The sequence below is a fragment of the Larus michahellis genome, chromosome 4 (genome assembly GCF_964199755.1).
Source record: "Larus michahellis chromosome 4, bLarMic1.1, whole genome shotgun sequence".
NCBI classification, from domain to species: Eukaryota; Metazoa; Chordata; class Aves; order Charadriiformes; family Laridae; genus Larus; species Larus michahellis.
Window position 1 is genome coordinate 94,513,711 of NC_133899.1, and position 265,858 is coordinate 94,779,568.

The 265,858-nt window shown below is 57.0% G+C and overlaps 22 protein-coding genes across 45 annotated transcripts; 14 read left to right on the forward strand and 8 right to left on the reverse strand.

Moving 5' to 3' along the window:
- Nucleotides 1-1,467: 1,467 nt before the first annotated feature.
- RTN4RL2 (reticulon 4 receptor like 2) lies at nucleotides 1,468-6,678 on the forward strand. The gene is made up of 3 exons (XM_074586732.1): nucleotides 1,468-1,719; nucleotides 4,418-4,902; nucleotides 5,728-6,678. Exons 1-3 carry the CDS (start codon nucleotides 1,686-1,688, stop codon nucleotides 6,475-6,477), a joined length of 1,269 nt encoding a protein of 422 aa, XP_074442833.1. The 5' UTR covers nucleotides 1,468-1,685; the 3' UTR covers nucleotides 6,478-6,678.
- Nucleotides 6,679-7,873: 1,195 nt separating this feature from the next.
- TIMM10 (translocase of inner mitochondrial membrane 10) lies at nucleotides 7,874-8,804 on the reverse strand. The gene is made up of 2 exons (XM_074586738.1): nucleotides 8,644-8,804; nucleotides 7,874-8,119 (listed from the first exon to the last, which is right to left on the reverse strand). The coding sequence occupies exons 1-2, from the start codon at nucleotides 8,712-8,714 to the stop codon at nucleotides 7,918-7,920; spliced, it is 273 nt and encodes a 90-aa protein (XP_074442839.1). The 5' UTR covers nucleotides 8,715-8,804; the 3' UTR covers nucleotides 7,874-7,917.
- A 766-nt stretch (nucleotides 8,805-9,570) lies between these two features.
- On the forward strand, nucleotides 9,571-13,434 carry SMTNL1 (smoothelin like 1). Its single transcript, XM_074586729.1, has 8 exons — nucleotides 9,571-9,611; nucleotides 10,125-10,722; nucleotides 11,105-11,300; nucleotides 11,557-11,590; nucleotides 11,798-11,938; nucleotides 12,663-12,765; nucleotides 12,843-12,994; nucleotides 13,079-13,434. Exons 2-8 carry the CDS (start codon nucleotides 10,141-10,143, stop codon nucleotides 13,221-13,223), a joined length of 1,353 nt encoding a protein of 450 aa, XP_074442830.1. The 5' UTR covers nucleotides 9,571-9,611; nucleotides 10,125-10,140; the 3' UTR covers nucleotides 13,224-13,434.
- Nucleotides 13,435-14,035: 601 nt separating this feature from the next.
- UBE2L6 (ubiquitin conjugating enzyme E2 L6) lies at nucleotides 14,036-16,008 on the reverse strand. The gene is made up of 4 exons (XM_074586736.1): nucleotides 15,941-16,008; nucleotides 15,242-15,331; nucleotides 14,364-14,550; nucleotides 14,036-14,280 (listed from the first exon to the last, which is right to left on the reverse strand). The coding sequence occupies exons 1-4, from the start codon at nucleotides 15,959-15,961 to the stop codon at nucleotides 14,117-14,119; spliced, it is 462 nt and encodes a 153-aa protein (XP_074442837.1). The 5' UTR covers nucleotides 15,962-16,008; the 3' UTR covers nucleotides 14,036-14,116.
- SERPING1 (serpin family G member 1) lies at nucleotides 15,362-22,668 on the forward strand. 3 transcript variants are annotated; one of them, XM_074586721.1, is made up of 9 exons: nucleotides 15,490-15,622; nucleotides 17,698-17,768; nucleotides 17,993-18,062; nucleotides 18,177-18,705; nucleotides 19,231-19,368; nucleotides 19,449-19,652; nucleotides 20,415-20,557; nucleotides 20,880-21,099; nucleotides 21,725-22,668. In XM_074586721.1, exons 3-9 carry the CDS (start codon nucleotides 17,994-17,996, stop codon nucleotides 21,973-21,975), a joined length of 1,554 nt encoding a protein of 517 aa, XP_074442822.1. In that variant the 5' UTR covers nucleotides 15,490-15,622; nucleotides 17,698-17,768; nucleotide 17,993; the 3' UTR covers nucleotides 21,976-22,668. The 3 variants fall into 3 exon arrangements, with proteins under 3 accessions (XP_074442821.1, XP_074442822.1, XP_074442824.1); XM_074586723.1 differs by having other exon boundaries at nucleotides 15,515-15,622; nucleotides 17,630-17,768; XM_074586720.1 differs by lacking the exon at nucleotides 17,698-17,768 and having other exon boundaries at nucleotides 15,362-15,622.
- Nucleotides 22,669-22,805: 137 nt separating this feature from the next.
- Nucleotides 22,806-25,004, reverse strand: YPEL4 (yippee like 4). The gene is made up of 4 exons (XM_074586737.1): nucleotides 24,717-25,004; nucleotides 24,076-24,119; nucleotides 23,367-23,475; nucleotides 22,806-23,035 (listed from the first exon to the last, which is right to left on the reverse strand). Exons 1-4 carry the CDS (start codon nucleotides 24,858-24,860, stop codon nucleotides 22,946-22,948), a joined length of 387 nt encoding a protein of 128 aa, XP_074442838.1. The 5' UTR covers nucleotides 24,861-25,004; the 3' UTR covers nucleotides 22,806-22,945.
- An 816-nt stretch (nucleotides 25,005-25,820) lies between these two features.
- Nucleotides 25,821-29,436, forward strand: CLP1 (cleavage factor polyribonucleotide kinase subunit 1). Its single transcript, XM_074586730.1, has 3 exons — nucleotides 25,821-26,704; nucleotides 26,869-27,494; nucleotides 28,667-29,436. The coding sequence occupies exons 2-3, from the start codon at nucleotides 26,889-26,891 to the stop codon at nucleotides 29,336-29,338; spliced, it is 1,278 nt and encodes a 425-aa protein (XP_074442831.1). The 5' UTR covers nucleotides 25,821-26,704; nucleotides 26,869-26,888; the 3' UTR covers nucleotides 29,339-29,436.
- A 235-nt stretch (nucleotides 29,437-29,671) lies between these two features.
- ZDHHC5 (zDHHC palmitoyltransferase 5) lies at nucleotides 29,672-52,201 on the forward strand. Of its 3 annotated transcripts, none has more exons than XM_074586744.1 (12): nucleotides 29,672-29,785; nucleotides 35,969-37,321; nucleotides 45,693-45,814; nucleotides 46,268-46,425; nucleotides 46,540-46,712; nucleotides 46,824-46,926; nucleotides 47,435-47,526; nucleotides 47,633-47,765; nucleotides 48,192-48,315; nucleotides 49,274-49,386; nucleotides 49,543-50,417; nucleotides 50,811-52,201. In XM_074586744.1, exons 2-12 carry the CDS (start codon nucleotides 37,218-37,220, stop codon nucleotides 50,974-50,976), a joined length of 2,163 nt encoding a protein of 720 aa, XP_074442845.1. In that variant the 5' UTR covers nucleotides 29,672-29,785; nucleotides 35,969-37,217; the 3' UTR covers nucleotides 50,977-52,201. The 3 variants fall into 3 exon arrangements, with proteins under 3 accessions (XP_074442845.1, XP_074442847.1, XP_074442846.1); XM_074586746.1 differs by lacking the exon at nucleotides 29,672-29,785 and adding an exon at nucleotides 33,132-33,188; XM_074586745.1 differs by lacking the exon at nucleotides 29,672-29,785 and having other exon boundaries at nucleotides 35,581-37,321.
- Nucleotides 52,202-52,873: 672 nt separating this feature from the next.
- On the reverse strand, nucleotides 52,874-55,034 carry MED19 (mediator complex subunit 19). Its single transcript, XM_074586751.1, has 5 exons — nucleotides 54,789-55,034; nucleotides 53,742-53,998; nucleotides 53,559-53,655; nucleotides 53,374-53,468; nucleotides 52,874-53,217 (listed from the first exon to the last, which is right to left on the reverse strand). Exons 1-5 carry the CDS (start codon nucleotides 54,982-54,984, stop codon nucleotides 53,149-53,151), a joined length of 714 nt encoding a protein of 237 aa, XP_074442852.1. The 5' UTR covers nucleotides 54,985-55,034; the 3' UTR covers nucleotides 52,874-53,148.
- A 158-nt stretch (nucleotides 55,035-55,192) lies between these two features.
- Nucleotides 55,193-57,858, forward strand: TMX2 (thioredoxin related transmembrane protein 2). The gene is made up of 8 exons (XM_074586750.1): nucleotides 55,193-55,416; nucleotides 56,038-56,098; nucleotides 56,269-56,382; nucleotides 56,745-56,821; nucleotides 56,899-57,005; nucleotides 57,093-57,158; nucleotides 57,275-57,404; nucleotides 57,503-57,858. Exons 1-8 carry the CDS (start codon nucleotides 55,228-55,230, stop codon nucleotides 57,647-57,649), a joined length of 891 nt encoding a protein of 296 aa, XP_074442851.1. The 5' UTR covers nucleotides 55,193-55,227; the 3' UTR covers nucleotides 57,650-57,858.
- On the forward strand, nucleotides 57,858-59,886 carry SELENOH (selenoprotein H). 4 transcript variants are annotated; one of them, XM_074586753.1, is made up of 5 exons: nucleotides 57,858-58,251; nucleotides 58,644-58,818; nucleotides 58,905-59,050; nucleotides 59,124-59,237; nucleotides 59,662-59,886. In XM_074586753.1, the coding sequence occupies exons 2-4, from the start codon at nucleotides 58,673-58,675 to the stop codon at nucleotides 59,222-59,224; spliced, it is 393 nt and encodes a 130-aa protein (XP_074442854.1). In that variant the 5' UTR covers nucleotides 57,858-58,251; nucleotides 58,644-58,672; the 3' UTR covers nucleotides 59,225-59,237; nucleotides 59,662-59,886. The 4 variants fall into 4 exon arrangements, with proteins under 4 accessions (XP_074442854.1, XP_074442853.1, XP_074442855.1 ...); XM_074586752.1 differs by having other exon boundaries at nucleotides 59,666-59,886; XM_074586754.1 differs by having other exon boundaries at nucleotides 57,976-58,251; nucleotides 58,583-58,818; nucleotides 59,666-59,886.
- On the reverse strand, nucleotides 59,875-61,793 carry BTBD18 (BTB domain containing 18). Of its 2 annotated transcripts, none has more exons than XM_074586749.1 (3): nucleotides 61,673-61,793; nucleotides 60,924-61,060; nucleotides 59,875-60,761 (listed from the first exon to the last, which is right to left on the reverse strand). In XM_074586749.1, exon 3 carries the CDS (start codon nucleotides 60,749-60,751, stop codon nucleotides 59,981-59,983), a length of 771 nt encoding a protein of 256 aa, XP_074442850.1. In that variant the 5' UTR covers nucleotides 60,752-60,761; nucleotides 60,924-61,060; nucleotides 61,673-61,793; the 3' UTR covers nucleotides 59,875-59,980. The 2 variants fall into 2 exon arrangements, with proteins under 2 accessions (XP_074442850.1, XP_074442848.1); XM_074586747.1 differs by having other exon boundaries at nucleotides 59,875-60,804; nucleotides 61,673-61,792.
- Nucleotides 61,794-69,484: 7,691 nt separating this feature from the next.
- Nucleotides 69,485-100,448, forward strand: CTNND1 (catenin delta 1). Of its 4 annotated transcripts, none has more exons than XM_074586740.1 (20): nucleotides 69,584-69,723; nucleotides 83,959-84,077; nucleotides 84,887-85,200; nucleotides 86,341-86,412; nucleotides 86,677-86,835; nucleotides 87,045-87,577; nucleotides 91,465-91,928; nucleotides 92,041-92,224; nucleotides 92,498-92,615; nucleotides 93,271-93,424; nucleotides 93,826-93,843; nucleotides 94,096-94,164; nucleotides 95,554-95,681; nucleotides 96,241-96,391; nucleotides 96,663-96,855; nucleotides 96,962-97,076; nucleotides 97,649-97,736; nucleotides 98,053-98,100; nucleotides 98,221-98,318; nucleotides 98,743-100,448. In XM_074586740.1, the coding sequence occupies exons 3-20, from the start codon at nucleotides 85,006-85,008 to the stop codon at nucleotides 98,752-98,754; spliced, it is 2,799 nt and encodes a 932-aa protein (XP_074442841.1). In that variant the 5' UTR covers nucleotides 69,584-69,723; nucleotides 83,959-84,077; nucleotides 84,887-85,005; the 3' UTR covers nucleotides 98,755-100,448. The 4 variants fall into 4 exon arrangements, with proteins under 4 accessions (XP_074442844.1, XP_074442841.1, XP_074442842.1 ...); XM_074586741.1 differs by having other exon boundaries at nucleotides 98,746-100,448; XM_074586742.1 differs by lacking the exon at nucleotides 93,826-93,843.
- An 879-nt stretch (nucleotides 100,449-101,327) lies between these two features.
- On the reverse strand, nucleotides 101,328-104,801 carry LPXN (leupaxin). Of its 2 annotated transcripts, none has more exons than XM_074582525.1 (9): nucleotides 104,672-104,801; nucleotides 103,671-103,819; nucleotides 103,492-103,547; nucleotides 103,026-103,128; nucleotides 102,796-102,951; nucleotides 102,530-102,703; nucleotides 102,378-102,459; nucleotides 101,969-102,117; nucleotides 101,328-101,884 (listed from the first exon to the last, which is right to left on the reverse strand). In XM_074582525.1, the coding sequence occupies exons 1-9, from the start codon at nucleotides 104,682-104,684 to the stop codon at nucleotides 101,618-101,620; spliced, it is 1,149 nt and encodes a 382-aa protein (XP_074438626.1). In that variant the 5' UTR covers nucleotides 104,685-104,801; the 3' UTR covers nucleotides 101,328-101,617. The 2 variants fall into 2 exon arrangements, with proteins under 2 accessions (XP_074438626.1, XP_074438625.1); XM_074582524.1 differs by having other exon boundaries at nucleotides 103,026-103,131; nucleotides 104,672-104,789.
- Nucleotides 104,802-107,752: 2,951 nt separating this feature from the next.
- Nucleotides 107,753-110,716, reverse strand: LOC141743039 (uncharacterized). The gene has a single exon (XM_074586756.1). It carries the CDS (start codon nucleotides 110,612-110,614, stop codon nucleotides 108,563-108,565), a length of 2,052 nt encoding a protein of 683 aa, XP_074442857.1. The 5' UTR covers nucleotides 110,615-110,716; the 3' UTR covers nucleotides 107,753-108,562.
- Nucleotides 110,717-111,396: 680 nt separating this feature from the next.
- ZFP91 (ZFP91 zinc finger protein, atypical E3 ubiquitin ligase) lies at nucleotides 111,397-133,104 on the forward strand. Of its 2 annotated transcripts, none has more exons than XM_074586758.1 (11): nucleotides 111,397-111,797; nucleotides 112,498-112,523; nucleotides 123,093-123,302; nucleotides 123,553-123,589; nucleotides 124,083-124,175; nucleotides 124,539-124,661; nucleotides 127,468-127,518; nucleotides 128,035-128,113; nucleotides 128,482-128,596; nucleotides 129,108-129,207; nucleotides 129,583-133,104. In XM_074586758.1, exons 1-11 carry the CDS (start codon nucleotides 111,457-111,459, stop codon nucleotides 130,091-130,093), a joined length of 1,686 nt encoding a protein of 561 aa, XP_074442859.1. In that variant the 5' UTR covers nucleotides 111,397-111,456; the 3' UTR covers nucleotides 130,094-133,104. The 2 variants fall into 2 exon arrangements, with proteins under 2 accessions (XP_074442859.1, XP_074442860.1); XM_074586759.1 differs by having other exon boundaries at nucleotides 111,417-111,797; nucleotides 124,086-124,175.
- Nucleotides 133,105-134,096: 992 nt separating this feature from the next.
- On the forward strand, nucleotides 134,097-135,730 carry CNTF (ciliary neurotrophic factor). 2 transcript variants are annotated; one of them, XM_074586761.1, is made up of 3 exons: nucleotides 134,097-134,322; nucleotides 134,664-134,894; nucleotides 135,546-135,730. In XM_074586761.1, exons 1-3 carry the CDS (start codon nucleotides 134,209-134,211, stop codon nucleotides 135,711-135,713), a joined length of 513 nt encoding a protein of 170 aa, XP_074442862.1. In that variant the 5' UTR covers nucleotides 134,097-134,208; the 3' UTR covers nucleotides 135,714-135,730. The 2 variants fall into 2 exon arrangements, with proteins under 2 accessions (XP_074442862.1, XP_074442861.1); XM_074586760.1 differs by lacking the exon at nucleotides 135,546-135,730 and having other exon boundaries at nucleotides 134,664-135,137.
- Nucleotides 135,731-139,852: 4,122 nt separating this feature from the next.
- Nucleotides 139,853-150,175, forward strand: DTX4 (deltex E3 ubiquitin ligase 4). The gene is made up of 9 exons (XM_074586763.1): nucleotides 139,853-140,210; nucleotides 143,481-144,204; nucleotides 145,054-145,115; nucleotides 145,251-145,412; nucleotides 145,560-145,621; nucleotides 145,939-146,091; nucleotides 146,791-146,952; nucleotides 147,331-147,420; nucleotides 147,812-150,175. The coding sequence occupies exons 1-9, from the start codon at nucleotides 140,000-140,002 to the stop codon at nucleotides 148,043-148,045; spliced, it is 1,860 nt and encodes a 619-aa protein (XP_074442864.1). The 5' UTR covers nucleotides 139,853-139,999; the 3' UTR covers nucleotides 148,046-150,175.
- On the reverse strand, nucleotides 150,118-153,283 carry MPEG1 (macrophage expressed 1). Its single transcript, XM_074586762.1, has one exon. The coding sequence runs from the start codon at nucleotides 153,238-153,240 to the stop codon at nucleotides 151,078-151,080; it is 2,163 nt and encodes a 720-aa protein (XP_074442863.1). The 5' UTR covers nucleotides 153,241-153,283; the 3' UTR covers nucleotides 150,118-151,077.
- Nucleotides 153,284-157,674: 4,391 nt separating this feature from the next.
- On the forward strand, nucleotides 157,675-170,592 carry LOC141743125 (uncharacterized). Its single transcript, XM_074586848.1, has 6 exons — nucleotides 157,675-158,173; nucleotides 159,015-159,073; nucleotides 162,546-162,642; nucleotides 163,068-163,162; nucleotides 168,986-169,082; nucleotides 170,331-170,592. The coding sequence occupies exons 1-6, from the start codon at nucleotides 157,675-157,677 to the stop codon at nucleotides 170,342-170,344; spliced, it is 861 nt and encodes a 286-aa protein (XP_074442949.1). The 3' UTR covers nucleotides 170,345-170,592.
- An 812-nt stretch (nucleotides 170,593-171,404) lies between these two features.
- On the forward strand, nucleotides 171,405-175,443 carry LOC141743045 (DDB1- and CUL4-associated factor 15-like). Of its 2 annotated transcripts, XM_074586775.1 has the most exons (5): nucleotides 171,415-171,567; nucleotides 172,410-172,593; nucleotides 174,142-174,356; nucleotides 174,992-175,040; nucleotides 175,147-175,443. In XM_074586775.1, exons 1-3 carry the CDS (start codon nucleotides 171,439-171,441, stop codon nucleotides 174,219-174,221), a joined length of 393 nt encoding a protein of 130 aa, XP_074442876.1. In that variant the 5' UTR covers nucleotides 171,415-171,438; the 3' UTR covers nucleotides 174,222-174,356; nucleotides 174,992-175,040; nucleotides 175,147-175,443. The 2 variants fall into 2 exon arrangements, with proteins under 2 accessions (XP_074442875.1, XP_074442876.1); XM_074586774.1 differs by having other exon boundaries at nucleotides 171,405-171,567; nucleotides 174,992-175,443.
- Nucleotides 175,444-175,504: 61 nt separating this feature from the next.
- Nucleotides 175,505-182,757, forward strand: LOC141743044 (uncharacterized). Of its 9 annotated transcripts, XM_074586768.1 has the most exons (9): nucleotides 175,505-177,726; nucleotides 178,214-178,293; nucleotides 178,958-179,011; nucleotides 179,120-179,168; nucleotides 180,389-180,451; nucleotides 180,703-180,748; nucleotides 180,858-180,913; nucleotides 181,000-181,040; nucleotides 181,126-182,751. In XM_074586768.1, exon 1 carries the CDS (start codon nucleotides 175,792-175,794, stop codon nucleotides 177,328-177,330), a length of 1,539 nt encoding a protein of 512 aa, XP_074442869.1. In that variant the 5' UTR covers nucleotides 175,505-175,791; the 3' UTR covers nucleotides 177,331-177,726; nucleotides 178,214-178,293; nucleotides 178,958-179,011; nucleotides 179,120-179,168; nucleotides 180,389-180,451; nucleotides 180,703-180,748; nucleotides 180,858-180,913; nucleotides 181,000-181,040; nucleotides 181,126-182,751. The 9 variants fall into 9 exon arrangements, with proteins under 9 accessions (XP_074442869.1, XP_074442872.1, XP_074442871.1 ...); XM_074586771.1 differs by lacking the exon at nucleotides 180,703-180,748; XM_074586770.1 differs by lacking the exon at nucleotides 179,120-179,168 and having other exon boundaries at nucleotides 181,000-182,757.
- Nucleotides 182,758-265,858: the final 83,101 nt, after the last annotated feature.

Consider the following 265,858-nt stretch of genomic DNA (forward strand, 5'->3'; position numbering starts at 1 on the left):
TCTGTCTGTCCGTCTGCCCTCCTGACGCCCCATCCATCCACCCATCCATCCATTGTCACTTGCAGCCCCCTCCTGTCCTCACCCGTCCCCACCCCTCCAGCCAGCCGTTCTTCTGCTCAGTCAGAACCCATCCGTCTGTCCATCACCCATCCATCTGTCCATCACCCATCTGTCTGTCCATCATCCTCCGTCTGTCCGTCACCCATCCGTCTGTCCATCATCCATCCATCTGTCCGTCACCCATCCGTCTGTCTGTCACCCGTCCATCTGTCCCCCTCCAACCACAACTCTGTCCATCCTCGTGCCCGCCCAGCCGTCCATCTGTCCCACCACCCTCCAGCCGCCCTGCCCTTCCCCAGCCGTCCATCTGTCCCTCTGTCCTTCACCTCACCACCCGTCTGTCCATCTGTCTGCCCCTCCAGCTGTTCCCCACCCCACCATCCTTCTGCCCACACATCCCTTCGTGGACAGCCAGCACCCATCTCTGCCCATCCCGGGCCTGGCTGGTGGCATCAGGGCCCATCGCTCTGCCCCCCCCGGCCCTACATCCCCCACGGGCGAGTGCGGACAGGCTCCCACGGGTGGGCACTTCCCCCCAGACCCCCTGCAGACCCCACAGGGTTGATGCACCCAGCTCCCAGAGGGGTGCTGGGCCGGGGTGTCCGTGGGCCCGTGCCGGGGACGCTGTGGGGCAGGGTGTGGGGGGGAGCGGATGGCGGCCCCTGAGTCAGCCCCGCGCCGCCCACGCCCCCTCCCACGGGTGCCCGCCGCGCCAGCTTGTGGTATTTCGCTCGCCGGGAGCCGCGCCGGAGACGGCGCCGCAAACACGCTGCCGGTGCCAGCTCCTGCCGCCGCATCCCGCCGCGGACACGCGTGTCCCCTCCCCACCCCACGTGGGGTCCGCTGCGGGGCACGGACCCCCCGCAACCCCCTGGCGGCCCCGCGGGGCGGGGGGTGTCTCTGTCCCGGATGGCCGCGGCGCTCGGCACCATGGACAGCGCCGGCGCCAGCACCGCGGACAGAGCCCAGTCCCGCGTGGGAGTGGGGCGGTGCCGCGACCCCCCCCCCGCGCTCCCCCGCCCCGCCGCGACCCACCGCGAGCAGCCCCCGCCCCACGACGGGGTCCACGGGATCCCCGCGGGCACCGCGACCCCGTGCGGGTCCCGACACCGTGGGGGGAGGGAGGGAGGGGAACACAGCCCTCGCGCGTCCCCAGTGGGGGCACCCCACCGACCCCCACCGTCCCCAGTGGGGGCACCCACCACCGACCCCCACCGTCCCCAGTGGGCGCATGCCCACCGACGCCCGCGTGTCCCGTGGGGGTTCCCCCTGGGGGTCCCACAGCACGTCCCCCGTGGGCACCCGCAGAGTGCCCCCCTCCCCTCCCCGCCGGGGTCCCCCGTGGCCCCCCCCGCGTGGGGCGGGGCGGCCGGCCCGGGAGGGGTTAAGCGGCGGGGCCGGCGGCGGGGGGCGGAGCGCGGCCGCCCCGGGATAAGGCGCGGTGCGGGGCAGGGCTGAGCCCACCGGAGCTGCGGGCAGCACCGAGCCCACCCGCGCCCGCAGCCCACCCGCGCCCACCCGTGCCATGCCCCGGCGGCGCGGCGGGGGTGAAGGGGGCGAGCAGCCCCCCCGGCGCCGGCCATGAGCCCCCGGGCAGCGGGCAGCGCCTGAGCGGCGGCCCCGCCATGCGGCCCCCCACGGCTCGCGACCTGCCCCAAGGTAGGCGTGGGGGCGGGCGGGGGGCCCACGGGGGTCGGGGTACCCCGGGGTGGGGGGAAGACCCGGGGTGACACCCCGCTGAGCGCCGTCCCGGCTCAGGGTGCCCGGGGTGCGGGTGCCCCGGGATGCGTGGGGAGCGCCGTGACCCCCGGGGTGCACAGCCCGGCGCGGGGGGGGCAGCCACGGGGCGCCCCAGGATGCGCCCCCCCGCGACCCACGGGCTGCCAGCCCGGCGTGGTGGTGACCCACGAAGCACGGGGTGCTCCGTTCCACCGTGGGACCCCCAGCCCGGCGTGGGAGTGACCCGAGACCCGCGGGGTACCCGGTGCACGCCGAGACCCCCAGCCCGGCGTGGGGATGACCCACGGGGTGCTCAGAGCCACCCCAGGACCCCCAGCCCGATGTGTGAGTGCCCCACGACCCACGGGGTACCCGATGTCACCCCAGGACCCCCAGCCCAGCGTGGAGGTCACCCACGACCCACGGGGCGCCCAGTGCCACCCCAGGACCCCCAGCCCCGTGTGGGGGTGTCCCGGGACCCACGGGCTACCTGCTGCCACTCCAGGACCCCCACCCCTGTGTGTGTGGGGGTGCCCCACACCCCACCGCGTGGGCACGTCTGGGGTGCCGAGAGTGCCCGTGTCACCCCACGGGTGGGTTCCGTGGGGTCCCCACAAGCGGCGGGACGGTTCCGTACCGGGACTTGGGCGCGGGAGGAGGGGGGGGGGGGGGGGGGCGGTGTGTGCGGAAATTGGAACGGAGGGGTGGGGGGTGGTGGAAAAAAAAAAAAAAAAAACAAAAAAAAACCCCGGTGCCCGGGAACCGGTGACTTCAGCTCCCAACTGAGTCAGCCCGCGGCGTGGGGGAGTGACAGATGGGACGCGGGTGGGGGGCGCACGCCGGCACGGGGCGCCGGGGGAGGGGGGGCGGTGCTGAGCAGATGCGCCGGACGCCTCCGTGGGTGGGTGGGGGGGGGTGTCGTCGTCGTCGTCCCCCCTCCTCCTTAGCGCACCGGGGGAGGGGGGGGGGGGGCTGTGGGCCCCCCCGGTGCACCGGAGGTGCACCGGGGGGGCCCACAGCCCCCCCCCCCCCTCCCCCGGTGCGCCACGGAGGGAGGGTGAGAGCATCCCCGCATCCCCGGGCGTGGGTCCAGGCCGATGGGTTGAATTATGGATGAAGCTCTCGGGTTGCAGCCCGGAGAGGGAGGGAGAGGGAAGGGGGGGGGGCGGTGGTGGAATTCGTCGCGGCGGGGGGTGGGGGGGTGGGGTGGGAAGGGGGGGTATGGACACGGAATGGGGTGGGGGGGGGGAGTGGGAAAGAAGCGCCGGGCGCGTGTCACCGGCGAGAGCGTCAGCCCGCGCCCACGCGTGCCCCGCCTCGCACGTGGCGGCCGCACGCGCGCACGTGGCACCACCCCGTTGTCAGGGGGACCCCCCCCCCAACACACACACACCCCCCGACATGAGTGGGGTGGGGGGTCCCCAGGGGGAGGGGGTACATGGAGTGGGTTCGGTGTCGGGGGGTCCCAGGGGAGTGTGGCCCTGTGTGGCAGGGGTGCATGGACCCACGGTGTGAGTACGGTGCCGTGGGGGTGGTCCGTAGCCCCTTAGGGGTAATCATAGCCCTGGGGGGTCCCAGGGGAGCATGGCCTTGTGTGATAGGCACGGTCCCATGGGACCGTGGCCACATGGGGTGGCCAGAGACCTGTGTGGGTCCCGAGGGACCATGGCCCCCAGGGATTGGGCACAGCCCCCCCCAAGGTCTCAGGGGAACAAGATCCAGTAGGGAAGTCCTTTTTGGGGTGGCCAGCCCTGTGTGGTGGGCATGGTCCTATGGGGCAGCATGGTTCTTTGGGGGGGCACAGCGCTGTGGGGCTGACATGGGCCTGGGAGGGCTCCTAGGGGTATCCAACGCTATGGGGTGGTCATGGCCTTGGGGTTCCCCTTGGGGACTGTGGCCATGCGGGTTCTCTTGGCCTTGGGGGGACTCCTGGGGCACCATGACTGTGTGGGGTGGTCATGGTTTTGGGGGTCTCCTAGGGGTGTCCAGCCCTATGGGGTAGTAGTAGCCTTGGGGTTCTCCAAGGGGACCATGGCCATATGGGTGGTCGTGGCCTTGGGGTTCTCCTAGGGGTGTCCAGCCCTATGGGGTAGTAGTAGCCTTGGGGTTCTCCAAGGGGACCATGGCCATATGGGTGGTCGTGGCCTTGGGGTTCTCCTAGGTGACCATCGCCATGTGGCAATGGGGGGGTGGTGGGTCCTGGGGTTGTCCGACTCTATAGGGTAGTCATGGCCTTGGGTTTCCCCAAGGAAACCACAGCCATGTGGGTGGGCATGGCCCTGGGGGTCTCCTAGGGATGTCCAGGCCTATGGGGTGGTCATGGTCTTTGGATTGTCCAAGGAGACCATGGCCATGAGGGTGGGCATCATCCTGGGACAGAGGGGTCCTAGGGTTGCCCAGCTCTATGGGGTGATCATGGCCTTGGGGTTCTCCAAGGGTACCATGGCCACACGGGTGGGGATGGCCTTGGGGGGCTCCTAGGGATGTCCAGGCCTATGGGGTGGGCATGGCCCTGAATGTTTCCTGGGGATGAGGAGATGTTTCCTGGGAGGACCCTGCCGGGGCGGTGGGCGCGCGGGGCCGGGCTGGGGCAGCGTCCCTGCCGGTGCCCCGCGCTGACGCCCCGCTGTGCCCGCAGGCGGGCGCCTGGCGGCCCTGCTGCTGGCGGCGCTGGCGTGGGTGCCCGGCGGGGCGCCCGCCTGCCCCGCGCTCTGCACCTGCTACGTCTCGCCGCCCACCGTCAGCTGCCAGGCCAACAACTTCTCCTCGGTGCCCACGGGGCTCCCGCCCGGTGCCCGCCGCCTCTTCCTGCAGAACAACGTCATCGGGGCGCTGCGGGCGGGCACCTTCGGGCCCAGCACCGTCACCCTCTGGCTCTACTCCAACAACATCTCCTCCATCCAGCCGGGCACCTTCCGCCACCTGCCCGCCCTGGAGGAGCTCGACCTGGGTGACAATCCCCACCTCCGCGTCCTGGCCCCTGACACCTTCCACGGCCTCCGGCGCCTCCAGGCCCTGCACCTCTACCGGTGCCAGCTGGCCAGCCTGCCCAGCGCCATCTTCCGCGGCCTCCACAGCCTCCAGTACCTCTACCTGCAGGAGAACGGGCTGCTCTACCTCCAGGTCCGCCACGGCCCCGGGGCTGCCCCGGCCTGGCTGTGGGGCGACGTGGGGCAGGGGAGGGGGGAGGCGCTTCAAACAGGGCGGTGGGGGGTGCCTTGAGGGCACCGGGCTCTGTGGGAGACCACAGGGCAAGGTGGCAGGGGACACGGATGGAGCAGGGACACAGGACAGGGTGACACCCATGGAGCAGGGACATGGGACAGCGTGAGGGCCATGGGCCAGTGTTATGAGTGATCCCAGCAGGGCAGGGACATGGCAGGGGCCTCTTGGAGATACACATGGGGCAAGGTGTTGGGTGATGCCCATGGAGCAGGGACACAGGACACGGGTGACACCCATGGAGCAGGGACATGGATGATGCCCATGGGGTACAGGCATGGGACAGGGCAGTGGGAGATGCTCATGGAGCAGGGACGCAGGACAGGTGACACCCATGGAGCAGGGATGTGGGACAGAGCGACGGCCATATGGCAGGGGCCTCTTGGAGATATGCATGGGACGGACAAGGTGTTGGGTGATGGCCATGGAGCAGGGACACAGGACATGGGGCAGGGTGAAGGGTTACAGAGACAGGACACGGTGGCGGGTGGTGCTCATGGAGCAGGGTCACAGCGAAGGGTGATGGGTGATGGCTGCAGGACAAGGACACGGGGCAGGGCTCCAGGTACAGCCCATGGAGCAGGGACGTGGGGCAGGGCTCTGGGGACACCCGTGGGCAGGTCTCTGGGGGATGCCCGCCATGCGGGGACGCGGGGCAGGGCTGGGGGCCCCCCGGTGGGGCTGCACACCCCACGCCCACCCCCTTCTCCCCCCTCCCCACCGCAGGACGACCTCTTCGCCGACCTGGCCAACCTGAGCCACCTCTTCCTACACGGGAACCGGGTGCGGGCGCTGTCGGAAGGCGTCTTCCGCGGCTTGCCCAGCCTGGACCGCCTGCTGCTGCACGCCAACCGGCTGGTGGCCATCCACCGCCGCGCCTTCCGGGGCCTGGCCCGTCTCACCATCCTCTACCTGTTCAACAACAGCCTGGCGGCACTGCCAGGGGACCCGCTGGCCGCCCTGCCCGCCCTGCAGTTCCTGCGCCTCAACGCCAACCCCTGGGCCTGCGACTGCCGCGCGCGCCCGCTCTGGGCCTGGTTCCGCCGCACCCGCGTCTCCAGCTCCCCTGTGCCCTGCGCCAGCCCCCCGCACCGCCGCGGCACCGACCTGCGCCACCTCCGCCCTCGTGACTTCGACGCCTGCCCTGACGAGGAGGAGGAGGAGGAGGAAGAGGAGAAGAAGAAGAAGAAGGAGGAAGATGGCGGTGGGGTGGCGGTGATGGGCACCCCCGGGCGGGCGCTGGGTCGCCCCGGCACCCTCCCGGCTGCGCCGCCCTCTGCTTTCTACCGCGACGGCTTGCCCCCCCACGACCTGCGGGGACCCCAGCCCCGGCCGCCCCCCCCATCCCGCGACTCCCGGGGCCCCCCCAGTGATGCCCGCTGCCCCCGGGCACCCTGCGCCCCCACGGCCGCCGCCACTGTCCTCCTGCCCCCCGTCCTCCTGCCCCTCCTGGGGCTGCTCCTGACCCGGCTCTGAGCCCCCCCAAGGGGATCCCGGCTCCTCGGGGGGGCCTGTGCCCCCCTTCTCCCCAGGGGGGCTCCTAGAACTGTGGGGGGCAGCTGGGGTTGGGGGGGTGCAGGACACAGGGGGGTCGTCCCCCCAATCCTGAACGGGAAAAACCCGCAACAGGAACCAAAAGGTGGGAAATTATTTATTAAAAATGGTCTTATTTTGGGAGAGCGAGGCCTGGCTGCTGCGGGGGGGGAGGCGGGGGGGCTGCTGCCTTTCCAGGTCACCGCCTGCTCGTCCTGAAATATTGATGTCCCCGTCACCGCCGCGGCGGCTGGAGGGCAGCGAGGCATGCACAGCTCCCTGCGGGGACCGAGGAGGGGGACGGACAGACACACCCCCCCGGCCAGTGCTGCCCCCCGAGCCGTGGGGCTGGCACACACAGGCACCCCCTGCCACCACGGGGCCCGGTGACACGACCGCCATCACCCCGCCTTGGTGACACCCGTGGCGCTGGCACCCCAAACCCTTGGCGGGGGGGGTGGCACCGCAGGCGGGTGTAACGGGAGCCACAGGGCCACCAAGCTGCTACCACCCGCGCTGTCACCCGCATTGTCACCAGCGCCGTCCCCCGCGCCCTGCACGGCCTGACCCACTTCCCAGCAGGCGCCGACGCATGGACGGTGCCGAGCTGCTGACGGACGGAGCCCACCCTGGCCTGGGTCCGGCTGGGTGGGTGTCACCGCTGGGGTGTCCCTGCTCCGGTGTCCTTCACCCAGGGCCGGGGTGTCCCCGCGCCAGTGCAGCTCTCGGGGTGTCCCTGTGCGGGTGTCCCTGGCCCTGTGGGCGCACAAGTACGTCCCCGCGTGTCCGGGCTGTCCCCGCTCGGGTCCCCACGGTCCCTCCCCAGGTGTCCCTGGATGTCCCCGCGTGGTCCTTGTCCAGGTGTGGGTGTCCCTGGAGTGTCTCCGCATGGTCCCTGACTGTGTGTCCCCAGCCAGGGCTGGGTGTCGCGGGGGTGTCCCTATCCGGGTGTCCCCATCCAAATGCTCCAGGGCTGTGTCCCCCCAGGGTGTCCCTGTCCCTCTCCAGCTGCTCCAGGGCTGTGCCCCCCCGGGTGTCCCTGTGCAGGGTCCCCCCTGTGTCCCCCAGCTGGGCAGCAGACAGGGAGGGGCAGAGCCCTGTCCCCACCCTGCAGGGGATTACAAGGGGCTCAGCCTGGCTCTGCCTAATCCCAGGGATTACATGGGCTGGGCCTGGCCAGGGGAGAGGGGGGGCACCCGGGGGTGCCCCCCTCAAGGACACAGCACGTGGCGGCTGGGGACAGCAAGGGGGGGCTGCCCAGCAGCAGCACCGGGTCCCACGCGCACCCCAACACGTCAGCACGGGGAGGCCTTGGGGGGGGGGAGGGAAGCAAACCAGATGGCCCAGAGGCTCCAGTTTATTGGGGAGCCGGGGAGCGGGGGGTCAGGCGGTGCCGGTGCCCTGCTGCATGCGCTTGAGCAGCTCCTCGTCCTGCAGCGACAGCTCCGTCAGCTTCTTGCCCATCCTCTCGTGCACCTCCAGGTACTTGGCCACACAGCGGTCCAGGCACACGCTCTCCCCCTTCGACAGCTCCGCGTCCTTGTAGTGGGGGGGGACGCACTTTCGGTGGCACGCCTGCGTCATCCTGCACGGCACCCCTGCCGTCAGCCCCTCACCGGCACCCACCGAGCGCCCCAACGCCTCCTGTCCCCCCAGTGCCATTGCTATCTCCAGGCACCCCCAGAACCCACCGTGTCCCCCACTCCCAGCACCCCGCAGTGCCCCCAATGTCCCCCTTTCCCCAGTACCCCCCAGTGCCCTCCCATTCCGCAGGCACCCCCAGAACCTCCTATGTCCCCCATTCTCGGGCATCCCACAGTGCCCCCCACTCCGCAGGCAGTCCCAGTGCCCCCCATGTCCCCCATTCCCCAGCACCCCCAGTGCTCCCCATGTCCCAGATACCCCCCAGTGCCCCCCCCAGATCCCAGGCACCCCCCGGCACTCCCCAACACCCCTCCACCCCCAGCACGCCGGGGTCCCCCAGCGCCTCTGATAACCCCCAGCGCCCCCCCAGCCAGGGGCACCCCCCGGTGCCTCCAGCACCCCCAGTGCCCCCCGCACCCCCAGCCCCACGCAGCCCGCAGCCCCGTGCCCCGCCGCGGGACGCACCGGTTGTACATGTCGGCCATCATGTCGACCTCCAGCTCTGCCGCCAGCTGCTGGGCCCGCAGCGGGTCCATGGCCGCCGGGCCCCCCCTCGCCTCGCCCGGCACCCCGCGCCGCCGCACGGCCGGAAACACGTGGGCGCCGCGCTTCCGCCCGCACCGGGAAGCGTCCCGCCCCGCCGCCGGATTCGGCCAATAGAAGATGGGCGGGCGGGGAAAAGGGAGCGCGTCCCCGGCGCTGATAGGGTGTGGCGGGAGGGGGCGTGGCGGCGCCGGCGGCCAAGGTGAAGGAGGGAGGGGCGCGCCTCGCCAGCCCTGTGCCCCGCGGGGGGCGGGGTCAGCCCGCAGGGGGCGTGGCCATCTCCGGGCTCCGCCCCCGACCGTCCCGGGGGTCACGGGCGGCTCCGTGACCCCGCTGTGTCCCCCGTGTCCCCACCGCCCTGCCCGGCCTGTCCCCGGGTCCTCCGGGTCTCCAGGGTGCCCCTGACCCCCCCTGCCCCCCCGGGTCCCCCCGGGTGCCTCTGACCCCCCGTGTCCCCGTGACCCCGGTGTCCCCCATGTGCCTGAGACCCCGCGCGTCCCTCCCGTCCCCGCTGCGCCGGTGTCCCCAAGTCTCCCTGTTCCTCTCTGGGGTCCCCATCTCCCCTGTCCCCTCCGCCCCACCCCGGCGCTGGCCGGCTATCCCTGTTCCCTGTGCCCCCCCGCCGCGGGCTCCTTCGGGGTGTCCCCGCTGCCCGGGCGGGGGTGTCGGGGTGTCCCCTCTCCGGTGCCGCCCCTGCCGGGCCCCACGCGTGTCGCCGTGTCCCCGTCCCGGGCCCCACGCGTGCCCCGCGGGTGGGCGGTGAGTGAAGGCGGCACCTGCCCCCGCCGGTAAAAATAGCCCTGGGGCGGGGGGGGCGGCGAGAGAGGCGGCGGCGGAGCCGGGAGCGGGCGGGAGGGTACGGGGCGAGGGGCGGCTGGCGGCGGGAGAGGGTATGGGGGGGCTCTGGGGGGGTGCTGGGGTCTGGGGGTGTCGGCATGGGGTTCTAGGGGGGTGGGATGGGGTTAGAGGGAGGTTGAGAGGGGGAACTGGGCGGGCGGGAGGGGGAACGGAGGGGTCGGGATGGGACGGGACACGTGGGGTCGGGGGGGGATACGGGGGGATCGGGGTGCGGGGTTGGGGGGGTAACGATGGGACACGGAGGGTCGGGAGGGGAATTAATGGGGGCCGGGAGAGGGTATGGGGGGGTCGGGATGGGACACGGGGGGCACTGGGATGGGAGGGTGTAAGGAGGGGAAGGGGGGGTTGGTATAGGGCATGGGGGAGCTGGAGGAGGCGGGGGACAGGCTGGGGTATTGGGGTGCCCAGGGTGGGGGAATGGGGGTGTCGGGGCTCGGGGAGGGCACGGGGACGGGGCAGGGTGGGGGGTTAGCCGGGCGGGGGGTCTATGGGGGGCACGGGCAAGCCGGGGGGGCCACCACAGTGACAGCCCTGTGCCCCTGCAGCAGTGACCGCAGCGGCATGGAGCCCCTGGGAGACACCGACACCCCCTCCCCAGACACCCCGTCCCCGGACACCCCCACCCCCGGCACTACCATCTCGGACACCCCCACCCCCGGCACCCCCACCGCGGACACCGCCCCTCACCCCCCCGCGGGGCCGGGGGCCGGGGGGGCGGGGGGGAGCAGCGGGGAAGCGGCAGCCCGGCACGGCGGGAGCGACCCCCCGGCAGAGGGGGGTGATAGGGGGGACGCGGGGGGGGACACGGGGGCGACAGGGGACGCGGGGGGGGACACCGAGGCCGCAGGGGCCGCGGAGGGGGACACGGGGTCAGAGGCGGCCGAGGCTGCCGGGGGCGATGCCGGGGGCGCGGTGGGGAAGGACAAGGGCGCCGGGGACGCGGGTGGCGACGCTGAGGGGGCTCAGGACGCGGGGGGGGATGCGGGGGTTGCGGAGGGCGATGCCGGGGAGGAGGCAGCCGGGGGGGGTGCCGGGGGCGGTGCCGGGGCCCCCGAGGGGGGTGCCGGGGTGGGGGCTGCCGCGGAGGGGCGGCAGGAGGGGGCCGGGGGGCCGGCAGCAGCGGGCAGCAGCCGGGGCCGGCAGGTGAGAGGGGACACGGGGGGGGACAGGGCTGGCAGTGCCAGGGGCAGGGTGGCAGTGAAAGGGACAGGGGTGGCATTGCCCATGAGGGCAGCACCAGGGGGCAGGTGACGGTGCCAGGGACAGGGTGGCAGTGGCAGGGGCAGGGTGACAACGGCAGGGACAGGGTGACAGTGCCCATGCTGCAGTGCCAGGGACAGGGTGACAGTGGCAGGGGCAGGGTGGCAGTGGCAATGGCAGGGTGGCAATGGCAGTGGCAGGGTGAAAATGGCAGGGCCAGGTGGCAGTGCCCATGCTGGCAGGGGCAGGGTGACAATGGCAGTGGCAGGGGCAGGGGCAGGTGACAGTGCATGTGCTGGCAGTGCCACCCCGGCTGTCTCCACAGGAGCCCACCTGGCTGCAGGACGAGGAGGACGAGCTGTGGCCCGAGTTCCCCCCCTGCTCATCCCCAGAGGGGACCACCAGCCCCACTTCCCCCATGTCCCCAACGTCCCCCGGGTCCCCTATGTCCCCGATATCCCCCATGTCCCCCACATCCCCAGCGTCCCCCACATCCCCGGCGTCCCCCACGTCCCCCACAGGTAAGGGTCGCACTGGGCAGTGCGAGAAGGGCCCTGCAGTGGCACCAGCATCCCCTGGGGTCACCACTGCCCCACACAATGTCCCCTCCATGGGGTCCCCTATAGGTCCCCCATGTCCCCTCTCCGTGGGGGAGCACGTCCTCCGGCCCCATGGTGCCCCCCCATGTGGGACCCCGCTGGTGCCCAGGGGCATGTGGGTGCTCCCCAACCCGGGTGCCCCCTCCCACCCCACCGACCTCTTCTCTCTCCTTTGCAGCCAGCACCGCCGAGGGCTCGGGGGGCAGCGAGAGGTGAGTGTGGGCAGGGGGGCGCATGGCCCCATGGGTTCCCACGGCCGGCCGGCATCGGGGCTGCCCCATAGCCCTGCCCCACCGCGGGGACCCACAGTCCTGTGTCCCCATGGGTGGCACCCCTCACTTGCCCCCCATGTCTGGACCACCCCTGGGTGTCCCTGTGTGTCCCCATCCCCACCCACGGGGCCATCCGTGTGCCCGCAGGGGTGCACCGGCGGAGGGGCCGCGGGGCCAGGCGCGCCCCGGTACAGCAGGGCCGAGGCCGAGGCTGGAGGGGGCTGGGGGGCGGCCACGGGTGAGTGGCCGGGCACAGGGACGCAGCGCCATCCTGGAGAAGTTCGGAGGGTGAGAGGGGCCTGACCCCCCGAGGGGCACAGCGGGGCTGGGAACCATGGGGCAGTGGGGGGCATGGGGGTACTGGGGGGCCATGGGGCAATGGAGGGCATGGGGGGGCTGGGGCCCATAGGGCAACTGGGGGGGTATGGGCTAATGGGGGGCTATGGGGCAATGGGGAGGTCACAGGGACCTGGGTGACAATGGGGCAATGGGGGGTACAGGGGTATTGGGGGGCAATGGGGGATATGGGGGAGGCTAGGGGAGCATGGGGCAATGGGGGGCATGGGGATATTGGGGGGCCATGGGACAATGGGGGGTATGGGGGTATTGGGGGACAATGGGGGACATGGGGTCCTGGGGGGGCACAGGGGACTATGGGGCAATGGAGGGTACAGGGGGGCTGGAGGGTCCTGGGGCAATGAGGGGTAGAAGGGTATTGAGGGGACATGGGGCTGGGGGTACAGGGGGGCTGGGGGGCCATGGGTCAGTGGGGGTACTGGGGGGGCACAGGGCAATGGGGGCACTGGGGGGTCAGGCCACTGGCCAGCGGGGAGCCCCTGGGGCAGACGCCATGGGGCAAATGGGCCAATGGGGAACGCTGGGTCAAGGATGCCCCCGGGGGCAGGGACTGGCCAAGGGGGGGTCCCCTTGGGGAGGGTCAGGCCAAGGGGGGGGCGGGGAGGGCCCACATGGAGGGTGTGGGGTGCCCCATGGCACCCGGCATCGCCCGCAGGGCAGCCAAGGGTCCGGCCCCACACCTGCGGCGCGTGGGGGGCACGGCCACGGTGAAGGCCATGCTGCTGGAGTGGTGCCGCGCCAGGACCCGCGGCTACCAGGTGAGGATGGGGGGCTGGCTGTGGGGCGGCCATGGGAGGCCGTGGGGGGCCGCCTGACCCCCCTCTGCCCGCGGCAGCACGTGGAGGTGCAGAACTTCTCGGGGAGCTGGGGCAGCGGCCTGGCCTTCTGCGCCCTCCTCCACAGCTTCTTCCCCGACGCCTTCGACTACGGCAGCCTGGACCCTGGCGACCGACGCCACAACTTCGCCCTGGCCTTCGCCACCGCCGAGTGAGAGCCCCCCCGGCCCCAGCATCCCCACCCCAGTGCCCTGTCCCCGGGCAGCGTCCCCCGGTGACGGCGGTGTCCCCGCAGGGAACGGGCGGGCTGCGCCCCGCTGTTGGAGGTAGAGGACATGGTGCGGCTGCCGGTCCCCGACGCCAAGTGCGTCTACACCTACCTGCAGGAGCTGTACCGCTGCCTGGTGGCCATGGGGCTGGTCAAGACCAAGAAGCGCTGAGGGGGGGCGGGGGGGGTGACCTTGGGGCTGGTGAACACCAAGAAGCGCTGAGGCGGGGGCGAGGGGCTGACCTTGGTTGGCTGCCACGCGCCCACCCAGCCGCTCGGTCGCTCCCTGCCTCGGCAGGGTGGGAGGGGGAGAAGATAAGAGGGAAAAACCCCCTCGTGGGTGAAGAAAAAGGCAGTTTAATAAAGCAGAAGCGCTTTATTAAACTTTATAAATTAAAATTTATTCTCCGCTCCCCGTCAGCCGGCCCTTCCCAGGGAGGGGGGACTTTGGGGCGCTCCAGAAGACAAACGTGGTAATAATGAATGTCCCCCCCCACCTTCCCTTGGCTTTTACCTCCCAGCATGACGTCATGTGGTCTGGAATATCCCTTCCGCCAGTCGGGGTCATCCATCCCGGCCCTATCCCCCCCCAAGGACCATCCCCCCCAGCCCATCGCTGGCGGGGGGGGTGTTGGGGGCAGCCCTAGTGCTGCCAGCGCTGCCCAGGACACCGGGGTGTCACCATTAACCTCACCTCAGCCAGACCCAATGCAGGGGGGTCCCCCACCGCTCCCACCCGTGCCACCCCCCCGGCTTTGTCCCCTGTCAGCAAAGGCTCGTGGTGGCCTCGTCTCTCGTGGCGGGGATGGTGGCACCAGGCAAGTGGCTGGGGGTGGCAGGAGCTGGCAGCAGGGGGGCACAGCCCTGGCACAGCCCCACCACGGAGGGGACAGGCAGGCAGGGGGGCATCCCCCCAGGGTGGCAGGGGGGAAAAGCACCTCCCGCTACCCCCCACTGTCCCCGCGAGGCATCACGGGGCCAAGCCCGTCGCATGAGTAAATTTATTAACATTAATTACCGGACAGAGAGGTGCCCCAGCGCAGGGCGGGGGCGATGGCGGGTGTCTCACAGCGCGGGGGGGCCGTGGCGGGGCTCGGCATGTCGGCGGGTGTGTTCCTCCGCCTGCCGCCAGAAATCCTGGGGGCGATCCTGCAGCTCCCGGGCCAGATCCTGCCGCAGCGCCCGCCGGGGGTCCGGGCTGTCCAGCAGCAGCTGCAGGTCCTGCAGCACTGCAGGCAACCGGGGGGGCGTCAGGGGGGGCGCCCCCTCCTGCTGTGACCCCCCATCCCATCCCCATCCCCACGGTGCCCACCTTGGACGGCGCGGGTGGTGGGCACCCAGTGCTGGGGGGAGGTGAGGGGCTGGCAGACGCGGCCCTGGGGGTCCACGCCGGGGTGGTAGATGCTGGTGCGGAGGGTGGCGCAGGGGGGGGACAGCGGGTGGTGGGGGGAGAAGGTCAGCTCGAAGCGGAAGGCGCCCGCGTTATACGGGGGGTTGTTCTGCGGGGACACACACACACACACACACACACCTCAGATCCCCAGCCGCAGCCCCCATCGGGGGGGACCCTGTCCCAGCCCTGATACCCAGGGGAGACCCCCCCATGAGGGGAAACCCCCCCCAATACCTCCAGTCCAGGCCTCAGGGTCCCCACAGTGTGTCCCCAGGGGGACCCTCCCCCGTGTTGCCCTGATGGGGATGCCCACTTGGTGGCCCCCAGGAGACCCCCCCCCACCCCCATGTTCCCCCCACTCCCTGTGCCCAGGAACCCCCCAGCTCCCCAGGGCTCCCCCAGCCCTCCACACCCCAGGGGACCCCCCCGTGCCCTCAGGCCACCCCCAGGGGACCCCCTATACCCCCAGGGCCCGCCCCAGCCCCCCATGCCCAGTGAACCCCCAAGCCCTCCTGTGCCCCCCGCGACCCCCGCCCACCGGCAGCAGCAGACCCTCCAGACCCTCCGCCGAGGCCCCCAGACCCCCCCGAGCCCCCAGACCCCCGTGTGTCCCCCTCCCCCACCCACCGGCAGCAGCAGCCCCCCCAGACCCCCCGAGCCCCCTCCTCCCCCGCCTACCGGCGGCAGCAGACCCCCCAGAGCCCCCAGACCCCCCGAGCCCCCTCCTCCCCCGCCCACCGGCGGCAGCAGACCCCCCAGAGCCCCCAGACCCCCCGTGTCCCCCGTCCCCCGCCCACCGGCAGCAGCAGCCCCCCCCACCGCAGCACGTTTCCCTCCAGCGGCCGCAGGTCGCGGGCGCCGCCCCAGCGCCGGGCCTCCTCCAGCTCCTGCGGGGCGGGGACACGCCCCGGGGGCGGGGTCACACACGGGACACGCCCCCGTGGGCGGTGTTTTCTCTCGGGACACGCCCTCATGGGCGGGGTTTCCTCCCTGGGCGGGGTCGCCGCCAAACCACGCCCCCCGCGGGCCCGTCCCCGCCGGGGAAACGAAACCGGAGCGCGCGGCCCCGCGGCGGGGGGAGGCACCGCCCGCACCGGCACCGGCACCCCCCGCACCCCCAGCCTCATCCCGGCACCCCCCGCACCGGCACGGCATCGGGACCCCCCCCACCGGCACCGGTACCGGCACCCACACCCGCACCCCACCGGCACCCCCCCCACCCCCACCTGCATGCCGGCACCCACACCGGAACCCCCCACACCCTCACCGGCACCGGCAACCCCCGCACCGGCAACCCCGCACCCCCACATCCGCACCGCGCCGTCTGCCCTGCACCCCGACACCCGCACCCCCCCGGCCACCCCCCACCCCGGCGCTGGCACTGCTGGGTGCTGACACCGGGACCCCCGGCACCGCCACGGCCCCACGCCCCTGGTCTGACCCTGCTGCCCGTGATGACACGGGGGTACGGCCGCCCCCCCGGTGCCCCCACCCACCTTGGCGATCCTTGCAGCCATGGCCACCAATGCCCGGTGCCAATGGGCGGGGCTCCACCGGGACACAACCCCCGGGGGGGCGGGACAAGCTGCTCTGGCCCCGCCCTAAGCATGGGGCTGGGAGTGGGGCCAGATGGGCCTTGGGTACCCCAGGGCCATAGAGATGGGTGGGGATGAGGGGCCAGACAGGCCTTGACTACCCCGGGGCCATAGAGATGGGTGGGGATGAGGGGCCAGACAGGCCTGGGGCAGCCTGAGGCCATAGAGATGGGTGGGGATGAGGGGCCAGAATGGCCTGGGGCAGCCTGGGGCCACAGAGAAGTTGGCCGTGGAGGGACAGACCTGCCCCATGCATCCCCGGTCATGACAGTTCTGTCAGGGTGGGAGACCCAGAGGTGTCCCTGCCCCAGGGTTGCTGGGAGGTGGGGCGAGGGCAGCCATGCCCCACAGCGCCCCATCTGCCCAGAGGCAGTAGGTTGGGCCTTCCTACTTGTGGGGTGGGAGGGCTCCTTGGGGAACCCACCTCCCCAGATCCCAGTCCCAGGCAGAGGAGATCATAGAGTTGAGGCAAGAGGGGCCAGACTGCCCTGGAGTAGCCCAAGGTGCTGGACAGTTGTGGGGCAGGTGGACCCCCAGCCCATCCCCATGCTCTGGGGGCAGGGGTGTGCTGAGGAGCTCCCTTGGCCGGTGCTGGAGGGCAGAGGGGCTGGGTGGTCCCTGCCTCACCCCAGGCAGCAGAGAAATGTGGGGGGAGGGACCCCGGGGGGGGTTACACCACCTGGGCCTCCCCCCAAGTAACTGGGGGCTCAGAGAGACAAGAACCAGCAGCTCAAGCTGGAGCTTGAGTGGCTAGAGTGCCCCTTGTCACCACAGGGGTCGTGGGGGGGGGGGGGGCAGTTGAGTTGCTAGAGTGTCCCTTGTCACCACAGGGGTAGTAGAGGGGGGGCAGTTGAGTTGCTAGAGTGCCCCTTGTCGCCACAGGGGTCGTGGGGGGGGGGGGCAGTTGAGTGGCTAGAGTGCCCCTTGTCGCCACAGGGGTCGTGGGGGGGGGGGGGCAGTTGAGTTGCTAGAGTGCCCCTTGTCGCCACAGGGGTCGTGGGGGGGGGGCAGTTGAGTTGCTAGAGTGCCCCTTGTCACCACGGGGGTCGTGGGGGGGGCAGTTGAATGGCTAGAGTGCCCCTTGTCACCACGGGGATCGTAGAGGGGGGGCAGTTGAGTTGCTAGAGTGCCCCTTGTCACCACGGGGGTCGTAGAGGGGGGGCAGTTGAGTTGCTAGAGTGCCCCTTGTCACCACAGGGGTCGTGGGGGGGGGGCAGTTGAGTTGCTAGAGTGCCCCTTGTCACCACGGGGGTCGTAGAGGGGGGGCAGTTGAGTTGCTAGAGTGCCCCTTGTCACCACGGGGGTCGTAGAGGGGGGGCAGTTGAGTGGCTAGAGTGCCCCTTGTCACCACGGGGGTCGTAGAGGGGGGGCAGTTGAGTGGCTAGAGTGCCCCTTGTCACCACGGGGGTCGTGGGGGGGGCAGTTGAGTGGCTAGAGTGCCCTATCCCAGCTCACAGAGGGTACCCGCCTGAGGGCTGGTCCTCCAGCGCCGGGCACGGAGCGTGATGGGGGCCGCGGGGCTCGTCAGGGCGGGGAGGGGCCGCATCCTGCGCAGGGCGCCTGCGCCCAGCTCCCCCCGCGCTGCCCCAGGCACCCCCCGCTGCCGGCCCGGCTGATTTACGGGAAGCCACTGGCCACCCTCCTTAATCTTTAACCAGGCAGGGCCGGAGCCGGCCAGACCCCCCCGCGCCCGGCCGGACACGCAGGGACCCGACCCGCCGGCACCCAGGTGGGCCCAGGGTGCTGCCCCCTGCACCCAGCCCCCCGGGGGTGTCGGACCGGGGCCTCCCCTGGGCGGGGGGGGCACGCTGGGGGTACACGTGGGGCAGGGAATGGGGGTGCAGGGTGCCGAGGGGGGTGGGTGGGAGTGCGCTGGGTGCCAAGGTGGGGTGCTGGGAGCTGGGGGGGCGCACTGGGTGCCCATCAAGCCCTTGACCTGTGCTCGCCCACCAGGATGCCCACCATGACGCTCTGGCTGCCCCTCCTGTGGCTGGTGGCCGCAGCCACGGCCACTGTCACCCCGGTAAGTGTGGCCCAGGGCCCCAGGCTTCCTGCGCCCAAGTGTCCCCGTGCCCACCCTCACCTGGGTCCCCCCCGGGTGCCCCCTGCCCGCCCTCACCAGGGTCCCCGTGCCCAGGTGCCCTCCCCGGAGGTCTCTCCCAGCTGGCTGAAGGTCCTCATACAGCACCCGCCGACGCCGGAGCCCCCCCATCCTGCACCAGGCCCACCGGGGGATGCGGGGGCACCCCTCCTGCCCGTGCCCACCCCCCCTACCCACCTCAAGGACCTGCCTGGCTCGGATGCCGCCCCCCCCAACGCCACAGACCCCCCTAGCTTTGAGGAGGCTGAAGGAGCACCCGAGGAGCCGAGCACCCCGGCCAACGGCAGCACAACAGCGCCGGTGCCCAGCACCACCCTTGCCCCCCCCAGCACCACCCTTGGTCCCCCTGGCACCCAGGGCACCATCGCTCCGCCGTGCCCTGGGGACGAGGAGCCGGCCGAGGGCTGCGAGGAGCCCACGGGGGAGCAGCGGGCGGCCGTGGCCGAGGCGTTGGGCACCTTCGCCCTCCGCTTCTACCAGCACATGGCAGAGGCTGCCCAGCCCGATGCCAACCTGCTCTTCTCCCCCATCAACGTCGCCATGGGGCTCTCGCACCTCCTGCTCGGTGAGGGGCTGCCCGCGGGCACTGCCACCGGCACTGCCGTGGGCTCTGCCGTTGGCACCACCGGGGACTCTGCCCCGGCCATGGCTGTGGGTTCTGCCATGGGTCCTGCTATTGGCACTGCCATAGGCATCGGTGTGGGCACCACCATGGGCACCACCATCGGCTCTGCCCTGCGTTCTGCTGTGGGCTCTGCTATTGGCACTGCGGTGGGCGCTGCTATGAGCTCTGCTGTGGTTTCTGCCATGGGCACCACCATGGGCTTCACCATGGGCTCTGCCGTGGGCATTGCTGTGGGTTCTGCTGTGGGTTCTGCTATTGGCACTTCCATGGGCACGGCACCACTGTGAGCTCTGGTGTGGGCTCTGTCATGGGCACCGCCATGGGTTCTGCTGTGGGCTCTGCCATGGTCCCTGCCCTCCTCACCGCTACGGGCACCACTGTGGGCACCGCCTGCGTCCCCCCAGCCGCCCCATCCCGCAGCACGGCGTGCCGCGGCTGCCTCGCTGAGCTCCCCTGTGCCCGCAGGCGCCCGTGGCGAGACCCGAGAGCGCCTGGGTGCCATCCTGGCGTACCCACCGGGGATGGCCTGCCTGCACGGCGCCCTGCGGCAGCTCGCCAGCGCACCCGGGCTCTTCTCGGCCGCGCAGATCTTCCACCACCCAGGTGAGGCAGGTGGCCGGGCGCCGGTGGGGCCGACCGTGCCAGGAGGGCGCGGGGCTGATGCCCACCATGCCGCCGGGCAGAGCTGCAGCTCCGGACCCGCTTCCTCAACGAGTCGCTGCGCTTCTACGGCGCCCAGCCGCAGGCGCTGAGCGGCAACGAGAGCCTGGACCTGCTGCGTGTCAACGAGTGGGTGCGCGGGGCCAGCCGGGGAGTCCTGCCTGGCCTCCTGCCCGCCATGCCTCCCCAGCCCCGCCTGCTGCTGCTCAGCGCCGTCCACCTCCGCGGTACGCGGCACACATGGGATCCGACACGGGAGCTGCCCTGGGATCCGTCCTGGGGTCTGCCCTGGGATTCGCCCTGGGATCCGTCCTGGGGGTTGTCCTGGGGGTTGGCTCCAGGATCTGCCCTGGGATCTCCCTGGGGATCAGCTACGGGATCTGCCCCAGCATCTGCCCTGGGGTCTGCCCCTGGGTCCCTCCCGGGGGTGGCTCAGGGATCTGCCCTGGGATCTGCCATGGGAATCTCTCCTGGGGACCTTCCTTGGGATCTGTCGTGGGGATTGTCTCTGGCTTCTCTCCTGTGGGTCTGTTGTGGGAATCTGTGCTGGGAATCTTCCCCAGAATCTGCCCTGGCTTCTACCCTGGGCTCTGCTCAGGGAATTGGCTCTGGGATCTGCCCTGGGATCTCTCCTGGGGGGTGGCTCAGGGATCATCTGCCCTGGGATTTGCTGTGGGAATCTGTCCTGGGAATCTTCCCCGGGATCTGCCTGGGCATCTACCATGGCCTCTGCCTGGGGAATTGGCTCAGGGATCTGCCCTGGGTCTGCCCCAGGATCTGCCCCGGGATCTCTCCCGCGGGGTGGCTCTGGGATCTGCCCTGGGATCTGCCCTGGGTCCCACTTGGGGGAAGGTCTCAGGGCCCTGCCCTCGAGCTCAGCCTCGAGATCTGCCCCCGGATCCAGCCGGGATCTGCTGCGGGGCCGAGCCCAGGGGTGCCCCGTGTGTCAGCCACCCCGTGTCCCCCATCCCGGTGACGTGTCCCTGCAGCCGCCTGGAGCACGCCCCTTGATGCCAAGCGGACGATGCCGCTGCCCTTCCTGCGCCCTGGGCGCCCCCCCCGCCTGGTGCCCACCATGACCAGCAAGAAGTACCCGGTGGCTTCCTTCACTGACCCCCGCCTGCAGGTCCAGGTACCCCCCCACGGCCGGGACCCCCCTGCCACAGCACGGGGCGAGGGGGGGGATGCGGCATCACTGCCATGGCATGGGAGGATGGGGGGGGCAGGCTGTGACATCACTGCCACGGGACTCGGGCAGAATGTCAGGCTGTGACCTCACTGTGGTGGCACCGGGGGCTGTGACGTCACCACAGTGGCTCTGGGGGGGATGCTGGGCTGTGACATCACCGCGGTGGCACTGGGGGGGTGCCAGGCTGTGAGGTCACCACAGGGACACCGGGGGGGGTGCTGGGCTGCGATATCACCGCAGTGGCCCTGGGGGGTCCGTCCCGCAGGTGGGGCGGCTGGAGCTGAGCGGGGGGCTGAGCCTGGTGGTGCTGGTGCCGCGGGGGCCCCTGGGGGCGCTGGGGACACTGGAGCGGGCACTGGACCCCCCCACCTTCCTGGGGCTGCTGCGGCGGGTGGCCCGCACCCCCCCCCAGGCCACTGCGCTGGCCCTGCCCCGCCTGCGCCTGGACCTCGCCCTGGACGTGGTGGCCCTGGTCCACGACATGGGTAAGGCCACCGACCCCCCGCGGGGACGTGCCCCAACCGCGCTACGGGGCTGGATGGGCGCGGGGTGGTGTCACGTCCTGTGCAGGAGGTGACATGCGATGATGTCAGACCTTGCAGGACATCACTGGCCCCTCCCCGGTCCCCATGTAGGTCCCTTGCCCCACTGGCCCCCCTGTTCCCCCGTGTCCCCATGCCTTTGGTGTCCCCAGGGTCCCCCAGTGACCCCGTGTCCCTGCTGTCCCCCATGTCCCCAGTGCCCCTGATGCGCCCCACCGCCCCCATGTCCCCAGAGCCCACAATGTCCCCAGTGTCCCCATATTACCCCTGCTGTCTCTGGTGTCCCCAGTCACCTCGATACTCCCCACATCCCTGGTGTCCCCCACGTCCCTTAATGTCCCCCAATGGCCTCCATTGCCCCCTTGCCCCTGATGTCCCCAATGTCCCTGGTGCGCCCCTACTGTCCCCCACATCCCTGGTGTCCCCAAGGCCCCTCAACGCCCCCCATGTCCCTAGTGCCCCCTCTGCACCTGCACCCCCATTGCCCCTGTGTCTGTCCCTGCTGTCCCCCACGTCCCCAGCGTCCCCTGTGTGGCGGCGGGGCTGGCACTGAGGACGTGTGCCGCAGACTACGGGCTGTTCCTGGACGCGGAGCTGTGCGGGCTGGCGCGGGGCCCGGCGGTGGCGGTGGACACGGCGCGGCACCGGGCAGTGCTGGCGCTGGACGAGGCCGGCGTGGAGGCAGCGGGCGCCATGGCCACCTCGGTGGCCCGCACGGCCCTGCTGCTGGAGGCCCTGCGCCCCTTCCTCTTCGTCCTCTGGCACGACGCCGACGCCGTCCCCCTCTTCATGGGCCGCCTCAGCGACCCCCAGCCCTGACCCCGGCCCCTGCCCACCTCCCGCCCTCCCTCCATCCCTCCTGCCCTCACTCCATCCCTCCCTCCTCTCACCCCTCTATCCCTCCTGCCCTCCCTCCATCTCTCTTTCTCTCCCTCCATGCCTCGCACCCTCCACTTCTCACCCCTCCATCTCTCCCTCCTGCCCTCCCTCCATCCCTCCTGCCCCCCTGCCCTCCCTCCTCTCACCCCTCTATCCTTCCTGCCCTCCCTCCATCCCTCCATGGCTCGCACCCTCCACTTCTCCCCCCTCCACCTCTCCCTCCTGCCCTCCCTCCATCCCTCCCTCCTCTCTCCCCTTCATCCCTCCATCCCTCCCTTCATCCATCCCTCCCTCCTCTTGCCCTCCCTCCATCCCTTGTCCCTCCCTCCTTCCTCTCCTCCCTTTCTCCCTCCCTCCCTTTTTACCCCTCCTTCCCTCTTTCCTTCCCACCACCCTCCAGTCTCCCTCCTTCCCTCTTCCCTCCCTCCAGCTCTCCTTCCCTCCCTCCTTCCACCCCCACACACCTCCCCCCCATCTCCCACCCCTCCCTCCCCTGCCTGCCCCCCTTTCCCTCCCCCTCCACGCCCCACAGCCCCACAGGGCACTATGGGGTCCCTGCCCCCCCGCTCTCCCCCGTGCCTCAGTTTCCCCACCAGCTGAGGGCCTGAGGCCCCAATAAACGCACTGACCCGGCTCCTGCCTCTGGGGAGGGGAAGGGGCAGCCGGCGTTGGGGGGGGAAGTTGGGTGCTATCAGGGACCCCCTGGCTGGGTGCCAGGGCTGAGCCGGGGGGTGGCAGCGCCGGGGGCGGGTGACACCCAGCACCTTCCTAAAAAAAAAAAGCCTTTATTGCCCTAGAAAAGCCCCCGCAGCCCCCACCCCGGTGACGGGCACCGTGGCCCCCAGGGGGGCGGCAGGGGGTACCCCCTGCCCGGGGGTGCTGCTGGGGGGGGGTGCCCTCGCCGAGCCCCTCAGTCCCAGCCGTTCTCCTTCACCATGTGCGACATCTCGATGATGAACTTCCCCTCCTTGTACTTCTGGCTGCTCTCGAAGGCCTGCTCCTGGGGGGGACACCGTCAGGCCCCCACCCTCCCACGCTGCCACCCCCCGGCTACCCAGGCACCAGCATCAGGGTGATGGGGACAGCCCCCACATGGGTTTGGGGTGCCGGGGGGGGGCAGGTCACGGTTTGGGGTGCCCAGACCAGGGGTGCCCAGGGGGGTGCCCAAGTAATGGTTTGGGGTGCTCAGACCGGGGGTGGCTGGGGGGGGTGCCCAGGTCATGGTTTGGGGTGCCCAGACTGGGGGTTTGGGGTGTCCAGGTCACGGTCTGGGGTGCCCAGACTAGGGGTGCCCGGGGGTGCCCGGGGGATGCCAGGGCAGGGGCACTCACGTATTTCCAGCCCAGGGTGGTCTTGCAGCTCTGGCAGAAGATGTCAGCCACCGAGTGCAGCCCCGTCAGCAGCAGACGCTGCTCCGCCGGGCCACAGCCCACGTTCACCCTGCGACCGAGAGACAGCCATGGGCCACCGGCATGGCACGGTACAGCCTGGCACGGCACAGCATGGCACCAGCATGGCACCGGCACAGCCCAGCATGGCACAGCTTGGCACGGCACTGGCATGGTACAGCGTAGCACCTGCATACCACTGGCCTGCCACAGCCTGGCATGGCACCAGCATGGCATTGGCATGGCACAGCCTGGCATGGTACAGCCCACCATGGTACTGGCATGGCACAACCCAGCACGGTTACAGCCCAGCATGACACCAGCATGGCACCGGCATGGCACTGGCATGGCACAGCCCAGCATGACACCAGCATGACACCAGCATGGCACCGCATGGCACTGGCACGGCACAGCCCAGCATGACACCAGCATGACACCAGCATGGCACCGCATGGCACTGGCACGGCACAGCCCAGCATGACACCAGCATGACACCAGCATGGCACCGCATGGCACTGGCACGGCACAGCCCAGCATGACACCAGCATGACACCAGCATGGCACCGGCTGGCACAGCCCGTCACATCCAGGAGAGCAGCCCTGGGTGACCCCGGTGCCCCCCTCCCCCCAGGCGCCATCCCCGTGCACTCACACGGAGTTGAACAGGTAGGCACGGCCATGGCTGCCCTGGAAGGACTGTGGGGACACGACACGAGTCACCAGCCGGGCACCGCATCCCCTGTGCCACCAGCGTCCCCCCACCCCACACCACACCAGCCCGAGGACACCGAGGGGGAGATGGTCACCTCCACGGGAGCACTGCAGGGGACACCTGCCACCCCCAGTACACCATGGCGGGGGACACTTGCTACTCTGGGGACACGGGGGCAATGCTGACCACCACGGGAACACCTCGAGGACAACACGGAGGGAACGCTCACCACCCTGGGAACAGCACGGGGGGGGATGCTCAGTGTCCCCGGGCCACCTTGGGAGGAAGCTCACAGCCCCCAGGGACACCATGAGGGCGTCTCTGTCTGTCCCAATGCCACCATGGGAAAAAGCTCACGGCCCCGGGGACACTGTGGGGGGGTCCCTGGCCATGCTGATGCCACCACGGGAGGAAGCTCACAGCCCTGGGGACATCACGGGGAAGGGGGGGGGGATGCTGACTGTCCCTGGGCCACCATGGGAGGAAGCTCACGGCCACAGGGACACCGCGGGGGGTGCCTGTCTGTCCCATCCCCCGGGGGGGCAGGTGGCCATCTGGCGGGGTGGTAGCCGCGGTGGCACCTTGGAGATGAGCTCCTCGTGGCGGGCGAGGTGGGCCCGGCAGTGGACGCAGCTGTAGGTGCGGAGGGAGCGGGGCAGGTAGCTGCGGAAGGTGCGGGGGGGCAGGCGGGCGGCGGGGGGCAGGCGGCGCCGGGGAGGGCCCATGGCGGGCGGCAGGGCCCCTGGGGGGCGCGGGGGGGCCCCGGGGGGCAGGGTGCACCCCCCGCAGAGCCGCTCGCAGGGGAAGCAGCGCAGCAGAGCGCCGAGAGCCGTCGTTCCTCCCGCGCCGAGGTCGGGGGGGCACCGCGGCCCCGCGCCCCCCCGGGTCAGAAGGAGGCGGAAAAGAGGGGCGGCCTGCAAAGGGGCAAAGGGGGGCGGTGAGGGGGGGGGCACTGCCTGGGGTCCCCTCCCCAACAGCCACCTCCCCCCCGCCCCGCTGCCGGCTGAGACCCGGCCAGCTCATCGCAGGAAGGCGGGGGGTGCAGTGCCCCGTCCTTGCTGTCCCCGCAGGGGACGGGGGGAAGGGAAAGGGGGGGCAGAGGGGGGCCCGAGGGCCTGGGGAGAGGACGGGGGGGTCCTCCTAAGCGGGGTCTGGGGGTCCTGGCCGGGGAGAGTCCCGAGGGGAGCAATGGGGGTCCCGGGGTGGGAAGTCAGGGTCCCAAGGGGGATATCGGGGGTCCCGGGACAGGAGGATGGGGGTGCTGGGGGGCACAGTAGGGGTCCCGGGGGGATATCGGGGGTCTCGGCGGGGGGGGGGGGGGGGGAGGGGCAAGGGTGTTCCCGGGGGGGAAAAGGGCGTCCCGGGAGGGTATTGGGGGTCCTCGGACGAGAGGATGGTGGTCCCGGGGGGACAATGGTGGTCCCGGGGGACACAGTGGGGGTGCCGGGGGGAAGAGTGGGGGCCCCAAGGGGGATATCGGGGGTCCCGAGACGGGAGGATGGGGGTCCCGGGGGGGTTTTGGGGGTCCCGGGGGGACGGTGGGGTGGGAGGGATGGTGGGGGTGGAGGTCCCGGGGGGGATACTGCGGGTCCCGGGGTGGACAATGAGGGTCCCGGGGGGGATATTGGGGGTCCCAGGGACAGGCCGGGGCCGGGGGGGGCGGGGGCCGCTCACCGCCTGCCGCTGTCCCCGCTGTCGCCGCCGCCGCTGTCCCCGGGGCGGGCACCGGGCGGCCGCGGGGGGGGGCCCTGCGTGCCCGGGGGCCGCATCACGGCACCGTGACTCATCCCCCGCCGCCGCGACGTCACCGCCCGCACCCCGCCGCCGTGACGTCACCGCCCCGCACCTCCGACGTCAGCAGCGCCGCCGGGGTTGCGCTGCGGGCGCCGGCGCCTCTCAGCACTCCCTGGTCTCCCCTGTCCCCCCGGTGTCCCCCCGCCCCCCGTGTCCGTGTCCACCGGGGCCCCCCGGGACCCCCCACGTCCCTCGTGTCCCCCAGGCCGCCCCGTGTCTCCCCCTGTCTCCCCGTGTCCCCCCTGTCCCCCCATGTCACCCCGGTCCTCCCCTGTCCCCCGTGTCCCCCGTGTGACCCCTGTCACCCATGTCCCTCGTGTCCTCCCGGTCCCCCCGTGTCCCCCATGTCACCCTGTGTCCACTTGGGCCCCTCGTGCCCCGCCACGCCCCTCGTGTCCCCCAGGCCACTGCGTGTCTCCCGTATCCCCCCATGTCACACCTGTCCCCCCTGTCCTCCCCGGTCCCCCCCGTTCCCCCATATTCCCCCTGTCCCCCGGTGTCACCCATGTCCCCCCTGTCACGCATGTCCCCTGTGTCTCCCCGGTCCCCCCGTGTCGCCCCCACACCAGCCCCGGCCCACGCCGGCGGACCCGAGGTCGCATTCTAATGAGACGTTAATGAGCCGCGGCAGGCCCGGGCTCCGCCCCCTGGCGTCACCTCGCGCGGCTGCTGCCATGGCAACCCCCGCCGCAGCTGTCCCCGCCCGCCGCGCCGGGCGCGCTCTGTGACCTCACTTCCGGCGCGCCCCGGCCGGCCCGGAAGCGCGGCGGCCCCGGTAGGTGGGAGAGGCGGGGACGGGCGGGGGCGCGGGGGTTGCCATGGCAACGGCCTGAGGGCCGGGGGGCGGGCGGGACCCCCGCTCCGGGCGGCGGCAGAGCCCGGCGGCGCGGGGGGAGGCCGACGCCCGGCCCCGCCGACCACCCGCTGCCCTCCCCGCAGGCCAGGCCCGGAGCCCCGTCATGGCGGACGACGGCGGCGAGGAGAAGAAGCAGGTGGCCAAGTTCGAGCTGGAGCGGGAGACGGAGCTGCGGTTCGAGGTGGAAGCCTCGCAGACGGTGCAGCTGGAGCTGCTCACCGGCATGGCCGAGGTCTTTGGCACCGAGCTCACCCGCAACAAGAAGTTCACCTTCGACGCCGGCGCCAAGGTGGCCGTCTTCACCTGGCACGGCTGCACCGTGCAGCTCAGCGGCCGCACTGAGGTGGCCTACATCTCCAAGGACACCCCCATGCTGCTCTACCTCAACACCCACACGGCCCTGGAGCAGATGCGGCGGCAGGCGGAGCGGGAGGATGAGCGGGGGCCCCGCGTCATGGTGGTGGGACCCACCGACGTGGGCAAGTCGACCGTCTGCCGCCTGCTGCTGAACTATGCCGTGCGGCTGGGGCGCCGGCCCACCTTCGTGGAGCTGGACGTGGGCCAGGGCTCCGTCTCCATCCCTGGCACCATGGGCGCGCTCTACATCGAGCGGCCGGCTGATGTGGAGGAGGGCTTCTCCCTCCAGGCCCCGCTCGTCTACCACTTCGGCTCCACCACGCCTGGTACCAACATTAAACTCTACAACAAGGTGAGCGTGGGGAGCCTGGGGGGGGATCTGGCCCTGGGCACGGGCCCGGTTCGGAGTTGGGCTCCCAAGCTCCCTGCCGACCCTGGATTGTCCCTTTTTGCTGCTGTGTAAGACTGCGGCGCATCCCCAGCCTGAGCCCTGTTGTCCACTTCTGGGCGCTCCAGCTCAACAGAAGGCCAAGGCGGTGAGGGGAAAGGCATAATGGGGATGATGGAGGGGCTGGAGGAGTCCCCCGAGGAGGGGAGAAGCTCTTCAGTTCAGAGAGGAGGAGCTGAGAGACCAGGATTGAGCTTTCAGCTGCCCACCAGCCCCCACACCAGGCCCTTGGCTCCAAGTCGTGTCTGACCACGGATGGCAAAGCCAGAGGCCACAGGTCACATCGAACCAGCTCATCCCATGGGACTCATGAGGGGAGTGGGGAGCTGAGAATGGCCGCAGGCACAGTCTGATGGCTCTCACATGGGGCCAGCATTAGCCACAGTGTGGTGGCCGTCACTGCAGAGCATCCCTCCCCTGCAGGGACCCCCCCTGCTTGCTGCCCGCAGCCTGCCACTCTGTTTATGGAAACCCGGGTGGAAAGAAGCCCAAGAAAAACCTGAAGATGCCCAAAACCAGACCTGATTCCCCGGGGTCCTCCCACAGAGGTGGGAGGCCGTTTGGTGACAGAGGCCCCTGCTTGGCTGAAGGCCGCCCGTGGCCCTGCAGTGCCTTTGTCCTACAGCCCTTGGGACAGAAAAGCAGCTCTCCTGCCGCAGTCGAGCACCCTGGAGTGCTCGTAATGTGTTTTAGGGACGGCTTCAGCCTCCTGCATGGCAAATCGCCCCTTTGCAGCTGTCAGTTGTGGGTGGGAGAGAAAGGATTTAATTCCAGGCGGTTGCCCAGGAGCCGGGCACTGCTCCTGTGCCTTAGCAGTAAACGAACCTGCTGAGCACGGTAGGAACAGTACAGAGGGTCACTGTGTCCCTCCCTGAGGAGCGGGACAGGGCCTGGCCCGGTGGCCTCCTGCCCTTCTGGTGCCATCCAGGGGCTGCTGTTCGTTCCCCGGAGCTCCTGGCCTGGTCGGAGCCAGCGTGGTGCTGCTGCGGGGTCTGAGGGAGCCGTCTGGGGCCCAGGGATGCGGGTGCCGCAGGAGGGTTTCTCTGTTGTGTCATCTCCTCTGTGTTCCCCCGCAGATCACGTCCCGCCTGGCTGACGTCTTCAACCAGCGCTGCGAGGTGAACCGCCGTGCCTCGGTCAGCGGCTGCGTCATCAACACCTGCGGCTGGGTGAAGGGCTCGGGCTACCAGGCACTGGTGCACGCCGCCTCCGCCTTCGAGGTGGACGTGGTGGTGGTGCTGGACCAGGAGCGGCTCTACAACGAGCTGAAGCGGGACCTGCCCCACTTCGTCCGCACTGTCCTGCTGCCCAAGTCCGGCGGGGTGGTGGAGCGCTCCAAGGACTTCCGCCGGGAGTGCCGGGACGACCGCATCCGCGAGTACTTCTATGGCTTCCGGGGCTGCTTCTACCCGCACGCCTTCGACGTCAAGTTCTCCGACGTCAAGATCTACAAGGTGGGGGCTCCCACCATCCCGGACTCCTGCCTGCCGCTGGGCATGTCGCAGGAGGACAACCAGCTGAAGCTGGTGCCGGTGACGCCGGGGCGGGACATGGTGCACCACCTGCTGAGCGTCAGCACGGCCGATGGCCCCGACGACAACATCTCTGAGACCAGCGTCGCCGGGTTCATTGTGGTCACCGGTGTCGACCTGGAGCGCCAGGTCTTCACCGTGCTGTCCCCCGCCCCGCGGCCCCTGCCCAAGAGCTTCCTCCTCATCATGGACATTCGGTTCATGGACCTCAAGTAGTGCAGAAGGGAGCCCCCTCCCCGCGGGGACATCACCCCCCCCCCTCCGCCCGTTTTTACCCCTTTTGTAACGTTTGTTATTAAATCTCGGAGCTTTTCTCCCGTGGGTGAGTGTCTCACCGTCCTCCCCCCCCGCGTCCCACAGTGCGCAGCGCCGAGACCCGTCCCTCCCCGAGAGGCGCCGCGGTGGTACGTCCCGCGCATGCGCGCTTTGCGCCGCCGCCGCGCGCGCCCCGCCCCGTGACGCACGCGCGACCCCGGCCACTGCCCCGCCTCGCGCGCATGCGCACCGCCCCTTCCGGGCGGGTCCCTCGCGCGCGGCGGCCAATGAGGGGCGGTGGCGGGGGCGCGTGCCGTGCGCAGGCGCGGCCGTGACGTCGTGCCCAGCCGCCGCGCGCGGCGACCCTCCGTGACCGGGAGCGCTGCTCGCGGCCCCCGCGCGCCGCCGGTGAGTCACGTGGTCCGAGCCTCCTCCCCCCGCGGCCCGCCCCCGCCTCGTCCCGCCGGTCCCGGGCCCCGCCGCCCCCGCCCGCCGCAGGCCCCGCGGGCCCGGCCAGCCCCGCCGCCTCCCCCGCCCGCTGCCGCCCCCCTGCGCCGCGCGGGCCCTGCTCCGGTCTCCCCCGCGCCGTGCTCGCCGGGGACCCCGGTGGCGAGACCCCCCCGGGCAACTCGGCGGTGCCCGGCCCCCGCCCGGCCGTGCCGGGCAGCCCCCCGCGCCCGCCTGGTGCCGGTGCCCGCGCCCCGCGGCACCGTTCCGCACCGCCGCCTCCCGGCCCTGCCGCACGGCCCGAGGCACCTCCCGGGCGGCGGCCCCGCTCCCTGCCGCCCCCGCCGGCACCGGGCCCTTCTCCCGCATGAGTCCCCTCCCCGCGCCCTGCCCGCCCAGGGGGGCCGGTCCCCGGAGGGCGCGCGTTGCCCCGGGCTGGGGAAAGCCGAGGGCGACCTGGGGCGAGCCTTGGGGGGCCACGGCGCCGGGCTGGGGGTGGGCAGGGGCACCCCGGGGCGGTGGCAGGAACCTCCCCGGCGCCTCATAAAACCGCCATACCTCTGCTTCCCGGGGGCCGTGCCCGAGCACACACCGGGGCTGCCGGGGGTGACACCCTGCTCCCCGCCACGGCCCGGGCCTCCGCGGCGCAGTGCCCCCCGGGAGCACGCTCCAGTGTCGGTGTGACGGGCTGCCCTCGCTTGGCCGGGATTCTCCAGAGCCCAAATTCTAAACAAAGTGTGGAACCCCCGGATCACTGAGTCGGTGTCGTGTCTCCCTGAGGGGAGATAAAACCCCGCGATCCGGGGGGAGCGGCCGCTCTCACCTTCCTCCGGCCAGCTCCTGGGAAGTGCTTTTCCCCGGGTCGGCCGGCTCCCTCTCCGGCACAGCTGAGAATCTGGGGGTTGGGGGAAGGGGGCTTCTCTGCACTGGGCACTACTGGTTTTTTCAGGGGGTACAAAACACGACCATCTGCTCGTGTGGATCCAAACGAGGGCAGCTGGTGTTGGAGCCTCATAGTGGGCTTAATCTAACGGCCACCGTCGCTCCCTCCAGTCGGGACAGTGGTTGGTCTGTAGCAGAGCGCTTGGGTCCTTCATTCCTCCTGGTTTCTGAGGTCCAGCCCAGGCGGGGGACGGTTACGGTGGCAATTGGGTGGAGCCGATGGGCTCCAAGGGGAGAACTCCGGTTCCAGGGGCCATTCACGGCTGTCACGGGGCTCGTTGCTTCCCTCACCGGCGGCTGCCTCTCGTAGCGCCGCGGTGAGCGGCTGGAGCTGCTCCTCGCCCACTGTGGTTCTTCCCTGTGAAATGGGGCTAATCCCGTGTAAACCGACGAGGCGGGCAGGGAAGGAGGGCGGGAGTGGTGTAAGCCACAGATCAGCACCGAGGGGTTGCCAGCCCTCGAGCTGTTGTCCGCAATAAAGTAATTGTCCTTTTACTGTATCTTATTCACCTTAAACAACCTCTGTTCCTCACTGCGGGAGGCGCGGTTATGCGAGGTGTAGACCATGTCCCCTGAAGCCGGGAGGGCGGTGGGGGAAGCCTAATTCCATCCAGTTTTCCGAACTTCCCTGCAGAGTGTCCGGTATGCGTCGCCGTGCATCCTCCTCCTGTGCTAGAAGCAGGAAGGTGTCACCAAATTGTGGCATTGAGGCAGGGACTCCTGTTCAGGTGCAGCGCTGAGCACAGTCGGGCCTGAGCTCTGCGTCACCGTGGTGGGGGCGATGAGAAAACTGTCTCCTGTGGGGAGACCCCACAGCTCTGTGTTGCTGGGGGGGTCCCGGTGTTTGCTGCTCCCTGTGCCATCCCGCTGACGGCTTTGCCTTCCAGCGTGTGTTCTGCACCGTGGCCCGCGGTGTCCAGCCCTGGTGCCTGGGGTGGAAGATCCCCCTTCAGCTTCTTGCCAGCCGGGCTTTGTGGCCATGGGACCCCTGCGGCGGGGGGTGCTGGCTGGAGCCCCCTCCCCATCCCGCTGGTACCTCTCCCCGCGGGAGGATGGGGAGGGCAGCGGAGGCAGGTGACATTCCCGCGCTGGTTGGTCGGGGCCAGCTGTGCGGCCAGCAGGTTTGAGGGCGCTTTTGCTCTCTCTGGTAATTTTTAGAGCCTTAAAGCTCAGCAGCAGGTGAGATCTGATTGTGCAACCTCAAGATTAGCAGAGAGGGGCCTGTGGGGGGAGAAAAGGGAGCCCTTGGGCTCAGGATGGCCTTCTTGCTGGGGCTCAGCGGTGGGAGGCAGGGGGTGCCGAGGCTGAGGACACAGTGAGCTCCGGAACAGGCTTCTCGCCCGACAGCCGGGCGTAGCTACCCAAAACAGAGGGGAACAGCCAAAGCACATCCCGTCTTTGTGCGATCCGGCACCTGCCCTCCCTGGGAGTTGCCTCACGTGGAAGGAATTGTGTGTGTGTGTCTGAGCCGCGCCGTGGGAACCTGGCCGGTTTGGGGCAGGCGGGTGGCGGGGAGGTGACGCAAGCTTGGGAACCGGTAACCGAGAGCGAGCTCTCCCCTCCCCGTGCTCCCGGCCCCGGGCGGTGGTGAGAGGCGGCCCGTCTAAGGGAAGCTGGTAACGTTGGTGTGCGTTTCCTCCTTCCAGGGGCAGGAGCGCACTGAGGAGCTGCCGTGGTTATCGACAGCCGCTGAAATAAGGAAGGGAATGTTGCGAGCTGGTTAGACATGTTTTCCCCGACCCAGCAGAGGTGGGGAGAGCCCGGTGAGGCGTGTTCTCGTGTCCCGGCTGATGCTGCAGAAAGATTGAGCCACAAAGCGCCCGGCTCTTCAGGCTACGTCTGGGTCGGTTGCGGGAGAAGGCGGCGAGAAGGGGCTCGTGGCAGACCCAGAAAAGCCAGGTGGGAAGGAAGGGGGCTGTGCGGGGCTTCAAGAAGCAAGCACTGGGAGAAGAGGAAATTAGAGTGAGATGTTACAGGGCCTTCACCAAAGAAAAGGAGGCTCAGTCTGAAAGAAATGGAAGGTGGCAGCGGTCGTGCTTGGAAATGCCCTGAGGGAAGGAATTAAAAAGTGAAGGAAGTCCCCAGAAATGCAGACGAGGGGAAATAGAAGCAGCCCCTTGTATGAGTGGAGGGAAAGCCTTGAGACCGGGGAAGAGTGCTCTGGAGGTGGCTGTGCAGAGCGGAGCCAGGAAAATAATCTGAATGAGGGGGTGCTAGGATTGGAAAAACAGGTGTAATTCCCAAGGGAGAGGGAAAGGGGAGTCACCGGTGACATGCAGGCTGGGCAGAGCTTGATTGGGGGAGGAAGGAGCAGGGCTGAGCCGAAGGCAGGTCTGGAGAAGCTGGGAGGGAGGAGTTGCTGGGCTGGAAGTGGCAGAGGGAGAGGGATCGGGGGCAGGAGCGGAGCCCGCGTGTGCCTCAGGTAAGGCGAGATGAGCCTGGGGCTCCTTCCAGCAGGGGCGGCTGTGAGTGGCCTTTGTGGATGGGGACAGAGTGGCCAGAGAGACAGAGGGTTTGGGAAGAAGGTAGAGGGAAAGGAGGGGTTGGTAGAGCAGAGGTAGACGGGTTGCAGGGCCGCAGAAGGGGAAGGCGAGGGAAGAAAGCGCATATTTGGGAGAATCCGTGTGAGTGTGGCCTGAATGGGCATAATCTGTGGGAAATCAGGGTGGATTTTGCTTGTGTTTCTGCTGGACACCAGGGTAAATGCCAGGGATAGTCAGGGTGAGGTGAGACATGTGGTTTAGCCCAAAGAAAAGAGAAAAAGACACCTTGAAGATCGCACAGCAGAGATCCTGCCCCCCGTGCCATGCTGCACCCTGGGTGGCTTCAGCATCCTGGGTATCCCCATCCACAGGGGGTGGGACCCGCTGCCTACTGGCTGGGGCTTGGGGGCAGCAGCTGAGCCCTCCGGCAGAGTGGGCGCTGGGGCTGGGGGGCTCCGGAGGGCCCAGCACGGACGGGGCTCCAGGAGGGACCCTCTGGGATGGGCTCGGCGGCCGTTCGGGGGTTTGAGGGCTTGTGGGGTGATTCTGGAGTGAAGGCGGCGAGGAGCTGGGGGATGTGTTTGCATTGCTTCTCGCTTGGGTGCCGCTAATGATGGCGCTCGGGATTTCTCCCCCACACGCAGTGCTTGCTCAGGTGGAGTGTCCCAGGAGCAATTATCTTGGCTCGCGCCTTCTCTGTGCGGTGAGGAGCTGGCTCCCGCGCTCCCCGGTGCTCATTTCTGCACTGAGCCGAGCTGGCACGCAGACCTTCCCAGCGGCACGGCGCACCAGGTCACCCGTGCGAGGGGCTGGAGCGCTTGGATCTGTGTCTCCGTCTTCAGGTGGAACGTCAGGGGCAGGACCCGCTCGGGGAGGCCGCTCCGATGTCGCGGGCAACCTCTGGGGAAAGGCGGAAGACACGCTGATGGGGCTGGGCGAGGAGCAGGGTGGAGAAGGGCTCTGGAGGAGGAATATCCCAGGAAAAAGCTCCTTTGGTCTGACAGTATCTGTTTGAGTTCAAGGTGTGGCTTTGTTTTCATGGCGGAGCCTTTCAAAGGGCTGGGGTGTTCTGTTACAGCAGATGAGCGTGTTAGCAGATTGCTCCTGCTAAAGTAATTAGCAGTGATGTCATCTTTAAACTTCCGAGTAACCTATCCCTAGAACTGCTGCCCGCCCGGACCACAGCGGCAGCCAGCTCCGGCCAGCCCTTCCCTCCATGGGTGATGGCGCAGCTTTGCGGGGTGTCGGGATTTTCCCCAAATCGTGCATCTCTGGGGCTCATTCTTTTCTCTCGCTGAAGCTCAGCGCCATGTTTTGGGGGGCAGAGCGATGGCGGGAGCTGCTGCAATCCGGGAGCTCTGTGCCGGTTGTGAAACCGCCACTTTCCCTGGTGTTACTCTGAAACTCACCGTGGCCGAGAGCTGCCGCCAGGTGAAACCAGAGCTTTCCCCAGCATCAGTCCAGCATTTCCTCTCGGTCACAAGGACAAAAAAACCCAACAAAACCAACTCGGTTTGAGAAGTTGAGCTGCGTTTCTGCAAAGGAAGAGCTGCTTCGTGGTGGGAGCGGTTTCTTCATTAGTCAGCCAAAGTGACTGACGCCTTGTTTTGTGACTGAACCGATTTAATTGTAATATATTCTTGTCATTAAACGTGCCTTTAATTTTGTGCTGCAGTTCTCTCGCCCTTCGTGAGTGTTTAGTCAGAACTAGGTATTTTTCTGTCCACTCCAAAGAGGGGGAAAAAAAAAAAAAGCTTTGGGAGGAAGAAGGGGAGCAAACTGGAAGGAGACAGTGCAGGAGTCGCCAGGGCACAGCGCAAGTGAGGCAGCGGAGCGGGGAACGGGTGACAAGGGAGGAATGGCTGCCGTGGCAGTGACAGCAGGTGCGATACCATCGGCGTCGGGCTCCTCCGGCGGCTGACGTGGGCCCTGGGGTGTTTGGAGCTTGGGGCAGGTCAGTGTCTCCTTCTGCCTTTTCCAGAAAAGTTGGGTTTTCCGTGTTTTCTGTGGCGCTCCCTCCTGCATCCCCATGGTCAGCCAAGGGTGGCATGTTGCCAAAACAGCCGGGGCTACGTACTGAGAACCCAGCGCTCCTTCGTCCGGAGCTACGAGTGCCTCCTCCGGTCGGGGGACTCAGGTTCTCCACGGCCTCTCCCGCCTCCTGCCTTCCAGGGGAAGGGGACGAGATTCCCGGCTGTCTCTTCCTCCCGCGGTCTCCACCCTCACATTAAGTCCCCAGGCCTCTGATCGGCCCCTTCGCCGTCGGCTCGGGCCGCACCTGCGGAAAGGCAGTGGGCAAGCAGCTGTGGGGTCCCTCATCTTGTTCAGGGCTCAGCATGGATTTCTCAGGGGGTCTCCGGTGGGTGGGTGCCTCGGCTTTCTCTGCAGCGGGGCCTCGGGGTGGGGAGGGAGACGGCAGAGCCGCAGCCGGGCCCCTGTGGCTAATGACGGCCTCCACGGGGTGGTCATCACTCGGTTCTGCTGATGCTGGGTGACGGGACGGGGGCTGCAGCGTCAGCCTGTGTCAGAGCTGGGCTGGGAGAGCGGCATCGTGCTGAGGGGCACCTGCCAGCGGGGTTTTAAATCTACCGGGCGCCGTTTCCATCTTCCACTAAATGCCCACCCCATGTCCCGGGGAGCTCGCTGTTACTTCAGGGAGTGGTTTTACGTGACCGTGTCTCTTCTCTTGCTTTGCTAATTTTATTTTTTTTTTTCTTAGGTGAGCTGTGTCGTACCAGATGTCAAGTTTTAATGATTTTATGTAGTTTTTTTTTAAAAGACGAGTGGATTAAGGAAGAAGAATTTTACTGAAGGAAGGGGAGGAAAAAAATGGAGCCATTTGGAACAAACTGAGATCTTCCCCTGTACCGCTCAGGCCATGGGTGAGACAGACCTATTCAGCATCGTTTCCACCATCGGTTCTCTTCTGGGCTTGTAAAAGCGCTCCCTGAAAGCTCTCCTCCGGATCTCTCTGTTATCCTACCCTGCGCTGCTTGGAAATGGTTGCTGCAGAAAAGATTTAATGAAATTTTCGTCAATTCCCAACCTCCAAGTGGATACTAAGCCTGTGGAAAGGCCTGGGGGGTCAGGAGAAAGGAACAAGTAGGAAGAGGACGAAAACACACAATCCGGTGGACCTTCCCCTCCCGCCCCCCTCGCAAAGAAAGGATTTACAGCTCAACCTTGCACCAGCTGTTCCTCGGCTTTAACAGTCAAGAGAGAAATAAATAAAATTAAACGGCCACCGCCAGCCAGCCAGTCCCGGATCCCGGTGAAATCAGGGAGAGTGTTCCTGTGACCCCCCCAGCGAGGGGGAGGAGGAGGAGGAGGGGGCACAGCAGTGCTGGAGGAAGCTGGGCAGATTGCTTGCGAGACAACCCCCCTCCTCCCGAGCATCAACCGGAGGGGGCTGCAGCACATCAGGGGGCGGATTAAAAAGGAGAAGTGGCTTCCTTGAGGCTCCCAGAGTGGCTTTTTTTGCAAGAAGTTTACCCATATCTTGCTGTTTCCCAGGGTGCTCACTGGGTGGGAAGGTGCCCACCCAGCTCCTCGCTTGCCGGAGCTGGGAGGTTTCCCTGCCCCGTGGTGCCGCTGTCAGCCGTGGGGACCTGCTTTTTGCAGGCTGTTGCCTGACGCAGGAAAGCTCATGAGGGCTCTTGGTGTTCCTGCCCCAACGTTTTAAGTCCAAATCCGGTTCTTCGTTCTGAATTTTTAATGTTTTTAACCCCGCTTCCCTGCACCCGCGAGCTCTCGCAGGACAGAGCGTAGTGTGGACGCCTTTCCTGGGCCTCCAGAGACTGCCGTGGACTTCTCTGGACCCTCCACCCCGGTCGGAGCTGGCCCTGGGAGCAGGCGCGGAGGCCGGGTAGCGGTTTGCCCCCATCCCTCTCCCCTCCCCTTCTCGCCTGGCTCCGACTCCGCTGGGCCTGGGCTATGCTGCGGGGCGGACCCCCCACCACAGCTCCAACATGCCAGCAGCATCTGGAAAGAGATTCAAACCCAGCAAATACGTCCCGGTCTCGGCTGCTGCCATCTTCCTAGTGGGAGCCACCACCCTCTTCTTTGCCTTCACGTGAGTCCCAGCCAAAGAGCGGGGAGGGCAAAGGGGGACCCGGCCCCTCCGTGCCGTGCCATGAGGTTGGGGGGCAGAGACCACAGGGGGGTTGTCCAGCAGAGGAGCTGTGGCTTCTGGCTGGACTAAAGCGGGGATGATGCGCTCTGGGTGCGAAGGGATGGCCGATGGAGTAGCCCTGCCATCCTGGGAGCACTTCAGCCTCAGCTGGACCCGTTTTGCTGGGTTTTCCCGTGAGATGAGCCAGAGGAAGCGGGGCACGGTGGATCCAGGGCACAAAGGTGATGAGGGGACTGGAACATCTCTCTCATGAGGAAAGGCTGAGGGACTTGCGTCTTTATAGTCTGGAGAAGAGAAGACTGAGGGGGGATCTTATCAATGCTGATAAATACTGAAAGGGTGGGTGTCAGGAGGATGGGGCCAGGCTCTTTTCAGCGCTGCCCAGCGACAGGACAAGGGGTAAGGGCACAAACTTGACCATGGGAAGTTCCATCTAAACACGAGGAGGAACTTCTTTGCTGTGAGGGTGGCAGAGCCCTGGCACAGGCTGCCCAGAGAGGTGGGGGAGTCTCCGTCTCTGGAGACATTCAAACCCGCCTGGATGCGTTCCTGTGCCACCTGCTCTGGGTGAATCTAGGTTGGACTAGATGATCTCCAGAGGTCCCTTCCAGCCCCGACCGTTCAGTGATCCCAGTGAGGATCCTTGCCACCGCTCGGCTCCAGAGCCCGGCAGCCGCTCCTCTCCCGTTCTCAGGTGTTTGCACAACTTGCTCGTCTCACTGGCAACTCACTCGCGAATCAGCCGGGCTGGGAATTCGTTTGTGACCTATAGGTGGAAAATGGCATGGAAAATGGCATAGATAATTTTCTCCTTCAGAGCAAAGTGAAGTGGTTTGGTGGACTGGGGCAGGCTCCGTGTTATTTTTAGGGTTTTGTAACTGGTTTGTGAGCCACAAAGGAAAGTTCAAGGAGAAGCACTCCGGCCCCTGCATGGGTCTCTCGCTGCTGTTGATGTCAGCTTTGCCCTGAGGACACCAGGGTTCAGTATCTCTGGAGAGGACCCGAAGGAGGTGACCTGCCAGCGGAGGGGAAAAGCCAGGCTGTAAAATGGTACCAGTCACTGGAGAGGGCCAGACCCTACCGTAGGGATCTCCCTGGGCTGGGAGAGGGGTAGGGCTGCTGCTCACCCTAACATTTTCACTTCCCGGGTGACAAATAGCTCATTAACAGTCGCTGGGGGCCGAGCTGAGCTGGTTTGGGGTGATGTTGGGGGGGCAGGACCTGGGGGCACTGAGGAGGCAGCCGGGCTGTCGCTGAGCCCCACAGGGACCTGCGCTCCCTGCTCCAGCGGCCAAGGCACGTGTGTGCGGGGCAGGAATGCCAGACCAGGGCGACCGGGACTGGGTATCAAATCCCAGAGTGCTTCTGGGGCCGGGATCTGAGAGGGGATGCGTTTGGGGTGTCAGCAGAGAGATCTGTAGGTAAGACGGGTGTTTCTGTGTGCTCACACCGTGGAGGGGTTGATGGTGGCTCCGTGCAAAGGGTTTGGGATTGTCAGGGCAGTCCGGAGACATGCCGGCCGCTGGCCTGGGGCGCAGGCAGCCACTGGCCCGGGCAGGGCAGAGGAGGCAGTGGATGACTGCTGCCTGCATCCCCTCAATGCGGTGCATGTTGGTTGTCTCCCTTCCTTCCTCCCTCCCTCCATCCAGCTGCCCCTGGCTCTGCTTTGCCTCTCGAGCCTCCCCCTCCCTCCCTCCTCTCCCCATGCCTCCTCTCCTCCCCTGCCCCAGCGCACGCTGGTCTGGAGGTGGGCAGCCACAGTCTCACTGCTGGGCTCTGTCCCTCCAGCCCTCTGCGGGGAGGCAGGAGATCAGCCCAGATCCCTTTGTCCTTCTCTCCTCTGCCCCACAGGGTCCTGGCCGGGCAGAGAAGGGGGTGCAGCCCCTGCTCCCGGCAGCCTCTCCCGCTCCCTGGGGTGGCTTCCTCTTGCGGGGCACCATTGCCAAACTTCTGCGGGGCAAAAACCATTGTTAAACCTAGGGGCATGGGTTAGTGGTGTTTTTTGTCAGTGTTGGGCTGGTGGTTGGACTTGATGATCTGAGGAGTCCCTTCCAACCCGGGCAGTTCTATGATTCTGTGATTCTAATTGTGCCCCGGCCAGAGCTTTCCCTGCCGAGGGGTTTTACTGCCAGGGCTGGCATTAGCCAGGGCTGTTGTTAGCCGGGACTATGGGGTTTTACTGCTGGGGCTGTTGTTAGCTGGGGCCGGGGGAGGCAGCTCCTCCTGAGAGGCAGAAGGGCCATACGTGATGTCTGCTGCCGCTCCCGGGACGGAGCCATCACTGGCTGGAAGGTCACCGTGGCTTTAACGCCTGGCAACCGCCAGGCAATAAAAGAGTAATTTGACGACCAAAAGACAGAGCGGGTTTGATTTACTCCTTCCAGCTGGTGGTGTCGCTCAGAGGCGTGCAGGCTCTGAGCGTGTGCCGGGCCGGCGTGGCTGGCAGCTCCGAGGGTGGAGGTTTGGCTGCTTCGGGCTGTCAGACGCCCGCTGGAAGTCGCTGACTCCATGCGGCCACTCCAGGGGGATGAAGGAGAAGAGGAGGGAGCGGGTGATGTTCCCTGAGCCGCTGTGCCTGGCACACCGTGACCCAGGGGGGACAGGCTTTGTCACTTTGGGGGGGAATAGCCCTCCAGCCCACCCCCGTCCTTGCTGCTGTGTCCCAGCCGGTGGTGCCTGGCTGGAGCCGTCGCCACAGCTGCTTATCAGCGAGCAGCATGGTGCGAGGCAGCGCCGGGAGCAGCGCCGGGGCCGTGGAGCAGGTTTGTTCAGAACAGGAACACCTGGGCAGGGTCGCTTTAATTGTAGGTCAGTGGATGTTATTTAACCTACTTTGAGACACCAAATTAAATCTCAAGCGGAGCGGCGGGGTGCAGGGCACTTTCACACGGGTCGCTCAGTGGGGAGGCGGCTGCGTGCTGGCCGGGGAGGGTTTCGCTGTCAGCATCGGTCCCAAAGCTCTTACTCTGGGAAGTGAAATGGCAGCTGTGAGGTGGGGGGGCCCCAGGACACCTCCAGGCAGAGAGTGGCTGGAGCTCGGCACGGCTCTCCTGAAAGGTCCAATTGTGTTATTTCTAGTGTATCCACCAGACACCTTTTGGTCCATCCGCACTGGCCCAGGATTTGTATCTCTGGGCCAAGAGCTCTATTTAATTTAACTAGGAGATGCTGCAGAACACACGGCCGTTGAAATGATCTGGGGCTGATTGCGCTGGAGGGAGCAGGCAGCTGGGAGAGGGGCTGCTCCCGTCCCCGCTCTGGCAGCAGCTGGGGGTCTCTGTCCGGCTGGGGTCTCAAAGAAGTGCTGCTTTAGGACCAAAATTCCCCCCTGGGGTCGCTTTGTCCATTCCTCGGTCTTCCCCATGGTTTATACTGATCCCTGCTCCTGGTGCAGCCAGTCTCAGCCTCCTCTTCCCTCGGGAGGAGGGAGCACCCGGGGGCTCTGTGGACACCGTGCCCTTGGTCGGCCTCTTCCTTCTCTTGACCTGGGCTCTTGCTTGTGGCCATGGCTCAGCAGGGCTTTGGGGGCTGTGTCAAAGGCTGCGAAGTATAAACTGTTCCTCACAATTAGGTGAATCTGTCTGTAAAACCTCTGACCCCGACTTTTCCTCCCATCCTCGCAGCTGGGAAGGCTTCGAGGGAGCTGCGCTTGTTGGGGCAGGAGCTCTCACCTCTTCCAGCACTGGTGGAGCAGAGAATGGAGAGGTGTGAGGACACGGTGGGCTGCGGCAGCTTCTGGAGCCGGTGGTGCCTCTGGCACACGCTGGGACACACAGTCCTGGTTGGATCCGCGCTTGTGGGACCGCGGCGGTGAGCAGGGGCTGTGTCGGCAGCAAGGTCGTCAGGAGAGTCCAGCCCTCGGAGAGCCCGGCCCTGGCACGGTGCCGGCCCCTCCGGTGCGCTGCGTGGCCGGTCGGAGTCCAGGAGTGCAGGCAGGGCGGGGAAGGCGTCCCTGGAGAGGGCAGGGGACGTGGGGTGGCTCCGGGCACGCGGAGGGGAGGAGAAGCCAGGCTGGGGAGTGACTGGCTTCTCCTGGTGTTACTGGTGGCAAAAAGCCCGTCTCAGATCCAGATGTGACTCAGTTCGCCCCAGGTTCCCCGATTTCTCTTATGTGCTGCCAGAGACGAGTCTCGACAGCTCCTCCAGCGATGGGCGTGCTTTGCATCCCAATCTGCAGAGGGAACTTGATGAGTTCTCCGGGACCTGTGTGGCCATGATGGCGAGCAGCCTTCCTCCTCCTCCTCCTCCTCCTCCCCCTCCTCCTCCCCGGCTGCGCCGGGTGTCAAGGCAGGGTCTGCAGCCCCGTCTCTCTGTCTGGGAGAGCAAGAGGCAGAAACACGTCGGTGCTTTGATACGGAGGTTTCCGCTCGGGGATGGGCCGCCACCTTTGCTCCCTGCGCTGCAGAGGACCCTGTCCCCACCGCGGGGGGGCTGGTCTCGGGGAGGCAACTCCCCTGTGTTCGGGGCCATGAGCACAGATGCCAGCAGGCGGTTTGGTTCGAGTAGCAGGTGGTCTGTGTATCCTGAGGATTCCTGCGTCCCTCTGGCGTGGGGGGTCCCTGGAGAGAGCTGGGGGGGCGGCAGGCGGTGGGCTGGGAGGAGACCCCCAGTGGTGCTCAGCCTGGGGCTGCCCTCATGGCTGCGGGTCCTCCTGGCCCTGGGGAGGGTGTTCTACTTGCCCTGGCCCCTGAAATCCCAGCCCCGTTGGCTCTGCGTCCCCGGCCGGTGGTGCTGGGTGCGGAGCAGCCCTGGCCCTGTCCCGCTGCCGGCAGCTGGCGAGACCTGATGAGGATGGGAGCTGTAGCTGGCCCCCGGGCGCCGCGCCAGCTTCTCCAATCGATTCTGCTTTCTGGAGGCTGACATTCAACCTTCCACCTGCCTGCGGAGTCTGGCAGGTTGGCTCTTGGAGAAATCGGGGTCCCGCTTTAGGGTTTGCAGCCCCCTGGCGTGGAGGCTGGGTTTGGAGGACGCGCTGCAGCGAGTCCTCTGAGCCCCCAGAGCAGAGCGGGGCTGACGAGGGGGATCGGTGACCCCAGGCAGGTCCTCTGTTTGATCCGTTGGCGTCATTGGTTGCCCTTTTAACGCTATGGCAGCGGCGTCCTCAGTGCCAAGGTGTCTGGACGCTGCTGGTGCTCCCTTAGCTAAAGGGTCGGTCTTTCTCATGCTGGGGGATCTGCTGGCCGCCCCCCGGGAGCCGTGCTTCTCCCTGCTGGGGAGGGTTCAGTGCCCAGACGGCACGGGAGGTGATGGGAGAGGCATTCCCTTCCCCAGGAAGGCCCCCCTCTCTGCCTGCCCCGGGGCTTTTCCCCTGTGCCAGCGCCGCCAGGGCAGCTCAGCCCTTCCCTGCCGCGCCAGGGCCCATCTCTCCAGGACGTGGGCTGTGTGTGTGGCTCAGCCTCGCTGCATTGCCCTCGTGCAGGGAGGGCTGGCATGCGGCGGGTCTCCCTGGCCCCCCTCCAGCCCTTTCAGGCAAAGATTTGGGCTGGGATATCCCTTCGTAGAGACAGGACCTCCTTGCTCGGGGTGTCTGGGGCTTTTCCTACCTTTAGGGCTCATCTGAGTCCCGCCTGCCCCTCTCCTCTCCTGCTCTTACCCGGCAGAGAGCAGAGCCGGGGAGGCTCCTCTGGAGTTGGGGTGCTCAGCTCGGTGATGTGGGGTGCTTGGCTCTGCCTTTCCTTTGGGCGAAGTGACTTTATGAGTGGCCACCTTCCCCTCAGCACTGTGTCTGTGTCTGGTGCCCAGGGCAGGGGAGGAGAGAATCATAGAATCTTCATGGTTGGAAAGGACCTTTGAGATCATTGAGTCCAACCAAACAACCCCCTCCGAAGGGGCTGCCCCTCCAGGAGGGCAGAGAGCAGCCCTGCCGCGTCCCTCGCAGACAGGGACAGCAGCGGCGATGAAGAGAGGTGGGGGCTAACGAAGCCACCCATCTCCTTGAAACCGCACCACTGGCATGGCCCCGGTGCTGGGAGCTGCGGGGATGGGCATTTGCCCCTTGCCCAGCTCTCCTTCGGCTGCTGGGCCAGTACCCACAGGCTGCGGCTCCCTGCCTTGCCAGCCTGCCCTGCCGCAAGTACCAGTTTCCCCTCTGCGAGACTGGGAGACTTTCTCCCCTTCGTTTTCTGCAAGCCACTCAAGCGTTTCTTGCTGGTGCTGTTGGGTGGGTGGCCAGGGGCAGCCCCGGCAGCAGCTGGCTTCTGGGGGCGGGTGGGACAAGCCCAGTCCCCGGGCACAGCCCATCAGAGGGGCTGGGGAGGCTGGGCGAGGTGTGACCTCCTTGCTCCTGGCGTGGCTTCCAGTCCCACAGCAGCCGGTCGTACTGGGCTAGCTGGGCTCGACGCAGCTAGCGTGTTCTTCCCTTGCTCAGGCCTCGGCCTCGCGATGTCACGTACGTCCCGTACCTCCGCGGAGCTGCTTCCCAAGGGTTTCGGGGCGCAGATTGGAGAGGGCTCCTCCTCGCCGGCCCATCCCAGCTGCTCTGCGGAGGATCCGCCTGGCCAGCTTCCAATGGAGATGGCGGAGCCATTGGGGCTGGTGCTGGGCGGGCTGTGGAGGAGCCGCTCCCCGCCCTGCGGGAGAGCTCGTGGAGATGGGGAGGCAGCGCCCAGGGTGCCCAGGAGAGCGCGGGGGGCTCCCGAGCAGCATGGAGGAGCGGGGGGGTGTGGAAGATGTTTTGGAGAAGACAGTTTGCAGGTGCAGCCCTGGTCTGGTTGCAGGGCTGGGGCCGGGAGGTGCTGCTGAGGGTGGAGGTGCCCGGCCCCGCGTCGGGCGAGGAGGAGCAGAAGGAGGAGTGTGCTGGGTGGCAGAGCAGGGCTGGCGTCCCGGTGCACTCTTGCTGGCCGGGCATCTTGTAAAGTCGAGAGGGTTTGCCCTCCCTCTCTCCTGTGCCTGGACCGGGACCGCCTTGTCCTTGTCCCTGGCCGGCGCAGGGCTGGTCCTGCTGCTGCGTCCCCCCTCCCCGGGTGCAGGGCATGGAGCCGTGCCCGGTGCTGGGTGCGCCCTGCCCGCCTCTCCCTCCTCCGCTGCCGGCTGGGTGCCGGGGCAGGTCTGCCCGCTCCGCCAGCCCGGACCCATCTCATCTCCTGCCCGACACTCGCCTGGCACCATCCCTGTCCCCTCACACCCCGTCCCCCTCACCCAGGGCCCTGCCAGCCCTGCACTGGGCTGAACTGGGGGAGAGCCCTGGACCAACGGCTCATTCACCATGGCAGGAGAGGGGCTGCCTCGCTGCTGACAGGACCCGTCCCCCGGCTGAGTCCCAGCAGGTGGTGGTGGAGGAGGGGACAGGACCAGCGCCTGCCCCTTCACCTCTACCTGCTCGGGGGCTGCGGGGGATTACGGCGCTGGCACCATATGTCACCCTGCCTGCGAGCCCCGCGCTCCGCTCCTGCTGCCTAAATCCATCTGCGGTTATCGCTGCGGGGGGAAGAGAGGGACAGATGCTGCCCTAGATCTGCGGGATTAAACTCCCAGCAGCAAAGCAGATTAGGGTATTACTCTGGCGCCTCTGAGGGGGAAGCCCGTTGTCCCGAGCCCGTGCCTGCCCGGGGCCAGGGGACAGCGGTGATTCCCTCACCGTGCTCCCACCCGGCCCCTCGGCCAGGCCCGCAGAGGAGCTGGGTGCTGCCCGGGGACAGCTGGTGCAGTGACGGGTCCCCACGTGCCACCAGAGTTGTCTCCGGGCTGATGTGAGGAGCAGGAGCAGCTCTGGAGGCACCAGAGCTGCTGCTGGTTTTCCGTCCCCTCGCGGGGTCCCCTGTGTCCCCTGTGCTCACGGGTGTGACACATGAAAGGTGACACCTGGGTGCTTTGTGGCCGGATCCCTCCTGGTGTCCCCTGTGCCGTCGGCCTGGCTCACCCCGCTATCGCTCCCTGCGGTGACGGGGTCCTGCACCAGCGGCGCCAGTGGGGCTGCAGGTGCACGGGGCAAGCGGTGGTTTTGCTCCGTAAGGATTTGCCCGAGCGCTCCTGTAGCAGCCCCCAGAGGCGTCCCCGGGGCGGGGGTTTGGCTGGTCTTGGCAGGGGTCTGGTTGCACCGAGGTCCGTCTGCTCCAGGTGCAGCTCCAGCTCGGTGCGGGGACGCTGGGGAGAGCGAAAGGAAGAGCTGGTGGCAGGGAACCTCCCGGAAACACAGCGGGGATGTGGACTTCCCGTCCGGGCCACCACCGAGCACGGCAGGAATGGCTTACAGGGACGGCTGTGTGCTCAGGGGACACAATTAGCTGTCAGAGCTCAGTGTCCCCTACCCGGGGCTGCGCGAGGAGTGACCCGTGGGACAGGGCCCGGTGTCTCACTGCTTTTGTGCCCGCAGGTGCCCGGGGCTCAGCCTGTACATCTCCCCTGTCATTCCCATCTACAATGCCGTCGTCTTCCTCTTCGTGCTGGCCAACTTCAGTATGGCCACTTTCATGGACCCTGGCATATTCCCGCGAGGTGAGTCTGGCTCTGCCCGGGAAGTGTCTTGGATAGAGCTGCCTCCTTCCACCCTTCCTCCGAGGTAAAGAGGATTAACAGACCCCGAACGGCTGGAGGAGAGCCCTCCATGCCCTGCCCGGGTGGGACCGGGTGGTGACACACGCTTTGGGGACGGTAGCTCTGGGTCCAGCACCCAGCCTGCAGGACCAGGCGTCGGGAGCAGGGGGAATCCTGGCACCCCGTATTGGGTACCCGGGGCTCAGGCGGGTGTCATGGCTTCGGGGCAGGGCCTGGGCGAGCCCCCCCGCTCCTCTACCTGTATTTGGGGGTCCCCGGCCAGTCCCTGTGCCGGGTGCGATGGGCCTGGTGACAGAGGAGGGCGATGCCAGACGCCTCCAGCTCGGGGGGGCAGCTGGGCCCCGGCGCCACCTTCCCCCACGCCCTGACGCTGTGCTGGGGTTTCCCTGTCAGCTGAGGAGGACGAGGACAAGGAGGACGACTTCCGAGCCCCGCTCTACAAGACGGTGGAGATCAAGGGCATTCAGGTGCGCATGAAATGGTGCGCAACCTGCCGCTTCTACCGGCCGCCGCGCTGCTCCCACTGCAGCGTCTGCGACAACTGTGTGGAGGTGAGGAGCCGCCGCGTCTCGATGCCTCTCCCTTTCCACATAGAGTTTAATATGTAGCACGGGCAGGAGGCCCTGGCAGCCAGGCCCCTCACCGTGTCTTCTCCCCACCGACAGGAGTTTGACCATCACTGTCCCTGGGTCAACAACTGCATCGGGCGGCGCAACTACCGTTACTTCTTCCTCTTCTTGCTGTCGCTCACCACACACATCATGGGGGTGTTCGGCTTCGGCCTGCTCTACGTCCTCTACCAGGTGGAGGAGCTCTCCGGTGTCCGCATGGCGGTCACGTATCCTCTGCGCGGCTGCGGGAGCGGGGACGAGGCGGGGGAGGATGGTGGGGCTGGGGGCAGCGTGCTCTGGGGCAGGGCTGCGGCTCTTCCTTAGCTGCCTGCTGACAGTATGGTGGTGATGTGCGTGGCCGGCTTGTTCTTCATTCCCGTCGCTGGCCTTACGGGGTTCCACGTGGTGCTCGTGGCAAGGGGCCGCACTACCAACGAACAGGTATGTCTGGGTGCTGGTGCAGGGCTGCTAGCCCCCATCAGGCCACATTGGGGTATGTTTAGGGGCTCCCTGAGATGAGACAGACGTGGGGAGGCTGGATTCAGGCAAGGGGGGGCCACTGAGTCGGTCGGGGGCTGGAGCACAAGATGTCGGTGAGGGGAGACTGAGAGCACCTCGTCTGCGCAGCCGGGAGACGGGGGATCTTTGCTGCGGCTGTTGGGAGGATGGAGCCGGGCGGGCTCCTCTCAGGGGGCAAGAGGGGACAGGCACAACTGGAAAGAAGGCAGCTTCCCGTTAGACATTAGGGAAAGAGTTTTCCCCCTCGAGGGTGGTTGAACGCTGGAACGGGGACCCGGAGAAGGGGGAGTATCTCCAAGTATCTCTGTCCCTGGAGACTGCCATGAGTGAGCTGGACAAACTGGGCAGCCTGGCCTGGCTGGCTGGACCAGGGACCTCCGGGGGTCCCTGCCTGCCCCGGTACGCTGCGATGCTCCTCCTCCTCCCACAGGTGACGGGCAAGTTCCGCGGCGGTGTCAACCCCTTCACCAACGGTTGCTGTAAGAATGTCAGCCGGGTCCTCTGCAGCTCCCCGGCCCCCAGGTGAGCCTGGCACAGCACGGTGGTGCCCCCCTGGCCCTGCAGCTCCCAGGCAAGTGGCCCCAGCCCGAGCTCCAGGCCCTGACCTTCCTCCCGCCCCTCTCCCTAGATACCTCGGGCGCCCCAAGGCTGAGCAGACGGTGCTGGTGAGACCCCCCTTCCTGCGGCCTGAGGTGTCGGACGGTCAGATCACTGTCAAGATCATGGACAACGGTATCCAGACAGAGCTGAAGAGGACGAAGGTGAGGAAGGTGGGGATTAGCGGTCCCTGCATTGGGGCCCTCCATGGAGCCCAGGGGTGCAGCCCTGCATCCGTGAGTAAAGAACCAAGTGAGCCTCGTCACATTCCCGTTGCCCTCTGTGTCATCTTGCTCTGTGTCCCCACGGGACGGAAACCATGTCCCTCCCATGCGGCAGCAGCCACATGAGGCTTTGCACCCTCCATTGCCCTTCCCGGTCCCGTCCTTCCCCCTCGCAGCATCCCACGGAGGTTCCCCTTCCTCAGCACTCCCCAGCACCCAAGGCACGTGCCGCCTTCAAGCGCTCAGGATGGCCTGGGAGATGGCAGTGAGAGCCCCCGAATGCCACTGCCCGCTCCCTGCCTGTCCCGGGGGGGGGCCGAGGTCTCGGCACCCCTCTGACCCTCCCTCTGCGCTTTGTCTCTGCAGTCCAAAGGAAGCCTGGAGGTGACGGAGAGCCAGTCTGCTGACGCCGAGCCGCCACCCCCACCTAAGCCAGACCTCAGCCGCTACACGGGCCTGAGGACACACTTAACCCTGGCCACCAACGAGGGTAAGGAAGGACGCAGGGTCCCAGGCAGCCGCTGGGAGGGGAGCCCAGAGCTGCGCCAGGCAGAGCAGGAGCCAGGGCCGTAGGCGGAACAGGGCAGACCTGAAGCACATCAGCACCACCGCGTTGTGGGGCAGGACGTGCCTGCGTCTCTGGGCTGGCATATGTGGCCCCTTGCACTTGGAGAAGCCATTGGGATGCTTACAGCCAGCTCTGCTCCGTCGCAGAGGAGCAGGAGGCCGAGCCGAGGCAGCGCGGTGCCTGTCCGGAGCCGCTGTGAGCTGCGACGCGTGGGCGGCCGTGCTGCAGGCAGGCGCAGGAGCGTCGCCCGGACGGCGGAGGCGAAGGAGTGGTGGGCCTGGCTTGGCAGCAGAGAGCACATTTGTGGCAGCCTGCGTGACTCGCTTTCCCCGCTTCCCTGAGCGCCAGCGAAGCAGCGCTTGGAGCTGCCGGCGTGGGCTTGGCGAGAGAGGTGGGATGTGAAGGGCAGAGCTTGGAAGCAGCCGCTTCCTGCAGCCGGCCAGAGGCCTCTGCAGCTCTCCCTGTCCCCCGGCCGGGCACAGCCCCGCTGCCCAGAGAAGGGCTGTGCCATGTGTGTCCGTGGGGTGATGGCCAGCAGGTCCATGGGGTGCCCGGGCACCCACTGACACCTCCATGCAGCGCACGCCCCACCAACCCCAGGCTGTCACCCAGCTGGGGCCGCTGCAGGGGCATGGAAGTGTCAGCCCCAGACACATGTCCGTGGGGACATGTTTTCCATCTCGCTCCGTTTCATCCGCCCCCAGTGCGCCTCTCCTCCAGCCTGTCCCTCTCTCTACCTCCGCCTCCCTGGTCTGTCCGCTCCAGGCTCCGAGCCGGTTCTTGGGGAGGGAGGGCAGGGCTCCCGTGGCGTTCCTTCCCCTGCACAGCCCCGGGGAGCCGCCACCTGTCTGAGCGTCTTTCTCTCGTCCCCCACCTGCAGACAGCAGCTTGCTAGGCAAGGACAGCCCCCCGACACCCACCATGTACAAGTACCGGCCCGGCTACAGCAGCAGCAGCAGCTCGGCAGCTTTGCCCCACTCCACCAGCGCCAAGGTAAGGCCGTGCCCGCCGCCACCTCCCTGAGGCCGAGCAAGGGGGAGCCCAGCCTCCAGGGTATCCCGGCATCCTGGGGGAGGGTGCGGGAAGGGCATTGGGAGCTTTGCGGGGGCCCCGTCTTCCTGCGGGTGAGTGCCGATCTCTGCCCCTCAGCTGAGCCGAGTGAACAGCCTGAAGGAGCCCAACTCCATCTGCGAGAGCAGCCGCAAGCCCAGCTACCGCTCGGAGCCCAGCCTGGAGCCCGAGAGCTTCCGCTCGCCCACCTTCGGCAAGAGCTTTCACTTCGACCCGCTCTCCAGTGGCTCCCGCTCCTCCAGCCTCAAGTCGGCCCAGGGCACGGGCTTCGAGATGGGCCACCTGCAGTCCATCCGCTCGGAGGGCACCACCTCCACCTCCTACAAGAGCCTGGTGAACCAGACGCGCAACGGCAGCCTGTCCTACGACAGCCTGCTGACGCCCTCCGACAGCCCCGACTTCGAGTCGGTGCAGGCGGGCCCGGAGCCTGACCCGCCGGTGGGCTACACCTCGCCCTTCCTCTCGGCCCGCATCGCCCAGCAGAGAGAGACCGACCTGCACGGCCGCTTCGCCGCCGCCATCTCCCCCAAGCACGCGCCACCCCGCGAGCCCTCGCCCGTGCGCTATGACAATCTCTCCCGCCACATCGTGGCCTCCATCCAGGAGCGGGAGAAGCTGCTGCAGCAGCCGCCGCCGGCCCCGGGCAGGGAGGAGGACGCGGGGCTGGCGGACTCGGGCATCCAGTCGACGCCGGGCTCCAGCAACGCACCCCGCACCAGCTCTTCCTCGGACGATTCGAAGCGCTCGCCCCTGGGCAAGAACCCGCTCACCCGCCCGGCCCCTCCCCGCTTCGGCAAGCCCGAGCCCCCCCGGGTGCGCTCCCTCGGCTCCCCCGACCAACCCGCCGCCCCCCACCTGGGCAAATCCGTGTCTTACAGCAGCCAAAAAACAGCCTCCCAGGCCGGCGTCCCCGAGACGGAGGAGGTGGCCTTGCAGCCATTACTGGCACCAAAGTAAGTACTGGCCACGGCTGCCTTGTGCATGGGGCAACCCGCAGCCCCACAGAGGGGGGTCCACAGAGCCATCCACAGCCCCACAGAAGTGGGGGGGCCTCGCCAGGACACGCTGGAGGGATCCTGGTGGCCCCTCCAGCCCCCGGCAGCAGCAAAACGCCCCTCACTGGGGAGTGATGCTGCGCGTAGGCTGGAGGAAGGGCGAGGGAAATCCTCCTCCTCCTCCTCCCAGCACAGAGCTGGTGTCCCCCCAGACGCCCCCCTGGGCCTCACGGGGAGCTGGAGCGGCGTGTGGGTGCTGCAGGTCCCCGGGGCTCCCTCCTGGGGGTCCTGTCCTGCCCCCACCCCGCTGCCTCCCCCCTCACACCCGTGTCCATCCTTCCTTCCCCCCAGGGACGAGGTGCAGATGAGAACAGCCTACAGCAAGTCCAACGGGCAGCCCAAGAGCCTGGGCTCGGCCCCCCCGGGCCCGGGGCAGGTGCCCCTCAGCAGCCCCACCCGTGGAGGAGTCAAGAAGGTCTCTGGCGTGGGGGGCACCACCTACGAGATCTCGGTATGAGGGGCATGGCCGCTCGCCCCCGCACCTGCCTCCCGAGGGACGTTCTGCGGCCGGACACTCTGCGGACTCCAGGGAGAGCCGGGACGGGGGGGACGGGCCAGCAGCCCCCAACGCTTTTCTCTTTCTGCGCCCCCCTCCCCGGGACTCGGGGGGCTGACACACACCCGAGCAGGGCTGCTCCGCTGCCCCCCGCCCAGGACTGCCGCCCCGGCCGGCGCGGGGGCTCGGGGGCCACAGCCTGGCTCCGTCCCGGCTGGGCAGCCGCCCGTGGGCCTTGTGCAATCACTCGCTCGCCTAGCGTGGTAGGAACGGATTGTTTTTAAACCAGAATACTTTTTTTTATTATTATTGTTACGGATTCTATTTTTTTTCTCTTTCTGAGTTATCAGGTGTGTGTATATATAAATATCTATATATATAAATATAAATATTAAAAAAAAAAAAAGCAGAAATGATATATCTTACCCAGAGAGAGGAAGAAACTGCGCCCTCCGTGCCCAGGGCCTGACCCCCACCTCATCCCTGCTCCCGCAGGAGGGATGTGGGGCCAGGGCCGCCCCCCGCATTGCTGGGATGAGCTGGGGGGCTGCTCTCCCCCAGGCGGGGCCGTGGGGTGCCCCAGCGAAGGCCAAGGTGCTGCTCCCCCACCCCAGTTCCTGTGGAGCCTCCAGCCCCGGCTCCCTCCCGGGGGGCCGAGGGCAGCCCCCTCCCCAGACCCTGGTGCCAGCTGCCACCCGTGGGCGCTGGACGGCACCGAGAAACACTCGCGGGCTCCGGCCTTTCCCCACCTGTGGTTTTTTTTTGCTATTTTTATGTTTCCCCAGGGTTTGTGTTGGTTGGGGAGGGGGGGTTGTTGGTTTTGTTGCCTTTTTTTTTTTTTTTTTTTTTTTTTAAATGGGTCTGATGGGGTTTTCTTGCTGTCACACGGTTGTTTTTATTTCCATTTGGGGAAGAGGAAGGCCAGCGGGGCATGTTCCCCGTAAAGCAATATTTTCTCATCACATGCCAAAAAAAAAAAAAAAAATTGCAGCCAAGGAGCCCAGTGCTCCCCGTCCCCCGCCCCTGCCTGGGCAAATGGCCCTGCAAAACTTCAGGCACTACTTGACTCTTTCTCTACGGCAATATCTCTCCCGTGGCCTCCGCAGAGCCACACCATTGTTTTTTTTATTACTATTAGCCATTTAAAAAAAATGAGGAATAAAAGGATATTTAATGAGCCACCCCAGCAGGCATGTGTGTGCTTTGTTTAGCGTCCAGGGATGGAGGAGCCCCCACAGGGCTCCTGCCCTTCAGGGTCTCAGCCCGTGCTCCCTCCGCTCCAGGGGCAGAGGAGAGGGGCGGCTGAGGAGAGCCCAGCCCAGCCCCCTTTTGGGGAGGCTCAGGCTGCTTTTGGGCAAACCCTGCTCCCGCAGAAGGTAAGTTTTTTCAGGGCACAAGCAAAGTGGCTCTGGGAAGGTGCCCCAGGAGCTGAGGAGGCCCAGGCTCCTGCCTGAGAGGCTGGGACCAGAGGCGGCCCTCGCCATGGCTGCTTCTGGAGCTCCTGGTGCCGATGGCAGCCCCGGGTGCTCTGCCAGCAGCCACCGCCGCATGGGGACACGGTGCCACTCTGGGATGACTCCCGTCCTGGGCAGGCCTGGGACGTGAGGGGCTGGGGGGGCAGAGCCCCTCAACCCAGACCAGCAGCCCCAGCCAAGGCAGGAGCCCCCAGCCCAGGGCTCTGCCCCCTCCACCGCCCCCTGGTCGGGCAGGAGCAGAGGCAGGAGCTCGGCCACGACCCTCCCTCCCACAGCGCAGTGTGTCGGGGCAGCGCTGACCCCACGCGCCCAATGGGCTTCCCCGGTCTCAGCTCCTCACCTCACCGTGATGGCCGAGGGTTGCAGCAGCCACCAGCCCCTCCTCAGAGCAGAGACTTTAATTAAAAGGTGACTAAAAAAGAGAGGCCCCGATGCACCGGGTTGTTTTGGTATAAAACGCCAAGGTCAGCAGCTCCAGTGCCAGCACAGTCTGTGTCCCCTGGTCCCGGGGCACTGCAGGGGTGTCCTCTCTGCCGGGGGGGAGGACAGGCCAGCCCGAGCCCCCCTGCTAAGCGCTGCAGGAGGGGTGAGTCCCTCCCCAGTCAGTCGGGGCCGCTCCCGGTGGCAGGGGGATCCCCGGGGTGGCGCCGGCGCGGCCTCACCGCAAGCTGCTGCTGCTGCTGGCCTGGGAGCTGCCCACCCCCGGGTGCTCCGGGCTGTGCCGGTTCTGCGGAGGAAGGACAGACAGACACGTATCCTGTGAGACCGCAGCTCCACAGCAGCTTCCCCGGGGAGTGGGGCCCTGCCCTGGGCCAAACTCACTGCCAGACGCCCCCCGGGGTGGGCACAGGCTGGGAGTCAGACCCCGGCTCTCCCCACCCACCTTCTTTTTCTTCTTCTCTTTCTTCTTCCTCTTCCGTTCTGGATCCTCCTCTTTTTTCTTCTTTTTCTTCTTGTGGTCGGAGTCCGAGGGGGTTTCTGAAGAAACAAGAGCACTGGGGGAGCTGGGCAGCCCCCGGGGCTGGGCCGGGGAGGGGGCGGCTGCGGCAGCGAGGCGCAGCTCCTTACCTGGGGGGACAGGATCCTGGGTGCGGCTCTGCTTGTGCTTGTGCTTGTTCTTCTTCTTGGGTGGCTGGATGTGCATCAGGCGGCACTGCTCGGGCAGCTGGGGAGGGGAGATGGGGCTGGTCAGGCCGGGCCGGGCGCCTCCCACCCCGAGCGGCCGCCCCCGGCTCCCGGCCCCAGGCTCACCGGGCCGGCGTGGAGGCGGAAGCCCGTCAGCATGGTGCCGGTGAGGGGGGTGAAGGAGCTGCCGCAGATGGGGGGCTTCTCGATGAGGGAGCGCAGGCTGCTGTTGTCGTGGGATCCGGGCAGGTCGATCATGCCGGGCAGGTCAGGGAGGAAGTTGCTGAGCTTCTCCTTCACCTTCTTGCCGCAGAACTTGTTGTAGGCGTGCTCCAGGTTGTAGTGCGTGATCAGGTTGGTGCTGCCCGTCAGCTCCATGGTGCCTGCGCCAGCCGCCGCCGCGGGGTGGGAAGGGAAGGGAAGGGAAGGGAAGGGAAGGGAAGGGAAGGGAAGGGAAGGGAAGGGAAGGGAAGGGAAGGGAAGGGAAGGGAAGGGAAGGGAAGGGAAGGGAAGGGAAGGGAAGGGAAGGGAAGGGAAGGGAAGGGAAGGGAAGGGAAGGGAAGGGAAGGGAAGGGAAGGGAAGGGAAGGGAAGGGAAGGGAAGGGAAGGGAAGGGAAGGGAAGGGAAGGGAAGGGAAGGGAAGGGAAGGGAAGGGAAGGGAAGGCGCCACCCGGGCGGGATCCCCCCACACCCGCCCCGGGACCCCGACTCCGCATCAGGGACCCCTCCCCGGCGACCCCGTGGTCTCGATCCCCTTCCCCACCCCGGGCACCGGGACCCCCCGCCCCGCGACTCCCCCGGCAACCCCCCGGTCTCGATCCCCCTCCTCACAACGGGCACCGGGACCATCCCCCAATCCCGAGCCCCTGTCCCCCCGGCCCCGCTCCCCGCCCCGGCGATCCCCCTCGGTCTCGATCCTCTTCCCCTCCCCGAGCACCGGGACCCCCGGCCCGGTCCCCCCAAGGCCCCTTTTCCCCCCTCGACCGCGAGCTGCCTGGCCCCGTCCCCCCCGCACGCTCATTGGCCAGACGCGCTGTCAGTCCGCGCCTCCCCGCCCACCACCCTCTCCCCTCATTGGCCCGCCGCACCGCCAGTTACAACCGCGCCGCCGCTCCGCCGCTCCGATTGGCCGAGCGCGGCGCCCGCCCCCCACCCCGCAGCCCCGCCCCGCACCTGGCAGCTCCCTCAGCAGGTAGAAGGGGCCGGCGGTGGCCTTGCGGGCCGCATCCTCGCCCGGCGGCGGCGCGGCGGCGGCGGGGGGCGGCGCGGCTCCCGCGCCCGGAGCCTTGGCGGGCCCGAAGCCCAGGGCGGCGGCGGCGGCGGCAGGCGGCGGCTCGGCCCCGCCGAACAGCGCCGAGAAGTTCTCCATCTTCCCGGCCTGCCCCGCGCGGGGCCGACCCGCCCCGCTGCGATTGGTCCGGCCCCGCCCAGGCCCCGCCCGCCGCCACCGTTGCTAAGGGAGACTCTGGCCCGGCCTCTGATTGGCGGCTTCTCTCCTCCCCCCTGCATTGGTCCGCAGCGGTGTGGGACGCCCTTGACGGCGCCGCTCGCTATTGGTCAGTGGGGGAGGAGTCCCGCCCCCTGTGGAGGAGCGGCCGCGCGCGGAGGGAAGATGGCGGTGTTGGCACCGCTGCTGGCGCTGTTGTACTCGGTGCCGGGGCTGTGCCGCTGGCTGGCGCGGCCCTACTACCCGCTCTCCGCCCTGCTGGCCACCGCCTTCCTGCTCGTCCGCAAGGTCCCGCCGCTCTGCCAGGGGCTGCCCTCGCAGCGGGAGGACGGCAACCCCTGCGACTTCGACTGGGTGAGGCGGCTCGGCCTGGCGCTGCCCCGGCGCGGCCCCGCACCCCCGGCCCCGCATCCCCTGTCGCGGCCCGGGCCCGGCCTCGCGCGACCCGAACCACCCCCGCGCCCCCCGGCAGACCCCGCACCCCCTCGGCTTTCTCCCTCTTCCGGGCCTGGCTCCCCTCCCGCCCCTGCAGCCTGCCGGGCCTGCCGTGTCCCCCCCAGTCCCTGCGCCCCTGGGCCCTGCCCACCTCTGCTCCTGCGCCTCCGGCCCTGCTGAGGGAGGGGGAAGCCCGGTAGCTGCTGGCGTTGCTCTGCCGGTGCCGTCCCAATGATGAGGGGCTCCCCAGGCACCGGCGAGGATGGGGGGCTGTGCCCGTCATTGCAGGGGCAACCCCTCCTCCTTGCTGTGTCTGCCGCAGAATGCAGGAGGGAAAGGCTCCAGGAGGAGGCAGGGAACTGGCAGGCACCTGGGGCCAGCAGGGCCTGGCACGGCCGCTCGTCCCCGTGCCAGGCTGGGCCAGGAGCAGCCTGACTGCGGGAGGGCAGTACAGCTGCGGCCAGCACTGCATCTCGGCAGCACTGGGTGGCTGCATGGTGCCGGGGGTGCCTCCTGCTCACACCATCTCTCCTGTCCCAGCGGGAAGTGGAGATCCTCATGTTCCTCAGCGCCATCGTGATGATGAAGAACCGACGCTCCAGTGAGTTGGGGCCTGTGCTGTGGGGTGGGCACAGGGGGCTGCTTGTGGTTCCTCCCCCAAGGAGCTGGATGGGTTGGGATCTGAGGACCACATCTGGCCTACCCTCAGGATTCCCTCTCGTCTTCTCAGTTGATCTGGCCTCATCTTCTATTCCTCTCTCCCTTCTCCAGTCACCGTGGAGCAGCACATTGGGAACATCTTCATGTTCAGCAAAGTGGCAAACGCCATCCTCTTCTTCCGCCTCGACATCCGCATGGGCCTGCTCTATCTCACACTCTGCATAGGTGAGGCCTGCCGGGGTGGGGGAAAACTGCAGCACTGGGGGCGGCAGTGCTGCCCCCTTGGTGCAGCTCGGCCTGTCCTCTACCCCACCTGGCTGGAAGGGCCGGAGCCCCCTTCTGCCATGGGGCTGACCTGTGCAATTCGCTGCTGGAGGCGGCTGCGAGTGTAAGGACTCTCTATGGGCTCAGGGGGCGGCAGTGGGCCAGGCGGGGCTCAGGAAGCGCCTTGAGGGGCAAGTCTGCCTGCCGCAGGGCTCGCTCTGCCTTGGTTGCCCCCGGACGGCTCTGGGGCAGGAGGGGCCTGATCCCAGACCCATCCTGGGCGCTGTGGAGGCACGGAAGCCTCAGGGGCACTGTCGTTGCAGTGTTCCTGATGACCTGCAAGCCCCCCCTCTACATGGGCCCCGAGTACATCAAGTATTTCAGCGACAAGACCATCGATGTGAGTATCCCCTCCCCGGGGGGGTGCCAGGGGTCTCTGCCCGCCATCCCCCGCTGAGCCCCACACCCCTGCGGCAGGAGGAGCTGGACCGGGACAAACGGGTGACCTGGATCGTCGAGTTCTTTGCCAACTGGTCCAGCGAGTGCCAGTCCTTTGCCCCCATCTTTGCCGACCTCTCTCTCAAGTGAGTGGTGCCCGCCGGGGGCCTCGGTGAGGTGGTCCCGGCCCTGCAGTCACCTGTGACACAGCCGTGTGTCCTCGTCCTCCCCAGGTACAACTGTCCAGGGCTGCACTTCGGGAAGGTGGACGTCGGCCGGTACACGGATGTCAGCACCAGGTCTGGGGGAAGACAGCCTGGGCAGCAGGGCCTGTCCCAGGGCAGAGCCCCCGGGAGCTCCCGCACCCCCTCCAGCTGCCGGGGGTCACCGTTGGCCTCTCCCCCTCCTGCTGCAGGTACAAGGTCAGCACCTCGCCCCTCACCAAGCAGCTGCCCACCCTCATCCTCTTCCAGGGCGGGACAGAGACCATGCGCCGGCCCCAGATTGACAAGAAGGGACGGGCTGTGTCCTGGACTTTCTCCGAGGTGGGTGGGACTTCCCCCGGGGCAGGAGGGGGCTCCGCACCCAGCCGGTGCCCTGGGAAGGTGGGGTCGGGGGTGCTGACACTGCCTCTGGTCCGCAGGAGAACGTGATCCGTGAGTTCAACCTGAACGAGCTCTACCAGAAGGCCAAGAAGCAGTCGAAGCCGCGGGAGGAGGGGCCCGAGGAGCCCCCTGGGGCGCAGGCCGCCGCCGGGCACCCCGACGGGGAGACCAAGAAGGACAAGTAGAAGCTGCCCCAGGCCATCATCCATCGCACCTCACCCCGCCCCGGGCACCGTCCCTGGGGGCCGCCCCGCCCTGCCTGGGGCCCGGCCCAGCCCCGGCCCCGTGGGGAGCCCCGGCGCGGGCAGGGCCCAGCAGGGCCGTAGGACAGACCCGGCCCCGCCGCGGGTAACGCTCATCCTCATCGCTGACAATAAACGGACCCTGACCCTGACCCTGACCCCGACCCCGACCCCGACCCTGACCCGCCGGGGGGCGGGGCCGCTGGGGAGGGAGTTTGGGAGGACGCCGCGCTCTGATTGGCGGGCGGGGCGGGGCGGGGCCAGGCAGCGGCTGGCGCGCGAGCGGAACCACCGCGGCTGCCGGGGGGGGGAGGTCTGTCCGGTACCGCGGCCCGGCCCGGCCCGCCACCGCCGACCCGGGAAGAGGGCGAGCGGGTCCCGGGGAGGGGAAAGGTGGGGGGGCGGCTCGGTGCCCTGGCCCGCGGGCGCCGGAGCGCCGTTCAGCCCGACCGACACACACACACCACACCCCGTGCGCCCCCCCGAGTGGCGGCGGCCAGCGCGGCGCCCTGCGGTCGCGGCACGTGGTCGGCGCGGCGCGGCAGGTAGGAGGTGGTGCGGCTGCACCGGGATCCGCAGCACCCCCACCCCACCGGCCCGGTCCCTCCCTCTCCCCGCGGCGGGACACCCAGAACTCCCCCCCTCCCCGCCCGCTCCCCCAAAGCAGGACCCCGGGCCCCCGCCCCTGCACCGCGATAGCATCCCCGGGACCCCAGCGCCGGGACCCCCCCTCCCCGCCCGCTCCCCCAAAGCGGGGTTCTCGGCACCCCCTTCCCGCCCGCTAGGGCAGGATCCCAGCGGGGACACCCCCCCCCCCCATTGCCTGCCCCCGCGGTCGTGCCCTGGGGACCGGCCCCTCCTGTACCCCTCCCAAAGCAGGACCACCGTTGGGACCCTCCCTGCCCCCGGTAGCGGATCCCCGGGGTCCCCCCCGCAGGATCCCCATCGCCCGCGGCTCCCCGAAGTATGGCTCCCCGTCGGAGGAAGCGCGGCGCCCCGCGGCCGGCGGCGGCCGAGGCAGCGGAGCCGGCGGAGCCCCCGCCGAAGCGGGCGCACGCCCCGGGCGAGAGCAGCCCGGGGGTCGCTGGCCCCCGCGTCGTCATCGAGCACTGGTGAGCGGCCCCGCGGCCCAGCGCCGCCCCGGTGCCCGGGGGGGTTCCGGGGGGCTCCGGCTGTTAACCCCCCCGTGTCCCCCCAGCAAGAGCTGACGGGTGTTCGGGCGCACGGCGGCGGCGCTGAGCGAGGCCCTGCGCGGGGCCGCCGCCCACCTCCCCGTGGACATCAACCCCCGCCCGCCGCGCAGGAACAGCTTCGAGGTGTCCCTGGTGAAGGAGGACGGCAGCAGTGAGTGCCGGGGCCGGGGGGGCGGCGGGGGGGCTCCCCGGCACCCCTCACCCGTCCCCCGTCACCTCCCCAGCCGTGGAGCTCTGGAGTGGCATCAGGAAGGGGCCCCCCCGCAAGCTGAAGTTCCCCCAGCCAGAGGCCGTGGTGGAGGCCCTGAAGAGCAGCTTGGCATAGAGACAGCAGCCAGGTGAGCAGGGACAGGGAGGGGATGGGGACAGGACTGCAACAAGGACAGGACGGGGACAGGGCTGAGATGGGAATGGGGACAAGATAGGAATAGGGACGAGGCCAGGGATGGGATGGGGACAGGACAGGAAGAGGCATAGGACAGGTTAGGATGGGGACAGGAGGGGATAGGGACAGAACTGAGATGAGGATGGGATGGGGACAGGGGCTGCATGGGGACAGGGATGGGATGGGACAGGACAAGATGGGAATGGGACAGGTCGGGAACAGGGCTGGGATGGAGACAGGGATGAGACAGGGACGGGACGAGGCCAGGGATGGGATATGGACAGAGATGGGATGATGGGGACACGATGGTAGGGATGGGACAGGGATGGGATGGAGGCAGGGACACAGACCCCACCCTGACTGCCCTCAACCCCCAGCCAGACCAGGACCGGCATCTGTGGCATGAGCGTCCATGAAGAGGCGAGACGAAGTGGGGGGCACCCGCCAGCCCCAGTCCCGTCTCCGATGCTGCAGCTCCGCCACAGGCAGCCGCCACTGGCCCCCCCTTGTTCCCCCACACCCCTCCTTGTCCCCCCACACCCCTTCTTGTCCCCCTGCTGTTCCCCAATAAAGCTTGGCAGCCCCATGGTGCAGCTCTGCCAGCTCCAACACTTTATTTCAGTGCCACGCAGCCCCTTCGCCGGGGGGGCCTCCCTGCCTGAACTGCAAGTGTAGGGGAGGGAGGGCACAGCCCCCCTAGGCAAGGACATCCACCTCCTCATCCGACCCGGAGGAGGGACAGGGCCAGACGCAGCAGATGCCGGGGGGCAGGCATGGTTCCGCCATCCCCACGTCCACCTCCTCCTCCTCAGGGTCACCCAGGGGGTCCCCCAGCAGCACCGCCTGCCCACAGCCCTGCTGGGGTGGGGTGGGCACCTGGCCCTGCTTCCTCCAGGGGGGCTGCTGGGGCGGGCAGCGCCTGCCCACCCGCCCCACTGCACCCAGGTCTGGTGGGGGCCGCAGTTCTGCTGCCCCCACGTCACCCACGGCCAAGGCAGCGGGGGGCTGCCTCTCCCGCACCACCTCCCAGCACCCCCCACTCTCCACCTTCCGCAGCTTCACCCGCCCCACGGGGCCAGGGCTGGGGTCCAAGGTCCCTGGAGAGCACAGCCGCCCCTGCGGGGGGACACCAGCACTCCCAGGGGCACTGCTGGCACTGCCGGGCTCAGCCTTGGCACCCACCCCCATGGGGGAGCTGTGCCGGGAGGGTTGCAGGCAGGAGCGATCGAGCTGCCGCTGGGGCCCTGGCCTCACCAGGCGCCCCCCCCGCAGCTGCAGTGACTCCAGCTCAGTGACACGGAGGTGGCGGGCGGCTGCCAGCACCTCCTGCACCTCCTCGCGCGTAGCCTCCAGCTCGGCGGTGTAGAGGAACCGCACCAGCTTGCGCAGTGCCTCGATCTTCAGCCCCCCCAGCTCCAGCACCACCCTGCCACCCTGGGGGGGCAGCTCCCGGCGCAGCTGCTCCATGAAGAAGGGGCTGCAGACAGAGAGGAGGCAGCAGTGGGCCACCACCGCCTCACCTGCAATGCAACAGCGCCTGTCACCACCCTGCCGCCCCCCCTGCTCTCCCTGATTTCCCCTGGGGGGTGGCAGGGACGCTGAGGGCGCCAGCACCTCCGTAGCCATGCTGCCCGCTCACCTTCAGCCTGCAGGACCACGTCACAGAAGACGTCGTCTCGCTGCTGCTGCTGGTGGAGCTGCTGGAAGGCAGTGCGAAGCAGGCGGGTGCTGCGGTAAAGCAGCCTGGGGGCAGCTGGCGGAGAGCCCATGGGCACCCTGCAGAGACAGCACGGCGCTGGGGTCACGGGGACTGCACCCGCCTCCCCGTCTCAGACCGGGCTGAACGGTTTGGACACAGTGGGGCCAGCGCAGGTGCAGGCACGTTTTGCACCACCCCTGAAGCCATGCGGTGGTCCCCGCGGCTCACAGCCACTGCACAGAGCCTCGCGTGTCTGTGCAATGGCTCACGCAGCCATGGGACAGCTATGCTACAGCCACAGCCGTGCAACAGCCGTGAGACATCCATGTCACAGACATGCCATGATGATGGCCGTGCCACAGCCACGGTGACAGCCGTGCGCGCCCGTGGGCTGCCTGCGTGTCCATCCGCTGACCCTGCAACCCCCCGTGCAGGCCCGGTCGCCCGTGCAGCGGCCAGGCCGAGCTCCACCGGGCCTCGCAGCGGCCCCGCCTCTCCCCGGGGCTCCGCTCGGCCACCAGAGGGCGCTGGCCACAGCGATTTTGGGGGGAAAACAGGCGGGTTTGGAGCCGGCCGTCGGCCCCTCCGCCTGCCTACAGCCTGAGGCGCGGCCGCAGCCCCCCGTCCCGGCCCCGGCCCCTCGGCCCCCGCCCCGGCCCCTCGGCCCCCGTCCCGGGCCCGCCCCGTACCTGCCACCGGGACCGGGACCGGGACCGGGACCGGGACCGGGACCGGGACCGGGGCGGCCGCGCTCACTCCTCGCGCCACGCGCACGCCTCGCGCCCGCCGCCTCGCGTGTCCCCGCGCCTCGCCCCGCCCAGCGGCAGCCTCGCCATTGGCCCATCCTGCCGGTCAATCGCACCAGCCAGCCAATGGAGACGCGGCAGCGGCTGTGGCGGGAAGGACGCGAGGGCGGGGCGCGGGCTGAGAGGGGCTCGGACGCCATGACAGGGCGGTGACTGGGGGGGCCGGGGCTGCGGGGGCGGGCGCGGGGTCGGGGGAGTGCCCATTGCAGGCCTCCGCCGACATGGCCTCCCCGCTGTGACCCTGGCCGTTTCCCTTGGCCTTCCTCTGGCGGTGATGCCGACAGCAGGAGTCTGAAGGCAAGTGCTGGTGTTCTATCGCTAAGTGGTGTCCTACGTGGTTCTGCTCAACACAGCCCCTGGGCCTCGGAGTGTGGAAGGCGGCAGGCAGCAAGACCGAGCCCCTGTGCCCACAGGGGTGCAGGGAGGTGAGGAGGGGACGGCCGCCCTGCCCCGGCCTTTGCCCTGCTCCCACAGGGCATGGACAGGCCGTAATCTGAGGAACGAGCTCTGTGCCACTCCTGGTCACCGTCCCTATGGCACTGAAGCACACAAAAATAACTGGGGAGCATGCTGTCTGCCAAGCAGCGCCTCTTGGCAGGATGGCACTGGAGTTCATTAGTACAGAGCCCTGTGCTGGGCCTTGTTTTGGATTTTCAAAATCTACTGTGGCCTTGTGTTTGAGAAATGGTGTTTTCGTGGCTCGCTGACGCCTCTCTTGGGAGGCGCGGGTGACACAGACAGCAGGCAGAAAGGGGAAGATTGATGGTGGGTATTTTGGAAGCCATCCTTCATGCAAACGATGCTGCCTACTTAGTCTGAAAGTATTTTGTCATTTTATAAAGCATCCATTGTAAAAACATCTGCGTCAGTCACTCCACACACACGAACAACAATTATAATAATCCCAGCCCGACTGCCCGGAGATATTAGCCGTTCTTACAAACATCCAAAGTGGGTGGAAATTTCAAGAGCTGCAGAAGAATAGGAGTCTAAATGACGCCGTAGATTTTAAACCTACAAAGTTTTCAAATGCAGTATTATCCCCTGCTATTTTCTGTGGCTTTGCAGATGGATTTTCATCTGGTTTGACATGTGAGGGTGTTGGGGTTTTTTTTTTCTACATTTTTGCTGCATGCAAGACACAAACCAAGGAAGAAAGTGCCTGATGATGGGCCCAGGCCAGCGGCCGCTGAGGTTAGTGGCAGTCTTTCCACTGACCTCGGGTGGCTTGCAGCCCAACCGTAAATACTGAGGGATACAGCAAAACACGTAATTTTGTATCAAAGTGCTATCATATGCTCTTAAAAATAGAAGAAAAATAGAGATGTTTCCTCCCCCTCCCCTTGCAATCTTTTGGAATTACAGTGGTCAGAGCTGTCACTTGGAAGGCTTGAATTCACTGGGAGCAGATGGATCCGGACCCTGACAGAGGGCCCTGCCTGATGATTTCAGAGCCTAACTGCTGCTGCCTTGTGCTTTTAAACCCGTCCCCAGCCTGGTGATCTGCCTGCGGCTCCCCGTCGGCCCCTAGTCCCATCCCTGGAACTCTCCCCATGAGACACACTGTCAGAGAACGCCTCCGCAACCCTACAGAAGGGACGTAGCTGGTCCCAGGACATGGCGAGCCGCCTGTGCTTCCCCACCGCGGTGTAATGTTTTGTGTTGTGCCCCAACCATGCTGAGATGGCAGAGGGGGGTTTACTGAGTGGGGATCAGAAGCAAAGCTGAGAGGAAAACCCCTTCCTCTCCATCTGAGGCTGGGGCACCAGTGGAAGCTCTGACGGGGAGCCTGCAAGTCGGGGGACATCAGCAGTGGACACCACTTTCCAGCTGGGTGAGCTGAGTGAGGCAGAGACCTCAAGGGAGAGATGCAGAGCCTGGGTGAAGCAAAATTACGAAATCCCAAGGCGCTGGTATCGAAGGACTTCCTCTCGCCATCAGCAGGTGAGGCAACATCCCAAGTACTGGAGAAGCCCTAATCTTTGGTGCTGGCTCGGGGACAGGGCTCGGTCCTCTCATACAGGCTCAGCCAGTGCCTGTACGGCCCTGCTGCGACAGGAGACGGAAAGGCTGCCCTGGCCTTGCCTGCTTCCCCAAGGGCACCATTTGTCAGGAAAGGAGAAATGCGCGGCGTCTTCTCTCCTCCCTTTCATGTGGCTCGAGAAATCACCTCCAGGCTGGGAGCAGAGGCCGAGGCGTTCGGCTGGTCACCTTGCCCCAGCTGTGGAGGAACGAGCTGCATTTGCTTGTCCACCCCAGCAATGGCCAAGGCATGGCTAGGCTCTTCCCTCCCCTTCACATCCCCATGTGTCCTTCTTCTCACTCCCGAGGCCATCCCAGAGGCAGGGGTAATAAAAGGGTGAGTGACCCGTGTCTGTCCCTGTCCTGGGACACACCCGGGGCCACCGGCGGCTCCTCTGTCCATGGGAGAAGCTGGTAGCTGTGTCCAGGACGAGGGGTGAACACCCACCCTGGTGTTCACAGGGGTTTTGGGGGCCCCGTGGGCTCCTGAGCTGACAGATGACAGGAGGGACAAAGTCCCTCAGCTCCAGAGGCATTATTTAGGCTCATGCTGTGCAAAACATCTCCCATGCCTCCTCCTGTGAAAGGTCTGAGTCCCCCGTTGCCACACGAGCCTCCCCAACCTACACAAAGTGTTTTTTCAGGTGGAACGTGGCATAGATGCTCCTCTGCCTCGTGGTCCACCGTGGACAATGGGATCCCGATGTCCTGCAGAGGCGACCCTACAGCCTGGACCAGAGCCACCCCGTGGGCAGCCCAGCGTGCCCCTGACAGTGAGTGGGACCAGCGGCGGCCATGGGAAGGGTGGCAGTTACATTTCCTGCGAGGGCCTGGGGGTGGTGGGGCAGCTGGGGGTCTGCCACCGCGATGGTCTGCCTCTGAGCACTCCCGAGGGCGCTCTGTCCCGGCAGGCTCACAGAGCCACTGTCGGGCAGCGACACACAACCCTGGCCCAGCACAGGCCCTTTGCTTTGAGGCGGTTTTGGCGCTTCGCAGAGGCGACAGCACTAATCCCCGTCATGCAGAGCCTGCTCCTCCACTGCACCCCCCAGCAGCTGCGGTGCTGCTTCTCCCTCCTCACCAATAGCCTTGTCTGCCCTTAAAATTTACTAGTACATGATCTAGCAATACCAGAAAACACTCCCATTGTAGATACACAAAAGAGGCCTTTTATGAGCGTAACTTTTACTAGTACCCAGAGCCCAATAATCTAAACTGAAAAAAGCACTGACACCCTTTTGCCCCATTGACCCTTCTCTTTAAACATGGACATCTGTATTTACTGCCAGAATTTGCTGGCTAAAAATAACCAACTGTAGCTCTTGCCACCGCACCAGCAAAACATATAAGACTGTGAATCTTTCTGTGCACCTTCAGGTGTGCAGGAGCTGTTCCCTCAGGCACTGCCCTTGCTGTGCTGGGACGGGGCTCAAGCGCCCATCCTTGGTGGGCAGCTGGGCACAGCCCGGGGTGACTCAGGGGATGCGGAACGTCAGTCGGGGTTTATCTCCTGGTGGGATTCACTGGGGAGGGGGAGGGAAGGAAGCTTAGTCTGGAGGTAGCCTAAGCCTGCACTGGTTATCCAGGCTCCTCTGCAGTTGGTAGGAAGAGAGGCCTCCCCACAGGACAAATGTCTTCCCCGTGTCTCCCCAGCCCTCAAATCAGGTTCTGAGCCGGTTTCTTTAAGAGAGGAAATTCTCATCTGTGGTCTCACTTACAGCCATGATTGTTTCCCAGCAATGTCCCCTTTTGCTTTTGTTGCTGCACTGCAGTGCAGGAGCTGCCTGTTTCCCTGTTCTTGTCAAGTACCTCATACTTTGCTGCAGCTGCCACAGAAGGGAAGGATGAGGGCAGGGTCCGTGGCCGGGAGAAGGATGGAGGTGGAGAGAGGAAGAAGACGACGCTGTAAGTAGTGATAGATCATTGCAGGGCTGGGAGGGAAGGAGATTTCTGTACACGCTTCAGTCATTTGCACATTTGAGCAAAAGTTGTAACAGGAATTAGACAGTCCAAGAGTGCGATGGGATGGAGCCAGGTCAGACACCAAAGGTGAAAGCGGGACAGTTTGCAGGCATGGGAGAGCCCAGGCACAGCAGGAGGCAGGCGGGAGGCAGGTTCCTCGCTTTCCTCTGACCCAATACCATGCTGAGCATGCGGAGCTGCCAGACATTGTGCCGGGAAGGTGTCAGGGTGGACTGTGCACTTGCTTTATTGCCTGGCATCTTCGAATTCGGGCTGAAAAGCTCCATCAGCCCCAGCTTCCCTCCTCCCCTTTAATGCTGGCATCCAACGGATGAGTCGTTTCACCCCCATGGTGCCACACTTCCCCTCGTGCTGGGGGAAGACAACAACCTGTCGGGATTCCCATAGGAAAGGGGCTGCGGAAGCGCCTTGTTATCCTGATTTAGAACAATGCAGGCCATCTCTCTGAACCGCCTGCACGGGGCCTGGAGGCAGCAGCCTCCCCTTCCTCCTGCCCCCGCTGCCGAGGAGCACTGGTCTGTCTTGTAAACAAGTCGTCGTGCTCTGTTCCGGTGGTAACTGCATTTTCTGGGCGTCTCATCTGGATAAGGCATCAGCAGCGCTGAAGGATGAAAGGGGATGTGCAAGATGTTATTACACGTAATTGCTGTAAAAGGGCAAATTTCCCCATGCCAGTAACACATCTCTTCCTCCCAGGAAGCAGTGGGATGGACTCCTCCGCCACAGTAGTTATATTCAAACAAGAGCGTGACCTGCTGCGAGGGGAGCCGTGGCCAGAGGATCGGGGTTCAGCCTGCCTTCAAATGTAAGCGTGCGTTACCGGGTGTTCTGGCACAGTTACTGGGTGTACCGGCGCACGGCTGAATCCGGAGCCTGCACTGACGATGCACTGGCAGACCCTGTCCAGCTCCATCCCGCAGCCCTGGGGACAGGAGGCACTTGCCCGGCTTCAAAGGGATCTGACTCCAGCTCCAGCTTGGAGCCAGCAGAGGTGTGTTCCCAACAGCGTGTTTAATCTGTGAGGAAACTAAAGACTTTAAAGGCTGTTAAATTTCTGGGATGATTGCAATAGCAACAGTGCGTCCGCATAGCAGGCACAGCAGAAGGCTGCCCTGGGCTTCCTGCGGCGGTGGCCACTTACCTGTTGTCTGTGTCAGGGGCAGCCATCTGCTGTGCGCCATTCCCAGCCACGCGCAGGGCCATGCCGCCTGCGTCCGACGGGGTTTTACACGCAGGGGATGCCTCAGCACAGTCTGCGCGCCCTGTTCTTGGCCACCCACCTTCCCCAAGGTGGGGCAGGGGGACCGGAGTATTCGGGGGGTGATGGGGAGGGTAAGGAGGCCATGCTCGGAATCCATGTGTGGGCTGAAGTAGTTTGTGAGCTGATGTGGAACAGCTCCATCTGGTGATTCCCCCACACCAGTGCCTGTTTCCTGCTGGTTTCAGCCCTGCTTTGCCGAGGGCCCAGGGTTTGTGCGATCGTGCTGGGCCCACCCATGTCCCACCGACAGCCTGGTGTCCAAACAGCCCGCGCAGGGGCCTGCAAGGGCGTCTGGTGGCAACCGGTGCTGGGATGGAGGAGTAGGGTGTCCCTGATGGATTTTCCCTGAGGGAGAGGTGTCATAAGTCCCTGGGACAGGCAGGCGAGGACTCTCCTTCCCAGAAGGAATTGCAAGAGCACCTCTTCTCCCTCCTTATCCCCAGGACTCGGGGGACGCACCCACCTCCCTCCTTGTGTGGGTGAAGAGGAGGGGACACAGCCGAGGATTATTTGCGATCTGGGAGCAGCTCTTACACAAGGCACAGGGCAGAGAGGGGCCCGGCTCGCTCATTTTGGGTGACAACAAGGGTGAAGGGGTGCGGGGAGAAGGTCTCAGCCCTGTGGGGGGCAGAGGCCAGCTCTCCCCGCTCTTTACAGCCAGCAGGTTGGGTGATCTATTTTACCAGTCAAACATCACAGAGGGTTTGGGGGTCCCACGCCCTGACAGTCTCCTTAAATGTGCCTTTCACATGCACCGAATCCCATTTCTCCTTATTGCACCCTTTTGCGCCACCCTCAGCAAACCCCACCCCGGCTGGGGGATTACCTTCTTCAAACACTCACAGGCTGCTATCACATTGCTCCCGCCTCCTCCTCACCTTGCCAAGCAATGCATGTTTACCCCAAGAATCACCTGTCCCCACCCAAAACCTCCCTCAACTCTTTCCCTATTGTCATTATCTTACTAATGGTTTGGCAATCGGGAGCGGGCAGGATCCTCCCTGGTGCCTGGATCACGCAGCCCAGGGGACGAGGCAGAAAGGTGTCACCTTTGGGGGACCCACATCCGCACCTCACCGAGCGTGGGACGGGGCAGGCTCTGCGTCACGCCCTCGCCCCCCTGGGGCAGGGGGATCCTCCAGCACTGAGGTTCAGCTGCCAGAGTGCTCATGGCAGCCTCCCCCCGAGCTCGGCTCCCACCCCATGCCGTGGAGCAGCAGCGGCTGGGACATGATGCTGCTCCTTTGCAGAGTGCTGCTCATTCTGGAGTTACATTCCTCTGGCTGGATTAGTTGCAATTATTAAACCTCCCGTTTAAATTTCCCGTCTGTATAGTTTTCTGCACCTCCCCAGGTCCCCTTCTACTGTTTCTCCGTGCCGGGGAAACAGCGGGGACGGCAGCACCGTTCGCTTTGTGCTGTGGAAGTTGTGCACAGCACGATGCTGTGGCGGGTTGTGTTGGCGAAAGGCACCATTAATGCCACGCTGAGCCCCTGCACCTTCCCCACCACAGCCCCCACCACGCCTTCCCCACCGCCCCCCCTGGCTCGTCTTATCCGTGCCTCCACGCCACTCATCCCAGACCTTCCCTGTTCACTGCCCACGCGGCCTTGGCCACACAAGGGGCTTCCCAAAACGGGCCACGCTGCCTTCAGTGGGGCCATCAGGTCCCCCCACTAGACCGACTGGCAGCATGCTTGTCCCCGGCCACCAGCTGTGTCCCTCCACCCGTGGCCTCGGGTGAAGGAGCCCATGGGACAGGATCCTGCTGGGCTGAGCTCCTGGATGGGGGGCTCACGGTGCTCCCCCAGGCTGAGTGCTGGTCAGGCCCCAGCCAGCACCAGCTCCCTGGAGCCAGAGGGGTGAGGGTGGCCCCTGGGGGGGTCTTCAGCCTGACTCCCACCGCATCCTACTTCTGGGCAAATTCCACCCTGGATGGGGTCACTCATCTCCCCCTGCTCCGGCGGGACAGGCTGGGAGGGGGCTCTGTGCTGGGGGGGGCTGGGCTGTCCCCGAGGAGCACCTCATCCCCCGGACAGCTCCACTCCCCGGAGGGGGGTCCCGCCGAGGGTGGACCCCCACCTGGGGGACACGCACCCCCTGGGGCAGGTCCCATGGGGGACAGACCCCACGGGGACGGACCCCACCGGGACAGACCTCACGGGGGACAGATTCCACGAGGACGGACCCCAAGCGGGACAGACCCCACGGGGGACAAACTTCACCGGGACTGACCCCACCGGGACCGATTCTCTCTGCTGTGCCCCGCCCCGACCCGGTCCGGTCCCGTCCCGTCCCGTCCCGCCCCCCGGTGCCCATTGGCGCGCCGCTCTGCGCCCGCCATTGGCGCAGGCCGCGCTGACGCCAGTGGGCGGAACCCGGCCCCGCCTCGCCCCGCCCCCCGCCCCGCCGGAGCAACTTCCATTTTAGGTGCGGGAGCGCGCGGGGCGCACGGCGCGGCCCGAGCGACCGCGGACTCTCCGGCCGCCTGACCGACCGGTACCACCGCCCGCCCGGCCCCCGGCACCGCTCGCCCCGCGCCGCCGCACGCCCTCCCCGCCTCGCCTCGCCGCCGCGGAGGGTCACCGCGGAGCGGGCTGGGTGGCCGCGCCGCCACCGCGGGGCGGGACCGCCCCCCCCACGCCCGCCGCCGAGGAGCCCGGCCACGGTGAGTCCCGCGCTTGGCGTCCTCGCCGCCGCACGCCCGGGGGAGGGAGGGGGGGGCATGCAGCTGGTGCGGGCCGGCGCCTGCCGGGCGCCGCACGCCCCCGCGGCGGGAGGGGGCGGCCCGGCCCTCGCCCTCCCCGCGGCCCTCCGCCGGGGCCGGCGCCCGGCCGCGCTCTCCGGTCGGTGCCGGGCCCCCGGACGCCGGTCGGTGCCCGGGAGGCCGGTGCCAGGCGGAGCCGCGCCCCGCGGGACGGGCCGGGGTGGCGGGGCCCGGCGCTGGCGGGGCTCGGCCCGCGGGGAGCGACACAAAGGCGGCCGGGCGGCCGTCCCGCTCCCTCCCCCCGGTGCCGGCCCGCCGCCGCTCGCCCTGCCCCGAACAAAGGCCGCCCGTGTGCCAGCTCCCCGCGGCCGGCACCGGCGGGGCCCCCACCGCGCCCCTCCTTGCCGCGGGGCGGGGGCGGGCTCGGTCCCTGCCGGGGCTCGGCTCCGGCTCTGGCCACTACCTCAGCCATGGGGCGGCCCGGGGAGCCCAGTCCCGGCCGCCCGGGCTCGCCCCTGCCCGGCTGAGGACGGGCTCGTCCCCGGTGTCCTACCCGCCTTTGTTCTGTTGGGGCCGGCGTGCCCGGGGGGGTCCGGCGCGGGGGCGGCGGGACCCGAGCCCAGGAGCGCCCGGCCGCAGCTCGGGGCTGACACCGCGGCGCTGGGGGGAGGCCGATTCCGGGGCGCGGGGCTCGGCCGCCCTCGGCTCCCCCCGACCCCGCTGTCATCGCGCCCCCCCCCGCTGCCCAGCGCCCTTTGTGCCGGCGGTCGGTGACCTGCGGCGGGGCCTTCCGTGGCCTGGGCGCTGCCCAGCCTCCGCCCGGCCCCGCCGAGGCGAGACGCCGCTTGGGGCAAATGCGTGGAACTTTAGGTGCCTCTCTGTCGTGGGGGCTTCTGGCGTCCGTGGGGCTCAGGTGGGCTCGCCCCCGGGAGAAGGGACGTGGTCTTGGAGTGGGGGAGCCTGGACAACAAAGCTTCCTCCCATTGTTAGAAAGGGGGGGGAGCCTCTTGGAGGCCCCGGTGCCCAGGCTCGTCCATGGACCGGTGCGGGTAATGGGGCGTTTTCTGTGGGGCCTGGGCTGCCCCTGCCCCAGTGGGGGGCCAGTGGCAGGGCTGGGGGCTTCAGTCCCGGGGCCCTGTGCAGGCTCCTGTCTGGCTGGGGGGAGCGTCTGGGCACGTGTGGGGCTGCCTGGGCATGTGGAGTGTCATGGTGGGGTCTAACAGCTGCCCGCAGTCCCACCCCGTGTCCCTCCTGCACCCTGCAGATGCTTTGGGACTTGGCCACCCTCTCCTCGGCACGGAGCTCGGAACAGGCTTGTTCCCGGCTTTGCGGGGAGCAGGGAGAACTTGGCACCCCCAGCACCCAGGCGCGCTGGGAACCCCACAGGAGCGGTCACAGCCTGTGTTTGAAGCTCCCATTTGTGTGCCTTGCTCTTCCTTCTCCCAGAAGCTCTGATGGATGTGGTGAGGTGGGGGTGAGTGGCTGGCCGGTGGCTTGCAGACTCTGGAGCCCACAGCACGTGCTCCTGTGTGTGACGGGTCAGCAGAGCCCACTGGGGCTCCCAACGGAGAGCGGGCAGTGTCCCCCAAAACCCTGTGCTGGAAAGGGCCTGAGCAGGGGAAGCGTTCGTCTCCCCGCGGTTGCCTTGCCTGCTTATCCTGCTGCCAGGGCTTTCTTGAGGCAGGTTCTCTTACCTGTCAGTGTTTACTTGTGCGCTTTAAATTAAAAAGCCAGTTTTTAAGAAGCTAGTCTCCTTCCACTTGACTGAACTTGGCCGGGGCTCTGTTGCATGCAAACGACTGTCCTTCACGATGTGCAGCATTTGCTGGAATCTTGTGCGGAGCCTTCCTGGAAGGGGTGGGAGGATGAAAGCGCTCGCGTAGTGGAGCAGAGGGGTGAGCCTCCTCCTTTCCGACTCGGAGGTCAGGCCTCGATCTCTGTGGCTGAGGAGCCCTCGAGGCCATCACTTCCCTGAAGATGGGCTGGGAGTCAGATGGTGAAGCCCGGACCCTCCAGCCGGCATCTCTGTCCCTGGGTTGCCTCTCATCTCTTCCCTCCTCCAGCCTCTGGCGTGGAGATAAGACCTTGGTCCATTGTATCTGCGCTGGGGTGGCTTTAGGACACCCAGAAAATAATAGCATAGCTTGGACCATGCCTGGAAGGCTGTTGACTTCTCAAAATAGCTTACCAGTGTCTGTGACCTTAGGGGAGAGTGCTGGTTAAGTCTCTCAGTTTCTCTTCCCAACAACCCCTCGTAAATGTCTCTCATTTACTGCTGGCAAGGACGGAGCCCTTTCCCAAGACTGTGGTGGTGCTGTCTCCGGGGAAGTGCAGAGTTCTCCTCCTGGCTCCACAAACCCCGCTCTCTGCAGTGTGGTGGCTTTCCTCCGTCCCTGCCTCGCTGACAGCGAGGAGCAGAACCGTGGGGCTGGTGCGGGTCCATAAAAGGCAGCAGGTGTTGCCTGGATGCGATGACAAAACCCAAACCTGTTGGGTGATTCAGGCAGCTCCTCGCTGTGACACAGGGCTTGGCGGCGGAGGAGGTTGTCCTCTGGCACAGAGTGCAGGAATGCATCTCGGCGCAAGGCTGTTGGAAAGGGGCTGGATTTATGGGCTCTCGACCAAAGTCCTCGAGTTCCCCAAGGTGGCCACAGCCTTCTCTTTGCTTCCTACCATCCGAGGAGGCTGTTTGGGGGGGGGCAAACTGTTTCTTAGAGCCAGTTCTTGTGCTGGAAACTCCCAGCAGCAGGCCAATGACTCTGTCCGGCTCCTGCCTGTCTTGTGCTTGTTGCTAATCTGCCTTCCTTCCCTCCCGGGACGGCTGTGGGTGTTGCACTGCCTGCTGCTGGTTCAGCAGTCCCTGTGCTCACCCTGCACGGTGGCTGCTGTACATGGGGGCTGACCAGTCGAGTAATTTGCTCTGTCATGTTCCCTGGTGACCACAGCCTTTGGGGTGGTGGCGGGTGCCCTGTGGTCCTCCCGCAGTCCTGCTCCGTGGGGAGGAAGCAAGAGTTTTCCCTGCAAGGGGAACTGTGACAACAGCGCAGAGGGTGAGATGAGGTGGCTGCTGGGCGCGGGGGCAAAGCGGTGACTAAGGAGCACAAGCTGCCAGGCACGGTGCCAGGATGGGTGAACCCTTAACCCGGGTGCCCGTCACCGCTGCTTCCCTCTGCTTGTTCCAGCCCGGGGCAGCTGTGGGTGGGAGGTGGGCAGTGGGGATGGGGTGGGAGTGAACAGTCTCCTCTTCCCTGCGGGCAGCCTCCGCGCCAGCTTCCTCTGCCCCCGGGGAGGTGAGCTTCCTGCAAGGGGACAGTGATGGGGAGCAGCGGATGCCCAGGAGCTTGTCCCTGTGTCCCCAGCCTTGTGCTGCAGGTCCACGGGGACTTTGCGCTGCAGAGCTCTTACCCCCAGTAAAAATGCTTGTGCCCGTGTGGGCCTGGGGACCTGACCCAGGCTGAGCTAACCCCGTAAGGTTAACTTTAACAGTTCATTGCCCAGATGTTTGTGCTGATGGGAGAGCAGGGTTTCTCCTGTGGAACCACAGCCCTGGCCTGTGTGGCAGAAGGCGGGGTGGCCCTGAGATGGTCGGGGTGCTGCTGGGATGTCGGAAGGCGCACATGTAATCTTTCAGAGTTGGAAGGGACCTCTAGAGATCATCCAGATCACAGGCGTGCTGTCTGGCCACGGTGCTTCACAAAACTGTCCTGGTGGGGTGCCGGACCAGGCCACTGGTGGTTGGGTTTCCAGCGCAAGCGGGGAAGGGTCTGGGCAAGCAGGGTTGGGGTGTGAGCCCTGGGAGTAACTCTCCTACGGCCTGGACAGGGTGCTGGTGCCATACTGGGAGCACTTCTTAAACATCCGAGGCTGGTAAGAGGGCATCCCCTTCGGGACGGCCCTGGGTGGGCTGGCTTCAGTGGCAGCAGCGTGCGAGGGCAGGAGCTGCTATTGTGCCTCTGTCCTGGCCCCGACGGCTACCGTTCCTCTGGGCGTTGGCCCCAGTTATAGCGAATGCTGCTCAAAGTTCATCGGCTTCCTGCTGCCAGCCCCTCCGGGGTGTCGGGAAGTGGCATGGGCCCTACCTGCCTCAGCCATACCTGCCTCGGACGCTTCCCCGGCGCTGGCACCACGCCAGGGTGGAAGCAGCCGGGACACGGCGGAGGGAGCTGGCAGCAAGGGGAGTTGCCCTCCCCTCTCACCTCATGAGCTGGCTCCTCCTGGGCAGGAGAGCGGCTACCTGGGGCGAGGGGAGTGGGCTCCCTCCCAGGGGTGAGGTGGCTCAGTGTGGCAGTCGGGTAACCCCAGAGTACATGAATATGGAGAACCGATTCCCACCCCGGCCAGGAGGAGGAAGACGTCTCGCTGTCCTCAGCTGACGTGTTTTCCTCTCACCCCCGTCTCGTGTGGCACTCGGGCTGGTCTTTTCTGAGAAGAGCTCCCAGATCTCTTGGCTGGTTCCCTGCGGGGGCTCCCGGCTCCTCTCGCGCCCCACAGGAGAGGGGCGATGGTGGTGCGGGGCAGCCCGCGCGCGTGGGCGGCTGCCGGGGGTGGCAGGGAGGGAGTGTGTGGAACTGCAAAGACGAGTTTTTCCGACCTGGAAGGGTGGGTCACCGGTCGTGTTTGCATGCCGCTGGCAGGCCCCTTGCCCAGTGGAGTAACACATTCTTGCGAGCGTGTTGGTGCACGCAGCGCTGCCTGCCGAGCCTGGCGCAGGCGGCGGGCTTGCTCCGGGGGGATGTCATCCCGCGTGGTGCGAACCGGGGTCTGCTGGGGGAGGAGGGGGACAGCCTGGGGGTGCCTCTGGGAGAAGTCCTCTCTGATGTGGGCAGTCTGCCTGCTCCAGGCCGACTTTGTAGCCCTCCTTCCTCTCTATTTTTTTTTTCCCCCTTCTGCTTTTACCTGCAGGAGGGAGCTCTCAGGGCCCTGCAGCTCCACTCTGGAGCACACCGGTGTCGCAAACGGGGAAACGTCCTCTCCCTTGATCTCTGCTCGGTGTCTGTCTCCAGCAGCTGGCTTGGGTGGAAAACCACTTCCCTCGGTAGCGAGAGGAGCCGCCCCGGGCAGGGCGGGTGGATGGGCCTAGGGAGCCAAGCTGCTGCGGCAGTCTTATGCTGTGAGGGGAGCTTGTGACTCTGCTTCCCAGGAGTGTCCCCGTCCTGACTCAGGGAGCCTTGGGAACACCACAAAGCGTGGGGTGGCCCTGTCTGTGTGTGCCCGTTGGCTGGTGGGGTGTGTGAGGGGAGGCTGGAGAGCAGCCGTGCGTGCTCGCCTTCAGTCCCAGTGAGCGGGCATCGTGCTGGAGTTACGGTGTTGGTGCCGCTGCGGCTCTGCGGGTAACAAGCCCATCTCTAGGGCACAGTGGGCACAGATGTGTCCTCTTGGGGCTGGAAAATGGCATCTTCCACCCTCTGCTTGTAGGATGCTTTCAGCCCTGGGCAGGAATGTGATACCACCATGGACGAGGAGCCCTCCTATGTGTTCCCTGGAGGCAGGACGCTCCCAGCAAGCTGGCTGGGCTCTGGTCTGCTGGGTGGACCATGCTGACTGGGCTGGTGGTGGTGCCCGTGCCTTCTGTTCCCGGCTGGGTTCCAGGGCGTCTGCCTGTGGGCCGGGGCGGCGGGGAGCGGCCCTTGGCAGGACGTCGTGTTTAGAGCTTACGGGAAAGGGAAGTCACGATGTCATCTCCCGTCTGACCAGGAAACACAGGTTTCCTTCCCTTCGGCTCGCGTGGGAGCCTGGGAAGCGGCTTCTCAGGGGTGGGTGGGGGGAGCAGTAGCTAGATGTGGCACCAGCAGATGGTTTGGGGTGGGATGACGCCCTGCCATCCCTCTGAGCTCGGCCAGCCTGTGTGTGTACCTTGGTGGGCACTCAGAGCACCACGAGGGCTGTGCCGTGACCCTGCCATGGCCCATTGGCAGGGCAGCAGCCACCACTCCCTGCCCCCAGCCCTGATTCAGTCGCTGGCTCTTGCCTGATGCTTCTCCGGTGGCTTTTCTTCACCCATTCATTACTGCTCTTGGCAGGGCTCTCCAAGTCCTCTCCGAGTGCCGACGCACGCATGCAATTAGCGAGCAGGGCACCTGATGAGGTCATGCCGAATGGCGCTGGGGTTTTCAGCCTGGCCCCTGGGTGCTTCGTGCTGTGACTCAGCCCAGTGTCCACCCTGGCTGCTCGGGGAGCCCAGGCTGGCTGGGTGAGGCGGGGGACAGGGGTCCCGCTTCTCCTGGGCTGCTGCCCCTGCGAGGGCAGCTTGGCCTGATCTCGGCAATTCCCTCTGTGCCGCTCCTGCACCGAGTGTTGCTTCACTGCTGGCCTGTTTGCTCGGCGCGGGGAGAGGTGTGGGGCTCGTCTGGCAGAGGGAGGGGTGCCCTGTCTGCCTCTGGGGTGACCCTGGCGCAGGGAGACACACACACCCCACCCCACCCCCCCCGGGGTTGCTGGTGTATGGGGGACCCTGGTCTCCTGCTCCTTTCCATGTTCCTGGTTCCTTGGTGACCTGGGTGCTCTCTGCAGGGAAGGTGGATAATGTCGGCTGGTCCCTGGCCCTGGCGCTCCCCAGGAGAGACCTGTGTGGCTCTGCACTGCTGGTGGTGGGATTCCCACTGCGCTTCCATCCCCTGTGCCCTTCTGCGCCGGTTGGAGCTGAGCAGCTGGGGCCGGGCCCTGGGGACCAGCCTGGCCGCAGGTGTTGGGGGAGGAAATGATCTCAAGCGGCTTCCCTGGAAAGAGGGACAGGGGCTGCAGCGAGGCCGCTGCGCTGGGGAAGGGGTAGAAATCCCAGTGTCCCCATGCCAGGCTGGCACCAGGTCGTCCTCCCACACCGCGTCCTGGGGTTTAATGGAGGGGGACTTTGCTCCCTGGGCACTGCTAGCACAGCCCTTATCTCTGCAGAGCCCGGCTGCTGTTTATTTTCGCTGTGGGAGAGAGGCAGCTGAATGGGAGAGTTCAGCTGGGCGGTGGGTGGGTGGTGGGGGAGAGACGGGGCGAAGGGCAGGGTCCTGGTGTGGCTGAGCCTGGGGGCAGCACTGACCTTCAGCACAACGCCGGGAGTCCCACCGAGCCCTGGGGACATCTCGTGTCCCCCATTGTAGTGGCTGCCATTCCTCGGGCACAGCAAGGAGATGGTGGCTGCCCTGTGTCCTACCGGCTCTGCTGTGCTCCTGGGGCTGGGGTGGCGGAGCTGGGGGGCTGCTCCCTCCTGCCCGGGGGCTGCCGGGTGAAGCAGGAGCCCGCTGGCCGCCGGAGCGCGGCCGGCCCCGGGAATGCTCTGGCCGCGTTCCCAGAGCGCGGCGCTGGGTGTTTGTTTGCCGCTGCGCCCCTGAGGCCTGGCGCTACTGTGACAGGAAGCGGGAACGCCGGGGGGAGAGCGGCCGGCCGGGATCTGCTGTGAAATCCCTTTGTCCCCGCCGAGCGCTCAGCTGCAAATTCCCACAGAGCAGAGAGAGCCGCCTTTGTGCTGCTGAAGGGCTCCCAACACGCGGATCTCCTGGGGCGGGGGCTGCGAGCCGTGGGGCTGGTGCCCCTCTGCGCCAGGGACCCCCGTCCTGCGGCGGTCCCCAGGGTGGGGGGACCCGTGGGGCCGTTGGGGCGGCTGGGGGCAGCAGGGTGGCCCTGTGGCCGTCCCGCTCGGGGATTGCGAGGGGGCGGTGTCCGCCTGGAGCCCGGCGGCTTGGCCGCCTTCCTGCTGGGAGGGACCCTGTCCTCTCCTCCCCGAGAGTGCCGAGGGAAGCTCAGTCTCCCTTCACTTGCTGTGGTGCCGAGGGAGCGGCCAGCGCTTCCCTGCCTGGTGCAGGGGGCCGGCAGCTCCCCCAGCCCGCCGGGGGGGTCTCACTCCGTCCCGGACAGGAGGGAAGGAGCCTCCTCCTGCGCCATGTCCTGGCCGTGCTTGGGAGAGGGGCAAGTGGCCCCCTCGCCTGCCCGGGAGGACAGCTGCCCCGCAGCCGGATTGCTGGCATACCAGCACAACAAGCCTTGCTCTCTGCGGCCAACCCCATGCTCCCCCTCTCTCCCGCCGCCCCTGCTCCGCTGCCTCTCCCTCTTTGTCCTGCCAGGGCGGCCAACGGCACCCGTCATGGTGACCTCAGTCGGGCCAGGGACAGACCCCATCCCAGGGGATCGCCTGCTGTGTTTCACAGCCCCCAGCTGTGTCCAGACCCATCCCTCAGACCCGATGGGTATGGTGCATTCTTGGGCCCCCTGCCCTTGCTGGGGGGGAAGGACACAGCCTGCTTCCTCCCCTCCGGCGGCCCCACCCTGCCCTTATCACTCCCTCCTTATCGGCCCGGCTGGCTGCTGGCCCGGCTGGCTGCTGGCCCGCTCCCTTATAAGGTGCGGTGCTGCGTCCCTGCCTGCATCTCCGCAGGTGACTCCCTCGGGAGGGAGGCTTTCCTGGCGCAGCGACGTGGCCTTCGTCCCCAGCGCTGGGGGTGGCAGGTGAGGTTGCCCAGTTGGCGGACCTGCTGCTGGTCCAACCAGTTGGGCGTGATGGGTGGAGGCGAGCGGCTCCCTTCCCGCTGACACCCGCGGCGGCAGCTGCTCACGGCGCTTTGCCTGCTCTCGCCGCTGCCTGGGGCTGGGCTCCCACCCCAAAGGTGGGGCTCTGCTGGGGCAGGTAGGCGCCCAAGGCGGTGTCTGACCCGCCTGCGGGAGCAGCCCTTTCCTGGCCGGGGAGGGCCAGCTGGCCACCCACCATCCCGGCCAAAGTACCTTGTGACTGCACTCCGAGACCTGCCTCTGGGGAGAGCCCTTTCCAGCGGGGCCAGGGGCCGAGGGGGCAGCTGAGCACCTCGCTGGGAGATGGGGGACCCTCTCCCCAGTGGTGGGGTCTGGCAGGGCTTGGGCAGAGCGGGCTGGGGAGTGTGAGGAGGGTGGCCTGCACAACCTGGAGCGAGGAGGCAGCTGCCCAGGTAGGCGGGTCCCTCCCTGGTGTGCTGGTCTGTGGTGGGAGCTGGCAGCGCCAGCGGCGGGCATGTCCCTACCTCTGGGGTGGCAGGAGGGAAACAGCCATGGCCAAAACTCTCCATTGCCCACACGGGGACGTGGGAGCTACTGCCCGCCATCAGCCATGCTGCTTCCCCCCGGGGCTGCGGGCTGCTGTGCTCTCCTCAACTGAACACAGAAGCAGGTGAGACAGGGATGAGCTTGGGCCTGTGGGCGTTCTGCCCGGTGGTCTGCTGGCTTGCTGCGCCTTGGCTAGCGTTAGTGCTTGCTGCCTCGGGCAGGCTGAGGTCTAAGGACTGATGCATGAGCCTGGACCCTGTGTGCAGGGGGGTGGAGAGATGCCAAAGATGTTGGCGCATTTGTTTTTCAGCTAATTGAGACTGACCAGAAGCCTGTGGTGAATTAGCAGGGCTGTGAACCTGCGCAGAACAAGCAAGTGTAACGTGCTGCAAGCGCTCGGACAATTGCAGGCTTGAATTATTGATGTGGGTTCTGTTTTTTTCTAAGTGCATCATGATGGGCAACTGGAACCAGGAGAATTTGTTGCTTCCTCTCTCTCTGGAGGACGGGGGTCTGGTGCTGAGGGCTGTTAATGCTGGCTTTTGCAGGGCGGGCAGCCAGCTGGCTCTCCTCAGAGTCTCTCAAATTGATAGGGCGAGGCGAATTATTTGAGCGATGCTGCTGTTTTTCTTGTCTCTTGGGTGCTGGGGCCTGTGTTGGAGCAGGAGTGAGTTCCTCGGGCTCCCCTCAGCCTGGTGTGAGCCCAGAGCTCCTGGTGTCCCTGCAGGGGCTCAGCCAGCCCGGGTGAGCGGTTGGGTCCCTCCTGGCCCTGGCCACGGCTGGTGGGGAGCAGCTGGAGGAGGGGGGCTACGAGGGGTGTCCGCCCGTGGTGACAAACATTGCCACTTGCTTAACAGGTGCCGGGGGGGGGGGGGCCACAAACAAGCAGCAAAGCTGCGGGGAGGCCATGACTTGTCAGTCAGAGCCGATGTGACGCTGTGTCCCCCTCCCCGGTGGCAGAGGGCTGTTGGGAGCGAGCACCTGGAGCATCTCGGCGGGGAGCTGGGGCACGGCTGATGTGGCAGAGGTGGCTTGTGGCTTTGTAGGTGCCTGGGTTGAACTTTGCCCAAAATCCTCCATGCTGAGGCAGTGTCCGTAGCTCCAAGGATCCCAGGACCTTTGTGTGGTAGCTCTCTGGGGACTCAGGGTGCGGACTGGGGCTGGAACAGGTCCTTGGAAAGACCCAGGTGGGGGCTGGGTACTGGAGATCCCCCGTGCTGCAGCAGGTACTGCCTGTCAAACCTCCTGCCTTTGTCTTATCTGCCAGATCTTGTCCGTTCTCCCCGGCCTGTGGTGTACAATTCCCCATCTGCTGGCTTGGTCTGGGCCCCGGGGTTAATCTTTCCGTGGCTGACGGGGAGGCACTCCTGATGGGGAGCCTTCAAGGCCTGAGCTCCATCCTCCGGCGGAGGAGGGTGCAGGTCAACCCTAGGAGGGCATGGCTATGGTTTGGCCCTGGAAGTTATTTTTCCAGGCAAAGTGTTTGTTCTGGGGGAAGGCAGTCCTCTCCAGAAGGAGGGGCAAGGGGTTTTGGAAAAATGTGCCATGTCAAAGCTGCCCCCAGAGGAAGAGCTTTGGAGGTCTTGGTCAGGATTTAGGGTGTCTTTCAGACTACTACCAAGCCTTGAGTCCAGCCAGGAAGGTTATGGTGGGTACCCGTGGAGGGAAGCTCTGTGCATGCACATCGGCTCATGGCTGTCTCCCTGCCAGGGGGCTCTGAAGGCACCGTACATTGGAGATCTCTGGTGGACCTGCTCTGGCTTCAGGACCTCTGGGCGCTGCACAGGGTTGTGCTGGTGCCAGGAAGACAGGAGATGAGATAAGGCCAGAGGGATTTGTATGTAAAGCTTTCTGGGTAGCTGCATTGGTCCCTGGCAGTCCCCTCTTGCTGATAGCCATCGGGGAAGTCTCTGGTGCTTCTTCTGCCCTGGGGCAGAAGCTGCTCCGGGGTGTGTTTTGTCTTTAGGCTTTTTGTTTTGCCCTGAACCAGCCAGCTGAAATATTTTTGGCTTGCTGGGGTTTTTAAGTAACGGGTGTGTCAGCAAGTGCTTCTCTTATGATGAAAAGGCATTCATGCAGCCGTCCTCAAAGATGGTCAGGGTCTGGCTTTGGAAAAATGCTCTGTAGTTGTATCTTCAGAGGCTGGGGAGGAGGGGGGGGAATGGGCGCAAAGTGATCCCTGGAATTTCACCCTTGCGGGATCAGGCGCATTTGGCTTCGAGCTGTCACAAGCATCTTGCTGGCTGAGGCTCTCCTCTTCCCTCCCCTCCCAGTGCCGCTTTGAAGGTGACCAGTGCCCAAGCTGTCACTGGGAGGTGGTGAGGGGTTCTGCTGTGCCCAGGAAGCCCCTGTCCCCGCAGTGCCGTTGTGTGAGACATGTCAGGAGGAATTTGGGGCAGATTCTCCACATCTGGGTGGGCGTAGGGCTGAGTGGCTGTTTGGGGTTTGTGTGTTAGCCGGCTGTCAGGCAACGGCTGTGCTCCAGCCCAGGATGGCGCTGGCGTGTGTCTGTGGGGAGAGCTGGGGACAGTGCTTGCTAACCTCCCTGGACTGGCACTGCCGCTCGGTAATTACATCTTTAATCCTGGATCGATGAAGACTAGATGGCTGGAAGGAGAGTGGAGGGAGGTGGTGTGTCCTGGCGGGGGAGGCCGCAGGAGGAGAGCTGGACAAGCCCCTCGGCCGCAGGCACCCTGTTCTGCTGGCACCCCTTGGCCCGTGATGGAGCCCTGCTGCGGTTCAGGGCAGGGGTGACAGCCCTGCACGCAGGGCGGGCGCCAGGCACTCAAAGAACCCCTGCCCCACTGCTGAACATGGCTGACCTGTGGAGAGACCCTCAGGACCCCACTCTTGAGCATCAGTTGGCTGGTGTTGGGTCTGCAGAGCCATGGGCTCCACTACAGCCTGGCCGCCCCTCAGCTGTCCCCTCTCCCAGAGGATTTTCTGCCCCAACCTGGTGGCCGTGCGTGTTCCCGCACCCCTCGCACCCGGGCTGGAGGGACGTTTGAGTGCGAGGGGACAAGGAGAGCTGGCGGGCCAGGGACCTGTCCTGTTCCTTCCCCCTGCTGTTGTGTTTACTCCCTGTGGAAGGGACGGGAAGGAAGCAGCCTCGCAGCTGCTCTGGCCCCTTATCTGGGGCCCTTAACAGCCCTGCAAGTTTCATTGTTAGCTTCCACATTCTCCGGGCCGTGTTCCCAGGGGATGTGCAGAGATGGGGACGTAGGGCTGGGGAGGCTGCAGGGCCCGCCTGGCAGACGTGGGGCCGGAGGAATCCATGGGGTTGTTGTCTCTCCTCCGTGCCTTCCCGCAGAGGCAAACCCTGCTGGTCTGTGCTTGCTGCTCACTACCGAGGCTCCCGCAATCGGGCGAGCCCGTTCACAAGAGCAGGGGCTCAGCTAAATCCCTCCACGAGGCCAGCATGCTGCCTCCATCCTCATGCACCCCAAAAACATGCCTCTTCTGCATAGAGATGGTCAAGGGCAGGCTGGGCAGCCATTAATAGCAGCACACCTACTTGGGCAGGGTCATGCTGTGGAGGGTCCCTTCTCTGCAGGGGGGTGTTCCTCTCTTTAGAAGGGCTTGGTGAAATACCGCTCTGGAAATGAATCGCAACAAGCCAATGGGGCTTGTGGCTGTGGTTTTGGATGCTCCAGTGGTGTGGGGTGTCTGGGTGGTCGGACCATCCCCTGACCTGCTGGAGAAGTCTGGGATGCGGCAAGGAGGTGCTCCCCTTTCTTGGGGGAGAGGAAGGGGGTCAGTGGTCCAGGCTGCCTCTCCCCAGCACCTGGCTGGCTGCAGCAGGCCCCCTGCAGTGGGACTCCGTGGGGCTGGAGTCCTGTGTCCGTGGGGGCTGGCAGTGGCCTTCAGTGAGTTCCAGAAGGCAGAGGACCTGCGTCCCTGCTTGAAGTGGGTGGCTGCCCACCAAAGGTGGGGAGTGTTTGACTCAAGGGTGGGAAGTGGGATGTGTCGGCACTGTTCTGGGAGGCACCAGGCCTCTCCTTCAGAGGATCTCTGTTGCAAATGCGTGAGGCAGGTGAGGCCTGGGAGCAGCAAGGGTCAGGGCTGTCCCTGCATTTCCATACAAGGCTTGGGGAGTCAATCTGTTGAAAAAGCCTTAGGGCATACCTGTTGCAAGGTGGGAGGGGTGGAAAGCTGCGTGCATGAGCCAGGAGTCATGTCTGGGAGCCTCCAAGAGCCTGCTTGGGCTCCTGAGCCAAGAGTGGTGGGCTGTGTTCCTGCTGGGGCGCGGACTGGCCGGCGGGCATTCCAGCCCACATCGGGCTGGGAGCTGGAGCGGGTGTGCGTGTGCCACAGCTTCGTCTCTTGCTGGACATCGCATGGGCACGGGTGGAACAACTGGATTTTTTTTATTGATGAAGGCAGATTACAGGGTGGTGGTGACCAGATGTTCCAGTGTGCTGCAGGCGGCCTCCAAAGGGCTTGGAAAAAATCCACCCTGCTTTGCTGGGCTGAGTCGTGGTGGTACCACAGTGTCTGATAAGCGCCAGGGCTGCCTGTGTCAGAGGGAAGCCTTTGAGGGGCAGAGCAACAGGGAGGAGTGGACTCCTTGGGAGTGGGGGAGGCATTTCAGGAAGGGTTTGATCTGGATACACTTGAGATAGTGTGGGAAATTAATAAAAAAAAAAAAATAAAAAGCCCTGCTCTGAGCTCCTCTGAACCAGCATCTGCTGCAGGCCGGGACTGGAGAGGCAGCCGCAGGGAGCGCGGGGCTCTGGAGGGACAATACTGCCTGTGCTCTTGGTCCCAGGTCACTGCTACAGCCATGCCGGGGTGCTGGCACGGGGGGAGTGGGCAGAGCTGATGCTGGAGACCGTGGGAAAGCAGCTTCTGTGCCGGCTGCCTGGCTCGAACGAGTCCCCACATGCCTGCCATGACTGCTCGGGTTTGGGAAAACCTCTGGCGGGCCTGCTGGGACTCGGCTGCGCGGGGGGCGGAGGGCTGAGCCCTTGCCACTCCTCTGCGCCTGGGCCGGTCCCCCGTCAGTGGGGAACAGTCGGAGATGCTGGGGGGCCGCTGTGGGAGCAGCGCCATGTGTGCCTCCCCACCAGCCCTCCCCAGGCACTGCCCCATCCCTCAGAGAAGGGGGGGTGGGAGAGAGGAGCCTGTTTCCCCGCTCTGTTGCGTGCCCTCCCTCTGTTCTGAGTGTGATTTTGACCTCCTGTCCTGCTGTCCCTGCAGCTCTCTTCCCTCCCGCTTCCTCACTGTGGTGGCTGGGCTCTCTCCCCCATGACTCTCTGCGTCTAGACCTGGCTGTCCTGTGCCTTTGCCAATCAAACCCGAACTTCCTCCTCTGACAGGTCTGTATGGAAGAATATTGCCTTTCTCTGTCAAAATATGTTGATTGTGGTGTGCTCATTCGCTGTTCCCCTTTGGGAGGCGATGCTGGCGGGGTCCAAGCCAATGCCCGTCCCTAGGCCTGTGGGCTGAGGACCTCCTGGGGCGGCTGCAGCCCTGAGAGCCCTGGTGAGAACCTGGAGAGTGGTGACTTTTGGCAGCAGTCGAAGGGGCTCATGGTGTCCCCTTTAGGGGGATCCTGTCCCACTTCATCCCCTTTCCTGGGTAGGAAGGAGCTGTGGAGCTGGGACTCACTCCCCACCTCTTGTCACACTGGGGAGGAGGTAGCAGAGAAGTGACACAGCCTTCTCCCTCAGCCCTTCCCTGGAGGAAATAATGGGATGTGGGTGATTTCTCATTCTGTGCCCTGTTCTGCCCCAGGACGTGGCCTCCCCCCTGCCACTGGCTGCAGGAAGCTTTTCCTTCCAGGGGAAGTTTTCCTGCAGCCTGAGGAGGGCCCTTGTGGGAAGAGGGAGGACACAGCAGCTCTTCTGAGCCTGGCTCTACCCCAGCTGTTTGGTGTGGTGGGGGAGGACCTTCTGCCCCCCAAGTGCCGCTTCCCCAGGCTTAAATGCTGGGGCAAGGACCATCTGAGTCTCACTTAGGGCTGTGCTGCTCTGAGACCCTCTTGCCAGCTCTCCGGTGTGGGTGGGAATGGGTGTTAATGCTGTAAGATAATTTTTTTTTTTCTTGTTCTGAGAATCTGTCTTAACGAAATCAGTCTCTTCTGACCGCTCTTCTCTCCTCCTTTCCTCCCCCAAATCATGTGCAGTGAAGAGAGGGGCTCCTGCCCTTCTGGGTCACTTTTCTTCCCCTCACCTTGACACCAAGCCACCTCCGCTTGTGCCTCCCTGTGCCCCCCGCCCTGCCCGTCCTGGGCACCCATCACCCATGGACGACTCGGAAGTGGAGTCGACCGCCAGCATCCTTGCCTCTGTCAAGGAGCAGGAGGCACAGTTTGAGAAGCTGACCCGGGCGCTTGAGGAGGAACGGCGCCATGTCTCAGCCCAACTGGAACGAGTCCGGGTCTCCCCACAGGACGCCGGCCCGGGCTTGGCCAACGGCACGCTCACCCGGCGGCACCAGGTAAAAAACCCCCTCGGCAGAGGTGGGTGTGGAGGCTCCCGGAGCCCCCGTCTGTGTCAGTCCTGCCTTGGTGGGGGCAGCCCTGGGCCTGGCTCCCTTCCTTTGGCCCTCCTTGGGTAGGTGAGGTGGAGGAGGGCTAGGCTGGTCTTGCAACACTGATGGTGCTCTTTGTGCACTGGGGCTGAAGGTGGTCTGGGGACGTGCAAACCTACCTCGGCAGCAGGAGTCTTCTGTGGAGAAGGAGCCAGCCCGGATGGTCAGCTCTGGTTTGGTTCTGTGAAGGCTGGAAGCTGTCTGTGTTCAGTACCTGGGCATCTTGGCTCCCCATCCCACCCAGCTTCTTGGAAGGTGGCCGAAATGCAGGGATTGGTGTACAGCTGTGGGGGAGTGTGTGTGTCTCTAGTGTGATGGTGGGCAAGTCCCTGCAGTCTCGGTCTGTCCCCCAAACAGCCAAACCAGGGCTGGGAGAGATCTCTTAGCTCTACAGGGCTGGAAATGTGGTTTCATCTGCCTTGGCTTGAGGTCTCTCTCCTGTTCTCGCTTTCCCGGGCTCTGTTTTGGGGAGGGCTGCTTGGAGGGCTGGTGTGTGGTGTTGTGCCTTGCCGGCAGGTGGAAAGGCAGGTACCTTTCTGTCTGTGGAAGGTGGTGGTGCGAGGAGAGACGTGTGGGTCGGGGGAAGGAAGGGGTGGGCAGAGCAGGAACGTGAGAGAGTCAAACAGTAGCACGCTGCAATCAGCCGCTGAGCATCCGCGCTGTCCCCCCGCAGTGCCGGGGGGCCTCTGGGACATCGCTTGCATCCTCTGCGTCAGAAGATGTGGAAGGTCTCCAGGGCCATGCTGGGGAGCAGGGAAGGGTCTTGGCCATTCCATCAGGGGAGCAGGGATGTCTGGAGGGGCACTGAATGGCATGTCCTCCAACTCTTCCCCAGGCTGGAACGGGGGGTGGTTTGCTGCAAGTTGCACAGACCCCCGTGGAGTGTGTTCCTCTCCTGGGAGTGACATGTGGGGTGTGCGTTGGGTGTCTCGGACGCAGGAGATGGCCTGCTCGGAGCCTGGCAGGGAAGGGGTGGATGGATATATGGGATCCCGGCAGTGGGAGATCAGCCTGGTAACAGGCCTGCCATGGTGCTCTGTGTTTCAGAACGGCCGTTTCTTGGGCGATGCTGACCTGGAAAGGCAGAAATACCCAGATCTGAAGCTCAACGGCCCGCAGGTAAGGGGGCTGTCGGCAGCCCGCTTTCCGGGAGGGGGGAGCAGGGCAGGGCTCCAGTGTCCCCACCCGAGCTGGGTGAGGGCGACTTGTGTCTCCAATGTGCCTGCCCTGGCTTGAAGGGGAGTTGGGTGTGGGGTTGTTGGTACCCCTTGCCATGCAAGAGTATATCGGGGCTCCCTGAGAGGTGAGATCTCTTGGCTGGCTGGCTCCAGGGGCTCCCATGCTGGCAGTGGGGTCTGACTGCCTGTCCCTTGCTCCCCTCAGGACCACAGCCACCTCTTGTACAGCACGATCCCCAGGATGCAGGACCCGGGCCAGATTGTGGAGGAGACCTACACTATGGAGGAGGACCCAGAAGGGGCCATGTCAGTCGTGTCTGTGGAGACATCAGATGATGGGACGACCCGGCGTACAGAGACCACGGTACAGGCCTGGGGAGGGCATGAAGGGGCAGAGCTCTGGCCAGGGACCACGATGGCTGGGCTGCTGCAGCCCTGATGTCTGCCATGCCATGAGCTAAAACGGGGTGTGAGATCTGCCTGGAGAAAGGTGCTGGGCTGGAAGGGGAACCTGGGGACGCAGGGGTGTGGTGGCTTTCCTGATGGGAGCGTGGCCTGCATGTGTCCCTCTAGGTGAAGAAGGTGGTGAAGACTGTCACCACCCGGACGGTGCAGCAGGTGCCGGTGGGGCCGGATGGGTTACCTTTGGAAACCTCCCCTGTCACCAGCAACTACGTCCAGACCATGGACAGGAACTTCCGCAAGAATGGCAATGGGGGCCCCGGTGGCTACCTGAGCCAGCCGGGCACAGCCACCCTCCCTCGTAACTACCACTACCCCGATGGCTATGGCCGCCCCTACGAGGATGGCTACCCAGGCAGCGATCACAACTACGGCAGCCTGTCCCGTGTCACCCGCATTGACGAGCGCTACCGTCCGTCCATGGACACCTACCGGGCCCCCAGCCGCCAGGACATCTATGGCCCCCAGCCTCAAGTGCGTGTCGGGGGCAGCAACATGGACCTCAACCACTTCCACCCCGAGCCGTACGGCCTGGAGGATGACCAGCGCAGTGTGGGCTTTGAAGATGTGGACTACGGGATTATGTCTGACTACGGCACAGCCAGGCGGGCAGGGACCCCCTCTGATCCCCGGCGGCGGCTCAGGTAAGTGGCAGGAGGCACTGGAGTGGGGGATGCCATGGGGGTCCCGTTAACTTCACCTTCGTCAGAGGAAGGATGATCACAGAGACAGTACCATGAGCTGAGTCATGGGTGGCTCATGCAGGAGAAAACTTGCATCCGCTTCTAATTGTCCGCTTAATTGGCGGTTAAAACACAGTGCTAATTGAGCTGGTCGTCCTGCAGCAAGGAGTTCCACTGGGCGGTCGGATGTAGCTCCGGGCCCTTCGTCTCTGCCACCCCTTCTGCTGATGGGACGGCGGGCTCATCTGCGCCCTGGCCTGGCGTATCCCGCTGGGAAGCGTGCCCGGTGCAGGCTGTGCGGTGCAGCCCTGCAGCAGCAGCCTCGTGATGCGGTTCCGGGAGCTGAGAGCAGCCCCGGGAGCGGAGCTGAGCCCGGGGCTGGAGTGAGCGAGGCTCAGCCCTGCGGTGCCCGGAGCCTTCCCGTAGTGTCCCGGCTGCAGGGCAGGGCGGGAGAAGCTGCTCAACCTGTTTGGCAGCAGCAGCTTCTCCCCCTCCTTTGTCTGTGGGTGATTGGCGGCTTCTCTAGCCCAACTGCTGAGACACAGCCCCACCGCTGCCCCTGAGCAGGGTCCTGGTGGTCCCTTACCTGCCCTGCCAGCCATGCAGCTGGCCGTCCCGGGGTGTTACGTGCCTGAGGCCGTGACTCCTGTGGCCTGGTGTCTTGTGGCGACTGCCTCTCGCACAAACACTGCCGCTGCCTGCTGAAGCCTCTCGGCCGGCTCGGCTTGCTGCCTGGGTGTCAGGCAGGGCTTGGGGAGGTGCTGTAGGGGGCTCTGAGGGTGGGGAGGAAGGAGTGGAGTGAGGAGCTGAGCCTGGGTCCCAGAGATGGGGAGAGGGCTGTGTCAGCAGGCTGGGATGGATGTGCATCTCCGGCGTGCCCCGGGGCTGGGGGAGGCGGGCAGGACAGGTAAGGCTGAGCACAGGCTGGTTAAGCTCCTAGGGCATAAAACAGAGGCAGGGGGAGAGACCCGAGGGAAAGGAGGCTCTTGCCAGCCCCCATCAGAGATCCACCCATCTCGAGGCACGTACTGTAAATCCACGGTAGCTCCTGGCTGCTGAAGGGACTGAAGGAGGAGCTCTGTCTGTCCTTTCGGCTTTTGCCAGCGCAAGTGTTTCTCTTGCTGTGCTGAACCAGTCGGGGCGGTTGCTCACCCAGATTGATTTCCCTGCCCTGCCTCGCCTTGCGAAGCCTGTGCCGGTTAGAGGAGGGCTGGCAAGGCGACCCCCGCTGCCTGCACCCGCTCAAGCTGCCTGGCAGAAGCCAGCGATGGCAGTTTGATGGCCGTCCCCTCGGTGAGCAGCCTGGGCAGAAGGGGTTAAGCAGCGTGTCCAACCCGAGGCTGCTTCGCCCCAACCTGCGGCTGCGGAAGGAGCAAATGCCAGCCAAGACAGAGGCTCTGCCTTGCAAACCTCCCCTGGGTTCCTGCCCTGCCCAGCACGAAGGGGCAGGAGCCCTCCCTGGATGGCCCAGTCTGAACAGCTCGTCCTTTGAGCCCATGAGTCCTCTCTGCTGGGCTGGGGGGTGTCCGTGCTTCTTCTGCCCCTACAGATCCTGGGGGACAGGAGTTGCAGGAGCCGGGTGTGGAGCCAGATACAGGAGCTCCAGCCAGGCAGGAGACCAGGGGAGTTGGGTCACAACAGAGGGAGAAGGTCCCATTTCCAAGCACGGCCAAGGAGCAGCCCTGGTGGAGATGTCACCTTGTCCTGCAGGGATGGTGGAGGCTATTGAAGATGGGTTGGTGCAGCCCATGAGCAGGCTCTCCCTCCCCAGGCAGACCGATAAAGATCGCAGCAATCTGTGGAATCCAGGCGCTGTTGAGCTTGGCTTGTCCCGTGCCTTCTCAGTTACCATCCACACTCGGCCGCCAGGCTCGCAGGAATGGGAAGAGGCGAGATCAGCATCCCCCCTGCCTCAGAGATGTTTGTCTTGAGCGGGGGCCTGGCTGTTAATGACTTCCTTCAGGGGGGCAGCCTGCCAGGCATGCGGGAGATGGCAGAGCACGTTGAGCTGAGACACGCAGCCTGTGCTGGCTGCCATCGGCCACAAAGCATGTGGGTCCCCTCTCCTGTGGCTCTTGGAGCTCCCTCTCTGCAGGGGAAGAGAGAAGGGGGGTCAGCGGCAGTGCAGGGTGTCCTCCCCCTCCCCGCCAGCCCATCTCATCTGGAGGGGCTGGGGGGCATCGGCACTGAAGGACCCTCGTGGCTGGGCAGGAGCTCCCTGGGTGCGTGAGTCTTGGCATGGGAGCTGGGTCGGCTGCCGGCCGTGATGACAAGGATCGGGTGGCTCGTTTGCAGCACTGGCACTCGCCTGCATCTCACTCCTGCTGCGAGGATGGTGTCGGTGCACTGAGCACCCTGCGCCACAGCAGTGGGGAGCGACTCCCTGGAGTAGCCAGAGTCCTCAGCATCTCTTAGTAGCCGGGCCACGTGGCAAGCAGTGCATTCCCCCTTGGGACATGCTTGAAAGCCAGCCTCGCAGCCCACTGCCACCATCTGTGGTGGCACTGTGTAGGGGATGCGGCTGTGGAAGCAGCTGCTGTGTGGAGCCGGTGGTTTTAGGGAGTCCTGTACCAGAGGCTGTAGGGGAAGCTGTGGCGTAAGGAGCAGAACCTGCTGCCATCCTTCCTTGCGACTTCCCCTGCCTGCACCTGATTTGGGAGCTCAGAAGGTGGCTGAGCAGTCCTGGGACAGACGTGAGCCAGAGGATGATGCCTCGTCCTGGACCTTGGTTGTGCGTCCCCAGTGTCCCAGCACAGCAGGGGTAACAGCGGCGGTCAGGGCGCTCCGTTTAAGTGCCAAGTCCCCTCCCATCCCTTTCTGTTGGAAATTGCTAGATTCCTCTGCCTGGGTGGGGGAAGGATTATATTGCCAGTGACTACAAAAATAGGGCGAGAATCTGTGATTTTGTGCGGTGTGTGCTCTGTGGGTGTTAAATGTCACACTGGCTCATGGGGGACTAGTTGCACTTTCTGCAGCTTCCATGTGCTTGTTGGGGCTCGTTCCCAGTGCTGCTGGGTCTGTGGGTGAACTGTTCCTCCCCAGGGCATGGGCTGTGGGACCACAGCTCTTCCCTGCGCCAGAGCTGGGAGCAGTGGGGCTGATCCCTGGAGCCCGGGTGTCTCTTGATGCCCAACTAAGGCTGTCCCCTGCAGCACAACTTGAGTGTATCACCAGGCGTGTACAGGCAAAAGGGTTTGAGCCCCATCCTGGGTAAAAATGATGCTCTGAAATAATGGCAGTGGCTTGGTCTGGCTGCAACTTGTGTGTCTGGGAGCAGCCAGGCAGTGTGGCAGAGAACCGGGTGGCCTGAAGCTGGGCTCTGGGCTCGCTGGGCCCACGCAGTGCTGGTGTAACGGCTGGGGAGCCCCTGGGTGATTTGCTCTCCCAGCGATCTGCTGTGGTATGAACTTGCCCTCTAGTGGCTGCGGGCCCAGATGGTTTTTCGTGCCTCTGGGGCTGGCTCCTGCCTCCATGGAGGTTACACAGAGACTGGGATCCAGCCTCTGACCCAAAAGCTAAACCCGGAGAGTGGGTGGGAAGGGACTGGAAGAGCTGTTGAGGCTGCCTTCTCCTGGGGGACAACCTCCTGCTTTCTGAGCAGGCCCGGGGACTTGTGTGAGGTGGCCTCCTGCAGCTACAAACTGCTGCTGGACCCAGTAGGAAGGTGCCCCAGTGCTGCTCTGCTGCCTGGCTCCCAGCCCTGATGGGCATCTGCCCGGCGCACTCCAGCGGGGTAGTGGTGACTAGACTGTGCGCGCTTCAGCCCATCTTCTGGTGGGTTGGAGGGGGCACAGCATTCCCCCTGCAGGGCTAGGACTCATGCTGATGCCTTCTGTCTTCTCTCCTAGGAGTTATGAAGACATGCTGGTGGATGAAGTGGCCCCTGACCGGTACTACTGGGCCCCTCTGGCTCAGCATGAGCGGGGTAGCTTGGCCAGTCTGGACAGCCTGCGGAAGGGAGGTCCAGCCCCAGGTAACTGGCGCCAGCCAGAGCTGCCGGAGGTGATAGCCATGCTGAGCTTCCGGCTGGACGCCGTCAAGTCCAACGCGGCCGCCTACCTGCAGCACCTCTGCTACCGTAACGACAAGGTGAAGACAGAGGTGCGCAAGCTGAAGGGTATTCCCGTGCTGGTGGGATTGCTAGACCACCCTAAGAAAGAGGTGCACTATGGTGCCTGTGGAGCCCTCAAGAACATCTCCTTTGGCAAGGACCAAGACAATAAGATTGCCATCAAGAATTGTGATGGGGTACCTGCTCTGGTGCGCCTGTTGCGGAAGGCCCATGACATGGATCTCACGGAGGTCATCACAGGTAATGGCTCCAGGGAGGAGCGGAGGGGCTAATCTGTTGGTTGAGGGATGCACAGTGTGGGTTTTTAAGCCCACATGGTCTGAGTGATCACCTCCCGCTTGTGGCATTGCAGGAACACTGTGGAACCTGTCCTCGCACGACTCCATCAAGATGGCCATTGTGGATCATGCACTACATGCTCTGACCGATGAGGTTGTCATTCCTCGCTCGGGCTGGGAGCGGGAACCTAATGAGGACTCAAAACCCCGCCATTTCGAGTGGGAGTCAGTGCTCACCAACACCGCTGGCTGCCTTAGGTATGGGAGGGGGGCTACCAACTGCTGGCAGAGAGCCGGCGTGGGTTGGGGCTGCTGTGACGCTTCTTCCTGGCTGCTCCTGCTAGCTTTCTGGGACTGACAAAGGAGGTCTGCGGAGGAGCTGTTCTCCTAGGACAGCTACTGGTGATGCAGTCTTTGATTTTTGGAGGTGTTTCTTGGTGGAGGGGGGCAAGTTTTTCCCTGGTTTGAGCTCTGCTGGGTGTGGGCTGTTCCTTGCTGTCTCTCCCATGACGGTTCTCTCCTGCCTGCCAGGAACGTGAGCTCAGAGCGGAGTGAGGCCCGTCGGAAGCTGCGGGAATGTGACGGGCTGGTGGATGCCCTGATCTATGTCGTCCAGTCTGAGATCGGCCAGAAGGACTCGGACAGCAAGGTACCACAGCAGAGGTGTTGTGAGGGCACGTGTAGAGCTCTGCCCTTGTCAACCAGCTCTAGCAGGGCTCTGCTGTTCATGGTGGCTGAAGCTGGGTTCATCCCCAGACAGATGAAGAATGGATGGGGGCAATTTCACCCGGGGAGGGGGGGATTTGGTCTGACAGGGCTATCTTGGGAAAACCCAGTCCAGGCTCATGCCTTTCCATGGTCTCTGCTTGGGAAGAGGTAGCCTGCGTGGGGTGTGACCTGTTTGACCAGGAGGTGTCTGGCCCTCAGCCTGCAGTAGGAGTGTAGGCCCCCTGACAGGGGTCTAGTGGTGTCACTCATCCCCACGCTGGTATCCCCTGGCTCAGGGCTCCCTGATCTGCCTTGACCAGGCATTGGCTTGAATTTTCCTTGAGACTTGCCTTGGACCTTTTGTGCTTATGGCAGAGAGATTTTTGGCCCAGCAGAGTATGAGCTCATGCCTGCGGAACTGGCCATGCCTGCTGCTTTGGGATGAGGGCATGCTCCGGCTCCACAGCCTCCTGGTCCCAGTTCAGCCCGCCTTGGCCGGACTCTGTGGCTTGCAAGCTGTGAAGGGGTCCTCAGTCAGAGACACGGGATGGGCATGTGCTACTACTCCAAGTCAAACTATCTGGCTTTCTCTCTAGCTGGTGGAGAACTGTGTGTGCCTGCTGAGAAACTTGTCCTACCAAGTCCACCGTGAGATCCCCCATGCTGAGCGCTACCAGGAGACACCGCTGGCCCCTGCCAACAATGCTGGGCCCCATGCTGCGAGCTGCTTTGGTGCCAAGAAGGGCAAAGGTTCGTTGGGTGGCAGCAGCGTGGAGGGAGGTGGGATAAGGACAGATCCGCTACAGCAGAGCTAGGGGGTGGTCTGGGGTCTCTGTGCTCCTCTTTTGGCATCTCTTGTGTGAAGGCCAAACTGCAGCTTTCTCTGGAGACGCAGTGGTCCGTGCCTCCCCTGGCTTTGGGAGCTACTGCTTGCCTTACCCAAAGCGTTTGACACAAGCTAATGGTGGGTTTCTGTGGTGGTGGGATGCTGATGGATAGATGTCCACTAACTCCACGCCTTCCCTTTTCTCCTGTGTTGTCCCTTCCCCTTCCCTTTGCTTTCTTGCCAAATGATCTGCCCCATGATGCTGTCGGCACTTCTCTCCTCCTGCCTCCCCTCTCTCCTGTCCTTCTCTCCGCTTCGCCAATAGACGAATGGTTCTCCAGAGGTGAGTGTGCTCTTGGTTTTAATTTTTCCATGGTTTGATTGGGTGCTTTCTCTAGCTCTCTTTGTTCCCTCCCAGCTGGGCACATACTGCCTGCAGTGTGGCTAATGCCCTTGACATTCCCTCCTGGGACGTGCTGGTAGCTTAGCTTCAGCTCACCTCTGGGCTTGTTCTTGTGGCAAGTGGTAAAGAGCTGTTGGGCTGAGATGGGTGGGGAGAGTGGGTGTCTTATGCCGCTCTGCTTGCCCTTTGAAGGTAAAAAGGTCCCAGAAGACCCTGGTGCTGATACAGTGGATTTTCCCAAAAGAACAACTCCAGCCAAAGGTACGTTCCTGGGTGTGTGTGTGCAGGGCTGCTGCTCCACACGCAGTCCAGGAGATGAGTGGGTGGAGTTGATATCCTATTGGAGTGAGCTTCTCAAATGCACAGAGGTTTGGTTTGGAGGAGGTATGTTTCTGGTTGCCCAAGTGCCTGTTAAAACACTAGCTGTGCCACAGACAGTTGTGAGGATGCTTGTTGTGTTTGGAGGAGTTCAGCGCACCCTCAGGACAGGCTTCCTGGAGCTGCAGAGGGCAGTATTGCCCTAGGGACTGAGGGACAGCATGGTGACACAGCCCTAGGAAGGATAGCCCTTTATGGTGGCCTCTTCTTAGCACAGCTGCCTTGCTTTTCTTTTCTGGCTGTGAAGAATAGGTGGGATTTAAAGCCAAAGCCCCTTGACTTAAAGTGTTCTCCAGCATGAGCATGAGGAAGGGTCATTCCAAGAAGCCTCCGGGACAAGTGTCTTGCTGTCTAGAGGGCTGTGAGTCATGCCTATCCCTGGCTCGCCAAGCAGTGGACATTAGCCCAGGGCTCGAGTTCAGTTCCTTCTGCCACAAAACACCTGTGGTTCCTGGAGGACCCTGGTGCTCCCAGGGGTACAAAGAGTCAAGCTAGGAGAATTGCAAGGAAACTTAGGACAAACCTGACCTTATGAGCAGCTCAGATATGCAGTGGTGGCTCCTCAGGGTGACCTGGGCTGTGGGAAGAGTCAGTACCCATCTCTGGTGGAAGTTTGAGGAGCCACCTGCTTTGGGGGCTGGAGACATCCCTCACCACAGCTGAGGACAGAGAGCAAGATGAAAAGCCTGGCCTTGCAACTATAAACTGCAGTCTCACCGCTGCTTTAGAAGTCACTTCTGGATGTGTATTTCCATGGAAAAGAGTTAATACTTGAAGGCCTGATCCCTGTCCGCTTGCTAGCATAGCTGGAGACCTGGTTCAGTCTCTGAGGATGAGGTGAACCCAAGCTTCTTCAACGTGGTGTTGGTGGCCACTCGAGCTGAGGCTTTTGCTACCACAGCACCCAGCTGCCAGGTTTGCTGCCCCACCATGCGCCCTTGCCTGGGTTTGGTACTTCTCAGCTGGGTGTTGTACTGAAATTGAGGTCTCCTTGCTGATGGCAGCACTGCTGTGGCTCAGCCCAAACCTCTCCTGAGTTGCAGCAGTGTGTTGGGGACTGCAGGCAGCAGATGTGGTGTCCTTGATCAGGGCTGGAGCTGGGGTTCCTGGTACTGTGGGGGAGCCTGGCCCCCTCTGTACCAAGGATCCAACCTCCAGGAAGTAGTGCGCCTGGGTGAAAGCTTCCAGCCTCATCTGCCTAGCGGTGCTCCTTTGAGTCAGATGCTAGCAGAGCCCTTGAGTAAGTCCTTCCTACCTGTGTTCTTCTGGCAGGCTATGAGCTCCTCTTCCAGCCAGAAGTGGTCCGGATATACATCTCCCTTCTAAAGGAGAGCAAGACTCCAGCCATCCTAGAGGCTTCGGCAGGAGCCATTCAGAACCTGTGTGCTGGCAGCTGGACAGTGAGTGTTTCGTGAAGCTGGCCGTGTCCATGTTTATCTGTGTTGCAGGGAAGGGGGCATTGGGGAGGAGGGACCATCACCCTTGGGGTACCAGCAGAGCTGTAGATGGCCAAGGCTCTGCCGTTTTAGGCTGTTCACTTTGTGCATGGCTTATGCCCAAGAAGATACCATTCAGCAGCACAGCTCAGGTGTGGACCAGGTCCGTCCTGTGCTGTGAAGGGCTCTGTGGTTTCTGCCAGCTGTGTCTCCCCAAGGGCTGCCTGTCTGTGTCCCTCCTTGCAGCCGGCTCCCTGCTGTTCCCTCCTTTCTGTGGGCTGGGGATGAAGGTTTGGGGCTGCGTTCTCTTGGTGCCTGTGGAAAGACTATCTGGGAAGTCTTGCTTGCCTGGTCTGCAGGGTGGCTTTGGGACAGCAGTGGGACCTTTGCAATGGGTGGAGCCAGGACCCTCAGCTCCCAAGATGAGGGTGGGTGGCAAGGCTCCAGTGGTGTCCCCAGCCCCAGGAGTGGGAGAGACTGTGCCTGCCCAGGTCACACGGTGGTGCTCTGCCTCTCCCTGCAGTATGGCCGGTACATCCGCTCGGCGCTGCGCCAGGAGAAGGGACTCTCCGCCATCGCTGACCTCCTCACCCACGACAGTGAGCGAGTGGTGAAAGCGGCGTCCGGAGCCCTGCGCAACCTGGCTGTCGACTTGCGTAACAAAGAGCTGATAGGTGAGTGCTGCACGAGAGAGGACGTCGTGTTGTCTGTATCCATCCAGGTTAGGTGGGAACTTCCTCCTGATCTTGGCAGCTGAGAGAGTGTATGTGGGCATGTCATCAGCCTGATATCTGTCTGCTGCTTCTCTCACGGAGTGGCGTGTGCTGAGCTCCACTGAGAGGGACATCAAAATTGTTCACCCGTCCCTGATCTTTCTGCAGTGATTTCTTTTCCCTTGCAGTCGTCTTTCTCGCTTGCTCACGCCCAGCTCTTTCCCCTTCCCAGGTAAACATGCCATTCCCAACCTAGTGAAGAACCTGCCTGGAGGCCAGCAGACCCCAGCCAAAAACCTCTCTGAGGACACAGTGGTGTCAATCCTCAACACAATCAATGAAGTAATTGTAGACAATCTAGAGGCTGCCAAGAAGCTGCGGGAAACGCAGGGGATTGAGAAGTTGGTGCTGATCAACAAATCTGGGTAGGCTCTGCTGGAAGGACAATGCAAGAGGCAGAGAGGGGCTTCTCCAGGAGCTTTCTCAAGGCCATGGGTATTTCTAAACATCTCATCCTTCACCTATTTCTAGGAACCGCTCAGAGAGAGAAGTCCGAGCAGCTGCCCTCGTCTTGCAGACAGTCTGGGGCTATAAGGAGCTGCGGAAGCCCCTGGAGAAGGAAGGCTGGAAGAAGTCAGATTTCCAGGTATGGGAAGGGGGATGCCCTGTTGTGGCTGGGGCAGTAGGTAGGGCCCTGCAGCAGGGAGAAGGGTGTTCCTGGAGCTCAGCAGTACTGGATTTCAGCTCTTACCTTGCTGGTGGGATTGGAGACCCTCGAAGGTGTCCCCTCTGCCATTTCTTGGTGGATGGCCAGCAAGAAGCCTCTACTAAGGAAGAAACGCTCTGTAAAAGCTTTAAGCCCCGTGTCCCATGTGTAAGTGTGGAGATCTGCAGGTATGAAAGTTGTCAGCACTAAAAGCCACTGTGTCAGCGCTGAAGATCAAGGTTTTCCAGGACTCAGTTTCTTTCCTAAAAGCTGGGACTGTCCTTGCTTCTTAAGGGCTGGGTGCTGCCCCAACCCAGTCCAGGCAGGCCACCTCCACTCCTTGATGCGGGTGCAGCCATGGGCTCTGGAGCACCCTCTGGTTGCTTCAGGGCCCTTGTTCGAGGTGGGAGGGTTCCTGGGTCCATCCGTGTTGGGGGCTGGAGGGGTGGGATGTGCTGATGGGGAAGGAGCATCTGGGCCAGGGTGTGAGCGGTTGCTGTCTGACACTCCAGGTGAACCTGAGCAATGCTTCTCGGACCCAGGGGGGCAACTCGTTTGATGACAGCACCTTGCCTCTCATCGACAGGAACCAAAAAACAGGTATGAGCCTTCCCTTCAGCACCTGGCCCTGCTGTCATCCTTCTGCCTTATGGGTGCCCAGAACAGCTGGCCTTTGTCCCCTCCCTGCTCTTCAGCCCTGGCTTTCTTGGCAGCCACAGCTGCACACACAAAGCCATCAATTTGGGCTTTGGATGGCTTTTCAGGGCTAGAAATGATGTGTGTAGTTAACACAGGTCCTGTAGGTCAACAGTGCTGCAGCTGGGTCTGGGCTCCTCTAGCTGGGGCAGGCAGTGGTTCCTCTGCTGCTCGTGGCTGCGGGGGCTGTGTCTGATCTGCTGTTCTCCTGTGCTTATAGACAAGAAATCCTCCCGGGAGGAGATCCAGATGAGCAACATGGGACCAGGTAGGAGAGGGACTGTAAGGGGGGGCATCTTGCTGGGAGGGGGCAGAGCTCGCATCTCCTATGGGGATGATGCTGCCTCCATGGAGGTGACGTGACTGACTGTCCCCTCTCCTGCTCCAGACAACTATTCCACACTCAATGAGAGGGACCACAGCAGGACACTGGACCGATCTGGTGACCTCGGAGATATGGAGCCAGTGAAGGCAGCGCCATTGATGGTAAGCAGCTCTTGCTAATGAGGGAAGAGTGAGCGGGACCGGGGTGCAGGTGACACATCGCTGTCCTGGCTGGCAGGGGGAGGGGAGAGCTGGGCTCCTGCAACTAACACCCCCACCCCGCTCCATCGCCCCCACTAACCCCCGTGTGTCTGCAGCAGGAGGAGGGGCAGGAATCACAGCCTGAGGTAGAGGAGGCAGAGGAGGATGTTGCCGTGTTCTCCCCCATGTCGGTATGTCCCGCAGTGTCCTGCCCAATCTGAACAGCAGTGACAGATCCTGCTGCGCTGTTAGGGGTGCTTTGGCCAGCCAAATTCTGCTCTGATCACTGCTGCCTGCAATCACTGCCTGATCCATTGGGGCCATGATCCTGTGTCTGCTCCCTCGCTCTCGGGGCATGCTAATGTCTCTCACTCTCTCTCCACAGCAGAAGATCTAGCTGCCGTCCCCGCCTCCACTCAGTCTGGGTTGATAATATATTATATATATAAATATATATATATAACACTCTTCATGATGGAATGGACTGACTTTTACCTTGTCTTATTTTTGGATTTTTTGCTGGACTGTTTGTGCCAACTAGCCAGCCAAATGACTGGGCCTGGTCCCCTGGGGACAGCCCGGGCCACTCTGCCTCCTCTAGACTGCTGCACCTCCCCGTTCTGGGACACCTCGACCGATAACTCTTCCTCCCTGTCCTCCACCACCTCCTTCCTCCAGAGAGTAAAACCCTCCTGCCTGACTTTGCTGGGCTGACCGGCGTGGATGCTGCAAAAGGACTCTGGATCTCTGCCTTGACCAGGAACTGCCTTCTCTCCCATGCTTTCCCTCTGCTTGGAGACATCTGCAGGGACAGAGACTGGGACCTCACTCACCGCCTTTTTTTTGTTGTTGTTGTCTATAGGATATATTTTTGTGCGGGATCACTTTTCAACCAGGGCTGTGGGGACTACAGGAGCGTCCCTCCCTGGTGGCAGTGGGACCAGGACAAGGGGGGCTGGAGTCATGAGGGGGTGAGGGGAAGGAAAAACAGCAATAACTTCTCTTGCTTTGCTCTAGATGAGGCTTCAGGGGCACGGGAAGGGGGATCTGGCTCTGAATCCTGTGGAGGGGTCTGGATGGGGCCGCTGGCCCCTACCCAGTGACTGTGTGAGGAGGGATCCCGATGTGGGTGGTCAGTGTGGGGAGCTTGGGACGGGCTTCCCAGCGCAGGAGGCAATGGGTCCCTGTGGCAGGAGGGGATGCGGCAGGGCTGCTGGGGTGCACTGTGTGAGGAGCCGGCGCTGGCAGGGCTGCAGGCAGGTAGAGCCAGGATCCCCCCTCACCCCCGCGCACCCGCTGCCTGCGGCGGTGCCCCTCTGACTTTCTCTTGACACGTGCCTTTCTTTTGCCACTGTGAAATAGCTCTTTGAATCGTACTGTCCGGCTTCTTCGCTGGGGAAGGGGTGTTTCCTGGGCTTCCGGCAGGGCTGAGCGCTTGCCTTCCCCGTTGGGAGCCTTAACTGTCTGCAGTGGGGCTGGAAGCCTTTTTGGGGGGGATCCCAGCCCCCCTGCCCTCACTGGTGTCCTGGGGAGACTGGGCTGCCACAGGAGCTGGACATACACATCCTCTTCCTCCTCTCTGCTGTGGTAGTGGGGGGCACAACTAAGTGCTGTGATCTTCTGGGAGCCCAGGGGCTCCCTGTGCAACTGGAAGCCTCTGTAGGAGGCTGCAAACTGGAGCGGGACCCCTCCCCAGCCTGGGGCTCCCCCCGAAGCGTGGGGAGCGGGGGGGCTGCAGCAGGCAGACCTGGTGCCTTGCTCCTCTGCCAGCGCGCCTCCTGGCTCCGGCTGAGCCCTCTCCGCCTCCAGCCCCACCTCAGCTCACTTTGGTTTTGTTCTGGGGTCTAACTCTTCTCTTTTCCTTTAAATATGTAAAACACTAATTCCTTTTTTTTTTTTTTTAATTTTTAATTCCAAATGAACCAAAAAAAACCAAACAAAGCTTCCCCCTTCCCTCCTCTCTGGGGAGTGGGGTGAGGGAGGAGGGGAGTGGGGAGCAACAAGCTGTTCCTTGTCTGATTCCTGTGCACACTCTTGTAACGCTTTTGAAACAAAATGATTTTTTTATATAAATAAAGTTTTTAAAGTGTGTCTGTGGCTGCCACCTTGGCGTTTTTAGCTTTGCATTTGGGACCCAGTGTCTTTTCCAGGGGCAGGGCTGTGCTCTTGAGCGTTGCTTGGCTGTGCATGGCTCTAGAAGATGCCACTTTGTGGGGCATCTTTCTTAGGCAGGAGTGACAATTCCTCCTCTTTCTAGAAAAACATTGGAGGAAAAATAAGACACCAAAACTTTGCTTTGTATTGAGCTCCTAATGGTTTTTGCAGGGTGCTTGGAGCTGCTCAGGAGGTAGACTTTCCTCAGAGCATCAGGGCTTCCTGCTGGGAAGCCTTTCCGTGAATTTTCCCTCTCCTGTGGTGGCTGGTAGACTTCGCACAAGTGAAGAAATATCGTAATTTCTGTAGTGCTGAGTGCATTCTTAAAAAATGTGCCTGGGGCAGCCCTCTGGAGCAAGGGCTGCCCCTGCAGAGCATGGCTGGGCTGAAAACATGCTCATCCCATCCTGGGGAATACTGAAGCCAGGCTCAAACACCGTGTTAACTCTCTTCACTTTCACCCACCTGTGCATGTGAAAATAAATACAGAAAGAAATTCTGTAAACTTGTAGAAATACCTTTTTGAAGCAGTTTTCTGGCTTCTGCTTCACACCAGCTTTTCCACCTAAGCTGTGTTGCTGTAGGAAAGAGCAGCAGTTTTTGCCCTGTGGTGGCAGGACCTGGGTCTGGTGGTGCAGGGCAGATTTCGTGCATGGTGTGGCATCGCTGGAGCTTGAGGTGCTCCCCTGGGGAGGCCGGGTCTGTGTCCTCCGGGTTACTGGGGAAAGGCAGCTGGGACAGAGTCACCCCAGCTTGTAGCACCCTGGAGAGGCAGCCCTCCCTCCTTGCAGCCTTGTTCACAAACCCACCAGTGAGCAGAGCAAAGGCAAAGCCAGGTGTTTTATTGCTTAAGGTGGAGGGGACAATGCCAGGAATGTCTTGGGTGGAGGGGACAAGGAATGATGCCTGGGATATCTGGCTTGGCACAGACGATGCTGGGGACAGCTGGCTCAGCAGGGACAATGCCAGGGATGTTGATGGATGGGAAAATACAAGGGATGTTTGGCTCAGCAGGGACAATGCCAGGGATGTTGATGGTGGGGATGATACCGGGGACATCCAGGAAGGGTGGCTGTGTGCTGGGGGGCAGCTGCGAGGCTGGGGGGTCAGAGGAAGAGCTTGTCGTGGCAGGTCCGGCAGTACATCTTGTCGCCGTGCTCACGGAAGGTGCCTTTCTGCAGCTGGCCCAGGCAGTAGGCGCAGATGAAGTGCTCGGGGTGGTACTTGCGCCCCGCGGCTGTGACGCAGCGGCCAGTCACGGGGCGGCCACAGCCGTGGCAGATGCTGCCCTGCCGCTGGTGGAAGTGCAGCTCACAGTAGGGCCGACCCTCCACCTCGAAGAAGGAGCCACTGGTGAAGCTGCTCAGGCATTCCTGGGGAGAAGGAGATGGGGAATGCTGGCACCGCCTTGGGGACATGCTCATCCCCGCGTCCCCCCTGGCCTGACGCCCACTCACCGCACACACGAAGCACTCAGGGTGCCAGACGCCCTGCAGTGCCGACAGGTAATTGTCCGTCACCGGGTGCTCGCAGCCTTGGCATTTTGGGGCAAACATGGCCAGGAAGTCCTGGCGGCAGTACGGCTTCCCGCTCCGCTCATGGAAACCTGCGGAGGGGTATCGGGATGGGCACCCACCCGCACAGTGTGGCATGGCCACGGGGGTGCCCAGGATAAGAGGTGAGGGAAAGACTGGGGGGGGGATGTCGGAAAGGGCAACGGGTGTGAGGGCCGGTCTGTGGTTGGGATACCCGGGTTGGGTGGGACGGCTGGGCTGGGGGGGCATACCTGGGATGGGGGCTGTGAGGGGGATATCTGGGGCGGGGGCAGCGGGGGCAGGACCCCCACACCTGTCCCCTGGGACATACCATCATCTCCGAACACCTTCCCGCAGTGGGCACAGAAGAAGTGCTCGGGGTGCCAGGTCTGGTCCAGGGCCGTGAGGACTTTCTGCAGGAAGAGACGAGGTGAGGTGGTGATGGCAGCAGGGGGTGGCGTGGGAGGGCGGGGGGACACTGACCTCACGGATGGGGCCGGCGCAGTAGGCGCAGCGCGGGGAGAAGGCCTGGTGGTAGTCCTCCTCGCAGTATGCCCGCCCGCCCCGCTCAAAGAAGGGCCGTCCGCCCAGCTCCTGCCCGCAGCAGGCGCAGGCGAAGTGCTCGGGGTGCCAGGTCTTGCCCAGGGCCGTGAGCACCTGCAGGGAGGCGGGGGGGCAGCGAGGGCAGCTCTGGGGGCTGCCATGAGCCGAGAGGAGAGGGGTCCCGGCATGGCGTCGCAGGGGCTCACCTTGCCGGCGATGGGCTTGCGGCAGGCGGCGCAGGCACCGGCAGGGGTGGCCGTGATGCCCAGCTCCTGCAGGTCGCGGGTGAGGCTGCCCAGCATGTTGTCCAGCGAGGGCTTGGGCTCCGCTGGCTCTCCAGCCCCTAGCCCCGCGGTCGCCGGCTGCTGGGAAGGAGGGTGGTGAGGGCCAGGTGAGGGCTGGGTCCCAGCCTCCTTTCCCCAGGGACACGGCTCACCTTGCTCTGCATGTGGCCCAGGTCGGCCAGGAGCTCGTCCAGCTGCTGGGCGGCCACCATGGTTGGGGGCGAGGGGAGCAGCGGCTGCGGGACCTGCGTGGGGCTGCTGGGCAGAGGGTGGGGGATGCTGCAGCTTCCCCCTCCGGGCCAGAGGGTACCCGGGACTGAGAACCCCCCACCCCCCTGAGACACTGCCAGTTCCCCACAGGCCCCAGCGGGGGACGGAGGCCTCCCTGGGGATGTGCTGTCAGGGGGTGGCCACATGTGGCAGGAAGGGGTGTCTGGAAGCCCAGCCCTCACCCCAGCAGTGCTGCAGGGATGCTGGATACAAACCCCCACCCCAGCTTACAGAAGGACCTGTTTTTTTGGGGGACATGCAGGAGCCCAGGTGACCCCAGAGGACACATCGAAGTGATGGAAAGGGTAGACCCCGATGGCTTTGCCCACAGCATGGCCACGTTTTTACCTCCACACTATCTTCAAAGCCTCTCCCGGAGGCTGAGCCCGAGGCAGCAGCTGCACCTGGAAGGAAAAACCCTTGCAGCCGAGCCTGCAGGATGCTCACCAGGACCCTTCACTGCCTGCCCAGCACCACCACTGCTACGAGCTGAGCGGGCTCTCAGCCCCACTGTCTTGAGGCGTTACCTTCAGGGACGCTGAGGCAAGCGGCTCATGGCCACGGGGTGCTGGGGGCCTGGCTGTGGCCGCATCCCGCTTGCAGGAGCTCGGTGCCTGCAGCATGTGGTCCTTGGAGGCCGGGTGAGAGCTCTGCTCCAGTTCTGCCAGCAAAGCATCTGCACAGAGAGACCGGGTCAGGCACCCCAGCCACTGGGTGCGCTACCTGTGCACTCCCCAAAGCAGTCCTGTGCCACTCCTGAAATTTCAGGAGCAAAAGTAGCCTCACAGCAGATTCCGCCAGCCAGGTGCCTGGGCCCTGAGGGGCAGTGGTGGCCCTGAGCACCCTCACCCGGACCCCCACCCCAGAGCAGGATGTGCCTGATGCACTGGGGGAGGGGGGAATGCTGGCAACAGGGGTCCTGCTTCCGCCATACACCGTCTCTGGCTTGTGAGGAAACACCTGCCAGCCCTTAATTTCACCCCAGCACGAGCCCTGACACAGGAGAGCTAAACCTCGGTGCTTCCTGCGCACCCAGAGCAGCTCTTCCTGCAGGGAGGGCAAAGATCTTTCTGCTTTTACCTCGACACCTTGGCCATCCCTCAGCACCTCACTGCCTTCATGTCAGGAAACAAGGGGGATGCCCCCCACAGCGCGGCTGCTTCCCTGGCCCCGTCTTCCCCTGCCGCCCCAGGCCAGGGATGACTCCCAGCACCCCTGGGTGTTGCGCTGCACAATGGGGCTGCTCGGCCCCGTTGCTTGCAGCCGGGATTGCATGGCTGCCGCAGACTGTTTCCTGCTGTCAAGTGCTCACCATTTTCGGCCATGCACTCGCTTGGCCACCTGGGCCCCGTCTGTCCCCTGAGATGGGGGAGGCATGGCAGGGAGTGCAGCTCCATCGCTGCCCCCTCTGCAGCATCCCCACCTCACCCGGAGGGAGAAGGAGGACAAGGCTCCCCGCAAGCCATGGAAGGCTTGACCCTGCACCAAGCTCGGGTGCGGGACTGGCTCTGAAGGGGCTCCAGCTTACCTAAATCCTCCATCCTGCCTCGGCATGGGGTCCCAGGGGCTGGGGCAGTGCCTGCAGGGCAGCGAGCTGGCGGGCTGGGCTGTGCAGGCTTTTGGTTCCGCTCTCAGCCTTCTCCGCCCCACCCCAGGCTGGGGTTTGTCGCTTGGGGTTTTGCCTTTGTGGGTTGCGTGCTGTGCGTCACGTGTGACAGGCAGAAAGCAGTGGCAGAGGCTGGGGCAAGTGGAGCCGAGAGCAGCCCCAGGTCGGGGCTGGAGAGGAGAGAAACTGGCCAGCAGGCTGTCCAGGGAGCTCCTGACTCATAAAAACGTCCGAGCTCCGCGGATGGTGTTCTTGGCTGGAAGTCAGAGCGCATGTGTCCTGCAGCCCCAGGCCCTTTCCAGAAGACCCTGGCTGCATGTAACGAGGGACAGCATCCCTGCGCTGGATGGAAATCCATTTGTGATGGTGTGATGGAGACAGGCGCCAGACCCACAGCACCAGCGTGCTCCAACACGGCCTTGCCTTTCGGGGCGATACTTCTGGAGCCTCATCTCGGATTTCCAGGTAACACAAATCCCTTTCTGTCACTTAGAGCATGTGTAAGCGCACGGGCTTGGGTCACTGCAGCAGCACAGGTGGCGGTGGCACTGCTGAAGCTGGTGGCTGTGCTACGCTCTCCCTGCGTTAAGTCTGGGTCAATTAAAAGTTTCCCAGAGTGTCACGCGTGCGGCTGCTGGGCACAGCTCAGCCCGGGTGCTGCTGACATCGGGGTACCCCTGCTCAGCACATCACTGCCAGCCAGGCACAACGCCCAGCAGCAGAGCGGAGCAGCGAACTGTGGTGCTCATTGGAGCGATTTACCCACCGCTGGCACTCTTCTGCTTCTCCTGAGCCAGATCCCTTCAGTCTCCGGGCTCCCCATGCAGCCGGTTCAGGCGATAAGCCCACAAGCACCTGAATGCACGTCCTGAGGAAGGAGGAACACAGGTGCTTCTGGCAGACACAGCCTCGGGTGACAGTGTCTCTGCCTGTTCCTGAGACGCAGCCACGGGTCCCTCGCTGTTTGGGACCATTTGGGTAGACAGAGCCATGGGTGCTGCCATTATCCCCAGTGCCTCCACTGATGCCCAGCTCCTGGGAGGGTGATCTAGTGGTATTTACAGCTTGGCTTTTTAGCAGAGAAATGTTTTAGCACTGCTGAGAGCAGCCAGTGGATGTTGGAATAGCTCCAAGGGACTGGTTAGCAATCTGGGGTGGGGGCATGAAGCAGAGGCTGCTGCAGCGGAGAGAGGTAAAGAACTGGCGTATTCATTGCACCAGTGGACAGGGGAACGGCAGGAGATGGCAGTGCGATGATGCCCACAATCAAAACATGCCCCAGACCTGAGGTGTAGAGATCTGGGATGACACAGCAGGGGGAGCATAGCACCAAGACGATCCCCCTGTCCCACCACAACACACCAGCTCCCGTTTCTCCCCCAGAGCTGCTTTTCCAACCTGCTGCAAAGGGGGTTTCCCCCCAACTGCTGCTGGTGCACTCCCCTTGCTGGTCTATCCCATCCTGGGCGGCGCGTGCAGGGGAGGCTGCGTGTGGCTTGAAATATCCTTTGTGCTCTTGCTTGGGTTTTTGGAGGAGGCATCACCTTGTGGGTGCATGGATAACATCTTGGACACCTTGGCAGCCAGCCCCACACAAGCTTCATTGTGTCCTCGCAGGGCTCCTTCTAAGCGCGGGCTACTCAAGGGTTTCAAGGATGCTATAAAAGCCTCAGGAGCAAAAGTTAGGAGCCATGCAGACAGAGTCCATGGCTCCCTGCTGCTTCTCCTCCGGCTGTGGGATGCTTCTTGCAATGTTTCACCTCTGGCACACCTCCCTCTGCCCCTCTCCCACCAACCCTCCATTTCATTGCCAGGGAAGAGGTTTGTTCAGGAAAAAACCCAACATTCTAGATAAAGCCAAATAAGCCTCAGTTTTTTCCCAGCATTGCCAGGCCAGAGGAGCCCTAGTTCTGTGTGTAGCTTCACCCTGGCAGCTTTATGACTCACCAGGAGAGCTTTCAGGACACCCCCAAAGAAAGGGTTGCAATCAAGCGCCACATTGCCTCTAGACGTGTGAGTTGCCACCAAATGGCCCAGAAACACAAGATGTGGCTGCTTCAGAAATGTTTCCAATCCTGGGGAAGGAGAGGTTCACCCCCAGGCCAAACAAAAGCAAGTGGGGCTCTGCGGCAGCAGACCAACAGGATGCAGCCGTCTGTTGGCATCTGGAAGAGGGTCTGCAGCTGGGGCCTGTGAACCTCCTCACGGGCACCCGCAGGCTTGGTCTGTGGCTGGGCTCAGTCCGTCCTCTCCGTGAGACCCCCCGCACACTCGCGCAGCAGAGCTGCAGCGTCCTGCGCAGCTGAGGAACCAACGCTTGCTGCGCAGCCCAAGCTGACGCGGTCTCGGCCACCCGTTCTCACACGCTGCTGATCCCAGCTGCGCCATCACAGTGGAACAGGGTTGAATTAAGCCCCTTTGTACCAAGCTGGCACGTCTACGTTCACTTAATTATTGACACTCCAGACTGGTAACAGCTCCTTTGTTATCTGCTGGCAGTAGGGACGTCCAGCAGACACTGTCTTGGGAAAAGCCACGTGGGATGCTGAACTGGGGGTCCCGTCGTATGTTTCAGGACAAGCAATACTGAGAGCAACTCAAAAGACAGGACCAGGCGCTGCTTGTGTCACTCCCTTACGGCTACTGCGAGACAGGATCATTGCATCAGACACTTCCCTTTCTACAAATAACTGAACCTTCCTGTCTGCGGAAGGTTTGGGGTTATTTTTAGACTTCTCAGTGATTTACTCTCCCCCTCCAGTGATAATGTGAGCCCTGGTGTAAACAAGTATCTGGAGCTGTAACTTCAAATCATAAAATTTCCCTTATAAAACAGGAGCCCAACAGATGCAAAGGGTTGAGCTGTGTCCTGATCTGAGCTCTTTTTCTGTGCAATCGTTTAGCCAACCTATTTTAACAAGAATTAAGCAACTATGCCTTGCCTACAAAGGAGAAATCAATCACGACAGCGACTTGAGAATGAATTCCCACATTGAGACTCTCCAGTTTGAAATAAAATTGATTTTATTTAAGAACAAATGCAAAGTCATTTCATAGCAGAGAATATGGGTGAACTGCAGCAGAACAGTTAGTTTGGAAGGTGATGTCAATCAGTTTTCCAACTAGACAAGTCCTTGGGGAGAGAAAGAATATTTTCAGCCACTTATAATACAAACAGCTGTAGCAGACATTACTTAAATTCTTGCTGAGGTTTCCTTCTTGAGAAGAGAGAGAAACACTTCAAGTGAAAGAAAACTAACAGATTGCCATTGGACTCACAAAAAGCAAGAGCCAGCCAAACCGTCTCTGTGCTGAAAACGAGCCTCTCACCACTCAGGTCACCAGCTCCAGAGGTGGTTTGTACCTCACTTTTAAAAAATGTCACTGCTGAGAAAGCGCACTGCCACAGCTGCTGCAGGAGGCTGAATTGGCAGCCTCTTGCCTTGGTCTACAAGGGACAGAGGAATCCCTGTGCCAGTATCTCAGACTTCTCTGGTTCTTTAACTTCCACATTAGGTTGTATTCCTCCTCCCCACGGCCCCTTGTCTTTCCCAAGAGGACTCTGACCGTATGCGGTTCTCCACAAGATGGTTTATTAGAGCACTCTCAGGAACTGAGGAATGGAGACTGGGATACACTTTTGTTTTCTAGTCATGCATAATAAAGCTTAGGACTTGAAACTCAAAAGCGGGAGGAAATAAAAGGCAGAGTCATCTCACTTACAGGTATCAGTTTACCAAACAAGATTTACCAGCTAAATGCCTCAGGCTCTTTGAACCTCCTTTTATTTTTGCTGTATTTTTGCTCATTCTGCTACTGTGGTGGGGCACCCTTCCCAGAAGGGCACTGCACACCCTTGAAACAAACGGTGGATGTGAAAGCCGGCTTATGCAGAGGAGCTTTCCCCTTCCCAGCCCCGCTGCGGGGGGCTGAGGGGCAGTATACCGACCTCAGGAAGCGCAGCGTGGCCTGTCTTTCTTTGGCTCTTTGTAAAGTAGCTTCCACCTGTTCCCCAAAGAGATTCTCCCCTGTGTAGGGTAAGTTCTCGAGCTTTGTTTGGACCTCCTCGTGGAAGCTGGAGGCTTGCAGCCAAGCAGAACGCTGTGCATCCACCCCCGAGGCAGCGGCTCTCGCCACCGTATCCCCTGCGTCCAAGGCTGCTTGCACCTGATGCCTGGCCAGGTCCGTGCCCTCAAGAATGATGGCCTGGAAGGCCTGGCGCTGGTCCTGTGGAAGACGTTTCACTAGCGCAGAAACTTTCTTCCAGAGCTCAACTTGACCTCTGGCCATGTAGACTTGGTAGTCCACGACACGAAGGGCTGCAGCTGCCGACTGGTAAACCCTCTGCCCAAACGAATCCAGGCATCGCAATTCCGGGTTTTGGGGTGCAGAACCATGCTCCCAGCCTGCCTTCTCCCTCGCCATTGCTGCAACTACCATGCTCTTGTGTGCAGGTGGAGAGACATAACCAACCGCATCCTCAGGGAGGATGTATTTTCTCTCAATTTCCTTTGACACAGGAGGAATGGTGTGGGGTGTCTGCCATACTTTCTTCACCAGCTTGTCCAAGATAGGATGCAAGGGCATGGCAATGCTAGCGCAGACAGGCTTTTGATCCAGATATCCATCAATGACACTTCCTGTTGCCTCCTGGAATGGAATTAAATGAAATCCAACCAGTTTAGCCAATCTTTTCAAGAACTGGGGGAAAGATGGACTTTCTGATGTGGAACTATTACCTTCTTGTTCTTCTGTTTTAAAATGGTAGCTAAGGTCAGCCAAATCATCCTCTCCAGAAGAATCATAGCAACAACCGTCATCCCCAAAAGCAGCACCTTGCATCCAGCTGGATGAGTCACAAGCCCCTGTTGGCGAAGTGGGGTGAGGGGACACTCTGTCACAGGGGGACGATAGTGGTTGCTCTGAGACCATTGGCAGAGGGGGCATTCGACTTGAGGCAACTGCTTCATCCAGTGGGAGAGACAGCTCTTGAGATCCAGAGGATATCCTTGGTTCCAAAAGCATCCCAGCTGCACCGGAGCTGACCAAAGGATCTGCGGCAAGTTCTGGAGGTGGCTCTTTGGGTCTTGAGGCAGCCTCAGCAATTAGGAGAATGGATCTGGCCAGGTCTGAGAGCATACCCAGCCACTGAGATTCCCTAGATTGCGGTTCCAGTCCTGGCACCGAGTGCAGGGGATGGAGGGGAGACTGGGACACAAAACCGCTTGAAGGTGGTGGCTTCAGTGTTTGTGGGCTTGAAGCTTTTGGGTTCTGTCTGGTTCTTACACAACAATGCTGCTTCTGCGGGGAGTGTGTGTTGCCAGGTACTGTGAAAGTTTTGCTTTGGGGAGGTGACTCAGTTTTTGGAGGTGACAACAGCGGGTCCTTCAGCAGAGCCGCTCTCCCAGGCTCTGCTGGAAGGTGCAGGGGGGCTGTGGGCTGCAGTGCTGGGACGGAGCCCTGGCTGCTGGCCGGGAAGGCGAGCTCATGCCGGCGTTTGGTGGCTTTCCCCTTCACCGCCCCGCAGCTCACCCGCTCAGGGCGCTGGTCGGTGCCACCGCCGGGCCGGGCCTGCAGCAGGGCGCGGAGGCGCTCCCAGCGAAGGTGGGCTGCGTAGGGGGCCATGGCGGCACAGGCCCCGCAGCCCTGCGGGTCGTGGCCCGCTCCCAGGCAGAGGACGCAACGATCGTGCTCGTCAGTCACCGAGATCCTGCGGCCGCAGGAGCAGTGCCGGGGCCCGCGGGCAGTCCCGCAGCCCGCCATGGGGCCGTCCGCGTCAGGTCTGCCCCGCAGGCCCGGCCCTGCGGCTCCCAGCGCGCCCCGCGTCCGCTTCCGGCCAGGCCGTGCCCCCCCCCCCCCCGACATGGGGAACTACAAGTCCCGACAGGCAGCGCGCATGCGCGGGGGCCGGGCGGAAGTGGGCGGAGCGGACGCCGCAAGCCCCGCCCTCTTTGCGCTCGCCGCCATTTTGTCACCGACTTTCACCCGCCGCCCGACGGGGCGTTTTTTTTTTTTTTCTTAAAGGCGAAGCGACAGCCAAAAGCCGGCCCCGCCACCAGGCCGCACCGCAACCGCGAGCGGCGCCGCAGCCCAGGGGCAGCGAGCGGCCGCGCGGGGCGAGGGGCAAGTGGCTTCCCTTGCCAGGCCTCGCCCGCAGGGCGACGGGACCCGGGGGCAGCCGGAGGGGCGCAGGCAGCGGCGGCGGTAGGGAACCCGGCGGTGCGGCGGACCAGGCGGCGGCGCGGCGGCGGAGGTGCACGCCGGGCGGCGGGCCGGCGGAGCGGCCGGCGGAGGGGCTGCGCTCGGGCGGGCGCCGCGGCGGGGCCGGCTGGGGGGGGAGCGGGAGAGCGAGCGCGGCGGCCCCAGCGGCGCCTGCGCGGCGCACGCGCGGGGAGCGGTCCGCTGATTGGCCGCGCGGCGGCAGGAGGGCGGGCCCCACCGGAGCTGTGCCGCCCATTGGCTGGGCGGCTCGCGAGCGGCGGAGAAAGGCGGGAGGGTAGCGCGCAGGGGGAGGCGGGGCTGGGGGCGGGGCCATCCCTCGCCTCCCGCCCGCGGATTGGCGGGCGCGCGGGGGAGGTGGGTCGCTTGGCGGTCCCACGCGAAGGCGGGCGGTGATTGGGCGCGGCAGGGGCGGGCGGGGCGGGCTCAGCGGGAGGGAGCGGGAGGGGGAGCGCAGAGCCGTCGCGGCCCCGCCGCTCGCCGCCCCGATGCCGGCGGGCACCGAGCAGCCGGGGGGCGCCGAGGAGCAGCCGCCCGCCCAGAGCCCGCCGGCGCCGGCCGAGAGGCCGCCGCCCTCGGGCCGCCGCCGTCCTCCGCCGCCACCCGCTGCCGAGCAGGGGGAGGAGTCCGGCGGCAGCCGGGTGCTGAGGGGCGGCCGGGAGCGGGGCCGGGCCGCCGCCACCTCGGCCGCGGGGGGAGCCGCCGCCGCCTCCCGCCGCCGTAAGGCCGAGTATCCCCGTCGCCGGCGGAGCAGCCCCGGGGCCCGTCCCGCCGCCGAGCAGCCCGCCGCCGAGACGCCACCCGCCGCCAGGAAGGCCCCCCGGGCCGGGTGAGTGCCCTGCGGCGCCGAGCGGGCCCGCCCTCCGCGGGGCCGGGGGTGGGGGGCTGGCGGGCGGCCTCTCCCCATCCCGAGCGGCGCCGAGGCCCCGGGGCTGCCTCCTGCCGCGAGGTCCCCGCGCCTCCGCCTCTTTGTTCTGGGACGGGCCCACCGGTCCCCGCCCGGAAAGGGCAGTGTCCCGAGCGCGGCCGGCCCGGTCGGGAGCCAAACCGTGTGTGCCTCCGGTGCCAGCCGCCCTCCGCGCAGCCTCCTCAGGGCTCCCGCGCCCCCGGCGTGTCTCTGCCCCGCACGGCAGAAGCCTCAGCTGAGGCGGCGGCGGGTTTATTTACTGTGCACGAGTCGCTGCGTCCCGGTACTGCTCCGTTCCCGGGGTAGGGAACCAGCCACGTGCACGTGTGCGCTTGGGGCGTTTCATAACGAACCCGATCCGCCTTGTCCTGCCGACAAAGTCCCTCTGATTCACACGTAACTATTATGGTCGTAACTGGGCTTTTGCTGATGGTTATAGCTCACCTGAGCTTTCTCTGGGTGAAATAATCCGCCTTGGTACACGGGGTTGAAAACAGTGACTTGAGAACAAGGTGATGAGTCTGTCCACAGTTGGGAATTGGGGCTTGTTCTTCACATCGTTCAGTTTCTTTTTTCTGCTGCCGTGCCATGCCTCTCACCTGTGCCTTTTGTATTTTTTCAGGCGCACAGATAAAGCAGCTGGTAAAGGTAAGAGTTGAATTATTACTCCTACTGTTGTATTCCATCCAGAAAGTCAGGGCTTTCCCATGAAGGTAGCCAAACATCTGTTGGATCTTCCTTTTAAAGAATATTTTGTTGCTTGATGACATACAGTTTCTTTCCAAGGTCTGTGTCAAGACTGTGGAACTGCGATAAGCTGATGATGATGTTCGCACGTGCCCAACGTGCAAAAACTTATTCTTCCAAATAACCACTAGGGTATTGCTTCGCTAACGGAAGTTGAGACCACACTGCATCGCAGTTCGACAGCTCTTGTTAGGCAGTGGTCCTGAGTAGCTGGCAAAACCTGGGCTCACGTCTGTTCTGCTGCTGTCACAAATACAGGTGTAGGTCCTCAGGAGACATGCAAAAGATATGTGGAAATAAGAGCATTCAGATATTTACATTTGTCCTTTTCTAGCTTTAGTGGATGGCAATTTTTTTTATGCGTGTGTCTGCATGGATGAAAGAGAAAAGTTTAGAAGGGGAGAGAGTATCTTAATGGGTCTGCTCAAAAAAGGACCAACTATGGGGAGCTGTGACCAGGAGCAGAGCTTTCGTTCGTCCAGTGCGAACTGTGTGAACTCTTTGCATCTATTTAACAGCTTCTTGTACAAAAAAAAATGTCAGAGGCCTCTGCTCCTTACCCAGTGATGACTTCTGAAACAGTTCCAAGTAAAAGGCTTTGTGTGGGGTTGGTTTTGATCTGGCACTGGAGAATTGTCACAGAATGAAATAGTGAGTAAAGAAGGTCATATACCTGTGCAAATGAATTCATCTTTCTGCTGGAGCTGCTCAGTTCTTGTTTGCAGGCATTTGTGTGTTGAAGGCTGCCTTTATTCTTGTAATTCTATAACTCTCTAACTTTATTCCTACAAGTCTATAGCTTTATTCCATTTGGGTGTTGGAATCCATCACAGTTCTGTCTGGCAAGGTTTATTTTTGCAGACAAAAGCAGACTTAACTAATGTGTGTTTAGCACGGACCTCACTTATGTGCATTTACCTCTTACTATGTAAAGGATGGGAAGAGTATTGTAAAAGCTTCAGCCTTTTAGGTCAAAGCGAAGTTGCTGAAATGTGTAAAAAGGCATGGTGCTGTCACTTAATATGCATATAGTGTTAACATCACATTTTAATGATGATTCTCAGTGTTTTGGATACCCTTAAGCAGAAACTTTTATGTGGTAGTGGTGAAAAGCAGGCAGGATAGTTCCATTTTTACCCCCATTTCTTGGGATGTGCTTTGAAATGGCAAATGTCAGTCTGAAATTTCCCAATTTTGGTGGCTGGCTGCACTCTAGCCATTTTAGACTTTAACTTTGGGCTCTGAAAGATTCATCTGTCCTCAAATGTGAGGGTGGAAAATGTATTTATTAAATATCTTGGGCTCTTTTTTATTATTAGACTTGCAGCCAAAATGGATTGCGTGAATGTTTGCATGGAAATTAGCACTGATAAGTGGACTGCTTCTAGTCCAAAAGAAATCTGCCTTGGTGAATTGTTTGTTTGAATTTTAATCTTTAAAAATGGAGAAGTGAGAAAGCTGCACTTCTGTGTCCCAGCTGCGCACTGGATGAAGTCCTTGCTGCACGCTTGTGCTTATTGGGAAGACATGGAAGCAGACCAGATGAAGCATCTTCCTCAGACAGATCACACAGTAAGCGGGAGAGGAGCTCCCCCCTTCTTGGCTGTTAGCATACAATGTTTGAAGAAGCTTAATCAGGTGTAAGGAAATGGCAGCTTTCCTTGCACAGCAGGGTTTTTGGTAGCTAGGAGTCCTCTGTGATTCTGGTCGGTAAAATACCATTCAGCATTTCACCCCTGGGTGGAGCTGGGTTGAGGAAGAAATCCAGCGAAACTGCTGAGTGGTTCTGGTGAAGGCTTTGAATTTAGCGCTAGCATTTACTGGCGTGAGTTTTGACATGGAATTTACTATTATGCTTTACTATAAAATGCTGTATCCATTTTAGAATATTAAATTCGCGTGAGCTCAGCCGTAAAGGCGAATGGCCTGTGGAGGTGAGGTATACCTGGTGACACATCCCATCTATTGGACAAAGGAAGAACTTGCTGCACCGAAGTTTGTTCAGTAAGTTTTGTTGCCTTATGTTTGGGATTATATTTTTAAGTAAAATCAGCAGTGTTGCTGTTGGTAAAGAAGGCTTAGAGGTGACGGGTGCGATCATGGCTAAGTTTGTGCTATCGATGATAATCGAGACACTCCTAACAGTGGCAGTGTCTCGCAAAGTTTTGCGTCTTTCTGTATAGTGCCGTGGGATCAGAGGGCTTTTCTACTTGGCGACTTGGGAGCACAGGCACAAAGGTCTGGCTGCGCAGGTCTGATGGGAAGATTATGGGAAGGTTGAAGTTGAAGGTGTGTGTTGTGTCAGAATTACTAGGCGATAGTTACCATACTGGTGTCATGAAGGCAGCTGCAAAGTCAGACGTACCAATTGTATTTCCCGTCTTGTCTGCTTAGTCATGCAATTGCAATATTTCCCTAATGTGTTGCTGTAGAAATATTAGTTACATAAGTAGAACATTTAATCTCAGCTTATAAATGAATCCATGTAGCTAGAGTCGGACTGTGTAGTATAATTCGCATCTGACTTCCCACGATGCTATATATTCCTGTGGAAATAATTTTCGTTTTGGTTAGGCCTGAATAATTTTAATTATTGGCATATAGATTTAATGAATACACTTCATGTCCTTCCATCACTGAATTAAAAATTCAGTGCTTACTGTCACTCTTAAAGCCATGTTAGCAGTCGATCAAAACTTGCTTCTCTGATTTAATTTTACACCCAAACCAGTTTCTGATTCTGTCCTCCTTTCTGTAAGATTTTAAACTTTGCTGTTTAGTAATCACTTTTAAGAGTTTGGATGAAATCTTTCAATCAATTACAGTTGAAAAAGCTCTGGAGGGAGTGGTGTAGTGGCTGAATAGAAAGATGCCAGGTTTGTGCTTACTGGTAGAGCCCTTGCCTTACTGTGTTGGCAAAACGTAAGTGCTTTGTCTTTGAGATTTTAGAGCTGCAGGTTGTGAGAAGGTTACTTCTCCTGCACTGAGGAGGAGGAGGGTGGGGTTGGCACATTCGTACGAACATAATACGCCATGAGTGAACACTCAGATTTCTGAATCTCCGTGTCTAATGTTGCTCTGCTTGTGTCACGCAGCTGAAATGCACTCCATGTGGACCCTTGTTTATGCAAGTTATTTTTCTTGCATGTTTTTGTCTTGCAACTTTACATTGGTATTGATGCTTTTTTGCAATGGTAAGAACAAGATCCAGTGTAATTCTTCGGATGCACGTAGGCACGCAGCTGCGTGGTAATGCTGTTACAGGTGGAAAGAAGAGTTTGTTGGAGAGGTAAAACAGGGCCACGTGAAGCCTTTATTTACCTAAAGCTGCGATCAAAAGAGATGTGGTGCCATGTGCACGGGAGAATCACCTCCCTGTAAGTCCGTTCTCAAATCAAAGTTTTTTTGCACGGCGTGGGCTAGAGGATGATGCCAGTGGTATTTACATACTTGGGCACGTGGTTATAGAAGCCATGCGTTAGAAAGGGATTCGTGTGTGGAATACTTTTCTTAGATACCCACACGTGTGGAGAGCTATCTTGGTGATTTGTTCCGTGGTATATTTTTACCTCGGTCTTTCCTTCTGAGGATGCTGCCACGTGCTGTGTGGGTGGCTGGCATTGCAGCCCTTCTGCCACCATGGGGGCTTTTGGGGCAGGGGAGTCAGAGACGTTCCTCCAGGGGCTGTGGGAGGAAACGGGTGGGAAAGACATCCTTGCTCCGTAGCCGTCCGCTTCCCACTGCTAGAAAAACTGTAAGGTTCCACTGATCAAAGAAAGATGGAACGCTTTAAGACTCTAGTTGTACAAAATGGTTTTGTAACATAGATAACTTGCGTTATACCTCATTGTTTGTATTCTGAAAGCTTCATGTTTTTTTGGTAATGACTGCTTTTCCTTAAGACTTTGTCAGTGTTTTGAAAGAGAAATGTCATTACTTAAAATAAACCCGTATAAAAATGTGCTGAATTTAAATAACTCAGATTGCCCCAACCTACTTTGACTCCTACAAGGATTTTCCTGTGTCCCATATGCACAATTTCACAGCTCGTTGGGGGGAGCCATTTGGATAGAGCTTTACGCTAGGATTTTTTTTTTTCCCCGAGTTTCACTTTTGTCTGCGCCATTATAAAATTGTAGGTTCAGTACCTTATCTGTTGTGTGGTTACTGTGTTAAATTTAAGTTGCAGTCTGAGATGTATATACATTGTGATGCATTTAATAACAGTTGGTTTGTAACTTAATTCGTAGTTTATTTTCATTTCGCTTAATTGTACACGGGTATTTTCTGAAAGTGTCTACTTTGCAGGGTTAGTAAGATGCTTTTAAATGCCTTGTAAGTAAAGTTTAGAAAATGTCTTGTTAGTAATCAACAAACTGTTAATTTGTAACAGTTCAAAGTTCATTTTTTTACCTGTCAAGGGTAGATAAAGTGGCATGGGTATTTGTTATGTTCTGATGTCAAAAAAAGAAGAGAGCAATCTATTATTGCAACAAGCTTACCTCTGAGCTGCAGGCAGAAAGGGGTTGGTAAGTAAGAGCTTGAACATCTGAGCGAGTGCGGCTGGTCAGAGGGTGTGTGGAGTTACCTGAGGGCAGCTGAGCGGGGTTTCAAGCTGCCAGTATGGCAGGACAGGTGCAGAGCGATGCCCTGGTTACAAAGGGCTGGTTGAGGCCAGCTCTGCAAGTCATAGAATCACAGAATGGATGGGCTTTAAGGTCCCTTCCCACCCAAACCAGTGCCATCCCCTGCCCTGGGCAGGGACACCTCCCACCAGCCCAGGTTGCTCCAAGCACTGTACAACCTGGCCTTGAACCCCTCCAGGGATGGGGCAGCCACAGCTTCTCTGGGCAACCTGGGCCAGGGGCTCACCACCCTCACAGCCAAGAATTTCTTCCCAATATCTCATCTCAATCTCCCCTCTTTCAGTTTAAAACCCTTCCCCCTCGTCCCATGGCGTCCCTTCCCAGCTTTCCTGGAGCCCCTTTAGGGACTGGAAGGCCGCCTTCTCTTCTCCAGGCTGAAAGCTGTGCTGTAAGCAGCATAAGCAAGAAGCTCTGCTTCCAGAGGGTTTCTGTGCTTCGTCTCCATGAAACTGGAGGGGGACAGCAGCATCTCCCGGCGGCGCGTCTCCATGAAACTGGAGGGGGACAGCAGCATCTCCCGGCGGCGCTGGGGAAACCGAAGAGGGGACAGCAGCATCTCCCAGGAGCGCTGGGAAAACCAAGAGGAGACAGCAGCATCTCCTGGCGGCGCTGGGGAAACTGAAGAGGGGACAGCAGCATCTCCCAGCAGCACTGCAACTCTGCAAAACGGCACCTGCACCAGTGTTACTCCCACACACCCTTCTGTGGGGAGCTGTAATTCAGGTCTCCATTCTCTGGCTACCTGCTTACCTCTCCGAAAATACAGAGCAACCCAGTCACTGCATCCGCAGGTTATTAGGGGAACAGTAGAAGGGGAGCAATGGACAAGCACAGGGTGATCATGCAAGTCCTGTGATGAAGGAACTGCTTCTTCAGGAAATAAACACAGTTGGTTTGGACTTTCCCTTTCTGCTCTTTGCAATGAGTAATTGCTATGTGCCAGGGACTTTGTTTTCCTTCAGTGCTTGGAAAGAAGGCCGGGGAGGTGTCGGCTGTGGGATATGTGTATTTACTGCCCAGGCCCTTGCTGTCAGTTACCCAGAAATGCTCATAACGCGTGCTGCATCCAGTGATGTAAAAAAATAGCAGGAAGCACCCCGTTCTTGGAACAGTCTGCTATAAAAAAGTGCTGTGGAGCTGGGGAGTGATGCAGCCGTAGACAAAGCAAGAAACAAAGCATGAGAGTGCTGGTTTCCGTGGCTTCCTGCGAGTGTCCTGCCTGCAAAGTGCATTCATGATGTAGAGAGGAGCTAAACTCACCCTTATGAGTTTCATCTCCTGGACTGGGAGATAGTGGACAAACTTTGGTGTTTATCCCTTTTGTTTCAGATCGTGACAATGCTGGTGTACGTAGAAAAATATGGTATGGTTTCTGAGACAGAGATGCTTTCGCTGGTTTGGTAACCCTGCATGCGGTGCTCCAGGGGTCGGATGAGAGTGCGACTGAGAGCGCGTTTCTGCCGCACGTCTGAAGTGGGAATCTCTGTTGACTAGGATGCTGAGTAAGGATGGAGCATTGCTGGTATAAGCTCTGTTAGGAAGCAGAGCAGTGCCCAGAGCCTTGTCTTTTGGTTGTCTAAATCATTACAACAGAGTTTCCTCCGAGGTTTCCTTTTCTTGTTCCTTCTCCCAGTGACTGGTGTTTTCTTCACAAATTTTAAGATTAAAGGACATTTGATGCCTGTTGTGTACCATCACTCAAATCTATACATGTTTTCTGCTCCGAACACTGTTAAGTTTAAAGGCTTTTGGGAAGAATCAGCAGAATGGTGAAAGTGCCTCAGAATGAAAGCTGGTTGTCATTAAGTGACATACTTAAGGGAGTGTTCAAGGTAGGAAGGACCCAGGAGCCAAAAGACCAAAAGGATTGGTAGGACTTCAGAAAGTGAGTTTTCCTCGTCTCTCTTGAATGGCTTCCTGTGAGCCGCAGGCATCCACACGGCTCCCCAGCCTGACTCCCGCAGAGGCTGCGGGATGTGGTGGGTAATAATTAATGGCAGTATTGGAGAGTCGCAGGGAGTGTGAGCACGGGGGCGTTTCTCAGCAGATTAAATTTGCCAAGTCGTAGCTTCTGTTGCCCCCTCTCCATGAAATGTGATTTGGGCAAAAGACAGCAGCGCTGGGTCTTAATCCGAGTTTGCGTGTGCCGGCTGGTGGGCAGGCTCTGTCACAAGGAAGGCAAGTAATTAATTTTGCAGCAGCTGATCTGAAAAGCAAATGCTCGGTGCTTTTTTTCGCTTTGCACTGGGGATGCCTCAATACCTATTGTGTCTCACATATTCTTTTGTCCTCCTGGAGTCTGAGTTCTTATGACCCGGTGTCCATCACCGCTGGTGACACTTGCAATGAAATAACAGGATGTTGGCCTATAATCCATTTTCCGTCCATCGTCTGTTAGGACAGGAACCTTCCAGAGAAATTGCAGCTAGCCAGAGCGAGCAGTTTATTCAGTTTTAAATGCAGAATTGATTACAGCCTTTCTAATTTAAAATTCTCCTGTGTTTCAATCTCAAGAGATTAAAGCAGCATCTTTTTTTTGTTGGAAGAACAGAGCCTGATTATCTGTAATAGCAATGTTTATTCCCTCTATCTTGCTTCTTTGTGCCGTTAGCCAAACCCTGTGAACTGAGGAGTGTGGCTTTCTGTGTAGAGACATTTGTGAGAGCAGAGGGGTAACGCTGCGTTCATCCACAGCGCCTGGATTTCGCCAGGCCAAATATGGTACTCAAAACAGGACTGAAAATAACCATAAGGTTCCTGTGTAGCCCATTGAGAGAGGTAGGTATCTCCTAACTCCATCCACTGGTGACAGAGAGACACAGACAGCCGTGTTCCTAACTGAAATGCAGACGTGAGTCCTGTTGCTTCCTGGGCGACGTCAGAATTCTGGGGAGGAATCCTCAAACGCAGCTGAAATGGCAACACCTCCAGTGGCAGGCTTGTGATTGCCTCTCGTGCCAGGTGGGGTGTTGGACGTGAACGCAGCAGTGGAAGTGCTTTTCTCTCTAAGGCAGTTGCTGTCTCTGTATTTAGTGTTGGGTTTTTTATTATTTTGGTTGTTGGTTTTTTGTTTTCTTTGTCTTTTGGGTTTTTTGAGAGGCAGGTTGGATTCATCAGAAGGCTGTTTTTGTGAAGGAAAAACGATATTTAGGTGTGGGAAAGAGACATAAAATTTATTAAAAATCTAGGGCTTTTCTTTTGAAGTTTTAGGTTTCAGGCAAAGCCTTGTTGAGTGCTGATTCCAGCTGCTAGTGCAGCTGAATACTTTGCAGATACAAGTTTCTTGGTGCAGCTCTGACCCTTGCATGGAGACCTGCGTTCCCTGTTGGGAGGGTCTAGAATTATAAGGATTTTCAACTCACAGCTCTCTATTGCTTTACAACTTCTACTGCAAAGTAAATATTTGATGCTTCTCCTAACTAGAGGGGGCTTTTTGAGGTACGTAGGTATTCACAGCATGCAAAAATGCATTGAATCTGCTAGACAAGCATGCTGAAGTAGAGGAAGAAGTAAAAAAGAGAAATCACGGGGAAAGGCTTGTTAAACACATTCATTTCAGAGAAATGAAGCAAAATTGCTAGGTGAGTGGTGTACTTTGTCAAAATGCATTCTGAGGGAGGTCTTTTTCAACTAATAAGACTAATCTTTAAAATACTAGCTCTTGCTAAGAAATCAGCTGAATGCCTGATCTTGCAAGGGAATAAACCTGTTTCAGGAACCGCAGTGTGTGCTGACACTGGTGACATGGTAGTGTTTGAGGGAGAAGTTTCTAGAGAAAGGTTTCGGGTGTCTTTGGATTAAATTTAGCATTCAAAAAAAGCTGAGGACGATCACCATTAGGATTAAAAACATAAAGCAGTTGTAGTTCACCTTGAGATCTGCTAAACTAGGAAGCCAAGAAGGAGTAGTTGATGCTCTGATGGTGAAGTGGCTTTATACATGCAAGACATCAGACTTGGTTGCTGTTTTACAACGAAATGGTAATGCCTCACATCCTGTATTCCAGTCAGATTTTTTTCAGTCAAATGTTGCTTATTCCCACCCTGTTAATCAAGGATTGGGGAATGAGTCACACAAAGCAAACTATGTGCTAGAAGTAAAAAGATCATTTCGTTCAAAAGGCTTGATGCAAAATTAGAGATTTCAGGTTGGGAGGAACCTCAGGATATCTGTGGTCCCACCTGCTGCTTAACACAGCTGCGTTCAACACAGAGTTCACATCATGTTGCTCAGGGCTTTCTCCAGTCGGGTCTGGAGGGGCTTGAGGAGTGGGCCCATGTGAACCTCATGAGATCCAAGTGCAGGGTCCTGCAGTGGGGTCGGGTAACCCCTGGTCTCAGCACAGGCTGGGGATGGAGGGATGGAGAGCAGCCCTGAGGAGAAGGACTTGGGGGTGAAAAGCTGGCCATGACTCCATGCTGTGCAACTCAGCAAGGAGGTTTGGACCCTTGATAACCTGCCTGTAAGTTGTAAGGCTGCTGTTGTGTCCCCCGGGGTTTTCTGTTCTCCAGGCTGAGCAAACCCGTTTCGCTCAGCTTTTTCTCACAGGCTGTGTGTTTCAGCCCCCAAGTGTCTTGGTAGTCCCCTCTGGACTTGCTCAAACCTGTTGACAACCTTCTTGTGGTGGGAGTCCAAAGCTGGAGGGGGAGTACAAATGTGGTCTAACAAGTGAGTAAAGGGGATTCTGTAACAGCGTCCCTCTGTTTCCTGACTGTGCTCCTGTGAATGGCACCCAGGATGCTGTGGACCTCTCGGTGTGCAGTCTGCTCTTCACCAGCACTCCCCGTGTAGCAGAGCTGCTCCCCAGCCAGTCCTGAGGACTGTCCACTGACTTTGCCAGCAGATGCTTGATGAACTCCCTGTCATCTCAGTGGCACTTAGGCAGCAGAAACCCACCTGAAACCAGACAGCAGTGTAAATGTATTTAGGTAGAAAGAAGTGGGGTCAGAGCTTAGCCTAGAGCACGGGCCCCGTGGAGTGCTGCAGGTGGCTTTGTGTGTACTAAAGCAGTGGTCGATCTGGAGTACTGAGCACAGCCAGCTACTTGGAATTGATTTCTTCGGAACATCGTGTGTGACATTTCAAAAGGTGTTTGAGTTCATTAAGGCCCAGTATCACAGTAAGCACCAAAAACGTGAGATCAAGTGAACTGTTCTTGGGAATTTCAGTTTTTAAGGGATGAACTTGCTTATGTAGACATTTTAGCCAGTTCTGTTACCTTGCCAAAACATATCTGGAGATCAGCCAAAAAGAAACCATCTGTGGGAGCTATAAAGGAGTGCAAAGACCTCAGGCTAGCAGTGCTTGCGATGCTTCTTGCTCTACCATAAGACCAGAAACATCCAGCTCAGATTCCTCAAGGTTATTACCAGGTGTACAACTCTGATTAAATATGCGTTTGGGGGATTATCCAAACACGACTTTTCCTGTGGTCCAATTTTGAAGCTATTCTTTTATAAAGCAGTTGCTGAGGTTTATGGGTGTCTCTCTTGTAGTGCCTAGGGGAGATCAGAGCCAGCAAATAATCATTTTATATGCCTTTATCAGAGGGACATGTAAGCTATTTTTAAATATTTGTGTCCTTACTTAGAGGCAGTAGGAAATGCGATGAGGGTTTGAAATGAAGGCTTGCTGAGGTAGGGCCTGGGGTGTGTCCGGTCTGGCTGGGCAGAGCGACGCTCCAAAGCCATATGAGGCGGTGGCTTCCCCGTCGGAGCAGACAGGGCAGTTAAGCTCTTCAACATCCTGCAACAGAGAGGAGTGTGAATTAATGACGGGGTTTATGCGTTTTATTATTACTAAATGATTGCAATGGGTGTTTCAGATCCCAAAGAAGAGAAGGAAGAGGAGGAGGTCTCCGGTGCCCTCAGCCATGGCTCTCCCGTCAGCAGGCCCAGCAGAAGCTGGCGCAGCAGCAGGTCAGCTGCTGCAGCCCGGCAGCGTGACACTGAGAATTCGCGTGCCTCCAGATCCAAGACTGGTTCCCTGCAGCTCGTCTGCAAATCAGAGCCAAACACGGACCAGATTGAATACGGTACGTGGGAAGCCCTGGCATGAAAGTGCCTGGAGAGATAGTCAGGTCTTGGGAGCCTCTGAAGGGCGCTGGGTGTGGATGTAACTCTGTGAGCTGTACGCAGACTGTGGCTGGTACAGGTGTGGTGCTGCTTGGTCATGAGTACCTTCTGCCACCAGCACTCCTGGCAATGTCGACGGAGGTGTCTTGAGACAGATGAGCTCACTGCAGCGAACACAGATTGAAACCTAATGGTGACTTTTCCTTTCAGAGGTCACAGAAGAGCATCAGTCTCCAGCTGGAATCAGGTAGGAAACTCCTTATTTTGTGGTATTTCTTCCTGTTCAGTGTCTCAAGAAGGGAAAATACTGTCCTGATTTTTTTTTTTTTCTTTTAAATAAATGCTTCTGTGAAAAGATCTGTGGGACGGATAGTAGCTCTGTTTTCATTCAGTCCTGGACCTTTGCATTTTCAGTCTGGATTGCAGACAGACTGCAGATGTCAGGAGGTGTTGTGGATAGTAAGATTTGATCTGGGCATTTCACCTGGTAGGTTTATAGCTTCAGGAGCAGATGCTGTAGTTAGGTGGGTTCACAAGAGGAGACTGCTCTGCTTAGCCTGTCTGTTTTGGCTGTCATCGTGCTCCTTTGTTAGTGCAAGCTGTTAGCTTTCCCCAGTCGTGCTGAATGAGAAAGAGCTGTGTAACAGTGTCTCTCCCATCCGAGGGGATGGTGCGTGAATATTCTTGCAGTAGTGCTTAAGCTGTTGCTACTAAAGTCCTCTGTTCTCCTTTTCTCCCAGCAGTGATGATGAGGAGGAGATGCTCATCAGCGAGGAAGAAGTTCCTTTCAAAGATGATCCAAGAGATGAAACCTACAAGCCCCATCTAGAAAAGTATATTGGATTATGTACTTACTGTGGTTTTAGACAAAAAAAAAAAATCGTGACATCTTAGCTGAATGAACTTGATATAACCCAAAAGAACCTGTGCTAGTTGCTAGGGTGGAATGGCTCCCATTGGACACAGTGTTTTCTAAATACTGCCTACAGCTATCGGCACTGTTCTTCTCTAATGGACTAAAGCCTTTAGAGCCCCGCTGGCTGCCAGGTTCTTCCTTAATCCTTGTTCATGTTTCTGCTTAGAAGTGGGACTTGATAAATAGGCCTGAACTTCGATACAGTTTTTGTTTAAATCTTTGTAAAAAGCAGACGACTGGAAGAGTATTGGAGTGATACGTTGTACTTGTATCTTTGTAGGGAAGCGCCAAAGCAAAGGAGAAAAGCTAGCAAGGGGAAGGAGGAAAAAGAGAAACAGAAAGAGATTAAAGTAGAAGTGAAAGAAGAGAGTGAATTTCAGGAAGATGAAGAACCACCAAGGAAGTGAGTAAAACTCTGCAGTTATATGTAGCAGTGTGTATTGTATGTTTTGCATTCTTGCTAGTGTACAACAGTGTTTTGTTGTTTTTTGCTTCCCCCCCCTCCTTTGGGCCTGAAAGATAATGGGGCAGAACCTTTTATTCTGATAGAAGTCCTGCTTCTAGTATCTTGCGCATGTTCAGCAGGGAAAAATTAACAAGTAGTTATTTTCTTTAGTTTAAGTTGAGGTTTTTTGTCTCCATACTGTGGTTTAGTCAGCCTACCTGGATATGTCCACACAGTGTGAAATACTTTAGAGCTTTCTTAAAATTGGTTTCTGTTGTGATGTCTGAAGTGGATTAGACTGTATTAGAAAGCCAGTCTGAGAAGGCACCATCTCTTCTGTTGTGTGCCTAGAGGCAGGCACGGGAATACTTTGTATGCATTGTGTGGTAAGTGTCCTCTTTTTACATTTGCGACTAACATACCACAGCTCAGGAAAAACAGCTGCGTTCTCCCTTGTTTTGGAGAAATAAAAGAACAGACTTTTGCTACGTAGTCAGTCACTAGCGCTTTGAGTGGAGACTCAAAACCTTTGGGTACGCTGTCACTGGAACTCAACATCGAAGCAGCTGAGGTAGATTGGATTTGTGTGTGTGTGTGAAGTTCTTTGGGATAGTGTGTGTCGGCGGGGGCAAAGGCAGTTTTTGTATTTAAGCTCCTCTCTGAGGAACTGGAACAAATGTGGCTCCCTCTGCTGGTCTGCGGCATGGGGCTCTGCACACCTTCGTTTTAATTTCTCTTGGTGTCTCTAAGCTGCTGCAGAGCTGGTTTGCACGGAGAGGAGTAAGGATGATGGTATTTTGAGAACTTTTTTTTTTTCTGCTAGAGATGCGTTTCTGAGGCTTGTGGTTGTGTTGTTTGAGTCAGACGCTACTTTTGTGCATAACAAAACCTGTGCCTCTTCTGAAGGCTTGGCTTGAATGCTGAGTGCCTGTTCAGCATATTACTGGCATGGTCTTGCTGTCCATAAAGATGTCTCAGTACAGTCTAGGAAAGATTTCCGTCAATCTACTGTAAGTGTTTCTGCAGCAACACGATCAAGCAAGCATCGTGTTCTGGGCAGAGCGATTGCTTGGGAGGGTGCGTTTTACGTGTAAGCATAGGTCTGCTCAGACAGAGCATAGATTTTTGTCTTGACAGGTGTATAAGCTGCTGTAGTTAATTCAGAGGACTGTAAAATAGCTGTTCATTAATCCTGTTCTTCCTAGCCATGCAGACTGATGTTTTGCACGTGGTATGAAACGTTACCCAACAGAGCAGAGGAAACAGGCTGCACCATCAATTCTGGATTGTGCTGGCAAAATTACATATTTATAAAAAATGCATTAGGAAATGGGAGGGGTTGTGAGAGCAAACCACATGAAGCATTTATTTCTCAAGAATATTGCCTTCCTCTGAATCTGCCTCCAACTTGCACTCGATTGATTTTTCTAGAGCTTGCAGTTAATGAGGCAATAGCTTGCTAAATGTCTCCAGCAGAAACTTATGAGAGCAGAATCTTGTGTGCTGATGTGCAGCCTGGAAAGGGATGAATTCAATTATAAGGTTGCAAACTGTTTGGACAATTGTAGGTTTAAAAGAAGAAATGTGAAGCATGTGATGTCTGGTTCATGGCTTTTTAAAATAGCCCTTCCTCACTCCATTGTGGCAGAAGAGTTGGTAATTTCTAACTGCAGCGTGCTGGTCTGTGGCTGTCTGATACCTGTTTACTGGTATCTGCACAGTTGTGAACGGTGGGCTGAGACATACTTGAGCTAGGCAACTGTGTTCAAAAATGCGTTGTATGCTAGACCTGGCAGGTAGTCGCGCAGCCACAGCCTGACTGTGTTCGCAGGGGCAGGGTGATTTGAGGTCTGCCATATGCCACTAAATGTCATGCAGAAAAAAGTGTCACCAGGGTATCAGAAACATGGGGACCACAGACCCACAGGGAATGGTCTTCTGTGTGATGTGGCAGTTCTGCAAAATGCAGGGACAGTTTGCATAGAGGCCTGGTGTCCTGGTTTCAGCTGGGACAGAGTTAATTTTCTTTCCAATGATTGCTGTATTTTCAGATTTGGTGTGAAAGGACCGTCAATAATGCATATTGTTTTAGTTGTTGCCAGGTGATGCTTATGTTTTTCAAGGACTTTTTTCATCTTCCCATAGCAGCTGAGAAGAAGTATAGACAGAAAGATAGAATGGCCAATGGAATATTCCTTACCATAGTATATAAATGGGGTTAGCCAGGGTAGGGGGATTATTCATTGACTGCTGCTTAGGAAGGTACCAGGCATTCACCAAGTGGTGAGTGACTTGTGTTATTGGTATTATTTTCCTTTTCTGTTATTGTTCTATTAAACTGTCTTTATCTCAACCCATGAGGGTTTGTTGTTTTTTTTTTTTTTTTCCTTTCCCATCCTTTTTTCCCTCTCCTCCCTGCCCTTCTGGGGGAAGGAGGGGAACTGTATGAGTGGCTGCGTGGCCCTGGCTGCCAGCTGGGACCAAACCGTGACACATGGTTACTTAAGTTCTTTAGGGAACTTCCCCATCTACTACGAGAATGTTCCCTTAGGAACTCTTCGGGTGTTTTGATCCAGAGCAAGTGGCTGATTTAGCAGAGCAGGTGACGTGCCGGACACAGTGTTACTTTTCAGCCTAAAAGTGTAGAAGAGTTCTGTAGTATTTCTTGTAGCGTGCTCCTGCTTTGTACCATGCACTTCAAAAAACTGCCCACTAATGATGTAAAGAAGCTTCTTTCAATTCTGTTTCTGTAACCCCGTTACAGGAGGGGAAGGAGGAGAAAGGATGACAAGAGCCCAAGGCTGCCCAAGAGAAGGTAGGTGATCCCCTCTACTCAGTTCTGTTCTGAAGACTTGTTTTCCTTGCGGTCTGCACAGAGATGTTGATTGTCTCAAAGCCATCTCTCTTGCACAATATAGAAATCTGCCTTTAAGGGGGAAGGGGAAAAAAAAAAAAGCAGCATGCCTTGACTTCCCTCCTTTCCTTTCCCCTTCTCCCCGTAGGTGTGGGTTTGATTTCTGCCAACAGAACCAGCCCGCCCCTGACCCCAGTCCTGAGTTGGTCCCTAGCCTGGCATTGCCCAGCAATAGCATTCTGAGAACTCTGTGTCTCCTGGCATTTTCTCAGCTTGAGGGGGAGCCCTCAAGTAGTGCTAGGAGTGGAGGGAACTCTTGGACGGATTCTTTATCGGTGTAGCCCAAACAGGAGTATTGGAGCAGTAATCCTCTACTGTCGCATCTCTGAGCTGCGCTCGCACTCGTTTATCTTGCTGCTGCCTGGGCTTCAGGTGCATCAGCTAACCACTCTGCCTGTTTCCTTACTGACTTCTTAGGAAGAAGCCTCCGATACAGTATGTCCGCTGTGAGATGGAAGGCTGTGGCACAGTCTTGGCTCACCCGCGTTACCTGCAGGTTAGTTGAGGTTTTTCACTTCCTGAATGGTGCATGTGAGGGCAGGGAAGGGCCATTTGGAATAGGCAGCTAATCCTCCACTGGCACTGAAGCACTCCTTTCTAATGCTGTCTTTTTGGTAGGCTTAATCAATTGTGGCCAGTCGTGGCCACATGTGTCTCTGTATCTGTCCTGTTGCTAGATGTCCACGTTTGTTTGGCTTACTTCACTTAGTGGAGATCAAAGCCTTTGTGTTCATGGTATAAGGGTGTCTTGTCAGTGATGAGAGTCTGGTGGCCTGCTGAGGGGCCATCTGGGATCGACGTGTCTCAGCTGTTCTCTTAGCCACATGGAGACAGAGTCTGCAACCTTTCACTCTTCCTTTATAGCATCACATAAAGTACCAGCACTTGCTGAAGAAAAAATATGTGTGTCCTCATCCCTCCTGTGGTCGGCTCTTCCGACTCCAGAAGCAGCTCCTGCGGCATGCCAAACACCACACAGGTACAGGGAGGTGGGAAAGGGATACAAACTCCTTAGATCAGTGAACAGAGCAGGGGGAGAGGGAAAGAAGAACCTCTAGGACTTCTGGGGAGAGTGAAGCCAAGGCAGGTGGCATAGATTTGCAGCAGCAGCGGGATATTTTTTCCTTCTGGATTACCATCTTTTAAGGAAATGAAAGAAATAGGCTATAGAGTTTTTAATTACCCCCTGGCAAGTATCACTCAGGGGTTCTGTACAGGAATAAACCAAGCCAAGCTTTATCCTAATTTTCCAGTCTTTCTGTATTGGTCAGAATGGATAATTAGCTCTTAGGAGATTCTTAATCATGCCTTAACTCTCCAGATCAGCTGCTGTGATGTATTGTGGGACACCTCCTCCTTTGCTATGCCTGCTGGCCTCCCAGCACTTCTAGTTCTGCTGCTTCTTGGGCAGCTTTACCTGCAACATGTGAGAGCTGGGAAAGGGAGCAGGTCTGCAGGAGAGTAATGCTCCAACTGGTCTTGCTTTTTAGATCAAAGGGATTACATCTGTGAGTACTGTGCCCGGGCGTTTAAGAGTTCTCATAACTTGGCGGTGCACCGAATGATCCACACGGGCGAGAAGCCCTTGCAGTGAGTACCTGTGCCTGTCTCTTGCTCCCCTACTTTGAGGGACCCTTGGATACACCCGTTCTTGGACTACACTGAGAGCAGGGGCAGCTCCAAAGTCAGGGCCGGAACCTGTTCTTGGTGTCCCAGCTCTCTTCAAATGCACACCTGTAGGAGAGTTTGAGCTGCCACTTGTCTCACCTGCTCCTTGAGGCAGTGTCTCAGTAGAGGTCTGAGGAACATAAGCCCTCTGCAAATAAAACTGGAAAAGCTGGACCTATGGTGAAATCCCACTTTAATGAGCCCCTGCTGTTTTCCTGGGTTGCCTCTTTGCTACTGCCATCCCCACGAGTGTGGGGATGTCCCTTTGTTGTGACCTCCCCCTTCTCCCCTCCCCAGGTGTGAGATCTGTGGATTCACCTGCCGGCAGAAGGCTTCCCTCAACTGGCACATGAAGAAGCACGATGCGGACTCCTTCTACCAGTTCTCTTGCAACATTTGCGGAAAGAAATTTGAGAAGAAGGACAGCGTCGTGGCTCACAAAGCCAAGAGCCACCCCGAAGTGCTTATTGCTGAAGCACTGGCTGCCAACGCGGGTGCCCTGATCACCAGCACCGACATCCTGGGCACTAATCCTGAGGCCATTGCGCCACCCACCGATGGCCAGGGCCTCCCCCTTCTTCCTGACCCCCTGGGAAGTGCTGCCCCAGCAGATTGCCTGCTGCTGAACCCCGAGGGGATGCCGAAGACATACTGCGGTGGTGCAGAGCGCGTGAGCCTGGTGGCTGATGGCAAGCTCTTTGTGGGCAGCGGCAGCAGTACAAACCCAGAGGGGCTGGTCATGAACACGGAGATCCTGGGAGCCACCACGGAGGTGCTCATCGAAGATTCAGACTCCACTGGACCCTAGTGGGTGGGGAGCACATGGGTGCTGGGACAGTTTGGACTCTGTATTTAAAAGGAAAAAAAAAAGAAAAAAAAAAAAAGAGGAGACACTTACTGAAAGAGAGAAAACTTACAATACTAGTAAATAACTGAAGGGTCTGCTCCCTTCCAGCGTGGATCACAGCACATCCTCTTTATCCCAACCACTTCTCTCTCTCCCACTGCTCCTTTGTAGAAAGGGGCACATGCTGCCATTACCAGAGCAAGTTGGACTGAGTGACAGATTTCTCCAAGGGAGGGGGGACTGCTGAAACCCATTGCTCGACCCCAAAGCAGATGCCTCTCTGGCTCCATGATGTGGCCCCACTCGCAAACGAGAAAGCATTTGATGTGCTCTGGACAAGTTTCTTAGGACTCCTCCTCGCCCCTGGTCCCAACTTCTATGCATCGCTGCACTCTGGTCCTTGCAGTCTCATTCTTCCTGCCGGGGCTGGGAGTTTGGCTTGGCACTTTAGGCCCCCTCAGCAGGGCGAGCTGTGAAGCAGTGCACGTCCCTCTCCCCACCGCGCTCCTCTGCTCCAGCTCTGGCAGGAAGCAGAGGGAACGCCCTGGCTCATAGATCATGTTTGCTTGGAGAGGCCTGGGGGCTACGGGAGCCCTGCGTGGGAGAGGCAAGGAGGAGCATCCCAGTTTGACGACAGTAATTTGCACTTTGAACATGTTTCGGTTTTGTGTTGTGGTAACAAGATTCCTTATTTATTGATTAAAAAAGGGTCGGTATTTTTTAGTTATGTTCTTAGGGGGTGGGGGTGGAAGGGGTTCAGGCTATTTCCCAATAGGCTCCTCCGCGCTAGTGAGCTGCAGGGAGCACGTTGTGCCATCGTAACAGCAGCTGGGAGAGCCGAGGTGAAGGCAGCGTTCTGGAGTCAGATGTCTACCGCAGCTTTTCCCGAGTAGAGGGAGAGCCCCTGGAGAAGAGCCTGTTTGCAGTGGGGGTCTCTGCAGCAGCGTTTTAGCAGGAGGATGAGGTGAGTGATAGAACAGCTGTCTGTCGTCTCCCTCCCTCCCTCCCTCCCTCCCAGGTCAGGATGAGCTCCTTGCATTAAGTGCTCTTTTTGCCTCTCCCTTGCTCCCCAGCCTTTCAGGGAAGAACATCATTAGCCAGGAACTTGTTCTTGTGACTTAGACAGTTGTGAGCTGCTTGCTGCTGGGGGAAGTTGTGCTCCTCATCCAACTCTGCCTCTCCTGTCCAGGTCTAGACAAAGATACAGAAGCAGGATATGGTTGTCTCAGGCTTGTTTATCCAAGGCAATAGACTGACGTGGGACTAAGAGGCTGTCGGCTTCTCTCCCTGCCCCCGTTTTGGGGGAGAGTGTTGTGCAGCCGTGTTCTCAAAGCTTCTCTCTTCTGTGCTTTCCATGAAATGTGGCGGTTCAGGTGTTGCCTGCCGGTGTAGTTAGGACAGCTCTGAGCCCTTGGAAAAGTTTACATAGGATATGATGTGTCTGCTATGGAGACTTGGATCTTTTTGCTCTTATCTGAAACTTTGTGTGGAAATTCAGTGGCCTTGAATTCATAGTGTTTTTGGAAGAGGTGAAGAATAACCTGGGCTTTTTGTTTGTTTGCTTATTTTTTTTGGTTGGGTTTATGTGGTTGGGAGCAGAGCTGAAGTATGTTGTCCGAGCACAAGATCAGCTAAATTGGTCTGCAGCACGCAGCAGCTAGGCAAAAATCAGGTACCTGGGGTCTGCAGAATGGAATGAAACATGGAATGTAATTGGAAACTTTTTACAGGAAACTGACTCGAACACCCACTCTGTCCCCTCTGCTGCCTGGAAATCCAGCTGTGGCCCAAGCCTGACAGCTGTTATTGGGCCGTTTGTCCTGATTTGCCCCTCCCTTCCACCCTTACACCGATATCTTTGTCAGAGCAAGTTGAAACACTTCTGGTGCTGGGGCGGTTCATGGCTGAACAGTTTGCAGCTCTGGTGTCTTATGCCCGGGGTGTGGGCATCCCACGTTCTCACGCTGTGGCAGCGGCATGGCTCCACAAGCCTCTCGTGCAGATAAGCATGGGGGCCCAGCGTACCTGAACACGGGTCTCCTGGGATGGTGCATGTCAGGTCTGTGGTGGTACGCTGTTCAACTAAACCAGCTTCTTCAGTTGGCATGATCCAATTTCTCGCTTGGATCAAATTACGGTGATTTCCAGCAGGAAGCTTTTGGGTGGCCCGCTGGTCCCCTCCCCTTGCAAACTAAAGAGCGCAGCAGCACGATGGGACGTGTTCAAATCCAGCACTGATGTTTTCACCCCCCAGCAGTGCAGGTCTTCTGTCCAGGAGGACTTGGGGCTGGCCAAGCCACGTTGTGTGGTGGCGCATCCCCTCGCTGGCATGCTGGCCCTCGGTGGCACATGCGCTCCTGTGCTGTGGGTCAGCCACGTCCTCCCCATGCTTGCTGCAGACCACGCTGCTGGAGCTGCTTCTCGTGCCCTGCCCCTGTGCCCTGTGGGGGTGCAGAGCGGGCAGAGCCTTGCACAGAACACTAAACCGAGAGCTCGGGGTTTTGCTTTCTGAGGGATAGCACTAAAATGCTTTTGGGTCAAGGGCTTGCTCACCCCGGTGACACGCTTGGCACCTGGCTGGGAGGCAAGGGAGGCTGCCTCGTCCTGTGTCTGCCCAACCGCCCCGAGTTTGACGTCGGTTGCGTTCCTGGGATGCAGAACTGAGCAACTCCTTTGCTTCCCGGCCTGGACACCTCTGATCCCTGCCTTGTCCTTCCATGCACACCTCTCGTAGCTCTCCTTTTTCTTTTTCTGGTCTCGGCCAGTTGCCTGTCTGTCCTCTAACCACAGCCTGCTAACTAACCCCGACGCAGGAGAGACTGGTGTAGCTCCCTTCCCACTCCTGTTTGAAAGCCTAAAACTGACACAGCCCTCCTGCAGCTCCTCCTCCCCTCGATGTCTCTCCTTCACTCGCATGCAGTTTGCTTCAATAAATTATTGTAGTAGTTTGCAATAAACTTTTTTGTATTTTTTTCCCCTGTATTTATTTTTTTTTTTCTCCTCCCGGGGAGGGAACGGAGGGGGCGTAGGGCCCTCGCCTGCTCCCAGCGCCCCGCAGAGCTGGGGGGTGCTGTGCGGGGCGGGCAGGGTTTGGGCCGGGGGCAGTGCCCGCTGTGGCAGGGGGCTCCCGCAGCTCGGCAGCGCTTTCTGCAGTAGCCACCAGGTGGCAACCACGCTGTTGGGTTGGCCACCGGCCCTGGGCCTTGGGGCTGGGGATCCGGGGCAGTCCCCCAGCGAGGCTGGGCAAGGCTCGGTGTACTGTGATACGAAAGGGAAACTGCTTTTCAACTCCTGTTTTTTCTCATAATCTGGGTAATACATAACCAAAATAAACGTACTGAGGAAAAACCAAACCAACCACAAGGGCTGTTTTTGTCTTGGTGCATGCAGCTCACCTGCCGTGGGCGGCTGGGACCTCCTCCCCTCTCTGCAGCCCCCCTTTGGGGGCAGGACCCCTCTGGGAAAGGGGGGCTTAGACCTGGGGGCCCCAGCCCCATGCAGCCGTGGGGGAGTAAGAGGGCTGGAGGCAGACAGTCCCTTCTGACGGGGTTTGGGTTGCAGCCCAGCCGGCAGCTGGTTCTGGGTCTCCAGCCTGGGGGCTCCCCTCAGCCCCTTGCTGGCGAGTCCCCAGCACTCTGCCCTGCTCAGGCCCCCGGCCGCTGCCCGGGCTGAGGTGTTGAGCAATGTCCGGGCTTTGCTCGCCTCTTCCCGGCAGCCGTTTCCCGCGCTCTGGCATGAGCTGGGGGGATTAGCGTGCTGCTCGTTGCACTGCGCGGCTGGGAGGAGGAATGGGTCAGGGCTAGGAGCCTGCTGCCACCGGGCAAGACCATCTGGGCAAGGCGCTTGGAGTAGCAAAGCATGGGGGAATTAGGGAAATAATCTGTCGCTGTTGATCCCAGTGGCGGGAATTTGCAGCGTTGTGCCAGGCCCCAGGCGCGGAAGAGGGGGAGAGCTAGGCCGGCGGACGTGTGAGCGGAGCTCCCAGCTGGAATGCACCAGCTCAGCAAGGGATTGTCCTCCCTGGGCCGGGCAGGCGCTGCACTGGGAGCCTGGTGCCCGTGACGGCTGCCCAGGCCATGGCGGCAGCAGACAGCCCCTCAGCCGCCCTGCGGCGACGCGACCTCTGCAGCCGAGGCATCCGCCTGGCTGGAAAGATGCGCTCGGATGTCGTCGACCTTCTGGACACCTATGTGAGTTTGCCATGCTCCGTCCGGCTGCCCACAGGCTGGGAGTGCTGCGGGGTGGCCGCCACTGACGGGCTCTGGGGGGCTTCTGGCAGCTGTGCTGGGCACGAGGGCTCTGGGCCATCGTAGAGGTGGGGGATGAAATGCTGCCGGTGTCTGGGCCTTGGCACAGCGGGCTGATGCTTGGGCAAATCTTGAGCACTGGGCCTTGCACTGCCCCAAATGGCTCTTGGCCAGCGCTGGAGCTGAACCGGGGCCCCCCAGAGCCAGCGCTGACAGGGCTCAGTGTGGGGAGGTCCCACGGTTTCCCCTCCACCGCTGACCCCTGCCTGCTCTCGCCCCCGCAGGTGGAGCGGCAGGGCTTGGACGCCTCAGCCAGCGTGGCGGCAGTGGAGGGGGTGCCGGCGGCAGCAGTGGAGCGCTGGGATGAGCAGACGGGGACACAGCGGCTGCTGGAGAACCTGGCCGCGTACCGGGCCTTCCGCGTCCTGCTGTCCCAGATGCTGGAGGAGCATCGGGAGCAGCTGGGGGAGGCCGATGCCGCCCTGGGCCGGGCGCTGGCGAGCGTCCTGCTCCAGGTCTCAGCCTTCGCCTACCACCTCGAGGAGCTGCTGCGGCTGGAGAGCCGCGGCCCCCCCAGCGAGGAGGGGGCTCCCCCACCCCCAGCCCCCCACCTCGGCCTCTTCGAGAGGAAGCTGCGGGGCCTGGGGGTGCTGCGGGAGCTGGCCCAGTGGGCTGTCAGGTCCGCGCGGGACCTGCGGCAGCTCACCAAGCCCAGCCCGGGCAGTGGCTCGGCCCCCAGCTGGGCTGAGAGCCCCTGAAGGCGGGTGGGGGGCGGGGGTGCTTGGGTCCCGCTGGGGCATAGTGGGGGGCTCCCTGACTGCCCCTGCGGAGGGCTGCTGACAGCCCAGGGGGCTGTTTGAGGAGGTGGGTGGATGGGAGGGACCACATTGTTAGCCCCCATGCCCCCCATGCTTTTGGTGCCACTCCCTGTGGGCCCCTTTCTCTGTGGGGAAACTGAGGCACGGGCCATGCTCCACCCCAGAGGGAGGGGGATCCCCGGGCAGGGCGAGCCTCGGGGGTGGCTCGGGCTCTGCCTGCTGGGGGGTTGGAATTATACCCCGGGAAGCAGCTTTGCTGCTCACCCCAGGGCCCAGAGTCTGTGGCGCTCAGTGGGCTGCAGCAGTGCTGCCTTTTTCTCTGAAATTCGGTTGCTGCTGGGCTTGCAGTGGACGGAAGCTGCCTTGGGGCTCCTGCAGAGGCAAGGCAGGAGCAAAGGGACAGAAAAATATTGGCTGGTGAAAGGAGTCTTGGGACCTGCCCCCCAGCAGCAAGACGCAAGGCTTCACCTCCTTCACATGGACTCTTCTGCCTGGCTCGCGTTTTCTGCGCATTGAATTTCTGCTCTAATTACTCGGGGGCTTTTTTGCGGGGGTGGGGGGGAGGGGGTGTGTGTGTTACAATCAGAAGGGGATTTCTTAACCGCTTGGGCAAAGTAACAGAGAGGATCTTTTAACTTAAGGCTGTGATTCAAAAGACCCTCTGCAAGGAGGTTTGTGCCTCCAGGGATTATTTTGGGACTGGAAACACCATAGAGGATTAAACAGGCCCAACCACATCGCTCACCCTGTGAAGGGGAATGCCATGAGGTTTTGTGGCTGCCTGGGCTGTGGTTTTTCTTGCGGAATGGATGTGATGGCTGCTGAGCAAATAAAAGGGCTGTGAGACCTGCTGCGGTGACGTGACTTCTTGGGGGAGGTGGAACTGTGGGACTCAGCCTCACCGGAGACCTGGGCTGCCCTGTTCCTGCCCCAGGAAAGGGTCAGTCCCAGTGGGGTGGGAGGTTTGGGGGGGATGGGACCCACTGGGATGCTGTGGGAAGATGAAGGATCTGGGGAAGAAGGAGCTGGCGGTGGTGGAGGATGAGGAGGAGGTGGGGGGGGTCGCTGGGGTTGTACCCCATCCTGGTGCAGCCCTGCCTTCCTGCCTGAACTGTGAGAGGGAAGGGAACATGGAGGGACACCGGCGGCACAGGGTGAGGAGGAGGCTGGGGACGTGACCAGCCAGCCCTGCACAAAGCAGCTTTGTGGCGGCAGCACCAGGCACAGTGCCTGCCCCAGTGGCGTCTGCGTGGGCACGGGGGGCCCCGGCATCTGTGTGGGCACAGGGGGCCCCCAACACCCATCCTGCCTACCCTCCCCCGGCCCCATCATGGCGAGCAGGGCCACAGGGTCGGGGCTGCCCTGCGGGGTCGGGCCGAGGGTGGTTTGGTGGTGCCCATTGTTTTGTCAGTGATGCCCAAGAGGAGGAACGTGGATCTTCGTCATTGCCACTTATTGGCTGACCTCAGCTTTGCCGCTCAGACTGGATTATTTGCAATGTTTCTGCTTCCCTGCATTTGTGAATAACATTTTCTGTCCCTTTATTTTTTTTCAGGATTAGTCAAAGTAAGTCCCTTTCCCAGCAAGTACTTCTCTCTCCCGCCCTTCTCTGCGTTGTGTGCCTGAAGCCGTCTTGCTTTTCTCCCCTTGCACCCCGGTGCTCAGCAGTGCCCGGGTGCTCGCACCCTCACCCACCCGCTGCCCGTCACCCTCTGGAAGGCACGCACAGCCCCAGTGCCACACACCCGTCGCTGAACCTCCCGACCCAAGCAGGGGGGAACAGACCCCTCTTCTCCCACCGCTGTAGCCCGGGTGTGAGGTGACCTTCACATCCCTGGGGAGCTGGCCCCAGCCCTGGCACGGGTCCCTGCAACTTGATCCTTCCCCATCAGCTGCTGGCGCCACTGCGAGCCGAGCTCAGCCACTGCAACCGCGATCCAGGAGTCAGAGCAGCAGTAGGGATCGCAGGTGGGTGATGATATTGCTCCAGGGGCTTCCCTGGCCTGTGCCCAGCAGCGTGAAACGATGCTTTTGCAACCTTCCTTATTCCTTCCTTGCTACCTTGCCAGTGGCGCTGGGTGCATCTGTGTTTGCAAAGCACCCGCAACGTTTTGAAATCGTCACCGTAACCAAAAACAATGTAAAAAAGCAAACCATAATCCAAACCTCCATGGCCTGGCTGAGTAAGAGGCGCCAGGTCTCGTGCTTTCCCTGCCAGCAAGGCCCCACCACACGGTAGAGGAGTGATGATGTCTGAGTCTGCCAGGTTCTAAGGTTATTTTTCAGCTTTTCAGCTGCGACCCTAAAGAGAATCAGTAATAAACTGATTTGGCAAGGAGCATCTGACAGCTGAGCTCCCTGGCTGCTGGGAGGCCCTTTGGACTTGCATTGCTGCAGGATTTAAGTTGATCTGTGTGCCTGGAGGTGACTGAAGCTGCTGATTTTGGAGACAGAAATTAAGAGCTTGAGGGGAGGACAGTCATACCCACATGGCCACCACCACTGAAGACCCCAAATGGCCGCCTCCAAAGTAAAAACCCACCAAAAAGCCATCCGAGATTGTGCTTTGCAAAGACGATTTGCAGTGCTGGGGGAAAAGCGGGGGGGGGCTGCGCTCCTGAATTGCAGTGGGGAAGGAGACACCAAAACCAACGCACAGATGCGTTTAATTTCAAAAAATAAATGTTTGGGCTAAATGCCTGGGGGTGTTGGGCAGGCTTTGTGGGGATGGAAAGCTTTTAAGCTGCCCGAGGCTGCTCCCTGACCTCAGGCATGCCTGTACCTGGGCACTGGCATCGGCAGTGGGTGCTGAGAGAAAACAAATTCACCCCTCGCCCACCGTGCACCGGAGGCAGTTGGGGTTCGGCTGTGCCAGTCCCACCGGCTCACCCGTCCCCTTGCAAAATCCCGTGCCAGCATCGCAGTGCTGGCCCCTGACTTTTTGATCCTGAGCTGGGGAGGGGGGAAAGTTCACCAATGCTTTCCTTTTTAATAGCAGGAAAACCTTTTCCTCCTGCCTGAGTCAGCGGAAAGGTTTCCCTGGGTTTCCCCGCCACAGCCTTGGCTGTGCTTGCCTGCTCCAAAGGCACAGGTGAGAACCCAGAGGAGCGGCACTCGGTCACCACGCTGCCCTCCTGGGGAGGGCTGGGAGCCCTCCCTTCCTGCAGGAAAACACGCTTCGAGCGTGGCCCTGCGTGTCTCAGGGCGAGCTGGAAAGGGAGATTTGCCTGAACTGCTGCGGTTCACCTCCTCTCTCACCACAACGCTCGCCAGCGGGCATCACAGCAGTTAGCCCCCACCTGTTTCTTCCCTTCTTGTTTTTTCCTCTCTTCCGTTCTTTCCTCTATTTAGATCTTGCCTAATGGTTTCTCACCGCAAGCACGGCTGGTGGATGCTCGCTGGGCTGGGCAGCACCTGGGAAACAGGTTTATCGGGAGAGGAGCGGCACCACCAGCCACGGAGCTCACGTCCTGGGCATGAGTCACTCTCTGAGCTGACACAGGCCATGGACCAGGGGATTTGCAGGTGCTGGGGAATCCCTGCACGTGGGACACGGGTGCAATTTGCACAGTTCTCTCCAAACCGGGCAATGGTGGGTGTTTTGTTTAACATCCAGGCAAATTAGCGTTTTGTGTGTCAGCACAGGAGCATTAAATGAGGTGAGACCTGACGCTGGCACTTGGCTGTGACCAACATCCTGCCGTTGGGGGCTGCCCTGGGGTGGTGCTTGGCAAAAGAACAAGCTCAGGATGAAGTTCTTTGGGGGCTGTGGGGAAGGGACAGCACTGGCTGCTCTGGTCCCGGGAGTCACCATAAAGCAGAGCATCTGTGTCACACCACCAGCGGGAGCACGCGGGTTTTGGTGGCACTGGTTTCGGCTTGCACAGCAAAGCCACTGGGCTGCCAAGGCACGCCTAAGTTGGAGGAGCATCCTGAAGGATTCGCAGCCTCACGTCGGGCTGAAGCTGCGTGAAATCTCCCAAAAAAACAGTTCCCAAGGAAACTAAACCGCAGCAGGCAGCTGGGAGAGCTGGGGTGTGGGAGCAGGGGTTATGGCCTGGGTGTTCCTCGAGGCACATGGTGATTTGGGGCTTTGAACCCATTTTTGTGCACCAGGGGCCATGGCCAGGGGCAGTCGCCAGAGAAGGGAATGGTGAAAGCACTCGGGCCACGTTTCGCTGTCGGGCACGTGACCCCCAACACCCTGATCCCCAACGGCGGTGGGCTTGGGGCGGGGGCGGCGCAGAGGGACAGGCGCGCAGGGGGCTCTGTCTCAGCACCCGGCCTGCTGCCTCGGTGAGGGGTGTGGGAGCGCGGGGGTCCCGGGGGTGCCGGGTAGGGGTGCAGGGGGCACTGGGAGGGGTCCCGGGCGAGGTGCGGGGGGCACTGGGAGGGGTGCCGGGTGGGAGCGCGGGGGCACCGGGGGTCCCGGGGAGGATACGGAGCCCGTGGGGTGCGCAGTGCCGAGCCGCGCCCGGCCCCCCCCGCGGCGGGAATGGTTCGTCCCGGCCGCGCTCCCCCCGCCGGGGCGCTCGGTGCCGCCGGGCCGGGGCCGGCGCGGTGACGTCAGGGGCGGGGCGGGGCGGGGCGGAGTCGCCTCCCGCCGCCGCCCGGGGAGCGGCGCTGCGGCCCCGCGGCGCTGAGGGGCGGCCTCGCCTCCGCGCCCGCTCGGCGGCCGGCCCCGGGGCGGGGGCAGAGCCCTGCGCCGCGCCGAGCATGCGAGTGCCGCCGGGGCGGGCTGCAGCGGCCGGGGGGCGTCTGCGGCGGCCAGCGGAGCCGGAGCCGGGGGAGGCGGCGGAGCCATGCTGCTGGCCTCGGCCGTGGTGGTGTGGGAATGGCTGAACGAGCACGGGCGGTGGCGGCCCTACAGCCCGGCCGTCAGCCACCACATCGAGGCGGTGGCCCGCGCCGGGCCGCGAGCGGGCGGCAGCGTGGTGCTGGGCCAAGCCGACAGCCGCCTGGCGCCCTACATCATCGACCTGCAGTCCATGCACCAGTTCCGCCAGGACACCGGTGAGTCACACCGCGGGGGGCCGACCCCCGTCCCGGCTGGGCCCTGCGCCGGGCTCCGCGTCGCTTATGCGCTGCTTCGCGTCGCCGGGTGCCTGCGGCCCGGCCCGCCCGCCCCACCGGACTCCCCGCCCTGGCCCCGCGTTGCTCAGCGCCGCGGTGCCCGGCATCGCACAGCGCTTGCTGCCCGCTGGGGAGTTGCCCCGCACCGTGCCGTGCCTTTCCGCACTGCCCGGCCCCGCACCGCTCCGCGCGCCCCGCTCCGCCGTGTCCCTGCTCCGCGCTGTGCTCCCGGGTCCCGTCCGGCCGCTCTGCCCAGTCCCTGCACCACGGTGCACAGGGTGGCAGCGCCAGGCCCCCGCTGCCTTGCCCGGGTCAGGTGCTTTCCTGCCTGACACGGCTGATCTGGATTTGCGCTGTGTTTCCAGGTCCTTGTTGCATGGCGGTGGTTGGCGCAGAGTTGCACCGTGCGGTGCTTTGCTGCCAGGTCTGGTATTGCACAGCACTGCCTGACCTGGAATTGCATTGCACAGTGTTGCACAACGTTGTGCTGCTGGGGCCTGTGCTGCATTGCACGGCCTGATCTGGAGCTGGGCTGTACCGCGCTGCCTTCCCCAGGCCCCGTATTGCGTTGTGCTGCCTTGCCCTGCCTTATGTCCCATCGCCCGCTCTCCCATTGCGTTGCTGGCTGTGCTGCCTGATCCTGGATTGCATTGTCTGGTCCCATCCTACCCTGCACTACCCGGCTCTGCCTGCCCTGGAATTGCATAGCTCTGCTTCTAGCTGCCCAGTCCCACACTCCTGCCCAAGCCCATGCTGCCCAGAGTTTTCTGCTGCTTGCATTATGCCATCCTGCCTGGTCCCCAGGTGCTTGCCATATCCTGTGCTGCCCGGTCCTGCCTGCGCGTTCCTGGACTCTTATGGGGTCCTGCTGCACCTCTCTGGACCCTATTGCATGCTACGGCCTTTTCCTCTCCTGGCCCACGGTCCCTTCGTGCACGGAGCCTGTCCCCTGCAGACCCTTCCCAGGGCCCTACCGTGCCATGCCCAGCTTCCCCTGTGCTACCTCTGGCCGCCATCAACCCTAAAGCCCAGGTGTTGTATGGCGCTCGGGGGCCAAATCCTGCCCTGGGTCATGGCAGTGATGGGGGTGCCCAGGGTGGGGGCATAAGCAGGTGGGATCTGCTCAGGGAGCACACAGGCAGGTGGGGGCTCCCCAGGATGGTAGCTTGGACAGGTAAAGGTGGGTATTTGTGGGTGTGGGGGCAATGAGCAGGCACAGGGGTCCCCAGGGTGATGGTGGTGTGGAGTGATTCCCAAGGTGATGGGGTGCTTACAGCCCTAGGAGTGTCTGGGATGTGGGACACAGGCACCCGTGGGGGAGAGCCTGGCACAGGGGATTTGTGTCCCCCCAACACCCCCATGATGGCTGTGGGAAGGGGACCAGCCAATGTCCCTTATCTCTGGGACAGGGGGTGCTGGGTGCAGTGGGGTGCCAGATATTCTCCTTTGTCTTCCTTCCCCCAGCAGCCCTGGGGGCTGGTGGGGACCCTCCCCTGCCTAGGGGTGTGGGGACAAGGGACCTCTGCGGCGGGGCTGGGGGCCAGCCTCTGAGGGCTATTGTCGCCTGGGGAGGAGGCCTGAAAGGGGGATTGTTCTGTCTCTCTCTGGGTTGCTGGGGATGTTGGTATTTTGGGTCATTAAACAGTTCTGATTTGGGGGGGTCGCGACCCTGGCAGGCCCTGAATAGCTATTGTCCCTTTTCTTCCCGTGCTGAATGGGAGGCGGGCTGGCCGTGCTGGGCTGGGGGGACGCACGGCGTTCCCACACCGCCGCCCGGGGACCGCCAGATGCCGCATGCCGTCACTGCCTCCCTCCCCACCTCGCGCCGGATTAGGATAAATCACTGCCCTGCTCCCCTCCGGCTGCACTTTGTGCTGCCAGCGCCAGCGGATTTTCTCCCCTGGGTGCCCCTTTGCAGGATGGGTGGCCTGGATTGCCTGGGGTCCAGTTGCAGCTTGTTCTCCAAAACAGGGTGCTTGATGTGTGCCTGTCACTAGTGCTAATAAACAGCTTTTCCGTTTTGGCCCACTTTTTTTGTGGGAAGCAGTCCTGTGTGGGGACCGACGGTGGGGGTGAAAGGGGACTGAAATTCTCACAGGCTTTACAAGACACGTGGTGAAAAGCTGAAGAAGCAGTCTTATTATTTCTTCCCTTTGAGCTTTCTTGTTCCTACCTCTGGCAGTGGGGCCAAGCCATGGGGTTTTGCAGAAGAGCATGGAGGCAGCAATGCTCCTGAGCTCATCCCACCTATTAACCAAACAACTGGGCACTCATCATATGCTCAGGATGGGCCACGAGGCTGAGCTTGGCCATGCTCAGCCAGCCCTGTTGTGCCGTGAAACATCCCAAAGAGGAAGGCTTTCTCCTCATTGTAGGAGTTTCCAAAATTTGCGTCGTGCTTTGAATGCATCTTAGTTGACTGGGAGCAGTGGGAAAGGAAACGCCTAGCAAAAATAAGGATGCAAGCCACAAAGCCTCCGTGCTTTGTGCTCTCATCTCACTCTTAATGCTCGCTGATGGTGGAGCAGGAGCTGGGCATGGGCCCCTGCTCACACTCCTTTGCTCAGCCTCATGGGTATTTTCCCTGTGCCATGGGCTGGGTTTTCGTTGTGGGCCGGTTTGTCAGCTGCAGACGGTGGGCCTGGTGCAAGCCCTGATCCCCTGCGCATGTCACCACGGCGGGGCTCAGAGCTGCTCCTTAAATCTTTTATTCCCCTGTCCTGGTCTGGAGCTGAGAGGCAGACAGGGCACTACAGGAGTCCGGTGCCTACACTCCTGGTGTCATTGGGCTCCCATGGAAGACCCCTCGGAGCAGGTTGGAGCGGCCAAGCTTGTGGTTCTGTGTTTCCCCATCAGGGCTGAGTGGCTGCACGCTAGGGCTGGGAGGGCGGCTGCCACTGTAGACTGACGGGGTGAAATCTGCCCTTCTCTCACCCCCATCACACTGGAGGTGCACCCAGTTCCGTGCGCGTACAGCCCAGGGGCTCCCCAGCCCTTCGGGTGTGCCAGCAGCCAGGCAGCTTGCAGGCAGCGTCCTGGGGAAACCAAGGCACACCAGTCCCCCAGCAGGGTGGGGACAACAGCTGAGCTGGAAAGCTATCCTGTCCCCTTGCAGAACAGCACTGGCGGGGCAGGTTGGAGTGGTTTCACTCCCCGCCCGCAGGTGAGTGCCGGCGCCAGGGTCTGACGGCATCTCTCACCCTCCCTCAGGCACTATCCGTCCTGTCCGGCGCAGCTACTATGACCCATCATCAGCACCAGGCAAGGGAGTCGTGTGGGAGTGGGAGAACGACAGTGGGTCCTGGACACCGTACGACATGGATGTGGGCATCACCATCCAGCGCGCCTATGAGAAGCAGCACCCCTGGGTGGACCTAAGTGCCATTGGCTTCTGCTACGTCATCGATTTTGCCACCATGGGCCAGATCAACCGTCAGACCCAGCGCAAGCGACGCGTCCGTCGTCGCCTTGACATGGTCTACCCCCTGGTCTCAGGCACCCTGCCCAAGTCACAGTCCTGGCCAGCCAGCCCTGGGGCAGCGGCAGCCCCCCCGGTCCCTGCCTGCGCCTGTCCCCAGTGCCTCCTGGTCATGAGCGTCAAAGCCACTGTGTCAGCCGCTGGTCCCGGCACTGCCACCCTGCAGTCCCGCAAAGCCCCTGCTGTGCCACCTGCTGCCCCCAAAGCCCCAGCGCCGGCCCCAGGGACCAAGGCGCCTGACAGTATGGCCGCAGTGCGTGGCTCACTGAAGCCACTGGCAGCCCAAGGGAGCCGGCGTCAGGCAGCCAGCACGCCCGCCTTGAGCTCGGCCAGCTCCAACGCCAGCCCCCCCGGCACCGGCAGTGGCAAGGCATCCCGTCCTGGCCTTGGCACCCTGAACCGCAACCACCTCCAGCGCCTGGCCATTGCCCAGTCCCGGGTGCTCATCGCCTCTGGGTGAGTCATGCCGTGTGCGAGCGAGAGGGTAGTTGGGGGGAAAAGGGGGCAGCGCGATTTTTTTTTCTTCCCCCTCCCTGGGGCACAGAGGGGCCACTGCAGCTCCCCCTGAGCCTGGTTGGAGATGGACCTCGGCGGTCCCTAACCTCCTGTGGGTGGAGGGCTCTGCTGGGCCCCTCACCTTCCCCGCGGGTGCCTGGCGACTGGAGTGGGGATGGCGTGGCTCCTGCATCTCAATGAGGAGGCTGAGGCTGCTCTTTCTCTTGGTGGCAGGGGATGGGTGGGGGACTGCAAAAGACCCAAAGAAAAACCTATTCAGGCCCCATGAGAAGGGGTCCCTCCAGACCCCCACCCTCCAAAGACACTTTTTTTTTTTGAGGGGGTGGGCAGTTAATGAGCTTGTTTCTCCTCTTTGTCTGGCTCTGCCGTCAGCCTTCTGTTGCAGCCTGGCCCCTTTCCTCTCCCTCTCCATCCTCCCCCTTCCCTCCGCTTATGATCCGCTGGGAAACTTTCCCATGGAAGACAGCCCCAAGGGGAGGCGGGGGAAAGAGCTGTGGCAGCGACGTGGCCGAAGGAGAAAAGAGGGGGGAAAAAAACAACAGACCAGCCCAGGGAGCGGTGACAAAAAGGAGCCGTGAATGGAGACGCAGGCAGGGTTTCTAAAGAGCAAGAGAAAAGGCGGCGGGGGGGGGGGGGGCACGTCGCCCCGTCGGGGGGATTCTCTGTTTCCAGCCAGGGCCCGTGCAGTTGCTCAGGCAACTATTGTCTGGCCCCTTCTGGCCCCTGGGGGCTGTGGGGACGTGGGTGCCTGCTGCTGGCCCTGACGTGGTCTCTGCTGGCTCTTCACAGAGTCCCCACCGTCCCCGTGAAGAACCTCACTGGCTCCAGTCCCGTCAACCCAGCGCTGGCAGGTGAGGATGGGGCTGGTGCCCACGGTGCTTGTCTCCCCGGGTGAAGTCAGCCCCAGCAGGGTGGTTTTTTGGGAGAACATCTGGGGTTTGGTGTGGCGCTGGTTCCTCAGTGCCATTTCGAACCCCCTCACCTAGGGATCACAGGGATCCTAATGAGTGCAGCTGGGCTGCCCGTCTGCCTGACACGGCCCCCCAAGCTGGTGCTGCACCCCCCACCAGTCAGCAAAAGCGAGATCCAGTCCATCCCCGGCATCTCCCACACCTGCCGCAAGACCACCAAGAAACAGGCCAAGAAGGGTGAGAGGCACTTTGCTGCTTGGCCCCTGTTCCTGTCTCCCCTTCCCTACCTGGTTCCCCTGTCTCCCCCATCCCCCTCCTGCTGCCCCCAGCAGTGGGTTTCCCCCACGCTGCCCTCCAGCGCCTCTGACTCTTGCTCTCCTGCAGGCAAAACCCCGGAGGAGGTACTGAAAAAATACCTGCAGAAGGTGCGGCATCCACCGGATGAGGTGCGAGCAGTGGGGGTTGCGCCGGGGTCTCCCCAGGGTGCTTTGCTCTGGGAAGAGCGACTGGGGACACGGGCGATGCCCCCATGCCATGCAGGCTTCTCCCGCCACCCCTCATGGCTCTGCCCTGTCCCTCTCTGAAGAGGGGCTGTGTGCTGCATGCATGTGCTGGCTGGCCCCTGCGGTGGCCCAGGGTGATGGCACGGGACCAGGGGTGGGTGCTGGTCCCTGGACAAGAGCAGGGCAGCTCATCAGCCCCATGTTCTTGGTGAGACTCCAGCTGCATCCATCCATCTGACTCTCTCCTCCCTTCCGTGCAGGACTGCACCATCTGCATGGAACGCCTCTCTGCACCCTCCGGCTACAAGGGACCCCAGCCGGCCATCAAGCCCGACCTGGTGGGGAAGCTGGTGAAATGCGGCCACGTCTTCCACCTCCACTGCCTGGTCGCTATGTACAACAATGGCAACAAGGTGCAAAGCTGCAGACCTGAGGGATGTCCGAGCCCCTGGCTTAGCAACCTGCGCTGGCCTCCACCTGCCCTCAGTGCTTGAGTCCTGCTGCCCTGGAGGACTCTGACCTCTCCGCCCTGATGGAGAGTTTAATTTTTTATCAGCGGCAAGCACTCTGGGACGGCTAAATCAGAATACAGGGCTGCGTAGGTGTTTTTCCCCCGACTATGCCCAGTTTTATGTCCTTGCTTTCCTTCCCAGGGTTAGTGGTGATGAACTGTGATCCCTGCATGTTTGAGCAGAGCTATCTGGCACTGGGCTGTGCTTTTCCAGCCACAGGTGGGCTTTGCTGAGCCCCCTGCAAATGGCCCTTATGCTCGACATTCCCAGGAAAATGTGTTTCATGTTGCTTGTTTTTTTTTAATATTTATTATCTTTCCCTCTTTGAAAAATAAACAAACAACCCCAAAACAGAGGTAGGGAAAGTAGTGAGGACTGTAAAACTGATGAGGAAAAGAAACGCAGACCTCAGTTTTTTGGATAATGTTAGGTCTCTGTAGCAAATTCTCCCAGCCCTACCTCCTGCTTCCTGAGTGTATTTGAAATTGCCGCTTTCATGATGAGAACGGCATTCAGTGCTGCTCAGGGACAAAGTGCCCAGTCTGGCGCGGTGCTGGAGGATACAGGTTTCATTATGCTCCCTTCTTTTCCTGCTCTCAGGATGGGAGCCTCCAGTGTCCCACCTGCAAAACCATCTATGGGGTGAAGACGGGGACACAGCCCCCGGGAAAGATGGAGTATCACATCATCCCTCATGCGCTGCCTGGCCACTCTGACTGCAAAACCATCCGCATCATCTACAACATCCCCCCAGGGGTGCAGGTACGGCCTGGCCTTGGGCCCAGGGGGGTACATGGATGGTCCCATGTGGGGGCTGGTGGCCCTTGTCGCTGCTGCGTCACCCCTGGGTCATGCTGCAGCTCGTGCTTTGACTCAGGGCTCTGGATTCAACAATGTCTTGGGAGATGTGTCCATAAGGATGTTGTGGGAAGTCTGGAGTACATCTACATGAAAGTGTTGGCCCCATCTGCTTGGTGGCAAGGGGGACAGTGGCATTTAGGGCCACCATGCTGGAGCGTGGTCGCCCAGCACAGCAGCAAGCATCTCTACATCCACTGAGGTTGGGGGGTTACCTTGTGCCCAGAGCATCCTTCTGAGCTCCAAAAGGGTTTTGTTCCTCTCCCACTCCACACACTACAGGGACCGGAGCATCCAAACCCCGGGAAGAGCTTCACTGCCCGCGGCTTCCCCCGGCACTGCTACCTGCCAGACAGCGAGAAGGGCAGAAAGGTGAGGGGCTCACCCGGGTGGCTCCTGCCGGCCAAGGCATGCTCAAGGGCATATCGCAGGGGAGAGGGAATGAGTAGCTATTGGGAGCATGGGGAAAAGCAGATCGGGCTTATGCAATCAAATCTGGGTGGAAGTTTTCCCTGTAGCCCATCCAGCATGCTCTGCAGGAGCCCAGTGATGTTCCTATGCGCTGGGAGAGCTCTGCAGCCTGGTCCCACTATTTTGGTTGGGGTAGGACCCCATGCTGGGATCCTGAGCTCCCTGGGAGGGCTTGATGGTGGGTTGCCCACATTGCCGGCGTGTACCAGGATGATCAGGTGTGCCCTGAGCAGAAGTGGGTGCTTCCCCCCAGCGTTTGCCTTGCTGCCTGCCCTATCTCTCCTCTCCACAGGTACTGAAATTGCTGCTGGTAGCCTGGGATCGGCGCTTGATCTTCGCCATCGGGACTTCAAGCACCACAGGCGAGTCAGACACGGTGATCTGGAACGAGATCCACCACAAGACAGAGTTTGGCTCCAACCTCACTGGCCACGGCTACCCTGACATCAACTACCTGGACAATGTCCTCGCTGAGCTCGCGGCCCAGGGCATCACGGAGGAGAGCCTGGCACAGGAGAAGGACTGAGACCACGTCAGGGAGGCAAGGGAAGGGGCACCCATGTCCTCGCCCACAAGGATAAAGCTGCTGGAGAAACCCGTCTGGGGAGGGCTTTGCAGGGGACACCTGGGGCTTCCTGCTCCCGGTGGCACCCACCCAGCGGGAGCATCTCCAGTCTGGGGACGCGGGAGAAGGTCCTTTTGACCAGCCCCTTCACTCCCCTGCGAAGGGAGCCTCCCCCCACAGAGCCGCGGGGCTTCGCCGGCTTGGCGCTTCTGTCTGGCCAGTGTCCTATCCCTGCTGCTGCCATGCTGAGGGCTTGGGGGGTGCCAGGCTGCCCCTCCCTCCGCATCCGTCCCACGGTCCCAGCCTGGCCCGGTGCCCCTGACACCCACCTGTGGCTGGGACCTGGCCTGGGGTGGGAGTGGGGGGATCGTGGGAGTCCCCCTCACTCTGCCTCGTCCCTCAGCCATTTATTTGTTTGTTTGTCTTGTCCGGTACCTCCCCACTGGTCTCCTGTGTCCATGGAGGCTGGGGGCGGGGGCACGGTCTGCCTCAGCTGGCCCCCCAGTCCCGTGCGCCCTTCTCCTCCTGGCTATGTCTGAGCTGTGCCCTGCAGGGTCCCCTTATCTGGGCTGCCCCCGCCCCAGCCGGGTAGGGGGCTGTGGGTGGTAGAAAGTTGGGGGGGGGGGGGGGACATGTTTACTGGCCTGTCTCCCCCCTGCCCCATAGTTCCTTGAACTGTTCGTATGGGGGCGTCCCCGCGTTGAATTTTTATATACCTCGTGTTTTGGGGTTTTGTCGTATATATGTACATATAGGTGGTGGCGTTCTGGGAGGTGGCCTGGGGGCTGGGAGAATGGGATGCTGCGGCTGGACTGGGGACTGCGCCCAGTGGCGCTCGGGGAGGAGACGGAACAGGGGCAGTGCCGTTCCCCTACTCTGGGGACCCCTCCCAGCCCCAAAGGGGTCAGTGCCTCACAGTGGGGCTGTCACCTGTGGGTCCCTGGGGGGCCAGACACAGGTGTGGTGGGCTCCGTTCCCCTTCCTGCTGCGTGCCAGCACCATCCGCAGAGGTCCCTTGTGGGGCTGGGAGGAGGCCGCTGCTGGCGGTGGGTTGGCACAGCAGTTCTGGGCTGGGGCGGGGGGGTTGGCATGGGGAAGGGAGTGTGGGTGACGGGGGCAAGGGAGGGGTTGTTGCATGGCATCTTGGGTCCCTGCCAGCCCCCAGGGGACTTCACAGAGGCCCTTTCAGACCCTCTTGTGATGAGGTGCCGGGCAGGTGGCCACGGCCTTGGGGGCTGCCCTGGGGGCTGGCTGTGCTCATGCCCCTGTCCCATAGGACCCCCAGCATTGGAGAGTGGAATCAGGGGCAGCACCTGCTGCTGCCTTGGCTGCCCCCAGCCCCGCACTGGTGCTCCCTGGGGGACTGTGGCCTCCCAGCCTGTTTTGTTGCATTCCTCTCCTGTTTTCCTGGGGGGGTCACCTCGCCCTCTGTCCCAGGGGACGGCGGTGTGGGAGGGGGACCTGTCCTGCTGTGCACGGTTCTGTTGTCGTCGCTGTTTTTCCTCTCCCTAGCCCGGGGACGCATGGCCCCCAGCTGGCTGCCCCATGGGGAGGGGGGGTCAATAAAGCGGATGGCAGGGGACGCTTGCTGTCCCTGCACGGCTTGGCCTCTCTGTTGTCTTCTGTCCGTCGTCTGTGTGGCCAGGCAAGTGAGGGGGCACCATGGGGAGGGCCAGGTACCCCTCATCCCCCTGATGCCCCTTTGCACCGGTCTGTCTCCAGCCGTCCTTAGCATGGGTCGTTATTTTCTACCTCAAGGGAGAAAACCTCTCCCCCGGAAAACCCCTTTTCAGGCAGCTCTGCAGCCAGGGGAGAGCTGCAGGACTGTGATTTCTCCTCCACCCGAGCCCCGGGCTTCCCCCACTGCAGAAAAACCCTGGCTGGAGCTATGCAAAACCCTCCCGTGATCTGGGGGAGGAAGGGGGGGAGGAGGGGGGGTGGTGGTGTCACCCACCCTCCCCAGCTGCCGGCCTGACGGCTCTTAATGTGACACAGTCTTTTTACAATGTGACTTTTTTTTTTTTTTTTAATGCTCTGTTGCCTACGCAATTAGTTGCTGGCTGAAATAAAACTGATCCGTGCCTCTCTGCATGCGTGTGTATATCTATCCCGATAGATATACATGGAGACAGGGGTTGCCCTTCGGTTGCCACGGGCAGAAATCAGTGGCTAACTCGGTGCGTCCCCACGGGGCCCCTCTGCTCCCTCCTTTCCCCTGAGGCAAAGCATTGCTAATGGCGTCTGTGCTGGCCCTGCGTGCCTGTGGTAGCTGGGGGTCTCAGAGGGCTGGAACCTCTTTTCCCAGGCCTCGGGCCCCAGCAGGCATCCCCACCCAATGTTTTTACAAGCAGCAAGTCTCCACCGTGGACGTGCAAGTCCTGCTGGTGTTCCTGTGTGTCAGGGGAGGGTAGGGGTTTGCACAGCTTCCCCTGGCTTTTTGAGGGGGGAAGAAGGTGTCTGTGCTCAGATTTCCTTCTCCTTGGGCACCTCAGTGTCCCCAGCAGCTTGTTGAAGGGCCCTGGGACCCCTCTTTTTGGTTTTGGGGTGGGGGGACAGCTGGGGCATGGCTTGCAGTGGAGGGAAACCTCACTTATCTCTGAAGGTGCAAAGGCCCAGCACTGCTTGAGGAGGGGGATGCAGCCATGGAGGTGCAGGGGCTGGCAGAGGGACATCGTGATGGGCCCCAGTGGTGGGTTGACCTTGGGAGTTGGCCTCTGAGGTCAGCTAGGGAGGGATATCTGAAGGGCCACAGAGCCTCCCAGGTGCTCAAGGCTGAGCTTGGGGGCCTGGTGGAGGGTGAGAGCATGTGTTGCCCCATGGAGGGGAGAGCCTGGGGCCTCTGTGGGGACAGGGACCCTCGGCTCTGGGGGGGTGAGGCCAGGGGGCTGTTGGTGCTGCGTAGCTTTGCGTCTGGAAAAGGGGGGTGGGCAGGGGACTTTGGCCGGGTTTGGGGCACAAGGTGTAGCCTGGCAACTGCAGGGAAGGGGAAGTGCTCACGCCATCAGCCCCTCTGGCTCTTGCTGGTACCCCTCGCCCACACTCAGCACCGTGCTGTCCTCAGGGCTTGCAGCCACCAGACTGTTCCCTTCACCCATCGCGCGGTACCCCCTCGCCTTGTACCTCCAGCGGCTGTAGCAGACCGTTGCCAGGATGGTGGCCAGCCCTGCCAGGACTGCCACGGTGACGCCAGCTATCTTGCCCCCCGTCAGCCCCTGGCCCTTCACCATCTCTGCTGCGTGCTGCATCTCTTCTGGCCCGGCCAGCCGCCACGCGTGGCTCTGCCCGTCCCTGACCCAGGTGTTGTCCCCATCCCCGCTGCTCACCAGCACAGTGTTGATGGTCGGCAGGTTGGTGGGGGGCCGGGTGAAGGGTGGCAGGCGGGCGGGCGGCAGTGAGCCCCCTGTGAAGATGCCAGCCTGGACACAGTACTCCACCTGGCAGCTATCGCTGATGAGCGCCAAGTGCTGGCTGAAGCCTGGGGGGCAGCTCTTGGCATAGGGGTCCTCGGCAGTGCCCTGGTGCCGCCCCGCCAAGGGGTTCCCTGCCTGGCAGCTGAAGAAGCCCCCAAAGGGCACCGCGTACTGGCTGCCCTGCTCGTAATCCTGGCTCACGCACACCCTGAGCTCGTCGAAGAGCTTCAGTGGAAAGTACCCTGAGGGGCAGGACTGGGCACCAGTGATGGAGTTGGCGCTGTGGGCGCTGAACAGCCCCCCAAAGAGATAGCCCGAGTTTGGAGCCGCTGGCCCACTCGTAGCGCACCAGTAGGCGCTGAATTGCACCCGGGAGAGCCAGAAGACGTCCCTGCACTCGCGGTGGCAGAAGATGCCCAGGGTGCACTTCTTGTGGCACTCCAGATGGCTGTGGCCTTCCTCCCGCTCCTGCACGCCCAGCAGCACCGGAGTGTAGGTGGTGGGGCAGGAGAAAGCCCCAGTAAGTGGGTTCCTCTGCTCCAGCCCCTGGCACAGCGTGCTGGTGTCGGGGCCGGCCAGCCTGGCACACTCCTGGAAGACTCCCCCGAAGGTGAAGTTGGTCATGGCACCCTCGCAGGACCCATCATCGGCATTGGCATGGAAGTTGAAGTTGGCTGACGTGGCATCGGTGCAGCCTGGGTAGGTGTTGAAGGTGTAGTAGCGGCGAATAGCCAGCTCCACTCGCCTGGCCAGCTTCTTCACCGTGGGGGTGGGCAGCTCTGGCAGGGTGCTGGGGTTGATGAAAAAGTACAGGGGCAGCCCTGAGCGGTCGAGAGCCACCAGCTGGTTTTTGATCCCCTCCTGCCAGGTCTTGAGGGTGATGCCTGGGTAAAAGGGGGTCCCGCCAATGCTCTCCACCCTGGAATTGGTGCGGTTCCCCATATACTGCTTGGTGAGGTCAGAGGTGACATCCAGGGACTCCTCACTTTTTACACCGATGATGCTGTGGAAGGCCACGCCAGCTGAGGTGGTGACAGCACTCCGGGTGGCCCAGCTGTCCTTCAGGAAGGTTGCCTTGATCTGATCCTCCTGCACCAAGCTGGCTCCGGCATCCACGGAGGTGATGGTGTGGGTGCCATAGTTAAGCACCAGCACCTCAGCCAGAAAATCAGCCATCCGTGTCTGGTTATTCTCCAGGTGGCTGGCAATTGTCAGCAGCTGCTTCTTGAAGCCCTTGTCCAGGACCGCCCCTGGGTCGATCTTGGCAGTGTAAACCAGGTTCCTGACTTGCACTCGGGTGGTGACAGCACGGTCTTTCACTTGGTGGGTCTTGGTCCGGTGGAAGTCATAGGAGAACTTGCCATTGATGGAGGAGAAGAGGGACAGCTCCAGGTTGATGGAGGCAGAGGTGATGCTTTGGTAATCTTTCCAGGACTCGATGATCTCAGAGTTGATGTCCAGGTTGCTCTGCTTGCGAGGGATAGTGAAGATCTCATCTGGGATGATATAAGATCCATCTTCTGTGGTCTTGCACAGCGAGTAGCCCAGGTTGATGACTCTGCCCATATCCAAATTCCTGAGGTTATCCCAGCCTCCCCCTGGTAAGACTTCCAGACTTGGGAGCTTCAGGGCCCTCTTGCACTCTGGAAACCCCACAGAGGAGGAGAGCTCCTGGGACCACTCAGCGCCTCTCACCCCAGCCACTGACATCCAGGCGAGCAGGAGCCCGCACAGCACCCAGCCCATGGCTGAACCGGCGCAGGACCCTCGCCAGACGTCTGAGCAGTGAGGCGGGAGCTGGGGAAATGAGCTGTCTGGGGGTGCAGCTGCGGGGTGGTTCCTCCTTTTGGGGGTTGAATTAACAAAAGGGAAAGGAGAAGTGAGAACTGATGAATGTGAGAAATGACTGAGTGGAGCTGAGACAAGCAGGCGGGGAGCAGAAAGTAAAGGTGCCCGGAGCTCATTGCCTCCCTTGTTGCAAAAGCTCCGTCCCCATGAAATTGCTCTGCTGGGGATGGGCCAGGGAGAAATCTTGCCTTCGGCTCTTCGCTATGCCCAGGGAATTTCACTGGGGGAATCTCCCTCGACCAATGGCTGGGTGACTACCCCAGATGAATCCCCCCTGCCCCTGGGTGACCCTGGCTCCTTTGTGCCGTGCAAGGGATCTGTCCCCAGCCCCACTGCCCTGGGGTCCTGCTTACGTGATGGGGTGACATCTGGCCTTTGTTGCATGGACTTTGTTGCTGACTCCAAGGCTTTCCTCTGTGTCAGAGGTGAGGAGAGGAAGCAGGGAGGGCATGCAGTGTGGTTTCAGTGGGGTGGGCCAGTGTGGTGCTTGTTTCCCTTCTGTCTTGGGGAAGAGGCTGGCCAAGACCCTGGGGCAGACACTGGTGGGTTTGGAGGTAGCCAGCCCATGGCACAGGTGTGTCCCCCCCCCCCCCCCCCAAACATACATTAGGGCCCTCTCTAGCTCCCTCTACCCCACCCCTGTCCTCCCCCCAGGGCCCGCAGTGCCCCAGCTGGGAAAAGCACCTCCTGCGTGGGGTTTCTGGGCCATGGGAAGCTGGTCACAGTGGTACTGAGCCGGCTCTGCCCAGGGATGCTGATGCTTGGCTGAGTCCCAGTTTCAGCGGCACAGGGCAGCTGCTGCGTGTTTTGGGGAATAAACAGTTAAAGCAGCTTCTGCTGTGAAAGCTGTGACTTTCCATATGGACAGGCTCACTTCCCCTATTTTTGCTCAGTAGTTCCTCTTCCCAGGACGGTTCTGGCATGGGACGAGGCTGAAGCAAGACAGGGGGACCGAAGATGCATGTGTGCGTTTGCCAGGATAATGCTGGGAGCCAGGGGGACAGACAACAGGAACACGGCCGGGGATGGCCTTGTTGGCCCCAGCGTGGGGCTTGGGCCCACAAGTAGCTGGAAAACCCTGGTGTGGGGAGCCCCTTGGTGGAGGCTCCCACACCACCTGGAGCCATCTGTATTTCAGAGTGGGCTGTGGGGTCACTTCACCTAAAATCCAGCTACGGGTTTCACTGCCACCCAACTTTGAAGCCTAAGCAGTGGCTTGGCCCGGCAGAGAGCCGTGGCCAGCGATGGCTGTGGCCCCCGCGATCGGAGGAGGGAGAGAAGCCCTGTGGGGCAGACAGGAGCTGCCTCGTCTCTCCACCATGCAGGAGCAGCTCCCAAACAGAAACCAGGGCTTCCCCATGCTGTGTCTGCTGCTGTGAGCCATCCGATGCTGTGGTGACCGACATGCGGCAGAGCAAGGCAAAATCCATCCACCACACTCATCTGCGGGATTAAAAAAATTAAATAATTCCTTCCTGACCATCACGGGAAATGAGCAAATGTGGAAGTGGAAGACAAGCTATCCTCACCAGTTGTTGGGTGCTGGGAGGGGAGGCAGAGCCCTGGGCAGGGCTGCTGCCGCTGTCCCGAGGGTGAGGAAGGGGAAGCAAGGGAGGATGGCTGCCAGCGGAGCTGCAGGTGCTGGAGCAGGAGGGGGAAATGTGGTTTGGACCTCCCCCCGAAAACAGCATAGACATTAAATGCTTGGGGCCGGGGCAAGGGGCAGGACGTGCTGCTGATGGCAACTCACAGCGCTTGGGCAACCCAAATTGGCATGGCCTAGGATGGATGGAGGCAATGGAAAACCTTTTTGGTGCTGCTTCAGGGCTGCTGGGTGCCAAGTCTGACTTCTGGCCCCATTGCTGGCTCTGGCGGGGACCGTTGGCCACCCGGGTCCCAGTCCTGAGGACACGGCACCTGAGCATGCCAGCATCGTGCATCATCATCATCGTGCCGGGGCTTCCTGTGGGCTGGGATTCCCTGCAGTGGTGCATCATATAGCCTCCTCCTGCCACTCGTATAGCCTCTTCCTGCTGCTCGTATAGCCTCCTCTTGTTCCGCTGCTTGTTCCTGGCACTGGGATGTTGAGAGTAAATTAGGCTAGGAAGGCAGCACAGTTCAGTGCTCTGGCTGTAAAAAGCAGGTGGCCTTAGAAAAATGTACAAGGGCTACTAATAAATATATCAGTTTGCAGCAAAGTTCCTGGTGGGAGGAATTAGAGATTGTTACTCAGTGAACAGAAAAACCACAGATTGTAACCACTGAGCAACATGAGCATCAGTGCTTGTGGGGATCACCTGAGACTGATGTTAAACCAGAGAAACATGAGCTATCCCACAGCCACCACGGCTTGTGTCAGGCAGTGGTTGTTTGCGGGCTTGGATCCGCTCAGCACCAAAGTGTGGAAATTGCTTAGGATTGATGAAAAACTGTGTATATATCACATCAACAAATAAATAGACAGAGAGAGAGTCTATATATACACTCCCACGCATAGATATTTAAGCTTTTCTTGGCTATGTGGAAACCTGAAAGGGGAGGGGATAGTTTTACTGAAAACAAATCTTTTGTCCTCGTTGATGTTTTATTTTTAGGCAAAGCTTGGAGAATCTTGTCGCAATAAGAAGCAGAGAAATGTGAGTTCAAAAGCCACCAAAATTAACTATGTTTTCAGTTTTGTTCCTTTTTCCAGCTGTGACTATTAGCAGTTGGTAGAGGAGGTGGCCCGATTTGTGGATTTCTGTGGAGAAAGTGGGACTGAGCAATTTTGCGAGCTCTATGCCCAGCCCACAGGCTGGTAAATGGAGACTAAGTGGGAACTCGGGCCATGTAGATGCAGATGCAGGTATGACTTTAGTGGTTGTAAGCATGGTCCTGGCTGCTTGTTTTAATGAACATCTCTGCATTAAGGTGGTGATTTGATCCAGTGTCAAGACCTGCCTCCTAGAGAGACCCAAACTCAAAGCACCTTCAGGTAGAAAGGCCCTTTCTCCTGAAAGGCAGCCACAACCTGTTTTTCTATGAGTGATCTCCTGAAATTTTTAGGCCTCTGTGGACCATCTCGACAGGGTCTGATCATTCCCCAGCAGAGAGCTGCAAAAGCAGCGAGGAGCCCAGGAGGCCCCTGGGGACAGTTTCACTGCACCACTGGGACTGCCAATGGCCACCATGCCTTCAGGGATGGCAAGGCCAGACAGGAGCAGAGAGCACGTTGCTCCAGAGGGGATCACAGCATCCAAGCCCTATGGGGCTGAGACAGGCCACGAAAGGCAAAGGTGGTGGTCCTCGGGGAGACAGTGCCCCAGCAGCTCCGAGAGCTCCCCAGGCTGGGGGTGCGGTCCCAGACACCTACAGGAGCATGGACTTGCAAGGGCGGTGGCCTTGTGTTGGACTCCCACAGGGAACGCCAGCAAAGATGGCCGTGCCACCTCCCACCTTAACACCCTCCAGCTCAGAAGGGACACCCAGCCAGCACAGCCCGTCCTGGCAGCAGCGCTGCAGTGCTTTGGCCACCAGGCACACATGCTCATGCCACCTGCGCCCGGCCCATGGCACCCAGGGTCCTGCAGCGGTGCTGACTGGCAACACTCCCCGCTTGGTCCTGGAGAAGGTTTGCCAGTGGCAAAGGAAGGTGTCCCCATCTCTGGGGAGCTCTGCCTCTGACCACAGTTGCCACGCCATGGAGTGGCAGTGCCAGGGTTTGTGCAGCTGCCACTTTTCAAAAAAGCTCTGTTGTAAATAAACATGTGGGCTTGTTCTGGAGAGAACCATGTGAAGGGCCTCACCCCACCAGTGGGGCAGGGTGCCCTGGGGACAGGAAGGGGACAGTGGGCTTGGGGGCACTGGGGGGGCTATGCTATCCAGGCAGGAGGACAAGGCAATGAGGATCAGCCTGGGCAAGCCGGCTGCCCCTCCTGGGGCTCCCCCTCAGCCCTGCCCTGGCCGTGGCAGGGGGTCAGCCTCACCGCACTGCCCGCACCGCCCCGTGCCTGGAGCGGACGGTGGCAGGAGCAGGCCGTCAGCCCCTTCTGCAGCCAGCCGGGTTTCACATCCCGCAGGTTGGTCCTTGGGCTCAACTCTACCTCCGACGCGAGCCTTCCCCGGGAGTGGCTGCTGCACAGCAGTGTCCCCCAGGTCCCAGCGCTGTCCAGGGCTAGCAGAGCTTCCCCGGCACCTTCAGGGATACCGGATGGCTTTCTGCGCGCCCGTAGCCGCCTCTCGGGGTCAGCTCCAACGTGGTTTGCCCCGACGCGAGCTCACACACCCGGTGAGAGGACCGGCCCTGCAGCAGTGCTCCCGGGCAGCCTCCCGCAGCGGGGACACACAGGCAGCATGGACCTGCCCGGTCCCCGCGGGGCTCCCCACTCACACACGGCTGTCCCCGCCTCACCGAGCAGGCGGCGGGGCCTCCCCACAGCGCGACCCCCCGCGGGGCGGCCTTTGTGCGAGGACAAACCCCCGCGCAGCGCTGCTGCCACCCAGCGACCAACACCGGTAGGGCACATCGCGACCCGCGCATGCGCGGCGGCATGCCCGTGCTCCGCGCTGCCGCCCGCCGGTACCGGCACTGCCGTACCACGGTGCTGCCGCGGTCGCTGCCGCCGCCTCCCCTGTGGCCAAAGCGCGGTACGGCAGCGCCGGCCCCGCACGGGCGGCTGCCGGGCGTCATCCCCGGCGGCGGGGCCGGGCCGGGCCGGGCCGGAACCAGCGGGGAGGCGAGCGAGACCCTTCGGCCAGCGCGGCGCCGGGCCGCCCGCGCGCGCCCAGCAGAGCGGCGGCGGAGGAGGATCCGGTAACAGAGTTTCGTTCCGCGGAAGCCGCGCCAGGGCGGGTGAGGGGCCGCGGGTGCGTCGTGGGATCCCCCGGCCGGGCGGGTCCGGGCTCTGCCCTCCTGGGACCGGCGGGGGGTGGGTTTCGGGGCCGAGCCCGTGCCCGGTCGGGGGCCGCAGGGGCGGCCCCGCCCGGCTCAGCTGCTCCTGGCTGGGGCCGGGCAGCGGCGGCCCGGGGGGCTCCGGCGGCGGCGGGCGGGTCCCGGTGCCCGCAGGGGCGGGGAAGGGCCCCAGCTGCTGCCGCCAGGGCCGGGGGCTCTTGGGGTGGGGGTGGGACACCGGGCCGCGCTGGGCTTGGAGGGGGTGGCTGGGCCCGGCTCCCCGCGGGGTCCCTTCGGCCTGCGGGGTTTGGGGTGCGGTGCCGGCGATGCCGGAGAAATAAAGCCCGTAACTGCGGTAAGAAAGCGGTGCCCGGGCCGTGCTGGTGCCGTCCCACAGGGACGCGGTTTCCCAGCGCTCCCCGAAAGTGCCCGTGGGGTCCTGGGGGTGCCGGGCTGTGGGGCGGCTGCGCTCCCTCAGCGTCGCCCAGGGGGGCTGCAGAGGGGGCGCAGAGGCAGAGAGGGGGAGCCGGTTTGGGGCCCGACCCAGAGAGCGAGTCTCCTGCTCCCGGGGCTGGCAAACAGGCTCGTGTGGCTGGTTTTGGGGCTGAGAAAGAGAGGGAGTTTTGTGGCTTTGGGATCAGGAATGGTCTGGAGATGAAATCCGTGCCAGGCACCATCTCTCTGCACGGAGGGTCTGTCCCGGCCCCGCTCCCGAGGGCAGCAGTGGGTTGCGGGTCCCCTGGCTCGTCCCTGTTGGCTGTGTGAGACAAACAGGCTAATTTCTCTGCTCTTCTTTTCCCAGGGTCACCTTCTGCGGCACAGGAAGAAAATCCTGCACGGCTGATTCCACTTGCTGCTCAGGTAATGGCACGTGTGGGGCTCGGGGAGTGGGGAGACACATTTGTGAGTTCAAGGACGCTACAGATAGTCCACATCAAAGCCGCAGAAAAGGCAAATTTGCTGCCAGTGCAGAAAAGCTGACGAGGAGTTGCAGTGGGCAGAGCATGCCTCCTGCCTGAGCAGGTCCCTTTGTAGTTAGGAATGGTTTCCTTTGGGGTCAAAGCCTGAACTTTCATCTAGGATAAATTAAGAACTGCCTGTTACCTTCATTAGGGTCAAGCGTTTCTCTTCTGTTTGTTCCTACTGGTTCCAGGGGCAAGTGGGAAATAGCCTTTTATTTTCCTATGCATAACTCAATTTTGACTAGCCTGTGGTGTCGGTCTAGTTAACGTTTGAGCCCCTAGATGCCAGTAGAAATTTAATGAATGAAACATGATGGAAACTGATGTGTCGCTTGATTTTTATTCTTTTTTATTATTATTGTTTGACTCTGGATGGCATGTTTTTCTGTGGCTCAATCCACATTGTTCCGTGGAGCCTTCATTCTAGGACTTTGAAGCAAAAAAAGTTTGTCGTTCCAGAAAAGGACTGGTCCTTCCTAGGACTGAGGTGTAGACTCGGAGTGTCTCTTAAGTACACGATCAGAATTAAAACCAAATTTCACTGGATGTTGCTGCTGTTGGTCTTCACTTCCGTTAGTGTCCCTGCAGCTCCCTCATGGGTGGGAGCTCTGAATCATAATTTTTTTTTTTTTTTCAGTCTCTAACACATTTTTTCCCCCCAGGCAGAGGCTACGTTTGAGAGTTAATTAGTTTCCTCCCAAACGTGCCAGTGAATAAAATTGAGTTACGATTATTAAAACCGGAAAAATGACACCACTCTTAGAGATCCTGGCTATTTCTGAACACGTATTCGTCATGTGCAAATGTCCTTGAGATACAGATCGTGGCTTTGTGCTCTGATGAGACGATAGGCTGAGATGGGGATGAGCTCCGGCAGACAAAAAAAGATGCAAGGTCCTGCGGTTTTTGTCTGTTTGTTTGTTTTCTTTTGTGGGGGTGGGGGTGTGTGTGCTTTCAAAAACAGAGTGCACTGTTGACTGCAGGTGGCAGCCTGCGAGCTCTTTTGCTGCCTGACCTCTCCTTTTTTTTGTCACTCCTCTTTCGTGGCTACAACTTTCATTTGCATCATTTTAGAAGAGCAATTAAGCGACTTGCCTGTGTAAAAGTGCTAGCTATATCGGGAAGGTAATCAACTTGGCTACAAGTAGAATTTCTGAAGGAAGAACAACAGCAGCAGGAAGCAAAAGGCAAGTTCCCCAAAAACTGTGCATGTCTGACACGTCCAAGTTTAATTGCCAAATGTTGTTTGGCAGTATGTTCCACGTGGCTGTTTTGGGTAAACATAAGCTTTCAGGAAATTCAGTATTGTGTGTGGCAAAAGAAGTGCCTCTGTCTGTGTCTCCTGCTCCGTAAATGTCCGGTGGCAGGGCTGTTGTTCCCTGCTCTCAGTATGGCCACGGTAGTGCTGCGATATTTAGGCCTAACAGATGGGTTTAGGAAGGGAAGGAGAATGCCCGTTTCTGTAAGGGCTAACAACGCTGACTCTTTTCTCCATCTGCCGGTTTCCTGTGTGCCAGATGAAGCTGTTATATTTTTCTCCTTTGTGCCCGGTGTCTGAAGCTGCTGCCAATGCGGGTTTGCAATTTGTGTTGCTAGGTTTTTGTGGAGTTCTCGTTGTGGACTGCTTCTGCTGTGGCCGAGTGTCAAGATGCTGTTTTGTGACAGGACTCGGAGGGTTGTGATTAATGGAGCAGGGTTGAGTTGGAGGCCTGTAACCAGTGGTGTCCTCCAGGGGTCAATAGTTGGACCAGTACTGTTTAACGTATTCATCAACGACCTGGACGAGGGGACAGAGTGTACACTCAGCAAGTTCACTGATGATACCAAACTGGGTGGGGTGGCTGACACCCCAGAGGGCCGTGCTGCCATCCAGCGTGACCTAGAGAGACTGGAGAGCTGGGCAGAGAAGAACCTAATGAGGTTCAACAAGGACAAATGTAGGGTCCTGCACCTGGGGAGGAAGAATTCTAAGCACTAGTATAGGTTAGGGGTGTACCTGCTGGGAAGCAGCTCTGAAGAAAAGGATCTGGGGGTCTCGGTAGACAGCAAATTATCCATGAGCAAGCAATGTGCCCTTGTTGCCAAGAAGGCCAACGGAGTTCTGGGCTGCATAGGGAAGTGTGTGGCCAGCAGGTCAAGGGAGGTCATTCTCCCCCTCTACTCTGCACTGGTGAGGCCACAACTGGAATACTGTGTCCAGTTCTGGGCTCCCCAGTTCAAGAGAGACAGGGAACTACTGGAGAGAGTCCAGTGTAGGGCAACAAAGACGATTGAGGGATTGGAGCATCTCCCTTATGAGGAAAGGCTGAGAGAGCTGGGACTTTTTAGCCTGGAGAAGAGAAGGCTGAGGGGAGACATTATTAATGTTGACAAGTATCTAAAGGGTGGCTTTAAGGAGGATGGAGCCAGACTCTTTTCAATGGTTCCCAGTAACAGGACCAGGGGTAACAGGCACAAGCTGGAACATAGGAAGTTCCGATCAAATATGAAAAAAACCTTCTTTACGGTGAGGGTGACCAAGCACTGGAACAGGCTGCCCAGGGAGTTTGTGGTGTCCCCTTCTCTGGAGATTTTCAAGACTCGCCTGGATGCAGTCCTGAGTAATGTGCTCTGGGCAATCCTGCTCTAGCAGGGGAGTTGGACTAGATGATCTCTAGAGGTCCCTTCCAACTCTGAAAAATTCTGTGATTCAGTTCACAGCTTCAGAAACCATGTGCCCTGAAATGGGTGTGGGTGAAGCTGACCTTGGGTGTGCAGCCTGTGCTCGTGGGGACGCTCGGGGGCTCCTCATCAAAGCAGCCGGGCACCCGCGGGGTTGCGCTCTGCTCTGAGCGTGCCATACTTTTGCCGTTGGAAGGTGGAAGAGAGCATGTGCCTGGTAAATCCAAGGGCAGTTAAAAGCCAGGAGGGACCCTGAGCAGGTTTGGTGGCATTTTGACAAGATTCTGGGCTGTTGGCAGAAACGTCCTGGCAAAAGCCGCTGCTTTGTTGCAAGGAGGCAGTTTAGAAGGACAGGTGGGTTGCCGTACCCTTTAACAAAAATATTCAACTAGGGATGCGTAGGGTGAGGAAACCCTGTCTCTACGTAGGCTCGAGAAAATGTACGTAGGCATCTGTGTTTGTCGCAGCATGTATCTGCGTGTGTCTGTGAAAGTGGCTCTAGTGCAACTGAAGCTGCCAGCGAGTCAAAAAAAGGCAGGTTTGTCTAAAAAATGCAAAGGCTGTAGAGGCCCGCATCAACAGCTGTGCCACAGATGATTACAAATGCTTTTTCCTCTACTCGGCTGGAGTCTTTGCAAAGCTCCACGAAAGAAGGAGGCCTTAGATTCCTACCCAGCTTTCTGCTAAAGGTTTTTTTCCTCTCTCGGCAGAATGTCAACTGCCAGCATTTCACCACGGTCGCCGTTCTGTTGTGCCCTGACAGTGCAGGAGAGATGGAAAGGATCCGGAGTGCTTTGCAAGTACGAGGTACGTCTGCGATGCGCATCTGTGTTTTTCCTAGGGTCCTTGTAGTGTGGACTTTGAAGTTAACATGAAGGATGTGCCGGCTTTCTTTTTATATTTTTTCTATGAAATATCTTAACCAAATCCTAAAAGTAAAATAAGGTCTGTTCTGGAGCATGTTACACCTGTGCAAAGCTTACTTCCCTGCATTTATTTTTCTCTTCCTGAAAGCACAATCTTCTCTTTCTGCCTGCTGTCTATTAAATGATACTGTGAAAATAACTGTGTACTAAAAGAGGGAAGAAACCGTTCGCAAGGGTTCACGTGTTTGGAAGCAGCAGACTTTGTTTTCAGATAAAAGCTTTATGCTTTTTCAGTCGATAAATTTTAAAAATATCTTACGGTATTACTCAAAAACCTTACTGAGATACTGGCATCTGTCCTAAAAGCAATCAAGGTCAAAGAAGAGACATGGACCAAACAGGACAAAGCAACGTCACTTCTGCGTGTTTTCCGGTCTCTGCCACGAAGCATCAGCAGCCTCGTAAGTAGTGAGGACAAGTCCCAATATGGTTTTGGTGAGTTGTGGCTTCCAATGACATCCTTTGTCCATGACCTACAGTGTGTCCTTTTGACTTTAGTTGGAAAGAGATTTTTCCAAAATGGAACTGTTTCTCATTCAAAGCAGTTGCCTTCTATGAAGTTCCCGTCAGAGCAGGTCCTCAGAGATGAAGTGCTGGGCAGTAGAAGTTGTGAGCAACGAGACCTTGCACTCTCTTTGCACCCCTTTGCCGGCCTTTGTGTTCTCGGTTGTTACAGTCGAGATCTCATAAAACCATGTTCCTCCATGCGTTCAGCACAGCAAAAAGCATTTGCCAATCTGCCGGTGCTTTTTGGTGGCGTGATGGATTGCAGCCTGGGGATTTGATTTCCCCCCGACCCTCAAGAGTAAAACCTTTGGTGGGGATCTCATATTGCTGATCTTCCTATGCTAAATGAAACTTTTTTAAAAAAAGATGAAATTGTATAATTTACAAATTGACTCGTGTTGTCGTGGAGACCGTGGAGACCAGCTTCAGTGCAGGCAAGGCCTCACTGGGGAAGGGGATCGCGGCGGATAAGGCCGGCAAAGGGCTCTTTTGAGGGCTCTTTCGAGGGCTCTTGTAGCCAGGAAAGGTGGCTAGCTCGTGCCGAAACCGGCAGCTCGGGGGCGGGCTGCTGACGCGGCAGGGGCGGAGTCAGTGTCACACGCGGCAGCTCTAAACGGGTGGTCCCGGAGCGCAGCGGCCGGCCGCTGCGCACCCAGCACGCGGGTAGCCAACGTGGGTCACCCAGGGCGGCACCGCAGTGCGAGCGAACGAACAAGGAGCAGCATTTCGTACGGTGGGTCACTGGAAGCCTTGAGTCTAAGGTAAGCAGAAGCTGGGCAACCACAAGCAGAGGAACATCGGCGTGCAAGGGCACCGGCTCAGGGCGCGGGGGAAGCGAACAGCAGAGATCCTCCATCTCCCGGCACGAGAAAAGAACATGGCTGCAAAACAGTCAAAAGCTTCTGCGAGGAAGAACGTGGGAACTCAGACTGAGCTCCTCTGCAAGCATGTGGCTGTGCAGGTCTCGGTCTGTAATGAATGCCTGAGTCTGGCACTGCTCCCACAGGGTTCCAGAGACACTGTGTGCATACGGTGCGATCAAGTAAATGATCTGCTCAGGAAGGTGGTTGAACTGAAGGAAGAGGTAGAAAGGTTAAGAAGTATTAGGAACTGTGAAAACGAAATAGATTGGTGGAGCCATACCCTGAGGCAAAGGCAGCAGGGAGAGGCTCTATCAGAAGTGGATGACCCACTTCCCTCCTGTCACCAGGCAGAAGGAGAGGACTCAAGGGATAAGGGGGAGTGGAGTCAGATCCCTCCTCGGAGAGGTAAGCGAAACCTCTCACAGCCCCCCTCACCATCCCAACTGCCCTTACGTAATAGGTATGAGGCTCTGGAAATTGAGGACCAGGCGATTGAGGATGGAGAAGCTGATCCATCCAGTGAAATGCACAGTGCTCGTCACTCACCCCCGCGCCTCAGGACGTCCTCAACAAAGAGAGAAAGAAGGGTTATTGTAGTAGGTGACTCCCTTCTGAGAGGAACAGAGGGTCCTATCTGTAGACCGGACCCATCCCACAGGGAAGTCAGCTGCCTCCCTGGGGCCATACGGAGGAAACTCCCTTCCCTGGTCCAGTCATCAGATTACTATCCGCTACTGATATTTCAGGTAGGCAGTGACGAAGTAGGTACCAGAAGTCTGAGGGCAATGAAGAATGACTTTAGGGCCCTGGGACGGCTGGTTAAGGGATCGGGAGCACAAATAGTGTTCTCCTCTATCCCACCATTTGCAGGGGTAGACGAGGGGATAAATAGGAGGAGCCAGCAAATTAACTCCTGGCTCCGTGACTGGTGCGTCCGGCAGGACTTTGGCTTTTTTAAACATGGGCTGATCTACAGGAAACCAGGCATGCTGGCATCAGGCGGGGGAAGCCTAACCCGAAGGGGAAGAAAGAGACTGGGACAAAAATTAGCAGGGCTTATCCATAAGGCTTTAAACTAGGTTTGATGGGGGATGGGGACGAAACCAGGATCACGAAAGTGGTGCCTGGGAGCAACATAGCAGTGCTCATGGGTAAAAGTGATAGCAAGGTCTTGCAGCCTGTCTCAGCGATGGTGGGGGATAGTGAATTCTGTGGCAGCATAGACACAAGGAGTAGTGATAATTTGGTAACTACCGTAGTGTCCGAGAATGATCAGGTGCAAATCAGGGCCTGTCCCCCCAAGAAAGTGGTAGGACAATTAACCCAACTGAAGTGCATCTACACTAATGCACGCAGCATGGGGAATAAGCAGAACGAGCTGGAGGCCATCGTGCAGCAGGGAAACTATGATGTGGTTGCCATCACGGAAACGTGGTGGGAAGACACACACAAGTGGAGTGCTGTAAATGATGGCTACCAGCTTTTCAGAAGAGATAGGCAAGGGAAGAGAGGTGGTGGGGTGGCCCTCTATGTTAGGGGTGGTTTTGAATGTCTAGAACTCAACAGTGTGAATGACAGTGTTGAGTGTGTATGGATAAAAATCAAGGGGAAGGCCAACAAGGCAGATATCATGATGGGAGTTTGTTATAGACCCCCTAATCAGGATGTAGAAACCGATGAAGTATTCTATAAGCGGCTGGCAGAGGTCTCGCGATCATCTGCCCTTGTTCTTGTGGGGGATTTCAACTTCCCGGATGTCCGCTGGGAATACTACACAGCAGAGAGGGAACAGTCCCGGAGGTTCCTGGAGTGTGTGGAAGACAACTTCCTAACACAGCTGGTGAAGGAACCTACTAGGGGAAGTGCCCTACTGGACCTACTGTTTGTTAACAGAGAAGGTCTTGCGGGGGATGTAAAGGTTGGAGGTCGTCTTGGGCACAGTGACCATGAAATGATAGAGTTTTCAATTCTTGGTGAAGGGAGGCGGGGAGCCAGCAAAACTGCCACCTTGGATTTCCGAAGGGCAGACTTTAGCCTGTTTAGGAGCATGGTTGAGAGCGTCCCTTGGGAGGCAGTTTTGAAGAGCAAAGGTGCCCAGGAAAGCTGGTCATACTTCAAGCAGGTGCTCTTAGAAGCACAGGAGAAGGCCATCCCCATGTCCTGAAAGACGAGCCGACGGGGAAGAAGGCCAGCCTGGCTAAATAGAGAGCTTTGGCTGGACCTCAGGAAAAAAAGGAAGGCTTACATTCTCTGGAAAAGGGGCTCAGCAACTTATGAGGATTATCAAGATATAACAAAGGTATGCAGGGGGAAGATTAGAAGGGCCAAAGCTCAATCAGAACTCAGCTTGGCCACTGCAGTTAAAGATAACAAGAAGAGATTTTTCCAGTATATCAACAGAAAAAGGAAAACTAGGGAAAATATAGGTCCACTGATGAATGAGACGGGTGCCCTAGTGGTGGAAGACACAGAGAAGGCAGAGTTACTGAATGCCTTCTTTTCTTCGGTCTTCACTGATAAAGCCATCCCTCACACATCCCATACCCTGGAGGCAAGGGGGAAGGTCTGGAGAGAGGAAGATTTTCCCTTAGTTGAGGAGGACCGGGTCAGAGACCACTTGGCCAAGCTGGACATTCATAAATCCATGGGCCCTGATGGGATGCACCCACGAGTGCTGAGAGAGCTGGCAGATGTTATCACTAGACCACTCTCCATCGTCTTTGAAAAGTCATGGGGAACAGGAGAGGTGCCTGAGGACTGGAGGAAGGCTAACGTCACTCCAATCTTCAAAAAAGGCAAGAAGGAGGACCCAGGGAACTACAGGCCGGTTAGTCTCACCTCTGTCCCTGGGAAGGTAATGGAGCGACTCATTCTGGATGTCGTCTCCAAACACATAGAGGAACAGGAAGTTATTGGAAGTGGTCAGCATGGATTTATCAAGGGCAAATCATGCCTGACCAATCTGATAGCTTTCTATGATGTTATAACGGGTTGGCTGGATGAGGGGAGAGCCGTAGATGTCATCTACCTTGACCTTAGCAAGGCTTTTGACACTGTCTCCCATAACATCCTCATTAGGAAGCTGAGGAAGTATGGGCTAGACGAGGTGACAGTGAGGTGGATCGAGAGCTGGCTGAGTGACAGAACCCAGAGGGTTGTGATCAGCGGCACAGAGTCCAGTTGGAGGCCTGTAACGAGTGGTGTCCCTCAGGGGTCAATACTTGGACCAATTTTGTTCAATATATTCATTAATGACCTAGATGAGGGGACAGAGTGTATCCTCAGCAAGTTTGCTGATGATACCAAGCTGGGAGGGGTGGCCGACACTCCAGAGGGCCGTGCTGCCATCCAGCGTGACCTGGACAGGCTGGAGAGCTGGGCAGAGAAGAACCTAATGAGGTTCAACAAAAGCAAGTGTAGGGTCCTGCACCTGGGAAGGAAGAATGCCAAACACCAGTATATGTTAGGGGCGGACATGCTGGGAAGCAGCTCTGAGGAGAAGGACCTGGGGGTCCTGGTAGACAGCAAATTATCCATGAGCCAGCAGTGTGCCCTTGTCGCCAAGAAGGCCAATGGCATCCTGGGCTGCATAGGGAAGACTGTGGCCAGTAGGTCGAGGGAGGTCATTCTCCCCCTCTACTCTGCACTGGTGAGGCCACAACTGGAGTACTGTGTCCAGTTTTGGGCTCCCCAGTTCAAGAGGGACAGGGAACTACTGGAGCGAGTCCAGCGTAGGGCAACCAAGATGATTATGGGACTGGAGCACCTCCCTTATGAGGAAAGGCTGAAAGAGCTGGGACTCTTTAGCCTGGAGAAGAGAAGGTTGAGGGGGAACCTGATTAATGTTTACAAGTATCTAAAGGGTGGGTTCAAGGAGGACGGAGCCAGGCTCTTTTCAATGGTTCCCAGCAACAGGACAAGGGGCAATGGGCACAAGCTAGAACATAGGAAGTTCCGTTCAAATACACGGAAAAACTTCTTTACGGTGAGGGTGACCAAGCACTGGAACAGGCTGCCCAGGGAGGGTGTGGAGTCCCCTTCTCTGGAGATTTTCAAGCCCCGCCTGGATGCAGCCCTGAGGGATGTGCTCTGGGCAATCCTGCTCTAGCAGGGGAGTTGGACTAGATGATCTCTAGAGGTCCCTTCCAACTCTGAAGATTCCGTGATTCCGTTTAAACTGCCACTGCCAAATAGCTGTGGCGTACATTTTACAAGGCATACTGAAGCAGTAAGGTATTGGTTGTGCTTGTATAAAATGAGAGGCGACTGAATGTAACTTTTTTTCCCCCCGATGTTTTGATGGGGAGCTCTGAAGTTCTGTATTTCTGTCTGGCTTCCAGTGGTGTGTTTCCCTGGCAGACCATGGAGTTACCTGAGAGTGGATGGAAGGGAAAAATTTTTCCCCCACATGGAAAAAAATCTTTTTTTTTTGAGGATCAAGTCTGCAGGAAAGTGTGGAGCCCCAAGGTTTTTGGGGCGATGAAAGCACTGTGGCGGGACAGGGAGGACAAGCCACGGCTTTGCCTCCTGACACCTTTGGTGTGGGAGCAGTTGCTGTATACTTGATGTTTTTGACCTGGCCCTGGGAGAGTGAAATAAGGTGTTTTTGAGGATGAAGTCGCCAGGAAAGTGCAGAGCCCCAGGGTACCTCAGAAAGTGGCTCTAGGGAAACTAAAGGTGCCAGTGAGTCAAAAAAATGCAAAACTCTAGTGGCCTGCATCAACAGCTGTGCCAGAGATGATGCCTAACAGTTTTTCCTCCGCTCGGCTGTAGTCTTTGCAAAGCTCCACGAAAGAAGGAGGCCTTAGATTCCTACCCAGCTTTCTGCTAAAGGTTTTTTTCCTCTCTCGGCAGAATGTCAACTGCCAGCATTTCACCACGGTCGCCCTTCTGTTGTGCCCTGACAGTGCAGGAGAGATGGAAAGGATCCGGAGTGCTTCGCGAGTACGAGGTACGTCTGCGATGCGCATCTGTGTTTTCCCTAGGGTCCTTGTAGTGTGGACTTTGAAGTTAACATGAAGGCTTTGTCAGCTCTCCTATAGTTTTTGTATGAAATATTTTAACAAAACACTAAAAATCATATAAGGTCTGTTCTGGAGCATGTTACACAGCCAAAAGCAGTCTCTAATCTGCCAGTTCTTTTTGGTAGCCTGATGGATTGCAGCACCGGGGATTTGATTTTCCCCCCTGACCCTCAAAAGTAAAACCATTTGTGGGATCTCTTACCTCGCTCATTTTTCTGTGCACAATTAAACTTAAAAAAAAAAAAGTTAGCATTGTATAATTTACCCACTGACTTGCATGGTTTAAAGTGCAACAGCCAAATAGCTGTAGCATACAATTTATGAGGCATATTTAAGCAGTTTGGTGTTTGTTCTAAAGGTTTAAAAAAAGAGGTGACTGAATGGTACCGGGTTTTCCCCACTATTATGACAGAGTGCTCTGAGGTACTTTATTTCTGTCTGGCTTTCAGTGGCGCATTTTCCTGGCAGCCCAGTAGCATCTCTCTCGGGCAGTGCCGCTGGCCAGATGTCCTTCCTCCTTGCGTAGCACCCACAGAACCCTGTAGTCAAATTATAACTGTGTGTTTTGGGGAGAGATAGTGTCATGGTATCATTTCACAGCTGTGCAAGCTAAATTAGTGCCAGAGGAAAGTCAAATACTTTTATAGCGTTAGTATTTTTATTGAATGCAAATAAATGTAGGCACACCTTTTCAGCATAAAGTGAATGGCCGAGCTTTGTTCTTTATTGTTGCTTTTGCTCTTCACGGTTTACCCTTCCCTCTCGGCTGCATCGACCCAGTGAGCGAGGTGGGCAGTGGCAGCGGCAGCAGCGCGAGGGCTGTAGCTGTGGCGGTGGGTCTGTCAGCATCGATTCTGGTGTTACGGCCCAGCCCGGTCCTGCCGCCCTGCACGCAGGGTGATGGATGTCCCTGTGTCTGTGCTGGGAGGAAGGGGCCAGGCGTTTCCCAGCGCCGGCCAGAGGGTTCGCCGTTAGCCTTAATCCTGACTTTAAGAGTTGAGCTGGCGCTGGCTTTTGAAGGCTGTGCTGTGTTTGGAGCTGAGCTGTTTCCCTAGAATCCTCCTGTAGCTCAGCTACCGTCCCGTCCCTTGGTCTGAGGGAATTCCTCTACTCTCTTCTCTTCTGTGCTACTTTTTTAGCACGCTGAACTCTAACTGGGGATTTTTGTTTTCCAGGTACCTCGTCGTAGGCATCTCGTGCTGCTTGAGAGATGGTGGCAGAGCCCCCGTGAGGGGAAGGGACCAGCCCTGGGTCTGGGCGTTTTGGGATTTTTGGGGGAGAATAGAAGGGTGTCTGTGTGTGTGTATGTCTCGGGGGGGTTTGGGACACCGCAATGTCACCGGGGCAGTGATGATGCAGCGGAGGAGCAGGTGAGCGGGGGATGTGGGGGTTACGTGGAGTTCCCCCAAAAAGAGGCAGGTCACAGCCCCAAAATGTCTGAAAGTTCGGGGGGGGTGGGGTGGGGTTAAAACCTGTAACTCCGGGGACGAGGCACTGAAATAGAGAACAAGCTCTCCTTTTTATAGGTATTGAAAAATAATCATTTCTGTATCTAAAAGGAGCTCAAAACAACAACAAAAAATCTCTAAGGATGCTACGCCCGCACCGTTGTGCGGCACGGCCGTACTGCACATGCGCGCCCCGTGTGCCGTACGAGTGTAGTGCGCGTGCGCGCTGCCCTTCCGCTGTACGGCTGCACTGCGCATGCGTTGCCTCTCCGCCTGCAGTACCGCATTGTGTCCGCAAAGTGCCAGCAGTGAGTGCTGTGCCGTATTGCTGTACTGGGCATGCGCGCTCCCTTTATGCTGTGGGGCTGTACTGCACGTGGGCCGAGCTCGTGCCGTACCGCTGTACTGCGCATGCGCACCCCCTTTGTTATGTACTGCGTATGCGCGCCCTTCCGCCGTACGGCTGTACTATGCGTGCGCGCCCCCTCTGTTCCGTAGTGCGCATGCGCGCCATGTTTCCGGCCGCCGCACTGTACTGCGCATGCGCGGCGTGCTGCCTGCCGTACGGCTGTATTGAGGCATTGCAACCGCTGCCGGGCGGATGGACGGGCGGGAGGGCCAATCAGAGGTCCTATAGGTCGGATCGCAACTCCGCGCTCTCATTGGTCGTATCGCTCGCAGGGGGTGTGGCGCAGTGGGAATTGACGACGGCGACGGACCAATGGAGCGGCTCTGCTCTAAATAAGGTGGGGGGGGCGGGCGGCGGGGCGGGGCGGCTGCCAATGGGCGCGCGTCGTGGGCGGGGCGCTCTGGTAGCTGAGGGGGCCGGGGGAAAATGGCGGCTGGCTCGAAATCGGAGGCGCGTGGTCCGGGCGGACAGCGGGGGCCGGCGGGCGGGCCTTCGGTCGGGTCGGGACCGCCGGGCAGCCGCGAGCACGTCGTGAGGCAGCTGGACCGCCTGAAGGTGAGCGGGGGGTGGCGGGGAACGGCGGGGGGCTTGAGGGGGCCCCGAGAGGTGATTGGGGGGGCTGGGGGGATCCCGATGGGGTTTGGGGAGGCTGAGGGTGGGACTTGAGGGAGGCTGGGAGGAGCGGGGTGGCTGTGGTGGCCCCGAGGGGTGATGGAGGGAGCTGAAGGGGCGGGATACGGGGGTTCTGAGAGGGAACGGGGGGGCTGAGTTGTCCCTGGGGAGTGGCCGAGGGTGAGGATGGGGGTCCTGAGGGTAACGGGAAGGCCTTGAGAGGGGCTGGGGGGTCCTGAGGCGTCCCCGGCGGGGGACTGAGGGATGATGGGGGGGGCTGAAGGGACTCTCGGAGGGGGGAAACTTTAGGGGGGAACAAGGGGGCTGAGGGGGATCTGGGGGGCCGAGGGGGCCCCGAGGGGTGACCGGGGGCCTTGAGGGGGGCTGGGGGAACGGGGGGGCTGAGGGGGCCCGGACGGTGGGGAGGGGGATCCTGAGCGTGTGATGGGGGCAAACGGGGGGATCTGAGAGGGTGGCACTGAAGGGGGTTAGGTAGAGGATGTGGGGGGCTGAAGGGAGCCCTGTGGGGGCCGTGGTGGTGGTGGTGGGGCATGAGGGGAGCCCTGAGGTGGGGGGTGGGTGCTGCAGGAGCCCTGAGTTTGGGGAGGGAGACTGTGGCCTAAAGTGGGTCCTGAGTTGGAGTGGGGCTGTGAGGGGAAGATGGAGACAGGCTGAGGAGTGATGGGGGGGTGCAGGGGGGCTGGGGGCTGGGGGGGGAGGGTCGAGGCATCCCCCAGCGTTTGGGGGTCCCTGTGACCCTCCCCCCACTGTGCCCCCTCCTGCAGGATGAGGAGCCCTACAGCGAGCTGTACCCGGGGGTCTGTGAGGGGCTCAGTGACTCCTTCAAGGTCATTGTCTTTGGCTTCAAGGGAATATCCCCTGTCACTGCCATGTTTCCCCCCAGCACAGGTTGCCTCCTCCACACCAGTTTTTCCTTGGGGGCCTGTGCCATTGCTGTCCATGTCACAGGTACGGGGATACTGGGACCCCCCCGGAGCTCTCTGAGACAGCCTGGGACCCCCACATTACCCTGGGACCTCCCAGAGCCCTCTGATACCCCCTGGGATCCCCCAAACCCCCCAGGATCACCCTGAGACCCCCTAGAATCTCCTGGGACCCCTTGCCCCCCTGAGAACTCTGCAGGATGTACTGCGACCCTTCATGTTCTCCCAGGACCCCTCTGGCACTATCTGGGACCCTCTAGGACCTCTCATGTTCCTCCCAGGGCTCCCTGGTGCCTTCTGTGACCCCCCACATTCCCCCCAGGACCCCTCTAGCACCCTCCCACACCCCTTCCAGGACCCCAGAGATCCCCCCTGGAGCCCCCCAGAAAACCCCAGAGCCCTCTGGGACACCCTGGAGCTCCTCCCCAGTACCCCCAATGTCCCCCTGGCACTGTCCTGGGACCATCCTCTTACCCCCTGAGAGCCCCCCAGAGGCCTCCAGGACCCCTGGGATCCTCCCCCACACCCTTCAGGACCTCCCTGAGCCCCCCTGGACCCCCCAGAGCCTTCTGGGAGCTCCCTCCGATACCCCCCACATCTCTGGGACCCTTGTGGGTACCCCTCACACCCCTGAGAGCCCCCTAGAATCTCCTGGGCCCCCTCATGTTCCGCCCGGGGCTCACTGGAGACTTCTGGGATCCCTCCAAGCCCTCCAGGATCCCCTGGAGCTCTCTGGGTCGCTCTGACACGTGCTCTAGGATCTCCTAGAGCCCCCCAGAGCCCTCTGGGACCCACTGGAGCCTGCCCCTGGTATCCCCCACATTCCCCTGGGACCCTTCTGCGACCTCCCCCCAGTCCCATGAGAGCTCCTCAGAGTCCTCCAGGACCCCCTGGGACCCTTTGTCTTCCCACAGGACTCTCTGAGACCCTCGTGAGACTCCCACATTCCCCCAGGACTCCTTGTAGCCCCCTGGGACCCTCCCCCACCCTCTCCAGCACCCCACAGATCCCCCTGGGACCCCTCACTCCTTAGAGTGCCCCTGGTGCCTTCTAGGATCCCCTGGAACCCCCCTGGGACCCTTCTGGGACCTCCCACTCCCCACTGGGACCCCCTGGACTCCTCCATGGTATGCCCCACATCCCCCTGGGAGCCCCCACACCCCCGGAGAGCCCCTTTAGAGCTGTCTAGGATGCCCTGGGACCCTTCCACACCCCCCTAGGATCTTCCAGAGTCCTCTGGAGCCCCCCAGGACACCCCAGAGCCCTCTGGCACCCCCTGGAGCCCCTGCCGGTACCTGCCGCATCCCCCTGGGACACCCCCCCCACCCCCTGAGAGCCCCCCCAGGGCCCTCCAGGATCCCCCTGGGACCTGTCATGTTCCCCCAGGACTCCTTGGAGCCTTCTGGGACCCTCCACATTCCCCCAGGACCCTCCCACACACACCCCCCAGAACACCCCAGAGTCCCGTGGGTCCCCCCAGGACACCTCAGAACCCTCTAGGACCCCCTGGAATCCCCCCTGGTACCCCCCACATCCCACTAGCACCTCCGTTACACCTGTTTCCACCTCCCAGGGGACACCAGCTCCTGCCAAATGCTCTGGGAATGCCGGAGCCTGACAGAGCATCTCGGCAAAGGAGAGATGAGTGAGTGAGAGTGGAACCGAGCGGGGACCCCCTGGATGCAGAGAGGAGGATAAAGGAGCTGCGGAGCAGAGACCGATGGGGGCTGTGATAGGATGAGGGAAAGGGAGATGAAGTGCCACAAGGTGCCTTGGAGATGGAGGAAGGTATTTGCTCTAAACCTTTAAAAAGAGGCAACTGAATGTAACGTTCCCCCCCCACACCCCTGATATTTAGACAGCGTGCTCTGAAGTACTTTATTTCTGTCTGGCTTTCAGTGGCGTGTTTCCCCGGCCGCCCAGTGGCATCTCTCTCAGGCAGTGCCTCTGGCCAGATGTCCCTCCTCATTGCGTAACACACAGAAAACCTTGTAGTCCAATTATAACTATGTGTTTTGGAGAGACAGAGTGTTATGGTGTCAATTCACAGCTGCGCAAGCTAAATTAGTGCCAGAGGAAAGTCAAATACTTCTATAGTGTCAGTGTTTTTATATGGTATATACAAACATAACGCACACCTTTTAACCGAAAGGGAAGGGACAAGGTATTTCCCAATGCCAGTGAGAACGGTTACTGTTATGCTAAGAACGTGTTCAAAATTGTAGCAATTAGACTTAATCCTGACTTCAAGAGTTGAGCTGGCACTGGCTTCTGAAGGCTGTGCTGTGTTTGGAGCTGAGCTGTTTCCCCAGAATCCTGTAGCTCAGCTCCTGTCCCGTCCCTCAGTCTGACGGAACTCATCTACTCTCTTCTGGGCTATTTTTTAAGATGCTGAGCTATAACTGGGGATTTTTGTTTTCCAGGTGCATTGTTGTAGGCGTCTCATGCTGCTCGAGAAATGCCCCAGTCCAGGTTTGCAGCCGGTGGTGGAGCCCCCCTGAGGGGAAGGGGCCAGCCCTGGGTTTGGGTGTTTTGGGCCTTTTTTTGGGGTGAATAGAAGGGTGTCTGTATGTCTCAGGGTTGTGATGATGTCATTTGGGATACCTCGATGTCATTGGGACAGCGATGATGCAGCGGAGGAGCAGGTGAGTGGGGGACGTGGGGTTACGTGAGGGTCTCCCAAATGAGGTGGTTCACAGCCCCAAAACGTCTGAAAATCTTGGAATGCGTTAAAAAAATGTGAAAACCTGTAACTATGGGCGCGAGGCACTGAAATAGAGAACAATCTCTCATTTATATATGAGAAATATATATACTGAGAAATAATATTATGTATGTAAAATAACTTCAAAATAAAAACCTGTATGTCTAAGGATTCTATGATTCTGTGCTTGTGTTATATAAAAGATCCTAGAAATAAAAATATTTTTAAAAATGTATTTATAAAAAGATATTAGTGTCAAAATAGATGTGTAAGCAGACAGTCTAAATAGATATTCTGTATCATAAATGTTAAAATCTAAGCAGATTTTCTACATAAGTGCAAACAGGTGATATAAATTCCCTAAACAGATAATGTGTAAATAACTAAGGGGGTGCTGCCGCCCGGCGGCTGAAGGCGGGTCCTGCAGGTGTGCGCTCCTCCGTGCGCTGTGGCCCCGCCTCCGGCCCGCCTTGGCCCCGCCCCCGGCGGCGCTGTGCGTTGGTTCCGCAGCTCGTGCGCATGCGCGGTTTCGCGGGAGCCGTTCCGGCGCCGGTCTCGAGAGCGCGGCGGCCGGAGGGCGAACCAGGACCGCCGGGACTCCGTCGAGCTCCGCGCCACCTGGAGCGCGATCGGTGCAGCCCGGCCGGCCTCGAGAGCGGCCGTCGGCGCTCCAGTGTCGGCTCTTACGCGTTACCGCGCCCCCGTCTGTGCCCGGCAGTTTTCCTGTTGTCCATTTCCATAGCCCCTCAGTCCGCCGACGCGCCTCTCTATGGCACTTTAGTCCTCCAGGGCGCCGCTCAGTCAGCCGACGCGCCTCTCTATGGCACTTTAGTCCTCCAGGACGCCGCTCAGTCAGCCGACGCGCCTCTCTATGGCACTTTAGTCCTCCGAGGTGCCGCTCAGTCAGCCGACGCGCCTCTCTATGGCACTTTAGTCCTCCAGGACGCCGCTCAGTCAGCCGACGCGCCTCTCTATGGCACTTTAGTCCTCCAGGACGCCGCTCAGTCAGCCGACGCGCCTCTCTATGGCACTTTAGTCCTCCGAGGTGCCGCTCAGTCAGCCGACGCGCCTCTCTATGGCACTTTAGTCCTCCGAGGTGCCGCTCAGTCAGCCGACGCGCCTCTCTATGGCACTTTAGTCCTCCGAGGTGCCGCTCAGTCAGCCGACGCGCCTCTCTATGGCACTTTAGTCCTCCAGGACGCCGCTCAGTCAGCCGACGCGCCTCTCTATGGCACTTTAGTCCTCCAGGACGCCGCTCAGTCAGCCGACGCGCCTCTCTATGGCACTTTAGTCCTCCGAGGTGCCGCTCAGTCAGCCGACGCGCCTCTCTATGGCACCTTAGTCCTCCAGGGCGCCGCTCAGTCAGCCGACGCGCCTCTCTATGGCACTTTAGTCCTCCGAGGTGCCGCTCAGTCAGCCGACGCGCCTCTCTATGGCACTTTAGTCCTCCAGGACGCCGCTCAGTCAGCCGACCCGCCTCTCTATGGCACTTTAGTCCTCCGAGGTGCCGCTCAGTCAGCCGACGCGCCTCTCTATGGCACTTTAGTCCTCCAGGGCGCCGCGCAGTCAGCCGACGCGCCTCTCTATGGCACTTTAGTCCTCCAGGACGCCGCTCAGTCAGCCGACGCGCCTCTCTATGGCACTTTAGTCCTCCGAGGTGCCGCTCAGTCAGCCGACGCGCCTCTCTATGGCACTTTAGTCCTCCAGGGCGCCGCGCAGTCAGCCGACGCGCCTCTCTATGGCACTTTAGTCCTCCAGGACGCCGCTCAGTCAGCCGACGCGCCTCTCTATGGCACTTTAGTCCTCCGAGGTGCCGCTCAGTCAGCCGACGCGCCTCTCTATGGCACCTTAGTCCTCCAGGACGCCCCTCAGTCAGCCGACGCGCCTCTCTATGGCACTTTAGTCCTCCGAGGTGCCGCTCAGTCAGCCGACGCGCCTCTCTATGGCACTTTAGTCCCCCAGGACGCCGCTCAGTCGGCTGACGCTCGTCTCCACGGCACTTTAGTCCTCCAGGAGCCCAGAAGTGCCCGCTCAGTCCTCCCACGCTCGTCTCTATAGCACTTTAGTCCTCCAGGAACCCTCTCAGTCCTCCCACGCGCCTCTCTATGGCACTTTAATCCTCCAGGACGCCCCTCAGTCAGCCGACATGCCTCTCCATGGCACTTTAGTTCTCCAGTACGCCCCTCAGTCCACTGACGCGCCTCTCTATGGCACTTTAAGTCCTCCAGGACGTCCCGCAGTCTGCCGACACGCGTCTCCATGGCGATTTAGTCCTCTAGGATCCAGGAAGTGCTCATCAGTCTTCTGGAAATCACCTGCTTCCAGCACTCTTCTAAAACCATAAAACATGATTACCAATTAACCACAAAAATATCTGAAGATCGCAAAAATAAAGTGACGCCTGCAGAACTCTCTTCTCTACAGCAACAAGTAGACAGAACTCAAACAAAAGCGGTAAGAGAATCACCAGAGGCAAGTGCCCAATAGAAATAAAAATGACTGTTGCTTTGCCTGCTGGGAACTTAAGGCATAAGAAAAGGAGCTCCTACCCCTGTGGCCACCTCTTTGTCTTCGGGGGGGGGTGTTTGTCCCCGCCCCTTTCTCCAGGGGATTGTGGGAAGGGCAGTGGGCGGGGCCCGGGGTATATGAGCCACAGGCTCAGCTCAGGAGCTTGTTCTGCTGCTGGGCTCCTCTGGGGTTGGTGCTCTGCTGGTCCTTCACTTGGCTGCAGCTTTGGGGCAGGCATGTTTTGGTATTTAGGGAGGCAGAGGTAAGAAGGCTGAGCTAAGACTTTCAGGACCAGTACACATCCTGCCACCTGTATAGTAGAAAGTTGACTGGTATGCAGCTTTTTTGTTTCCTTTTTTTCAGGTCAGTAACTTTGTGATGAGTGTTTAGGGGATGCCCAGATGGTTTAATAGTGTGCTTTCCTGTATTCTAGGAGGGCTGCATTTTCCTAGAATTCCTAACTTTATTGAAGATGGGCCAGAGATTTTTTCCACCGGTTTTGCAGTATGCTGTGTGAGTTGCTGATCTTGTTTCTCTTAATTGGGTTGATGATGAGATTATATTGTAGGGGTTAAGGTGAGCATTTTGTATGCATCTGCATATTGTACTTTAGCACTTCTCAAGAAAGCAGCAGGGATGTAAGGCATAGTGTCATTCAGGGTATGGCATGGCTCATCACCTTTCCCCATTGCCCAAAGAGTGACGTGGTGTCCCTAGAGTTTTTGCAGCTTGCAGCAGGCCCCTCGTAGATTGTGTCAGGGCATTACTTATTTTGTGGGTCTATAGCAGAGCCCAGAGTCCGTGGGAAGACAGAAGATAGGAGGTGCCTGCTGAACACAGGGCATGGCTCAGAAGAGCAGCTCCTGAGGAGTGGCTGACACAGGGGTTTCAGGGTCACAAATATAGAATGGGAGCTGTCATGAAGAAGTGGGGGTCCTTCCCTGACAGTTGAGGAGAAGAGGTTTCTAAAAGTTTTGGTGCTGGGGCTTGGCTAAGAAATGGAGGCAGGTTCAGCAGTCTTTATCATATGGGTTTTGCATTTGGATTTGGGTGTCAAGAGGGTCTGGTCTGTTCTAGTCCCTTCCATTTGAGGTGAGCTGGATAGTATTGAGGAGGAGCATGGGACTGGTGATTTCACAGAAATGCAATGGTAATTTTGTGTTTGTTGGTATCTTAGGTGTCATAAGTAATTGCTGCTGCAGCCTCTGACTCTAGAATCGGCGTGAAACAGGTGAGCAGATTGCCATGGCACCTCTGAGGATGAGGGTGCTGTAGAAGAGCTTGGCCTCTACTATCAGGGTGGTCACTGCTGGAGCCATGGTTTCTTTTTGTTTTACAGTTGAAGAGGAACCTGGTGACTGCAGGAACACATCAGTTAGCTGTTTGTTGTGGGTTCTTTGTCAAGGATGAATTCCGACCCCTGGCTGTCTGAAAGCTAAGTAGAGGCACAGGCGCTGGAGGGGGGCCAAGGTTGACAGTTTCAGGGAGGAGTTTTCAAGTCAGGGTAGAGCAGAAGGCTATCCAGAAGGAGTGTCCTCTGAGTAGGTAAAGGGAGTGGATTACTCTTCAGCACAAAGCTAGCGTGTGCTGGGCAGGGCAGTTCTGGCCTGTGTCTGTTGTTGTGTAGTTTGTGTGCTCTGTCTTCTGTGTCTTGGACTTTCCTTAGGTTTTGAAATCCTCATTTCTCTTTGCACTCAAGGGGCACAGCATGTGCCTTGGGCAGCCCCTGTAGAGTCTCGAATGCCTGTGCTAACTGGCAGAGTGCCCAATGGGCACTTCTTGCATAACAATTTTAAAGTGCAGATCGGACTTGCCTCTTGGAAGTTTCTAGATGGTCCTCTTTTGCAGCATCGTTCGTGGCTGCATGAGCAGCTCTGTTCTCTGAGCTATAGCAGCTCTAGCCATCTGCTTTTATGAACTGGGATTTCTTCCCTGCATCCTTACATTCTCAGGTCTTGAAGCCAGGCTTCCTGCACATATGTCATCTCCATTTTGACAGGAACTTCTTGGAATGGGCTGTTACATTTGACTCTTTTATGATTTTTATGACTTTGCCACAGAGCCTCCTCACGTCCGTGCTGTGGCCATTGGTCTTCTTGCCCAACAGCATCTCTTGTCTGAAAGTCATTCTTCTTGTGGAGAGTTTTCTCTCATCTTGGAGTCACGTTGTTGTCTATAGTGCTGTGTGGTGTTGGGCTGCACGTGGGTGTGTTTGGCGTGGAGCTGCCCTGCCTGGGGGTGTAGTCAGGGGTAGGTGGAACAGCAATAAGAGTCTATGGGTAATATGTTGATCTGCCAAGACTGTTTAGCCAAAGGTTGTACAGTCATCTGGGATCAAGCAGCCATTGGCAGGGAGTGTCATTTCCATAGTGTGTTATGGGGATGATTGGAGCCTCCTGGGAGCCTCCTGCTTCACTACTGTTTGGCAGTAGTGAAGCAGATTGAAGGTGTTAAGGCTTGTATGTGTGGGGATTAATGTTGGGTCCAATTTTTTTTTAATGGCAGGTTGTAGTTGGAGCCTAGATGATATTCCTAAATGGAAACAAGACCCCTGGAATTGTTCAGCTACTGATCAGCATCTGGGTGACTTGTTTACTAATTTTTTCAGATGCAGAGGGACAAGATGTGCACCAAAGAGTCATGGAGAAGGCAAGCGGGACCCTGTAAGAAGGTGGGTCAGTTCACGGTGCTGGAGGGAAGATGTGACTGGTGGCTATATCATTATATTATGGCTTGGTGGTGGGGTGTGGGTTGTTTTTTTTTTTTCATTTTGAAGGTATGAAGTGATGAGTAAAGCAGGATATTGGCACCGGATGTGACTCTCGGGCAAGGTGGTCAATGAATAGTGGGCTGAAGCAGCAATTCTTCTCAGATGTTATATTGTGGGTGAAGTTTTTAGTGTCCTTTGTGTCTGTTTTACAGGTAGTTTGTAAGCCTCAAAGCAGCAGCCCAAAACCATGGAGGGCAGGTGAGCGAGAGGCCAGGGTAAAGGAGTAGGAGACAGGAATGGCTGTAGGCAGGCTGTGGTGTCGGGCAGTATGTCAGCATATGTCTTTTGGTTGGCTTTTTTTTTTCAGGTGCAGGATGCAGGCTCAGAGGGACTAAGCCACATGCTGATGAGCGTGCTGAGAAGGTGAGGCGGTTGTGGGCCACATTGGTGTCTTAATAGTGAAGTATTATACGGCAACCTGGTTAATTATTTATCTTCTGGTTTTGCAGGTGCCCTGTGAGCCATCTTTGGAAGTGGGTGAGCATTAGAGGTGAGCCGAGGCAGCAGTGAGGAGGAGCTTGTGGCTGGTGATTTCTCACATGTGCAACAGTAATTTTGTTTCTTGGTATCTCAAGCAATGATGGCCACAGCATTTGACTCTGGAAGGAGCAGCTGAGTGGAATCCCATTGTGCTTTTGAGGAAGGGGAAATTGTGGAAGAGGTTGGCGGTGGCCTCTCTGAAACTTCTTGCTGTCACTGTTTGGTTTTCTTTAATTGTAGATGATGATGATGATGAACCTGGTGACTACAGGAAAGTCCCAGATAGTCGATGTGCTGGTTTTTTTTTTTTTCTGTCGACATCAGATTTAAGACCTCCAGCCCTCTGAAAGCTAAGTTGAGTGGCCAGGGCTGGGGAGGGGCTGGAAAGGGAGAAGTTTGTGATTTGCAGGGAGGCCTCTTAAAGTTAGAGAAGGGCAGAGGGCTGTCCTGGAGCCATCCCCTTTGAGCAGGTAAAGGGAGCGGGTTAGTCTTCAGCACAATGCTAGCATGAGCCGGGCAGGGTGGTTCCAGCCTGCATCTGTTGGGTTGTTTGTGTGGTCTGTCTTCTGTGTCCTAAACCTTCCTTGGGTCTCCATGCTCTCTTTACACTTGAGGAGCACAGCCTGTACTTCAGACACCATCCCAAGAGTCTTGAATGCCAGAACTCATTGGCACTGCCCCAGTCAGGCCCCACTTTTCTTGCATTATAAGCTTAAACAGTGGATCGGCCTTGCATCTCGGAAGTTTCTGGGTGGTCCTCAACTGCAGCATTGTTCCTGGCTGCATGAGCAGCTCTGTTCTCTAGCCATCCATTTTCAGTGACTGGGACTTCTTCCCTGCATCCTTAAGTTCTTAGGTCTTGAAGCCAGGCTTCCTGCACATACATCTCAGTTTGAGTCACTTCTTGTCCTGGACCATTACATTGTACTCATTTCTTGGGGTTTCCCTAGAGCCTTCTCGTGTCACCATTGTGGTCTTGCAGGTCTTCTTGCCCAACAGTCGCTTATGTTGGTGTCATCCTTCTTGCTGAGAGTTTTCCCTCATTTGTGAGGTGCATTGTTTGTAGTGTTCTGTGTAATGTCGGTCTGTGCTTGTGTGTGTTTGGCTCGGAGCTGCTCTGCCCGGTCACGTAAACTCTGGGGTAGGTGGAACATCAATAGGAGTCTATGGTTAGTTTGATCTACCTAGACTGTTGAGGCAAAGGTGGTACAGTCAACTCCCATCAAGTAGCCATCAGCAGGTGTGGGCAGCTCTTTAATTAATGGGGTTGTTTTGGGATGAGCAGAGCTATGTGGGAGGGGCTGTTCGGCAGTAGTGAAGCAAACTGCATCTCGAAGATGTTAAGGCTGCTTTGTGTGGGGTGTAGTGTTTGTATGTTGTGTGTGGTTTTTTTTTTTTAATGTCAGGCTGTAATTGTACTCCAGATGGTATTTCTAAGGCAAAATGAGACCTTTCTGAGGGTGTGCGCATGTCATATGGGGTTCCTCCTAAAAGAGGCAGTTCACAGCCCAAAAAATGCCTGAAAATTCATGTGGGGAATGTGTGTTTAAAAAAACAATAAAACCTGTATATATGGGTATGAGGCATTGAAATAAAGAACAATTTCTCATTTTTATACATATTGAAAAATATGAGTGTATGTATATAAAAAGGAGTTCAAAATAAAAACCTGTATCTACTATATTACATAAAGGATGTTATTGTATTAAAAGATCTGTCCCATAGCCAATTTTTGCCTTCATGGTTCTCTCTGTCTCGCTCCCTGTTGCTTCTTTCCCCTGTGGCTCCCCTTCCCTGTTTTTTCACCGCCCCCCCTTCTCTGCCCTGTAGTAGATTGCTGTTGCATTGGGTTTAAGTGACAAGGTTTTGTTGGCTGAGTTGTGGGGGGCAGGGGTGGGTTCTGTGAGAAGACACCAGAAGCTCCCCCCATGTTGGGCACAGCCAGCTCAGAGAGGGACCTGCTGCTGGTCAAAGCTGAGCCCATCAGCAACACTGGCCAGGAGTGGAGCAGAGAGTCCCTGCAACATGTGGCGGCCCCGCTGTTGGAGCGGAAAAAGAGTGCGAGGAGGAAGGAGCAGCAGAGACAATCCTGACTCCCTGACACCTCCATTGTCTGGGGGTACGATGTAGAGAAGTCGTGAGTGAAGATGATACCAGAAAAAGAGAGGGGTGGTGGGAAGGTGTTTTTTTTAAATTTGTTCTTATTTCTTATTTGATTGACAATAAGTGAATTTCCCCAAGTTGAGTCTGTTGGTTTTGTGACTATGAGCGATCTCTTGGTCCTTGTCTCAACCTACAAGCTTTTTCATTTTAACTTCTCCCCTTGTCTCGTTGAGGAAGGGCAATGATAGAGAGGCTGGGTGGGTACCCAGGGGCCAGCCAAGGTCAATCCACCACAGATTACTTCTATTAAGCTTTGTGTCCTTGTCTTTTAATACTTGACTATGTTTCTTTTACCCAATCTCTTTTGAAACTTTATTTCTCTCTTTCCATCCCTTTCTCTTAAATTCTTGCTTAGGTTTGTTGAACCCAGTTTGCTTCTAAAATTTTCTTGCTACTTTTCCCTCTCTCTGTCTCCCCAAATTAATTTTAATTTCTTTCCCATGTTCTTGTACCCTGTCGCTTTTCATAATTCTCTTCCTCTATCTCTTTCTATGCACTTCCGCATGCCTATCTCTTAAGTCTTTGGTAGGATTCTCATATCCTATGCCTTTCAAAATTTTGTGCCTATATCTCCTCCTAGCCATCTCCCTGCCTATAATTCCCAATTCTCCCCTCTATTTTCAGCACACTGTAACTTTTTTTCATTTTTTTTCTGCATCTGCCTGTCATTTTTTTGCTTATGTTTCTTGTACCCTGTCGCTTCTCAAAATTTTCTTTCAATGTGTACTTCTGCCAGGGTGACTGTTTCTATTTTGTATTTCTTGATCATATTTCTTTTCCCCTGCTCCTGTGTGTTGTCTCTTCTTATCCTGCTGGTTACTTCCACCTCTCTCCCCTGGTCCCTGTCTGTCTCATTTATTTCTCTATCTCTCGTGGTTTTTTTGCTTTTTTCTTCCCTTTTGTCCCTCTGTCCTGCCACCTTTGGGCATTGAGCCTTGTAGCCAACTCACTGCCGGGATTTCTTGGGCACATTAAGGAATAAACACTTCCTGCCTCCTCTGCGCCCCTGGAGGCACTTGCTGCCCCCAGGGTGCAGAGCTCATTGCTGGGGACAGGCTCAGGGGAGGGGATGATGTGCTGTGGGGCTTTGGCAATGGCCCCTCTTCCCAGTGGGCTCCAGCTGGGGCTGAGGCAGCCCAGGTGAGACCCATGAGGGGAGGATGGGCTGGGCTGGGCCAGGCTCAGGTTCAGCCAGTGAGGCTGAGGTCACAGCTGGCTCTGCTGTGCCGAGGGGCCTGCCTGGCCACGGCTGCCTGCTGGAGCTGGCTGAAGAGTGACACAAAGGGGGTTCCACAGGCATGTGCCTCCAGCAAGGCACAGACGGTTCCCACGGCAAGGAAGGATCTCTCCCAGCCATCCCCCACGGAGCGCACCACCAGCACAGAGTGCCAGGAGCTCGCTGCCTGTCGTCTGCATGTGTGAGCCACCGTGCCTCTGGGATGCCTCATGGGAGAAGAGCATCGAGGCACCCACCACCCACTCCTAGGCAGGCAAGGGTCAGGCTGCCAGCACCACCGAGGAGCAAGGGGCAGAGAGAGAAGCCTCTGGGCCATAAAGTCTCCCACCTGCGCCAGGAGCTGTGGTGAGTCACACGCCCTCTCATGTGTGTCCAGGCCCTTCCCTGCCATGCTTCTTGTGATCTCTGCCCGTGTCCTTGCCTGTCCTAGACTCTGGCTCCCCAAAAGTTTTTGCTCTTCTGCCAATGCCACCCTGTACTCCGTCCCCTTCTCCATTTCCTTTCTGTGCCTCTGCCTTCCCAGCTCCCTATCTGCTATTATTTCATTCTTCCCACACTGCCACCTTCACTATTGCTTGTGAAAATTGCATTTGTAGGTCTCCCTCTACCCAGTGACCCATCTCTATTTCCAGTGACTCCCTCTGCTCCACCCCCCCATCCCTCTTCCACTGTCCTCTGTCTGGGGCTGTTGGTCCAACTCTATCTCCTGCTATTTAACTTTCTAACTACCTGTATGGCCAGTGCCCCGTTGCTTTCCAAATTTTCTTTCTGTGTCTCCACTTACCCAGGTCCCTGTCTGTGTTTTTTAATTCTTTTTGCCTGTCCTCTACTTTGTTACTTTTAAAATTTTGTTTCATTGTCTTTATTTATTCAGGTTGCTGACCCTATTTTTTTCTCCCTCTTTTCTTGATCTGTTTGGTTTTTAAATTTTCTTACTATGTCAACTTTTATCCAGTTTGCCATCCTCACCTTTTAATTTTTCCTGTCTTTCTCTTACCACCTCACTTTAAAAATTCTCTGTCTACTTTTATGAACCTGCCAATACCGATTTTTCTTTGTTCTGCATTGGTTTTGTACTTCGTTGCCTGTAAACATTTTTATTTAGTTTGCTGTCCCTATGTTTTTATCTTTTTTTCCCTTTCTTTCTATAACCACTCTTGCTTTTAAAAGGTTCTTTCTGTCCACTTTTATCTCATTCACTGTGTATATTTTTAATTTTTTATTTCATTAATGCAGAGCCTTTTTAGAATTTTCTTTCTACATCTCCATTACACTTTGCATTCCATGTTTCCTAGTTATTTCCTTTTGTTTCCCCAATCCCCATCACTTCTTAAATTCCTTACTTTTATCCTGTTTATCTTTATTGCTTATCTTTTCTTTTAATTATTTCTTGTCTTTTCTTACTGCCATCGCATTTAAAAATTTCTTTCTACATCTGTTTTTGTTCACCATCCCTATTTTGTAATATTTCTCTTTATTTACCCTACCAGCTAGCACTTTTTAACTGTTCTTACTATGCCTACTTTTGTTCCCTTTGCTGTCATTTTAAAATTACTTATTGTCTTTCCTTAGTGCTGTTGCTTTTTAATTTTTCCTTCTACATCTCCGATTTAGTTTGCCATTGTTATTTTGTAATTTGTTTCCTTGCTTCTTTAATCATGGATGCTCTTAAGATTTTCTGTCTACATTTATCTCCTTTGCCGTCTTCAGTTTTAATTATTTCTTGTCTTTCCTTAGCACATTCTGGTTTTTGAGTTCACTGTTTCTATTTTTTAATTTTTTTCCTTATTTTCTTAATCCCTGTTACTTACAAAATTATGTCTGAGCTCTTTCCCTCAGAAACCCGTCCTCAGGTTTGTTTGTGCCTCAGAGCCCTCCTATCATCCTCTGCACCACCTAGGATGCTTCCATTTGGTCCCCGGCCTCCTGAGGACATCTGTACTCCGTTGCAATCCCCCCCGGACTTCCTCCTCATGTCCCTGTACCTTCTTTGGTCTCTCTGGCCCATTCAGGACCCCTCTCATGGTGTCACAACCGCTATAGATGCCTTCAGGGTTGCCCTCAGTACATCTTCATCTTTGTCGTGGACCTCGCACACCCCTCTCCTTCCCTCAGAAGGCTTCCCGACTCCGTATCTGTGAGCCGGTGTCCGACACTGAAGTTTTGCTTAGCATAAGTACCTAGACTGGCGAAGCCTTACCTGCAAGATGTAACCCAGCAACATAGCAAACTTTGGCTGAACTCCTTCTTAGTCCTAGAAGGATGGATAGTAGTTTTGTTTTACTTTGATACATTGTAACTTAACTAACACAATGAAATTGTATAAGTAACATCAAGGAAGATTATATGCTTAACATTATGAACTACGGTGACCGTTATGATCAAAGGAAAGGGAACTCTAATTCTTGGAAATGAAAAAAGGGACCATTCTATCCCAAGTCAGCAGAAGGAGGATAAAATACAGGTGCAGATGTGACAAAGAGGTCACAAAACCAGGTCAGAAGGTAAAAGCATTTGCACCAAAACTCCAGTCATCGAAGAGGACACGTAATGGCTGAACAATTTTATCAGAGATGAGACACACGCTTGTCATGTGAACAGGGGCACAAACTGCTTATGTCATAGATTTTGAGGCTTTACAAAGCACAGGAAAAGTATTGAGGGGGTCCCTCTTCCGAGGTATCCAGCTCAAGCTGTATTAAACCGACTCTGTGACAGAACCCAGGTCCGAATTGTCCTTTACAGTTGGAGGCTAAGACTGGATCCAGCCGCACCCAGACTCCTCTCCGAGAAGGAGTTTAGAAAGCAAGGGAGTCCAGTCTGAACGTCACTGCTCGTCAGGAGGGTCTTCCCAGGCTCTTCTTCAACACCCAGCCCCATTCTTCTGTCTTCTTCTCGCCCTGCCTCTATTAGTTCCCTGGCCTCCAAGGCAACATTTACTCAGTTCAGATTCCCCCTGGATTTAATCATCATGCTTCCTATCATTTTTCTGTCTCTCTGGCTCCATCGGGACTTTTCTTCTCCTGGTCACGATGCCTCCCAGGAGTTTCCTGGCCCTCCACATCCATCTCGTAGCATTTTAGGTGGGTCCATCTTTGAGTCGTAGAGCTGTCATTTGTTCCTCTATGCTACCTAGGATTCCTATGTTCAGTCCCCGGCCACATGGGAACATCCATACTCCCCTCAGATGATCATCCGAGTTCGTCCTTGTCCTCCCCAGCCTTCTTTTGTCTACCCGCCCTGCTCGACGCCTCTCCACCCTCACGAAGCTTCCCAAGACCTTCCTCAAACTCCACAGCCTCTCCTAGCATTTTACCTCCCTATGTCTCTTGTTCCATCAGAGCCTCTCGTCTTTCTTTGCTACATGGCGCCCCGTCATGTTTCTCTCTGCCATCGAGGGCATCTCCGTTCAGTTCCTCTCTCATTCATTCATGTAGTTTGCCCAGACCCCCTCCCAAGACTCCTAAGCCCTCGCTGCGTCTCTGAGCCTTCTTTTCCTACCCTGCCCCCTCATAATGCCCCTGCTTTCTAAAGCTGTGTCCTCCGAGTCCTTTCTCATACCCCACAGCACTGCCAGCACTTCAACTCCCTTTTGATTTTGGGTTTTTTTTTTTGCGCTCTTCAAAGTGCCCTTAACTTCCTCTTTGCTGTTTAGGATGCCTTCATTCTGTCCCCAGCCCCCTAACATCATCTGTACTTTGTCAAAATCCCCTTCAGAGTTCTGCCTTGTTATCTCTGAGGCTTACTGGTACTCTCCCACTCCCATCGCCGAGCTCTCATGAGATATCCCCTATGCCCCAGAGCCCTATTTTAGTCCCAGAGGGCACTTTGAACCCCTCTTTTTCCCTCAGAACCTTTCCAGAGTCTGCAACCATTAACCCCATCAGTCTTTTGGTTCTCTCATCTTTTTGGTGCACTTGCAGTCCATTCCGAGGGCAACCATATTTTGCTCGATTCCCTTTTGAGCTCATCATATCCCAAGACATCTTTGGTTTCTCTGGCCCCTTCGGGACCTCTCTAATCTCTCTGACAAGGCCTCTCATTCTGCCAGAGCCTTTTCCAAAATCATCTCTGTGCTCTAGAGCAGTCTGTTTGGTTTCTGCATTATATTATGTTTCTATTTTGTATCTGGTACCCTAACAATGTCTGTCATAGGCTCAGATCTTTTCTTAGCCTTTATCTACTTTTATCAATATGTCTGCCATGATTATTTTTGTTGCCTTTTACAACTTATTTTTGTTCTAGCTACTTAGATGTTAATTAATGTACTTTATGCAGTTTCAGGTACATTACTTATATTTCCATGCTTTTTTGTTGCTTTCTGTCTTTTGTGACTGAAGTAGCACTATTGAGTAAATAAGTCAAAAAGAGATCATCAATATGACTCAAAATTGCTTCTAATTTAGAGTAAATAACTTATTTTGTAGAGCAAGATATTGTTGAGAATGTTTTCTCATAGAATCTGATTCTGTTTTGTCATTCAGTCCCATCCAGAATACAGTTCTGGCAGAAGCTCAGTAACGCACATGGTCTTACTAGAAACAAAGAATAAGCCCATAGTAGTATGTTGGGATTTTTTTTTAAATGATACTCCAGTACATAAATTGTGGTGGTTTTTTTTCTATCTATGTTCCACAAAAAAACCAATCTAATTGCCTACCTGGTCATGTTGTTGATGTAATAGATAAAGTTGTAGTAAAACAGCAGGTATCTCTTCTTCTAGTAAAGGTCACTCTCTTCCTTTGCCACCTCACACATTGTAAAGTTAAGGCAAATAACAAAACATGCTACTCCTCTGGGCACTTTTATGCTTCTGTAGGGTTGGCCCCGCCCTTTACCCAGAGGATTGTGGGAAGGGCAGTGGGCGGGGCCCGGGGTATATGAGCCACAGGGTTGGGTCAGGAGCTCATTGTGTTGCTGGGCTTTTCCAGGGTGAGGGATCTGTGGTTTGTTAAGTAAAGTGCAGCATTGGAGCTTTTTCAGCTGTTTGGGTAGCTCTCTTTTAATATTAAGACTAGTATAGGTAAGAAATTAGAGGTAAGACTTTTCAACTAATGTAAGGCTTAATGCTATATATAGTAGAAAATGGACTTGTATGTTACTTTTCTTGTGTGGTTTTTTTTTCAGAACAGTAGTTTTGCAATGGGTGTTTAGTGTGGCTAGGTGGTTTAATAGTAGTCTCTTTTTTTTTTTTGTTATTCCAGGTGCTGTGCGTCTTACTGTAATTCCTCACATTGTTGAAGATAGAATTCTGTTTTTTTTCTAGTTTTGTACAACACTCTTTTAGTAATTGTTTTTATTAGCCTTAATTGGTCCAGTTATGAGATTATTGAGTGGGAGTTAAGATGAATGTCTTGTATGTGTATATACATTGTATTTTAGCACTTTGAGGAAGCGGTAGGGATGTAAGGCATGTTGCCTTTCAGGGTATGGGACAGCTCATTGTCTTCCCCAGTGGTATGCAGAGTATCATAGTGGTCCTAGAGCTGTTCTGGCTTGTGGCAGGCCCCTGGTAGATCATATCAGGGCTTCACTGATTTCATGGATCTGTAGCAGAGCCTGGAGTCTGTAGTAATACACAAGATAGGAGGTGACTGCTGAACACAGGGCAGGCCTTGGAAGAGCAGCTCCCAAGGAATGACTGATGCAGGGGCTTAAGCCAGCCAATGGAGGGCAGGAGCTGTCAGGAAGAAGTGGGGTCCTTTCTTTGATGGCTCAGGAGAAGAGAAGGGGTTTCTAAAGTTTTGGCGCTGGGGGATGGCTGGGAAAGGGAGGCAGGTTCACGATTCTGTCTTAGACAAGTTTTGCAGTTGGGTTTGGGTGTTGATGACATCTGGTCTGTTCTAGCCTCTCACATTTGAGGTGAGCCCGATAGTAGCGAGGATGAGCACAGAACTGGCAATTTCACATAAGCGTATTGGTAATGTTGTGTTTCTTGGTATCTTAGGTGCCATAAATAATTGTCACTGCAGCTTTGGCCTCCAGAATCAGTGTGGAGCAGGCGAGCGGAAGGCCATGGTGTTTGGGAGGATGCGGGTATTGTGGAAGAGGTTGGCATCTCCTCTCAAGATGCTTATTGCTGATGCTGTGGTTGCTTTGGGGATTCATGTTTTTTTTTTCCTTTTGCAGAGGAAGAGGAGGAAGCTGATGACTGCAGGAAGATATCAGATGGCTGTTTTTTTGTGGATTGCGTCAAGGATGGTTTCTGACCCCTGGCCATCCACAAGCTAAGTTGAGACACTGGTGCCCGAGAGGGGCCAAGGGGATGAGGTTGACAGTTGCTGAAAGGGGTCTTTGAAGTTAGCATAGGGGTGAGGGCTGTCCTGGGGCACAGTCCCCTTTGGGCAGGTAAAGGATGTGGCTTACTGTTCAGCATGATGCTAGCACATCCCGGGCAGGGCAGTTCCAGCCTGTGTCAGTTGTCATGTTGTTCGTGTGGTCCGTGTTCTGCGTCTTAGACCTTTCTTGGGTCACGAGGTCATCTTTTAAGCTCCAGGAGCACAGCGTGGCGCCTCAGGCACCCTCCCTAGGGTCTCGAATGCTTGCACCCCTGCGCATAGCACCATTCGGCTGCTGGTCGTCTTGCGTTAGAAGCTTAAAACATGCTTCGGTCTTGCGTCTTGGAAGCTTCAGGACAGCCCACTTCTGCGACTGGGTCTTCTTCCCTACGTCATTACATTCTTAGGTCTTGAAGCCAGTCTTCCTGCGCATACATCTTAGCAGTCTTGACAGTCCCTCCTTATCACAGATGATGACGTTGTAAACTTTGTTTCAGGGGCTTCCATAGAGCCTCTTCACATCACCACTGTGGTCTCCAGGTCTTCTTGCCTGATGGTGACTTCCATCCAGGTGTCATCCTTCTTGCTGGGAGTTTTCTGTCATTCTTGAGGCGTGTTGTTTTTAGCATTCTGTGTAGTCTTGGTCTCTGATTGTGTGTGTCTGTGTCTGGCTCGGAACCCCCCTGCCCAGGTGTGCAGAGCTCAAGGCAGGCAGAATAGTGACAAGAGTCTATAGTTAGTATGTGGATCTGTTGAGACTGAGGCAAAGGTTGCGTAGTCATCTGGAATTGATTAGCTCTCAGTAGGTTGGGTGCATGGGTGTTTCATTAGTGGGTGTTGGCATAAGCAGAGCCAAGTCAGAGAGGCTGTTTATGGATAGTGAAGGAGATAATATCTCAAAGATGTTTAGGCTGCTTTGTGTGGGGTGTAATGTTTGTGGGCTTTTTTTTTTTTTGATGGCAGGCTGCTGTTGGCCCTAGTTGAACAGTGTTTCTAAGTAGAAACAAGACCTTTGGAATTAAGCTACTGCTCCGCATTAGGGTAATGTTTGATATTGTTTATTTGTTTTTTTTAGAAGCAGAAGGATGAGATGGGCAGAGTGACTCAGGGGAACCGAGAGGAGCGCCATACGGAGGTGGCTTGGCATGAGGTATTAAAGGGAAGATCTGAACGGTGGCTCCATGAATACAATTGGGCACTACTTTTTTTCATGTGAAAGTGAGGTTGCGTAGCCATGTGCTACTGTGCTGGACTGAGGTACAACAGAAGCAGTTTTCCTTTCAGTAATTCTACTTTTCAGGTAAGTCTCTTCCAACTAACTGAACAGGCTGAAGATAATGACGTCTTTTTCAGGTAGTATCCGCTTCCAGATTGCTAAGAGCATATATTTACACTTAATGCCAAGGGATGCTATGCGGAGAGGCTCTTGCTTATACTTATTGCTGTAACAGTGCAGCTCTGCTAACTTTTATGTATGCCCTGTTGATGGGTTGGAAGCAGAAAAGCATAGAGGGGTTGCACCCACGGTGAAGAGTAGATGGGACCGGTGACCCGAATCTGACTGATGGGGTATTGCATCCCATCATCATCACGCTCAGTATAAAAGCAGATGGATCAAAGGGGTCGGTACCTTTCCTTCAATGGCTGGCGTCTGAGGACTCTGCTGTCTGTTTGACATCCTTCAATCCCGATCTGTGCATTTATGCAACCAGATCCAGAATCCGGTTCCAATCCATTGGCAAGTCCGTTCTTGGACTTTGCCCGTGCCTGCCGGTGAAGCGATGGGCATCCTGGGAGCTTGATACTGGGTTGTGTATATATTTTACCTATTTTATTTTTTCCTGTTGTCTCTCCTCGGTATTACTTTTCTCTTTACATTTCATTATGAAAGAGTTCAGTTTCTTTTCCAGCTCCTAAGTCTCCCTCACATTCTTTCTTTCCTTCCTCAGGAGAGAAGTTAAAAGAGAGCATCTGTCACTTGGTTTAATGCCCAGCCTGAGCTGCAACAGCAATGACAGATAGGGCACCGGAAGAGACTTGGCCGAGGAGAGCGGCGACCTAGAGCATCGGTTCATTCTCAGCTGCTGTATTACAGGTGGTGCACAAGCCTCTGCTTGCACTCTGTCTGTCGGTCCTATTCAGAACGTGGTTCTGGCAGAAGTCGGGTAATGTAGGAATGTATCTGAGAGAAAATGGCCATGTGAGCCAGCCTCCCTACTATGAGAGATTAGATTAAGGGCAAAACAGGTGGTAGAAGATGAAATTAGTACATGGGGAAAAACAGGAACTGAGAAGGTAGAAAACATGTTGTGCTAATGACTAAGTAATTTACTATGTGAATTCCTGTAACCAATCTGATGTGTGAATGAACTGCATGGACAGCACATGGACAGTGTAACTAGCTAATCAGAAATAAGCGAGTCGCGTGTATGGCTACAACACAGGGTATAAAAGATGATGATCTGTGCTTAATAAACGGCTTCTGTTGATTCACATTGGATCGTCTGGAGTCCAGTTATTTCTCCTCAGATGGTGACCCCGACGTGATACCGATCGGCGCTTGGCTTGAGCAACGGAACACGAGGGGCGGAAGACCCAGAAGGAGACCCACTGGCTGGAGGACGGCTCAGCTGGACTGAGAACAGGCAGATTGGGTGGCAATCCGGAATAGAGGAAACAGACGATGTGGCCACGGACACCCAGAGAGAGGTGAGCAGCCAGGGCAGGAGATGGGGCAACAAGTAACAAAAGAAGAAGGGGCTATATTAAGACTTCTCCTGCATATCCTCTCTAAGAGATGGGTGAAATACGATGAGTGTATGCTCCGAAGGTTGTTAACCTGGTGCAGAGAGAACGGATTCGCACCAGAGCCCCAGACAGCTTTTAAACCATAAATATGGGAGGCTGTTGGGAAAAAACTGTGGGAAGTGATAAGTAAAGGAGACAAAGAGGCATCACCGTTAGCAATGACATGGTGGTTGGTGTTATCGACCTTACAAGATATGAAGGCGGAGCGAGCCACGGCAGCCGGGGCTTTTGCAGCATTACAGCCCACGGGAGGGGGATTGAACAGGCCAGGTCCGAAGGTCTGGGACGATACCCTGCTGATCCTCTCTGCTCCACCTGAGGCCGATGGAGGAGGCAGAATGTCAGCAGAGAAGGACAGAGCCGGAGCTGTTTGCTCCTGCCATTGCCCGCCTTGCCCCCTCCCCTTCCCAGTCATCTCCCTGAGATAGAAATGCTGTTTTTGTATGTCTGCTGTGTAAGTGTGTGTGGGTGCCAGCTTATACCTGCTGATCAGCATGTGTGCTACTGCTTGCTTTTTGTTGTGTGCAGTGTTGTTAGGTGACTCAACTTGGGCAGGTGTTCTGCCCAGTGTGGTACTGTTGTCGTATGCAACTAGGGCTGACGCTCCGTCAAGTGAAGAAGTTTGTATATACACAATGTTTAGATGTAAGGCAAGCGCACCCCAGGTAGATACACCAGGATGGGCTGTAGAACTGATGGAAGTCCTGTAATATTGGGGGAGTTGTCACCAGCCGACACGTTTATGGTCTCGGGAACAACTTGCCCGTGCAGGGCGTATCACTGGTGGTTTGTTGTTTGTCTATAAGATCATGGTTGATTGGGAAAAGGAGTTGAGCCAAAATCTATAGGATGCTCTGTAGGAAAATGAGAAACTTAAGGAAAAACGAGAAACTGAGCTCTTGTTGCAAAGGCAGACTTTTATGTCAGTCGTAAGTGATGGGGGGGGGGGGGGGGGAAGAAAGGAGGGGGGAGGAAACCAAACAGGAACAATTAGATGGGAAATGTGCCACGTTAGCACAAAAGTATGCCATACATATGAGAAAGCATCAGAAAAAGAGAAATAGGACACCTGATTCAAAGCAGTACCATAGAGATATGTTTTTGTTTTTTTCCTATATGTGTATGTGTTATTGCATGCCTTAGTAGATTGCTCTGTGTTATACCCTGCGAGACTAAAATGAACCCAAGCAGAAGCGGTCTCTTGAGCAAGGGGGTGGACTACGGGAAAGCAACGGAAGATCGGCAAAGAGGATTGTAAATACACTCAAGGGACTCGCACCTCTGTGCAGGAAAACACATATATCACACCAATTGTTATTCAGTCTTTAATGGACTCTCAGACACCTTATCTAGCTGCTTGAGAATCTTGGCCTGTTGTGGAAGAAGATCAAAGCACAGTACCAGCAAGAACAGGGAGTCCGCATGCGATCTTGCTAACAAGGACTCTTTTGCTGCCGAGGATTCTTGATAACAAGGACTCTCTTGCTGCCAAGGATAAGTTTAACAATGCTACTAGTTCAGCTATTTCTGAGTTATTGCTAGATGTAGATAGTATTTGATATGTGACGCTGCAAAACAGAACTGCTACTGATTTTTTGTTTTCAGCTCACAGACATAGTTGTCAAGATTTTAAAGGACTGTATTGTATGAATCTAAGTGACCACTCCAAGTCCATCCATGCCCAGTTGCAGGAACTGCACCGACCGAACCAGCAACTCGTGGAGACCGCTGGGTGAAATCTCTTTGCTGGATCGACTTGGGGATGGGGTTGGTTGAAGCAAATTATGCTCATTGCCTGTGTGGAAGGAATTTGTCTGTTATGTTTAGTATGCTGTTTGCCATGTTTAATAAGCATTATACGATCAGTTGTAGGTGCCGCTTTGCATCATACCCTTGTACGAGTTGTAGAATATGTTGCTCTAAAAACTATGTGTGTATCCATGAGAACCTGACCTTCACAGAAGAAGATAACAAGAAGGGATTACAACAATGTAGTCACGTATCAGACAGCTGCTGTTGGCAAAGCTGGATCATGAGTTTAGTGAGACTTGCTGCATATGCTGGCCACGCGTGCAGCGACTCTAGCATGTACTTTTCTACTCGATCCAGTGCAGGAGGGTCTGGTGGGACTTGCTGCGTGCACTGGCCATGCATGCAGCAACTCTAGTCTGTACTTCTCCACTCAATCCAGTGCAGGATATAAGGGGGCTGTCTCGGGGGAGAGAGACATGAGCTGAGCGAGGGCAAGAGAGACATGAGCACACTTTGAAGATACAGGGGATGCCCTGAAGCACTGTGTCTGCCCCCGCCCCCCCCTAAGTTCTATGTTCATCAACCCCAACAGCTCAGAAGACATTACAGCATGTTGCAAGATAAGATATAGTCTACTACTGCTGCAAGACGCACTGAACACCTTCCTACAAGAATTTCAACTTTACGCCCTGATAGGACAGTGGGATGATGCACTCGCAAAGAGCCTGACTGCATTAGAGTGGGTATTTTTGCCACATACCTTTTCAAAACCAGTAACTATGATGATTGATATGACACATCAAGAGTGATTGTATAAAGCAACTCATGTTTTAAATTTTCTAAACATGTCTTCTTTGTCATCCACAGCAGTAGAGCGACATTTTGTAAGAACCGTTCAATGGCCTGAACAACTGAAGGTGTATTATAAGCACCTTAAATTGGGGTGCATGCTAACCACAGATAATACTGCAACAAATAGAAGTTGTAAGCAAGAAAATTCTGTAATGATTTGTACTTCTCATCCGTATGTTTGCTTCGGCTCAAAATACAAGTATACGAGAATGTAATCAATCTTATTGTGTAAATTTAACACGAGTAAGGTATAAAACAGCAGCAATATGGATAGGGAATGGGCAAAATGCATTAAAACCACGTCTTTCTCTGTATTGTGATTGGGAGTACAACTCTCAAAGACTTTGTGTTACATCTCTCCCCTGGAATACGTTGCTGCATGGCTGAGAAATGATTAAACACCATTTCCAAGGTGCTTTTGACATGTTGTTGCAACAAAATATTCGTCCTTTGCATGATCAGCTAAAAGCTCAAATACTAAAGATTCAAGATTTAATGAACTGCAATGTATTTGAAATATTACAAAAGGATTTCTCGTGGGTAAATCCAAAGAAATTGGATTTCTGGGCTAAATTTAGGAATCTGGGTATTTATTGCCTTAGCAGGGTTCTTTTTGATTCTGTTTTTAATTGTGTTTAGTATATAACCCGCTAAGAGCGTCACAACGAGTAGAAGAACAAGTCATGGCGACCTTGTTAATAAATGGTCTGGTGTTTAACAAAAAGGGGGAGATGTGGCAGATCTACAAGCAGAGGCCTGCGTACGGCCAAAGACACAGTGAGCAGAGCACACAGGAAACATAGAGCCAAGAGAACAGTTCATACCTTCACTCCATCCTGTGATGACCATATAACATTTTCGAATCTCGGACAAAGAATAGGGCTAAGTGTTCTTCCTTCGCTAGGAACAGCAACGGCATTAAATATGTTGAATAAGATAGGGCGTTGGGCAAGTAAACAGATAAACCTTACAATTGAAATCATATCTAGCTTGTTTACTGATGTTGATAGCATTCGGCATGCTACATTGCAAAATCGAGCGGCTATTGATTTTTTGCTGTTAGCTCAGGGTCATGGATGTGAAGATTTGGAAGGTATGTGTTGTATGAATCTTTCCGACCACTCATCATCCATTCATAAGCAGTTATGGGATATGAAGGATAACATGTCCAAATTAAACGTGGTCAAAAATGGTTTCGATGATTGGTTAAGCTCATGGGGTATAACGGGATGGTTATCAGACTTACTAAAGCAAGGGCTCATGCTATTGTTGGTTATATTATTATTGATTATGGTAGCCTCGTGTGTTCTCTGCAAAGTGACTGACATGATAGAAAATGCCATGCATAAGGTCTTGCTGGCTCAAGAAGAAAAAGGGGGTATTGTAGGAATGTATCTGAGAGAAAATGGCCATGTGAGCCAGCCTCCCTACTATGAGAGATTAGATTAAGGGCAAAACAGGTGGTAGAAGATGAAATTAGTACATGGGGAAAAACGGGAACTGAGAAGGTAGAAAACATGTTGTGCTAATGACTAAGCAGTTTACTATGTGAATTCCTGTAACCAATCTGATGTGTGAATGAGCTGCATGGACAGCGCGTGGACAGTGTAACTAGCTAATCAGAAATAAGCGAGTCGCGTGTATGGCTACAACACAGGGTATAAAAGATGATGATCTGTGCTTAATAAACGGCTTCTGTTGATTCACATTGGATCGTCTGGAGTCCAGTTATTTCTCCTCAGGGCATGGCTAGGAAAGGGAGGTGGGTTCATGATTTCTTCTCGGACAGGTTTTGCAGATGGGTTTGGGTGTCGTCGGAGCCTGGTGTGCTCTAGGCTCTTGCATTTGAGGCGAGCCAGATAGTATCGAGCTGGGGCACGGGACTGGTGGTTTGGCAGAAGCGTAGTGCTAATGTTGTGTTTCTTGGTATCTTAGGTGCTGTGAATAACTGTTGCCACAGCGTCAGACTCTGGAATTGGCACTGAGCAGCCAAGCAGAATGCCTCAGAGTTCATGAGGCTGAGGGTGGTGTGGAAGAGGTTGGTATCTCCTCTCAAGATGCTTATTGCTGGTGCTGTGGCTGCCTTTGGGATTACTTTTTCTTTTCCTTTTGCAGAGGAAGAGGAGGGACCTGGTGACAGCGGGAATGTATCGGGTGGCTGTTTTTTGTGGACTGCATCAAGGAAGGATTCAGATGCCCGGCCCTCCGAAAGCTTAGTTGACAGTCAGGCGCTGTAGAGGGGTGGAGGTGGACAATTGCAAAATGGGATCTTTGATGTTAGCATAGTAGGGGGGGGCTGTCCTGGGGCACAGTGTCCTTTGGGCAGGTAAAAGATGTTGCTTACTGTTTGTCATGATGCTAGTGTGTCCCTGGCAGGGCAGTTCCAGCCTGTGCATGTTGTTGTGTTTTTCATGTGGTACGTGTTCTGTGTCTTAGACCTTTTTTGGGTCTGAAGGTCACCTTTAAGGTCCAGGAGCACGACATGGCATGCCGGGCGTCATCCTTAGGGTCTCGAACGCTGGGACCTGTGGGTGTAGCACCATTTGACTGCTGGTCTTCTTGCATTAGAAGCTTAAAGCGTGTATCGGTCTTGCGTCTTGGAAGTTTCCGGGTGGCCCACTTCCACGACTGGGATTTCTTCCCTGCGTCGTTACGTTCTTAGGTCTTGAAGCCAGGCTTCCTTCGTATACATCTTATCAGTCTTGACATTCCCTCCTTGTCACAGATGATGACGTTGTAAACTTTGTTTCAGGGGCTTCCATAGAGCCTCTTCACATCACCACCGTGGTCTCCAGGTCTTCTTGCCTGACGGTGACTTCCATCCGGGTGTCATCCTTCTTGCTGAGAGTTTTCTCTCGTCTTTGAGGCACTTTGTTTTTAGCGTTCTTTGTAGTGTCTGTCTGTAACTGTGAGTGTTTGGCTCGGGGCCGCCCTGACAGGGTGCGTAGCATCCAGGGTGGGTGGAATTGTGTGGAGAGTCTATATGTAGTATATGAATCCCTGTAGATCGGGGCAAAGGTGTGAGAGTCATCTCAGGGTAGCCATCAGGAGGCTGTGTGGATAGCTCTTGCATTTTTGTTGTTTGGGAAGAGCAGAGGCATGTTGGAAAGGCAATACAGCAGTAGTGAAGAAGAGTTCATGTCGAAGAGGGTATGGCTGCTTATCGTGCGGACTTTTTTTGTCATTTTCTTTGTGTAAGGTTGTATTTGGACCTTAGATGGTATTTGTAAAAAGGTGCAAGACTTTGTTATTATGACCTTATTGCTCTCTGCCTCGGGGTGATTTCGCTGATGTTCTTGCAGATGCAGCGGGACAAGCTTGGCAGGGCAGCGTAGGAGAGGGGAGCAATGTAAGAAGGTGAGTCAGCACGTGGTATTAGAGAGACGATGTGGCTTTGAGTAGTATATGTATTGGTTCTTTTCAATTTGAAGTCTTGAAGCAATGAATGACATGGGATGTGGGGATGGGGATGAGTCAGTCAAGGTCAGCAGCGGTGGGTGGGCTGAAGTATCGCATCTTCCTCAGATGGAGCAACTTTCAAGTTTTAAGCAACCCATGCTGGTTGGGTTTTACAGGCGGTTTGCAATCCTTCAGGTTGCACGCCTCGGGAGGATGGGCAGGCAAGGTGAGGGAGCAGGAGGTGGTAATAGGTTCACACATGTTAGGGTTTTGGGTGGTATCTCTCCCGTAAGCTCAACAGTAATATTGTGTGTCTAGGTGTCTTAAGTTCCAGAACCAGAGAGTGCCACAAAGTCTGAATCCCGAATCTCTGTGGAGCAGGTGAGTAGAAGGGTACGGCGCATCTGATGTGGGGGATATTGCAGTACAAGTTAGTGTTGACAGACACAATGGTGCCTGATGGCACCATTTTGTGGAAATTGGGGTTCCCTTGTTTGTTTTTGCAGGTGATGAAGAGGAAACCCAGCAACTCCGCGATGAATCGATTTGATACATGGTAACTTTTTTTTCTTGTTGAGCAGGGCTCCAGAGTCCCGGCTCTCAGAAAGCGAAGTTGAGGTACCGGTGGCGGAGCTTCCTCAGGGAGGGGAGGGGATAGGGTTGGAAATAGCAGCGAGGCATTTAAAAGTTAGCGTGGCACTCCAGGCTGTCCAGGAGCGGTCCCCTTCAGGCATGTAAGTGGAGCGGTAATTGTCCTGAACGTATGTGAAACTATCTTGCATTACACTGCCTTGTGTGTGTTTAGCCTGGAATCGTATTGCTCTGTAGTGTTCTCGTCTGCAGTCTCAGATGGTCTAGCATGGTAACGCCTGTATTCCGTTACGTCTTGCACTGTATTGCTAGGTCATTTTCTTGACAGCCATCTGAGACTGTCATGTTGTACTGTTCGCCATGTTGTTACTTTGATGTATTGTTCTGCATCTGACTGTATTGGATTGCCCGGCTCTGTATTGTTTTTGCGTTGTGTTGCTCTGTAACTGTCTTGACTGCTATCTGAGAATGTCTCGCATTGTATGCTTATGTATCTTTTGTTTTGTGTTGTCTTGTGTATTCAAAATAGTATTGCATTGCCCGACACCGTATCGGTTTCGCATCGTAGCGCCCCGTAATTGTCTTGAGTGCCACATCGGACTGCATTGCATCATATAGTTCTGTATTTTGTTTGGCATTGCATCAGTCTGTATTTTAAGTTGTATCACTTTGGCTGCCTGTATCTCGGTTTTGCGTCGTATCCCTTAGTCATTGTCTTGATTGCCATCTGAGATGATCAGGCATGGTAACCTTCCACATTTTGTTTTGATTCGCATGGTTGCGCATTTGAATCTCTGTTGTGTCACCTGGCTGTGTTTTGGTTTTGCAGCATATGGCTTTGTCATTGTCTTGACAGCCGTCTGATATATTCTGTTATCGTACCGCACGGTATTGTGGATTTTTTTTATTCTCTTGTTCTTCCTTTGACCGCGTATTGCATTTTTCTGCCCTGTATCATGGTACGTCTTGAATCGTTTCAGTCTGTCGCTGTTTTGACTGTCACGTGAGACACTCTGGCATTGTATCCTTAAGTATTTGGTTTTGTATTTGAAGGCTGTGTATTTGAAATTGTATTGCATTGTTTGGCGCTATTTCAGTTTTCCATCGCATCACTCTGTATTTTCCTTAACTGCCATCTGAAACCATCTCGCACGGTATTGTTCCGTATGTTGTTTCTTTAACAGATTGTTTTGTATGTGACCATATATTGTGTTGTTGGGCAGGGCGTTGTTTTCGCATTATATCGCTCTGTAATTTCCCTGATGGCCGTCTGGGATGGTTTTGCAGGGTACCGCCCCGTATCGCATTTTGTCTTGCATTGCATTGCCCCGTAATCGTCTCGACTGCCGTCTCAGGCCATCTGCCATTGTAATCGCTGTATTGCAGGTTTTTTGATTCATCGTTCTTAAGTTACCCTATGTATTTTATCGTATTGCCCTGTATTGTGTTACGTCTTGCATGGTATTGCTCTGTATATGTCTTGACTGCCATCTGAGACCGTGGAGTTGTACAGTTCGATATGTTGTTTCTGGAACGGATTGTTTTGTACCTGATATTGCATTGCCGGGCAGCGTGCTGTTTTTGCATTACGTTGCTCAGTAATTTCCTCGACTGCCATTTGAGACTGTCTTGCATCGTAAGCATAAGAATTCGGTTCCATATTATATTGTTGTGTATTTGAAATAGTATTGCTCCGTCTGGCTCAGTATCGGTTTTGCATCGTGTTGCCCTATCATGCTCTTGACTGCTATGCGATCTATTCTGGCATTGTACCACACTGTATTGTGGGTTTTTTAAGTGGTTGTTTTTTGACTGTGTACTGCCTTGTACCGCCCTGTATTGTGTTACGTCTGGCATTATATTGCCCCATTTTAGCCTTGACTGCCTTCTGATCTATTCTGGTATTACACTTTAATGTATTCTGGGTTTTTTAATCAGTTGTTCTTCGTATGGCTGCGTATTGTCTTGTTACTGCCTCGTATTGTGTTGTGTCTTGCATTGTATTGCTCTGTCACTGTCTTGACAGTCATGTTACACGTTCTGTCCTAGGACTGCACTGTATTGTGAATTCTTTAATGGGTTGTTGTTTCTTTGACTGTGTATCATCTGGTAGTGCCCCGTATTGAGTTACGTCTTGCCTTCTATTGTTCTGTCATTGTGTTGACTGACCTCTGATATATTCTACCATTGTATGGCACTGTACCGTCAATTCTTCGGTTGGCTGTTCTTTATTTGATTGTATGTTGCCTTGTACTGCCCTGTGTAATGTTAGGTCTTGCATTGTATCGCCCTGTCGTTGTCTTGCGAGTTATTTTAGTCTCCAGCACTGTATTGTGAAATTTTTAATGGGTTGTTTGTTATTTGACCACTGTTGCGATGTGACCCCCCCTTTTCCCCCTTTTTTGCCCAGGCTGCTGCTCGAGCAATAACAACCAGCGGGAGTTGCTATGAGTGGCACTTGAACTTTGTGGGATGGCTGGCAACAGAGTCAAAACACTCTAAGTTGGTTAGTTTGCTATATAACGAGTGGACAGACCAAGAGCCCTTTGAGCTCTCTTGCAATGCAGCAGCCTGTTCGCCAGCATCTCCCCTGGAGCGGGGACACTCACTTAAGGTTCTGCTCTTCGAGGCTGAGAGATGCCATGCCGTAACAGAGTATCGGTAAGTGACTAATAGCATGCCAAACTTTACAATTTAGCTCAGCGATATAATGGATTGATGGCGCAGCTAAAATCCTTTAGAGGTAAACCGTTGCCCAAGTCCAGGGCAAGGATCGGATCCAGCCGCACCTAGACTCCTCTCCGAGGAGTTTAGAAAGCAAGGGGGTCCTTTCCAAGCCTTGTGACTCAATGGGAGGGTCTCCTTAACAGATAGTGTGACCGTGGCCCCTAGGCAGTAAATAATCTGGGGTACATGGCCATGGAATCTGGTGAAGCACTGTCACGTGCACTGCTACCTTTGTTGAATCACTGTGTGCGTGTTTCTAAATGTTTCTCTACTTTTCTCTTAGGAGTGAAGTTAATTGCTCTGATTGTCACAACCGCGTATTGCCTTGTCCGGCCCTGTATGGTGTTAAGTCTTGCATTGTTATTGCCCTTTCGTCTTGACGGTCACTTCAGAGATTCTGTCCTAGGACTGGACTGTATTGTGATGTCTTTTATGGGTTCTTATGTGGCTGTGTATTGCCTCGTACTGCCCTGTATGGTGTTATGTCTTGCACAGTATCACTCTGTTGTTGTCTTGACTGTCATCTGATCTATTCTGCCATTATACACCACCATGTTGTCACTTCCTTCATCAGCTGTTTTTTATTTGACAGTATATTGCACTGTACTGCCATGTACGCTGTTACGTCTCGCATTGTATTGTCCTGTCACTGTCGTGTTTGTGATTTTAGACTTTGTGTTTAAAAATTTCACAGTCCACTGTAGTCCTACAATTGGCTGTTGTTGATTTAACTGTGTATTTGTTAAACAATTCTCAATCCCGTGCAGTCCTATAACTGTTTGCTGTTTATTTGAGCGGGTAGTGGGTTGTACTGACACGCATAGTGATATGTCTTGTGTTGTATTACCCTTTCATTGTTTGGATTGTCATTTCAGCCATTGTGTTAAAAAATTCTCAATACCGTGCAGTTCTAGAATCGTTTTCTTGTTATTTCACCATGTATTGGGTTGTAGTGCCCGGTATACTGTTAGGTCTTGCATTGTATTGCCCTGGAACCATCTTGATTGATATCTGATATATTCTCGCGTTGTAGTACACTGTCTCGTCAGTTTTGTAATGGGTTGTTCTCTGTTTGACTGCATATTGCATTCTACTGCCCCCTATAATGTTATGTCTTGGATTCTATTGCTCAGTCATTTTATCGACTGCCATCTGCGACTGGGATTGCAGCACACTCCTCTGTGGGTTTTCGATCGGCAGTTTGTTATTTTGACTACCTTTTGCCTCGTCCTGCCCCGTGTTGTGTTTTGTCTTGCATTGTATTGCCCTGTAATCGCCCTGACTACCATTCCGGTATGTACCGCTCGGTCTTCCGGTTTTTTTTAAACGTTTGTTCTTTATTTGGCTGCGTATTGCATTGTAGTGCCCTGTGTGGTATTCTATCTTGCATTGTATTGCCCTGTCGTTCTCTTCACTGTCATTGTAGACACTCTCGGACAGTAGCCATCTGTATCATGGGGGTTTTACCGGGTGCTCTTTCTTTGACCATGTATTGCCGTGTTACCGCCTTTGTGTTGGGTCTCGAATCGTGTTGCCGCGTCATTGTTTTGACTGCCATCTGATGCATCTTAGCATTATACTGTCCTCTATTGTCTTACGTTGTGCATTGTATTGCTCTGTCGTTATCTTGCCTGCTGTCTCACATCTGTTGGCGTTGTAACACACAGTATTGTGGGTCCCTTCGTGGGTTGTATATTGGACTGACTATTGCACTGTACTGCACTGTCTAACGTTACGTCTCGGATTCTGTTGTCCTGTAACTGTCTCGACCACCACCTGATGCTCCGTGGGATAGTGCTGCCCTGTATGTTGGGGTTTTGTCAGGTTGTTCTTTCTTTCATTCTGTTTCGCATTGGACTGCCCCATGTTGTGTTGCGTTTGGCATTGTATTGCCATATAATAGTCCTGAGTGCCACGTGATATATTCTGGCATGGTACCGCACTGTGTTGTGGGTTTTTTTTAAGGGGTGGTTGATGTGAGTGTGTCTTGCCTTGTACTGCCCCGTATCGTGTTTTGTCTTGCGTTGTATTGCCCTGTCATTGTCTAGAAGGTCATTTTATACGTTCTGTCACAGGACTGCACTGTATTGTGACTTCTCTAATAGGTTGTTGTTTCTTTGACCGTGCAGTGTCTTGTAGTGCCCCATATCGTGTTATGCCTTGCGTTGTATTGCTCTGTTGCTGTCTCGCCTGACATCTGATAGATAGTCTGCCACTGTATGGCACTGTACTGTGAATTCTTTCCTTGGCTGTTCTTTATTTGAATGCGTATGGCGTTTTACCACCCTGGATAGCTTTGTCTTGCATTGTATTGCCCTGACGATGTTGTCTTGCTTGTTATTTTAGATTGTCTGAGATTGTACTGCACTGTATTGTGAGTTTCTGAATGAGTTCTTGGGTTGTGTGTTCCATCACACCGTCCTGTATTGTTATGCATTGCATTGCCCCATCATTGTTTTGATGGTCACTGTAAACATTGTCGTAGGACTGCACTGTATTGTGGGTGTGTTGATGGGTTGTTCTTAATTTGGCTGCGTATTGCCTTGTGCTGCCCCGTGGTGTGTTATGTCTTGCATTGCATTGGTCTGTCATTGTTTCGACTGTTGTTTTAGACTGTCTGGGATTGTACTGCACTGTATAGTGAATTATCGAATTGGTGGTTCTTTGTTTGACTGGTGTGGTGGTGCGGTGCCCTCCTCCCCGGTTTCCCACCCCCTCACCCCCCCAACCCCCTTTTCTCCCCTCCCCGCAGGCAACAGAGTCAACACTCCTTCTGGCGTGGGGACTTTAGATTTTTTTTTTTCCCCAGGCTGATATGACTAAAAGTCAATTAGCTGCCTCTACAACTAGTGGGCAGGACAAGAGCCCTTGGAGCCTTCCTGCCCGGCAGCCGCCTGTTCGCCACCACCTCCGCTTGAGCGGGGATGCTCATGTAGGGTTCTGCTCCTCGAGGTTGAGAGATGCCTTGCCGCAGCAGAATCTGGGTAAGTGACTAATAGCGTGCAGAACTTTGCAATCTTAGCTGAGCGATAGAACGGATTGATGGAGCAGATACAATCCTTTAGAGGGAAACGGTTCCCAAGGCCGGGGCAGGGATCGGATCCAGCCGCACCTAGACTCCTCTCCGAGAAGGAATTTAGAAAGCAAGGGGGTCCTTTCCAAGCCTCATGACTCAAGGGGAGGGTCTCCCTGACAGCTTGTCTGACCCTGGCCCATGGGAAGTAAATAACCCGGGGTACGTGGCCGTGCAATCTGGTGAAGCGCTGTCACGTGCACTGCTACCTTTGTTGAATCACTGTGTGTGTGTTTCTAAACGCGCTCTGTTCTCTAGCCATCTATTTTCAGTGACTGGGACTTCTTCCCTGCATTCTTAAGATCTTAGGCCTTGAAGCCAGGCTTCCTGCACATACATCTTCTCAGTTTGAGAGTCATTTTGTGTGGGGTGTAATGTTTGTGGTTTTGTGTGTGTGTGTTTTTTTTTTTTTTAACGGCAGGTTGTAGTGTTACTCTGGAAGGCATTTCTAAGTCAAAACAAGACCTTGTTGTGGGGTGGGCGGTGTGTGTCACACAGCGTTCCCCCTAAAAGTGGAGGGAGAGCATCTAGGAGGAAGATGCAGAGCTGGTGGTCGGGGAGAGGCTCAGGGGAGGGGGTGATGTGCTGTGGGGCTTTAGCAATGGCCCCTCTTCCCAGCAGGCTCCAGCTGGGGCTGAGGCAGCCTATTTGGGACCCATGAGGTGAGCATGGGCTGGGCCAAGGGCTTAAAAAAAAGGCTGCCCTGGGGATGGGTCTGCTTCGCCAAGGGCCTCTAGCTTCCAAGTGGGCTGCCTGGGCGCAGCTGCCTGCCAGCGCTGGCTGAGGAGTCAAACGAAGGGGGTTCTGACAGGTAGGTGCCTCCAGCCAGGAACAGACGGTCCTCGCAGCGAGGAAGGATCCCTCCCAGCCATCCCTGACAGAGCGCCCCACCAGCACAGAGCACCGGGAGCTCGCTGCCTTCGTCGGCTGCGCGTGTGAGCCTCATGGGACAAGAGCATTTCTCCCTGCCCGCTCCTAGGTGGGCAAGGGTCAGGCCGCCAGCACCACAGAGGACGAAGGGACAGAGAGAGAAACCTGTGAGCAGCGAAGGTCTCCCACACATGCCAGGAGCTGCGGTGAGTCATGTGCCCTCTTGTCCATGTCCAGGCCTTTCCCTGCCATGCCTCTTCCGATCTAGGGAAGTGATCATCCCCCTGTACTCGGCACTGGTGAGGCCCCACCTCGAGTACTGTGTTCAGTTTTGGACCCCTCGCTACAAGAGGGACATTGAGGTGTTGGAGCGTGTCCAGAGAAGGGCTACAAAGCTGGTGAGGGGTCTGGAGGACAAACCTTATGAAGAACAACTGAGGGAGCTGGGGTTGTTTACCTTGGAGAAGAGGAGGCTGAGGGGAGACCTTATCACCCTCTACAACTACCTGAAAGGAGCTTGTAGAGAGATGGGGGCTGACCTCTTCTCCCTGGTGACAAGTGATAGGACGAGAGGAAACGGGTTCAAGTTACGTCAGGGGAGGTTTAGATTGGATGTTAGGAAACATTTTTTCACTGAAAGGGTTATTAAACATTGGAATAGGCTGCCCAGGGAGGTGGTGGATTCACCATCCCTGGAGGTGTTTGAAAAAAGGGTAGATGGGGCACTTAGGGACATGGTTTAGAAGTGGTTTTTGTCAGGGTAGGTTAAAGGTTGGACTCGATGATCTTAAAGGTCCCTTCCAACCTCAGCAATTCTATGATTCTATGATTCTATCCCTGCCTGCTGCCTTGCTTGTCCCGGCTTCTGGCTCCCCAAAGCTTTTTGCTCTTTTGCTTAATGCCAGCATGTTCTTTCTCCCCTTCTCCATTTCCTTTCTGTGCCTCTGCATTTCCAGCTCCCCATTCGCTATTATTTTATTCTTCCCCCGCTGCCTTCTTCGCTATTGCTTGTGAAAATTGCATTTGTAGGTCTCCCTCTACCCAGCAACCTGTCTCTATTTCTAGTGACTCCCTCTGCTCCACCCCTCATCCCTCTTCCAGTGTCCTTTCTCTGTGGCTGTCAGTCCGACTCCACCTCCTGCTACTTAATTTGCTACCTACCTGTATGGCCAGTACCCCGTTGCTTTCCAAATCTTTTTCTGTGTCTCCGTTTACCCATATCCCTGTCTGTGTTTTTTAATTCTTCTTGCTTGTCCTCTACTTTGTTACTTTTCCAATTTTGTTTCTTTGTCTTTATTCAGTTTGACCCTATTTTTTTTTTTGCTCCCTGTTTTCTTAATCTGTTTGTCTTTTAAATTTTCTTTCTATCAACTTTTATCCAGTTTGCCCTTTTCACCTTTAAATTTTTCCTGTCTTTCTCTTACCCCCTTGCTTTAAAAATTCTCTGTCTACTTCTATGAAGCTGCCAGTACCAATTTTTGCCTGTTCTGTATCGGTCTTGTACTCCTTTGCGTTTACACTTTTTTATTTATTTCGTTCTTGCTATGTTTTTAATTTTTTTCCTTTCTTTCTGCAATCAGCCTTGCTTTTAAAAGGTTTGGTTTTTTTTCCATTTTTATCTGGTATATTTTTAACTGTTTTCTTATTTCTTTAATGCAGAGGCTTTTTAGAATTTTCTTTCTACATCTCCGTTGCAGTTTGCCGTCCATGTTTCCTAATTATTTTGTTTTGTTTCCCCAATCCCCATCACTTCTTAAATTTTGGGGGTTTTTTGTCTTGTTTGTTGTCTTTATGGCTTATCTTTTCATTGAATCATTGCTTGTCTTTCCTTTCTGCTGTTGCATTTAAAAATGGTCTTTCTACATGTGTCCTGGTTCGCTGTCCCTATTTTGGAATATTTCTCATTATTTACTCTACTGGCTACCGCTTTTTCAGTGTTCTTGCTATGTATACCTTTGTTCTCTTTGCTGTCATTTTAAAATTATTTATTGTCTGTCTTTAATGCTGTTGCTTTTTAATTTTTTTCTACGTCTCCGATTTAGTTTGCCATTGTTATTTTGTAATTTGTTTCCTTGCTCCTTTAATCATGGACGCTTTTAAGATTTTCTGTTTACGCTTATCTCCTTTGCTGTCTTTCTTTTTAATTGTTTCTTGTCTTTCCTTAGTGCCCTCTGTCTTTTTTATTTTCTTTCTAAGTGTTTCGAGTTCACCATTTCTATTCTCTAGGGGTTTTTCTTATTTTCTTAATTCCTGTGACTTATAAAATTTTATGTCTGAGCTCTTTCTCTCAGAAACCCGTCCTCAGCTGTGTTTGTGCCTCAGAGCCATGTTATCACCCTCTGTGCCATCTAGGATGCTTCTGTTTGGTCCCCAGCCTCCTGAGAACATCTGCACTCCGTTCCACTGCCCTCCCTCCACTTTCCTCCTCGTGTCCCTGTACCTTCTTCCGTCCCTATGGCCCATTCAGGACCCTTCTCATCATGTCACAACAGCTATTGATGCCTCCGAGGTTACCATGAGCACATATTCAGCTTTGTCATGGACTTCGCACACCCCTCTCCTTCCCTCAGAAGACTTCCCAAGTCCATATATGTGACACAGTGTCACACACCGAAGTTTTGCTTAGACCTGCGGAGCCTTGGGCTGCAATATGTAACCTAGCAGCATAGCAAACTTTGGCTGAACTCCTCCTTAGTCCAAGAAGGGTGGATAGTGGTTGTGTTTGAATTTGATATATTGGAACTTAACTAACACAATGAAATTGTATAAGTAATATTAATGAAGAGCGTATGCTTAACATTACAAATTTGAGTGACCGTTATGATCAAAGGAAAGGGAACTCTAATTCTTGGAAACTAAGAAAGGGACCTTTCTATCCTGAGTCAGCAGAAGGATGAGATACAGGTGTGAGATGGGATGAAGATATCAGAAAACCAAGTAAGAGGGTAAAAGCACTTGCATCAAAACTCCAGTCATTGAAGAGGACATGTAAGGGCTGAACAATTCAATCGGAGAAGAGACACGCACTTCTCACGTGAAGACAGGCACGAATAGCTTATGTCACAGACTGTGAGGCTTCACAAAGCACAGGAAAAGTATTGAGGGGGTCCCTCGGCTCGAGCCATATTAAACCAAGTCTGTGACAGAATTTGTTGCCGAACCGTTCTTTACAGTCGGAGGCTAAGACTGGATCCAGCCGCACCTAGACTCCTCCCTGACAAGGAGTTTAGGAAGCAAGGGCTTCCGGTCTGAATGTCACTGCTCGGCAGGAGGGTCTCCTCGGCTGTTCTTCAACACCCAACGCTGTTCTTCAACACCCAACGCTGTTCTTCAACACCCAACGCTGTTCTTCTGTCCTCTCCTCCTTATACCCGTGCAGCTATTAGTTCCCTGGCCTCCGAGGCAACGTTTACTCAGTCTGGATCCCCTCCAGATTTAATCATCACGTCCCCTGTCGCTTTTCTGTCTCTCCGGCTCTCTCGGGACTTTTCTTCTCCCGGTCACGATGCCCCTCGGGAGTTTCCCGGTGACCGGCATGCATCTCGTTGCATTTTAGGTGGGTCCGTCTTTGAGATGTAGTGCACTCATTTGTTTCTCTGTGCTACCTAGGATTCCCGTATTTCGTCTCCAGCCACCCGGGAACATGCGTACTCCCCTCAGATGATCATCCGAGTTCCTCCTAGTCCTCCGCCCAGCCTTCTTTTGTCTATCAGCACCCCTCGATGCCCCTTTTTTCACCCTCACCAAGCCTCCCGAGACCTTTCTGGAACTCCACAGCTCCTCATAGCATTTTATCTCCCTTTCTGTCTCTCTTGTTCCATCAGAGCCTCCCGTGCTTCTTTGCTACGTGGCGCCCCTTCATCTTTCTCTCTACCATCGAGGGCGTCTCCATGGAGTTCCGCTCTCACTCCTTCGTCTGTAGTTTGTCCGTACCTCTTCCTGAGGCTCCTAAAGCCTTGCTGCGTGTCCGAGCCTTTTTTTCCTACCCTACCCCCTCAGAACGCCTGCGCTTTTTAAAGCCTTGTCTTCCGAGTCCTTTCTTATACTCCACAGCACTTCAGCTCCCTTTCGATTTTGTTCTTTTTGTGCTCTCCAGAGCGCCCTTAACTTCTTCTTTGATGCTTAGGATGCCTTTATTCTGTCCCCTGACGTCATCTGTACTTTGTCAAAATTCCCTTCAGAGTTCTGTCTTGTTATCTGTGAGGCTTATTCGGTCTCTCAGGCGGGGACTCGTCCGCTACCATCGCCGAGCTCTCGCAAGATATCCCTTAAGCGCCAGAACCTCATTTTAGCTCTGGAGCGCACTTTGCACCCCTTCTTTCCCTTCAGAACCTTTCCCAAGTTTGCAACGGTTAATGCCATCAGTCTTCCTGTTCTTTCTTGCTTTTGGTGTGCCTGAAGTCGGTCCCCTGAGGACAATCGTACTTTGCTCGATGCCCTGTTGATCTCATCGCATCCCAAGATATGTTTAGTTTCTCTGGCTCCTTCAGGACCTCTCTAATCTATGCGATAACGCGTCTTGTTCTGCGAGAACCTTTTCCAAAGTCATCTATGTGCTCTAGAGCCTTGTGTTTGGTTTCTGTGGTATAATATTTTTCTACTTTGTATTGGGTTTCCTAAAGATGTCTACCATAGTCTCAGATCTCCTCTTAGCCTTCATCTACTTCTATCCATATGTCCACTATGATGATTTTTGCTGCCTTTTACAATTTGTTTTTCTTCTAGCTACTTAGATGTTAATTAGGGTGCTTTATGGAGGTTCAGGAAATATGTGACTTGTATTTCCATACTTTTTTGTTGCTTTCTGTGTTTTGGGACTCAAGTAGCGCTGTTGAGTAAAAAGTCAAAGAGAGATTATCAACATGACTTTAAATTGCCAGCAATTTACAGTAAATACCATATTTCACAGAGGAATATGTTTTGGAGAAAGTTTTCTTACAGAATCTGATTCTGTTTTGTTACTCATCCCATCCAAAAAGGGCTTCTGGCAGAAGTTCAGTAGTGCACGCGGTCTCGCTAGAAATAAGGAATGACCCCATAATAATATATCGTGTTTGGGTTTGTATTTTTTCCTTTTTGAAGGACACTTAAGTACCTAAATTGAAATGATAATGTTATCAATGCATTGAATAAACTACTTTGCTATAGAGATTAGTCTGACGTTTATTTTTTTCCTATCTACATCCCGTAAAAAAATAATTTAATTGCTTACCTGGACACATCATTGATGCAATAGATGTAGCTGCAAGCGCTGTCACGTGCACTGCTACCTTTGTTGAATCCCTGTGTGTGTGTGTTTCTAAATGTTTCTCCCCTTCTCTCTTAGGAGTGAAGTGAATCGCTCTGCCTGCCACAACCGCATATTGCCTTGTCCGGCCCCGTGTGGTGTCACGTCTTGCGTTGTATGGCTCTGTTGTTGTCTTGACTGTCATCTGATCTTTTCTGCCATTGTAGTCCACCGTATTGTCACTTCCTTCATCAGCTGTTTTCTATTTGACGGTGTATTGCATTGTACTGCCATGTACGCCGTTACGCTGTCTCGCATTGTATCGTCCTGTCAGTGTCGGGTTTGTGACTTTAGACTTTGTGTTTAAAACTTTCACAGTCCACTGCAGTCCGACAATTGGCTGTTGTTTATTGAACTGTGTATTCGTTAAACAATTCCCAATCCCGTGCAGTCCTAGAATTGTTTGCTGTTTATTTGAGCGGGTATTTGGTTGTGCTGACCCGTATAGTGCTATGTCTGGTGTTGGATTACCCTGTCATTGTTTGGATTGTCATTTCAGCCATTGTGTTACAAAATTCTCAAGACTGTGCAGTTCTGGACTCGTTTTCTTTGTATTTCACCGTGTATTGGATTGTAGAGCCCGGTATAGTGTTAGGTCTTGCATTGTATTGCTCGGGACCCGTCTTGATGGATATCTGATATGGTCTCTCATTGCAGTGCGCTGTCTCGTCAGTTTTGTATGCAGTTCTAGAATCATTTTCTTTGTATTTCACCGTGTATCGCATTGTAGTGCCCGGTATACTGTTAGGTCTTGCATTGTATTGCTCTGGACGCGTCTCGAATGATATCTGATATTTTCTATCAATAGAGCGCGCTTTCTCGTCAGTTTTGTAATGGGTTGTTCCCTGTTTGACTGCAGATTGCAGTCTACTGCCCCCTATAATGTTGTCTTGGATTCTGTTGCTCAGTCATTTTATGGAGTGCCATCTGCGACCAGGATTGCAGCGCACTCGTCTGTGGGTTTTTGATCGGCGGTTCATTATTTGACTACCTCTTGCCTTGTCCTGCCCCGTGTTGTGTTTTGTCTTGCATTGTATTGCCCTGTAATCGCCCTGACGACTGTCTGATCCGTTCCGGTATGTGCCGCTCGGTCTTGCGGTTTTTTTAAACGTTTGTTCTTGATTTGGCTGCGTATTGCCTTGTAGTGCCCTGTATGGTGTTCTGTCTTGCGTTGCATTGCCCCGTCGTTCTCCTCACTGTCATTGTGGACGCTCTGGGATAGTAGCCATCTGTATCGTGGGGGTTTTACCGGGTGCTCTTTCTTTGACCACCGTGTATTGCCGTGCTACCGCCTTTGTGTTGGGTCTCGAATTGTATTGCCGCGTCATTGTTTTGACTGCCATCTGATGCATCTGAGCATTAGACCGTCCTCTGTTGTCTTACGTTGTGCGCTGTATTGCTCTGTCGGTATCTTGCCTGCTGTCTGACCTCTGTTGGCGTTGGAAGGCACAGTATTGTGGGTCCCTTCGTGGGTTATTTATTTGACTGACTATATCACTGTACTGCGCTGTGTAATGTTACGTCTCGGATTCTGTTGTCCTGTAACTGTCTCGACCGCCACGTGACGCCCTGTGGGATGGTACTGCCCTGTGTGTTGGGGTTTTGTCAGGTTGTTCTTTCTTTCATTCTGTTTTGCATTGTGCTGCCCTGTGTTGTGTTACGTTTGGCATTGTATTGCCATGGAATTGTCCTGAGTGCCACGTGATATATTGTGGAAGGGTGGTGCACTGTTTTGTGGTATTTTTTTAAGGGGCGGTTGTTGATGTGAGTGTGTTTTGCCTTGTAGTGCCCTGTATCGTGTTTCGTCTTGCGTTGTAGTGCCTTGTCATTGTCTAGACGGTCTTTTTATAGACGTTCTGTCAGAGGACTGCACTGTATTGTGACTTCTCTAATAGGTTGTTGTTTCTTTGACCGTGCACTGTCTTGTAGTGCCCCTTATCGTGTTACGCCTTGCGATGTGTTGCTTTGTCGTTGTCTCGACTGCCATCTGAGTGATAGTCTGGCATTGTATGGCACTGTACTGTGAATTCTTTCCTTGGCTGCTCTTTATTTGATGGTGTATGGCATTGTACTGCCCTGTGTAACTTCGTCTTGCATTGTATTGCCCTGACGTTGTTGTCTTGCTTGTTATTTGAGCTTGTCTGGGATTGTACTGCGCGGTATTGTGAGTTTCTGAATGAGTTCTTGGGTTGTGTGTTCCATCGTAGCGTCCTCTATTGTTAGGCATTGCATTGCATTGCCCCATCGTTGTTTTGACGGTCACTTGAAACATTCTGTCGCAGGACTGCACGCTATCGTGGGTGTGTTGATGGGTTGTTCTCAATTTGGCTGCGTATTGCCTCGTGCTGCCCCGTGTTGTGTTATGTCTTGCATTGTATTGGTCTGTCATTGTTTCGACTGTTGTTTTAGACTGTCTGGGATTGTACTGCTCTGTGTTGTGAATTATTGAATCGGTTGTTCTTTGTTTGACCGGTGTGGTGGTGCGGTGCCCTCCTCCCCGCCGTTTCCCACCCCGTCACCCCCCCAACCCCCCTTTCTCTCCTCCCCGCAGGCAACAGAGTCAACACTCCTTCTGGAGTGGGGACTGAGCTATTTTGTTCCCAGGCTGATCTGACTAGAAGTCAATTAGCTGCCTCTACAGATAGTGGACAGGAAGAGAGCCCTTGGAGCCTTCCTGCCCGGCAGCGGCCTGTTCGCCACCTCCTGCGCTTGAGCGGGGACGCTCACGTAAGGTTCTGCTCCTCGAGGTTGAGAGACGCCTTGCCGCAGCAGAATCTGGGTAAGTGACTAATAGCATGCAGAGCTTTGCAATCTTAGCTGAGTGATAGAACGGGTTGATGGCGCAGATAGAATCCTTTAGAGGGAAAGGGTTGCCCAAGGCCGGGGCAAGGATGGGATCCAGCCGCAGCTAGGCTCCTCTCGGAGAAGGAGTTTAGAAAGCAAGGGGGTCCTTTCCGAGCCTCGTGACTCAAGGGGAGGGTCTCCCTGACAGCTCGTCTGACCCCGGCCCCTAGGCAGTAAATAACCCGGGGTACGTGGCCGTGCAATCTGGTGAAGCGCTGTCACGTGCACTGCTACCTTTGTTGAATCCCTGTGTGTGTGTGTGTTTCTAAATGTTTCCTTCTCTCTTAGGAGTGAAGTGAATCGCTCTGCCCGCCACAACTGCATCTTGCCTTGTCTGTCGCCGTGTGGTGTTACGTCTTGCATTGTATGGCTCTGTTGTTGTCTTGACTGTCATCTGATCTATTCTGCCATTGTATGCCACCGTATTGTCACTTCCTTCATCAGCTGTTTTCTATTTGACGGTGTATTGCATTGTACTGCCATGTACGCCGTTACGCTGTCTCGCATTGTATCGTCCTGTCAGTGTCGGGTTTGTGACTTTAGACTTTGTGTTTAAAACTTTCACAGTCCACTGCAGTCCGACAATTGGCTGTTGTTTATTTATATATTGGTATATATACCAATGTTATCTAATAGATAACATCTATAGATAACATCTTAGATGTTAATTAGGGTGTTTTATGCAGGTTCAGGAAATACGTCACTTGTATTTCCATACTTTTTTGTTGCTTTCTGTATGTTGGGATTCAAGTAGCGCTGTTGAGTAAAAAGTCAAAGAGAGATTATCAACATGACTTGAAATTGCCAGTAATTTACAGTAAATACCTTATTTCACAGAGGAAAATGTTTTTGAGAAAGTTTTCTTACAGAATCTGATTCTGTTACTCATTCCCATCCAAGAAGGGCTTGCTGGCAGAAGTTCACTAGTGCACACGGTCTCGCTAGCAATAAGGAATGACCCCACAGTAATATATTGGTTTTGGGTTTGTATTTTTTTTCCTTGAAGGACACTTAAGTATGTAAGTTTTAATAATAATGTTATCATTTCATTGAATAAGCTACTTTGCTATAGAGATTAGTCTGACATTTATTTTTTTCTATCTACATTCCATAAAAAAATAACTTAATTGCTTACCTGGACATATCATTGATGTAATAGATGTAGCTGCAGAGGACAAGCAGATAATGTTTTTTCTAGCAAGGGTTACTCTTCAGTACTTTGTAGTTCATAAACTTAAAGCAAATAACAACACCTACTGCACCTTCAGCTGCTTTTATGCTTCTGGGGGTTGGCCCCACCCTTTACCCAGGGGATTGTGGGAAAGATGGTGGGCGGGGCCTCAGGGCCGCAGGCGGGGCCCGGGGTATATGAGCCACAGCTTCAGGTCAGGAGCTCATTCTGGTGCTGGGCTTTTCCACAGTTAGAGCTCTGATGTTTCTTAAGCGTTGTTTTAGAGCTTGTGCAGCTGTTTGGGAAGGCTTGTTTTAGTGTTTAAACTAGTATAGGTAAGACGTCAGAGGTAAGATTTTTCAATGTAAGGGTGGTTGCCATAGAAAGTGGAGATGTATGTTTGTTTTTTTTTTTTTCCCCATATATTTAGTTTTATAGGGAGCATTTAGTTTGTTTAAATGGTTTAATAGTATGTGTTCTTTTTTTGCTTATGGCAGGTGGTGTGTTTTATCGTAATTTCTGACTTCATTGAAGATAAAACTTTGTACTCTTTTCTAATTTTGATGTACACTATGTTAGTTGGTGTTTTTGTTAGTCTCAATCAGATGCGTTATGAGATATTGGAGCAGGATTTAGCGTGACTGTCTTGTATGTATCCATATATTGAGGTTATCTGTTTTGAGAAAGCAATAGGGTCATAACAGCAGGGACGGCTCACCGTTTTCTTCCAGACCATGTAGGGTATCACAGTGGCCCTGAAGCTTTTGCGGTTTGCAGGCGGTTACCGGTAGGTTCTGTAACAGTTTTCCTGGTTTTCCAGGTCTGTAGCAGAGCCCGGAGTCTCTGTGAAGGCAGAAGACAGGAGGTGTCTGCCAAACACAGGGTAGGGCTCAGAAGAGCAGATCCTGAGGAGCAGTTGGAAAATAAGGGGCAGCAGTTGTGGGGGAGCAGTAAGCCTCCTTCCCTGATGGTTCAGGAGAAGGGGGGGAGTTTCTAAAGTTTTGGCATTAGGGGATGGCTAGGAAAGGGAGGCGGGTTCATGCATTTTTCTTGGACAAGTTTTGTCATTGGGTTTGGTTGTTGATGGTGTCTGGTCTGCTATAGGCTCTCGCATTTGAGGTGAGCTGGATAGTATCGAGGAGGAGCACAGGACTGGTGGTTTGGCAGAAGTGAAGTACAAATGTTGTGTTTCTTGGTCTCTTAGGTGCCGTGAATAACTGTCGCTGCAGCATCTGACTCTGGAATTGGTGCGGAGGAGGCAATCAGACTGCACCAGCGTTCAGGAGGCTCGAAGGGTTTTGTGGAGGAGGTCGTCGTCTCTTCTCAGGATGCTTATTGCTGGTGTTGTAGCTGCTTTTGGGATTATTTTTTTCTTTTCCTTTTGCAGAGGAAGAGGAGTAAGCCGGTGACCGCAAGAACGTATCGGATGGTTGTGTTTTGTGGACTACGTCAAGGATGGAATCAGATGGTAGCCCTCCAAAAGCTAAGTTGAGAGACCAGCACCGGAAAGGGGCGGAGGCTGACAATTGTGTAATGGGGTCTTTGACGTTAGCGTAGCGGGGAGGGCTGTCCCGGGGCACAGTCTCCTTTGGGCAGGTAAACGATGTACCTTACTGTCCAGTATTATATTAACACATCCTGGGCAGGGCAGTTCCAGCTTGTGTGTGTTGCCATGTTGATTGTGTTGTCTGTGTTTTGCATTCTAGACCTTTTCTTGGGTCTCGAGATCATCTTTAAGCTCCAGGAGCATGGAATGTGCATCGGGTACCATCATTATGGTGTCAAACGCCTGCACCCATGGGCATAGCACCAACCGTCTGCCTCTCTTGTTGCATTAGAATCTTAAAGCATGCATCGGTCTTGCGTCTTGGAACTTTCCGGACGGTCCACTTTAGCAACTGGGGCTTCTTCCCTGTGTCGTTATGTTCTTAGGTCTTGAAGCTAGGCTTCCTGCATGTCCGTCTTGTCAGGCTCGACAGTCCCTTCTCAGGAACTGTGAAGTTCTACACTTTGTTTCAGGGGGTTCTGTGGAGCCTCTTCACATCGTCACCATCACAGTGCCACAGGTCGTCTTGCCCGATGGTGACTTTGGTCCCGGTGTCATCCTTCTTGCTGAGAGTTTTCTCTCATCCTTGAGGCGCGTCATTCGTAGTGTTCTGTGTAGCGTCAGTCTGTGTGTGTTTGGCTCGGGGCTGCCCTGCCCGGGCGTGTAGTGTACAGGGTAGGCAGAATCACGATGAGAGTCTGTAGTGAATATGAGGATCTGCCTAGACCCAGGCAAAGGTTGCATAGTTATCTCTAATCGATTAGCTCTCGAGAGGCTGCGTGGACGGGTGTTTCATTAGCGGGCGCTGGCATAAGCGGAGCCAAGTCGGAGAGGGTGTTTGCGGCTAGTGAAGGGGACAGTATCTCAAAGATGTTCAGGCTGCTTTGTGTGGGGTGTAATGTTTGCAGGCTTCTCTCTTTTGGATGACAGGCTGTAGTTGGACTTATGTGAACAGGGTTCCTAAGTAGAAAGGAGACCTTTGGAATAAAGCTACTGCTCTGCGTCAGGGTAATGTTTGATGTTGGTGTGTTGGTTTTTTTTTTTTTTCAGATGCGGAGAGATGAGATGGACAGGGATACGCAGGGGAGCCGACGGGAGGGCAGGACAAAGGTAGCTTAGGCTGAGGCATTAAAGGGAAGATGTGACCGGCGGCTCCACGAATACATTTGGCCACTTTTTTTTCATGTGAATGTGAGGTTACGTAGCCATGCGTGGAAGTGCTGGACTGAGGTTCAACAGAACCAGTGTTGTTTTCAGTCACTTTGCTTTGCAGGTAAGTCTCTTCCAATGAACTGAACTCTCTGAAAATAATAACGTATTTTTCAGGTAGTATCTGCCTTCAGAGCGCCAAGACCTTATATTTACACTTAATGCCAAGGGATGCCGTGCAGAGAGGCTCTTGCTTATACTTATTCCTATAACAGCACAGTGCAGCTAACTTTTATATATGCCCCGTCGGAAGCAGAAAAGCGTAGAGGGATCGCACCCACGGTGAAGAGAAGACGGGACCGGTGACCCGAACCTGACCGATGGGGTATTGCATTCCATCATCATCACGCTCTGTATAAAAGCAGCGGGATCGAAGGGGTCGGTACCTGTTGTCTGGCCTTTGAGGATTCCTCTGTCTGTTCATTGTCCTTTGACCCCGATCTGTGCATTTATGCAACCGGGTTTGGAATCCGGTTCCAGTCTGTCACCGAGTGCTGTCCCGGACTTTCCCCGTGCCTGCCAGTGAAGCAGTGGTCATCCTGGGAGTTACGTATCGGGTTGTGTATGTCCTGTATGCATTTAATTATTTTCTTGTTACTGTTGTCTTTCTTGGTATTATTTTGCTGTTCAGATTTCATTACAGTTCAGTTTATCTTTCAGTCCCTAAGTCTCGCTCTCTTCTCTCCTGCATCAGGAGAGAAGTTAAAAGGGAGCACGTGTCACTTGTTTTACTGCGCGGCCTAAGGCACAACAGCAAGGACGGACAGGGCACGGGAGCAGACTCGGCCGAGGAGAGCGGCGGCCCCAAGCCTTGGTTCTTTCTCAGCCACTGCATTACAGACAGCGTACAAGCTCCTGCTTGCGCTCTGTCTGCCGGTCCGATCCAGAACACAGTTGTGGCAGAAGTCAGGTTATATGCGTTGTCTTGCTAGAAATGCTGTATGACTCGTTGTGGGGTTTCTTTTATGAGGAAACTAAAGGACATTGAGTCTTGATTTAAAAATATTGTTGTTATGCTTAATGATCTTCTTGCCTATTTAGGTCAGGATGACGTCTTTCTCTTTATGTCTATGCCCTGCAAAAGATTAATTAAGTTTACTTACCTACTGGGCCCCATTGCTGACACAATTGATGTAGTTGTAATAAAAGAGGACGTATTGTCATTTCCTCTAAGGGTCGCTTTCTCCGTTTTGGTGTTTCGCATGCTGTACTTCTCAGGCCTGTGAGGAAAGGAGCAGCTGCTCCTCTGGCACGCTCTATGCCTTGTTGCCCCAGCCCCTTTCCCAGGTGCTGGTGGGAAGGGCGGTGGGCAGGGCCCGGGGTATATAACCCAGAGCCTCTGCTGGGGCAGCTCATTCTGCTGCCAGGCATCTCCAGGGTCAGAGCTCTGCTGGTCCTTCAGTCGATTGCAGCTTTGGAGCTGGCTCAGTTCCTTGGGCGGAGATGTTAGCCCATTTAGAGAATAGCAGGTAGGAAGCTGGAGGTGGTAAGACCTTGAGGACCAGGTGAGGTCTGGCAGCATGTATAGTAGACAGCAGCCTCATGTGCTGGTTCTCTTCCTTGGGGTTTTTCAGGTCAGTCACGTTGTAATGAGCATTCGGGGGCGGTGAGATGGTTTAAGGGTACAGTTTTCTCTTTTTCCAGGCACGGCATATTTTCCTGGAATCCCTGAGTGTATTGAAGATGGAACTTTATTGTTTGTTTGTTTTTCCCCACTAGCTTTGCCGTATCCCAGGTAAGGTGCCAATAGAATTTGTCTCAATCGGGCAGGTGATGAGATTACTTTGCAGGGCCTGGGTGAGCATCTTGTCTGCAGCCGTAGATGGAGTTTTCACATTTCTCAGGAAAGCAGCAGGGACGTAAGGCATAACATGTTGCAGGATGCGGGGTGCCTCGTCGCCTTCCCCCAGAGCGCGCAGGGTACCGCCGTGTCCCTGGAGCCTTTTTGGCTTGCGGCAGGCCCCTGTTGTAGGTCGGGTCAGGGCTTCGCTGACTATGTGGGTCTGTAGCAGAGCCCGGAGTCCGTGGGAAGACAGAAGATAGGAGGTGGTGGCGGAACGCAGGGAGAGGCTGGGAAGAGTGGCTCCCGAGAAGCGTCCGACGCTGGGTGTTCAGGCTGGCAAATAAAAGGTAGGAGCTGTGGGGAAGAAGTGGGGCTCCTTCCCTGATGGGTCAGGGAGAAGAGAGGGGCTTGGCACTGGGGGAGGGCTAGAAAAGGGAGCTGGGTTCACGAGTCCTTCTGGGACAGGTATTGCAGTTGGGTTTGTGTGTTGCCGGAGCCTGGTGTGTTCTAGGCTCTCGCGTTTGAGGTGAGCCGGATAGTATCGAGGAGGAGCACGGGACTGGTGGTTTGGCAGAAGCGCAGTGCTAATGTTGCATTTCTTGGTCTCTTAGGTGCTGTGAATAACTGTTGCCGCAGCGTCAGACTCTGGAATTGGCACGGAGCGGTCGAGCAGAATGTCTTGGCGTTCATGAGGCTGAGGATGTTGTGGAAGAGGTTGGTATCTCCTCTCAGGATGCTTATTGCTGGTGCTGTGGCTGCTTTTGGGGTAATGTTTTTTCCTTTTCTTTTGCAGAGGAAGAGGAGGAAGCTGGTGACCACAGGAACGTATTGGATGGCTGTTTTCTGTGGACTACCTCAAGGATGGATTCGGGCCCCTGGCCCTCCGAAAGCTAAGTTGAGAGACTGGCGCCCGAGAGGGGACAAGGTTGAGAACTGCAAAAAGGTGTCTTTGAAGTTGGCATAGGGGAGAGGTTTGTCCTGGAGCGCAGTCTCCTTTAGGCACGTAAGGGATGTGGCTTACTGTTTGGCATTCCCGGGCAGGGCGGTTCCAGCCTCTGTGTGTTGTCCTGTCTTTCGTGTGGCCTGTGTTCTGTGTCTTAGACCCTTCTCGGGTCTCAAGGTCATCTTTAAGCTCCAGGAGCACGGCATGGTGCCTCAGGCGCCATCCCTAGGGTCTGGAACACCCGCACCCATGGTCACAGCACCATTCGGCTGCCGCTCTTCTTCCGTTAGAAGCTTAAAGCATGCATTGTTCTTGCGTCTCGGAAGCTTCTGGACGGCCCGCTTCTGCGACTGGGACTTCTTCCCTATGTCATTATGTTCTTAGGTCTTGAAGCCAGGCTTCCTGCGCATACATCTTATTGGTCTCGACAGTCCCTTGTTATCACAGACGATGTTCTAAACTTCGTTTCAGGGGCTTCCGTAGAGCCTCTCCACATCACCACCACAGTCTCTAGGTCTTCTTCCCCAACGGTGACTTCAGTCCCAGTGTCATCCTTCTTGCTGAGAGTTTTCTCTCATCCTTGAGGCGCATTGTTTTTAGCGTTCTGTGTAGTGTTGGGCTGTGTTTGTGTGTGTGTGTCTGGCTTGGAGCCCCCCTGCCTGGGTGTGTAGAGTCCAGGGCAGGCAGAATAGTGATGAGAGTCTATAGTTAATATGTGGATCTGTCGAGACTGAGGCAAAGGTTGCATAGTCATCAGGAATTGATTTGCTCTCAGTAGGTTGGGTGGATGGGTGTTTCATTAGTGGGTGTTGGCATAAGCAGAGCTACATCAGAGAGGCTGTTCACGGATAGCGAAGGAGATAATATCTCAAAGATGTTCAGGCTGCTTTGTGTGGGGTGTAATGTTTGTGGGCTGCTTTTTTTTTTTTGATGGCAGGCTGTAGTTGGATCTAATCGAACAGTATTCCGAAGTAGAAACAAGACCTTTGGAATTAAGCTCTGCATCAGGGTAATGTTTTTGATTTTTTTTTTTTCTTCTCTCTTTAGATGCAGAGAGATGAGATGTGCAGGGTGATGCAGGGGAGCCAAGAGGAGCGCTGTACAGAGGTGGCTCGGCAAGTGGTATTAGAGAGAAGATGTGACTGGCGCCTCTATGAAGATAGTTGGGTACTCTTTTTTTTTTTTTTTTTTCATGTGAATGTGAGGTTGCATAGCTATGTGTGAATGTGCTGGTCTGAGGTACAACAGAGCCAGTTTTCCTTTCAGTAATTTTACTTTTCAGGTAAATCTCTTCTAACTGAACTCTCTGAAGATAATGATGTATTTTTCAGGTAGTATCAGCTTCCAAAGTGCTAAGACCTTATATTTACACTTAATGCCCAGGGATGCTATGCGGAGAGGTTCTTGCTTATACTTATTGCTGTAACAACCTCTGTTAGGTAACTGTGCACACCATGTTGGAGGGTCGGAAGTGCAAGAGCGTAGAGGGGTTGCACCCATGGTGAAGAGCAGGCAGGACCGGTGACGCGAATCCGACTGATGGGGTATTCCATCCCATCCTCATCGTGCTCAGTATAAAAGCTAGAGGGATCGAAGGGGTTGGTACCTTTCGTTCAACGCCCGGCGTCCGAGGACTTCTCTGTCCGTTTGTCATCCTTTCATCCCGATTCATGTGTTTGCGCCACCAGACCCGGACTCCAGTTTCCATCCATTGCTGACTCCAGTATAGGACTTTCCCTGTGCCTGCCAGTGAAGCGATGGTCACCCTGGGAGCTTGATACCGTGTTGTGTATATGTTGTATATATTTCCTTGTTTTCTTGTTACTGTTGTCTTTTGTTGGTATTATTTTTCTGTTAATATTTCATTACAGCTTAGCTCCTTTTTCAATCGATAAATGCCTCTCATTCTTTCCTCCCTCGGGAGAGAAGTTAAAAGGGAGCATCTGTTGCTTGTTTTAATGCCCAACCTAAACTGCAACAGCAACGACGGTTAGGGTACCGGAGTGGACTCAGCCGAGGAGAGCGGCGGCCCAAAGCATCAGTTCTTTCTCAGCTGCTGTATTACAGGCAGCGTACAAGCCTCTGCTTGCAATCTGACTGTCGGTCCTATCCAGAATACAGTTCTGGCAGAAGTTGGGTAATATGCGTGGTCTCGTTAGAAGTGCTGTATGACCCATTGTGGGGTTTCTTTTACGAGGAATCTAAAGCATGTTGAGTCTTGATAAAAAATATTGTTATTGCGCTTAATGATCTACTTTCCTGTGTAGGTTAGCATGACATGTATCTCTATCTACGCCCTGCAAAAGTTTAAGTTTACTTCTCTAGCCGGTCCCATTGCTGACACAAGTGATGTAGCTGTAGTAAAAGAGCATGTATTGCCATTTCCTGTAAGGGCTGCTTTCTCCGTTTTGGTGTTTTGCATGCTGTAATCGTCAAGCACGTGAGAAAAGGAGCAGCTGCTCCTCTGGCAGACTTTATGCCTTCTGGCGGTGGGCCTGACCCCTTTCCTCAGTGATGGTGGGAAGGGGGGTGGGCGGGGCCCAGGGTACAGGAACCAGGGCCTCTGCTGGGGAAGCTCATTCTGCCGCCGGGCTTCTCCAGGGTCAGAGCTATGCCGGTCCTTCCGTCGATTGCAGCTTTGGAGGCGGCTCAGCTCCTGGGGCGGAGATGTTATCCCATTTAGAGAATTGGAGGTATGAAGTTGGAGATGGTAAGACTTTCAGGACCAGGTGAGGTTTGGTAGTGTGTATAGTAGAGAGTGGTGTTGTATGCTGCTTCTCTTCCTTGTAGGTTTTCAGGTCAGTCACGTTGTAATGAGTGTTCAGAGGCGGTGGGATGGTTTAACAGTATGGCTTTCTTTATTCCAGATGCGGTGTATTTTCCTGGAATCCCTGACTGTATTGAAGACTGAACTTTATTTGGTTTCTCTTTTTCACTGGTTTTGCTGTATCCCAGGTAAGATGCCAATGGAATTTGTCTCAATCGGGCAGATGATGAGATCACTTTGCAGGGACTGGGTGAGCATCTTGTCTGCGGCCGTAGATGGAGTTTTCGGATTTCTCAGGAAAGGAAGAGGGACGTAAGGTATAATGTCTTTCAGGGTGTGGGACGGCTCGTCGCCTTTCCCCACAGCGTGCAGGGTACGGCATTCAGGAGGGTGACGGTGTTGTGGAGGAGGCATCTCCTGTCAGGCTGCGTATGGCTGGTGCTGTGGCTGCTTTTGGGATTATTTTTTTCTCTTCCTTTTGCAGAAGAAGAGGAGGAAGCTGGTGACCACAGGAGTGCATCGGGTGGCTGTTTTTTGTGGACTGCATCAAGGATGGATTTGGATGCCACCCGGGCATCCAAAAGTTAAGTAGATAGTCAGGCGCCAGAGAGGGGCCGAGGTGGACAATTGCAAAATGGGGTCTTTGATGTTAGCGTAGTGGCGAGGGCTGTCCCGGGGCACAGTCTCCTTTGGGAAGGTAAAGCATGTGGCTTACTGTTCAGTGCGACGCTAGCACGTCCCGGGCAGGGCAGTTTCAGCCTGTGTGTGTTGTCGTGTCGTTTGTGTGGTCTGTGTTCTGCATCTTAGCCCTTTCTCGGGTCTCGAGGTCATCTTTAAGCTCAACGAGCATGGCGTGAGGACTCGGGCATCGTCCTTAGGGTCTCGAATGCTCGGATCCGTCGGCATAGCACCATTCGGCTGCTGCTCTTCTTGCGTTAGAAGCTTTAGGCGTGCATCGGCCTTGTGTCTTGGAAGCTTCCGGATGGCCCCCTTCCGCGACTGGGACTTCTTCCCTGCGTCGTTACGTTCTTAGGTCTTGAAGCCAGGCTTCCTGCGCATACATCTTGTCGGGCTCGACAATCCCTTCTCATCAGGGACTGTGAAGGTCTACGCTTTGTTTCAGGGGGTTCCGTAGAGCCTCTTCACGTCATCACCACCGCAGTCCCGCAGGCCTTCTTGCCCGATGGTGACTTTGGTCCCGGTGTCATTCTTCTTGCTGAGAGTTTTCTCTCGTCTTTTCAGGCGTGTCTTTCATGGTGTTCTTAACAGTGTTGGTCGATGACTGTGTGTGTGTTTGGCTTGGGGTGGCCCTGCCCAGGTGCGTAGTGTCCACGGTAGGCAGAATCAGGATGAGACTCTAGTGAATATGAGGATCTGTCTAGACCCAGGCAAAGTTTGCGTAGTCGTCTCGAATCGATTAGCTCTCGGGAGGCTGTGTGGCTGGGTGTTTCATTAGTGGGCGCTGGCATAAGCGGAGCTAATTTGGAGAGGGTGTTCACGGTTAGCGAAGGAGACTGTATCTCAAAGACAGTAAGGCTGCTTTCTGTGGGGTGTAATTGTTGCGGGCTTACTTTTTTTTTGGATGGCACTTGGACTTAGGTCTACTTAGTTGGACTTAGGTGAACAGGGTTCCTAAGTAGAAACAAGACCTTTGGAATTAAGCTACTGCTCTGCGTCAGGGTAATGTTTGATATTATTGGTGGTTTTTTTCAGATGCAGAGAGATGAGATGGACAGGGCGATGCAGGGGAGCCGACCCGACAGGAGCGTGGTACAAAGGTGGCTTGGCACGAGGTAATAAAGGGAAGATGTGACCCGTGGCTCCATAAATACATTTGGCCACTTCTTTTTTTAATGCGCATATGAGATTACGTAGCCATGTGTCGGTCTGAGGTACAAGAGAACCAGTGTTGTTTTCAGTCACTTTACTTTTCAGGTTAGTCTCTCCCAACGAACTGAACTCTATGAAGATAATGGCGTATTTTTCAGGTAGTATCTGCCTTCAGAGAGCCAAGACCTTGTATTTACACTTAATGCGAAGGGATGCTGTGCGGAGAGGCTCTTGCTTATACTTATTGCTGTAACAGTGCAGCTCAGCTCACTTTTATATATTCCCCGTTGGAGGGTCGGAAGCAGAAAAGCATAGAGGGGTCGCAGCCACAGTGAAGAGTAGATGGGACCGGTGACCCGAATCTGGCTGATGGGGTATTGCATCCCATCATTATCACGCTCAGTATAAAAGCGGAGGGATCGAAGGGGTCGGTACCTTTCCTTCAGCGGCTGGCGTCCGAGGACTCCTCTGTCTGACAGGGTTTGATCCCAATCCGTGCATTTATGCAACCAGATCCAGAATCTGGTTCCAATCCATTGCCGTGTCCAGTCTCGGACTTTGCCCATGCCTGCTGGTGAAGCGATGGTCATCCTGGGAGCCTGATACCAGCTTGTGTGTATATTTTATCTATTTTATTTTTTCCTGTTATTGTTGTCTCTCCTCGGTATAACTCTTCTGTTTATATTTCATTATGAAAGAGTTCAGTTTCTTTTTCAGTTCCTAAGTCTCCCTCACGTTCTTTCCTTCCTCAGGAGAGAAGGTAAAAGAGAGCATCTGTCACTTGGTTTAATGCCCAGCCTGAGCTGCGACAGCAACGATGGTTAGGGCACCAGAGCGGACTCGGCCAAGGAGAACTGCAGCCTAGAGCATTGGTTCTTTCTCACCCGCTGTATTACAGGCGGCGCACAAGCCTCTGCTTGCACTCTGTCCGTCAGTCCTGTTCAGAACGTGGTTCTGGCAGAAGTCGGGTAATATGCGGAGTCTCGCTAGAAGTGACGTGTGACCCCGCTAACATTGTGGGTTTTCTTTTACAAGGAATCGGAAGACATGGTGTTTTCTTTTAAAAACATGTTTATCTGGCTTAATGATCTACTTGCCTACGGAGGTTAGGCAGATGTCTTTCTCTTCCTTTCTATGTCCTGAAAAAGTTTAAGTTTACGTACCTACCGGGCCCCGTTTCTGAGACAATCGACGTAATGGTAATAAAAGAGCACGTGTTGTCACTTCCTTTAAGGGTCGCTTTCTCTGTTTTGGTGTCTTGCATGCTGTAATTTTCAGGCCTGTGAGAAAAGGCCGCTCCTCTGGCAGGCTCTATGCCTTGTGGAGGTCAGCCTGGCCCCTTTCCCAGGTGCTGGTGGGAAGGGTGCTGGGTGGGGCCTGGGGTATATAACCCACAGCTTCTGCTGGGGCAGCTTATTCTGCTGCCGGGTTTCTCCAGGGTCACAGCTCTGCCGGTCCTTCCGTCGCTCCCGTCTTTGGAGGCGGCTCAGCTACTGGGGCAGAGATGTTATCCCATTTAGAGAATCGCAGATAAGAAGTTGGAGGTGGTACTACCTGAAGGACCAGGTGAGGTTTGGTAGCATGTATAGTAGAGAGGGGTGTTGTATGCTGCTTCTCTTCCTTGTGTTTTTTCAGGTCAGTCCGGTTGTAATGAGTGTTTCAGGGGCAGCGAGATGGTTTAAGGGTATAGTTTTCTCTTTTCCAGGCACGGCGTATTTTCCTGGAATCCCTGAGTGTATTGAAGATGGACCTTTCTTGGGGAGGTTTTTTTTTTTTTTCCACTGGCTTTGCGGTATCCCAGGTAAGACACCAATAGAATTTTTCTAAATTGGGTAGATGAGATTACTACGCAGGGACCAGGTGAGCATCTTGTCTGCAGTCGTAGATGGAGTTCTCACATTTCACAGGAAAGCAGCAGGGCCGTAAGGTATAACCTCTTTCAGGCTGTGGGGCGCCTGTTCACTTTCCCCCACAGTACACAGGGTACTGCCGTGTCCCTGGAGCCTTTGCGGCTTGCAGCAGGCCCCTGGTGTAGGTCGGGTCAGGGCTTTTCTGACTATGTGGGTCTGCAGCAGAGCCCGGAGTCCGTGGGAAGACAGAAGATAGGAGTTGATGGTGTGGCGGTTTGGCAGAAGCGAAGTGGTAATGTTGTGTTTCTTGGTCTCTTAGGTGCTGTGAATAACTATCACTGCAGCCTCGGACTCCGGAATAGGTGCGGGGCGGGCAAGCAGAATGCCACGGCGTTCGTGAGGCAGAGCGTGTCGTGGAAGAGGTTGGCATCTCCTCTCAGGATGCTTATTGCTGGTACTGTGGCTGCCTCTGGGATTATTTTTTCTTTTCCTTTTGCAGAGGAAGAGGAGGAACCTGGTGACTGCGGAAATTTATCGGGTGGCTGGTTTTTGCGGACCGCATCGAAGAAGGATTCAGATGCCTGGCCCTCCAAAAGCTAAGTTGACAGTCAGGTGCCGGAGAGGGGCCGAGGTGGACAATTGAAAAATGGGGTCTTTAATGTTAGCGTAGTGGCGAGGGCTGTCCCGGGGCACAGTCGGGGCACATATTTGGGAAGGAAAAGGATGTTGCTTGCTGTTCAGTGTGACGCTAGTGCGTCCCGGGCAGGGCAGTTCTAGCCTGAGCATGTTGTCATGTTGTTCATGTGGTCTGCGTTGTGTATCTTAGCCCTTTCTTGGGTCTCGCGGTCATCTTTGAGCTCTAGGAGAATGATGTGGGGCCCCAGGCATCATCCTTAGGGTCTCAAACCCTCGGGCCTGTGGGCGTAGCACCATTCGGCTGCCGCTCTTCTTGCGTTAGCATCTTAAAGCGTGCATCGGTCTTGTCTCGGACGTTTCCAGACGGCCCACTTCCACGACTGGGACTCCTTCCCTGCGTCGTTACGTTCTTAGGTCTTGAAGGCAGGCTTCCTGCACGTCCATCTTAGCGGGCTCAACAGTCCATTCTTATTACGTACCATCACGTTCTACAGTTTGTTTCAGGGGGTTCCGTAGAGCGTCTTCATGTTGACATCATCATCACAATCCCACAGATTTTCTTGCACGATGGTGACTTTGGTCCCCATATCATCTTTCTTGCTGAGATTTTTCTCTCATCTTTGAGGCGCGTCGTTCGTAGCGTTCTGTGTAGTGTCTGTCTGTATCTGTGAGTGTTTGGCTCGGGGCCGCCCTGCCTGAGTGCGTAGCGTCCAGGGTGGGCGGAGTCATGTGAAGAGTATGTAGTACATGAATCTATGTAGATCGGGGCAAAGGTGTTAGAGTTATCTCAGGGTAGCCATCGGGAGGCTGTGTAGATACCTCTTCCGTTTTCTTTGGAAAGAGCAGAGGCATGTTGGAAAGGCAATACAGCAGTAGTGAAGAAGAGTTCATGTGGAAGAGGGTATGGCTGGTTTTGGTGCGGATTTCTTTTTTGTAATTTTCTTTGTGTACGGTTGTATTTGGACCTTAAATGGTATTTGTAAAAAGGTGCAAGACTTCTTGTTGTTATGACTCTATTGCTCTGCCTCAGGGTGATTTCTCTAATGTCATTCTTACAGAAGCAACAGGACAAGCTTGGCAGGGCAGCGTAGAAGAGGAGAGCAATGTAAGAAGGTGAGTCAGCACATGGTATTAGAGAGAAGATGTGGCTTTGAGTACTGTATGTATTGGTTCTTTTCAATTTGAAGTTTTGAAGCAATGAATGACATGGGATGTGGGGATGGGGATGAGTCAGTCAAGGTCAGCAGCGGCGGGTGGGCTGAAGTATCCCATCTTCCTCAGAGGGAGCAACTTCCAAGTTTTAAGCAACCCATGTCGGTTGGGTTTTACAGGCAGTTTGCAAGCCTTCAGGTTGCACGCCTTGGGAGGATGGGTGGGCAAGGTGAGGGAGCGGGAGATGGGAATTTGTAGGGTTTCGAGCGGTATCTCAGCGTGTGTTTCTTTGGTTGGTGTGACACGCAGGGTCAGAGGGGTGATGCTGCATGCCCACTGAGTAGTCCCAGCAAGTGAGGCGGTTGTGGACATGTTGGTGTCTAATAGCCCAGTACTACATTGCAGCTCAGTGTAGTGTTTGTCTTTGGTTTTGCAGGAGCCACAGGCATCCGGAGCCGGACGAGCGTTGGAGGTGAGCTGGGTAGTAGAGAGGTAGTGCATGGGGGTGGTGGTTTCCCGTAAGCTCAACAGTAATATTGTGTGTCTTAGGTGTTTTAGGTGCCAGAAGCAGACAGTGCCACAAAGTCCGAATCCAGAATCCATGAGGAGCAGGTGAGCAGAAGGGTATGGCGCATATGATGCGGGGGATATTGCAGTACAACTTAGTGTTGACGGATGCGATGGTGCCTGGTGGCACCATTTTGTGCAAATTGGGGTTCCATTGTTTGTTTTTGCAGATGATGAAGAGGAAACCCAGTGACTCCAGGATGAATCGATTTGATATATGGTAACTTTTTTTTTTTTTGTTCAGCAGGGCTCCAGAGTCCTGGCCCTCAGCGAAGTTGAGGTACCAGCAGCGGAGCTTCCTTGGGGAGGGGAGGGGACGGGACAGGGTTGGAAATAGCAGCAAGGCATTTAAAAGTTAGCGTAGCGCCCCAGGCTTTCCAGGAGCGGTGCCCTTTGAGCACGTAAGCGGAGCCGTAATTGTCCTGACCGTATGTGACACTATCTCGCATTGCACTGCCTTGTATTGTGTTTAGCCTGGAATTGTATTGCTCTGTAGTGTTCTCGTCTGCAGTCTCAGACGGTCTAGCATGGTAACGCCTGTATTCCTTTATGTCTTGCGCTGTATTGCTCAGTCATCGTTTTGACAGCCATCTGAGACTGTCATGTTGTACCGTTTGCCATGTTGTTACTTTGATGGATTGTTCTGCATCTGACTGTATTGCGTTGCCGGGCTCTGTGTTGGTTTTGAGTTGCGTTGCTCTGTAACTGTCTTGACTGCTGTCTGAGACTGTCTTGCATTGTATGCTTATGTATTTTTTGCTTTGTGTTGTATTGTGTATTTGAAATAGTATTGCATTGCCTGGCTCTGTATCGGTCTTGCATTGTAGCGCCCCGTACTTGTCTTGACCGGCACGTCAGACTGCGTTGCATCGTATAGTTCTGCATTTTGCATGGCTTTCCATCAGTCTGTACTTTAAATTGTATCACTTTGGCTGCCTGTATCTCGGTTTCGTGTCGTATCGCTTAGTCATTGTCTTGACTGCCATCTGAGATGATCAGGCATGGTAGCCTTCCATATTTTGTTTTGAATCACACGGTTGTGTATTTGAACCTCTATTGCGTCGCCTGGCCGTGTTTTGGTTTTGCAGCCTACGGCTTTGTCATTGTCTTGACAGCTGTCCGATATATTCTGTCGTCATTCTGCATGGTACTAAGGATTTTTTTTTTATTCGGTAGTTCTTCCTTTGACCATGTATTGCATTGTTCTGCCCTGTATCACGGTACGTCTCAAATCGTTTCGGTCTGTCACTGTTTTGACTGTCATGTGAGACACTCTGGCATTGTATCCTTAAGTATTTTGTTGTGTATTTGAAGGCTGGGTATTTGAAATTGTATTACATTGTTTGGTGCTATTTCAGTTTTGCATCACATCACTCTGTATTTTCCTTAATCGCCATCTGAAACCATCTCGCACGGTATTGTTCCGTATGTTGTTTCTTTAACGGATTGTTTTGTATGTGACCATATATTGTGTTGTCGGGCAGGGCATTGTTTTTGCATTATATCGCTCTGTAATTTCCCCGATGGCCGTCTGGGATGGTTTTGCAGGGTACTGCCCCGTATCGTGTTTCGTCTTGTGTTGTATTGCCCTGTAATCGTCTCGACTGCCGTCTCGGGCCATCTGCCATTGTAATCTCTGTATTGCAGGTTTTTTGATTCATCGTTCTTAAGTTACCCTATGTATCTATCGTATTGCCCTGTATTGTGTTACGTCTTGCATGGTATTGCTCTGCATATATCTTGACTGCCATCTGAGACCGTGGAGTTGTACTGTTCGATATGTTGTTTCTGGAACGGATTGTTTTGTATCTGACCACGTATTGCATTGCCGGGCAATGTGTTGTTTTTGCATTACGTCGCTCAGTAATTTCCTCGACTGCCATTTGAGATGGTCTTGCGTCGTACGCTTAAGAATTCGGTTCTGTGTTATATTCTTGTATATTTGAAATAGTATTGCTCCGCCTGGCTCAGTATCGGTTTTGCATCGTGTTGCCCCGTCACACTCTTGACTGCTATGTGATCTATTCTGGCATTGTACCACACCGCATTGTGTGTTTTTTTTTTTTAATCGGTTGTTCTTTGACTGTGTAATGCCTTGTACCGCCCTCTATTGTGTTACGTCTTGCATTGTATTGCCCCGTCATAGCCTTGACTGCCTTCTGATCTGTTTGGGCCTCGTACCACATTGTATTGTGGGTTTTTTAATTGGTTGTCCTTCATTTGGCTTTATAATGCCTTGTACCGCCCTGTGTTGTGTAACATCTCGCATTATATTGCCCCATTTTAGTCTCAACTGCATTCTGATCTACTCTGGCATCGCACCACACTGTGTTGTGTGTTTTTTAATCGGTTCTTTATTTGACTGTGTAATGCCTTGTACTGCCCTGTATTGTGTTACTTCTCGCATTATTGTGTGCTGTCATTGTCTTGACTGCCTTCTGATCTTTTCTGGTATTACAGTTGAAGGTATGCTGGGTTTTTTAATCGGTTGTTCTTCATTTGGCTGCATGGTGCCTTGTTACCACCTGGTATGGTGCTGCATCTTGCATCGTATCGCCCTGTCATTGTCTCGATGGTCATTTTACACATTCTGTCCTAGGACCGCGCTGTATTGTGAATTCTTTCATGGGTTGTTGTTTCTTTGACTGTATCGCCTGGTAGGGCCCCATATCACGTTACGTCTTGCCTTGTATTGCTCTGTCGTTGTGGTGACTGACATCTGATATATTCTACCATTGTATGGCACTGTACCGTCAATTCTTTCATTGTCTGTTCTGCATTTGATTGTATGTCACCTTGTACTGACCTGTGTAAGGTTCGATCTTGCATTGTATTGCCCTGTCATTGTCTTGCCAGTTATTTTAGACTGTCTGGCACTGTATTGTGCAATTTTTAACCGGTTGTTCTGTATTTGACCGCTGTTGCGATGTCACCCCCCTTTTTCGCCCAGGCTGCTGCTTAAGCTAAAACGACCAGCAGGAGTCGCTATGAGTGGCATTTGAACTTTTGGTGAGGGCTGGCAACAGAGTCAAAACACTGTAAGTCAGTTAGCTTACTGTATAACTAGCGGACAGACCAAGAGCCCTTTGAGCTTTCTTGCAAGGCAGCAGCCTGTTCGCCATCATTTCCCGGGGACACTCACTTAAGGTTCTGCTCTTCGAGGCTGAGACATGCCTTGCCGCAACAGATTCTGGGTAAGTGACTAGCATGCCAGACTTAGCAATCTTAGCTGAGCGATATAAAGGGTTTGATCACGCAGATATGATCCTTTAAGAGGTAAACCGTTGCCCAAGTCCGAGGCAAAGATCGGATCCAGCCGCAGTTAGACTCCTCTCGGAGAAGGAGTTTAGAAAGCAAGGGGGTCCTTTCCGAGCCTCGTGACTCAACGGGGAGGGTCTCCCTGATGGCTCGTCTGACCCTGGCCCGTAGGCAGTAAATAATCTGGGGTATGTGGCGATGGAATCTGGCAAAGTGCCATCACATGCGCTGCTACCTTTGTTGAATCACTGCTGTTAACGTTTGTAAATGTTTCTCTACCTCTCTCTCAGGAGTGAATTTTATCACTGCGCCCGCCACAACTGCATATTGCCGGTGTTATGTGTTGCATTGTATTGCCTGTCATCTTGACGGTCACGTTAGAGAATCTGTCCTAGGACTGGACTGTATTGTGATGTCTTTCATGGATTGTTACGTGGCTGTGTATTGCCTCGTACTACCCCGTGTGGTGTTACGTCTTCCATTGTATCGCTCTGTTGTTGTCTTGATTGTCATCTGATGTATTCTGCCATTGTACGCCACCATATTGTCACTTCCTTCATCAGCTGTTTTTTATTTGACGGTGTATTGCATTGTACTGCCATGTACGCTGTTACGTCTTGCATTGTATTGTCCTGTCACTGTCATGTTTGATTTTAGACGTTGCGTTAAAAATTTCAGTCCACTGCAGTCCTACAAGTGGCTGTTTTTTATTTGACTGTGTATTCATTAAAAAGTTCACAACCCCGTGCAGTCCTATAACTGTTTGCTGTTTATTTGACCAGGTATTGGGTTGTACTGATGTGTACAATGTTATGTCTTGCGTTGCATCACCCTGTCATTGTTTCGTTTGTGATTTTAGACGTTGCGTTAAAAAACTCGCAATACAGTGCCGTGCTATAATTTGCTGGTCTTTGACTGCATATTGCCTGGTTTTGCCCACTATACTGTTATGTCTTGCATTCTATTGACATGTTGTAGTCTGGATTGTCATTTTACAGATTGTGTTAAAAGATTCACAATGCGGTGCAGTCCTATAATTGGTTGTTGTTTATATGGCCGCATATTGGATTGTACTGTCTGGTGTGGTGCTACGTCGCGCATTGTATAGCCCTGTCACTGTATTTATTGTCAGTTTAGAGATTGTGTTAAAAAAATTCTCAGTACCGTGCAGTCCTACAATCAGTTGCTTTTATTTCACTGTGTATCAGATTGTACTGCCCGGTATATTGTTAGGTCTTGCATTGTATTGCTCTGGAACCGTCTTGATTGATATCTGAAATATTCTGTCATCGTAATGAACTGTACTGTCAGTTTCATAATCGGTTGTTCTCTATGTGATTGCCTATTGCATTATACTGCCCCCTATAATGTTAAGTCTTGGATTCTATCGCTCAGTTTTATCAACCGCCATCTGCGACCGGGATTGCAGCGCACTCGTCGGTGGGTTTTCGATCGGCGGTTCATTATTTGACTACATCTTGTGTCGTCTTGCCCGGTATCATGTGTTGTCTTGAACTGTATTGCCCTGTAATCGCCCTGACTATCTGATCCGTTCTGGTATGTACTGCTCCATATTCCGTGTTTTTTTTTTTCTAAAAGTTTGTTCCTGGTTTGGCTGTGTATTGCCTTGTAGTGCCCTGTATCATGCTGCATCTTGCATTGCGTTGCCCCGTCGTTCTCTTCACTGTCACTGTAAACGCTCTTGGACAGTAGCCATCTGTATCGTGGGGGTTTTACCGGGTGCTCTTTCTTTGACCACCATGTATTGCCGTGTTACCGCCTTTGTGTTGGGTCTCGAATTGCATTGCCGTGTCATTGTTTTGACTGCCATCTGGTGCATCTTAGCATTATACTGTCCTCTATTGTCTTACGTTGTGCGCTGTATTGCTCTGTCGTTATCTTACCTGCTGTCTCATATCCGTTGGCGTTGTAATGCACAGTATTGTGGGTCCCTTTGTGGGTTGTTTATTTGACTGACTATTGCACTGTACTGCGCTGCGTAATGTTACGTCTCGGATTCTGTTGTCCTGTAACTGTCTCGACCGCCATGTGACGCCCTGTGGGATGGTACTGACGGGTATGTAGGGGTTTTGTCAGGTTGTTCTTTCTTTCGTTCTGTTTTGCATTGTGCTGCCCTGTCTTGTGTTACGTTTGGCATTGTATTGCCAGGTAATTGTCCTGAGTGATATATTCTGGCATGGTACTGCACTGTGTTGTGGGTTTTTTTTAAGGGGTGGTTGTTTACATGCCTGTGTTTTTTCCTTGTAGTGCCCCATATCGTGTTTCGTCTTGCATTGTATTGCGCTGTCATTGTTTCAACAGTCATTTTATATGTTCTGTCACAGGACTGCACTGTATTGTGACTTCTTTAATAGGTGGTTGTTTCTTTGACCGTGCAGTGTCTTGTAGTGCCTTGTATCTTGTTATGCCTTGCGTCGTATTGCTCTGTTGTTGTCTCAACTGACATCTGATAGATACTCTGCCATTGTATGGCACTGTACCGTGAATTCTTTCATTGTTGGTTATTTATTTGTGTATGGCGCTGTACTGCCCTGGATAACTTTGTCTTGCATTGTATTGCCCTGACGATGTTGTCTTGCTTGTTATTTTAGCTTGTCTGGGATTGTACTGCACTGTATTGTGAGTTTCTGAATGAGTTCTTGGGTTGTGTGTTCCATCGTAGCGTCCTGTACTGCGTTATGCATTGCATTGCCCTGTCATTGTTTTGACGGTCACTTTAAACATTCTGTCATAGGACTGCACTGTATCGTGGGTGTGTTGATCGGTCGTTCTTAATTTGGCTGCGTCTTGCCTCGTGCTGCCCCGTGGTGTGTTATGTCTTGCATTGTATTGGTCTGTCATTGTTTTGCCTGTTGTTTTAGACTGTCTGGGATTGTACTGCACTGTGTTGTGAATTATTGAATCGGTTGTTCTTTGTTTGACCGGCGTGGCGGTGTGGTCCCCTCCCCCTCTCCCCCCGTCTCCCCTCCTCACAGGCGACAGAGTCAACGTGCCATCTGGAGTGGGGACCTAGCTATTTTGTTCCCAGGCTGATCTGACTAGAAGTCAATTAGCTGCCTCTACAAATAGTCAACAGGACAAGAGCCCTTGGAGCTCTCTTGCAAGGCAGCGGCCCGTTCACCAGCACCTCCCATTGTGCGGGGATGCTCATGTAAGGTTCTGTTCCTTAAGGCTGAGAGATGCCTTGCCGCAACAGATTCTCAGTAAGTGACTAATAACATGCTAAACTTAGCAGTCTCTAGCTGAGTGGTATAATGGGTTGATGGTTATAATGGGTTGATGGTGCAGACAGAATCCTTTAGAGGTAAACCGTTGACCAAATCCAAGGCAAGGATGGGATCCAGCCGCAGCTAGGCTCCTCTCGGAGAAGGAGTTTAGAAAGCAAGGGTGTCCTTTCCGAGCCTCGTGACTCAACGGGAGGGCCTCCCAGACAGCTCGTCTGACCCCGGCCCCTAGGCAGTAAATAACCCGGGGTACGTGGCCGTGCAATCTGGTGAAGCGCTGTCACGTGCACTGCTACCTTTGTTGAATCCCTGTGTTTATGTTACTATATGTTACACTACTTCTCTCTTAGGAGTGAAGTTAGTCGCTCTGACAGCCAGAACTGCGTATTTCCTCATCTGTCCCTCTGTTGTGTCACGTTTTGCGTTGTATTGCCCCGTCACTGTTTTGATTGCCATTTGATCCATTCTGTCGTAGCGCACCGTATTGTGAATTTTTTAACTGCCTGTTATTAATTTGACTTTGAATTGACTTGTGCTGGCCTGTATAATGTAATGTATTGCTTTGTCTTGCTCTGTTGTTGTCTCAATCGACATCTGAGACTGTCTGGCTTTTTAGTGCACCGTATTCTGGGTACCGTAACTGGGTGTTGTTTGACTGCACTATGGATTGTATTGCCCTGTAGACTGTAATGTCTTGCATTGTATTGCGCTGTCACTGTCTTGATTGTCATTTTAGAGATTGCGTTTAAAAAAATCACCATACAGTGTAGTCCTGTAATGGGCTGTTTATTTGACTGTGAATTAACAGTATATGGAGCGGTACAAGGTATGTCCTGTGCTGCATTGCCGTGTCATTGCCTTGACTGTCGTTTAAGATACTGTGTTAAAAAATACACAATGCAGTGCAGTCCTGTAATGGGCTGTCCTTTATTTGACTGCTGTGGTGTTGTCATCTCCTGTTTCCCGTGACACCACCCCCCGCCCCCGACTCCCTTGTTTTCCCCTGGGCTGTGGCTCAAGCCGTAACCATCAGTGGGAGTTCTTATGAGCGACACATACTTTGGGGGATGGCTGGCAACAGAGTCAATACGCAGTCTGGAGTGGGGACCTAGATATTTTTTTTCCCAGGCTGTTATGGCTAAAAATCAATTAGCTGCCTCTATAAATCGTGGACAGCCAAAGAGCCTTTTGCGCTTTCCCACACAGAAGCAGCCTGTTCGCCAGCATCTCCCCTTGAGCGGGGAAGCTCACTTAAGGTTCTAGTCTTCGAGGTTGAGAGGTGCCTTGCTGCAACAGAGTCTCGGTAAGTGACTAATAGCACGCTAAACCTTGTAGTCTTAGCTCAGTGGTATAAAGGGTTGATGGCGCAGATAGAATCCTTTAGAGGGAAACCATTGCCCAAGTCCGGGGCTAGGAGTCGGATCCAGCCGCACCTAGACTCCTCTCTGAGAAAGAGCTTAGAAAGCAAGGGGGTCCTTTCCGAGCCCCGTGACTCAACGGGAGGGCCTCCCTGTCAGCTTCTCTGACCCTGGCCCCTAGGCAGTAAATAATCCGGGGTACGTGGCCATGGAATCTGGTAAAACGCCATCACGTGCACTGCTACCTTTGGAGAATCACTGTGTGTGTGTGTGTTTCTAAATGTTTCTCGACTTCTCTCTCAGGAGTGAAGTTAATCGCTCTGCCCGCAACAACTGCATATTGCCTTGTCTGTCCCCATATGGTGTTGCGTCTTGCCTTGTATTGCCCCGTCATCATCTTGATTGCCATCTGATCCATTGTGTCAGTAGTGCACTGCATTGTGAATTTTTTAACTGTCTGTTCTTTATTTGGCTACATATTGCCTTGCGCTGGACTGTATTGTGTCACATATTGCACTGTATTGCCCTGTAATTGTCTTGACTGCCATCTGAGACTTTTTGAGATTGTACGGCAGCGTAGTGTGGGTTTTCTGACTGGCTGTTCTTTATTTGACTGGGTATTGCCTTGGACTGCCCTGCACGGTGTTCCGTTTTGCATTGACATTGTCTTGACTGACACGTGGGATTTGCCATTGTACCGCAGTGTGTTTTGGGTATTGTAATTTACTGGTCTTTATTTGACTGTGTATTGCCTTGTACTGACCCGTATAATGTTATGTCTTGCACTGTATTGCCCTGTCATTGTCTTGACCGACATCTGAGACTGTCTGGCATTGTAGTGTACTGTATTGTGGGTCTTGTAATTGGCTGTCGCTTACTTGTCTGCGTATTGGGTTGTACTGCCCTGTATACCGTAACGTGTGGCATTGTATCGCCCTGTCATTGTCGTAACGGTCGCTTTGGAGATCGTCATAAGACTGCACTCTGTTGTGAATTTTTTTATCAGTTGTTCTTTGTTTAGCTGCATATTGCCTTGTACTGCCCCGTATTGTGCTAGCCTTCCATTGTGTCGCGCTGTCACGGTCTTGAATGACATCTGATGTTTTCTAACATTTGATGGCAATGTATTTTCAATTTTTCCATTGGCTGTTCTTTATTTGAGTGTGTAGTGCCGTGCACCTCTCTGTATAATGTTATTTCTTTGCACTGTATTGCCCTGTCGTTGTCCTGATTTACTTTAGAGTGTCTGGGATTGTATTGTACTGAATTGTGAGTTTCTTAATTTTTGTTTCTAAATTGGAGCGCTGTGGTGGTGTGATCCCTCCTTTTTTTTTTCTCTCCCCACCCCCCAGCCCCCTTTTTTTTTCTCTCCTTCCCTGCCGCTGCCCCCTTTTTTTTTTTTCCCCTCTCTTCCCTGCCGCTGCCCTCCGTGTTTTTCTCCTCTGCCCTTCTGCCCCCCTCTTATTTTCCTTTTTCTTCCCACAGCTGCCCCCTTTTTTCTCTTCTGCCCTTCTACCCCTGCCAGACGCCCCCTTTTTTTCTCTTCTGCCCTTCTACCCCCGCCGGCCGCCCCCCTTCTATTTTCCCCTCTTCTGCCCCACGGCCGCCCCCCTTTTATTTTCCCCTCTTCTGCCCCACGGCCGCCCCCCTTCTATTTTCCCCTCTTCTGCCCCACGGCCGCCCCCCTTCTATTTTCCCCTCTTCTGCCCCACGGCCGCCCCCCTTTTATTTTCCCCTCTTCTGCCCCACGGCCGCCCCCCTTTTATTTTCCCCTCTTCTGCCCCACGGCCGCCCCCCTTTTATTTTCCCCTCTTCTGCCCCACGGCCGCCCCCCTTTTATTTTCCCCTCTTCCGCCCCACGGCCGCCCCCCTTTTATTTTCCCCTCTTCCGCCCCACGGCCGCCCCCCTTTTATTTTCCTCTTCCGCCCCCCTTTTTTACTTCTCTTCCCACAGCTGCCCCCTTTTTTCCTCTTCCGCCCCCCTTTTTTACTTCTCTTCCCACAGCTGCCCCCTTTTTTCCTCTTCCGCCCCCCTTTTTTACTTCTCTTCCCACAGCTGCCCCCTTTTTTCCTCTTCCGCCCCCCTTTTTTACTTCTCTTCCCACAGCTGCCCCCTTTTTTCCTCTTCCGCCCCCCTTTTTTACTTCTCTTCCCACAGCTGCCCCCTTTTTTCCTCTTCCGCCCCCCTTTTTTACTTCTCTTCCCACAGCTGCCCCCTTTTTTCCTCTTCTGCCCCGTGTCGCCCCCTTTTTTTCCTCTTCTGCCCCGTGTCGCCCCCTTTTTTCTCTTCTGCCCCGTGTCGCCCCCTTTTTTTCCTCTTCTGCCCCGTGTCGCCCCCTTTTTTTCCTCTTCTGCCCCGTGTCGCCCCCTTTTTTACTTCTCTTCCCACAGGTGCCCCCTTTTTTCCTCTTCTGCCCCGTGTCGCCCCCTTTTTTCCTCTTCTGCCCCGTGTCGCCCCCTTTTTTTCCTCTTCTGCCCCGTGTCGCCCCCTTTTTTTCCTCTTCTGCCCCGTGTCGCCCCCTTTTTTTCCTCTTCTGCCCCGTGTCGCCCCCTTTTTTTCCTCTTCTGCCCCGTGTCGCCCCCTTTTTTTCCTCTTCTGCCCCGTGTCGCCCCCTTTTTTTCCTCTTCTGCCCCGTGTCGCCCCCTTTTTTTCCTCTTCTGCCCCGTGTCGCCCCCTTTTTTTCCTCTTCTGCCCCGTGTCGCCCCCTTTTTTTCCTCTTCTGCCCCGTGTCGCCCCCTTTTTTTCCTCTTCTGCCCCGTGTCGCCCCCTTTTTTTCCTCTTCTGCCCCGTGTCGCCCCCTTTTTTACTTCTCTTCCCACAGGTGCCCCCTTTTTTCCTCTTCTGCCCCGTGTCGCCCCCTTTTTTACTTCTCTTCCCACAGGTGCCCCCTTTTTTCCTCTTCTGCCCCGTGTCGCCCCCTTTTTTTCCTCTTCTGCCCCGTGTCGCCCCCTTTTTTCCTCTTCTGCCCCGTGTCGCCCCCTTTTTTCCTCTTCTGCCCCGTGTCGCCCCCTTTTTTTCCTCTTCTGCCCCGTGTCGCCCCCTTTTTTTCCTCTTCTGCCCCGTGTCGCCCCCTTTTTTTCCTCTTCTGCCCCGTGTCGCCCCCTTTTTTTCCTCTTCTGCCCCGTGTCGCCCCCTTTTTTTCCTCTTCTGCCCCGTGTCGCCCCCTTTTTTTCCTCTTCTGCCCCGTGTCGCCCCCTTTTTTACTTCTCTTCCCACAGCTGCCCCCTTTTTTTCCTCTTCTGCCCCGTGTCGCCCCCTTTTTTTCCTCTTCTGCCCCGTGTCGCCCCCTTTTTTTCCTCTTCTGCCCCGTGTCGCCCCCTTTTTTCCTCTTCTGCCCCGTGTCGCCCCCTTTTTTCCTCTTCTGCCCCGTGTCGCCCCCTTTTTTCCTCTTCTGCCCCGTGTCGCCCCCTTTTTTCCTCTTCTGCCCCGTGTCGCCCCCTTTTTTCCTCTTCTGCCCCGTGTCGCCCCCTTTTTTCCTCTTCCGCCCCGTGTCGCCCCCTTTTTTCCTCTTCCGCCCCGTGTCGCCCCCTTTTTTCCTCTTCCGCCCCGTGTCGCCCCCTTTTTTCCTCTTCCGCCCCGTGTCGCCCCCTTTTTCCTCTTCCGCCCCGTGTCGCCCCCTTTTTCCTCTTCCGCCCCGTGTCGCCCCCTTTTTTCCTTCCCTTCCCACAGCTGCCCCCTTTTTTCCTTCCCTTCCCACAGCTGCCCCCTTTTTTCCTTCCCTTCCCACAGCTGCCCCCTTTTTTCCTTCCCTTCCCACAGCTGCCCCCTTTTTTCCTCTTCTGCCCCGTGTCGCCCCCTTTTTTACTTCTCTTCCCACAGCTGCCCCCTTTTTTCCTCCTCTCCCGCCCCGTGTCGCCCCCTTTTTTCCTCCTCTCCCGCCCCGTGTCGCCCCCTTTTTTCCTCCTCTCCCGCCCCGTGTCGCCCCCTTTTTTCCTCCTCTCCCGCCCCGTGTCGCCCCCTTTTTTCCTCCTCTCCCGCCCCGTGTCGCCCCCTTTTTTCCTCCTCTCCCGCCCCGTGTCGCCCCCTTTTTTCCTCCTCTCCCGCCCCGTGTCGCCCCCTTTTTTCCTCCTCTCCCGCCCCGTGTCGCCCCCTTTTTTCCTCCTCTCCCGCCCCGTGTCGCCCCCTTTTTTCCTCCTCTCCCGCCCCGTGTCGCCCCCTTTTTTTTCTCATCTTACCCCGCTGCCCCCTTTTTCTTGTCTTCCCACTGCCGCCCCCCTTTTTTTCTCTTACCCCCACTGCCGCCCCCCTTTTTTTCTCTTACCCCCACTGCCGCCCCCCCTTTTTTTCTCTTACCCCCACTGCCGCCCCCCCTTTTTTTCTCTTACCCCCACTGCCGCCCCCCCTTTTTTTCTCTTACCCCCACTGCCGCCCCCCCTTTTTTTCTCTTACCCCCACTGCCGCCCCCCCTTTTTTTCTCTTACCCCCACTGCCGCCCCCCCTTTTTTTCTCTTACCCCCACTGCCGCCCCCCCTTTTGTTTCTTCTTCCTTCCCACAGCAGCCCCCTTTTTTCTCTTCCCTTTCCATAGCCGCCCGTCTTTTTTTTCCTCCTCTTCCTCCCCAACCCCCTTTTTCTACTCTTCCCACAGCCGCCCGTCTCTTTTTCTACTCTTCCCACAGCCGCCCGTCTCTTTTTCTACTCTTCCCACAGCCGCCCGTCTCTTTTTCTACTCTTCCCACAGCCGCCCCTTTCACCCCCTTTTTTCCTCTTCCTTCCAAGCCCCCTCTTTTTTCTTCTCTCCCCACAGCCGCCCCTTTCACCCCCTTTTTTCTTTTCTTGCCCCTCTGCCCCCCCTTTTTTCTTCTCTCCCCACAGCCGCCCCCCTTTTTTCCTCTTCCGCTCCTCTGCCCCCCCTTTTTTCTTCTCTCCCCACAGCCGCCCCCCTTTTTTCCTCTTCCGCTCCTCTGCCCCCCCTTTTTTCTTCTCTTCCCACCGCCCCCACTTTTTCCTTCTTTTGGCCACCCTGCTCCCCTTTTTTCCTCTCCTCTTCTGCACAGCCGCCCCCTTTTCCTCTCCTCTTCTGCACAGCCGCCCCCTTTTCCTCTCTTACCCCCTCTACCCCACACTATTTTCCTCTTCCACCTTTCTGTCCCCCATTTGTTTCTTCTTCCTTCCCACAGCCCCCCCTCTTTTCTACTATTCCTACAGCTGCCTGTCATTTTTTTCCTCCTCTTCCTCCCCAGCCCCCTTTTTTCTACTCTTCCCACTGCTGCCCCCTTCTTTTCCCATTCCGCCCCTTTTCCCCTCCCTTTTTTCCGTCTTCCGCCCCTTCCCCCGTTCTTTCCTCTTCCACCCCTTTTTCCCCCCTTTTTTCTTCTTTTTCCACAGCCACTCCCTTTTTTCCTCTTCCGCCACTGCCCCATTTTTTTTTCCTCTTCCGCCCCCCTGACCCGTTTTTTCCCTTTCCACCCCCATGCCCCTCTCTTTCTTTCTTTTCTCACAGCCACCCCCTTTTTTTCCTCTCTCCCCACAGCGGCCCCCTTTTTTCCTCTTCCGCCCCTTCCCCCCCTTTTTTCCTCATCCGCCCCTCTGTCACCCATTTGTTTCTTCTACTCTTCCCACAGCCCCCCCCTTTTTCTACTCTTTTCTCACAGCTGCCCATTGTTTTTTTTGTTCCTCTTCCTCCTCAGCCCCCTCTTTTTCTTCTCTTCCGCCCCCTTTGCCGCCCCTTTTTTCTTCTCTTCCGCCCCCTTTGCCGCCCCTTTTTTTTCCTCTTCCGCCCCCTTTGCCGCCCCTTTTTTTTCCTCTTCCGCCCCCTTTGCCGCCCCTTTTTTTTCCTCTTCCGCCCCCTTTGCCGCCCCTTTTTTTTCCTCTTCCGCCCCCTTTGCCGCCCCTTTTTTTCCTCTTCCGCCCCCTTTGCCGCCCCTTTTTTTCCTCTTCCGCCCCCTTTGCCGCCCCTTTTTTTCCTCTACTCTTCCCACAGCCCCTCCTTTTTCTACTCTTCTCACAGCTGCCCATCGTTTTTTTTTCCTCTCTCCCCACAGCCGCCCGCTTTTCTCCTCTCCCGCCCCTTTTCCCCCCTTTTTTTTCTCCTCTCCCGCCCCTTTCCCCCCCTTTTTTCCTCCTCTCCCGCCCCCTTTCCCCCCCTTTTTTCCTCCTCTCCCGCCCCCTTTCCCCCCCTTTTTTCCTCCTCTCCCGCCCCCTTTCCCCCCCTTTTTTTCCTCCTCTCCCGCCCCCTTCCCCCCCTTCTTTTCCTCCTCTCCCGCCCCTTTTCCCCCCCCTTTTTTTCCTCTTCCTTCCCAGCCCCTTTTTCTTCTCTTACCCCCTCTACTCCACTTTATTTTCTTCTTCCGCCCTTCTGTCCCCCTGTTGTTTCTTCTTCCTTCCCTCAGCCGCCCCCTTTTTTCCCTCCCCTTCCCTCAGCCGCCCCCTTTTTTCCCTCCCCTTCCCTCAGCCGCCCCCTTTCCCTACTTTTTTTCTTCTCTCCTGCCCTTCTGTTCCCCTTTTCTTTCTCTTCCCCCGCGCCCCGTTCCCCTACTTTTTTCTTTTCTTCCCGTCCAGTTCTGTTTTCTTCTTCTCTTCTGAATGGCCGCCCCTATTTTTCCCTCTTCCTTCCCAGCCCCGTTTTTTTCTCTTATGCCCTCTACCCCCCTTTTTGTTTCTTCCTCATTCCCACAGCCCCCCCATTTTTTCTCTCCCCTTCCTACAGCCGCCTCCCTCTTTTCTACCCTTCCTACAGCCGCCTCCCTCTTTTCTACTCTTCCCACCGCCGCCCGTCATTTTTTTTCCTTCTCTTCCTCAGCCCCCTTTTTTCCTCCTCTTCTGCCCCGTTTCCCCCGCTTTTTTTCTTCCCTCCCCAAGGCTGCCCCCTTTCTTAACTCTTCCACCCCTGTGCCCGCCTTTTTTTTTCTTCTCTCCCCACAGCCGCCCCCTTTTTTCCTCTTCTGCCCCTTCCCCCTTTTTTTTTCTACTCTTCCCACGGCCGCCCTGTTTTTTTTTTTCTACTCTTCCTCCCTAGTCCCCTTCTTTCCCTCTACCGGCCCTTTCCCCCCCTTTTTCTTCTCACTCTAAGGCCGCCCCTTTTTTTCTTCCTTGCCGCCCCCCTGCCCGCTTTTATCTTCCTTTCCCCACATCCGCCCCCTTTTTTTTCTTCCCTTCCCCACAGCTGCCCCCTTTTTTTCCTCTTCTGCCCCTTCCCCCCTTCTTTGTTCTCTCCACCCTCTGTCCCCCTTTTTTTTTCTCTTCCCTTCCCCATGGCCGCACCCCTGCTCCCCTTTCTTTTCTCCACATTCGCCCCTATTTTTTTCCTCTCTTCCGAACGGCCCCCCCTATTTTTTTCCCCTTCTTTCCCAGCCCCCTTTTTTCTTCTCTTCTCTTTGCTGCCCCCCTTTTTTCTCTTACTCCCTCTACCCCACTTTATTTTCCTCTTCCGCTTCTCTGTCCCCCTTTTTCTTCTTCCTTCCCAGCCACTCCCTTTTTTCTCTTCTTCCTCACGGCTGCGCCCCTTTTTTACTCTTACCCCCTCTAGCCTACTTTTTTCCTCTTCTGCCCTTCTGCCCCCCTTTTTTTTCCTCTTCCCTTCCCCAAAGCTGCCCCCCTTTTTTTCCCCTTCCCCAAAGCTGCCCCCCTTTTTTTTCCTCTTTCCCCGGCAACCCCCTTTTTTCCTTATTTTCACCCCCGTGCCCCCTTTTTTATTCTTCCCATCCAGCTTCTGTTTTTTTCTTTTCTTCCCGTCCAGCCCCCTCTTTTTTCTTTTATTCCCCCACCACCCCCTTTCTTCTTCTCTTCCTCACAGCCGCCCCCTTTTTTCTTCCCTTCCCCACAGCTGACCCCGTTTCCCCTCCCTTTTATCCCTCTTCCGCCCCGTTTCCCCTCCCTTTTATCCCTCTTCCGCCCCGTTTCCCCTCCCTTTTTATCCCTCTTCCGCCCCGTTTCCCCTCCCTTTTTATCCCTCTTCCGCCCCGTTTCCCCTCCCTTTTTATCCCTCTTCCGCCCCGTTTCCCCTCCCTTTTTATCCCTCTTCCGCCCCGTTTCCCCTCCCTTTTTATCCCTCTTCCGCCCCGTTTCCCCTCCCTTTTTTCTTATGTCCCCAAGGCTGCCCCCTTTTTTACCTCTTCTGCCCCCTGCCCCTTTTTTCCTTTCCGCCCCCCTGGCCCCCTCTTTCTTCCTTTCCCCACAGCCGCCCCCTTTTTTTTCCTCTCTTCCCACAGCCGCCTGTTATTTTTTTCCTCCTCTTCTGCCCCTTTTCAGCCCTCTTTTTTTCTTCGCTTCCGCCCCTTTCCCCCCCTTTTTTCCCTATTCGGCCCCTTTTCAGCCCCCTTTCCTTCTCTCCCCAAGGCTGCCCCCTTTTTTTTCCTCTTCTACCCCCCTGCCCCTTTTTTCTTCCTTTCTGCCCCCCTTTTTCTTCCTTTCCCCACATCCACCCCCTCTTTTTCTTCTCTCCCCACAGCTGCCCCCTTTTTTCCTCTTCTGCCCCTTTTCCCCCCTTTTTTGTCCTCTCTGTCCCCCCTTTTTTCCTCTCCGCCCCCTCTCCCCCTTTTTTCTCTTCCCCTGCCGCCCCCCTTTTTTCCTTCTTTTTGCCCCCTGCTCCCCTTCTTCTTTTCTTCCCATCCAGCCCCCTTTTTTTTTTTCTTTTCTTACCCTGCTGCCCCCTTTTCTTCTCTTCCGAACGGCCCCCCCTATTTTTTCCCCTTCCTTCTCAGCCCCCTTTTTTCTTCTCTTGTCATTACTGCCCCCCTCTTTTTCTCTTACCTCCTCTACCCCACTTTATTTTCCTCTTCTGCCCCTCTGTCCCCCTTTTTCTTTCTTCTTCCTTCCCAGCCGCCCCCTTTTTTCTTTTCTCTTCCTCACGGCCGTGCCCCTTTTTTTCCTCTTACCCCCTCTAGCCCACTTTTTTCCTCTTCTGCCCTTCTGTCTTCCTTTTTTTTCTCTGCCTGCCCCAAAGCTGCCCCCCTTTTTTTCTATTCCCTGCCCCAAAGCCGCCCCCCTTTTTTTCTCTTCCCCCGCTGCCCCCTCTTTTCCTTGTTTTTGCCTCCCTGCTCCCCTCTTTTTCTTTTCTTCCTGTCCAGCCCCCTCTTTTTTCTTTTCTTCCCTTCCCCACAGCCGACCCCCTTTTACTTTTCTTCCCTTCCCCACAGCCGACCCCCTTTTACTTTTCTTCCCATCCAGCCCCCTTTTTTCTTCCCTTCCTCACAGCTGCCCCTATATTTTTCCTTTTCCTTCGCAGCCCCTTTTCTTCTCTTCCCACTGCCCCCCTTTTTTCCTCTTCTGCCCTTCTGTCCCCCTTTTGTTTTTTCCTCTTTCCCACAGCCCCCCCGTTTTTTCTCCTCCCTCCCCACAGCCGCCCCCTTTTTTCTACTCTTCCTACAGCTGCCTGTCATTTTTTCCTCCTCTCCCGCCCCTTTTCCCCCCTTTTTTTCGTCCTCTCCCGCCCCTTTTCCCCCCTTTTTTTCGTCCTCTCCCGCCCCTTTTCCCCCCTTTTTTTCGTCCTCTCCCGCCCCTTTTCCCCCCTTTTTTTCGTCCTCTCCCGCCCCTTTTCCCCCCTTTTTTTTGTCCTCTCCCGCCCCTTTTCTCCCCTTTTTCTTGTCCCCATGGCCGCCCCTTTTTACTTGTCTTCCAAACGGCCGCCCCCCTTATTTTCTCTTCCGCCCTTTTGTCCCCCTTTTGTTTCTCTCCCCTTCCCCTCAGCCGCCCCCTTATTTTCTTCTTTTGTCCCTCTGCCCCCCTTTTTTTCCTACTCTTTCTTCCCAGCCTTCTTTCCCTCTTCCGCCCCTTCCCCCCGCCTTTTTCTTCTCTCCCCAAGGTCGCCCCCTTTTTTTCCCTCTGCCGCCCCCCTGCCCCTTTTTTCTTCCTTTCCGTCCCGCTGCCCCCCTGTTTCTTCCTGTCCCCACAGCCACCCCCTTTTTTTTCTTCTCTCCCCACAGCCCCCACCTTTTTTCTATTCTTCCCATAGCAGCCCATCGTATTTTTTTCCTCCTCTTCCGCCCCTCTTCGCCCCCTTTTTTCTACTCTTCCCACAGCCGCCCGTTGTTTTTTTCCTCCTCTTCCTCCCCAGCCCCCCGTTGTTTTTTCCGCCCCTTCCCCCCCATTTTCCCTCTTCCGCCCCTTCCCCCCCTTTTTTCTCTCCCTAAGGCCACCCCCTTTTTTCCCCTCTTCTGCCCCCCTTTTTCTTCCTGTCCCCACAGCTGCCCCCTTTTTTTTCTTCTCTCCCCACAGCCGCCCCCTTTTTTCCTCTTCTACCCTTTTCCCCCGTTTTTGTCCTCTCCGCCCTCTGTCCCTCTTTCTTATCCTCTTCCGTCCCTTCCCCCCCTTTTTTCTCCTCTTCCCACAGCTGCCCGTTATTTTTTTTCCTCCTCTTCTGCCCCCAGCCCCCTTTTTTCTTCTCTTCCGCCCCTTTCCTTCCCGTTTTTCTTCTCTCCCCAGGGCCAACCCCTTTTTCTCCTCTTCCACCTCGCTGCCCCCCTTTTTTTCATCTCTTCCCACAGCCGACCCCTTTTTCCTCTTCCGCCCCTTTTCCCCTCTTTTTTTCTCTGTCCCTCTGCCCCCCTTTTTTTTCTTTCCACCGCCCCCCTTTTTTCCTTCTTTTTGCCCCCCTGCTCCCCTTTTTTTTTCTTTTCTACCCATCCAGCCCCCTTTTTTCTCCTCTTCCTCACGGCCGCCCCCTTTTTTCTCCTCTTCCTCACGGCCGCCCCCTTTTTTCTCCTCTTTCTTCTCAGCCCCTTTTTTCTTCTCTTCCCACTGCTGCCCCCCTTATTTCTCTTACCCCCTCTACCCCCCTATTTTTTCCTCTTCTGCCCTTCTGTCCCCCTTGTGTTTCTTCTTCCTTCCCAGATGCCCCCTTTTTTTTTCTTTACTCTTCCTACAGCCGCCCATCTTTTTTCTACTCTTCCTACAGCCGCCCGTGTTTTTTTTTCCTCCTCTTCCTCCCCAACCCAGTTTTCTCTTCCTTTCCCCACAGCCGCCCATCTTTTTTCTACTCTTCCCACAGCCGCCCGTCTTTTTGTCTCCTCTTCCTCCACAACCCACTCTTTTTTTCTCTTCCCTTCCCCACAGCTGCCCGTCTTTTCTTTCCTCCTCTTCCTCCCCAACCCCCCTTTTTTCCTCTTTCGCCCCTCTGCCCCCCTTTTTTCCTCTTTCGCCCCTCTGCCCCCCTTTTTTCCTCTTTCGCCCCTCTGCCCCCCTTTTTTCCTCTTTCGCCCCTCTGCCCCCCTTTTTTCCTCTTTCGCCCCTCTGCCCCCCTTTTTTCTTCTCTCCCCACAGCCGCCCCCTTTTTTCCTATTCTGCCCCTTTGCCCCCCTTTTTTTCCTCTTCTGCCCGTTCCCCCCCTCTTTTCTTCTCTCCCCAAGGCCGCCCCCTTTTTTTTCCTTGCCGCCCCCCTGCCCCCCTTTTTTTTCCTTGCCGCCCCCCTGCCCCCCTTTTTTTTCCTTGCCGCCCCCCTGCCCCCCTTTTTTTTCTTGCCGCCCCCCTGCCCCCCTTTTTTTTCCTTGCCGCCCCCTTTTTCCCTCTTCCGCCCATCTGCCCCCCTTTTTTTTCTACTCTTCCCACAGCTGCCCGTTGTTTTTTTCCTTCTCTTACTCCCCAGCCTTCTTTTTCTTCTCTTCCCACTGCTGCCCCCTTTTTTCCCTCTTCCGCCCCTTTCCCCCCTCTTTTTTCTACTCTTCCTTCAGCCCCCCTTTTTTCTACTCTTCCCACAGCTGCCCGTTGTTTTTTTCCTTCTCTTATTCCCCAGCCCCCTTTTTTTCTCTTCCCACTGCTGCCCCTCCTTTTTCCTCCGCCGCCCCTTCCCCCCCTCCTTTTTCCTCCGCCGCCCCCGTTCTTGCTTCCCCTCCCCCTCCTGTCTTTTTCTCTTCCGCCCCTCCCCCTCCTTTCCTTCTTCTCGCCCCCCTGCTCCCCTTTCTCTTTCTTCCTGTCCAGCCCCCCCTTTTTTCTTCCCTTCCCCACAGCTGACCCTGTTTTTTCCCCTTCTGCCCCTTCCCCCCCCGTTTTTTCCCCTTCTGCCTCTTTTTTCTCTTCCCCCGCTGCCTCCTTCTTTCCTTCTTTTTGTCCCCTGCTCCCCTTTTTTTCTGTTCTTACTGCGCCGACCCCTTTTTTTGCTTCCCTTCCCCACAGCCGACCCCTTTTTTTGCTTCCGCCCCTCTCCCTTCTTTCCTTCTTTTCACCCCCCTGCTCCCCTTTTATTTTTCTTCCCGTCCAGCCCTCTCTTTTTTCTTCCCTTCCCAACAGTCGACCCCTTTTTTCCTCTTCCGCCCCTTTCTCCCCTCCCTTTTCTTCTCTTCCTCACAGCCGCCCCCTTTTTTCTTCTCTTCCTCACAGCTGCCCCTATATTATTCCTCTTTCTTCCCAGCCCCCTTTTTCTTCTCTTCCCACTGCCACCCCCCTTTTTTTCTCTTACCCCCTCTACCCCCCTGTTTTTCCTCTTCCGCCCTTCTGTCCCCCTTTTGTTTCTTCCTCCTTCCCACAGCCCCCCCATTTTATCTCTTCCCTTCCCACAGCCCCCCCCTTTTTTCTACTCTTCCCATAGCCACCCCCTTTTTTTCTACTCTGCCTCCCCAGTCCCCTTTTTTCCCTCTTCCGCCCCTTTTCCCCCCGCCTCCCTTTTTATTCTCTCCCCAAGGCCGCCCCCCGCCTCCCTTTTTATTCTCTCTGCTCTCTGTCCCCCTCTTTTCCTTCTTCCCGTCCCGGCCCCTCTTTTTCTTTTCTTCCCGTCCCCACAGCCGACCCCTTTTCCCCGCTGTTTTTTTCCTCTTCCACCCCTTCCCCACCTTTTTTCTTCCCACCGCTGCCCCCTTTATTCCTTCTTTTTGCCCCCCTGCTCCCCTTTTACTTTTCTTCCCATCCAGCCCCCTTTTCTTCTCTTCCTCACAGCCACCCCTATATTTTTCCTCTTCCTTCGCAGCCCCCTTTTCCTTCTATTCCCACTGCCGCCCCCCTTTTTTCCTCTTCTGCCCTTCTGTCCCCCTTTTGTTTCTTCCTCATTCCCACAGCCCCCCAGTTTTTTCTCTCCCCTCCCCACAGCCGCCCCCCTGTTTTCTCTTCCGCCTCTTTCCCCTCCTTTTTTCCTCTTCCGCCCCTGCCCCTTTTTTCTTCCTTTCCGCCCCCCCGCCCCCATTTTTCTTCCTTTCCCCACATCTGCCCCCTTTTTTTTCTTCTCTCCCCATAGCCACCACCTTTTTTCCTCTCCTGCCCCTTTTCTCCCCTTTTTTATTCTCTTCCCACCACCCCCCCTTTTTTTCTCTTCCCCTGCCGCTCCCCTTCTTTGCTTCTTTTTACCACCCTACTCCCCTTTTTCTTCTTTTCCCCCGCCACCCACTTTTCTTCTTCTCGTCCCCATGGCTGCCCCCTTTTCTTCTCCTTGTCCTCACGGCTGCCCCTATTTTTTTCCTCTTTCTTCCCAGCCCCTTTTTACTTGTCTTCCAAACGGCCGCCCCCCTTTTTCTCTTCCGCCCGTTTGTCCCCCTCTTGTTTCTCTCCCCTTCCCACAGCCCCCCCCCGGTGTTTCTCTCCCCTTCCCACAGCCCCCCCCCGGTGTTTCTCTCCCCTTCCCACAGCCCCCCCCCGGTGTTCCTCTCCCCTTCCCACAGCCCCCCCCCCCGGTGTTTTTTTTTCTCTTCCTGTTCAGCCCACTTTTTTCTTCTTCCGCCCCTTTCCCCGCCCTTTTTTCTTCTTTCCCCAAGGCCGCCCACTTTTTTCTTCCCTTCCCTTTCCCCCAGCCGCCCCCTTTTTTCCTCTTCTGCCCCTTCCCCCCATTTTTCCTGTTTTGCCCCTCTGCCCCCTTTTTTTCTACTCTTCCCACAGCCGCATGTTGTTTTTTTCCTCCTTCCTCCCCAGCCTTCTTTCCCTCTTCCGCCCTTTCCCCCCCCTTTTTCTTCTCTCCCCAAGGCCGCCCCCTTTTTTCCTCTTCTACCCCTCTGCCCCTTTTTTCTTCCTTTCCCCACAGCCACCCCCTTTTTTTCTTCTCTCCCCACAGCCACCCCCCTTTTTTCCTCTTCTACAGTTTCCCTCCCTTTTTTCCTCTTTCGCCCCTCTGCCCCCCTTTTTTTTCTTCTCTTCCCACAGCCGCCCCCTTTTTTCTTCTCTTCCGCCTCTCTGCCCCCCTCTTTTCTTCTCTTCCCCACAGCCGCCCCCTTTTCTTTCTTCTCTAGCCCCGCCAGCCCCCTTTTTTCCTTCTTTCCCCCCCTTTGCTCCCATTTTTCTTTTCCTCATCCTCCCCGACCCCCTTTTTCTTCTTCTCTTTCCCTGCCAGCCCCTTTTTTGCTTCTTCCCGCCCCCCTCCTCCCCTTTTTTGCTTCTTCCCGCCCCCCTCCTCCCCTTTTTTGCTTCTTCCCGCCCCCCTCCTCCCCTTTTTTGCTTCTTCCCGCCCCCCTCCTCCCCTTTTTTGCTTCTTCCCGCCCCCCTCCTCCCCTTTTTTGCTTCTTCCCGCCCCCCTCCTCCCCTTTTTTGCTTCTTCCCGCCCCTCTCCTCCCCTTTTTTGCTTCTTCCCGCCCCTCTCCCTCCTTTCTTTTTCTCTTCTGCCCTCCTGCTCCCCTTTTATTTTCTTCCCGTCCAGCCGACCCCGTTTTTTCCTTTTCTGCCCCTTTTCCCTTTTCCCCCCCGTTTTTTTCCCCCACCGCCGCCCCTTTTTTCTCTTCCCCCGCCGCCCCCCTTCTTTCCTTCTTTTTGTCCCCCACTCCCCTTTTATTCTGTTTTTACCGCGCCGACCCCTTTTTTCACTTCCCTTTCCCACAGCCGACCCCTTTTTTTCTCTTCCGCCCCTTCCCCCCCCGTCTTTTTCTCTTCCGCCCCTTCCCCCCCCGTCTTTTTCTCTTCCGCCCCTTCCCCCCCCGTCTTTTTCTCTTCCGCCCCTTCCCCCCCCGTCTTTTTCTCTTCCGCCCCTTCCCCCCCCGTCTTTTTCTCTTCCGCCCCTTCCCCCCCCGTCTTTTTCTCTTCCGCCCCTTCCCCCCCCCGTCTTTTTCTCTTCCGCCCCTTCCCCCCCCCGTCTTTTTCTCTTCTGCCCCTCTACCTTCTTTCCTTCTTTTCGCCCCCCTGCTCCCCTTTTTTTTTCTTCCTGTCCAGCCCCTCTTTTTTCTTTTCTTCCCCCACCACTCCCTTTTCTTCTTCCCTTCCGCACAGTGGACCCCTTTTTTCCTCTTCCGCCCCTTTCTCCCCTCCCTTTTCTTCTCTTCCTCACAGCTGCCCCTATATTTTTCCTCTTCCTTCCCAGCCCCCTTTTTCTTCTCTTCCCACTGCCGCCCCCCTTTTTTCTCTTACCCCCTCTACCCCCCTTTTTTTCCTCTTCCGCCCTTCTGTCCCCCTTTTGTTTCTTCCTCCTTCCCACAGCCCCCCCTTTTTTCTACTCTGCCTCCCCAGTCCCCTTTTTTCCCTCATCCGCCCCTTTTCCCCCCCTGCCTTTTTCTTCCCTCCTCAAGGCCGCCCCCTGCCTCCCTTTTTCTTCCCTTCCCCACGGCCACCCCCTTTTTTTATTCTCTCCCCACAGCCGCCCCCTTTTTATTCTCTCCCCACAGCCGCCCCCTTTTTATTCTCTCCCCACAGCCGCCCCCTTTTTATTCTCTCCCCACAGCCGCCCCCTTTTTTCCTCTTCCGCCCCTGCCCCTTTTTTCTTCCTTTCTGCCCCCCCGTCCCCCTTTTTCTTCTCTCCCCATAGCCACCACCTTTTTTCCTCTCCTGCCCCTTTTCTCCCCTTTTTTTTCCTCTCCGCCCCCTCCCCTTTTTTATTCTCTTCCCACCACCCCCCCTTTTTTTCTCTTCCCCTGCCGCTTCCCTTCTTTGCTTCTTTTTACCACCCTATTCCCCTTTTCCTTTCTTCCCCCGCCACCCACTTTTCTTCTTCTCGTCCCCACGGCTGCCCCCTTTTCTTCTTCTTGTCCTCACGGCTGCCCCTATTTTTTTCCTCTTTCTTCCCAGCCCCTTTTTACTTGTCTTCCAAACGGCCGCCCCCCTTTATTTTCTCTTCCGCCCTTTTGTCCCTCTTTTGTTTCTTCCTCCTTCCCACAGACCCCCGGTTTTTCTCTCCCCTTCCCACAGCCCCCCCTTTTTTCTACTCTTCCCATAGCTGCCCGTTGTTTTTTTCCTCTTCCTGTCCAGCCCACTTTTTTCTTCTCTTCCCACAGCTGCACCCTTTTTTCCTCTTCCGCCCCTTTCCCCCCCGCCCTTTTTTCCTCTTCCGCCCCTTTCCCCCCCGCCCTTTTTTCTTCTTCCGCCCCTTTCCCCCCCGCCCTTTTTTCTTCTTCCGCCCCTTTCCCCCCCGCCCTTTTTTATTCTTTCCCCAAGGCCGCCCCCTTTTTTTACCTCTTCTGCCCCTCAGCCGCCCCCTTTTTTTACCTCTTCTGCCCCTCAGCCGCCCCCTTTTTTTACCTCTTCTGCCCCTCAGCCGCCCCCTTTTTTCCTCTTCTGCCCCTTTCCCCCTTTTTTTCTACTCTTCCCACAGCTGCACGTCGTTTTTTTCCTCCTCTTCCTCCCCAGCCTTCTTTCCCTCTTCTGCCCTTTCCCCCCTCTTTTTCTTCTCTCCCCAAGGCCGCCCCCTTTTTTTCCTCTTCTACCCCTCTGCCCCTTTTTTCTTCCTTTCAGCCACCCCCTTTTTTTCTTCTCTCCCCACAGCCGCCCCCTTTTTTCCTCTTCTGCCCCTCTGCCCCCCTTTTTTCCTCTTCTGCCCCTTTCCCCCCCTTTTTTCCTCTTCTGCCCCTCTGCCCCCCTTTTTTCTCTTCTCTTCCTCACGGCTGTGCCCCTTTTTTTCCTCTTCTGCCCTTCTGTCCCCCTTGTGTTTCTTCTTCCTTCCCAGATGCCCCCTTCTTTTTTTTCTCTACTCTTCCTACAGCTGCCCATCTTTTTTCTACTCTTCCCACAGCCGCCCATCTTTTTTTCCTCCTCTTCCTCCCCAACCCACTTTTTTTTCTTCCTTTCCCCACAGCCGCCCGTCTTTTTTTTCCTCCTCTTCCTCCCCAACCCCCTTTTTCTACTCTTCCCACAGCCGCCCGTCTTTTTGTCTCCTCTTCCTCCACAACCCACTCTTTTTCTCTTCCCTTCCCCACAGCCACCCGTCTTTTTTTTTCTCCTCTTCCTCCACAACCCCCTTTCTTCTTCTGTTCTGCTCCTTTCCCCCCCTTTTTTCCTCTTCCGCCCCTCTGCCCCCCTTTTTCTTCCTTTCCCCACAGCCGCCCCCTTTTTTTTCTTCTCTCCCCACAGCTACCCCCTTTTTTCCCTCTTCTGCCCCTTTCCCCCTTTTTTCCCTCTTCTGCCCCTCTGCCCCCTTTTTTTTCTACTCTTCCTACAGCCCCCCTTTTTTCTACTCTCCCACAGCTGCCCTTTGTTTTTTTCCTTCTCTTACTCCCCAGCCCCCTTTTTCTTCTCTTCCTACTGCTGCCCCCTCTTTTTCCTCCTCCGCCCCTTTTCCCCCCACCCTTTTTTCCTCCTCCGCCCCTCTTCCCCCCCTACCCTTTTTTCCTCTTCTGCCCCTTTCACCCCGTTTTTCTTCTCTCCCCACAGCTGCTTCCTCATTTTTTTACTCTTTTGCTCCTCTGCCCTCCTTTTTTCTTCTCTTCCCACAGCAGCCCCTTTTTTCTTACCCCCGCTGCCCGTCTTTTTTTTCCTCCTCTTCTTCCCCAGCCCCCCTTTTTTCATCTTCCCACTGCCGCCCACTTTTTTATCCTCTCCACCCCTCTGCCCCCCTTTTTTCTCTTCCCTTCCCTATAGCTGCCCCCTTTTTTCTTCTCTTCCCACTGCCACCCCCTTTTGTCTTCTTAACCCCTCTGCCCCGCTTTTATTTTCCTGTTCAGCCTGTCTGCCCCCCTTTTTTCCTCTTTTGCCCTTCTGCCCCCCTTTTTTCTTCTCTTCCCCCGCCAGCTGCCCCCCTTTTTTCTTCTCTTCCCCCGCCAGCTGCCCCCCTTTTTTCCTCTTTCCCCCCTGCTCCTTTTTCTTGTCTTCCCGCCGTCCAGCCCCCCTTCTTTTTTCTTGTCTTCCCGCCGTCCAGCCCCCCTTCTTTTTTCTTCTTTTCTTCCCACACAGTCCGCTTTGTTCCTCTTCCCCCTTCTGCCCCCCTTCTTGTCTTCCCTCCTCTCTGCCCCTCTGTGTTTTCATCCTCCCCCCTATTCCCCTTTTTTCTTGTCTTCCCCCCCGCTGCTTCCTTTTTTTCTTTTCCTCCCCAGCCTCCCTTTTTCTTCTTCTCTTTCCCGTCCCATCCACTTTTTTCCTCTTCCCTCCTCCTGCCCCCCTTTTTATTGTCTTCCCTGCTCTATGCCCCCTTTTTTCTCCTCCCCCTCTTCCCCTGTTTTTTCCTTCTCTTCCCCCCGCCGCCCCTTCTTTTTCTTCTCTTCCGCCTCTCTGCCCCCTTTTTTTCTTCTCTTCCCCACAGCCACCCCCTTTTCGTTCTTCTCTAGCCCCGCCAGCCCCCTTTTTTCCTGCTTTCCCCCCCTTTGCTCCCGTTTTTCTTCTTTTCCTCGTCCTCCCCAACCCCCCTTTTTCTTCTTCTCTTTCCCCGCCAGCCCCCTTTTTGCTTCTTTCCCTCCCCTGCTCCCCTTTTTCTTCTTTTTGCCCCCCTGCTCCCCTTTTTCTTTTCTTCCTGCCCAGCCCCTTTTTTCTTCTCCTCTCCCACTGCCCCCTTTTTTTTTTCTTCTCTGCCCACTGCCGCCCCCTTGGTTTTTTTCTCTTATTCCCTCTGCCCCTCTTTTTTTTTCTTATTCACTTTGCCCCCTTTTTTTTCCTTCCGCCCCTCTGCCCCGTTTTTTTCCTCTTTCACCTCTCTTCTCCCCATTTTTTCTCTTCTCTTCTCCACAGCCGCCCCCTTTTATTTTTTCTTCTCTTCCGCTGTCCCCTTTTTTTTTCCTCTCTTCCACGGCCTGCCCCCTTTTTTTCTCTTCTTCCCCCCGTCCCCCTCCTCCCCCTGCCACCCTGTTTCTCTTTTTTCTCTCCCTTTTGCTTTTACTTCTCTTTTTCTTCCCCAGGTTGCTGTTTGAGCTATAACCATCAGTGGAAGCTGTTATGAGTGGTAGTTCTACTTTGGGGGATGGCTCGCAATACAGGCCCGAGTGTGTCTCCAGTGGGGACCTACATATTTTCTTCCAATGCTAATGTGACTATAAGTTAATTAGCTTACTCTATCAATAATGGCCAGCCCAAGAGCCCTTTTCCGCTCCCCTGCATGGCAGTGGCCTGTATTGCTGTGTCATTCTCTTCACTGGCATTTTAGACATTCTGGGATTGTCCTCATATGTATTTGGGGAATTTTATCGGTTGCTCTTCTTGAGCATGCATTGCGTCGTTACCGCCTTGTGCTGTGTTGTCTTGCATTGCATTGCCCTGTTGTCGTTCTGACTGCTATCTGATATATTTTGTCATTGCAGCGCCCTGTATTGTGTTACATTTTGTCTTGTACTGCTCTGTCATCCTCCTGGCTGCTGTCCTGCATATATTGGCATTGTCCTGCACTGTATTACGGGTTATTTAATGGGTTGTTTATTTTTGACTGAGTATTGTACTGTACCACCCTGTATTGTGTTATGTCTCACATTGTATTGCCCTGTCATAATCTGGACTGTCATCTCATTTATTTTTGTGTTGTCCCGCCACGGCGTTGTGGGTTTTTTTTATCGGTTGGTATTTATTTGATTGCATACAGCATTAAATGGCACTGTGTAATGTCGTGTCTTCAATTCTGCCACCCTGTAACTGTCTCGATTGCCACCCGAGGTTGTTTGGAATCGTACCGTTCTTTATTGTGGGGTTTCGATCGGTCGGTCCTTACTTTATTCTGTATTGCATTGTACCTCCCTGTATACTGTCACGTCTTGCATTTTATTACCCTGTCATTGTCTGCACTGTCATTTGAGACTCTCTGGGATTTTACGGCACCGCATTGTGGGCGGATTTGATCCGTTGCTCTATATTTAACTTTTTATTGCTTTGTCCTGCCCTTTATTTTCTGATATGTTGGATTGTATTTCCCTGTGACTGTCCCGAGAGCCATCCGATACATTGTAGCATTGACAGGCACCATATCGCGAGCTTCTTAATCAGTTGTACTTTGTGTGCCCGCGTACCGGCTTGGACTGGCCTGTATGGTGTTCTGTCTCAAATGTTACTCCTCTGTAACTGCCTTTCCTGCCACCTGAGAATGTGTTTGATTGTACTGCGCTGTATTGTGGTTTTTCTTTAATTAGTGCTGTATTGCATTGTGTATTCCCTTCTACTGTTCAGTATTGTGTTACGTATTCCTTTGTATAAGCGTGTCACGGTTTTGACTGTCTTTTGTGACATTCTGTCATAGTACTGCACTGTAATGTCAGTTTTTTGTTTGGTCATTCCTTATTTGATTGCATATTGGCCTTGAACTGCCCTGTATAATGTTATGTCTTGCATTGCGTTGCTCCGTCATTGTCTTAACTGTCACTGTAGACATCGTGTCCTAGGACTGGAATGTATTGTGGGTATTTTAACAGGCTGTTATTTATTTGACTGTGTTACGGTGTTATGCCTGCTATTATGTCTAGCTTTGTATTGCCTGCTCATTGTCTGTCACTTCAGACTGTCTGGGATTATATTGAACTGTATTGTTAATTTTTTCATCGGCTGTTTTGTATGTGACTTGGTATTACCCTGTACTGCCCTGTATACTGTTAGGTGTTGCATTGTATTGCCCCGTCAGCGTCTCGATTGTCATTTTAGAGATTGTGTCATAGCATTGCACTGTATTGCGGTTATTTTAATTGGCCATTCTTGATTTGACTGCATATTGACTTGTCCTGCCTGCTATACCGTTACGTCTTGCACTGTATTGCTATGGTATTGTTTTTACTGTCATCTTAGACATTGTGTCATAGGACTGCACCATATTGTGAATTTTTTCATCGGCTGTTTTTTTTTTAAACAACCGCGTATTGCTGTGTACTGCTCCTGTATAGCCTTACGTCTTGCATTGTATCGCACTGTCATCGCGTGGACTGTCAATTCAGACCATCTACGATTAACAAAATTCACAATGTAGTGCAGTACGTTGACTGTTAGTTATTTGACTGCGTATTGCCTTGTAGCGCCCTGTATACCGTGATATCTTGCATTCTGTCATTTTGTCATTGTCTTGACTGACATTTTAGACATGGTGTCATAGCGCTGCATTCTATTGTGGGTATCGGCTGTTACTCATTTGGCCACATATTGCCTCGTGCTGCCCTGTATTGTGGTACGTATGGCATCGTGTTGCTCTGTGATTGTCTTGACTGTCTATTTAGACAATCCGTCATAGGACTGCACCATATTGTTAGTATTTTATGTGCTTGGTTTTTTGACCGCGTATTGCCTTGTACCACTGTATAGCGCGATATCTGTATTGCAGTGCCTCATCATTGTATCGATTGTCATTTTAGACATTGTGTCATAGGACTGTGTTGCATTGTTGGTATTTTAATGGGTTGCTTTTCATTAAGCTGCGTATTGCCTTGTACTGCCCTGTGTCATGTCATGTCTTGTATCATATGGCCCTATCATTGTATCGATTGTCATTTCAGACCATCTGCAACTGTAGTGCTCTATACAGTTAAATTTTGAATCGGCTGTTATTTATTTGACTGTTTATTGCCTTCTGTTGCTCTGTATAATGCGATGTCTTGCATTGTAGTATTGTCCTGTCATTGTGTCGATTTGTCATTTTAGATGTTGTGTCATAGGACTCAATTGTATTGTGGGTATTGTAATTGACTGTTATTTATTTGAACGTGTCTTGTCTTGTACTTCCCTGTATTGTGTTATGAGTTGTCTTTCATTGCTCTGTCCTTGTTTTGACGGTCATTCTTGACGTTTTGTCATAGGACTGAAATGTATTGCGAATTTTTTAGCGTTTTTTTTTATTTGACCGGGTATTGCCTTGCAGCGCCCCGTATACTGTCACGTCTTGCATTGTAATTCTTTGTCATTGTCTTGGCTTATTTCAGACCGCCTGGGATTGTACTTCACAGTCTTGTCAATTTTCGAATCAGCTATTCTTTATTTGACCACGCATTGGCTTGTACCGCCCTGTATGCTGTAATGTCTTCTGTTGTATCGCCCTGTCATTTTCTTGACCGTCATTTCCGAGTTCCCGGGATCGTACCGGAGCGTATTGTCAATTTTTGAGTCCCATGTTATTTATTTGTCTGCATATCGCTTTGCGCCGCCCGGTATACCGTAATGCCTTGCATTGTATTGTCCTGTCATTGTCTCGATTGTAACTTTAGAGATCGTGTCATAGTGCTGCACTGTATTGTGTGTTTTAATTGTCTGTTCTTTGGCCGCATATTGCCTTGTGCTGCTCAATATACCGTTACATCTTGCATCGTATCGCCTTGTCACTGTCTAGATTTGTTATTTTAGACAATGTATCATAGGACTGCACTGTATTGTTACTATTTTATGTGGTGGCTGTTTTTTTGACTGTGTATTGCGCTGTACCGCTCCGTACAATGTGACGTCTTGCGTCGTATCACCATGTCATGGTCTCAATCATCCTTTTAGACCTCATCTCATAGCGCTACAGTGTTGTGTATTTGTTAGCGTGCCATTCTTTATTTGATTGCATGTTGGCTTTTACTGCCCCATGTACTGTTACGTCTCGCATCGTATCGCCCTGTCATTTTCCTGACTGTCACTTCAGAGCGTCTGGGATCGTACAGTAATGTACTGTTAATATTGCAAACAATTGTTCTTTGTTTGCCCCAGTGATGGCTTTTACTACCTTGTATACTGGTAGGCCTTGCATTGTATCACAGTGTCACGGTCTTGACTGTAATTTTAAATATTGTGTCATTGTCCTGCACTGTTTTGTGGGCATTTTAATCGGCTCTAATTTATTTCGCTGCCTATCGCCTCGTACTGCCCTGTATTGTGGTACGTCTTACATTGTATTGCCCCGTGATTGTATCGGTTGTTATTTTAGGCACTCTGTCATAGGACTGCACCGTATCATGGCTATTTTACTTGGTTGTTGTTTATTTGGCCATGTATTGCCTTGTACTGCCCCGTATCATGTTACACCTAGCATTGTATTGCTCTGCCGTTGTCTCGACCGACATCTGATGTCTTCTGCCAGCATACGTCCCGGAGTCGTCAAATCTTTCATCGGCCACTCTTTATTGGACCGTGTGTAGCAGCGTACTGTCATGTACAGTGTTACGTCTTGCGTCGCATTGCTCTGCCTTTGTCTTGCTTGTCAGCGGAACCTGTCTGTGAATGTACTGCACCATATTGGGAATTTGTTAGTCGATTGTTAGTTATTTGACACTGTTGGGATGTGATGTCCCCTTGTCCCTAATACTTCTGACATTGAGGTCGTATGTGGAGTTGAGTCCTGCTTACCAAAGGCACGCAGAGCCAAATGAAAGAATAAAAAAGCCCCAGCCAGTGTATTCCCCCCCGCCCTGGCCCTGGCTGGGGGTTTTTTTCTTCCCCCGGTCCCGGCCCCTCCGCCAGGTGACAGTCGTCGCCAAAGTTTGGGCGGAGGTAGGGCTCCGGGCGGGGTTTTGTCAGGCAGGGACATTTAGGAGCCCCCCCGCGAGCAGCGCTCCTGGGGAGCGAAGCCCGGGGGGGGGGGGACACGGCATCTGGCAGTAGGTGGTCAGAGGCAGGCAGGAGCCGAGAGCGGTGGGTGTTTTGTGTGGTCGTTGAGGGAGCGGTGTGCGTGGCGCTTGTGTTTTGGTGGTGGTGTTGCCTCTCAGGTCATACGTGGAGTTGAGCCTTGCTTACCGAAGGCACGCAGAGCCAAATGAAAGAATAAAAAAGCCCCAGCCGGGGGATTTTTTTTTTTCCCTCCCCTGGCTGGGGTTTTTTTCCCCCGGTCCCGGCCCCTCCGCGAGGCGACAGTTGTCGCCAAAGTTTGGGCGGAGGTAGGGCTCCGGGCGGGGTTTTGTCAGGCAGGGACACTTAGGAGCCCCCCTGTGAGCAGCGCTCCTGGGGAGCGAAGCCCGGGGGGGGGGGGGACACGGCATCTGGCAGTAGGTGGTCAGAGGCAGGCAGGAGCCGAGAGCGGTGGGTGTTTTGTGTGGTCGTTGAGGGAGCGGTGTGCGTGGCGCTTGTGTTTTGGTGGTGGTGTTGCCTCTCAGGTCATACGTGGAGTTGAGCCTTGCTTACCGAAGGCACGCAGAGCCAAATGAAAGAATAAAAAAGCCCCAGCCGGGGGATTTTTTTTTTCCCTCCCCTGGCTGGGGTTTTTTTCCCCCGGTCCCGGCCCCTCCGCGAGGCGACAGTTGTCGCCAAAGTTTGGGCGGAGGTAGGGCTCCGGGCGGGGTTTTGTCAGGCAGGGACATTTAGGAGCCCCCCGCGAGCAGCGCTCCTGGGGAGCGAAGCCCGTGGGGGGGGGACACGGCATCTGGCAGTAGGTGGTCAGAGGCAGGCAGGAGCCGAGAGCGGTGGGTGTTTTGTGTGGTCGTTGAGGGAGCGGTGTGCGTGGCGCTTGTGTTTTGGTGGTGGTGTTGCCTCTCAGGTCATACGTGGAGTTGAGCCTTGCTTACCGAAGGCATGCAGAGCCAAATGAAAGAATAAAAAAGCCCCAGCTGGGGGATTTTTTTTTTCCCTCCCCTGGCTGGGGTTTTTTTCCCCCGGTCCCGGCCCCTCCGCGAGGCGACAGTTGTCGCCAAAGTTTGGGCGGAGGTAGGGCTCCGGGCGGGGTTTTGTCAGGCAGGGACATTTAGGAGCCCCCCCGCGAGCAGCGCTCCTGGGGAGCGAAGCCCGTGGGGGGGGGACACGGCATCTGGCAGTAGGTGGTCAGAGGCAGGCAGGAGCCGAGAGCGGTGGGTGTTTTGTGTGGTTGTTGAGGGAGCGGTGGGTGTTTTGTGTGGTCGTTGAGGGAGCGGTGGGTGTTTTGTGTGGTCGTTGAGGGAGCGGTGGGTGTTTTGTGTGGTCGTTGAGGGAGCGGTGGGTGTTTTGTGTGGTCGTTGAGGGAGCGGTGGGTGTTTTGTGTGGTCGTTGAGGGAGCGGTGGGTGTTTTGTGTGGTCGTTGAGGGAGCGGTGGGTGTTTTGTGTGGTCGTTGAGGGAGCGGTGGGTGTTTTGTGTGGTCGTTGAGGGAGCGGTGGGTGTTTTGTGTGGTCGTTGAGGGAGCGGTGGGTGTTTTGTGTGGTCGTTGAGGGAGCGGTGGGTGTTTTGTGTGGTCGTTGAGGGAGCGGTGGGTGTTTTTGTGTGGTCGTTGAGGGAGCGGTGTGCGTGGCGCTTGTGTTTTGGTGGTGGTGTTGCCTCTCAGGTCATACGTGGAGTTGAGCCTTGCTTACCGAAGGCATGCAGAGCCAAATGAAAGAATAAAAAAGCCCCAGCCGGGGGATTTTTTTTTTTCCCTCCCCTGGCTGGGGTTTTTTTCCCCCAGTCCCGGCCCCTCCGCGAGGCGACAGTTGTCGCCAAAGTTTGGGTGGAGGTAGGGCTCCGGGCTGGGTTTTGTCAGGCAGGGACATTTAGGAGCCCCCCTGTGAGCAGCGCTCCTGGGGAGCGAAGCCCGTGGGGGGGGGGGGACGGCATCTGGCAGTAGGTGGTCAGAGGCAGGCAGGAGCCGAGAGCGGTGGGTGTTTTGTGTGGTTGTTGAGAGAGCGGTGTGTTTGGAGTGTGTGAAGGCTAGGATGCTTCTGGTTTGGTTCCACCAAAAAAAGAAAGAAGTAAGGTGTGATATCTTTTGATGCGATGATGGCTTATAGTGATATGTCAGTAGAATTTACAAGGGTAGCAGATAATTTCAGTGTTGATGTGGAAACAGAGCTGATAGTGGCGGGGTGGGGGAAAGGTAGAAGTAGTTGTGTCAAGAACAGTTCTCATTTGGAGCGTACAGGTACTTGTAGTAATTGTTGTAAATGATCAGGTAAGTTCCATCATGGTGTAGGAGGGAGCCTGGACAAGGTGTAGGTAAATGTAGCTGTGGATAGGTTCCAGGAAAGTCAGGGTTTTAGGTGTTAATAAGTAGTCAACTGGTAGATTTGGCTGTGCTGAGGTATTGGTGTTAAACTTACTCAAAGGTAATTACAGAAGCATGGACTGCTAATAGGACCCAATTAGTGTTGAACCTGAACATTGATTGCAATGAGCTAATAGGGGGAAGTGAAATATGTTTGGGCTGTATTCTGAGGGAAATATCACACTAAGCCATAAAGCAGGGGAGCTGCTACATGTGCGGTGAAATTCTGTGTATGGGGGCAAGAGCTAGATCTGGTAGGTAAACTACACCTTAATAGAGTCGCGTTGTGGTTTGTGCAGGGCTTGCTAGCCAAATGAAGGAGAGAAGCTTTCTCTGGCCCTATATCTTCAGGGAGAGGGCAGAGAGATTTTAGAGCTCAGGAGAAAAAGCTACAGTGTTGTAAGGGAAGAAATATGTATATAATGGAAGAATACCAAGGCAAGTAAGGAGATGTTTGCATTGCATGGCATTCTCTCTCAAGCTCCCAGGACAACAACGGCATGGGCAACAGGCACGGGGGAAGCAGCAGGTAGGAGTCTGTGACTGACAGACTTTGGGACATGTTTCTGGATTCACAAATGCAGTCGTCAAGATTCAAGGTCTGCATTTACCAACAGTGAAGTTTACGAATAGTAACTTCCATAAGGTTTAGGTGAGAGCAGGACTAGTTTCACTGTCTATAATAAAGCTACATTTTAATTCTCCATTATAAGTTTTGTATTGTTTGTCTGGTGTGTGTTTGAGTCAGACTGCATCAGAGTCTTAGCGTGCTTGTTGCTGAGTGTGGCTGTGTCGGAGTTTGAGGGTGTAATTTTTGCAGCGTGACCATGTGTGTGCATGAGTTGGATTTTGCTAGAGTCTGAGGCTGCATGTCCTGGAGCGTGCCTGTGTGATTGCCTGTGCTGGGTGGTGTTGGAGCCTGTGTTAGACTCGGATGTTGCTGGAGTCTGAGCCTGCACGTTCTGGAGTGTGCCTGTGCGGTTGTCTGTGTTTGACTTGGACACTGTTGGAGTCTGAGGGTGCAGGTTGTGCAGTGTGACTGTGTGTGTGGCAGGGTTGCATGGTGGCGGAGTCTGTGTTTGACTTGGATACTGTTGGACTCTGAAGGTCCACATTGCAGAGTGTGACTGTGTGGCTCCCTGTGTTGGATGCTGTTGGAGTCTGAGGGTGCACGGTCTGGAGTGTGATCGGATGGTTGCCTGTGTGGGATGGTGGTGGAGCCTGAGTTTGACTTGGATGCTGTTGGAGTCACACAGTGGGGAGTGTGACTGTGTGTGTGGCCGAGTTGGGCTGTGGTGGTGGCAGAGTTGGACTGTTACTATGTGTGTGTGACTTTGTGTATGGGTGAGCTGGAATCTGGGTGTGCATGTTCTAGAAGGCTCTGGACTCTGAGCATGCATGCGTTGGACTGTGCTTGAGTATGAGCAGTGCTGCTTTGGGTTGTGAATGTCTGTGTGTGTGTGTGTGTTTTGAATGGTGTGGGACTGTGAGCGTGTCAGAGCTGCATTGTGTCAGATAGTGAGCAGGCATCTCGGATAGGGTGGGAGTTGGCATCCAGATATGTGCTTGTCTTTGGCCATGCCAGAGTCTGTACGTGACTCGGACTGGCTGGCAGCCTGCTTGCGTTCATCTGTGATCGAGGCTGAGTTTTTGGATGTTTGACGCTGGGTGTCAGTGTAGCATTGAGTGCGGTTGATTTTGAGAGAGCGTGTCTGAGAATTTGCTGGAGGGTGTTCAGTTGTCACTGTATGTCTGGTGCGACCAGCATTTTTTACACGTTGGTCATTGTAAGTAGACATATTTTGA

Excerpts from the sequence above, each read along its gene's own strand:
- SERPING1 (XM_074586720.1), top strand. The coding sequence starts at position 15,417 with ATGGGCGGGGTTTCCTCCCTGGGCGGGGTCGCCGCCAAACCACGCCCC. Across the intron at positions 18,063-18,176 it reads CCACGGCCACTGTCACCCCG|GTGCCCTCCCCGGAGGTCTC; the intron begins GTAAGTGTGGCC and ends CCCCGTGCCCAG. Across the intron at positions 19,653-20,414 it reads CAGCGCCGTCCACCTCCGCG|CCGCCTGGAGCACGCCCCTT; the intron begins GTACGCGGCACA and ends GTGTCCCTGCAG.
- LOC141743044 (XM_074586770.1), top strand. The coding sequence starts at position 175,792 with ATGCGCGGTTTCGCGGGAGCCGTTCCGGCGCCGGTCTCGAGAGCGCGG.
- RTN4RL2 (XM_074586732.1), top strand. The coding sequence starts at position 1,686 with ATGCGGCCCCCCACGGCTCGCGACCTGCCCCAAG. Across the intron at positions 1,720-4,417 it reads GGCTCGCGACCTGCCCCAAG|GCGGGCGCCTGGCGGCCCTG; the intron begins GTAGGCGTGGGG and ends CTGTGCCCGCAG. Across the intron at positions 4,903-5,727 it reads ACGGGCTGCTCTACCTCCAG|GACGACCTCTTCGCCGACCT; the intron begins GTCCGCCACGGC and ends TCCCCACCGCAG.
- YPEL4 (XM_074586737.1), bottom strand. The coding sequence starts at position 24,860 with ATGGGCCCTCCCCGGCGCCGCCTGCCCCCCGCCGCCCGCCTGCCCCCC. Across the intron at positions 23,476-24,075 it reads GCCTACCTGTTCAACTCCGT|GGTGAACGTGGGCTGTGGCC; the intron begins GTGAGTGCACGG and ends TCTCGGTCGCAG. Across the intron at positions 23,036-23,366 it reads CCACCCTGGGCTGGAAATAC|GAGCAGGCCTTCGAGAGCAG; the intron begins GTGAGTGCCCCT and ends TGTCCCCCCCAG.
- BTBD18 (XM_074586747.1), bottom strand. The coding sequence starts at position 61,053 with ATGGGCTCTCCGCCAGCTGCCCCCAGGCTGCTTTACCGCAGCACCCGC. Across the intron at positions 60,805-60,923 it reads CGTGGTCCTGCAGGCTGAAG|GTGAGGCGGTGGTGGCCCAC; the intron begins GTGAGCGGGCAG and ends GTTGCATTGCAG.
- LPXN (XM_074582524.1), bottom strand. Across the intron at positions 102,704-102,795 it reads GCAAGCCCATCGCCGGCAAG|GTGCTCACGGCCCTGGGCAA; the intron begins GTGAGCCCCTGC and ends GCCTCCCTGCAG. Across the intron at positions 102,118-102,377 it reads GAAGGTGTTCGGAGATGATG|GTTTCCATGAGCGGAGCGGG; the intron begins GTATGTCCCAGG and ends ACCCCTCCGCAG.
- TIMM10 (XM_074586738.1), bottom strand. The coding sequence starts at position 8,714 with ATGGACCCGCTGCGGGCCCAGCAGCTGGCGGCAGAGCTGGAGGTCGAC. Across the intron at positions 8,120-8,643 it reads ATGGCCGACATGTACAACCG|GATGACGCAGGCGTGCCACC; the intron begins GTGCGTCCCGCG and ends GGTGCCGTGCAG.
- CNTF (XM_074586760.1), top strand. The coding sequence starts at position 134,209 with ATGGCGGCAGCAGACAGCCCCTCAGCCGCCCTGCGGCGACGCGACCTC. Across the intron at positions 134,323-134,663 it reads TCGACCTTCTGGACACCTAT|GTGGAGCGGCAGGGCTTGGA; the intron begins GTGAGTTTGCCA and ends TCGCCCCCGCAG.
- MED19 (XM_074586751.1), bottom strand. The coding sequence starts at position 54,984 with ATGGAGAACTTCTCGGCGCTGTTCGGCGGGGCCGAGCCGCCGCCTGCC. Across the intron at positions 53,999-54,788 it reads CCTGCTGAGGGAGCTGCCAG|GCACCATGGAGCTGACGGGC; the intron begins GTGCGGGGCGGG and ends CGGCTGGCGCAG. Across the intron at positions 53,656-53,741 it reads TCCGCCTCCACGCCGGCCCG|CTGCCCGAGCAGTGCCGCCT; the intron begins GTGAGCCTGGGG and ends TCCCCTCCCCAG.
- LOC141743125 (XM_074586848.1), top strand. The coding sequence starts at position 157,675 with ATGGACCTGCCCGGTCCCCGCGGGGCTCCCCACTCACACACGGCTGTC. Across the intron at positions 158,174-159,014 it reads CGGAAGCCGCGCCAGGGCGG|GGTCACCTTCTGCGGCACAG; the intron begins GTGAGGGGCCGC and ends TTCTTTTCCCAG. Across the intron at positions 163,163-168,985 it reads CACGAAGCATCAGCAGCCTC|AATGTCAACTGCCAGCATTT; the intron begins GTAAGTAGTGAG and ends CTCTCTCGGCAG.
- ZDHHC5 (XM_074586744.1), top strand. The coding sequence starts at position 37,218 with ATGCCAGCAGCATCTGGAAAGAGATTCAAACCCAGCAAATACGTCCCG. Across the intron at positions 45,815-46,267 it reads CCCTGGCATATTCCCGCGAG|CTGAGGAGGACGAGGACAAG; the intron begins GTGAGTCTGGCT and ends TTTCCCTGTCAG. Across the intron at positions 46,713-46,823 it reads GGTGTCCGCATGGCGGTCAC|TATGGTGGTGATGTGCGTGG; the intron begins GTATCCTCTGCG and ends GCCTGCTGACAG.
- UBE2L6 (XM_074586736.1), bottom strand. The coding sequence starts at position 15,961 with ATGGCTGCAAGGATCGCCAAG. Across the intron at positions 15,332-15,940 it reads TGGCTGCAAGGATCGCCAAG|GAGCTGGAGGAGGCCCGGCG; the intron begins GTGGGTGGGGGC and ends CCCGCCCCGCAG. Across the intron at positions 14,281-14,363 it reads CACCACCCGCGCCGTCCAAG|TGCTGCAGGACCTGCAGCTG; the intron begins GTGGGCACCGTG and ends GGTTGCCTGCAG.
- MPEG1 (XM_074586762.1), bottom strand. The coding sequence starts at position 153,240 with ATGGGCTGGGTGCTGTGCGGGCTCCTGCTCGCCTGGATGTCAGTGGCT.
- DTX4 (XM_074586763.1), top strand. The coding sequence starts at position 140,000 with ATGCTGCTGGCCTCGGCCGTGGTGGTGTGGGAATGGCTGAACGAGCAC. Across the intron at positions 145,622-145,938 it reads TGCGGCATCCACCGGATGAG|GACTGCACCATCTGCATGGA; the intron begins GTGCGAGCAGTG and ends CCTTCCGTGCAG. Across the intron at positions 146,953-147,330 it reads ACATCCCCCCAGGGGTGCAG|GGACCGGAGCATCCAAACCC; the intron begins GTACGGCCTGGC and ends CACACACTACAG.
- TMX2 (XM_074586750.1), top strand. The coding sequence starts at position 55,228 with ATGGCGGTGTTGGCACCGCTGCTGGCGCTGTTGTACTCGGTGCCGGGG. Across the intron at positions 56,099-56,268 it reads GATGAAGAACCGACGCTCCA|TCACCGTGGAGCAGCACATT; the intron begins GTGAGTTGGGGC and ends TCCCTTCTCCAG. Across the intron at positions 57,405-57,502 it reads TGTCCTGGACTTTCTCCGAG|GAGAACGTGATCCGTGAGTT; the intron begins GTGGGTGGGACT and ends TCTGGTCCGCAG.
- CLP1 (XM_074586730.1), top strand. The coding sequence starts at position 26,889 with ATGGCGGACGACGGCGGCGAGGAGAAGAAGCAGGTGGCCAAGTTCGAG. Across the intron at positions 27,495-28,666 it reads ACATTAAACTCTACAACAAG|ATCACGTCCCGCCTGGCTGA; the intron begins GTGAGCGTGGGG and ends GTTCCCCCGCAG.
- SMTNL1 (XM_074586729.1), top strand. The coding sequence starts at position 10,141 with ATGGAGCCCCTGGGAGACACCGACACCCCCTCCCCAGACACCCCGTCC. Across the intron at positions 11,301-11,556 it reads GTCCCCCACGTCCCCCACAG|CCAGCACCGCCGAGGGCTCG; the intron begins GTAAGGGTCGCA and ends TCTCCTTTGCAG. Across the intron at positions 11,939-12,662 it reads ATCCTGGAGAAGTTCGGAGG|GGCAGCCAAGGGTCCGGCCC; the intron begins GTGAGAGGGGCC and ends CATCGCCCGCAG.
- LOC141743039 (XM_074586756.1), bottom strand. The coding sequence starts at position 110,614 with ATGTCGGGGGGGGGGGGGGCACGGCCTGGCCGGAAGCGGACGCGGGGC.
- CTNND1 (XM_074586740.1), top strand. The coding sequence starts at position 85,006 with ATGGACGACTCGGAAGTGGAGTCGACCGCCAGCATCCTTGCCTCTGTC. Across the intron at positions 86,836-87,044 it reads CCCGGCGTACAGAGACCACG|GTGAAGAAGGTGGTGAAGAC; the intron begins GTACAGGCCTGG and ends GTGTCCCTCTAG. Across the intron at positions 87,578-91,464 it reads GATCCCCGGCGGCGGCTCAG|GAGTTATGAAGACATGCTGG; the intron begins GTAAGTGGCAGG and ends CTTCTCTCCTAG.
- ZFP91 (XM_074586758.1), top strand. The coding sequence starts at position 111,457 with ATGCCGGCGGGCACCGAGCAGCCGGGGGGCGCCGAGGAGCAGCCGCCC. Across the intron at positions 123,303-123,552 it reads CACGGACCAGATTGAATACG|AGGTCACAGAAGAGCATCAG; the intron begins GTACGTGGGAAG and ends TTTTCCTTTCAG. Across the intron at positions 129,208-129,582 it reads ACGGGCGAGAAGCCCTTGCA|GTGTGAGATCTGTGGATTCA; the intron begins GTGAGTACCTGT and ends TCCCCTCCCCAG.
- LOC141743045 (XM_074586774.1), top strand. The coding sequence starts at position 171,439 with ATGGCGGCTGGCTCGAAATCGGAGGCGCGTGGTCCGGGCGGACAGCGG. Across the intron at positions 171,568-172,409 it reads GGCAGCTGGACCGCCTGAAG|GATGAGGAGCCCTACAGCGA; the intron begins GTGAGCGGGGGG and ends CCCCTCCTGCAG. Across the intron at positions 172,594-174,141 it reads CATTGCTGTCCATGTCACAG|GGGACACCAGCTCCTGCCAA; the intron begins GTACGGGGATAC and ends TCCACCTCCCAG.